Source organism: Anoplopoma fimbria, chromosome 17 (genome assembly GCF_027596085.1).
Source record: "Anoplopoma fimbria isolate UVic2021 breed Golden Eagle Sablefish chromosome 17, Afim_UVic_2022, whole genome shotgun sequence".
Taxonomy (NCBI): domain Eukaryota; kingdom Metazoa; phylum Chordata; class Actinopteri; order Perciformes; family Anoplopomatidae; genus Anoplopoma; species Anoplopoma fimbria.
This window is the reverse complement of record NC_072465.1, coordinates 10,826,367-11,106,256: the sequence shown is the minus strand read 5'-3', so window position 1 is coordinate 11,106,256 and position 279,890 is coordinate 10,826,367. Positions and strand designations below refer to the sequence as shown.

The window sequence follows — 279,890 nt, the reverse complement described above, 5'->3', positions numbered from 1 at the left end:
AAATAAAATGCAGTTTGCCTATGCAGAATGTGAGATTAGCCGTGGACAGACAGAGAGGTGCACGCTCACTCACAGACACACATACGCGAGCGGTCGCATGATCCTCTTGCTTGAGATAATAATTACACATAGAGACAACACATGCTTACAAATGCAAATCCCCTGATATGTATACACACACACACACACACACACACACACACACACACACACACACACACACACACACACACACACACACACACACAGACATAGTGTCTGGCTGTGTTATGTGTAGCTGCAGTAATGTCTAAGCACTGTGGGAGGAGCCGAAAGATGAGCTGCGGGTCAGCTGCTGCTTACATAATGTCAAAAAGATGAATGGAGGGGAGGACTGACTCGGTGTGAACTCAGAGTACAAATGGCAGCAGAGAAGGAGGCCTTTCTGCTTGGTAAAATCCTAAAATTAACCTGATGTGGGACTTTTGTCTTGAGCGGTCCAACTGTAGACAGGAAGCAGTCATGTGGAAAAAGCATACCAGTTATTAAGGCTGAAATGTGTAATGAAAACAAAATAGTATGTGGTTAATATGTCCATTTGTATGCCAGAGTGAGTTTACGTGATTTTAAGGCTGTTTTTCTAGCTCAGCCATTGAGGGGTGTCGATCAGGTCTTTTGGGTCACACCTGCTTTCTACATTTCATCACTAATTTCTCTGCATTCCAATAACAAGATAAAACTTCAGAGCTCAATGTTAGTTTCTCTAACATTTGCGCTGGAGGTTGAATATACACGGACGAATCAGCTTCAGGTTGCTGAATTATAACTAGAAATATATCAAAATTGCATCCATTGTAATATGAGACTAGATATACTCTTAGCTTTTAGGTATTGTAATATGGCATACGTTTTGTCCTTTCCTGGTTTTAAAGGCTGGAATACAGTAAAGTGATGATTAAATGGACTGAACACACTGTTCAAGCTGTTCTATTATTTGCCTTTACCCACTTAATCATTATATCCTCATGACTGATGATTATTTATCAAAAACCTAATTGTTTAAATATTTGGTGAAAGCACCAATGGTCAGCCCTACACACACACTTTACTCACCTGGCCCCTTTTGGCATCACATGGGTGCTGGAATTATGGTGGAAGGAGGGAAGGGGCCCTTGGCCCCCCTACTTTAGATCCAATCACAAGATGGTCTCTAGGTCTTTATGCTTTCATTAGTAAATATCTTTAAATGTCAGTTTTTATGCTTAAAATGTGCTACTAGTATTAATAATAATAAATATTACACTACTGCAACTGACAAATCTACTGTGAAGTTGATAGGCTTCCTATAGACAACCTGGGTATTTTGCAGTATAAGTATAGATTCATACATTTTGTATAGGTCAAAAATTACTTGATAAAAGGTTTCAATACTAACATCAAGTTAATATTAACTGCTCATCTAATGAGTGAAATATTGATTATATTGATCATACAAATGTAATGCTTACCTGGTCCTTTGGGTCCGGACCGATTTGAACTGTTTAGGCTGATTCAATTCTCAGAACCCTTAAGAAAATCTAAAGATGAATATAATAATAATAAAATAAAATAACTGTCAGGCAGTGAAGACAAGGCTGCTTCTTATTTCCTGAAAATCTGACATTTTGGAGCTACAGTGTAAGGCTTTCACTTTTTATATTTTTCTCTAACAGGTTACACTCTGGGTTGGGAGTGAGTCACTGCCCCAAGCGAGGGAGTTCAAGTATCTCGGGATCTTATTCACGAGTGAGGGTAAAATGGAGCGGGAGATGGACAGGCGGTTCGGTGCAGCGTCAGCAGTGATGCGGGCGTTGTACCGGACCGTTTTGGTGAAGAAGGAGCTGAGCCGAAAGGCAAAGCTCTCGATTTACCAGTCCATCTACGTTCCAACCCTCACCTATGGTCATGAGCTTTGGGTAGTGACCGAAAGAATGAGATCGCGAATACAAGCGGCCGAAATGAGCTTCCTTCGTAGGGTGGCTGGGCTCAGCCTTAGAGATAGGGTGAGGAGCTCAGACATCCGGAGGGAGCTCGGAGTAGAGCCGCTGCTCCTTCGCGTCGAAAGGGGCCAGCTGAGGTGGCTCGGGCATCTGATCAGGATGCCTCCTGGACGCCTCCCTTTAGAGGTTTTCCAGGCACGTCCAACTGGTAAGAGGCCCCGGGGTAGACCCAGAACACGCTGGAGAGATTATATATCTCGTCTGGCCTGGGAACGCCTCGGGGTTCCCCAGGAGGAGCTGGAAAGTGTTGCTGGGGAGAAGGACGTCTGGAGGACCCTCCTTAGCTTGCTGCCCCCGCGACCCGGCCCCGGATAAGCGGAAGGAAATGGATGGATGGATGGAGGTTACACACTTTGTATATGAATACATGTCTGTGGTAATACAACTGAAAAGGTTGATCAATAATAATAGTCAATCAATTTATTCACTTTCTTTTGACAACAACACCAATGGTGATAAGGTGGTGTGTGACGCTGGCTGCCATGCTGAACCCTCCTGTAACAAAAGCACCAACATGTCATTTTTCAATATGAGAAACGTCACAGCATCCCATAAACACAGAAAATAACATCACAACAGCAAAGCAATGGAAATAAAACCAAGTAGAAAAGAAACGCACTGAAAAGCACTAATATAGAAAGTCAGGGTTCACATGTTAAACTTCAGAATGATATCTTGATAGTGCACAGATGAGTGACTGCAGGGGAAGAAAGTCTAATGTTTGTGGGCAGATGTACAATAAAAAAAGCCAGAGAGAGAGAGAGAGAGAGAGAGAGAGAGAGAGAGTCCTCAGTGAGCTCTGCCCTGGCATGTGATCCGTTCAGAGGGACGAACCAATACTGATGAGTCTTAAAGGACCAGTGTGCACAATCTATTGGCAGAAACAGAATATAATATTCATAACTATGTTTTCATGATTGTATAATCACCTGAAACTAAGAATCTTTGTTGTTTTGTTAGCTTGCAACGAGCCCTTCATATCTACATAGGAAGCTGGTCCTCTTCACAGAGTCCACCATGATGCACCGCCATGTTTCTACAGTAGCCCAGAACGAACAAACCAAACACTGCCCCTAGAGAGATTACTGTCCTTACGTTATTTGAACCGTAGTTCCACAACACAATTTGAAAAGTAGGAGTGAGCAGGGGCGTGTTTAGTTGGTTTCAATCTATTAGCTCACAACTAGATTCCGCTAAATGTTACACACTCGCCTTTTAAAAGGTCTAAGAATACCTTTACTTACACGTAGAAGTCCTGCATTAAAATTCCTACTTCAGTAAAAGTACATAAGTATTATCAGACAACTGTACTTGGAGAAGCCAAAGTCATTTGTACTGTCCCATGTCCCATGTGACTGTTATCATATACATCATTAGATTGTTAATACTGATGCTGCTCGCGGTGGAACTACTTTATGGTCCAGTGGTTCCAAAGCTAGGGGTCAAGCCCCCTCCAGAGGGTCACAAGCTATATGCTCTATTTTTTGTGCCTTTAAAATGTTTAGATAATTTGACATTTTTTAACCTTAAATAGTTCAAATGAAACCATGTTTTGGGTAGAAACGTGTCTTTGGTGAAACTGCCAACGTCTCATCTGAAACATGACAACACTGTTGTTGTGTAAAGAGTCACACGCCAAAAAGGGTGGGAGCTACTGTTTTGACCTTTAAAAATGTGCCATATTTCAAAAGCTAAGTTAGTTTTGCATGTAGTATCTCTTTATCTGAAGTAACTAGTAACTGGGACAAATAAAAGTACCTCAAAATTGTACTTAAGTAGTCTACAAGTAATTTACTGTGTAATTTACTAAGTTATATTCCACTTCTGAAATGGCATGAGTTGAGCGTTATAAAGCGTGCCACCAGTCTGTCATTTGAACTCGGCTCCCTTGAGGAAATGGTCACCACGTTGCTTGCCCAGCAACAAACAGACAAACTACTTTATTAGCAACTAAAGAGACAGATGTATGTGGGTGAGGACCAAAACAGAGCTAAAAGGAGAGCTAAAACTGAACCAAATTCTTCAGATGACCAGAGACTCGACTCCAATGAGATGTGATACGATGCTTGTGCAAGTAGGAAACTGTTAGCTAACGAATTAGCCATATCTGTATCAGTGTCTCAGGCACTGTGGGTTTGTCTTTTTGTCCATAGTGCTCAAAAATCTATCTAACTCCATATATATCAAAAAGATTGTGCTGGCCCATGACACAAGACCAGTTGAGAGAGATCTGTGTTGGAAACTTAAGACCTGAGAAAACTTTAAATCCTGTCTTATATGTAAACATATAAACCTCGGCCAGTTTATTAAAGCTATATAAGCAGGCAGATTTTTAACTGACAGGGACCTCTTTGCTCAGATATTGAAACACTATTCCTCAGTGAGGTCATCCTCTTTTGTACAAAGGTATCTGTAAAATAAAAATCTTCGGATACAGATTTTGAAGGGTCCAGATACTGGACCATGTGAAATCCAGCCCACTGCAAGCGTTCAGGTATTTGTCTACCAAGTCAATAAAGGTTTGATTTGTCATTCCTGTTATGCCATCTCTCTAAGGTTGGGTAAATGACAAGGAAGAAAGATTTTTGCACAGATTAAGAAAAGTGCATTGCCCAGTAATGTATGTGAGTAGTTATGCTATCTATTGATGCTAATGTGTGCTAGCAAATTTCTCCAAAATGCAAGTGAAGAACTTGCTTTGCAGTATGGTCAGTCTGAGAACACCATAAAACTGATTGATTGTTGAGTGTTCGATAAAACGTAAGATCACTAAAAAGTTTGAACATTGCCATTAACTCAGTACTGCAAGTTTAACCTCAGCATTGCTTTTCTTCCTTTCATTACAAATATTTGTTGCATCCTATACCTTTCAATTTTTATTTAAAATTCAGTTTGCTCCTTTGAGATTGAGCTTGAGACACATCAGGTGACGAGGGTAAAAGTAAAACACAATCAGACTGGCTTCAGTCAACAGAAATTTGTAAAATAATGCTTTCATTATTTTTGTCAGTTGCTTTTGTCTTTACAGCTCCCCGTGCATACAGTGTGTATTTTGATAGGTCTTGACCGTGGTGTGATCTAAAAACACACCGTGCTACTGGATTGCTTAGACATACCACAACTGTGGCTTATAACTTATTCTATATGTGGTGCATTGACCCTGATGCAAGTGTAGCAGAGAGGCAAAAAAGTTCCGGTTCAATGTGAAACCGAGAAGTCAATGTTTCATGGAACTTACGAACCCAAACGTCTCTTATTTGTCATGTAACTTCTGTAAAGTAATGCCGCTTCTGGAGGGATTTTAATCCTAATTTAGATTTAATTGTCACATAACTTCTGAAGTTATTTTAACCCAAATGTTAACTTTTTAACGATTTAACTTCCTTACCTATGTAATGCCTCTTCCAGTTATTTTAACAGAAAATTGCAGTTACGTAACTGTAGAAGTTAATCAAATATTTCAAACGTAATTATTTCAACTCAAACCACAACCACACTGATTCTTAGTGGTGCTGGACCTACGCAGGAAAACCCACATAAAATGAAACAATAACTAAGACATCATAGGAGCCGTTGCATGAGGATATATTGAATAGCAAAATTAACATTATAGCGGACAGTGCAACACTGTGGTGATCAACGTGGCACGAGCAGCGCAACACCTGTGTTTTTCTGCTGCAATAGCTCTGGCTATAGCGGTAAAGCTACCTCGCTTGTTTGTCAGCCTTTGCATTCAATCGTGCCTTCCACTCAAAATTAACATGTTGTATTGAAACATGTGTGTTTTAAAGCACCTGTCAGACTCCATAAGAAGGGACCTGTGTTAAATCAGAGCAGAGAACATCGGCACACTCTGTTGTCTTGGTGAAAGTCTGTGCCGGGTCTGTCCTCTCCACATGGAGGCTCATCTCTGTGCTCTTCAGCTGGATAGTACAGCAGAGTGCTGGTCGGACAGAGCGGAGACTTGAGCCCCGCTTTTAGAGGAAGCCTCATCTTTGCAAGCCTGAGATAGATGCAGCATGCAAGGCCTTTCCTGGTGACGGACGTCAGAGCTAGAGCAGATCTAAACACGAACAGTGAGCAGGGGGGAGGAAACGTACTTTAAAAAAAACAAAGGGAAAAACAAAATGCGAATGAATGGGACAGCTGAGGACGCCTCTCAGTCCGTGTCTTTCAAGTGGAGTGAAGGATGACGGGGGCTCAAAGCTCACACACCTTTTTTTTTAAATCACGATTTGACAATGAAACAAGTTTTACTATTCCACAGCTCAGAGGGATGTCTCATGAACGGGGGGCGAAAAAATGCTTCAACATATATCTTTTTACCCTGTTTACATAAAAACATCTCATCTACTTACATTTTCTGTAGTTCATGGGATCAGACTTATACAAAGAGCAGTGGAAAATTAGCCTGAAAAAGACTTGTGGCTGTACAAAATCATCTATCTTTTCTTTTCTCTTTTTGCTTTGTCGGAAGTAGCACCTGTGTGCTTTCACATATGCACTTAGTTGTTTAAAATAGCTATTTTTTTCCACTTAATAAAAATGTGTATATTTTCACAGAATGTGCCCAGTGCAAAGCGTCAGTATTGATAACTTCATAACCTTTCTTATAACTTTATGAGACAGAAACGCTGTGTGTTCTGAAGGATTTTATCCCAGAGTTTGATAAAGCTGATCGTCATATTTCTTCTCAGGATGTGTTCCTCTTCAAACAGACTGAGTTTGTCTTTGTTAGGGGATCCCACTTTAGTTCTCTTTACAAACTGCTGGAGCTTGGCCTCCGAGCCCAGATCGAGGGTTTGACCAAGAGAATTTCGGAGAGAAGAGGAGGAGCAAGAGGATGGAGGGAGGGAGGGAGGGAGCTGGGAGACGAAGTTTGGTTCTCAGTGGAACCGCTGGACTCCAAATCTTGGATCCCTGCTGTCCCGGATTTCAATCTGGAAGAGGAACAGAGAAGTGAAGAGAGACGGGGTCAGGACGGCTGCAGCAACATCTTAGCCGAGAGAGACAAATAGACGAGTTCGGGAAGAAATCAGGGGAGAGAGAGAGAAGACAGGAGGAAAAGAGCAAGACTCATTCATGCCCTGTGTGCTTTACACTGGACCGAAGGCTGCTTTCAACACTGACACCATCAGTTGTTTTATGGATGCTAATTCAATGTGCGCTGATGACTTCAAGAGGGTCAAAACTACATTTGATGTAACTTCCAAAAACAGCAACCTAGCTGTGGGTGGGCCTGGTTCCACCCACTTAGCACTCAGGCCAATCAGAAGGCTTTCTTTTTTTTGATGGACCATCCAGTGACTAGCAGTCAATGAAGTTGACTATGAACAAAAAAACTCAAACAATTCTTCTTTTTCTTGTCTTGTTAAGGCTACCTGATTGGTCTAACTTTTGGAGTGGCAGATTGCCAGATTGGGAGCAGCCCCTCTTCTTTCACTCGGTGTACAACTAGTGTGTCGCTTTAACAAGTGACCATGTTAACTGGTGTCTCTCAGCTGAAAGCGTTGTGGCTACTTGTAGTTATGGCTGTCGCCATCTTGTTTTTTTGCAACCAGAAGTGACACGCCAAGGTGGGGCTAAGTACAACTGAAAGCTGAACAAGACGATCATAGGCAACCAAAATGTTACAATTAACTTTCATGAACTGAAACACGCTGTGAAAGGGTTAAAGTTCTAAGACGAAAAACACAGACAACTCTCAGACCGGACCATGCAGTTGTAGTGACCTGTCAATCACTGTGTAGCCCTGCCCTAAAGCATACTCTGCTTTATGGTCTATTTGACTCTAAATGGACCATCATTTACTAAATGATCATGATGCTGTATTGAAGAAGACTTGAAACTAGAGATTGAGACCATAAACTCATGTTTACAGAGGGAATAAATCAAGAGAGAAGTAGAGTCATTTTCTCATAGACTTCTATACAACCAGAGGAGTCGCCCCCTGATGGACAGTAGAGAGAATGCAAGTTTAAGGCTCTTCCGCATTGGCTTCACTTTTCAGCCCCGGATGTTGTTGCCTAGTGAATGAAGCAGCACAAAAGGCTCAAGGGACATCACTTGATTGTCCTTAATGCAGAACACCTGTGTCAGTCAGTTGAACTTGTGTGGCTTTTGTTCGCCCTCTTAAGCAAAGAATTAGGGAACACAGTGAAAGTTCCATAAGATGCAAAGATATGAATTATCTTGTAACCTGTCACTCTTCAGGAGATTATGGATCCAGGCCTTAGGAGCATTGCAACTACTGGCTCCTAATAATGATTTATATGAATGTACTATTATACATTCTATATTCTCTATGTTTGATGATGGCTGAAGCCTGATGTTTACACAGGATTTATCTCCATTGTTGCTTATTCTACATGGAGATTTTATGTAATTTGTATATATTAATATGCTGCTAAGTGTTTCTTGACTATCTCTGTACTGTAGACACTGTGTCTTTAACTTGTATTCCATCATGCCCAGGACTACACTTCCCTTGTTGAGCCACACAGATTCAACTGACTGACTCAGGTGTTCTGCATTAAGGCTAATCATGTGATGCCCCTTAAGCCTTTTGTACTGCTGCATTCACTTGCCACCTGTTCTTGCCTTGAAGAAGGTCTCTCATTGACAGCTTGCTTAATTAATGTAAAGATTAAAAAATGTATATCAAATCAAAAATCATCGAAAAACAAAGCAGTTGGCTTAAGTTCATCTCAAAAAGATGTCATGAGGAGCAAGAGGAAGAGAATTACCCTCAAGACCCACTTATGCGCCGGTTTCTCCTCAACAACTGCCAAGTAATGACTGTCAGTCGCATAAAAAATGGCATAAGGTCATGAACTCCTTTGAAGGAGACCATAATTAAATAATCTCTGCGTTCAACACCAAGCCCCATCGTCTCCTGCTGTAATCATCAACAGTAAGCTAATTTAAAATGTTGGACTGCATTGGCCCATTTCAATAGGAATGTTTGTGTTCGGTGTACAATACTGATATTATGCTGATGCTGCGTCTGCTGTTTGTGTGTGTGCGTGTGGTTTATAAGTAACATTATTGGGCATACTGATGCTGGTGTACTTGATTAATGATGCTGTTGTGTCTGTCATGTGTGTGTTTGAATATGTGGACGCCGTGCTGTGAGCTGTTGTTAATGTTCACGTTGTTGGTGCCTACAATTACCTCTGATGCTGATTTATCAGACTTGTATAATTAAACAGTGGTGCATTCAGGCAAGTATAGTGATATGCGCCTATTTTGGTCCACATATGTGTTTCAGAACTTATTAAGTATCCTATGATTGGTCTTGGATGGACTAAGCTTACCTGATTTCCCCAGTGCCCCCCCCCAAAAAAAAAAAACCCCCCCCACCAAAACAAAGATCCAAAAATCCAGAGCCGGACCCATGGCCCATCGCTGCCTCCTACTGTTGTGGCTGACATGTTAGCAAAAATTTGCCCACTTCACATCCAACAGTCACAGAGCAACAGTATCGTCATTTTTTTGATGGTCTTCTCTGCGCCTAATCTCCTTGTGCTGCTTTGCTCCATTTGGCTGCAGATGGAAGTGGGAGAGGCGGCAGAAGGGCTCTGACATATGAGTCAGTGCGAGCCGAGATGAAAAACAAACATAAAGAAACATACTAATGCAATGGGCTTGAAAGGTCACACTTTTAATACATTTCCTCTCACAGTTTTCCAGACTCCCCTTTCAACAACTGCTTCTTTATTCGCAGCATTATCTAGGGAGCGTTTGGTTTTTCTTTTTGTTTGAAATGTATAATCTCAAAATGGCATTTTTTTATGTCATGTTGATTTGATCCAACACAAAATCCAAAATATATATTAAGAATTCAATAAGACACGAAAGGATAGTCAAATAAATAATTGTATTAGTGGTTTTTCCTCTAATAAACAAACACTCCAATGTGAACTACCATAAGGCATTTCAATAATAAGGTCATATTGAGGACCATTTAACTCAACCTTCAGCTAAGTTAACCAAGCAGCAATCAGATTTTCTACCCTAACCCTCCATCATAACCCCACTCAGGAGGAAACCTCCTGTTTGGCTGGGTGGAGGGATGGGGTTGATGATGGTGATAATCATTTCTGTAGCACGTTCAGATGGTTCATCCTCCAAGCAAGCCAGTTTAATAACATTATAAGAATGTTTGGAAAAGGGTGGGCACTTTTCAAAAAATACTTGAATGATTGGATGAACCATCTGTCAATCAAACTCTTATTGAAGCCAGTCAGGTGAGGAGTTGAAACGTCTTGTCCATCTAGAAAAGCCTTCAGTGTTGGTCTCTGCTCTTCTTCCAATGAAGAAATACTCAGTTCTGATATAACTGATGCTAATGTGGCTATGCTAACCTCTTTATTAGCCGCCATTGTTGTTTAGAACCAACATTCACCTCTTTGTCTCCAATTTTACTGAACCATTGGTTGTTAGCATTAGGGACTGTCCTGTGATCTTGTGATCCTGCTATTCTCACGTGATCTCGCCATATCGCAAGAATCCAGCTGCCATACATTGTCACTTAACACACCAGACAATAATCAATACACTTCTCTGACTGAAAAGGGTAATACAGCCAGGGACACCCCCTGGAACATACCTACTGGTTAAACTGTCTGTGCTTGAGGCTCTGAAACTTCTGCTACCACCCCAGTTTGTGACTTGAGTAAGATTCAAATGTCAAAAGTTAAGCTCAACATTCAAAACTTTCATTTTTACCGATAAGGCGGATGCATCAGTCCACGACAATTGTTGCTCAGCAAACACTCCCAACAACATATTATGTACTCAACTGTATAGATGGAGAGGAAAACACAAGCAATAGCTTTTTCTTAAGATCTTATTTTTCCAATTCACATTGCCATTTAAATGTGGCCCAAACCCACATATCTCACAGGTAAGGCGTATTGGCTTTAGTACTTTCATGCGAGCTGCCTTCCAATGCTGTCTGATGAAGGTGAATGAAGGTGGTGTTTGGGTTCTCGTCCCTGCTCTTGTGGCTGATGGATTGAGCTGCTGATATAGGTTCAGTGTTCCACCGTGTTTTCTGAGCTCAGTTCGGCTCATTAACATCGGTAACCAATATTTCATTCACACCATCAGTGGCATTAAACACAACAACATCTTCTATTACAAGGAAGTAAATCCAACACAGAGACGACATAAGGAGATAGACAAGGGTTCACAGTGCATTGCCCTTTGAAAGACAGGGGAGAGGACAGCAGTTTCTCACAAAGAGGTAACTGATACAAGCACATGCAAGGGTGACATGCTGCAGAGCCGGATCAACACGTCATATCAACTAATGGGGAAAACTGGTTTGTCTTACTCCGTCCATTCGTAGAGTGGAGCCGAGATGGAGCTAAAGGAAGGAAGCAGTTATAAAATAAGATAATCATGGTTTATTTCTTTTTAGAAACGTCTGTATAAATCAAGGTGATCAAGCGTGTATGCTATTTTAAGCAACTCAGTGTGTCACATTCTCACTAGCTGACACCGGGAGTTGCTCTGTGTTTTCCTACTAGTGGTTTTGCATCAACTGGTACAGGTGGGAATAACCTCCTTCAATGGTCCAGATCAGATTCAAACTAACAACCTTAAATTCACAAGCCCAGTTTCATGGCTTATGACCACCCCTGTTAACTATTACTCAAGGTGGGGAAAAAATGGTAAAAAGGCTTCAAATGTCAGGACACCAAGGATGTAATATGATGAAGTTACCCACAGTGAGAGTTGCTTTCTGAGAGCATACACCAAAAACGGTTAGTTTACAGTGTTCAGTCTTCCACATTTTTGAGCATTAGTCCCTCTCTGGCCGAGCCAGCTGATTTCCTGCTGACTCCTCACACACATGAAAATAATTTACTGATACAGCTTCTGGAGACTTGCTAGCCTAATGGATTCAATTGTGACAAAACAAGCCATTGAGTCTTTGTGGCGCTCAGAAAAAATATTAAACATTTCTTTGATAATGTTTGTCTATTGTGAGAAAGCACTTTTCAGACAATAATTGATCTGCATTAGGGAAAATGTAGGATCCAGTGTGTTTTTAAGCTGGCCACATACAAGAGACTAAAAGTCTGGATTTCATTTTGACCATTTATTTCAAATCTGGCTCTTATCAGTCCCCCCACCTTGCTGAAGTACAATGCTAAATTGCTGGGGTACCCCTTTAATTTGTGGGTCAAGTTCTTGTTCTTTATTGGAGTTTATATATGTCGGACTTCAAATCTAAACATTCACATCTGGTCAAAATGCTACTTTTCCAAGTTACCTGATGTAACCTTCAACTGCTACATATACAGTAACCTATACACATCTTCATAGTCAGAGTCTTACATACAGTTAATTAGATGGTGGCCTGCATGCTCCCAGTCTGGAGAAGCAGACAGGAGTACCGGCAAGGGAGCTACTGCGTACTGATGTGGACGTCACGGTAGTTGTGATCTGAAGAGTTACACGATAACACAAACAAACTAACCGATTCCACGCAGTGGTAGACCAGCAACTCCTCTGTTCTGTGAGATAAATAACTGTTTATGTCAATGGAGTCTTGTGGCTTTGAAGACAGCAAAAATAAGGGCTTCAGTTCCTCGTCCAAAAAGGATGGTCTGATAGTAATGTAAAGCAATGAAAATATTCTAAATTTATTGTGCACTTAAACTGATATGGATTGTTTTAGTGCCTTACTCATTATATGCGAACGAGCCCACTTAAAAAAATCCAAACTAAGCCAGCAGTTATTCCCAAACCTGGCACAGCTAACTTTGACTCAGCTAGCGCTAGTGTTCAGATTATGGGCTTACTTTCGTAACCAACATAACTGCTTTCTGCTATCTGCTGAGTGGGGGCTCCATTTAAAAATGTTTTTATAAATAATAATAATAATAATAATAATAATAATAATAATAATAATAAATAATAATAATGAAGTCACACTTTAATTCTGCTTTGTCTTTGAAGAAATTACCAAAACAATAATTATATGTGATTGTCTTGATTGTCTTTTCTTAGTATCTTCTCTGTGTACATAAACACAACTTTATATGTATTATGTTCTTTGAACAATGACAAACTTTTGTTTTCCAGCTCCCCATCTACTTCAAAAAAATATATGCAGAATAAAAGCTGGAAACGGTTTAAAAAAACAACAAAACAATATTAAAATTAATCTTTTAAACATGTAGGGTCATTTAGAGTACTTCCTCTTGTAAAATACTGAGAGGTAGAGATGGTTTTCTTCATACTCTGCTCTTTTAACTATTCATTTTTTATGCACAGCGGCTCATGTCACATTTGTGTTTGTGGGAGTTTATTTTTGTACATCAGCTTGGCTTGTAATTAGGAGGTTTGTCCTCTCTCTTTCTTTGATGCTGACGTACACACACAGAGAAGCTGGAGGGCCTGGTGCACGCAGCAATCGCACTTCTCAGAGAAAGGCCCTTTACTTGACGTCTCCTCCCGCCTCGCAGTAGGCCATGCTCTTTTGGAAAAGCATTGTACCCAAGGATGTCTCCTACAACACGCCACCACCTTTTGTTTTCACTGCTAATTCCATCTCTTCTTTTACCCCTCTGCCTCAGAGCAGCCCTTTAAGCCTGCTCCCCGAGTGGGATATATCACTTTACCCTTTAATGGTCTCTAATGTGTTATCTGACCTAACACCAGTTCTCTTTAGCTGAGGTGAGGCTGCACTCACTGTGACATTTTTTATGTCAAAAGTTCGGCAGTTACCTGCAGTATTACTCTGCCATGTGATGGACTGAGACACATTAACACTCTCCACATGATAACAGAAAATATACAGTGAAATGAATGTTCAGATACACACTGTGCCATGCATTAGCACACACAGACCATTCACATCCATGACACCACACACTCAAACAAAAACACTAACAACAACAATGTGAACTTACCCTTGACACAGCAAAATCTGTAAAAAGGTCAAAAAGAGTAAGATTAATATATTTCCTTTACCTGGAAGCTCAATTTCATGTCAATCACTGCAAAGGCTACAGTGCACACGTAAACTATATATAGTACTTTAGTGGTATCTCAGTGGTCCTCTTCTCCACCAAAACACTTTCCATTTACCAACCAAGATACTGAAGGGTGGAAGATTTATTTATTTATTTAATGCATTTACCATTCAAACAAACAAAGCCATAATTAGTAGTAGTATTTCTATTGTATTACACTGGCTGCATGAATATAGCCACATACCTACGTCCCAATGCACCCTTTACTGTCTGTAGGAGACTCACCCACCTTTCAACTAACTCCAATGATAACCCATCCACGTCATTATTAGACAGGCAGGTGACATAGTATAGAGAGCAAGAAAGTGTCCGGGGGACAGCATCATATCACGCTTACAGAATGCACAATGACACCTTTAACATTAACGTTGTGAAACGTTGGATAGGTTTAGACAACAAAACTACTTGGATAAGGTTAGAAAAAAGATTATAGTGTGTGTTAAAATAACAACGCAACAAGACAACCTAACGTGACAACCTAATGTAACAACGTAACGTTACAGCATTACGTAACAATGTAACCTAACAACATAACCTAACAACATAACAAAGAAACGTGACAACGTGACAATGTGACAACGTGACAACGTGACAATGTGACAACGTGACAATGTGACAACGTAACGTGACAACATTTTTCCTGGCGACTGTTGATTGACTTTCTATTCATTTTTGTCCAGACTTGACTTCATTAACTCAAACTGGAGAGACTTTTGGATCAGAAGGGTGCAGTATGTGCTATAACACATGCCACATGTATGATGGCAGGCATCTATGCAAATGTTTGCATGAAACCTGCTCATGTTTACATACTAAGGTATACAAAAGATACTTTACACAGAAAGGAATGAGGACAGAGAGAGATAGAGAGAGAGAGACAGTGAGAAAGAGAGGCAGACATAAATAGACAGAGACATATGCAGTGAGAGGAAACCAAGGCTTCTTCCTTCTGGAATCTGACACGTTACCATGGTAACTAACTCCACACACTCGGAGGAATTGGGGGAGTTTATTTCTCTTAAGGCAGCTCAACACAATCTTCCCCTTCTCTGATGATATTCTTCTTCGCAACACCGGTCATACACAAACCAAAACTACGACCAACATCTGTTGTAATGCAGCAGCCATAAATATGAACCACACAGCTGAAGAATACACTGTATTCAAACTTTACATAAGAGAGATGACAGACTCAAATAACACCATTATATCAATTAAATAATTTTCTTTCAGTTATAGGACAAATACATTTTGTGCTAAACCGGCAGAATATGGCAGAAAATACATAAAATGTGCCAATAATTCATTCTGACATTTTATGAGATGAACGTACTAACATGCGGAAACCCGATTCCGACAAATGCAGCATGACTTACTAAACTGACATTTTCAAAGGAGTTGAGATTGCATGCATATAAAAAAATATCACCATAATCAATTGCTGTTAGTTGCTTTAATTATTTTTTGTTTTGCAGCAAAAGAAAAACAGCCCAAAGACATTATGACATGCAGAGGCCACAGCCACCTCTATAATATATTAGAATGTACAATCTACTTGGTCAGGTTAGTAGTAGGCATTCATTATGTAATTAACATAAAAATCTTTGGTTGAATTAGTCAACGTTGACTTGGTTCCACACAGGACATAAACAGCTGGCTTCTTGGTGAAAGTTTGAGTTTGTTTGCTAGTGATGCGACCTTAGCGGCCTTTCGACATTGGCTAGTCAAAAACCCTGTAACTCCATTTGAGATTGATTTTGGTAAAATGTTTATAATATAATGACACACGAGAGTATCCAACTATAAATAAAGACGAAATACCACCTTTGACGACATAGTGTTCTATTAGTTTAAAAAACGAATTAATAAAAGATGTCTTTGTTTGTATTTTTCTTGAAAAGTAACCGCTTCGGACATATAAGGTTTCCGCCAGATTGCACCATTTTCTAACCATAGTTTTTTTTTTGCCTTTCTTAGCCTTTTCTGTGTCATGTAATTTGACTGAAAGTGCTTCCCACTCCTCACCCTTGTTGTCAGCCTTCAGCTCCTCCTGCAGGAAGTCGCTCTGTCGGTTGCCGAGCACGAAGGCCAGGAAGGAGAGGATAAGGGCGTCCAGGATGCCAATAATGGCCAGGATGTAGGCCCAGCGCACTGAGCAGTTGCCCAGGGCATACCTGCCGGTGTCCTCCCCGCACATGTCCCGGATCACTTCCGAGTCCCAGCCGTTTGGGAAGACCATACAGCCGATCACCAGACAAACGGCTGGAGCACAGAGAGGAAAGAATGGAGGAGCAAAGAGACAGAGAACGGAGTGGACGGGAGCAGTAAGTAGAAGGATTGATGAATGTTTAAGGAAAGTGGTGTGATGGGCATGGTGGTCACACACAGAGCAGTGTAATGGTATTAAGTCAGGATGTGTGACAGGTGGTCAAGTGACAGGGTTATGTTCCATTGAAAAGCAGCACAGGAGAGAAAATCAACACAGGAGGTGGGTCGAGGTGTAGAACAGAGCAAGAAGGAAAGTCAGGGCAATGAAACAGGAGGGTGAGGCAGGTGGGGGAGAAAATAGGAGAGGCGGGGGAGAGAACACAGAATGTTATTTTTCCATCTCACCTTGGGTTTCCAGTATCCGCCTCATCGCTCAATCTCTTCCCCTACTGTTCATCCATCCATTCATCAGTATCGTGTTTGAACCATAGACTGTATATAGGAAGTGGACGTTGTCGTCGTGCCGTCCATCCATTGGTTAGTGGAATGCCGTTTTGAAGCCTCAAGTTTGGTATTTTGTCCGTTGCTAATCAACCAGTTAATGAAAGTGATCTTGTTTGGACTGCGGACACCGCTTTTTATGACTCTAGTAGCGACCTGTCAATCAAGAGGTAACCCTGCTTTATGTTCTATTTGACTCTAAATGGAGCATAATTTACTAAATGAACATCATGCTGTATTGAAAAAGACTTGAAACTAGAGATTGAGACCATAAACTCATGTTTACAATGTTTACTGAGGGAATAAATCAAGAGAGAAGTAGAGTCATTTTCTCATAGACTTCTATACAACCAGAGGAGTCGCCCCCTGATGGACAGTAGAGAGAATACAGGTTTCAGTGCACTTTTTCATTTGCTTCACTTTTCAGAAACGGAGGTTGCCCTCTGATTTGAACTGAGAGAGACAGAGAGTAGAACTTGAAGCAGAGAGGGATAAAGGGTGAAAGGAGAGGAATAACTAAAGAATGCACAGCAACAAGGCTTAAACTGATAGAGTAGAGACACATCAAACTCAGCCACTGTCATATTATTTAAAACTTGTATTTATGGAATAGTTCAGGATTTTGGGAAACTCGCCTGAATAATCTAACGATCCTATAGGTTTATGTTATGACCACCAGATTTCATTACTTCAAACTAGTTTAAGAGAAATCACGTTTTTTGGTATGGAAGACTCAACCCTGTCTCCTAAAAATAACGTCCCTCAATTACGTTTTGAGGGTAACGTATTTACGGCGGATTAGGGTCGCAGTTGTACACAAGTGATTAACCAAGCAAAACAGAAAAACAACGAAACCACTTGGTTAGGTTAAGTGGAAGATCATGGTTTGGCTTAAAATAAGTTTGTTTTTTTCATTTAAGTAACGGAATTAAACATTTTAATAAAATAGAATGTAATCCGTAATTCTTGAAATGTACCCATGACATGCAGCTGCAGTGGTGTTGGAGGAGAAGCCGATGCTTCATTGTTGAATTTGTGAACAAAAAACAAATTGAACAAAGTCCATTGATTAAAACTGCCGAGGTATTTCCTCTTCCTCTAAACATTCTGCATTCTAAATGTTTGTATTATACATATCCACGTTATCAGATGGCCTTTAGTGTTTGTTTGTCTGTGCATACATTTTTTTATCCTTTTCTTCTGTGGAATGACCATGTGTCTGCCCATGGTCCCATAAGGCCGGAGTAGTCCCCTGATGTGTAGAGGGTCCAGCTGAGACCCGGCTGGCCCTAACAGATGGGTCCCTGAATGCTTCATTTACTGGACCAGCGCTACCGTTGAGAGCCGTAGAAACGACGTTGAAACGTTGATATACAGGCTCAATGTGCGTAGGGACATACGGGACTGTAGGTCTCAGCTGAACACAGGAAATCCCTACAGTCTCTGAGAGGGGTTTGGACTATGGTTTGGACTACGGCACTTTATAGACTATGGAATACAGTAAGTATCCGTAGGTTAGAAGTGAACACCAATTTTTTCTATTAACCAGAAGAACATATCAGAGCACATGCTTGTATCAGGGCAACATGTTAAAGACAACAAAACAGCTTTTATTTGCACAGCACGGTAAGAATGCTTAATCATTACATCAGCACGTTGCATTAGTTAATTGAAGTCTAATATCTGGTAGGTCACAAACTGGCACATGTCTTGGGTGATCAAATCGCAGCTCCAAGTGATGGTGTGATTCACCCAAGACACATTGAGGATGCATAGACATCTGATCCCTCAGACCACATTCAGTAGTGTCTCCAGAGACACCTGAATGATGACGCGACACTTTTTCTTCTCTAAGCGAGGGAATAGAATATTTTAATTTGCGTTATCCCGATCAAATTTAATTTGAAGATCCAATTACCAGACATATGTCATGCAAGGGAGCCAATGAAAACAAATGCAAAGTGGTCATATCAACATTTAAGGCGTGTTAATTGATTCATGACATCAACTCATGCATTGAGTAACATGCGAGAAAACATTCCACCTTTAAAGTTGCCAGTAGCCCTTGAGCAGCACAGTGAATCACAGCAGATACCTCTCACTTAGAAATAAGAATTTCCTGTTGTCATGGTATAAACTGTTTTAAAGCACTCGTGATCATATTTTGACAAAAAATTTAATAAAAGGATGATTGAGAGAGTCAAAGAGGGAGATCAAGGGCCGTTCTGGTGACATTGTGGTCGGGGCCACATGCCGCATAACTGCAACACTCCTGGTTTGAATTTGGCTGTGGAGCTTTGCTGCATGTCATCCCTCTATATCATGTTTTCTGTCTCCACTGTACACTATGAAAAAAGGGCAAAATATTATAAAATATATTTTTTACACTTTACATTAAGGTCCTTGTAATAAGCGGTAGTTAATAGATGATAGGGCCCTATAAGTCCTCAAAAGATACTTATTAACATTATTAAGCGTTGATAAGACTATATAAGTGTTAAGGATAGCATCATATACATGTTTATTGTCAAACATTAATTATACTCACCTTTTGACTCTGTTTTGGTCTCCACCAGCTTCTGAGAACAATAGCCGGCTCTTAATCCCCCAAATGCTCCACTATGTTCACCTGCTAAGGTGTGTTACAGGAGTTTATCAGAGCTTTTTTCCACTGAAAACAGCTGCCTGGAAAGACTGAATCAAAAGTAAAGTTTTGGGCCGTAAAACGAAAAAAGCTCTTTAGTGCTGTAGAGTTGGGCCATAATTCTCCTCACAGAAATATTTGAGATGACCACAACCTCTTAACAGCACATTACATGTCAGCGGCATGTAATGAGTTAAAAGTGTAGTTTAAAAGACAAGATGATGGTTTGGGTTCAAATTCTTTACGTAGCCAACAATTTAAAACAATTCAAAATTGACTTTAGGCTTCAAACAGGAGACACACACCGGTCTCCTGGGTGAAAATCCTGTGTTTAACCCACCCACACTGACCACCTCCCTTTGATTATGATTGTGTTGAACCTGGGAATTGGTGTGTCCACCGTGACTTTCCATTGGTATTGTGTCCTTAGTGCAGGCACTTATTAAGGACATTGTAGTAGTTTGTCATGAGAAATGAGACAAATTCAAACTGCTCTGCATTCTCCCAAAGACAACATTTCAAAGTCACAATGGTTAAAGGCGTTTAAGTAAAACAGAGCAGGCACATTGGCAACTGCATGTTTTCTGTTATTGCTGTTTGGTTCAGATTTCTAAAACTCCTTGCAGCACTGACTCATGTGAGGTTCGGGTCAGTGTTACAAGCTCCTGAACTTGTCTCTATAATGCCAGCAGACATATTAGAAATTTGAAGTGTGTTGCCTCTGTGTTTACTGGCACACTGAAAACGAGACATCCAGTTTCCTGCAGTGTGCGTTGGGAGCATCCCCAACAGGTTTAATGTGGTGTGAAGAGTTTGTGTGTTCCCGGTGGTTTTCCTTTAGTCCTGCCCAGCTGTCAGAAGTGAACAAGACTCACTCTTAATAATTAATTGAGCCTCATTCATATCTGTTACACTGCCCAGCAGCTAACCCTTCCCTCTACATGTGTGTGTGTGCGTGTATGTGCTCATGCATGCTGTAAAGAATGAATTTGGGATTGTCTGCAAATTAGTTCACTCATGTGAGAAAGATGCGCTATTTTTGTGTGTGTGTGTGTGTGTGTGTGTGTGTGTGTGTGTGTGTGTGTGTGTGTGTGTGTGTGTGTGTGTGTGTGTGTGTGTGTGTGTGTGTGTGTGTGTGTGTGTGTGTGTGTGTGTGTGTGTGTGTGTCTGTCTGTATCTGTGTGGCCTGGCATTCTACATCACACATGATCCCTGGTAGCTCCTCTTCCAGTCACTAAACCTTCTATTTGCACACTTTCACTCTACAATAATAATATACTGACAACAGCGGCCTATACAACAGCGTATTATGGCCCAAAAAATAACAATTATGGAGTCTAGAGATGGGGGTAATATTAGGAATATTCAATTTTTTCTCAACTTTAATCTCAGAGTTATATTTCTCGGAATATTACCCCTCTCCTGTGACTCTGTAACTTAATTTGTATTTATTTTTATCTATACACCATAATAGACTTTGCATAATCTTTATTGTCTTGACTAAATGAGTGGGATATCCTTAAGGGCATTATTAAACTATTCCCCCTGAGATCCACACAAACTATCAATGTTACTAACTTCCTTATTTAGTTCTCAAAAGATAGTCTCTGAAGTTTCTGTGCGTCACATTTTTAGTTAGTGAACCATGAACGCATTATCGTTAAAGGTTAAATTTCCTAGACATGACATAAAACAGCAAGGGAGAATTAATCTTCTGGAAGCTAGTTTATCCTCATCAGGGAGGTGGAGAGGGTGTGCATGAATTAACATTGAAAGAAAATGTAGTTTTTAATTTTGAGAAATATTGGTATTGATTAACACCACTAGTGTTAATCCATACCTGAGTCTTATTTCAGTTGTGGCCTCTAGTTCCCTAAGGATACACCATAGTACATCTCATCCTTAGGAGAAGTGGACCCTGCTATTAAGACTATCAACAGAATCCACTATCCATGGACTTGTGTTTTAGTTACCAGTATTTCTATCAATGCATCACTTAATTTTAAATTGAGATATTGATGTTTAAAAATCCTTAAGTAGATATGTAGTTGAAGAAACAACATTTATGTAGGATTTCATTTGTGCTCAAGAACCTAATTTCTCTGCCATGTGTGCACATAACAGGGCTTCTGATTGGGTATTTAAAGCGCACATAAGGTAGAGCGCTTGACCCGCAACCACAAGATAGGTGATTCGAACCCCTCTACAGACAACATGCCGAGGTGTCCTTGAGCGAGACACCTAACCCCAAATTGCTCCCCGGGCGCTTCATTGCAGCCCACTGCTCCTCCGGGATGGGTCAAATGCAGAGAATTGTAATTTCCCCATTGTGGGACTAATAAAGGCTTAATTATTATTATTAAAAAAGAGACTTGCTGAGTCATCAACATAGCCAAAAAATGTGATTGAATTGTGGACTTTAAAGACCGATGTTTCTGACCCAAAAGTTTGTTTCATTGATATGATTTGTTCTAGCCTTATATCATGCTTGCAGAAACGCACAATGACACGTCACTGCACTTTGATAAACGATTGCTTACGTTTAGAAAAAGATCATGCTTTGTATTCTAATACTAAGATAATCATGTAACTGCCATAAATAAACAACATCCACCTTTAGCACACTTTATTAACGTTTTGTAACAAGAGTTAAGTGAAAGTTTACTTTTGGTTTCACACAGAAGCGAACATCAGGCTCCTGGGTGAAAGTCCTGTGTTTGTTTCTTTTAATTTTAATCATCTAACTCATGTACTATAGAAAAATGGAGATGTCTTCAGAAATTAGTTTTAGGCAAAAATAGGCAGTAGGCATTAAAAATGTTTTATCAAATAGTGCTGTTTCCATACAGCTTTTCAAATACAATACTTCAAAATATATGCACAAAGATATGTGAATGGAAACTCGACAAGTGTCATATAAAATGTAAAATAAGATGAATTTGTGTAATTTCTCTTCCTCTACTGCTGTTAGAGGTGATGCTGCAAAAGTTCTTGAATTTGAATTTTACAGCATAATGTCCAATTGTCTCTATGAAAATATTTACACTTTCACAAGACCCAACTCCAGAGTCCAGTTGAGGGGTACCAGCAAAAACATGCAGGAGACAGTCTTTATGACCTCTGGTAGATATCTCTGATTCAACTCCATCAACCATTATCACTTTGATTCCATAAAAAACTGTATATTGGGAAAGCTGTAATCTCTGTGAATCATTTCTAGCTTTGGGTGCTTTGAGCTGTTTTGGAAACCTTTTACTTGCCGTTTATTTGATTCAGTAACTGTTATTAAACCATCTTGATGGAATCTCTAGTGGTGGTGATAAAGCTGAGAGGTGTTCTCATAAATGAAAAGTAGAGCTTTGGCTGTTTTGTAGGAATAATGTATTTCCGCTCAATAAAATCCACTGTGGATTTTGTCGCCCTAGTAACAAAGAGGGTTGGAGGGTGCGGGTTATTGTGAGTTGATTGCTTTATCCCTCCATAAATCCCTCTATCCAACACTTTGATCCAGGGCAACTAAAGGCACGTTTATTACTAAATTCACTTGATGAGTGGTGTCTGATAGAAAAATTGCAAAATTTCCATGAAATTTGATGTGAACATTCACGGCACCCATAGGATGAAACCTTATGGTTTCTGATATCCCCCAACTAGAACCATCATCAGGACAGAAGTTGTATTTGTATTCAAGGTATATCCAAATCTGATGTGAGGATTACCTGGAATGTGATTTCATACACTGTAGTAATGCACTGTAAATCATATCCAGCCCACATAATCAATTTGTTATGTAATCCACATAATTGTGGACCAGGACAGGTGACATAGTATTAAGAGCGACAAAGTCCGTGTAGGTAAGAGTTTGGGATGGAAGGGCGGGCCTAAAATCTATGAACATTAACCCAAGAGACCGCCGTTTGTGTCTTGTGTGAAACCAGAAGTCAACGTTGAATTTTTGTGACATAACATCCATAAATTGATTCCCTCATTTCACATGTAAATCCCACCTTGTTATATTTAGCTATATTATCATTAAATGAGAGATGGACTTCAAAGATTAAAGTGCTATGTTGAAGCTAGAATGCACAGTGCTGAAGAAAGAACTATCCTATCCTGGACAGAAGTCTTAATTTAAACCCATGAATTTATGTAATTTTATCTTATCACAACACATTCCCTAGTGTATTATATCTTAAAGTATATGGGGGCCAGGTGACGCCATGGGGCGGGGGTTAATTATGTGGGTATGTGTGTAGGCATTTCCTCTCGGATTTGTTGTCTGTTCTCACTCATAGCTCAGCTGGTAGCTGAAGTCCCTGTCGTACTGTAGAGCATTTATGCTTTTGCTCATTAACAGTTATTTGTGAACTTCACAATAGTTGTGCAGAACAAATTAAGAATAAATTAGAAAAGGAAACTCCTCCGTTTTGGGTCCATCCCTCTCCTCAAAGCCGCAAACCGTGACTTCAAACGTCCGCTCTGTAGGGCTCATGACGCCGCTGGAGACGGCGATCACTAATTCCTACAAAAACAGCTTGGCGTTTGTTTGTTTTCTTCCGGAGAAGGGTCACGTGATAAGGGCGTGACGAATCAGGGAAGGGCACGTCGTGACTGCTAAGACCCAATCAAGTAGCGAACATGGGTGGTAATGTCATTGTTTCCAAACTTCTCTGTTTTGGCCTATCTACACTAGGAGGTTCCCCCGACCTTTTCAAACGTATCCTTCATCGGGAGAGTTTTCAACTCTCTCTAGCGCTAAAACTCTCTAGGCCTAAGTGTCCTGTGCTCTTGCATTTTGCAGAGGGCGGGGCTAACAGACAGGCTCATTGAACACATAACGTATGCAGACTGCGGCAGATAAAGAGAGATAAAGTTGTCGGTACCGGTTAATAATGAAAAGTAATATATGTGTATGCTATATACGTGTATACTAATGCTGTATGTTTCTACGGTAGCCCAGAACAGACAAACCAAACACTGTGGTTCTCTTACATGCTTGGCAGTTTCAGTTGGTTCAAATCTGCAACCTGTCCACTATCAGCCACCAACTCCTACAAACTGCACCTTTAATAAATAAAAAAACACAAATTTAATCGGATGAATCCCTTTATTCAAATTGATGATCGGATATATTTTCTGAATTTGAATTGGAGTGTAGGCCTATTGGATTAGAATCGCAGACATAACCTTTAGTGTTGATGCATAATCAAAAACGTGGGAATACTATTCCTTAAGACATTGGCTATTTCTTATTTTTGGGGTAATTTGTATGTTGATTACCATGGCAACGGTCAAAGCACCCACATGCGTCTGCATGACTGATTTGTATTAATCACACTTAGACGCACATACCTACACACGTGTCTTAATATTAATAAATAATTGCATGTACGCACATCCTTCGTGTGTGTGTGTGTGTATGTGTGTGAAATTTACACGCATGTTTGGCTGTTCAATTAGTGCGACACATGCTGCATTGGTCGATACAACCAATTATCCCTTGAGCATTGCTCCTACAGCTATCAGCACAATACAACTTCAAGATGAATGCACACACACACACACACACACACACACACACACACACACACACACACACACACACACACACACACACACACACACACACACACACACACACACACACACACACACACACACACAGTTTACCATATCATCTCCTGATCTGCTTAACATTAGATGCAAGTCACAATTCTATCAAGAATATGAAGAGGGGGGAACTAAAGAAAGAAAGCATGAGCAGATAGAGGAGGAAGAGCAAGGAAGGAGCCTAGATGAAGAACAGAGAGTGGAAAGGAGAGACGGAGAGAGTAGAAGGCAACAAGGGTGAGAAGACAGAGGGACCCAAATGTAGGAGAGGAAGTAGGGCGATGTTGCCCTGGCAACTGGCCGGACCGATGACAAGGAGGGGCGGGGGGGTAGGGGGACTGGAGCAGATAAAAAACATATCTGCCTTCCAGTTCTCAGACCCTGCTGAGGTGGCGAGACGATGAACAGACAGGAAGACAGTAAACAGGAGTGTGTTCCTGTGTGTTTGTTAAGAGGACCGATGAGTCACATGAATGAGAGCGAGTCCAAGGAGTACACAGCAGTAGCAGCAGCCTATACACACCGACAGCCAAAACACAGCAAACAGCATCAACTCTTCTCTTGTTCATACGTTTCAGCAAGGAAATCTAATAAACATTACAATGTTGCTCATCTAGCGTGGGCTTTTCAACTACAATAAAAATGTTCCACATCTTTCATACATTATTGGTATACGCTATTATTCAATGAAGTTCAAACTAATAAAACCCATTTTCAAATTTTCACACTATTCCTACTACTTCACCTTCTGTGCAGCTATTTGAGGGATCTATTACCAGAAATTAAGTATAGTATTCATAAACATGTTTTCGTAAGTGTATTATCACCTGAAACTAAGAATCATTGTGTTTTTGTTAGCTAAATACGAGTCCTTCATATCTACATAGGGATCTGGTCCTAAGAGGTGAACGCTGTTAACAACCTAACCACTAGATTCCACCAAATCCTACACACTGTCCCCTTAAGCCAGTAATTCAATGTAGTAGGGTTGTCAAAAGAACCGATACAGTACTTGTTTTACGAGGGTGGGGCTTGAGACTTCGATGTCTAAAATCCCCCAAAAATGCAGTAAACTCACTTTTGACATGAGCAGGACACGCACCCTTTTTCCCCCTGATAATGTTACATTGGTAACGACAAATCGATTTGAAATCGGCGGAAGGAGAGCTTGTTTAAAATGTGTATCGGGCGGAGGTAGGTTATAACGTCATCATGGTGTGTTCAAATGTAATCTTGTAAAATGTCGTTTTTGGTAAGAAACCTGAATAAATACAGTGGTTTGAAGGAGATGTTTTCACAATATAGAGCAAATTATGACATATGACACTAGCTCTAAGTGTCTATGTTATGTTTTTGTTTGTTTAGGTTGTATCAAATTGGTTATCTAGAATTGTGGGAAATTACTGGTATTGGTAACGACTACTAATCGTGACTCCAGCGTAGTGACGACATTCAGCATCTGCATTTCTTCTTCATATAAAGTCCTTTGTTTGCTGACCTCCTCTGATGATGTCTGTGCTGTTGTGTAGATTTTCCAGCTGATTTGAACATTCCCATTTGTGCTATTTAAAGCCCTTATGACTTAACATGAGCAGTGCATTTTTTTATCCAATTAATGTCCACAGATCCACAGCGAATAAAAAATGCGATAAAAATGTGATCTTGTAACATATTGATGAATGATTCATTTCGGTCCAGCTTACACACAATAAACATAATGCTGCCGACAGACAGAGCCGATAATAGACATGCACACACATACTGTACATTTGTATATTTATAACCTTCCTTTCCATTTGTTTAAAGAGGTGCCAATAAATCTGTATATAGACTGTCTTTATGTAATGTTAGGATTGGCTGTGTGCAGTGAACTGTGTCTAAGACCGCACACACACAGAGCGGCTCGCTTGTGTATCGTCATCTGTCTCGGACCAAACACCAGATTAGAATCGACGTCACAGACGTCTCAGGTCACTTCTGAAAATAAACAGCGAACGCTCATCAGAGCAGAGGAGCCATTTCGAACAGGATCTAAACTTGACTCATATCAGTTGTGTTATTTAGTTCCCCTGATTTGCAAGTCGACTCCAAATTGCTATAGCGTTGCTGTTTGTGGATACTAACTGCTGCTTTCTATTCAGGCAACTAGACACAGTTTGTTTTCTATTGGTCTGAATTATGTGTCAGTGTTGCTTTGTGTTTCATGTAACTTTGTGCATAATTAATTTATCCAGTGTTACAGTGTACCAGTATACCAGTAATCTCATTGCCTATGCAGTTTAAAACACGTGATATATATTTACATCACGAAATATATATAACATATTCAATATATTAAATAATGTTCTATATCACTATAAATTCCACCTTTTCTATATGCCATTTTAAACATCAAAGTGATAAGGTATGATCCATTTTTTTTTTTGTTTAATCTATGGAAATGTGTGTCAGAGTCCTTCCGATGTGTGACTTGTTCAATCCGCCTGAGCTAAGGCCACGCTCTTTAACCCAGCATACACTTCTAACAAGCCACAAAATCAATAGTTATACATTAGCTGCTGATTGATGATGTGTCACTGTACGCCCTCCACATAATTATCTCCCAGCATGTGTTGGGCTGAAAATAGATACCTCCCCATGCCTACCATTAGGCAAAGGAATGCTATTCTACTTCTATCAAGGACTTATTAAAAAGCTAAACAGGTAATGATCCCTAACGGAGAGATATAACAAGGTAACACAATTACTCTTGGGTGTTAATGAGCATGGCATAGAACATTGTATGAACTGGTGAAGTGTAGTACATTGGGGAGTCTATTACAGTTTGTGAAAATTTCCTCAAACTGCGTTTCATATAATATCTTACAAAACGTAAATTTTCCTATGAAAGCCAACAATAAGTGTCAATTTCCACTTTTTACCGTAGACTGTATAAAAGAAGTGGACGTAGTCATTGTGACGTCACCCATACGTTAGTTGACGGCTGGACATTAGAGAGAATGCATGTTTAAAAAACTTCGCATTGGCTTCAATCGTCAGATCTGGAAGTTGCCACCTGCTCGTTACATGCATTCGGTATTTTCGGAATAAGCTTCCGTCTTCACAGAAAACAACAGTTAGGTTTAGACAACTAAAACCAGTTAGTTAGGACTAGGAAAAGATCATTGTTTGGGTTAAAATAACTGCACAAGTGCCGTTAGTGTAGTACGAAAGTGACAAATAAATAAACCTTGACGTCTCCTTTCACGGAGAACGACCAGGTGTTTCCTGGCTGACAGATCGCTTTTTGTTGGACGCATCCACCTACACTACCATCTGCCATGCATGCCTTTGCAGTTTTTATACTTCCTCATTTGTGATTGCATGCATAACATACCAAAATATTTTCTTTTTCACCCACGTTTGATCTAGTCCTTGTATATCTTTTGGCATACATCAACTTTCTTTCTTCAACTATCCTCTTCTAAATCATTAAATTACTTGTATATATTCTGTCAAAATACTGAAAACACTCTGAACACTCCTAATTTGCCATTCAGGAAACAAAACTACTCGGATTATTTCCACAATATTTTCATATTTCATATTTACAATAGCCTTTGATTTATCGTACATTAGAAGACAGTTTGTTTTATAGACTTTTTTAGGCTTATAATACACTTTTCACTTTACATATAAATAGAAAATAAAATAAATAGAAAGGCAGAACAATGCATCCAGGGAAATTTGAACATGCATATTCATATCATTCCAAATATCATTGCTGAGAAAACCTTTTATCCGCAGAGGTTTTGGCTCACCTCAACAGTGTCAATGTGAGGTGACATTCGAGATGGACATTTTTTTCAAGATTTGAAATGTTTGTGATATAAGCGATGCGCCTGCCTTGATATCTCATTCTTATTGTATGTTCAGGTGGTTGTAGGACAGTGGGAAAATGCCTTAATGAAACGTAATTTATGCACACAAGAATGAGGGAGAAGGAGCTGAAGGAGAGTTAGCTGTGGCTGCAGTACCCGCTCACTGTAACACACCCAAATGTGTGCTTCAGTCATAGCAGCACTCAAGCTCACTCCCTATCCAGCCATGTAAGCCTCAGGGCTTCACTCTGCTCTGTCTGACGTGGAAGTTTTGCTGAGTTTGTCAAAGTGGTCCAGGAAGTGTGGAGCGACTCAAACACTAAAAGTTATCCTTCAGCAAATATCTACTTGACTGGAGAGAGAAGGTCTCAGTGGTTAGAGCACTTATGTCTGGTGTCATTTGCACTCGTGTTTATTGTTTCAAACTCCCTGTGTTCAAATTAAATCAAAGGTATAAGTTTTCAATTATAAGAGAGTCCCAGTAAAATCCAATAACGGTCTTTAGGTTAATTTACAATATATAGATTAATTTCCATCTATAGGTTAATTACGATCTATAGATCAATTCACAGTCTTGCAGTTCATTTACAGTCTATAGATTAATGTACATCTATAAATCCATTCACATTGTGTAGATTAATTTATGGTCTTTCGGTTAATTTACAGTCTATGACTTACTTTACGGTCTAAGGATCATTTTACAGTCCAAATATCAATTTATGTCTATCGAGTAATTATGTCTATAGAGTAATTTATGTCTATTGATTAATTTACTGTCAAAAGATTAATTAACTGTCAAAAGATTAATTTACTGTACGTCTATAGGTTAATTTACGATCTATAGATTTATTTAAATCAGTAGATTAATTAATCGAGCACTGAACAAAAAGTAAAGCACCTCTTGTATTCTCGTCATTTTGACCTTTTTCTTAAAAATCAACCAGGTGGTTAACAGGTAATGGTTATCGGGCTAGTGAAAGCAAAATTAACCCAAACCGTCATCCCTAACTTGTAGCCTTACTCAATTTCCTTGATTTTTAAAAAATTTGTAGCACCAGCTTTATGCCGCTATCGCACTGTCAATTTGGTAAATGTGTTTTCCACAGTTGTCATATTTTGTCTATTTCAGTGTTCTTCCAGGAATAGTTTGACATTTTGGAGAATAGGCTTATTCACTGGCTTGCCTACAGAAGCGTATTGCATTCACATGGAACAGTTAAAATAGGATTAAAAAAAAATATTCGTCTTGCACCATAGACTACTTTACATATATATATTTTTTAAATAAGGTCCCATATTGGACACAGGAAGGGTCGGGACTTTGCCTCTCTATATATACTCAGCCAGGCGGCAACCTCCAGTTCTGCCGAGTCAAGCCAATGCGGAAGTATCTTAAAACTTGCATTCTATCTACTGACCATCAGAGGTAAAAAAAGAAGTCAGATTGTATAGAAGTCTATGAGAAAATGACTCTACTTCTCTCTTGATTTATTCCCTGAGTAAACACTGTAAACATGAGTTTATGGTCTCAATCTCTAGTTTCAAGTCTTCTTCAATACAGCATGATGTTCATTTAGTAAATGATGGTAAATTTAGAGTCAAATAGACCATAAAGCAGGGTATGATTTAGGGCGGGTTTCTGTGATTGAGAGGTTGCTGACACTACCAGAGCCGTATACAGCTTGTCTACATCACTCCTCCACATTCCAAATATAGTCACTTCTGTTCATTGGCTGCAAAAAAACAATATGCTGATGCCGAAAGCGCCAAACTCATGCCAATGGGTGACGTCATGATGACTACATCCACTTGTTATTTACAGTATATGTACTCAGCCCGCAAAAAGATTCAACAAAGCCACTTCTGATGACCCGTCAGGCTCAGAGTACTTAAATTATAATCCCTCAAAACCTGAAGAAGTTATTGTTTGGTAAATAAAGCTGTCTGGTTGAGCCTTCTCTGGCACCTTTGGAGCAGACAGTGGATTTTTCATAGAACTTGTCTGCACTGCACTATGTTGCACTGACCCAGCAAACCACCTATGGGACCTATCTTTTATAGATCGCTGAGCCCACAGCTGAGCTCGTGCAGCATTTAGAAATAGTCGCAAACATGACACAGTTTGCTCGTCAGTTAAGGGGAAAATTGGCGAGAGAGGAAAAATAGCATTCATGGATGATTCCTTATTTTTGAATTTATCTGAGCGTGAAGGGGAGCTTTCTGGAACACTGACACCTCTCTTTTACAAAGTAAGATCGTTGTTCCCTATGCTACATTTACACAAGGACAAGGGAAGAGGTACGTGCTTTTATGCGTCCAAACATTGAGCAACGTTTTTATCCCCACAGTGGAGGATTGCTGTTAAAAAAACGTTGTTTGTGCCCTCTGACATTGTGTTGTGGTCCTCGCAAAAGTTTTCTTGTGACATTTCAGAATCATGCTAAGATAAAGCAACATTAAGTTCAAATGAAGTATGAAGTATGAAGGGGTCATCAACATATTCCTTCTGACCTTTTCTGAATTAATACTGTTCTGCAGGCAGATGGGAAGACTTTGAGGGGCCAAATTTGTGCCGCAGTTTACGATCCCTGTTGTCAACGCTAACTGCTAACGTTACGTTTAACTTTTTATGCTAATGTATATGGGTGAGGGGGTCTACTGTGCTTTTAACCCATCCTGCTTGTTGAAGCTTTGGGACACTTTACATTTATAGCTACCTGTCATAGTGTTTAAAGCCTTGGTTAGCATTGTCATTGCCACCAGCTGGTGTTTCTCACTGGAATTCCATGTGTCATGTTAGCTACACTCACAACCTGTTTGCTTTGGAGGAAACACGGTGGTGTCTATTAGACCACTATTGTTTTTTATTTTTTATTTCTGCTCTAAAAATGACTTTTACTCCCTCTCTCCTCCATCTCTTCATTTCTTAATCCATCCAAGTGTCTCTTTACGTTGACCTCTCTTTGTTTTCTTGCCTCTCTCTCTGCCAGAAAGTGCAGGAAGAAGTCGATGATTTCTAAAAGTCCCACCTCCATCCTGCTGCCCTGTGGGAAGGAATAATCTAGCCATCAATACCTCCTCCCAGATAATGTCAGCCCTTCCAGACCAATGCACAATTAACCCTCCTCCCTCCACGCACAGTGAGAACACTGGAGCAATGGTTTGTGAGTAGGCCACAGGGAAATAAACTCAACAAAAAGCCACATCAAGCCTCATCTTTAACATGAAAACCATCTCCCACCTGCCATAAACACTCCTTTTTCAACACATTTGAGACCAGTTCCATCTGCATCACGTCTAGTTAATTAGTGGTTTGTGTAATTAGGAATCCACCAGGGGGATTCTTTGATGTCGACTGGGCTTGTGGGAGACACTTTTAGGCTCCGCCTGCACTGATACATAGAGTCGTTTTGTGTCTCTTTGTGGTAATTTGTGTCTCTGTGTGGTCTTTTTGTGCCTCTGGCGTTTTTCCCATTGGATGAGAGGTCCAAAGCAAACAAAATGTTTCAGAACAATGTTTTATCAAGTTTCTTTTAATTTAAAATCCCTACTCCGTTCTGCTACCCCTACCACTGATGAGTCGTTATTCCAATATTCCTCTCTAATCGGCTCAGCTGCGTCTATCTGACAGCTTATTTCACCTCCTAATACAATTACATACACAATGCAGCCTTTACACAGAGATTGTTCCAGTTTCACACTGACGAATGAACACGCTGAGTGGGGATACATACTGGAATGCATGTGCAGATTATGCATAATGTAGGCTAATCTGATAGGCAGATATGGCAACCAAAATAGAAGCTGTGATCTTTGACGCAAGGCTGCTGAAGGCATTTAATTATCATAACTCCATACAATTAAACACGTTATTTCAAGCAGCTGGATGAAAAAGAACAGGCAGTGTCAGAATGATGGTTGGAGTTTTTGGAGAAGACCCGGGGTCTCTTCCGACAAGGCTTCAAAACCTCTTTGTGTTGCAAAATGTCTGGTGACACAGCGGCATAATGACTGATGACTAAGATGTAATTTTTTTGTTTAGCATGCAGGTCACCAAACTCTCAAGGGATGTTCCTAAATGCCTGACATGATTTCCAGATTCATTTTTTAGGGGAGATTGCTTTAATTTTTTGCACTACTGATGAAGAACCAGTACAGGGCGAAGGTGGCGTTTCTGACAAGGAGATAAGATGTGGTCCTACACAAGAGAGGGGAGAGGTAGGGCCACTACTGATGCTGCTCTCCTCAAAGGGCCTCTCCCAAACAAAAAGTGTTGGGAAGTTACCCCCCCCTCAAAAAAAACAAAACACAGGTCAAAGTGTCCCCCATCCTTACCGCATAACAGCTGCATCCAGGCGCACGTCTTATACACCGTGGCGGTGTTGCAGAAGAAGAAGAGGGCGAAGCAGCCGATGCAGCCGAGGATCAGCACCATGGACAGCAGCACGAAGACGGAGGCCGCCTTGAAGGCTCCCGACGGGATGGAGGCGAAGTCGGAGAAGGTGCCCTGGCACGAGAGCTCGCGGTCGGAGTTCCCATTGCCCACGCAGTAGTGGAACAAGCCGAAGTAGCCGGCTTGCGGGGTGCTGACGCTGTCCCCAATCCAGTAGGGCTGGATGAAGACCACCACGTTGATGATGGCCAAGCAGATGGTGAAGATGGCCCACAGGACCCCGATGGCCCTGGAGTTGCGCATGTAGTTGTCATGGTAGATTTTGGAGGCTTGGTGCGAAGGCAGCATTGTTCTCCCCCCCCAGTCCCCCTCAAACCCTGCCGCACAGCAGCCTCAACCTGGTGTTCCCTCTTCTCCCGATCCCCCTTTTATCCTCCTCTATCTGTAGAAAGGAGTGCAATTATATTTTAAAAAAAAAGAAAAAGGAAAACCTGGGCAACAAATGTCCAAATGGTCCACTGTCTGGTCCCCCCCTCTCTCTCTCTCTCTCTCTCTCTCTCCCCCTGAAGCTCCACTGGATCCTGCGTCCTTATGGAGTACAGTCTCACATCCAAATGATACCTCCCCTTCCTCCCCCTCACCGAACATCAGTCAATCAATTCAGAGGCGAAGCGTGATTCAAAAGAAGGGGGGAAAGCCCCTCCACCCCCTCCCCCGTCCTCCTCTACCTCCACTCCTCCCGGCGCGTAAAGGCACAGCAGAGCCGACAGCCGGACTCACGGAGCCAGAACGCAGCGGCCGGTGACGGACGGGCCGAGCGGCATTGTCTCCGGCCGGCACTTCAGCCGCCGGCGTCCGTCCGCGTCCAGACCGCAGAGGCTTCAGAGGAGACACGAGATGCGCCCGTCGACTCTCCCCGAGGGATGATGGAGATGATGAGGATGGAGATGATGAGGATGAATCCTCCGCAAACGGACAAAACCGATCCAGAAGAAACGCGCGGTGTCACCGATACAGCGTTGGGCATGCTTCATGCGAAAATGCAACTTGACAAAAAAAGGAACGTTTGATACGACTACGGTCCGACTGTGTATGAAAAAATGTATAAAAAGCATATGAATCAGTCCTAGAACTGTGCACTGCCCGACAACCCCATGGCTGATGTTTTGGATGCTGTGACTCTTTCTCTCTCTCTCTCTCTCTCTCTCTCTCTCTCTCTCTCTCTCTCTCTCTCTCGCCCTCTATCACTCTTTTCCCTCTCTCTATCGCTCTTTCTTTCTCAGCTCTTTTTCTTTCTCTCTCTTTCTCTCTCTCTCTCTCTCTCTATGTCTGTCTGTCTCACTCTCTCTCTCCCTCACGTGCGTCCTCCAGCTTCTCTCCCTGTGCGCGCGGCCGAGGAACGACGACGACTTTTGCATCACGGCGCGCACTAATTTTTGATATTGCAGAAATGTGAACGACCCCCCCCAGCCACACATGCTCACTGATTACACACGTGCTAAAATGACTAAAGGGCTTAAGGTGTGACTATTTCTTACTTGTTTTCCTAACTCAACAAAGTCCATCTATAAAGACATTTAGGACCAACTACTAAACCTGTTGTTATTATCAGGAGACCTTCAGAAACTTTCCTTCAACTAAATGGTAATCTCATATTGGTTACAGATTGGCACATATATAGATACAGATATATTCAAATGCACTTTATAAAAAGGGTCAGAGCAGACTCTATCTGCTGAGGAGACTGAGGTCTTTTGGAGTGCAGGGAGCACTCCTGAAGACCTTTTTCAACTCCGTGGTGGCATCAGCCATCTTTTATGCAGTGGTCTGCTGGAGCAGCAGCATCTCAGCAGCAGACAAGAAGAGACTGAACAAGCTTGTCAGGAAGGCCAGCAGTGTGCTGGGGTGTCCACTGGATACGGTGGAGGTGGTGGGAGACAGGAGGATGATGGCCAAGCTGTCATCCCTGATGAACAACACCTCCCACCCCATGCAGGACACCCTGGCAGCTCTGTGCAGCTCCTTCAGCCACCGGCTGCTTCACCCCCGGTGTGTGAAGGAGAGGTACCGCAGGTCCTTCCTTCCTGCTGCTGTCAGGCTGCACAACCAGCTCTGCTCCCAGCAGACCACATGACAATAATAACATGACAATAAAAACCTGTGCAATACATTACACATTACACTGTGCAATAATAGTTAAAAAAGTTAAAAATAGTTGAAATAGTTGTTGTTTTTTTCTCTGTCTGTAAATATAATATTTCAGTTATTGTTGTTTTTTCTACTGTTTTTTTTTATTGCTTATTTATAATACTTGTTTTATTTTATTTTATTTTTTCATTTATTTTTTTTATTTTTTTAGCTTGTCTTCTTCTACTATGTCTCTTGTGTGCACTTTACTCTACGCTGTTGTAAGCCTGCAAATTTCCCCGCTGCGGGACTAATAAAGGATTATCTTATCTTATCTTATCTTATCTTATATAAAACATATTTACGATTAAAGAAGACTTGTGTTAAATTCATATTTACATAGAAAAGTAAACGGTATACTAAAAATGATGAAGGTAAACCACATGGACTGCTCACCTCGTGACGTTGATTCACAAGAGGCTGAACACACAGTATGATGTGTGAAAGCAGCATGGAGCGGTCGTGTTTGCCATCTTAACAGCACTTTAAGTATTCATTAGCTGTGTGCCTGAATGACAAATCTTTAACACTGACTGCTGGATGTGATGTTCACGATCTTGTGTATATATTAATGTCACTCCAAGCTTACTGACTGATGAGATTATTCCAACAGAACTGTCATTTAACTTCAGACAGAGTCTAAACTGAACAGGGTCTGTCAGTCCTGTTGGGGTTGGACGGTTCCAGATTGAATTCACTAATTTCTTCAGAAGTCAAAATGTTTTTATTTAAAAAGAAATTCAAGATTGTTATCCTATACTTTCTAGTGCGTTGTATTGTAAGTTATGATGGTGTCACGTGTCCGTTCCTCTGTCCACTACATACGTAACATTGTTATTTATATAGCCTATTTTATTTGTGCTGGGTAGAAGAGATGACGTTGCCGACCAAAACAATTTCTTCCTTATCCTCTCTGACTTATTGCTTAAGAGGTTCATTATCAAGGAATTTGACCTTGAGGGTGTTGTGTTGCCCAAACAAGCCTGGAAGAAATGGAAGAACCTCTAAAAAAAACAAGATGTAAATTGTTGGTACAGAATCAACATACTTCTGTCTTAACTGCTGCGCTGGGAATTTTAACTTGCCATCGTTTGCAATAGGAACTAAGAAGGCCTCCTACTGGGTCTGGAGCAGACCAGGGGGAGGAAACACCTTTAATCTTGATAGACAAGAGGCAATGGGGTTCAACTGCTATGGCAAATGGACAGGCGGCAATCCTATCCCTTGTGTGGTGTCCAGGACTTTCCTGTCCACCTGGACCAATGGGGCGGAAATTCTGTGGATCTTCATCAAGCGGGGGTCCTCCGTCTCGTCCAGAACATCGTTCATGTTAAGGCAAAGAATGTGTAGGGATGCACAGCAAGCAGTGATGTTTGGTGAGAAATTTGGATGGACCTTCGGGGCCTTTGATGTTGTAGGCTTACCAGTGGGTTTCACCATTCCAAGAGCTTGTTCATCATCAGATTAAGTGTCCTGAACCCGGCCTTGCAGATGGTGCTTCCAGGCAAGGAGGTTCAAGAGATGTTCTGATACCAATTGTCTTTCCCTATACCAATTCCGAAACCCGATCTTGAATATCTACCCATACCGAGTACCGATCCGATACCAGTGAGTTCAAAACTAAGAACTTTTCTTTTATGATCTTGTATGTAAGGTTTTCCAGTGAAAAATATTGCCATATTGCATATTTTTTTAGCTCTAGCTAACGTTACACTAGCATCTGTTCAATTGGTAATATGCATCTTTAACTCAACAGAGACAAGATAGAAGTGAGATGGATCACTTTCTTAGCTTCTCCGCAAAAAAATTGTAGCTGCGTCCAAAATCGATGATGAAAGTAGCTAACGAGTGAGCCAACTAGCTTCTGTCTCACCTTGTTTGAGTTGCACATGCACAGTACTAATCCAGCAGGATTTAAGGATCGAGCAGTGAGTGACACGTGTAGTTCCTGTGTGGCATGAATGAGCTGTTTACTGATATAATAAAGTGATATCTGATCAGAGCGTGGTCTCACATACTTGCCCATACCCGATCTAGAATTTGAGGCTGTATAGGAGGGTGTTCTGATACTTGTATTGGAAAACAATCCAAAAGGCACCAACCCCAGGTGGTTATAGCCAGCCGGTGTACCGCAGTCTGGATAATCCACAAACACATCTAGAAATCTGCCTCTTGAATCGCATGGCCTGAAAAGCTTGTAGTTCATAGTCTGCCTGGTGCTGGATCTCTGGAGCTTTGATCCATATGTGGGGTCCATATGGCACCAACAGGATGGGCAAACCAAGACTCAACTCAAGCAGGTTGACTCAAGCCTTGGGCTAAATGCTCTTTTGGCGACAGCAGTGAAAGTACGTTGGAGAGTTTGGCCTTTATCCCCCAACCTCACTGTGGATCATTTTGTGCATGGTTCTTCTTGGAAATTCAAAGGCAGGACTCAACACACAGAGTAAAAGCACTAGGACCAAGCTTTACAAAAACAGGAACCTCCATCTCCTGACCTTAAACCGTGGTCCCTTTGATGAAGAAATGAACTGCGTGAAGAATGCCAGAATATTTCTATTTACGCTAAATCCTTCTTGAGGCAGACCTCTGGATTAGCATACAACGGCATGATAGGGTTAGCAGCATGAAAACGTGGTTACGGGAATGTTACGGCAGTTCCTGTATCTGCCTGAGAGAGGGAAGTTTATCCCAAAGCATGCCGCTGTTTTTGTACCCTACACCTTAAAGAAGAGTGCTTTATTAAGCTGTGATTTGACTGCAGAGTTGCACTCAGTGATGGATATATTAAAATAATATTTTTGTGACTTCCTGTGTATTCTTTGATGGTTGCTCGAAACTGTACGACCTGACTGTAGGTCTTTGTCACAGGCCCCCTGATGGTGCTGCTGCCTGATCTTGTCAACTTTCCAGGTGAGGTGCAGTTTATCTCTGGTTCTGCTGCATAGATTTTGATAATTCTTTCACCAGTGAATAGGAGACTACAAATGCTGTCTATTTGTTTCATATTAAGTTATTGCCACTATCATCATAAACAATACCTTGATATACCTTGAATGCACTATAGTGACAACTGAAGATATTTATGTAAAGTATACAAAATGCAGTTGATGCAAATTCAAAGATCCCCTCCATAATAAAAACAATAATAGTTTTCCCCAGAAGATTTTGAGCGTCTAACACTTAATTTCCTGCATTTTGATGAATTCTTTTGCATACATTTTTGGTGGAAATGTCTTTATTTATGTAAAGGAAAACACATAGTTTAGGCACTATGTAAAAATTCAAACTATAAAAATATAATGGAACATAATGCAGCAGGCATTCTTATTGCTTTCAAATATTCATTCTCCCGAAAATCAACTTTTCACATTTAATGTTATTATTGCCGAGTCAACACACCTGTAGACATGATTTACTCTTCCTCCTTTTTTGTCTATTTCACCTCATTATATGTGCACGGGGCACCTATGCATCTCAATGATGTATAAAATGCAATTCAATCTTTAATAGCTGATAAGTGTTTCAGAAAGATTTCTGCTCACGTTCAAAACTTTCTTCACATTCAGAGTGTATCCCACATATCAGTGTTAGTTGTAATATTTGAAAAAAAAAAAGTAATTTTACGAAAACAAAGTCATAATATTTCAAGAAAAAAATCGACCTGCCCTATGAAACCAAAACTAACAGAAAACACTTTTGATAAGTCATAAATCTCACTATTGTGGGTATTGTTATCCACAAACTGTTAACTTCATCACCTCTGAGGAAGACTAGATCCACTTGATCATAAACATTTAAACAGGGACAAAACTCTGAGCGATTTTGCTCAATATTACGGTGGGCTTGCTAGGAAATAAATACCTAGGAGACCTAATAGCTGGCTGATGCTACGATGAAGACGCCATAATCGCATTACTCCGCGCCGGGGCAACAAGCGATTCGGCTCCTCGGTCTGCTCCTCTCTTTTTCTCTCCTCGGTCTGCTCCTCTCTTTTTCTCTGTCTGAGCGTGTGCGTCTTTCCACTCCAAAGATAATGCGAATATTATTTGAGAAGTTTGCTCAAATATTGGTAGGGACAATTTGTTCTCCCAAAATATTGGTAGGGACAATTTGGTCTCCCAAAATATTGGTAGGGACATACTGTCCATATGCAAACCTACACCATTGCCTTCTTGAGTTGGCTCAGCTCGCTTGGATCCTTGTGCTAAAAATAGAAAATATCAGGTACCAGGTTCCTGTCCGCTCCAACTGTTGCTGATGGAAAACCCAAAAAGAGTGTGTTGAGTTGTGTCTTGCTGTACTCTGTAAATTGTAATAAGTTGACTTAAAAAAAAAGTCAGGAAACCGATTGCCTTAAAATTTAAGTAGCTCATTCATTTTAAGTTGTTAAAGCTGGAAAGAACTGTGTTTAGGTAACTCATGTCATGGCAGTAAACTTTGCATGGCATACCATGCAGAAAAAAATGCAGCATTGATAGAATACTGGAACTTGATTGCCTTTAAAGTAGTTTTTGATGTCGTAAATCCTGCTGGTTTGTCCGGGTGTTAAACTCAGATATGAGGTGAGCACAAAAAAAAACGTTCCCTCTTCAGCAGACAAATGTGAAAATAAGCTCTTCACATAACATGGTTATGCAAAGTGAAACTTAAACATCCAAATGAAACATAAGCACAACACATTTCTGAATGCTGAGAAGTTTTCAAGCTGCATGAAGTGATCTGCACAATAGCGTCCCCAAATGGCCTGGGGAGTAAATGTTTGAAACAGTCACACATAATTTACCATAACATCAGTCAAACAAAAACAGTGTAATGTTCTTTTTTTACAAATTTGATTTCAGAAATACATAATAGTAAATTGTAAAGGGATGAGGGAAACAGAATACAGTTTGTGTTTCTCATGGCTATATTCCATCTTACTGTTAGAGTAGAGTGAAGACTTTCACTCATGCCAGTAAACAGGATGAATCGCTGGCTTGGACACTCATCTCTAATAACATAAAAGGAAATAATACTTATTCCACAAGGTTTGGAAGAGATAGTTAGACAGAAGGCAGTGGTGCCCTTTGTCACCATTGCATGTTTAATTTAACTTTATTGGCTTAATGAGGCAATACAGACATTAATCGTTTAAACATCAATAACAAGTTTATAATATCTGTTCCATGCCTTTGTATGTCCTTTTATTTTCAACAGAGACAATAATTATTATAACCTACAAAGATGGATTATTTTATCAGAGAAATTGGCACTTTATAGTATAGGCTTATTTCCCAAGATTTCTGGAGCCCCTTTGTTCATGTGTTTAGCAAAAAACAGTGCTTGGATATAAAAAAAAATACCAGATTTTAAATCGGCATTTGTTTGCTGGACCTCAAGTTTGTGTACATTAGCCTGTATTTGTTTGTTGTTTCTGTGATTTCTGAAGTATTTGTAATATAATAATTCAATAGTCAATAATGGTCAATAATTCCATTATACTTAATTCAGTTATTTTTTTTTTTTTTTTTTATTTCCTTTGGGGAAAAATAGTGGGTTACTGGGGAAATTAAGAGTTGTGCTTTGATTGTGTCACATGTGACCGTTGCGTTTATCAATAAAGAACGAAGACTTTATTCCTCGCTTGTTTAAGGGACGACCTTAACATATATTTGTATTATTCTACAGTATGATATAACCAACCACAGGCAAATATCTCCCATGTCTGAGTAAACAAACTGTGGCTGCAGGCTCTCCAAAACATCAGACCTCGCTCTGAACAACAACAAACGTCATTTAAAGGGGGAGATGTCTGTGTCACGTGCCCATGTCCACTTCCTGTTTACCGCCTGTTGTACCTTCATACTGTAGTACACATATTGCAACACCACCCTCCGCTGCTGGGTCTTTTTTTTATCCACAACAACACATGCAGCACTGCGACCCTGCAGCCACAGCATTGACTACTGTATAACTTTGATTCGTTCATCGCCATGGTCGTGGTAACTAAGGAGACATGAAGACGTGACATTGAGGAAACGTGAGCAGGCCGGGAAGGATCCGGGAGATTTCCTGACTCCAGCTGACCGGAGTTCAGGTGGGGGTGCTGAGTGTCGGGCATCATTTCGCCCGATCTCACAACCGCAAACTAAACAGTGGTGATGTGGAGGACTACAACGGTCTGAATTAATTATCTCAAATGAGTATACGGAGGTTTTAAGTTAGTGGAAGCCCTCAACCTCCGTCTGGTAAACTGAACTAGCCTTTTAGCTAATCGTGCTAACTCCGGTAGCAGCAGCAGCAGCAGCCGCCGCCGTGCTGTGCGGGCTGGCTCTGGGGTTGTATTTGGAGAGTGGAGCAGCTCGCCGGTGCCCTGAATTCCGGAAGAGTCCCCGGCTCCGGCCCCCTCAAGCGGGCAGTCAGGAATAAGCTGGCTGGGAAGGGATGGCCTGGTCGGTCTTCCCGTTCCAAAGGACAAGGTTCTGCGGTGTTTGAAGGAGGTCGAGTTCGGCTAGAGGCCACCACCGCGGGTCGAGGCGCTATGATGGCCGCCCTCCCCAACTCGGCCGGCGGCTTCACGGCCTCCGGGCTGTCGGTCAGAAAGAGCGAGGAAATAGCGGATTTGATAGATTTGTTTTCCAAGACGCAGTACAGAGCAAAGGAAGCCACTCCTCGGGTAAGTTTGGGGGCCGTCATTCGGTGTGCTTAAGTTAGTTGACAGCCTGTCATGTCTCTTATAATAAGCCGAACTGCTTTGCGGAATCAAGGGAATTGAAGTGACCTTGGAAATATCCAAAACGTCATATACTCTAGGTAGTGATTTATTACATCTTAACAACATTGAGGAACTACGACTCAGTTCGGCACACATCTGATCCACTTAGCTGCACGTAATATTCATAAATTGATAGTGTTTTTCTACCTCAGGCCAATGTTGATGCAAGTTTGTGTTGCTGGGTTGAGCCCTCTCCTGTACTCGTATCCTTAATTCATATTTTAAATGGATGAGATTCCCCCCCCAATTTAATATACTAATAGTCTATATATTTGGTCATCAAATTACATGAAAAGTACTTCAACGATCGTTGCTCAATCAGCAATAATTCCATTGATTGAGCTTAATATTGTAAAACTACTTTCTATCAGGCAAGTGGCAGCAATCTTCAAATGTTATGATCCTGAATGCCACACTTGAAGGGTTTCAATACCTTCACACTGAGTAGTAACAGATTGGGTTGGTAAGGGAGACTCACTTCCCTGGTGAAGGAGTCTGCATAAATTGGACACAATCTGCCACTAAACTGTTTGATCTGCTTGAACAGTACCTGTGAATCATTTTTTAGACGAGCTTAGTAGATCCATGTCTGTTGAGAATATCCTATTTGGTCATTGTAATGAGAAAGTCATAAAGTTACCAGTGTAAAGGGAACACTGATTTTGAATGCTACCTGATGGGATAGGTTTAGGCTGCTTTCGTAACCTTTTTTGTTTTTGCTTCTCCTCAGGTGGAGGCGATAGAGAAGCGCTGCCTGGAGTTATTCGCAAGAGACTACAAGTACAGTATCATACACAACTCCAATGGAGAAGTGTGTGGCCATTACCCCCGGCAGATCGTCTTCCTGGAGTACGAATGCACGGACGTTGAGAGAGACAGGTACCCGTCCACCACTCAGTCCAGCCATCGTTCTCTGATACAAAGTTCAGTCCACTCAGTTACCAATTACCTCTCTTGTTTGTTTGTATCGCTCCCCCTAATCATGCACACCTTACTCTGGGTCAGGGAGCAAAGGTCAGCCTCCATCTACCGGCCCCTCTGATCATGTCAAGGCAGCAGAGGGGGTGAGGGGACTGTTTCGTCACATGCCGTCCCATTGCAGCTGGAAATGGGAAAAGCTTTTTAGTGATTCAATAGCTCCTTATTTCGCTCTGCTGTTTAATGCCGATGAACTATTTTCCACATTACTGCTGGAAATAGAAGATAGGCTTTAACACTGGAAACCCGTTATTTACCACATATACTTTATTCAAAAAGACTCCTTGTCGGGCAAATCCCTCATTAGCTTGGGTTTTTCCTCGGAGCAAAATCGTCTTCACATCCTTATTTTATAGTCTGTCTTACAGCTTCCCACGATTCAAAGTAAGAAACTGGGGAAATAACATTTAAATTATTCATAGCATCACCAGCGCTGAGGTCAATTGAAACATTGCGAATAACAAATATATATTTACAAAGGTCTTTTATAGGCAGTATTAGTATTTGTAATGACATGTAGTATGTAGTAGTGAGTGTAGGTTTGGAGAAATTGTACATTTCTGCAAGCATTTTATTGTCCCTATAAAATAATGGTAAGAATAATCTACAATGAAAATAATTGTTAGGGGTAGCCTTGATAAAGATTTAATTTGGCAAAAGAATTACAGCGTTGCTCACAATGGCCTTACCCACACGTATGATTGATAGTTAGCGTGGTTTAAAGCAGCTATTCTCAACCAGTAAATCTTGCTCTTTCTGTAGTCATGCATCGTGAACGTCGAGACGTTCGATGATACAGCACAGCTGTTGTATTTGTGTTGATTTTGTCAGAAGACATCCGCCTGTCTGCCCTTAACTGTAACCTCAGAGGATACGCACAGTTGATTATTCGGGGGTGTCAGCATTGTTAGCTTTTTGCTTTATAATAGTATTCGCTATATATTAAAGCGATTAAGTGGTCTGACTGATGGAGAACGTGTGGTGGTTTGTGTGTGTGTGTGTGTGCAGGTTTGAGAGCGCAGTGCAGATCAGTAAGCTGCAGGACCTGGTGAACCGGAGTAAGCTGGCTCGCTGCAGAGGGAGGTTCGTCTGTCCGGTCATCCTCTACAACGGCAAGGTACTGCTGCTCCTTTTTAAAAAAAAAAAAAAAAAAAAAAGTTTAATGTGCAGTTCCTGCTACAGCAGGTGTCCATATTTTGTCATGATGACACGCAGATTAGAAGACCTTCAACATGATCATTACTTACTTAGTTAAAAAAAAGTTTTCTGTACATTTAAACCTCACCGTAGCAAAGAATATGAAATTGAAATAACATCAGCATTGCAACCAGGGCTGAAGCCAAAGTTATAAACACCTCAAAGTAATGCTGCTTCATAGAATGCAATGGGCAGATTTTTAACAACATGCTAGTATGAGCAGTGAGAGAACTGTCTGATTGTTTTCTCCCACATCGCAGCATATTTGCCGGTCGTCCACTCTGGCGGGATGGGGGGAGCTGTATGGACGCACAGGCTACAACTACATCTTCTCAGGTACCACACACACACACACACGCACATACACATACACACACATATACACACACATACAAACACACAGACAGACAGTCAGATGACCTATGAGTAATGGTGCGTCGGTGCTTCATAACTATTAAATAGCATGCTGGGGCCCGTGGTAACTGCCTTCATTTTTATCGAATAGAGCTTGAACGCAGCATAATGTAACTCAATGCAACCTTAGTTAGCTTTAGCCTTTATCTCGGTTATTTAGCCAAGCAGGACTGTGCTGCCCGCTGTCTGCTAACCGCTAACTTCAACTTGCTCTCCTCCAGATGAGTTCAGAACAGATTTGTTTTTCACGATGTAGCATTATCAGGGACAGCTAACATTCCTCAACATCAAATTTTGGCATCGACTTTGTGCAGAAGCATCGGGTCTCGTGACATCCCTACGACACACACACACACAACAACTTAAACTTAGCCTAAACAGGGGGAAGTTGTGGCCGACTTATTTTCCATGGGAGGTTGCACTTCCTTGTTTTGTCTCTGACATGGTAATAGTTGCAGCAGTTGTCAGACAGCTGTCAAACTTTTCCTATTGAGGCACAGTGTTCCTCTAAAGAACCGGTTAGCCTTACACGGAAGTACAACGAATATGAAGAAATCTGTCTTATCGGCACATACTCTAATATCATAAAAATGATGAGAAAAGGACAAACAGAAAAAAAAAAAAAAAAAAAAAAAAAAAGGCTAAAGGGGGCTAGAAAAAAGATTTTCTAGCCTCCGACATTCAGAAAAGTGAAAAACTGTGGTAAGGCTTTTAAAATGTTAGTCTTGCTTTGCAACAACACTTGTTATTTTGAAGGATAATACTGTTGTATACTTCCTTTTTTCTCCCTGTTAAAGGGGTTTTTTAGGGGAGTTTTTCCTGTGCCGATGTGAGGGAAGGACAGAGGATGTCGCATGTGCACAGATTGTAAAGCCCTCTGAGGCAAATTTGTAATTTGTGATTCTGGGCTATACAAAATAAACTGAATTGAATTGAATTGAATTGAATTTAATTGAATTGTTGTATTACTACTTGGGTCAGTTGGATTGGTATGTTCTGTATCTCAGAATGCTGCTACTTCTCTGAAAATGAGTTTGACAGAGCAGCAACAGGAAGAGTCAGAGGCTCAGTCACATTTCCAAATGTACCTGGTTGAATGTGATGCATTTTTTAACAGACATTTTTGGATAATAATTTCCTTTTGTCTTCATTGTCCAACCAACTTCCTGTTTCAACTTTGACCTATTGTGCGTACTGTAGTGCACACACAGTTCACCTGTGCAGTGAGGGACTACTAGTGACATTTCAGTCTTATATCGTGGTTTAGATTAGAACTGCAGCTAATGATTCAACTCATTATTGATTCATCTTCTTAATTAATATAGTAATGGTTTGGTTAATTACACATCGGGAGACCGGGGAAAATGTAATCGATATCCTGGAGCACGAGGTTCATCGTTGAAGGAATACTTCAAGTAAATCTAAATAGCGACACTAAATCCAAACATCCACTCATAAACTATTTAGAAGACTTAAACCCGTCTGGAGGAGTAGTGCACCTGCACAAGTGTGAGGCTTTTTTGTGTGAAAGGGTTTTAGAAAGTAAGGTTTTGGCGGAGATGCACGTGTTTGGGCACTAGTGAGCGTACGCCTGTATAAATGAGATGTGAGGGTCTGACAGAGTTTTGCTGTTGTTAAATGCGGCCCCCATTTCCTTCAATTGATTCAAAGTTTTTTTCTTTTCTTTTTTATTCTCGGTTCACTGTGGCGACATGAGAGGAAAAGTTTCTTCGGGTTGAGTAATTGATATACAAATGATCATTTTGGGGGTGAAGTATTCCTTTTAAATGTATTGCTTTGTTCAACCCACAGTTCAAAATATTAAATTCACTCACATGTAAGACCAATAAAAGCAGCTTTTTCTTACTGTTGAAAACCTGGAAACATTAAACTACTACAATCATCAATCAAGTCACAATGGTTGTCGGGTAGTTAAATCCACTTAACCGTTGGCTGATCACTTGTTAGTCTGAGTGAGTGGTTGTCGCAATATTATTTGATGACCAATAGAAGTGACAGGCAAAAGTACAGACATATTCAATTTCTAGCAGGCAGCAGTGACCAATCACTTGTCTTTTTATTTGTTTCAAAAGGATCGAAACTCTTAATTCTATTTCGGGTTACTGCTGATTATCCACCTGTTGAATGTCAATCTTTTTTGCTCTATATATTATTATTATTATTATTATTATTATTATTATAATATATGACACTTTAAATCAGAAGTCCAGCTCCTCGTCTCCGGTTGCAGTGACGATCTGTCCCTGTAGTAATCAGCCAGCTTTAAGATGTCCAGAAATGATTCATGCCCTCTTTGTGGATCCTCATCTCTAAGACTCACATGTTTTGTGGATCTTTTAGCAAATGAAGTTAGGTGGAGAGGCTGACCGGGCTCTTACAGTACTTCCATTCATTTGGCAGATGCCTTTGTCCAAGGCACTTACAATAAGTGCATTCAGCCTCCATAGAGAACAAGAGCTAGATGTCCTCAGAATTGTAAGTGCATCCTTTCCGCAAACAAACAACCTGAGAGTGTGAGCCAGTCAGTCTATTGTGACAAACTCAAAACAGTGCAAATGAGCTTCCCTTGATAATTAATATATTCTAGTTAATTTCCAAAGACCGGGTCAGGAGATAAATAAGTTGATTTTTTTATTGTTTATATCTTTATCTGCAGTAAACTTTTGAGCCACAAGAGAGAGCCTGAATGTAAACGTTGTCCTGATACTTATAGTCTAATAATAACGTTCAATCTGATATGAAAAGGTAGCGTACATGAGAGGAAATAAAAAGATTGAGGTCTCATTTATAAAGTATAAACTATATGTACATGTTTTTTTGAATAACATGCATAAATCAAAGTTGTCAATATGAAATCTATATCTGTTTAGCTATTCATGATGATATAAGGGGATGTGGAAATGGATATATAAATGCATATAAAACTAGCATTCTTGTACTAGCAATTGTAACTCTGAATGGTATTGTGGTTAACGCTGAACTCATTTCAACCCGTAAACCAACAGGAATGGCTGCTGTTTAAAAGTTCTTGAACTGTAAGATAGAATGATTTACAGAGTATGAGTCCTTGTCATTAGTATCACATGGAGTGAAGGGGTTCATCTTGTATGCTTGTGCTTTTTCTAGGGGGCACTGATGAGGCAGAGTCTGAGGAGGTTCCAGAGGATGACAGTGCAGTCAGGTAATGAAATTACTTTAAAGGGCGTCCATCCTTTTAGATGTTAGATTACTTTACAAAGAACATCACTGGTCTGTCTGTGAGCCACATCACTGTGTGACACTAATCACTTTAGACAACTAGGGGAGTGTTAAGAAGTGACATGTGACTGACTTAAAGACATCTTCTCATCGAAGTGAAACACCTACCCAGAGAAAGTCCATTTTGCCACCTTTCTTTTTCTTATTTAATTTTCCTCCTCCTCCTTTTCCTCCCTTGTCTCCCCCTCTTCTCCCCTTTCCCTCCTCCTCAGGAACGGGGAATCCCAGCTCTTTGACAAGGTTCGAGGCCACGACATTAAGCTGCTACGCTACCTCTCGGTTCGCTACATCTGTGACCTGATGGTGGAGAACAAGAAGGTTAAGTTTGGCCTAAAGTAAGGAACAGCACGGACTAGTTCATCCACTTTCTGCCTCTCTGTTATCTAGGTCAGCGTTTCCACTGGACTTTGCTAGAAGAAACCTCATGGGAGGCATCTGACTATTGACTCAGTGTGTTTTGTGTTTGTCTTGAGGTTTTTGCACGTTCTGCCATGAAGGGAGACTGGGTGTATACAGTGTGCTTGTGATAATGTCTAAACTGGGAATGCTTCAGACTGGGTTTAATTGAATCTGTGTATACAGAGCTTGGTAATTATTGTCACATCTCCTCTAGGTTTTTTATGGGATAATCTGCTGTAGTAATTGATCACGGCTGTTCGGTTCAATTCGGAACAGATGGTACCAGTGCTGTTGCTTTATGTTACTACAAGGAACTTTTAACTGTTTATGAAACAGTCTCAGTTTACTCCTGATGCCCCTATACGCCAGGCAGCAGCTTCTCCTAGCTGCTCTGTCGGTCCATGCTGGGAGCCAACAGCAAAACCACGCTGTTGCAGACCCTGCTGCAGTAAAATTAGCTTTTTTATTTACGAGATTCTGTTGTTTTTGTCCACAGGGACCGCCAATATCAACACAAAATGAAAGTTCCCTGTAGTAACTTTAACCACACATTTTGACAAAAAATGCTCTATGAATGATCAATAGAGCTGTGAACATACAGGACAAACTAAAGAAGGCTGTAAGGAATGGCATGGATTCATGTTTATGCTAGAAGTCAGGAAACAGTGAACCATTTATTTTAATTCTGAACTACAAGAAGACACTAACAATCAAGGATGCGCTGTAGACGATGTTTAACAAAGTAAGGCCCCACTGCCAGCAGTGTTTGTTTTGTGTAATGTGACAAAATACGAATCGATTCTACTCTAGCTCTGATAAGCAGTTCAGGCCAATTAGATGGACCTGTGTTATGTAAAAGTGTTGTATTTTAAAATACTGTAGGGCCCCAGGGATGCTCCTAATGTATCTCACCTGTCTCTTTGCGTCTGTCTCTGTCTCTGCAGTGTGACATCGTCTGAGAAGGCGGACAAGGTCCAACGCTATGCAGACTTCACCTTGCTCTCCGTGCCTTACCCAGGTAAACTTCCAATGTGAAGTGTCTCAATCATAACTAACAATCAGTCGAGAAACAAGCAAGATTTGATGGATATGGATCATCAATGATCAGCTGTTCGTTTCGCTGACAAAAAAAGCGTGATCGTGGATCTCAAAAAGTTATTTTTGATCTGTTTTTTATATTTCGTGCTGATCTGAGATCCTTGACTCCAGTCTGAGATACGATCCGAACCGTAAATTTGGTGATTTGTGCACGCCAACGGATGACTTCCATGCAGTTTGCCTGTAGCTGGGCCATGAAGTAATAAAGCAGAAACTGTTAATTACCTTTTTTCAGCTTTAAAAGAAAGTGTGTGAATATGTTTCTACTTTCCCTTTTTAGGGTGTGAGTTTTTTAAGGACTACAAAGACAGAGACTACACAGCAGAGGGTCTGGTGTTCAACTGGAATCAGGTAGAGAGACGGTCTGTTCAGTCCTTCATAAACAGTCGCTAGGCTCTGTTGTATCAATCTGATGACACTGTGTCTCCTCCACCAGGACTACGTGGACGCTCCTTTGACAATCCCCATGTGCTTTACTCAAAACTTGAACATCGACTGGACTCGATACCAGGTTAGCACTTCCATTCCCACCTCATACCTTCGCTCTGCTCTTCTCTCTCTCTCTCTCTCTCTCTCTCTCTCTCTCTCTCTCTCTCTCTCTCTCTCTCCCCCCCCTCCCTCTCCCCCTCCCTCTCCCGTGTTGGTGGTGTGTCAGTGCCATCTGTTGTCCAAACCTGCAAAGTACTTCGGCCACGATTCAGATGAGCACTTTCACACTTGAGTCAAAAGTTACAGTGCGGTTTAAGACCTAAAAACTTTGTTTTAGAATCCAAAAAAAGGCCGTATGGAAGGTTTTTTAGGAATGTTTCTTAAATGATAGTGTGAACATAGAGACTTGCACCAAGATATCTAATTTGGATAACCAAACAGCTGGAACAAGCTGGTGCAGGATACACTGTATGATACTGACTGACTGACTGACAGATGTGGAGGACGATGATAAGGTCTGCTTTAAGAGGAACACTGTCTGGTTAAAAAAACCTCACTGCAACCAGACATTTAATTTCACTTCACGGTTGTACCAAGTGTGTGTGTGTGTGTTTCAGTCGTGGGACCTGGTGGAGCAGACCCAGAACTACCTGAAGCTGCTGCTCCACATCATCAACAGTGATGGTAGGTTGTGTTTGTGAGAGTAGCAGCAGATAATGTTAGTTAAGGATAAGAGGCGTTAATGTTAGAGTAGGGGAGAGCTCTGCAACTGATGACTTATTTAGCTTATTGTGTTCTTTTATTGATAGTTCATGTAGACAACTAAAAGAAATGGTAAAGGAAACTTTTCACCCGCAAAATGATGATTTGACTTCTTGATTTAAATGGAGAAAAAAGTTTAACAACAGCAAAACTGTTTGAGAACATTTTTTCACAAGCTCTCACACAACTCCTGCAGTATATTTTTAGTCTCATTTATCCAGTCGAGTGCTCGCTACTTCCCAAACACATTACTATTTTAAACTCTTCCGAGTAAACAGTGTCACACTCTCGTCTGTGTGAGTCCAAAGGGTTTTAAATAGTACGTTTAGGTGAAGATGCATGTGTGCACACAGAGGGAGAGAGACTAGTGAAGAGTTGTTTGCTGCTTTATTAATGATCAACATTTTTTATTAAGGACCATTCAATCCTCATTTTATTGAGGTCAGTAACTTCTTGATGCCATCTTGGCCAAAATGACGACATTACACAAACCAACACAGAACGCACTTTAAACAGAAGTAAGAAAAGTAAGCAAAGAAGCAAAACACCAAGCATTTGAACCTCTAAAACTATAATAATTAAAACTTAAAACTCACACATTCCAGTCCTGTAATGTATATGACTTTAAATTATATTAATTTAACCCTCTGAACCCCAAGCAGTTTCAGGGTGTTTTTTTCTTGCTCCGGCAACATTTTACTCACCATGGCCTTGTTTTTCACTTCAAGATATAAGTCCTGCACCTCTATGAATACCGAATAATCATGATTAGATGTATTTTGTGGACTATAACATAGTTATAAAAAATCCAACATTTCCAGCAGTTATCATGCCATAAATCATTACAAAAGGAGAAAAAAAAAAAAACACAAGCTGATTTTCTTTTACCAAACATTGGAAAACAATGGAATCTACATATCCAACATGTTTCCAACTGCCCACAAGTCTTACTAATATTGGGGGAAAAATGTGTCATGTAATAGGCATAGTGAATCATATACATTTTACATCCTCTACTTACAACCTCTCTCTGCTCTGTGTTCAGCAGCCAGCAGGTCAGTCGATGGTTCACAGAGCTTTTGTTATGTGACTGTTGATCTTAGCTGACTCATTCAGGGCTTCACAGTTGTGCTGAGGAGGGCAGAATTGAATGTGTTTACAAGATGTGGTTAGTGCCAAGGGAGGGTAGAGCGGGTCGTCTTTGAACCCCAAGGCTAGTGGTTTGATCCCTGGCTCCTACTGTCCAAGTGTCCTTGAGCAAGACATAGAACCCCAAGTCACACCCTGGGTATGATAAATGTTTAGGATGGGTTAAATTGGTCAAATGTCATGTATGCACCTGTATTTATATGACTATTTTAATGAAGTGTTAGTTCATTTTTATTTTATTTGGGGGGGACATTTTGAATGAGACATGTTGAATAAAGTAATTTTGATAATATATAGTTTTAAGCTGCGATTTGGTTGCTTCACCTGACTGCGTTCGTCACACATGATATGTTCAAGGACCATCAGAAAGTTACAAACTCGACAATGAAGTCTGATTTAACAGCTTCTGGCTATTATAAACAGTGTATTTTTAATGGCCTTTGAAAGATAACATGCTTTTCAAACCTGGCGGAATGGTTTAAGGGTTTGGAAGGTTAAGGCTGTACTATTCCAAATGTTTGTATTAATAATGATTAAGTGACCATGGGCCTTATTTTATTCAGAGTTGCTGATGACCTCAAGGGTTATGTGGTGTGTTCTTTTAGATGAGAGCGGCCTCCTGGTGCACTGCATATCAGGCTGGGACCGAACGCCTCTCTTTGTGTCCCTCCTCAGGCTCTCACTGTGGGCAGTAAGTTCAAACTTGTTCTTTTTTCTACCCCCCCGACATTCATTAGTGACTTCAGTAGTCCTCACTCACACCCCTCCACATACATCTCATTTCCCACTTCAAACACGCGTTGGGGTTAGCCTCCGTGTTCATTGCCTTTATTAAAAATAGAATCCGTATGTTATGAATATGTTATCTTTTTCCCCATGCTGGAAGCTCCTGGTGAAACCACAGACCCAACACTCAGAGAGCTGTTCAGACAGAATAACAACATTCGTGGCTTCATGGCGTCCTGTGGACGATCGGCCCACGGCGTTTCATTTAACACTGGCTGTCTGACTCATTCTTTGTTGTGTTTTCTTTTTTCCAGGACGGAGCCGTGCACGCCAACCTTGAGCCTGCCGAGATCCTGTACCTGACCATCGCTTACGACTGGTTCCTCTTTGGGTAAAAATAAAAAAATAAAATCACACACACATCATCTATGTCACCGTTTCATGAGTTTGCGGTAAGCTCACAGGCATAAGCCACCATGAATACTTCAGAGATGCTCGCATCTTCTCTCTGGTTTGAGGCGCAGCGTGTTTGTCTGTGACGCATAATTGAGGAGTGACTGGTTGATGAAGCAGAGGGGGGAGGAAGGCCAGGACAACATGAGACAAGGAGTACGACTCTGGCTTCGCTCTTTCATTCTCCCACTCTCTCTGGGGGTTCTCCTTTCATAATTACCAGCAGGATTTCTCCTCTCGTAGAAAGCTAGCCCATGTAATTATACATCAGCAGGCTTGCCAAGCAGAATAAGAAATGTGGTTGTGTGTGCAGGGTTTATAATTAATGTTTCTTTAACTTGCCTAAGTCAGTTTTTACGTGCACCTATACAAATTGTTTTATTAATTAGTGGTTATGAAGTAACAACAAAGACAAAACGAATCGTCATGTTTTATCCGCCTCTCTCAGAAACTTGCTTGCAAACTGCAGTATCCATAATTGAAGTTCTTCCCACATCCTTTATCTAACTAAACTCACTTTTCAAATTAAAAACAAAAATTACAATATATATAAGAAGGCTCACTCCTTCGCTTCTTCATCACCTCAGGAAAATGACAACTTGGTTGATTCAGGCAGGTGAGATTCATTAGCCCGACGTAGCTTTTTACAGAAATGAAGCAGAAAGACACAGAGAGTAGCCAGAGGATCAGTAGCTGCTACAGTCACAACTGAATCATATGTGGACTCCAGCTTATTCATCTTTGATATCGGAAAATATTTTTGAAGTTGTCTTCAGAGAAGTCCTTGACTCATGTTTGATAGGCTGAATTTAAGGGCCAGTTTGCCCTTATTCCCAAAAAATATTTTCTCTCTAAGCCCTAGTGATATCTAACCAGCTACTTTATCATCATTGGATCTCACTTCTCTAAAACTACTGTTCAAAGGATTTGTAACATGCGTCTTTACACGGACAACATGGCATTCTGTTGAGTAGTTTTTTTTTTTTTACATAAATAAGTGGCAGCTGGCATGTGAGGTTCTTTTTTTCTATTTCCAGTCACATGCTGCCAGATCGACTCTCCAAAGGGGAGGAGGTAAGTTTCATTTCTTTCTACTTTTTTCTGCAACTATGATGACATAGTTTCTGTTTACAGGAAGGAGATGGACAGGAACACGATATGACATACATTAAGTCATCATCATAAATTATTTATAAATAATATTATTTTTGGAAAAATGTTCAGGTTAAAACACATTTGTATCAATTGTTCAGATTTTGAGATGAGCATGAAAATTGTTTTGCTCTGAGAAAGAAAGCTATGATGAAAATATTTTTTTCATTAGCATATGATAAAGCTGTGACGGCTTATTAGAGGCATTGCAGGTAAAACAAAAATAATAATAATAAGTATTATTATTACGGTGCTGGAGGGAGGTAATATTCCAACAAAAGATTTAGAGACTCCGAGATTTAAGGTGCATATTTCTACGAAAAAATAAATAAAAATGTGTTTTAGTGTCGAGAAACCAAATTGCTTGACTTTGCAAGGTTAGATCAACCTCATCACACCTCAGACGCCATTATTTTCATTTTTTTATTTTATTGCAAGACAAAAGACAAAACACTTACAGAACCACAAGAGAAAGACAAAAACAGTAATCCCTATTTTATTTTGAAATGTAAAATGTCCTGCTTATACATTTAATGGTCACAATTATTTTAAAACACGACTATGTTGTGTGTTCATAAAATAAATATTGAAATGAATACATAACCTAAAGGTTAAGTAAAAAAGTATAAATCTGGTACTGTTCTCATGAATCTAGAGTCAGTCAGACACATGGTTGGAGAAAAGTTGTCTGCGGTCTCAAACATCAACATTAGCATCATATTTAGCCATTTCTATACCAGCAGCATGAACTCCAGTCAAAGAACATGTTCCTACGGGAACATTCATCCCACTGTTTAGTACCTGGTGGTAACAGCTCATCTGTAGTACATATGACTACTGTTTACTGTGAGAGGACAGTATGTTTAGGGAAAACTTCTGGGCTGTTGATCTACTTTTGATTTCTGTGTCTCCCTTCTGATCAAACATGTTCTGTTTCTTCCTCAGATTTTCTTTTTTTGCTTCAATTTTTTGAAGCACATCGTCTCAGAGAAGTTCTCAGCTGTAAAGAAACAGAGGTGTGTTCCTCTGTTTATGTTATTTCATGTCCTTATTCTCTATACATTTCTGTTATGATCTTATATTTTAAATTATATCTATTTATATCTTTATATTATAGTATAGTTTGTTGCTAAAGGTTTAAAGTAACACTGGTACAGTACATAACTAACTCAGTGAATATCCAGCTTCCGTAGTCAAATCCAGTATTCTTCCTCTTTTGATCTCTGATTGTTATTTCATCATCATTATTTTTCCTTGCAGGAGGAAGAACTCCCACATCAAAGACAGTGATTTCACTGTGGAAGATATCTGCCAGTTAAGTAAGTCCTCCCTCCCTCCCTCCCTCCCTCCCTCCCTCCCTCCACACAGGCCTACATACAGGACACCTCTGATGGATGTGCTGCTTCAACGGACTAATTCATTTAGTATATTTCATCTTTATAAAGGGCTGACGTACTTTTGTAGGCCAGTTGGGAAGTTAGCATCTGACTTTTTTTTCCATTGGATTTTGGATTATTGTAGTAGATAAACTCTGCAGAAAAAAACCGTTTGTGACATTTGCACGTTTCTTTCAGCAAGAAAATCTTCACAAATGAACACCAATTTTAGCATTAATGCAGCATTTATGCAGTTGCCAGAAGTATGACATTAAGTCATCCAATTTAGACACTTGTTAGCAGCCGCTAACTTTAAGACATATAAAACTTCTAAATTCACAAGAGGAATATTTACTCACGTAATTTATGTCATGGAACAAAACGTTAAAGTGGGGGCACCCACAGGTTTCTGAAGAGCCATTGCCGAAAACCTAGGCTTCAGAAATGCGGCCCACAAACCATTATGTGGCATCCCGACGACTACGTTCACTTCTTATATACACAGTCTATTGGATCGAGTCCCATTTGAAGACGTCCTCAAGTGGCCGTTTGAGGAACTGCAGCTTTTGCCACTTCTGCATTTGGTCTCATTTCGGAAAAAAAACTGTTCCCTTCGAGACGAGGTTTTCACTGTAGGAAAGTTACAGGTGGTGTTAAAGTGGCTGTTCCATAGAAATGTGTTAAATGCATCATTATTTATTTATCTGAATCCAACTTCTTTCAAGTTTAATTCCTCTTTTTCTGGGGAGAAGTACCGGCAGCAGTGGGAGCTCCTGTCACTTGCCTCTGGGCTGATGCAATGAGGAATAACAAAGGTTCTGAGTCCTGAGAGACGAAGCAGAGAGACTCCGGGTGATAACACGGAGCTTTCATCTCCTTAGAAAACTGCAGGGCTGGATTCCAGAACATCTTGCGTCACAAATCTTTTTGTCTGCAGGCTCATAACTTTCAGTAGCGCATGCTTGCCTCCTTATGTCATAGTTTATCAATTTCCCAGTTATAAATGGCTTGCATTTCTGTTTGAATTTATATTTAAATGTATAGACACATCTGGCACAACTGCAGGAAGAAAGAAAGAGAAAAGCTGCTGAAACAGAGTTCAGAATGCGTCTCAAAGAGGTTTATAACACTGCACATGGGCTCCAGTGTTTCTGTGAAATTTAACAAGCCATAACAGGAAAAGCATAGCTCCATTAAATTAAGTGTTCCAGTAAGCTATTGCTGCATGCACAATACCAGGATCTCCTCTAAATGAATTGCAGCCATCATTCATGTTATCAAATATAGAGCCAAAATCATGTGCAGTCTTTCATTCTGCAGGTTTTTACATACTATTGAGACAAATCGGCTCCACTACAAAAGTCGCTGCCGGGAATTCAATCCTTTGTGATTTTAACAAAGTTAAACAACGATTACTCTATGAGCACAGAAAAAACTGAGGCCCCTATGAATAGAGGGGCCAAAGTATTGGCTTCTTTGTGAATGTAACCTAGCTTCATCAGCATTAACTCCTGTCTGTCCTGCTGTTACTACAAACATGTGTAATCTCTAATCTTGAACCCCCAACGCCCTTCTCTCGAGTCTCAACGTATCTAGGGCTCATGGGAAATGGTGTAAAAAAAACAACACTAAAACCCAGAAATATTATAAACCATATTACATAGTAGGGATGTCAACAGTTAACACAGAATCGGTTAACATACTTTGGGCCTGCATGGCAGTCTAAAGGTTAATGTGCTGTATATAGGTCAGCGATGCATCCTCTCTGAACAGTTCAATCAGATAACATGGGAGAAACAGGAAGCTTTGCTGCCCATGTTGACCAGTTGGGTTGTTATGACAGGGCCCTCTGTGTCAACTGATCTGTCTTTATAGAGACCACATATCATTCTATTTAGAACAACATCCAGTCCTCCGATAACGGGACAAAGGCCGATTAACTGAAACCCCCCAAACTATGACATAGAAATGCAGGAGAAACTTCAGCAAAGCCAACAAAAAAATAAAATGAATTTACGACACAAAACATTACAATTTCAGCACTGCTAAATGGATAGCGCTTTGAAATGCGGCGCCAAAGCCCATTGAGTCATTTTACATTTAAATTTACATATATGCTGTGAATGTGAGTTTGTAAGTATAGATAAGAAATGTCTTGATAAAATAGTGAGTGTAGGATTTTCCCTTTTGTTTGCTTTGAGAAATCACAGTTATAATGCTTACAGATATAACAGGCAGTTTAGTGATATCTTCACACCTGTGGTCTTGACATAAAGTCCTGAGTCCGACATACTGTTGAGAAAGCCTCCGGAGTTTTAGCGTCATCGTTATATCTATGGAATTTGAATGTCTATAATGTGCTGTTAAAAGTTGAGCTAACTGCCCGCTGTGTGTTCTGCTTTCAGAGTCAAGGGATCGCGGCAGCGTGACCAGCCTGAGCAGTGACTTCTCCCTCATCACCGAGGAGGCCGGCGCCGCCTCCAGCCTAACCAACGACACTGTGGACCTGTTCTCCAGCCAACCCCAGGCCTCCAGCTGGTCAGCGTCTCACACACACTCAGACTCACAGAATTCTTATATATTTTTCTTAATCGTATGTTTGGAAAGTTGATAGATGCACCTTTTCTTAAAGGTCAATCATTCATATTTCCTCAGTCGTTTAGTTTTGTCAGTTAAAAACTGGCGTGTTGCTTCAGGTCACAGTGAGACAATGAAACATGATCCAGGAGGTCCACTGTGCTTATTAGATGCTCGAGTTTGAGAGAAAACACTGCAGTCAATTTTAATATAATTTATTATTTTCTATGAGTCCGCATCTTACAAGTTGGGAACGTTTTCACAGTAACATTCAATGGCCCTGTTCCAATGTCCATCCTCATGGATGACAGTGGATTTACTCATCAGTAACCAAGAACAAAAACAGGGAAGTCCACAAGTACAGATTTGTATTACTGGAAGGAAACTCAATTTCTAATAGAAACTCAATTTCTAATAGGACAGATACAACTGGATATCCGGACCATAGCCCCACTGTTTGACTGATCTGGATCAATGTAAAACAAATGTTATACTGTCAACTGTTTAATACATGACGATGCTTCAAGTCAAATTAATCAATCAGAACAAAGCTGTTCTTCTGATTTCATCATAATTTTAAGGCAAACTCCTCTGTGGAGGCTGACGAGTTCTCTCTCCCCCTTCAGGAGGAAAGGCCCCACCTCCTCTCCTCAGATGGTAGTCTGGAACAAACAGAACCCCCTGGAGGAGCACCTCTCCCATCCACTCAACGAGGCCAGGTCTTCCAGCTCCTCCTCCTCCAACCAGTCGGAACACGCCGTCACACGCACCGGCAGCAGCCCGTTGGCCGTCCCCGGAAGAAGGTGAGCAAGTTTACACAACCCCCATCGGCCCTGCATGCCGTCTTGTTTTTACACTCGCACGCACGCAACTTCAGTAATGTACATTTTGGATGATCACCATCCAGACCATCAGAGACAAGACACCATCTATCACTATTAAAACATACTCTTCAGTGTGTAGTGGTTGCAGTAAAGTCCAAACATATTCACACAGTAGTTTTAGCTTTGGTTGATCAGAATGTTTACTTCAGTTGGTGATTAAGGAAGAGTTTTTTCATCTATGAAAAAGTTTTTTTTGTGTGAGTGTAAAAGTTTGCCTGTCTAGCAGAAGATGTGATAAAGTCCAATGTAAACATACTGTATAAAGACAGACCAACCCAGTCTTTGTGACCAATAATTTAAAGCCAACTGAATAAGAGAGTTCAGGTTAGTAGAACCTCTCAGGAGTCACTCTTTACGGCAGGACTCATGTCTATTCTTTTTTTGTGGCTAAGATGAATGAAGTTACCAACCACAGACGTATTCTATTACGCAGTAGAGACACCTGGGATACCTGGATGCTACGTTACCAAGCTACACATAGAAACTTCCAATTCATTTATTTGCATAGCCCACCATCACAATTCACAAATTTGCCTCAGAGGGCTTTACAATCTGTACAGTGTATGACACACTGTGTCCCAGGACCCTTACATCTGAAAAGGACAAAAAAAATAAAATAATTTAAAGGGGGCAAAAAAAGGAAGGAACCTCTGAAAGGATCCACTAAAGATGCTCTGATTAGGACTTTTGGGGCGAATTGATGGAAACGGTATCGGCTGATCCGATAACGAGGTTCATTTGAAGCCAGCCAGCTGGCCCGCTTCAACTGGCCGAGTGGTCGTAGGACTAGAAAGGCGGTGTACAAGTCCATTTACCATTTGACTTTTATTTAGATTGTCTGTTCTGCTTTGTCTTTCCGTCTTCAACTCTTTGACATGTCTTCCCTCTCTCTGTCCCCCGTCTCAGGTTAGCAGCAGACTACACCCGGTCCGGTTCCTCCCTCTCGACGGAGTACGGTAGCTGGCAGATAGTTTCGGGTTGCGGCAGCATCCACGACCACGCCCACTTCCCTCCACCTCTGACCTCGGCCTCCTCGGCCTCTTCTGCTGTGGCTGCTGCCTACGACTCCCCCCTGCCCTTCAGTTTTCAGGATGAAGGACCCAGCGGACGAATGTGAGTTACACTGTATTTATGCACTGTTACCACTTTGTGGACCGTTTTAGAGAACGATAGGAGAGAAGTTAATCAATACTTTTATTTTGAAAGTACCCATTTGGTAGTAGTAAGCTACAGTGGCTTTATATTTGTTAAGCTAACCAGACAAGATTGTCATTTGACTTTTTATAGCCACTTTAGCAAAGCTAATTTGTGTTGAGGTGGTTCATTGACTATGTTAGCATGCTGACGTTAGCATGCTAACATGGAGGACAATGTTTGCGTATGTGTCCTTTTTAAAACGCCAATATCGCTCTGCAGAGATGGTTTCCTGTTGAGGAACTTTTGTCGCTGCTCACTGTCCCCCAACTGAACAGAGACATTTCCACCAGGTTCTCCCTCTGACTCACCCTCTCACTCTCTCCTCCCGTCAGGGGAAACACTTTCATTTCTGCTTGATCAGACTGCTCAATGAGTTTGTCCCGCCTGCACCATTCGCAATGAGAAAAGGCTTATAACCTCCAACCATCTTTATTCTGAGGGAACTGGGAAGAAATGAGAGAGGGTGATGATGATGACGAGCTCTGTGGATAATTCACAAGTACCTTGTGGGGTTGATCAGAACCGCTTATGTTTGCATCATTCTGTTCTTCTTCTCTTCTGATTTCTTGGCAGGCTTCCTCTACAGCACTGTTAAAATGGGATTTCTCCACCTAATCTCTTTCTTCCTGTCTCATCTCGCTCCCGCTTGTTTCCTCCCCCTCCCTTTCCCCTCTCTCCCCTCTCCAGGTGTCCCTTCCCCTCTGAGCGTCAGGCCCGTCTGGAGGCGGTGCGGGAAGTCTTCCTGGCAGCCTACAGCTCCACCGTCGGCCTCAAGTCCTCGGCGCCCAGCCCCTCCGGCGCCATCTCGGGCCTGCTGGAGCAGTTTGCCCGCGGGGTCGGCCTCCGGGGCACCAACGCCATCGTCTGATCCCTCCCAACTTGACTTGGACCCTCCTCCCGCTTCCATCCATCCACAGTCGACACAACATGCCTGGACTCAATAGTACAATAAAGTGCCAAACATCTCTGTTCAGTTCAGGGATGAAGCATTCATTTATTTTTATTTTTTATTGAATTTCCTTTTATATTAGTTTTTTCAGACCTTTTACAAGCATGGATATATATATATATTTTTTTTTTTGTCTGTGCTGCTCCAACTTTTCTCTGGACTTTTAGTCTTCCATGTTCATCAGTCACATTCAGGGAGAGAACTGGTTTTCAGCCACAGTATCAAAAAGGGATGTTAAGAAAGCGTTCTAGCTGCTGAAATGTAAATGGCTGAGAACATGGGATCTGTGCCCGTTCCAGGCTCAAACAAACATTCTTCCCTCCTCTGCTCTTATTGAATCTGTTCCTAAGAGTCCCTGCAGAGGCCGTCCCATGTACAGGCCGCGATGCGTTTCTCCTTCTCATGTGTTGTGCTGCTAAATTCATTACTGATCCAAGAGGAATTGTTGTTCTGTGTATTGTAGGTGGATTTTTAAAAATTAGATAAATACAGCACTTATTTTTGTTCCGACAGACATGGCAACAGGCTTTTTTCTTGGGTTTCTAACTTGTAGATTAAATTTACATTATGGAATCAGTTTTCGAGCTCCCAGCTTAGGGGTCTAGACTCAAAGGATAAGGATGGGTTTTTAAAAGAGTCATTGGCTGCAGCAAAAGTTCCTTCTTTCCGTACTGGCAGTGAAGGGATCCCTTAATAAGTTAGGGGACTCAGCCATCAGCCCTTTTATAAAAATAGCAGTTTGAGTTAGTCCCAGTGTTTTGTCCAGGTTCTGCATCATCATTTTGAATAGGATTGGCCAAATCCTTGGCAAGATCCACTCTGGGTTAAGTGTTAACCATTGATGTAACAAACTGGTCCTTACCACATGTTGTCAAAAGGCAGAAAGGTTTGTAGCAGTTCTTTAGGGGCCACAAATGAAGCCGGCTGTCAGAGAGAGGGTGAGAGGAAACGTTCAGATAGGGGTAAGGGTGTCTCTTGTTGGAGGCATTGAGGTGCTTTGGTGAGAGAAGTCACTGTTTGAAGGGGCCTCATTGACGGTTTAGGGAAAGTTATAGAAATTGCCGGACGCAGAACTCCTATTCTGACTCACCGACGCTGTGAGAAGAGGCCGTTTCATGCGCTGTGTTTACCCTTGAAGACTTAGTTTGCTTCAACTGAATTATGCAAACTAGTGCGCGTGAAAGTTCGTCCCAACAAATCTAAAGGAAAAGTGTTTCTGGCTGTTAAGAATGGTCGCACTTAAAGGCCGGGAGAAAAGCCAGTATGCACAGGAGGGATGAGTACATATGGCACGTGTGGAAGATGGTCTTTAAAAAGATCTGATCCCATCCTTTTAACTAGTTCACTTCCATCTACAGGGACTGTTTTACTGAATGGCCTAACCCCGGAAATGAAGCAACGACCGTACCAAAGCGATCGTTTTCACCCTCGCCAGTCTAATGTCTCCATATCCTCTACTTGAGTCCATATCCATTCTTCTTCTTCTTCTTCTTCTTCTTCTTCTTCTTCTTCTTCTTCTTCTTCTTCTTCTTCTTCTTCAGTAGCACTGACATGGTAGCACAAGAGGCACTGAGCATTGTGGTAGCAGATCCGTGAACCGCCGGACTCCAGTGAAGTGAGGTCCACGTGATTCCTGCGATTTCTGCCCAGCTATGGTCACACAGTTTGTTCAAAAACATGCGACATTTCTACCTGAGCTGCTTTTGCGTAGATTCACCCTTTTTAAGTAATTTTCTTAAGAGAATGCTGTTAAGAGATTTTATTTGGAACTAGCTTGTTGGTGTTGCCAAAATGGTTTTGACAGCTGCTGTACCTCAGGACCTTTTGTTGTGCCTTTCTTTTTTTATCTTCAGTAACACCGGGTCAGACCTCTACTTCTTCTGGTCCAGTGTCAGTTGTATTTCGGTTTCTTAAATGGTTCTAAGAGCTTAGGGGTGTGCGGCTGATTATTAATGAAAGTTTTGACCATAGAGCATTAGCAGCGTTAGCTTTGCAATAAAGCTTTCGGGGGTTTCCCCTGTGTCCCTCGTCTGGTCGCAAGATTATTAAGTCTTTCTAGTTATACAGTAACAAAAAGCTGTCAAGTCTTATAGACACCTTTGATAAGGTTAATGAGATTTTTTATTTTTTTTGTCTATAAAAAAGGACTGTAAGAGAAGAGGATTTTATTGATTTTGAGGAAAAATTCTAGTAGGAATTTTAGGAAATGCATATATTCACTTATTTTCCATAGTGAGATGAAGAGATTGACACCAATATCATGTCTGAAGCAGTGGTTCCATTAACATATAACATCTGTATCGCATTAGAAAAGCAGTATGGAAACAGAAACATTTTTATAAAACGTCCTTAATTGCAGGAAAAAAAGTTAATTACGCTCATTTGAGATGTTTTTTTTTTTTTTTTTTTTTTTTGTCTAAAAAGAGTTAATGAGCTAAATTGGATATGGAAATGACAAATAAATTCTGGCATAGCAGATATGTACCTCACAATGCTGATAAGCTGTTTCTGCTGTTGGCGTCTTACCAGATATTCCCATATAGTATGAATATTCATATTTGTCCCCCGACAGAATGAATCATGGACAACACAAGCTGACAATTAAAACTTGCGCAATTAAAACGAATTCCCGAGGAACCTTCTCCATAATTCTATTGCAGAAAATTCAATGGTCAAGGCGACCTGTATAGGTTCCGGTTTACAACCTCTACTTATTCTACTCTGTTTACTGGTGCATTACAGCTATGCGTAGCATACAGCACCACCTTCTGACCAAACTACACTGTAGCCGAGTTTATTCGCTCCAAACTAGTTGATGGAAACAAAAAGTAAAGTGCATACCAACACATCAGAGGCTTCACCATTTGAAGCCAACTAATTAGACATGTTGATCAGTCAGTTGTTGTTAGGTGTGTCTGCTTCTGGTCTTTATGCTAAGCTAGGCTAACCACTTCCTGATTCCAGCTCTGTACTTAACACTCAGACATGAAAGAAGAAACGATTTTCACATCACACTCTCAGAAAGAATTAGATTAAACACATTTCCCAAAAGCAGAGTTTTCTGTTCTGCTACGTTCTGAAATAAATTCTGCTCTCCGTATACCACAAAAACACATCTGCTGAGTGTTTTTAAGCCACTGGAGTTTCATCCCTTTATTCTGGATGCATTAAGGAACTTTTGAGCATTTGGTTCATGTATCAGTTCTCTGCAAGGGCTGTCGAAGTGGTTTCATGTTGTATTCCTCCACAAACTGACAGTAGAACAATCTGCCTCATCTTCCTGTCCGGTTTTAAGCTTTCTTTTTAACACATCCTTCCTGAAAAGGAGTTTTAATTCAGCCAAGGTATCATATCATTTGTTTTTATTTTGGCATAATTTCTTCTTCTGTCCGCCTGCAGCTTTTAAGCAGCCAGACATTATAACATTGTTATTTTCACCTGGCTGAAAATAGGCATTACAAGACAAATGTGTCATCCTGAGTTAAATACTTGTCCCTTTCTCACTCACCGGTTTTGCATGACATCCTCCAAGTTTATCTTGAATGAATTTTGATTTCAGAACCTCTTTTTAAAATGCTGCCTTGCACTCGTCCTGATCTCCTCTGTGTGAAGAGGTTTCTTCTTTGTACAGTTGATGCATTTTTAAGTAATTCTACCTTTTAGTTTTTTTGTTATTAATTGTCGGCAGGCGACACGCTAATGAAATGAAAAGTGAACAGAGCAGCAGGTGGGAATTGTGAATAAACAAAAAAAAAATCTTTGTGACTTGCTTATTTCTTCCTTGCTCAATGAATTTGCTTTAGCAGATCATCGCCATAGCTTCTGATTTATTTTCTTATCATCCATGGTGAGATGTATTAACTATTTACAGCACATGATGTACTTCCCTTAGCTGCTGAGCTGACACTAAGTAGTCTTTATTAACACACAAAGGACCTTAAAGTACATGATGTCCAATGCAACGTGATTACATAAAGCAGTTATATAACTAGATTTTCCAATTCAACTATGTTGAGCGAAATGAATTGTCCTAACTTAATAGGACGACAGGAAACTGTTTTCTGTGGTAAAATTCTGTCTTCGCCTTTTTAAAGTTTGGGGTTAAAGGTCATCCCACATATTGCCACCTCATCAGATGCTTGCTGGAACCTGGCCTGATCTAGTCAGCTCGGGGTTATTTAATCAGCTGCATCTTCCCACTGCCTCAGAGGTGTGAAGGCTAAAATGTTTCCAGCGGCTCATGAATTATTGATTCATAAAATATTCATCCTACTAATCGCCTGTTGACGGGCCTAAATTATTCTTGCTGCTTATGGAATGTGGATAAACTGTTCAGATGTAATGGCTCTGGGAAATGTAGGAGGGGTGATTAATGCCAGGGCGTCCCAGAGGCATGACGGGCTTCCACTCTGTCCACACAGGGTTTTCTCGTCTCCGTGCTTCTCCTCTTGCTGCTTCGCATTCATTGTGCATTTCCCTCTTTTTGTTTTACCTCTATTTTTCTCCTCTCTTTACACAGTTTCTACTTTTCTGCATCTTCATATTCCTACATGTCAAATTGTCACCATTGTGATCTGGATAACGAGTTATTCACAAACCGGACCCAGACATAGTGTTGAAGTCAGAAACAGAGTGTGTTGTGTAGTTTGCCGAGCTGACAGTACCATGGGAGGATGCGATTGAAATGGCCAATGAGAGGAAAAAGCTTGTATAGAGAGCTGGTAGAGGTACATGGTTTGTAAACTAAAAGTTCTTCCCTGTGGAGGTTTGTTTTGTTAGCAGATCTGGGTCCTGTCCTTCAAATGTGGCTTAAATAGCTTAGGCTAACATGCTATTACCGTGCTAAAAAGTTCCTTTCCATCTGTGTAATTTGGTATTTTAGTAGTTTAAGGATTTGTTAATCCTGGATGAAGTTATCTTAAATAGCAGTTTAATCACATTTCCAAATAAAAGCAAAATGAGTAGAGAGTTTAAATCAAAGACTGTATATAAAGGTGGATGAAGTGTCTCCACTTCTACCACTGTACAAAAATGAAGCCAAAATATCCTGATTATATAACAAGTGTGATTAAAAGCCACCTAAAATGACAGAAACCAATTTAAGGAAAAAATATTAGATGTCTACTTTTTATCCTAATCCTAGTTTATTCTTATCCGAACTGATTGTGTGTAAGAATATTAGCAGTGTGCAATGTGTTTCCAATATAAAACCCTTTGATGCTAATGTTTGGCTATATAGGCTAAATTAATCTTACATGACTATAATTTCACAATGATAAGATGAAAGTATACAAACAAAAACTTCTAAAACCAAATGGTATATTCTTTAAAGTTTTTGAACAATGTTGTGACGTTTAAAATACCAACGCTGTTTGAAACACATAGTTAACATTGTAAACAAAAACATATAAAAGAAAAACCTGCTACAAAACTACTTTGTTAGGTAAAGGCAACAAAGCTACTGGGTTAGGATTAGTAAAAAAATATATCATGGTTTGGTTTAAAATGAAACTATGAAACTGTAACAAACAAAAACACAACAAAAAGTACTTGGTTCACATTGGACACGAACAGCAGTCTCCTGGGTAAAAGCATAGTCAGTATATACTGTAAGAAGTGGCGAAGTCATGGTGTTCTATTTTTGCAACCAATAGACAGAAGTTACCATATTTGGAATCCGGGGGAGTGACGAAGAGATGCCATATACGGCTCTAGTAGCGATCTGTCAATCAAAGTATGCCCGCCCTAAAGCATAATCTGCTTTATGTTCTATTTGACTCTAAATGGACCATAATTTACTAAATGGATTTCATAATGTCTTGAAGAAGACTTGAAACTAGAGATTGAGACCATCAACTCATGTTTACAATGTTTACTGAGGAAATAAATCAAGAGAGAAGTAGAGTAATCTTCTCATAGACTTCTATACAACCAGAGGAGTCGTCCCCTGGTGGACAGTTGAGAGAATGCAGGTTTTAAGACACTTCCACATTCGCTTCACTTGGCAGAACCGACGGTTGCCGCCTGGGTAAAAGCGCTGTGGGTTTTGTCCCTTACACATCCGTGAGGTCCTTCCTACACTGACTCTTAAAACGTATTTGTGATATATTAAAAGCAAACGTATGCCACAACAAAATACGTTGAATTCACAATGCAGTTTTGTTGAACGGGAAAAACATTTTCGACGGAGAGGGGACGGGGGGCTGGAAAGAATGTAAATGGATTAAACATCCAAAAGCATCGTTAGGTCCCTTTAAAAAATAAAAATAAAAAAAAATAAATAATAATAATAATAATAAAAAAGCCTCTTCCACCTGCTCCGCTGCGGCACTAATCACCCCCCATACTCGGACCACAAGTTAAACTTGTGGAGATCTCTGCCTCCACCTGGCGATGGATGCAGAGAAACGAGGGGTTTCTGGATTCTCCGGTCTCCCCCCCCCTCCCTCTCTCTCTCTCTCTCTCTCCTCTCTCTCTCTCTCTCTCTCTCTCTCTCTCTCTCGCCATGAATGAAAGCCTCATCCTCAGGTATGCCTCCTAACCCTCAACTGCGCTCCAGCGACCGGCGGCAGAGACAACAAACTACTACAAACCCCGGAGCCGGTCCATCCGCTCTCCGCCTCTCGTCGTTCTCTCGGGTGGATGGAACAGACCCGTTACGGCCACAGGGGAGGGGGGGGGGGGGGGGGAGAGACTAGTGATGTGATATAAGTGAGAACTTCAACGGTTCAGAAGAAGTGACAAAAAAAAAAGAAAGAAAAGAAAAGAAAGCTCAGCCATGGCGACAATAGGGGATTTCGACCCGCTCAACTCCACCGTACCTGCGACGAAGATTGAAATCACCGTTTCCTGCAGGTAAGCACCGCAATCCCCCCCCCCATGCCCCCAAGCTCACCTGTCAAGCATTCATCTATTTACATTCACATTTCACAAAATGATGTTTTTTTTTTTTTCTTTTTAAGACGCTATAATATTCTTGTGCGTACATTTTTTTCTATAAATCTCAGACTTTTCCTCGCGCTTTTAATCACCATGGTTTGTCTTGCAAAGAGCAACTTTTTTTTTTTTTTTAAAGGAGGTATTTGCATGTGCTGTGGGTGTATAGAAGTGTGTGGGGGGGGGTTGTGTGCAGTAACCAACAGTAGCAGGATTTATTCTGAGTGCCGTGGAGAGCTCCGGAGAGCGCAACTCTGAGATCACACGAGTGCGTGGATATTAGATGTTCCAACTGACGATGAAGAAAAGACACGGAGAGAGAGAGAGAGAGAGGGAGAGATCCGAGTGTGAAACGATTTCCTAATGCTAAAACAGGATATATATATATGCAAGGGTTTTATAAAACATCATTGTAAAAGAGAATATGGTGAAAGTTTGTGTGTGTGTGTGTGTGTGTGTGTCAAAGTCAAAGAATACTAGTAGTGATGGAGATGCAGCAGAGGAAAAAAAAACTGTAAAAAGAGTAAAGGGAATATGTTTGCTGAGAGCAAGTTTGGAGGTTTCCGTTTACATTCAGACCTGTTACAACCCCTTATTAAAGACTATCATCAGCTACCTGTTAATCACAGTAGCCCCGCCCTAAAGCATACCCTGCTTTATGGTCTGTTTGACTCTAAATGGACCATCATTTACTAAATGAACATCATGCTGTATTGAAGAAGACTTGAAACTAGAGATTGAGACCATAAACTCATGTTTACAATGTTTACTGAGGGAATAAATCAAGAGAGAAGTAGAGTCATTTTCTCATAGACTTCTATACAACCAGAGGAGTCGCCCCCTGAGGGACAGTAGAGAGAATGCAAGTTTTAAGACACTTCCACATTTGCTTCACTCGACAGAACAGGAGGTTTCTGCCAAGTAACAGCCAGTGACTCTAGCTTAAAAGTTAAAAAAAGGGCCATGACCCGAAAAATATATATATTTGATGCAAAATGCATTTTTTCATGGCTTTTAAACATCCCCGGTGTGTCCCCCAAAGAGTGAGAATAAACCATCCTTTCTCTGTTTCTTCTGGTGAGTTGGGCAGAAAACAGGTGTAACAACGAACTAGTCAGGTTTGAGGCTGGTTATGACGTTCTATGGCGTTGCTGTGCCATAGAACCACCTGCATTACCTTTCTGTAGGGAGGTGGTTCTATGATCATCCCCACCCACGCAGTACCTGCTTAATCTACCTTGCTATCGAGGACCTTGTTACAAGAGAGGAGCAAAGCACTCTACTTGTTCTGTTGTTGGCTGCAAGAACGAACAGAAAAGTCTTCACGTACTCCCATCATCTGAGGACATGAAGACCTGGTGGATTAACTGTCCCCACAACACGGGCAAGCTCTTTGATGAGAAATATATTTATTATAACGACTCACAGAGACTGCAGTGTCCCTCAGCTCCACATCTTTCAGTTCATGTCTTTCCTTTTGCAGAAGGTTTCCCAGCAGCCGGCAGCAATAAACCCACTACACACTACCTGCCCGGCATCAAACAGCAGACAGACAAAAAATGGCCAATGCGTCCCCTCAGTCCTGGGTGGGGTCTATAAGCTATTAGAGCCTGGAGCTGATGAGTGTGTCAAGATGTTCCTGGTCCTCAGTGTCCCCTGGGCCCCCCCAGTCCAGAGGGGTTAGAGAAGGGCTGTTTCAGCTCCCTGACACTGACAGAATGGGGTTGTCTCAATTGGCCCCAGAAGGAGCCTCAGTGCAGATGAACTGGACATCAGATGGAAATACAGCGGTGGGGAGAGAGGCTGAAGGAATCAGAAGCAGTCTGAGGTTTTGAGGGCTGACTGAGTTTTATCAATAGAAATAAAATAAAGAAAACACTAACAGTGGAGCGGAAGCTGTCAGGAACCTCCATCAAATGTGTAATAAAAGCCTGTAATAAATCATTTTAATGATAGCTGCATCCCATTCGGGTGCAGTTCGAGCCTCCTGCTGGTGTTAATTTTGGCTCACTGACCTGCTGGGATACGTAAAGGGAACAAGCCATCACAACACACTACTGCATTGGGAATACTTCATAATAGGTGTCTTCCTGGCTGGTGAGAGGAACGAACATATGTTTTACCAATAATATTTTTCTTTTGATTGATTCTAATGTTGCAAAAGTTCGACACCCCATTGGACATGCTGGAGATAATCTTGTCTGAGTGAATGATAACATACTGATTATTACAAATCCTCTATTTCAAAACCTAGATTACGGTTGGGCAATCTTCTCTTATAGCCAGTCGTCCTAACGTTATCCTGTCAGATTGCCAATACCTGATGCTTTGTGGTCCGCCTATCTCTCCTCTGGGACAGCGCCACCCAGCCCTATTCTCAAGCCTATCTGTGTTTTTGTTGTTTTGCTATTTTTCTATAGTTTACATTTACAATTACTTTTGGCCTATATTTCCTTAAGATGTCGGACTCAAAGCTTATTTAAGCACATCGATCTTTGCTTAGATGCCAGTCAGATCAACGAGATCATGGTATATCGTCACAACCCTAACCTGGATAGGTCTAAATATGATGAGGCAATACTTAAATGGGATTCTGTGTTGCAGCTTGGGGCTCAAATCCTTAAAGCTGTATGTGTCAATAGTTTTATAGTACAATTGACCAGATGACTATGTGTAATGTGAAATTGTGTTGTATGTAGTGATGAACCCACAGAGCATTAACACCCAACTCTGCAGGTCCACTCAGCTCTCTGGAAATTTAGCAGCTAAAGAGACTGATCATTTTGGAAGGAGTTGGTGTGGCTACTTTGAGTCTCAGGAGGATGGTAAGTGGCTAGCGGGCTAGCTCGGGCAATTTGTGGTGTTGGGGCATTTTGAGAATCTTTCATGGATTAACGAACCAACAATATGGCTTGCTGTGCTGTTCATTGTGCTAACAGACCATCCAAGAAATCTGTGCTCCAGTTTTTTTAGTGAGTGAAATTCTAGTATTATTTTATTAATCGGTTGAACTAATCTAGCAGGTTTAGGCCTCTGTGCAATACCTGGCTTATTATCTTAGCTTGTTGCATTAAAAGAGACTCTAAGGTGTCAACTGTTCATTTTGTCAAAGAGGTCCATTACAAAAAAATCCTGTTTTTTGCTACCCGAAATTAGCATCCCAATTAATATCACAGTTATTGTGAATTACAGATGCACCTTGCTAACCAAGCCAGAAGTAGTTGGTGCTTTAGCATGCTAACAGTACCTGGACCCGGCTGGGCCTCACACTTCCCGAGCTAAACCCTCTCATCCAAATATGGTCACTTTTGGCTCCAAAAACACAAGATGGCGACGGCCAAAATGCCAAACTCAAGCCTGTCCACAAACCAACAGGTGACTGCGTCAGCTTCAGTCTTTGGTGGATACACAATTTGAATCCTACATGGGGAAGGCGGTCATACTGAATAGGTCCAATAGGTCCATTTATATGAAACTGTTCAATGAACAAACAACTCCCAAAATCCATTCATTCATGAGGTTTGGCTTGATCTGTCCCTGTCCCAATCCTGACAACACAATGTAACTGGTCCTCCTGTCACAGGTGACCAATGATACTGGCCAATGTATTTGAAACACAAGAACATCATGGAGTCATCAGATGTTGACGTCTTGCAGCTAGATGGAACAAAGTCAAACACCCAGCTGTTCAACTTTGTCCACGGCTACATCCTGAATAACATCCAGAATTCTCCTTAACATCTACTGTCTACTTGACAGCCCCATCAGGCAACATCTGGAATAACTTTCCATACTGATTGCTGAAACAAATTTTGCTGTGAATAAACACATAGGTAAAGTTCTCTAATGGCATTGACGATGAATCGAGATGACATGCACCAGTAGAGCCTGTTATACGTGTAACAAACATCTCCGAGACAGACACAATCTTTAAGCTGGATTGTAACTCTGATGTTTTCCGTCTCATCTAAACAACTGCTTCCTCCGTTGTCACCATTCTCCCAAATCAGTTTCTATCAGCATCCTCTGTCTGGGAGGATGTGCCTGATGTGATTTGACAGACACTTGACATTTGGATGCGATATTTGATGTAGCCACGCTGTCTTATTATTGCATGAAAGTTGGTTTATTGTCAAGGGGAGGTTATCTGGAGGTGAATATATGACTTTATTATTTCTCAAAGACTCGCTGCTTAGGCTCACTTTTTCAATTTCCAAGTCAGTCAGCTTGTTTTGTAATATGAGGAGGATTTGCCCAAAGGAAAATAAATCAGTTCGTCTCCACACACTCGATGTCCCAGTCAATCTATTCTCTCCCGTCTCTTTTTTTTTCATTAAGGATTTCACCCTCAAATAGCCCAGATGTCCTGTTGTCGCCTAAAGCCACTCCAGGTGGTAATGAGGTGAATTGCTTTCCACATTTGAGTTAAGATACTTGACAAGAGGTTACTGTTCAAATGGATAAGACATGAGAGGAGAAGGGAAATGAGAATAAGAGAGCTGGAAAGATTTATGTGCCCACACAGAAAGAGTATATTAATGTCAAGACAGACAGCTGATGCTCCGATCTTCTTTAAGTGCTTGGTACGTCATGCTGTTTTATATCAATTTATAATTTTAAAGTAATATTCTGGAATTAGTTACCTAAGGACTGTCTGTCTTGAGTTTATTTTTCCATCAAAAATTGGCAATAAAGATATTCAAATACAAATTCAGTGAATTTGAGTTATGTTCTGTTACTGCAAACACCACAAACCAGTTGATGTCTTATCTGATTATAGCATCTTCCAAATTATTCTGATGGTATGAATTTTTTAATTGTTAAAAAGTAAAAGAATCGTGGTGGAAATCTGTGCAGTCTAGTTTTTTGTGCATTGATGTTACAGGCTGCCACTGTTTCTTTTTTGATACTACCACTTCAAATTTTTATATAATGACTTTCAGAGAACATTGGTAACAATTCTCTTTTGTCCTTTTTCAATATTGTCTCCTCTGTCGACCTCTGTATTATGTTCCCAAAAAGTTTTATGAAAATAATTTACTAACAATTAGTTTAATGGTTTAATGGGAAAAATTGTCAACTGTGAGATTAAAATAATTAGGCATAAACAAGATAGTATTAAAATAGTTGAAATTAGTTCAAATAAACAGCTAGAAACAATGTTGAAGGCAACTGTGGGGTAAAACAGGGAGAAATAACACCAAAAAAACCACGACAAAAAACCCTACAGATTGTGCCTTTAGTTCGCTCTCATTCGTTTGATTGGTTGCTGTAGGTGTCAGTCTGTGGTTAATGGTTGGAGGTCTGGAAGAGGGCGGGAGGAAAACAATGGAGACTCATGGAAGAGGGGAAGAAACAGCGGCGGTGTTAGGGCGATGATGGGGGAAAAAACGTAGCAGTAAGTTATCACATCAATACACCCTTTTCTATATTTACTTTCGAGTAATTAGCCTGGTTGTGTTGGTGTTTGCTCAAGTTTGAATCCTGTGAGTATCTAAAAATTGTGTAGCAGTTAGCTGCTAAGCTAGCGGGAGTAGCGATGCTAACTGCTCAGCTACAGGCCGCTGTTGGAAGCATCGGCTAGCAGCGGTTGTGTAAGTTAACTTGTTTGGCTACTACTACTTTGGCAACGGAGTACATGGAAACAGTGTAAACAAGAGGGACATTTTTGTATATTTTTTCAAGCAATTAAGTAATTTGCTAATTTTGATGGAAGTTTATTCTTTGTTATTTTGAAGGAGTCTATCTTGTGGTATTTATGGCTTGTTTCTTTCAACTGAAAGGGGTTTATTATTTGTCCTTATAAACAAAGCAGTCAGTAATTTGTTACTTTGTTTCATTCCAAATGCTTGTCTGAGGTCAGCTATGTTAAATGGAGCAAAGACTATTTGAAGAGACTTACTGCTTAGTAGGACAGTTTCTTTGTGTAGTTGCAGGGCATTATAAGCTTCACCAAAAACATTTAAACCTTTGTGATAGTTATCTGAGGAAACCGAACCCAAACATCCCATCATGCCTAATTCTAAAATTAGTTATATAATCTTCGGTATAATGTGTTGTGTTGTGGTGCTACAGCGGTAAATAAAAAAAAAAAATCAATTAGTGCTAGCAGGTTCCCCAATACCACTGTTTTCTCAAAAAGGCATGTTTCCATCGGTCTGTATGCGTCTCTTCTTGATCAATGTAAGCTGGTGACATGAACCTACAAACTGACTGCCCAAGTATTGACACTGCAAGATTCCCAACCTTAGCCAAAAAATGACCATACCCATATAATATATATATATATATATATATATATATATATATATATATATGGAAACAAATTAAATATATTGTTGGGGAACATTTTAAGTGTAAGCTCAGTGTCTGTGTGTAAACAGCTGCGTCAGATGTGTCAGTGTGTATGTGGGTTAGACAGACAGACACATAGTGTGGAGGGAAGCAGTGTTTTTTCTTCTGCCACCCAAACGACGCTCCTCTACATCCTATTAGAGAAGCTGAGCGTGTCAGCCACCCTGCAGTCTGCAGTGATTACCGCTGGCACGGGATTGTTTAAATGAGACAGAAGAAATGAATGACCCCCACCAACCACCTCTGACTAGTGGGGGGCCAGATGTGTGGAAATAGCTCCTTGATGCCTGGAATTATCTAAAATGGATGTTTAAGACAAGGCAGAGAGTCTTTACTTAAGTTTGAGCCAAACAGTAGTTGTAATGAGAATTCATTGTATTAATGTAGTAATAAGTTAGCAGGCTAATACATATGTTTGAGATCGGCTAAGATCCTGGAACAAATTGAATTCCCATTCTGGTGAAGGTGCGACTCCTCACAATAACTCACTAGACTGAGTCTCTGGAGTTAGTAGTTAGTCTAATATTTGGGTTATTTCTTTCTCTAACTTTCTATATCTATAATATACAAATATTGATTAGTGCAACTTTGCACCTTCTAGCTCACTGTTGATGACATTTATGAGCATTTAATTACACCTGTGCTTTTCCTGCCACACGTTGTAATGTCTGCTGTGAAAGAGGTCTAGTTCTAGAGATACTTGGTTAGCCCTGAGGAGGGGCTGTACTAGAGTGCATACATAAAGGTGTCTTCAGATATAGGAAAGTAAAATAAAAAAATAAAAACGTAAATGGGGCAAAAAAGACCCTGATTTGCTGTAGGTGGTGCAATAAGAGCTTGAGCTGAAGATATTTCAATCTGAGCAGAGGAAATGCGGTTAGCCCAAATAGAATGGCTCCGCTTACTGACTGACGGAGACAGCAGAAGGAAACAAAATAAGAAAAAGACCCAGAGTACCTGACTAAGCTTTGAGATCGGCCTTTGCAAGCTGTCCCATCAGGGCTCCAGGCGGAACTTATTTCACCACAATCCCATCAAACAATTTTAAACATCCCGAAGTGAATGCAAATCGTCCAAAAAATCTAAATGTTGTTCCTTTACTCTGTTATTACACTCTTTAGTTTTTAGTTGTTCAATTAAGGCGAGGCAGTGCCCTCTCGGTTCTCGATCTCTGCAACGTTTTACCAGAGCAACATATTTGCGAGGTCCTGCCAGCTGTTTGTGACTGAGGGGATAGACGTTCCCGTACCGCGGGAACATTTCACAATATTAATATCTTTCATGAGCCTCGAGCTGAATCTCCAACCTGTAATAGTATCTAGGGATGGGTAATGTTACTCAATACTAGTGCTCTTATTGATACTCTTTGATTATTTTGAGGACCAAAAATTGATTAAGAAAAGAATGGACATTGCTTTGTATTGCATTGCTTTCTCTAGTGCAAAGACAGACACAGATACAGAGGGAGGAGGTTTAAAACGCCGCTTTTATTTCCGCAGAGATCTCACTCCGTAACTTCTAAAGTACCAATAGCAGAACCTACACTCCAGACCTCATCATTACTCCTGGATTTTATAATTTGGAACCGGTTCTGATTTAGAAACCGGGTTTCGGGGTGCATCCCTAAAAGTAACCGCATGAGAAGACGTGTCCCGTTGCAGTCAGTGCTCAGGTCAGCTTGTAAAAAATGTAATCCGTGTTGAAATTGACAGGAGGAGCTAGTAACAAGAGCAGCAAAGGTTCTGTTTAGTTACATTATGATGAGCTCGGCTCTGTTCAGTGAAAATGAGTATTGGGCGAAGGTAAATAATAAGGTTGTAATGATGTGTTCACATGTAATGTCGTAAAATGTTGTTTTGGTAAAAAAACGTATAAATAAAAATGTTTTCATAGCAACATAAATGTATATTATAAAATGAATTGTGACCTGTCAACGCTAGCTCTAAGCAGCTTATAACACATCTTTAAAACTAATGACAAGATTTGTTTAATCGATTAAAAAAAAAACAATCTTTTATTTCCTAATTCTCTTTTTTTCCCTGAAATTTGTGTTTTTATGAAGAAGAAAAACACCATGACTATAACAAAGTAAAAGTACAACATTTAGAATTGTTGATGGTTTACACTGACTTCAGTGCAGTTGAAAGGATATTTGGGAGGGTGGCAAAAATAAATAGTTTTGATCTTTGTAGACCAGCTGCTATAATCAAACAACAAAGGGATCTGTGTCTGCTAATATGGATCATGAATGATATGCAATTACTATCGTTGGCAAAAAAAACGTGATCAGGGATGTCTAAAACTTATATACAGTATGCTCCTTTTTTGCTTTTGTGCTGATCTGATCCGTGATCTGTAATTCCAATCAGTGATACGATCCCAAACCTGGAGTTATATGATCTGTTGCACCACTAGAAACGAGATGACTCTCAGGAACTACTCTCAAGTTTATGAGTAGCGTCTTTCCTCTAAGATTTCTCGGTGGATTTATTTTTTTCACTGTATGTCATATATTATACACATCTATTTTTATAGATTCTGGATGAATGAATCCATGTCATTTTACACACATTCAAGGTGCTAATTGAACCGGGTGTATGATGAGAAAGTCAGAAGTTTGTAGTGTTCTCCATTGTGGTGCCATGAAGGCATTTGAGAGCTGCATTGCAGCTGTGGTGTCGGCACAGCGTGGTGGGTGGTGTGATGCTTAAAAAGTGACTTCAGCGGTGCTTTTTGAGTGAAATGCCAGGTAGGTCAGTGAGCACAGGGAGCCAGGACTTCTCAGCGGGAGAATGTCAATCACAGCAGGGGAGGCCTCTGATTGGATACCCAACTTCCCCCCATATCATGTCCTGAAGGTCTCAAGCTTAAGGCCACATTACAAGCAAAAACCTTTGTCGCCTCACTAAGATTGGTGTCTTACATAGGTTAAGCTCCAATACCTATCCTCTGCAAAAGTGATGCACCAAAAAACAACCTTCATAGTTTTTAGAAGAAACACAGTTGCCTAGACATAAGAATGTCTAATTATTTCGGTATTTCTGCAGAAATGCAGCATGTTCTCTCTGGTGGTTCATTGCCTCTTGTTTGTAGAGATGTGGGAGTTTTTCGCCTCTTCAAAGTGGAGCCCCTGCTGAAGAAGCATCTTCTAATACATCCCTCAATACACATGTTCACCCAGAGAGAAGAAATGAAAAGCAACTTGGTGGGAAATCATGAAAAATGATTGACTCCTTTTCATTTCAACTGATTTTACGGTGCTATTGATGTCCAAACTCTTACCACACATCACATAAGATGTGAGTAACTAAAAGCGTCACAGCAACACGCAAAAAGGATGACGTGATTAAGCACTGAAAAATAAACCAGACAGGCAGCGTGGCCCTCAGGACATGTCTCCTCGTCCCCGTAGATATATTGTATGTTCCAGCCAGCAGTCACACAGGAAGACACGCTCACATCTGTAAGGCTATTAATAACGGAAATACGGCACCAATGAACAGCTACATGAGGCTTATATGGAGTATAACTAACAAATTCATACCTGAAATATGTCAATAAATATATTTTTAGTTACCTGGCTACACCAGTTAATAAACAGGCTGAGAAACACAGTGTAGTACAAACACATATTTTCTGTAAGTGGGCTCAGATTCACATGACAGTTTTGCATTGTTTTATATATATATGTAGTATGTATGTGTGTATATATACAGTACCAGTCAAAAGTTTGGAGACACCTTCTAATTCAACTACTTTGAAGAATCTAAAATATAAAACATATTCTGGTTTGTTGAGCATTTGTTTGTTTACCACATAATTCCATATGTGTTCCTTCATAGTTTGGATGTCTTCAATATTAATCTACAATGTAGACTTTTTTTTTTTAGAGAAAATAAAGAAAAAACATAATTATAACATCATACAAATACTTGTATATTGTATATTCATGAATATTTATTTTATTTGGTTTCACAAAGCTTGCAAAGAAATAAGTGATTTTAAGCATTACAGTATTAGTATTATTAGAGTAAAGATCAACCACATTCAGCAGTTATGAAGAATGATGGTTCTCGGTTAGAGACATGAAAAAGTCAGGAAGTAATGGATACACGCATTAAGACAGTAATGATTCAGGGCTTATTCCTGCGGTATAACTATACTAACCAGGCAAACTGACCTGAGTCAGTTTTAACCAAACCAAATGGGTAAGTTGTATAAGCACCCTTACACTTTGGTGTTGTAGCACTACAAACTGTCCCTGTATTGGTGGGGGAGGGCTACTGTGCTGAGGTCAGCGCATGAACATAAACAGGACAGGAACAGGAACACACAGTATGTCGACGCCAACATGTGAGGATGCACACTGTGCTGCTCCCCTCAGACGCTCCAGCTCCTCATCACCTCGACAGCTCCGAACCCCCCCGTCTGTCAGTCACTGCTCCTCAGCTCTTTATCCAACACACTGTTTATCACAGTCAATTCTCACTAATGTGTCAAGTTGTTAGGAGGAAATTGGCTCGTCATCCCGGCAATGGTTTGATGTTTGTTTGCATGTGATTGATTCGTTTCCCTTGACGCAGCTACAAAATGAGCAAACATGAAATCCTCAGAAGTGTCTGCTTCGGGGTGACTGGGGCTCAGAAGGTAGAGCGGGTCGTCCTTCAATCAGAAGATCGGCAGTTTGATCCCCGGCTTCTCCAGTCCATGTTGATTTTCCTTGAACAGGACCCTAACCCCAAATGGCTCCCTAAGGTGTATGAATGGGTATGAATGATTAGACAGTTCTGATGGGCAGGTGACACCTTGCATGGTAGCCCCTGTGTATGAAGTATGCAGTGCTATCAAAGTACAGTCCATTTGCCATTTAGGGACCAAGTTGTCAAATGCAGATAAGATAAGATAAGATAATCCTTTATTAGTCCCGCAGCGGGGAAATTTGCAGGCTTACAGCAGCATAGAGTTAAAGTGCACACAAGAGACATATGAAAGACAGTAAAGAAAGACAAGAGCCGGTGGCTGAAAAAAAAAAAAAAAAAAAAAAAAAAAAAAAAAACAAGTATTATAAATAAGCAATAAAAACAGTAGAAAAACACAATAACTGAAATATAATATTTACAGACAGCATAAAAAAAAACTAAACTGTTATTGCACAGTGTTTTTATTGTCATGTGTCATGTGGTCTGCTGGGAGCAGAGCTGGTTGTGCAGCCTGACAGCAGCAGGAAGGAAGGACCTGCGGTACCTCTCCTTCACCACCGGGGGTGAAGCTCATCGGTGGCTGGTGGCTGCCAGGAGCTGCATGGGGTGGAGAGCTGCCAGGGTGTCCTGCATGGGGTGGGAGGTGTTGTTCATCAGGGATGATAGCTTGGCCATCATCCTCCTGTCTCCCACCACCTCCACCGTATCCAGTGGACACCCCAGCACACTGCTGGCCTTCCTGACAAGCTTGTTCAGTCTCTTCTTGTCGGCTGCTGAGATGCTGCTGCTCCAGCAGACCACTGCATAAAAGATGGCTGATGCCACCACAGAGTTGAAAAAGGTCCTCAGGAGTGCTCCCTGCGGCTGATCAAATCTGTTAAAGAATGAGTTCAGATCATTCACCCACTGTTGGTCCCCCACAGGTTGTTGGTTGGGCTCCCTTGTGGCCAGACATGGCCTTGAGGCTCTTCCAGACTCCGCTGATGTTGTTCTGCTGCAGCTGATCCTCCATCTTCAGCTGATCCTCCCTGTCCTAGACATTTTTCCCCTCCCTTATCTTCCTCCTCAGCTCCCTCTGCACAGTCCTCAGCTCCTCCTTGTTTCCTGATCTAAAGACCCTCTTCTTCTCCTTGAGGAGGGTCTTTATCTCAGGATTGATCCAGGGTTTGCTGTTGGAAAAACACCGTACAGTCCTGGTGGGTACGGTGTTCTCCACACAAAAGTTTATGTAGTCCGTTATGGTGTCTGTGAGACCCTCGATGTCCTCCCCATGGGCATCACTGAACACTTCCCACACAGTCGAGTCAAAGCAGTCCTTAAGAGCCTCCTCGGCTTCATCGGACCATCGTTTGACTCGTTTGACTGTGCGGGTCACAGCTGGCTGCCTGTGCACAAGAGGTTTGTACACAGGCCGGAGGTGCACCAGGTTGTGGTCAGATCTTCCCAGGGGAGGGAGGGGAGATGAGGTGTATGCCTCCTTGGTGTTGGCATACAGTAGGTCCAGGGTTCTGTTGTCTCTGGTGGGGCAGGTGATGTACTGGGTGAAGGTGGGCAGAGTGGAGGACGGAGGGGCATGGTTAAAGTCACCAGAGAGGAGGAGGAGGGCATTGGGATGTTGTGTCAGCAGCCTGCTTATCGCCGAGTGTATGACGTCACAGGCCGCTTCTCCGTTAGCAGAGGGGGGAACATACGCAGCTATTGTGATAACGTGCGAAAATTCCCTCGGTAAATATACCGGCCTCATGCTAACAGCCAACAGCTCAATGTCCTCTGTACAGGTCTGCTCCTTAACAGTGATGTGCCCAGAGTTACACCATCTATCATTCACAAACACTGCCAGACCTCCTCCCTTCCTCTTACCGCTCTCCGCTGTCCTGTCTGCCCGGATGATGCGGAACCCGTCCAGTGCAGCGTTGGTGTCCGGAGTCAGCTCCGTGAGCCATGTCTCCGTGAACACCATGACGCTACACTCCCGGTATTCCCTCTGATGGCTCGTCCATCTTGTTGGGGAGAGACCTCACGTTTCCCATGATGATGGAGGGGAGGACGGGTTTAAAACGTCTCCTCCTGGCTCGACGTTCTGCCCCAGCACGGCATCCCCGTCTCCTCCTCCTCAGCTCACGGGGAACCTCGGGTCTCTCCTCCGGCAGCAGCAGCGCCGTGTCCCGGAGCGCTAACAGCTGACCCCTGCTGTAAACAATGGGGGCCATGGCTGCGGGCTGAAACTCCGGGCACGGAGGTGAAAAGTGCAAAAAACTGCAGGTAGACCACGTGAAACTCTACGTGTCTCGCTGCCATAGTGCACAAGTGTTTACAAAAATTAAATAAGTAAAAGAAAGTAACAGAAAGTAACAAAAAAAACACAATTTAAAGGAAAAAGCTCACAAGTGAGCAGGAGCTGCTGTAAGAGGCAGCCACTCGCGCGGCGCCATTCAGGCGACGAGATGCTCGGCCCTAAGCTTATATTTATGGCACTTGACATTGACTTGGTTTCACATGGCACACGAGCAGTGTGCCGTGTGTTTTGTATAACAGCATCACCCAAAACAACCTCCTCACCAAGCGCACTTTCACGTACGGTTGGGCAGTGTACTGGTTTCTCCACCGTCAGCGCTGTGCATTAGGCTACGTCATGTACCCTTACATTGCCAAAACATTGATAAGAGGTAGTATCATGTTTTGAGTGGAGTACTCCTTTAATTTTTTAAATACTGTGATATAATACTGTCACAGCAAAATAAAAACAAAAACTCATTTTTCTCCCTGTAGCCTTGATTTTTGCTGCAATATATGTCCTGCACCTCTATGGAAACAGTACAGTCACCACTAGAAGTAGAGCGAACTCAAAACTCAAAAAAGTATTTTGTGCAGGATAACACAGTTACATTGCCATGAATCTTAAAAAAAAGAAAAAAACTTAAGTTTCTGGAGATAATTTATTTTAGAAAAACTTACAAACAATGGAATCTATAGTGTGATCAATGTTAAAAAACATGATCACCACCTCCATCTCCAGTCCCATGTTAAAAAGCCATCTCAGTGGAGATTTTTCTCCTTGGGAAATATCTCTAGAATCCATCAATCAATCTAAATCTATCTATTATTATGTTTAATGATCTACAAAGCGTTTATCACCTCTCGTCTGGATCATTGTAATGCCTTGTTAACAGGCCACAACATGATTACTCGGCTTCAGGGTGTCCAAAAAGCAGCCGCCAGACTTTTACACAAATCATGAATTTTAGTTTCCCTTCACTGGCTGCCTGTCTGCTTTGGAATAGATTTACTCTTGACTTTTATGGCCCTGCTCGTTATGGCACCGAGCTACCTGGCTGAGTTTCTAAAACATGACTCCTTAGCTGGCAGCCTCGAGGTTCTGATAAGACCCTGTTACTCCCAGGCTGGGATTCCTCATGATGGAAGATCTTTTTGTGTGACCCTTTGTCTGACCTTCAGTCTGACCCTCTGTCAGTGAATCATGTAGTGTGAAAAACACTTCAAGACTCCCGATTACAAGACAGCAAGTTGTGTAGTGTGAAGTTGGCGTTAGCTGTTTTCTGGTGGAGGCTGAGGACCAGAGGTGACGGGGTGTTTGCTGTTAGGGCTCCATCCCTTTGGAATATATTACCTGAGGAACTTAGACTAGAAAAATCACTGCCCATTTTAAACAACCTCTTAATACTTATTTTTACCGTTTGGCTTTTTCTAAAATACTTTATCTGCATACTTATTTTATGTGTGCCTTTGCTTATTATTTTGTCTTTACTATTAGCAGTTTATGTACTATTTTTATTTCTTGACTGATTTTGTATTTGATTGATCTCTTCTGCTTTCTTTTATTTGTCCTTGTTCTTGAAGCGCCTGATAACGGTAGTTTGAAAGGTGCTATATAAATAAAGCCATTATTATTATTATTCCTAAATTACTGTCTTTTCTAGTGCAAAATGACCTTTCCTTCAGTGTTTCCTTGCTGGGCTGCAGTGGACAGATGGTGTGAATTTGGTGGATGTTTGGCGGTGTTTACATTCACTGTGGGTGAACGGTGTAGGACGTGTTGGTATGATGAAGACTACTCATTCTATGTGGTTGGTAGCACCTTCAAGGGCTGCACGGTGGTGTAGTGGCAAGCACCGTCTCACAGCAAGAGGGATGGTCTTTCTGTATGCATGTTCTCCCCGTGTCAGCGTGGGTTCTCTCTGGGTTCTCCAGCTTCCTCCCTCAGTCCAAAGACGTGCAGCTTAGGTGCGATAGTCTGACGATACCCTGTTTATGGTCTGTTTGACTCTAAATGGACCATCATTTACTACTAAAACATCATGCTGTATTGAAGAAGACTTGAAACTAGAGATTGAGACCATAAACTCATGTTTACAATGTTTACTGAGGGAATAAATCAAGAGAGAAGTAGAGTCATTTTCTCATAGACTTCTATACAACCAGAGGAGGCGCCCCCTGATGGACATTAGAGAGAACGCAGGTTCAAGAAAGTTACGCTTTGGCCTCACTTTTCAGAACTTGAGGTGGCCGCCTAGTCTTAGTTTAGTGCTGCATTCACACAATGTCATCAGAACAGGAACAGGCAGTGTTACGTTTTTGTAGGGTTTCATTCCCAAGGCAAACCAGGTCCAAACAGACAGTGAATAGCTTCTATGAAATGAGCCGAACCTTCTGGATTTTATTTTGATGAACCTGACAGTGAGGCGGCATTTGCAGCCATTTTGTAAACAGTCTGTAAACAGCTATGTAATAATAGTGGTCGGAATACCAGAAAGATTCTACACAAGTACAGGTCCATTTACCATTACGGCTGAGGAGCGCAGAATGGTATGTTTTTAAAGGATCTGTTTAGAATGAAAGGTTTGTTTGGAGCGTGTTTTTGAGGAAATATCACAATTTTTTAGCTTTACAAGTGGTTGCTTTTTCTGGAGGATGTGTTTTACACTCATGATATGTTCAAGTATCATCGTATTTTACAGCTTTTGGCTATGATAAACCTGCTTTTCAATCCTGCTGGCCAGGTTTGGGGTTTGGATTTGATAAGATAGTCCCAGCTCAGTAGATTCTGATTTCTTAGGAAGAACAATGTTGATGGCTTTTTGGCTTCCTGTCAAGTACTTTAAGAGCTGGTGGTATACTGACTGTACAGGGTTTGAGTGTTGTACAGGAGAAATAAGGTGTCGCTGCCTTAGTAGTCAGACAGTTTCTGACATGGTGGAACTTGAACCGTACCACGACTTCTTAACATCATTTTTTTGAATGTGATTAAAATCAAGATATTTGAAATCATATTCTGCTGCCAGCTTTTCACATGCAACATAAACATCTGGTGCGAGCTCATCTGTTGGCCTCTCAGTGAAAAACATACAAGCAGTTTTATTAAAATGAAGACAGGAGTTATTACGCCTCCAACACAGTGAGCTTACATGCAGCTTGCTGTTTGGTTGTTCTATGTACATAAATTAATAACACTGACAATGTTTATTAAATATGACTGTATGCAAAATAATGTGAGATCTCTAACAGCCTCTCTCCTGTTGTTGCAGAAACCTGTTGGACATGGACACCTTCTCCAAGTCAGATCCAGGTAACTGCTGCTGTTTTCTCATTCATCTTTTAAGTCAAATTCATCTTTCGTGTTTGTATTTTCAGCAGCGCAGTGATTCCACATCCCCCAATGCCAATTTACACTTTACAACACATCGCTCAACTGAACGTGTTCAATTTCACGCAGCGATTATTAAATCACTACGTCACCCACCTTATCGGTGCACAGCAAGCTTCAGTGAGCCCTAACACGGTGAGTGACTCCCGGAGCATTTACAGACACAACACAGCTGCCCAGTGAATGAAAAGCTGTGTCCCAGGGGTCAACCGGCAGACTTTCAATCAAATTTGTTTCCAATTAGGGCAGCTGACCAATGGAGGATGATTGACACTTAGTGATTGCCGGCCACACGCACACAGACAGAGTACGGGATACAGCAGAGAGTGGTGGAAAACAGAGGGACTGTGATTAGTGCTACACTTTGAGTTATTTGGAAGAAGTGACCAGAGAAAGAGAGTGAGAAATAAAAGGAGAGCAGCGAAAGTAGAATTGGCAAAAGACAAAGGATGACAAAAACTAAATGGCTGTCAAGGAGGATTTCTGCTTGATTAGTGAGATTGAGACTGTGAGAGACAGCATTCACACGGTTAATCAGTGCATTATTACCATCATGGTTGTCACCGCCATCCTTATAATCTTTCATGCTACTGCATAACAAGAAGGTATAGATGGTATAGATGACTATAACAAAGTATTTCTGATGGTTTACACTGACTTCATAGAGGTTGAAAGGATTTTTGGGACGGTAGTGAAAAGAAATAGTCTGGAGCCTCGTAGATCAGCTGCTTTAAAAAGCAACCAAAATAACCTGTATCTGCAAATATATCATCAATGATTGGCTTTTGGTATCGGCGACAAAGAAAAGCGACATCAGGGCATCTATTTACTCCCTTTTTATTTTTTGTGCTGATCCGATCTGTGACTCTGATCCGTGATACCATCTGGACTGTGTGTTTGATGATCCGTTGCTGCATCAAAAACAAGTGGGTCTCTCAAAATGTTTTGTGGTTATGTTAGCTATATCTATGGACCATACCAATGTTTGTGTACCATGTGTGTGAAATGTCATTTACTTTAATTACATACACCAATTTGTAAATAGTTTGGCATTTTGGCCGTTGCCATCTTGATTTTTTTGAAACCAGCGGTGACCATATTTGGATGAGTGGGTGGAGCTGGGGAAGAGAGAGGCCCAGCAGGGCCAGGTACAAAAGTTACTAAAAGTCACAAGCTAGCTTTGTTAGCAATGTGCATCCATAACTCACGTTAACTGTGATATTATATGGGACGCTAATTAGTGCCTTGCTCAATAGACAAAACCAAGTTACCAGGATCTGCAGCAGAGGTGGCGAGTGCAAAGTTAGTGACCCAATTATGACAGGTTGAAAAATACCAGATTCTTTATTTTCATTCATCTTTTATTTCAAGGCAAAAGACTTTTGGAACAACACAATGAAAACATGAAACATTGAATTCAGGTCAGTTAACCAAATAACAAAACAAGGCTATGTGAGTTGTCGTGTGTTTTCTTGGTTTGATGTTGGGGTGTGTGGGCACGGGAAGTATAGGACAGAAGACAAATAAAGGAAGAAATATGTATGTATATATATATATATATATATATATATATTTATATTATTAATAATACTATTATATTTATACAAAAGATAAATAAATACTATTATAATTTATTGACAATTCAAAAGATAAGTATGGTGTGCTTTTTGAAAAGGTCTAGATTGAACTGAACATTGAACGCTACAAAGACATGCAACTACAAATACAGATCCTAACGTGAAAAAGTTCAAAGTGTGTGTGTGTGTGTGTGTGTGTGTGTGTGTGTGTGTGTGTGTGTGTGTGTGTGTGTGTGTGTGTGTGTGTGTGTGTGTGTGTGTGTGTGTGTGTGTGTGTGTGTGTGTGTGTGTGTGTGTGTGTGTTGTTCGTTCGTTCGTTCGTTCGTTCAGATGTCTTACACTGAATGTGTACATGTGTGAATGCTGTCAGGTCGTGTATTCCACAGCGACTGTTTCTCTGTAGCACAGATGAAGGAGCCTCAGATCTCGGTGTCAAAGCACACGTACACCAAAAGAAAATAAATTCTCTTTGAACATTAGTCGCACACTACAACCCAACAAAACCCATTGAAGCTCGAGCTGCATGGTGCTCGACGCAACAAAAATGCCAAGTCAAAACAAATTGGGAGTGAAGCAATCACTCTCTGATTTTGAGTCCAGCTCAGGTAAAGGAGTGTCGTGTGTTTTAGGATATTGTGTAACAGAATGCAGAGGGAAACCCAAAAGGGGGGGGGGGAGTCGATAAAATCAACTCCGAAATCTTTTTTTCCTTTAGGGGAAGAACGAGGCAGAGGGTGTCTGGGAAATGTAGTGTTAATGTTAAGAAGGTGTAACATGTACAAGACACCCAGCATGCCACATTACCAGCTTGAAGTCCAGACATGAAAGACATGAACCGAGATTAAGTCTTCACCACATCGACTGGTTTAGCTGTATGTCTGTCTGGCAGACTCCCTCAGGGTTTACACCAGTGTTTTGCAAGTCGGGTGTAATGTTAGCGTGTGTCCGTTTGCGAGAGCGGGTGTGTGATGAAGATAATAAAGTTCCAGTAACGTTATAGCTGTGAACGTAGCAGTGTAGTGTGCATACAGTTTATTTCTGGGTCCTGTGCCTTGCTCGTACCTGCTGATTAAAGTGAAGGGGGTTAGCCCCGAAGCTAGCGACAACGTTGACCCCGGCTCACTAAAGGTGGGCTGACCTTTAAGACGGACCAGCCGCAGTTTTGCCCTCTTAAACAAAAAAAACAGTTTAGCTGAAAGCATTAATCTCTCAAAATGATTATTGTTGGTTAGCGATTAAATGGTTAATTATTAACATCCTTATATTGTACTTTACATTACTGTAATACACAAAGCATGCTGGATGGTTTTAATTGTACTTTTCCTACATTTTGGCCAAGCATCTTAAGTCACTTTTAGTTATACAGCCCAACATAACAGATTACAAATTTGCCTCAGGGGCCTTTACATTCTGTCCAGCATACACATGTATCTATTATAAACATCCAGCATACATCCTCTATCCTTAGACCCTCGATTCCTCAAAGGAAATGTTCCCCCCCAAAAAAACTTTATTCACAGTGAACATGTCTAAATCTGATTTAATTGATTTTATTTACATTGTGAAATGGAGATTAATTTGAAGCATCTGCATCACCATGCAACAGTAGGCTCGGGCCACACAACGAGATAATCTTTTGATGATATTGGTCGGCCACTGATAACATTGAATCAATTCTACAACGCCTCTTATGAATTCTGCTCTATATTCAGTCTCTCTCTTTTTCTCTTTTTCTCTCCTCTTTTTTTCTCTATCCTTCACCACATTGTTGTAGTGTATAGGGAAAAAAAATCTCAACATGCTAGCATTCGCCTGACGCTGTACGCGGTTACCCATGTACAGTAGTCCTAACTCCGGCACCAACGATGTCTGCCCTCGTTGCAAATCTGCGATCTTTGGTTTTAAACCAAACAGAACAAAGAGCCAGAAAACGTGTGAGATTTCACAGAAGTGTGGTGTTTTTTGTGTGTCCTCAGTGCCTTAATTTCAAAGCATATCTTCTATCTTTGTGACAGCAGCCTAATTATCTAATGTCGGTCTGTAGATCTGTTTTACGGACTCCAGCTTTCTCATCTTGTTCAACAATCAGTAATTATGATAAAACTCCTACGAAGCCACTAACCTCAAGTAAACTTTTCTGTTTTGCAAAATGTTGCTTCATGTGCGAGGAGAAAAAAAGGTAAATGTCAACGGTGATAAACTGAGCATTTATCACAATCGTTTCAGATGATGGGCAGGCGGAAAGCAGATTTTCTACCGCGGCTATCAGTCAGGATTAAAGATATCTTATAATGTGCTGATTTGTCATTCATAAACTTAATTCCAGTAGCCATTAAATGAGAGATTCTGACAGTTATCTGATTTATCTGCTGCCTCTTGACTCGGATTTAAGATTAACATCATCCTTACATGTTGTTTTAAAGGTGTTATTACCTTACAAGGGTGCACTGTAGAGAACGATTTGGGGGATTTTGTATTACTATTATTATGTAGCTTTATTTAATATTCAGCTGTGAAATGGTAATGGTAGATAGTGAAGAATCAGAAGAATTTCAGCTGCAGATTTTGGACAGAATGCAGTAGGGTAAGGACAGTTGGGTAACCAGAGAGACACACACACACACACACACACACACACACACACACACACACACACACACACACACACACACACACACACACACACACACACACACAGTCCTGCACACACAGTCAGTTAGCAGGCCACGCATCCTTTTTTGACACATCCCATAGATAGCCTTTCTTCCTGTGCTGGGCAGAGGTGGGGACCATGATGGAAGGTAATGATCGTGTCAGAGGGGTCCTGACCTTCAAACCCTTCCTCCCCACCGGGGGGGAGAGGGAAGCCGCTCTCGCTGTGGCCACGATGCCCCCTTATGTCTTTGATGTCCCTGGTTAGACCCCTCCGTTTGACCCAGGCGTCCGGCCACAACAGGACGGGTCGATACGTCCTGATAATGTCACGCACCACTCACCAGGTAGATTCATGCCTGTAGGTACGTGACTCGGTTCAGAGCCGGAGTCGATACATGGTCACATTCTGTATTGATTCTACGCAGCTCTGAGTGACTTAACTGACTGTTAGAGGTCCCGTGTTGTCTGACTGGCAGCAAATGGCAGATCTTATACATCCAAGTATCAACAGACAAACAGGAAATTTAGTTTAATGTGTAATGTTATGTCGGAACCCCGAGCAGTTTTTTTGCTCATCACATTTTCTCTCTGGAGCCTGGATTTTCACTGCAATATGTGAATCCTGAACCTCTATGGAAACAGCACAACCATGGATAGAAGTAGAGAAAACTCAAAAATGTCTTTTGTGCAATGTAACACAGTGACAATGCCATTAATCCTAAAAAGAGAAAAAGTTAGAGTTGAATTCCTTTCATATTTTATTTACAAAAAATGGAAAACATAATAATCTATAAATCATTTTTTCAACCTCTACTTACAGACTCCTCTCCTCTCTGCTCTGTGTTCAGCAGCCTGTAGTAAAGTTGAAGATTCACAGAATTCTTGTCACATGACTGTTGGTCTCAGCCTAGTCAATCATGGCTTCCTAGTTGCGCCGAGGAGCTTAGAATTAGTTGTAAAGCTAAGTTTCGGTTGCGCTTTCTGACAGAAGCATTGGTCACATGTGATATGTTCAAGGATTATGACAGTAATTACAGCTTCTGGCTAGGATAAACGATGTTTTGGCGATTTCTTTAAAGAAAACATGCTTTTCCATCCTGCCGGCGGTTTTGGAAATCAGAGGGTTAAATAAACAGTGTTTTGTATAGGATTTAGTGAGACTGTGGTGGGTGGACGTCTGACCCTCTAAGAGAGTCCAAAAGCTTCCTCACCTGGGAGAACATTTTGCACATTTTAAAGTTTAATGCATTTATTCGGTGCACTTTGAGAGAAAAAACAAAGAGGTTAGATCTATGAAGAACGTGCTCTTTTAAACAAGGTTGTGCTCTAGCAGTGATGGAATGTAACTAAGTTAATAAGCTATTCAAATACTATACTTAAGTACAATTTTAAGGGAGGGTAAGGTAGAAGAGGGCTTTATTCTTCTTGTCCACAACATGTTAAGGGTAATAATGTACATTTTACTTTACTATATTTATTTGACCATATAAGTTAACTAGTTAAACTATAAATTATGATTTCATTTTTAATTAGTATATTGCCTTATTATTAAGTTTAGAAAGTAGTCAAAATTAGCTTCATCTTCACCAGCTGCAAATATGAAGTGATGAACGCATTTATGACTTAATAACTTTAATCAAATAATATAGGCCTACCAAAGATCTATTATTTGAAATGGGCCATTCTGCATAATGAATATATTATTTTATTCCTTTATGTACCTTTTACTTTTGGTACATAAACTATATTTTGATGCTAATATGTTTGCACTTTTTCTTACATTTTGAATGCGTGTCTTTAACTTGTATTTTTATCTACTGAACAATTTATTCATCAATTCATTGATTGTACAAATATGAATGGTAATGACGAGGCAAAATAGTCACAATCACAAAGCATGATAAATCGGCGCGGATGGGGCACTGATGATAGTCCGCCCCGGTTAACAGTGGTGCTGGGAACGGGGGGCTTGGTCACTCCCTGCATTGCATGGGGGGAGAGGGCACAGCGAGCACTAAGTTCACAGTTGTATGGTGCTGTAAAGCTGACGTGGTTGGAGCCGCGAGCCACTTTCATTTTTCCCAGACGAACCCCAGCTGGTAGCTGTGCACCGCTGCAGAGGAGAAAATTAGGATACGTTGGAATATTACACGTCACATTAGTCATGTGACCAGAAACCAGATCTTCTGGATGTTGTGTTTACAGCTTATCGCGTTGGTCCCATGTGGCCAAAGAAACCCCAAATTACGCTTTCTTAACTCATCCAGAAAGTGGAGCTCTCAGTTAGCCCAGCTAATCGGAGGATGTAAAGGTGGATATCACCTCTGTCACCTGACAGAGCAGTCTGGATGAGATCTACGCAGCTGTGCAGGTTTCTGTAAGTCAACTCATACAGGGATAAGACGACATGGTATCAGCCTGTTAACCGCCAGACCAGAAAGGCTGGAATGAAACTGAGTGTTGTTCTGTGTGGTGTCATAGTGGAAGTCCTACTGAGACGTACCGTGACCTTGTGACAAACGGATAAGTGTGTCAGAACTTTTGTTTTTGTTCACTTTCTCACCAAGTCTGTAAACTTCTATGACATGTTTGCTGAAGTGGATTTGTCGGAGTCCAATGTGTAGTCTGCCCTGTCTCTGTCAGGTCAAGGCAAGAATATATGACTGCAGAAGTCTCAAATGGCAAAAGTATTGAGAAGTCTAATCTCAGAATCATACCTAAATAAAAAATCTTTAATATTTCTTAGATCGATGTGAAAAACTGTCTCTACATCTCACGCGAGTCGCAATGCTTATCGGAAGCATTGTAAATCATCTCAGTCTATACTGAGATGCTATAAAGAATTAAAAAGCTGGGCCAGTTAAAAGAGAAGAACACCCTTAAAATTGAATAATTCTCAATTATCTATCAGTTATAGGTCTGGATCCGGATGATACGTCGTCTTGGTCCGGACCCGGACTGCGGCCAGCCTATAAGTGGCCTATGTTCTAAACCTTCCACCCCTATCTCAAACAGGCGCTAAAGGGTGCGTCCGTATCAGACACTGAAGGGCACCTACCAAGCGTTGGTATTGGACAAAGTGCGCACCGAGAACAGGTTTTTAAACAGTCACTGTAGCTTCCACGTTGACTGAAAAGGACCACGGCGAGAGATGACATCATCCGTTAGTGATTGGTTAGGTCAAAATGACAACCCCTTCCAAACTGGTAAATGGCTGACATGATGATTTAATAATGGAAGAGAGGCTGAGTGGGCTGAGTTAATGGCAGCCTTTCATTGGAAGTCTATACTCTCTTTCTTTATTTTAATAGAGGTCACAAACAAATAGGAATGTTCCGCCGAAATGCACTTGATATTTTAGCTAGGACTTATTACGAGATCAGAACTGTGGCGGGTTCTTGTTAAATAAAGTCCAGAATTCTAATAAAAGCGTTAAACTGGGTTGTAGTTTGATAACTCTGAGGAGAACGGGACTCACAGGCAGCAATGCTGTTGCATATGAGCTCCTTTCCAAGTGGGTCGTGCAGCTCCTTTCTCTGAGGAACTCCTCCCGTTGGAATGTTCCTGCTCCGACTGTCAGATGACTTGTGTTTAGTGTCTCTGCTGGCTGAGTGCGGTGGGCTTCGGCTGTGCCTTCATCTCGGCAGATAAAATGCCTTTGAGATTAGATTTTTTTGATGCCAGCTATCATCTGCTCGCATCCTTAAGGCAGGCAGCACTGACCAGGCAAACTCCCCTGTGATGGGTTTCTCCTCACATTGATGATCCATCACACAAATCTTTGCTTTCACACTAAAAAAAGACATTCATTGACTGCTGCTTTGAAGTTTAGAACAGAAATATAGAATATTTCCAGAAAGCTCTCCATGACCCAGTTTCTGCATAAAAAAAGATATGCCATTCGATTTTTTTTAAAGTCTTAAAATAAAAATACATTTATCTTCACTTGGCACCTGTGGTCTTCTCCAGGTCTCCCCAAATGAACTTCCTTTTGGAGTACAAAATAAATCGCTAGGGCGGTCCAGCCTGTCATGTCATTTGCATATGTTAAAGAACAATCATCCACCCTAAGTAACCAAACATACCTTTTTATTTTCACTTCGAAACAGGGAGCACCACCTGCACCTCAGTACTTGTCAACTCCAACTGTTGTCCTGCGGTTGACGTAGACAGTTCTGCATGTCCTCCTCATATCACGTCTCCATTTTGTGTCCGTTTCTTTTCACCTGCAGAGAAGAGCTTCACAGGAGGATTAAATGTGTATGGTAGAAACATCACCCTTGGTTGATTCCATCCAGTATCCAGAGCAGCCATGGCTGTGTTAACCTGCTTGGTCCCAGGCCAGAAATGTGAAAGAATTCCCTCTTCTCACTTAATGTGAGAATGTAATGTGCATCACGTAAAGTATTTCTCATGCTGGAATACTGCTTAGCCACAGAATACAAATGTTAACAGAATATGAGTCCCCTTTCCTACTGAGCAAAAACCCACTAACACCAGTTACATCTGGCATTTGTCCTCAGTGGGAAAGGATACATTGGGCATCCATCCGCAAGGGCTGGAATATGTATCGATATTATATCAATAAAGTTAAACTAGACTAGATATCATCTCAGATTCTGGATATTGTAATATTGTACTATGACATAAGTGTTGTAGGGATGGGAATCTCTAGGCACCTCACTATCCAATTCGATTCTGATTCAGAGAGCTACGATGAGATTATAAAACATTATCAATTCTTCTTGATGCTTCAAAAGTGTTCTATACATGATTTATTTTTTACTATTTAGTATTTTACTATCTGGTATTTTTAAAACACTGCATATTTGTAATGATTAATAATTAAAAAAACAGATGCATTTAATTCCATTATCTTGTATTAATTCAATATTAATAACAAATACAATAGATGTGTCAACTGGAGGGTTACATTTCCCAGCAATCCAAAGAAAGCCAACAAGAAAATAAATCAAATCAGGCAGACTAGCATGTTCTGAGTCAGTTGACATAAAAAGCTGTCCTTATTCACAAATAAATAATATTGATTGTTAAAAGCTATGAGCATTAGGCTCCTGTACAAAAATAACACTTTCTGGAACATGTGTTAAAACTATACATACAGTGATAAAGTGTGTTAGGGTGACACAAGATTCTGTGGCAACAGATGTCAATGCAGTGGGATACTTCTATTCTACTTTCTCTGCTCAGTGATTTTATGATTTAAGCTTATTTTTAGAGTGCGAGTATAGCCGTGTCCATAAAAACGTTAAGATGAATGTTGTATCTCTGTTCCAAAGTGTACAACACAGTGCGAAATTACTGTGTAGGGGCACAAATCCTTGGCAATAATAGTTGCAATCTACTTCCTGGATCACTTCGCCCTTTCCGAGTAAGACGGAAGAAGGAGCTTAATGCTTCGGTACGTTAGCTTTTAAGACGGGGAGGTTCTGGTCGAATTGTATCCATATTTGGCTGCTCAACCTCAGCTGATTATTTTTTTAATCTGGGTAAACATTTTGTGAAAAGCACCAATGTACAACCGCGCAATATTGTCACAATACTGGGGCATTTGGTCAGAAATAATGGGATGTTTGATTTTCGCCAAGCCCTAACTCCTGCGCGGATCGCAGTTATGGAAATGTGACACCCGGAAGGGCATGCAAATTTTCACTCTGTTTTCTGGCGGTTTCTTAGTCATCTCCACAAATTCTGTCCGTCTCCGTCCAAGCAGCCGTCCAAACTAACTAAAATAATGGTGTTACCTAAGTAAGATAGTTAAGTGAAAAACAAATCCACCTTGATTTCTGGTTTCACATGGAACATGAACATCTGTCTCCTGGGTGAAAGTCACCCAGAGTTTTTGTATAGATATTGATTTTGTATCCCTCTATGAATTCCAGTGAATTACTTCTTGTGGGTGAAGCTATGAACGGTGTATCTGAACGGCCATGTCAATCCAGAGAGGGCTGAAGTCACGTCTGATGACATACTTTGTGCTGACATGTAACGTTCACTGACAACATGCATCACACACACTGTAGATGTTTTAGGAGGGCTGGCCTCCATCAAGCAAAGAACACACATAATGCATGTATATGTGATCAGTATCGATGTTTGTTTCTGCCATGCACATCACAACACACGCTTACACACACACACACACACACACACACACACACACACACACACACACACACACACACACACACACACACACACACACACTTACACAGTCACTCAGCCTGAAGCCTAAATGCTTCACTTTCTCTCTCCTTCTACCAAATGAAATCAGTTAGCGAACCGTCCCTTAACTCTCAATCTCTTTCTCTCCGTTTCGGTATTTAATAATTTAGCTCGACCCTGTTTTCCACTCCTCCCTCCTTCCTCCTTTCCTTTTTATTCATTCTTTGAAGAGGAGAAGAGAGAGAATGGACTATGTACGGGTCCCAACAGGGGCTGGATCATTGTGGTCGACTGGCCGGCAGTCCCGCTGAAGCAGAAACAGGATGCGCTCTCTTAGCGGACTGCCATTACCATGGGGAGGGTAGGGGAGGAGTGGAGGGGAGAGGAAGAGAGGAATTGGGAGGGGAGGGGAAATTTAAAAGGAGGAGTGGGGTGGGGAGGACAGGAGAGGGGAGGAGTGAAGAGAATAGGAAAGAAGGAGGGAGAGGAAGAAAGGATGGTAAGCGTAAAGGAGAGGAGTGGGGAGGAGTGGAGGAAAGAGGAAAGGAGGAATGAGAGAGAAGAGGAGGGGAAGAGGATAGGAGTAGTAGAGTGGATCGAAGAGAAAAGGAGGAGAGAGAGGAAGGAAAGAATGGGGAGAGAAGGGGAAGTGAAGAAGAGAGGAGGAGTGAGGAGGAAGAGAGGAATGGTGGAGAGGAGAGAATGTGGAGAGGAGAGAAGGAGAGAAGGGGGAGTAGAGTAGAGGAGAGGAGGAGTGGACTGTGTTGTGGAAGCTAATGAAAGGCAGAAGCAGGAGGTTCCAGAAAGCAGCCTGGTTTAGAAACGTTCTCTCTTCATGCTGCCATATTGTCCATAACCTTCTCTCTGTGTCCACACGGTCCACACTTTTCTTTAATTAGATGATTTTTATACAATAAATAAGTCGACTTCCTGCAACAAAACACAGTGATTTTATTGGTGTTTTTTTTCTCCACACTAGTTCTTAAATACCTCATTCATTCAATGACTTAATTTAATTTATGATTTTAAATTGGGGGCTGCACGGTGGTGTAGTGGTTAGCACTGTCGCCTCACAGCAAGAGGGGCCCGGGTTCATTTCCTGGGCTGGACAACCTTCTGTGTGGAGTTTGCATGTTCTCCCCGTGTCAGCGTGGGTTCTCTCCGGGTTCTCCGGCTTCCTCCCACAGTCCAAAGACATGCAGCTTAGGTGCATTGAAGACTCTGAAATTGCCCGTAGGTGTGGATGTGAGAGTGAATGGTTGTTTGTCTCTATATGTCAGCCCTGCGACAGACTGGCGACCTGTCCAGGGTGAACCCTGCCTTCGCCCATTGACAGCTGAGATCGGCTCCAGCACCCCTGTGACCCTTAACTGGTATAAGCAGGTTACGGAAAATGGATGGATGGATTTAAATTGGATTTTTCCTTCACTGATCCCTCTTATTTTTCTGGATACACACTATTATGTCTCTAACTAAATACGATTATACTTTTTATGAATATTTATGCTTTCGTTATTTTAGCTTTTTGGTAGATGCTAGTCATTCTTAAATGTAAAAAAACACTGCAGAAGAGCGGATGATCATTAACCCTCTGAACCCCAAAACCCATGGCGGGATGGAAAAGCATGTTGTCTTTAAACGGAGCAGAGAGGAGAGGAGAGGCTGTAAGTTGAGGTTATAAAAATTGTAAATAGCTTAATATGTAACACGAGGAGCATCCATTTTTTTTCAACATTAGTAACACTTGTGGGCACTTGAGATAAATATATATGTATGTATGTATGTATGTATGTATGTATGTATGTATGTATGTATGTATGTATGTATGTATGTATGTATGTATGTATGTATGTATGTATGTATGTATGTATGTATGTATGTATGTATGTATGTTATCTGCATAAATTACATTTTTGAGTTCTCTGTACTTCTAGCCATGACTGTGCTGTTTCCATAGAGGGGCAGGACTTAAAAGTTGCAGTGAAAATCAATGCTACAGAGAGAAAAATGATACGGAACTGCTTGGGGCTCAGAGTGTTAAAGGACAGATGAGACAAACTTTACCTGTGAATATCTGCAGTCATGATGTGTGATTTCGAGTTGATTTCCTTTGAAATGTAAAAAAGTGCATAACTCTTATACATATGTGTTTGTCTTCTCAGTGGTGGTGTTGTACCTGCAAGGCCTGGGGACCAAGGAGTGGAGAGAGGTGAGTGGAACCTCTTTTAAATCCTTCAGTTCAGATGAAATGGTCGTCTCGTTTTCAAAATGCAGAATTTGTGGATTTATTTACTATTTTTTAAAGCTTAAAGGGATAACTGGGCTGATCACACAGTGTGTGCTTTGAGTAAAGATCAGTTGGCAACTGACAAAAAAAATGGTCCTGATAGTGTGCTTGAGATGAGACGACTGTAAATCATTTTGTTGAGGCAAATCATCTTCCCAATACAACGGCTTAAATAGCCTTTATATAAGACGTATTAGAGTTATTTAATAGCTTAATCTAGAGATTCACCTTTTGCTATTTTCTTCAATTTTCGTCTTACCCAGCAAATCTGATTTTCTCTCTAAGAACTGTAAATGACAGCAAAGCTCCGGATTAACCTTTTTTCACCGCATCGTTGTACCTATGTAGTGGTTATTTACATAAAAACACACTATTTTTGGGGGAGGAATTTGCTTTGGTGGTGAAAAAGCTAGTGTAGATCCTTGCTGTTAATTGTAGTTTATGGGAACAGAGAATCGGAACGGACAAAACTATGAATTGGCAGGTCAGACTTTTCCAAAGTACTGGCCGAGGAAAATGCGATCATACGGTCACGTTTAAACATTCATTTATCATTTCTCACACTGACCTGGTCCTCCAGGACAACCAGCTGGACAGCACTGTCACTGTGTCAGTGCTAGCAGTTTGTTTCAACGATGGCTGTTTCTCTGTATTAATGGCTTGTCAGACCTGTGTATGATGTTGGTTATATTCAAACTGTTCATTACTTTTTCCATCCTGAAAATATATTCTATTCAAAATGTACTAATAAATTGTGGATCTTATAGTTTTAATACACTTTATTAACACTTTACACACTTCAGTCAAAGTGATTTAAAGCTTACAGTCGACATTCGACTACTGTTAAACATTGTTTTAACTACACAATGCTGTTTCTAGATCATGTTAGTTGTTTATAAAGACAAACTCCACACTGGTGGTGGTTATAATCTGGATATGAGGAAATATGTTTTAGGCTGCAACAATATCTGCCATCAGGACTGCTCATAACAAATGTGCTAATCCAGCAGTGGCTGCAGTCTGAAGCATTGAATGTCAAAATGAAAACTTAATCACATTAATACACTCAACTCTAGTGGGAAATATATTCTGTGGTTAATTTAGGTTCACAGCGTCCTTTAAAATGCTTCTAGAGCTTCACTGAGTGTGTATTGGAGAGCAGAAGAAACACAAAAACACTTTTAGTCACTGGTGAAAGGAAAATTGCAAAAAAGTCTAAGAAAACAAAGCCATGGTCATCATTTAGTCATTCTCAGCACATTAGAGGTAAAAATAAAATGGCCTGTGCTTTCCTCCAGTAAGGTCACGACGAAAGAGTGCAAGCAGGCGTGAAGCCAAACGTCCTGTGACGGTCATACTGATCAGAGAGTTTTATAGCAAACAGAATGTAATAAAATCTAAGTCCCTCTGTGAAGCCTCAGCAGCCAAACATAGGAATTCATAAATTGGAAAAACCATCCGAGACGTTTTGGGAGGTCGGCCTGGAACACTCTGGCTGTGTAAAAATATGGAAAACCTCTCTCTCTTTCTCTCTCTCTCTCTCTCTCTCTCTCTCTCTCTCTCTCTCTCTCTCTCTCTCTCTCTCTCTCTCTCTCTCTCTCTCTCTGTCTGCCTCGGTGTCGCTCACTCTCTGTCTTGCAGTAATTTGTGCTATCAGAGAAAATCAGTCCCACCTCAGCGGGGATTCAAACACATCCACTGATCTCAGTGAGCCTCAATCAGTCTCACAGGGAGAGGAGGCTTTCAGCTGAGCTGCATACACTCTCTCTCTCACACACACACACACACACACACACACACACACACACACACACACACACACACACACACACACACACACACTAAAAAGCAATGGTCGATGCGCCCATGGAACAGTATGGATCAGTTTGGAGGTGTATGGCTCTGTGATCACACTGACCGGTAGACAGCAACAAACAGACGTGAACACTTGAGTTGTTCGAATGTGAATGTGTCACATGGAGCAGACAGCGAGAGGATGCTTGTGTAAGTTTTAAGTAATCTGCATCACATTGTGCCTGTTTCCTATGAAGTAGCTTTATAATGAGCTTTCTTATCCTGACAAGCTGCACTGATCAAGGATACACTGATCTTTTGTTCATTGTCCCACCCGTCCTGGAAAACCTGGAAACTGTTGACTATTTCTTATCATCGGAAACACAACGAGAGAAAAAGTAAAATGTCCAAGAAATTCATTTCAACATTCTCCTTTTTTCCTTTAGCCGAGAGTGAACTCCAGTCTATCTAACTATCAAATGGTGGTTTATGGACCTAAGTATTTATAATAAGCTGCTCTCAGTTATGTTGTGGAAATGCAGTGAACACCCCATCAGGTCACGTCACATGTAGCATTCAGGTTGGAGGACTTTACTTTGCTTCCTTCCTGCCTTGTTTTAAACAGTGGGGTAATGTTCAAGGGTTCAAGATAGTCTATTGTCACTACGCAACACATAGTTGCACAACGGAAAAGGCCCTTTATAACCGCATTCCTGTAGTACATGTTTTTGTATCTGCATCAAGAGGAATGCAAACAGCAGCAACAACATATTCTCTGTGCAGGTAATATGGCTGTTGTGTTTTTTATTTTGATGTTACTTTTAATCTTTATGTTCATCTTCCCAGAAATGAAAAAAATGATATGTAAGGAAAAGTACTGCTTGTTGGAACATGACATCGTTTTTAGTCATTTATAAAGGTTAATCTTTGTAAAAATCTTTGTTTAAAGATTTACAAGTGATGACTTAAAAAAAATGATTCCTTTGAGTGCTTATCCTTAGTATCTTTTCTGCGTACAACAATATTAAAGACAATTCTATAATAAATTAAAATCTAAAAGACATTATTTATAATTTTTGCTATTATTTCAATCAAATGTGCAGGTGTTATTCCTTATCGCTCTCTTTAAGACTGGTTCTTAACTATTTTCAGCTTGACTGATTGACTGAAAGAAGTTTCTGCTGTGCCTGTAGAGGCAATATACCTTTTTTAAACTTCAGAGCGAGTCGCTGGGAATGATTTGAGGTAGCTTGGAGCGATAGAGCCGTAATCCTTTAACAGATTTAGAAACTGCGCAGGATAAATTTGTCAAGCCTCCATCTAAGCAGAGTCATCACAGTTGGAAAATATCATGAAACCCCTCTCGCGTCTGTGAGAAGATCAAAGTTTATCTCGGAGCATCCATGAACTTTATTTCTCCTTGCCGCCTCTCCATCTCAGCAGCGGTGGAAAATGCAGTGGAATTTCTGTGGCCTTTAGCAGACGATTACTGCGGCAACAGCGGCACATGGTTCTGCTGTGAATGTATTTTCCGCTGCCGTTTTATCTTTATATATCCGAGCTGATTGAAGAGCACAGTAACTGTCTTCGGACCTGGGTTTGCCAGTTTGGAGTGCGGCCACAGTTGGAGAGCATCCATATGGTTCCAGGTCCCACTCAGCTGCCCACTTCCTCCTCTATGGTCCCACTGGACGTTAGCGTAGCTGCCTGTCAACCAGTGAAAAGGAAACAAGCATCCTTCCCGTGACACACATATTGTCACCAGCTTGTAGCGTGGGCTGGCTGAACACATTGGCAGATTTGGCTCGAGGCACTTTTTGATGCAATTAGCAGAAATCTAATTCTCACACTAACGAGGAGAAAAAAATAAATAATTACTGTTCTGCCAAAAAAACAAAGACTCTTGTGGGTGACAGAGAAGAAACTGTACATAAAACTTCTCTAAACAAAAGGAGAAGCTGTCTAAAACAGAGCTAATTAAAAGTGTGTGTGTGTGTGTGTGTGTGTGTGTGTGTGTGTGTGTGTGTGTGTGTGTGTGTGTGTGTGTGTGTGTGTGTGTGTGTGTGTGTGTGTGTGTGTGTGTGTGTGTGTGTGTGTGTGTGTGTGTGTGTAACCTATCTCCTACTCTACCTCTCGTCTCTGTTCGTGTTGGGCGTGTTATTTAAAACTCTTCATATAGCACTCCTTTCTCTTTGCTCATTTAAAAAATAATTTGACTTATTAGCTTGCGTAAGAAGTTCTTTCTTAGAATTCCTTCCATTTCACTTCCAAAGAATAGGCCATTTTAAACTTTTCTCCCTATAAAAATCAGGATCCGTCACCTCCATGTCCTGTGAATGACCAGGAAGGTGTGCAGTGTTTTCTACTTGTCATTAGGTATTAAACTCAGAAAATCTCTAACTTTGTGGCATTTATATCTTTATCCCGTAGAGGTGGTTTGTGTTTAGTGCGTATCCACTGATTACAAGGAACTAAAATCAAGGGATGTAAGTACAATGTCAGATTGGTTATAGATTGTGTATAGTTATGGAAATAGTACTTGTTATTGGGGGAAAGAGTTGAGCTGGCCAGAGGCATATCTAAACTAAGCAGCTGGTCAGGGCCACCAGGGGCCCCCAAATGAACTGAAAACTTAAACTCTCTTTGGGTTCCTCTGTTCATTTTTGTTAATTGTTTAAATGTTTAATGCTTTACTAATCAATATTTTAATTTAGAAATAAATCCGATGACTTAAAGGGGATTGTTGGTATTGACAAACCCACAGAAAATTATCTTTCTGAATATCAATATAGCAACTATATCCTTAGCAATTGTCAGTGTGAAACATTTGTGACAGCTTTAAGGTAAAACTTGTTGTGTCTAACAATCGGTAAAATAACCGTATTTTGGTGACAAATTTGAGTAGTAGTCGTTTATGATCAGTAACACTCATATGTGTTACTGATCAGAAACCAGTTTTATTCAATGGGGTTCTATCTTAACCAGTTTCCGACCAATATGGGATTCCAATACCGATATATCCGCCAATATTTATTTTAGCAAACTACCCCAACCACAGAATTTCATTTTTGTAATTAAATGGGTCATCACCCCTTCTCCTTGTCACTTTACATTTAACCAATACTTTTTTTTTTTTTTTTTACAAATATAGCCAAGGATATAAAGCAACAAATTACCCAAACCGTTTTTTACATGCCAAATTTAAACCTTTATCGCTGTCCTCTATTATCTAAAATCATATCCCAGCTGCGATATTTTCTTTGGAAATGTTAGATTCAGAATATCAGACTGCGTTATGATCTGTCTATGATATGGGTGTCCGCACACATCATTGCAGTTCATATGAGAAAGTTGGTTTGTCTTCCTTATGTAATTGCAGAATGGAACATTGGTAAAATACATTAAGATTTAATAGAAAACAATAATGCAGTCCAAATATTATTAAACATTGTTATAAAAAGTGTTGAATAAATAATAAACAAATTGTACGCATTAATAAGAAATAAAAAAACTGATGAATACACAAGACAACACGCTCAATATCAACCTGTGATGGCCAAGGTATTGGCTAACAGGAAAGATTAGTGATTCTTAGTGCTGGACCTGGTTAGCTGAGTGAGAGGCTAAACAACACAACCTACAACCCAACCATATGTCACAGTGTTCCATCCAATGGTCAACTGATGGATCAGATCATTACTGACTAAGAATCAACTGTGACCTCATTAATCACTTGCTCTGGGGATCCTCGTGGAGCAGGTGAAGATGAGGATTAGGACAGAGTGTTATATAGAGCAAAATATTACATTCATTGAACATACAAGTAAATCGTGGTTCACAGCAGTCAATGCTAATCTTGCATATGACACACTGATGACACTTTAAGCGCCAGGTCACATTACTACTTTACGTAAACTTTGTTTGTAACTTGAGGGCCGGTTTGTGTGCTCTCTACAGGACGGTGTCTGTAGCCAAAGATTGTTTATGTGGAAAGAGAAGCTTCACTCTGTTACACCACTATACAACAGCCAATTACACATTATCCCGTTAAACTTTTATTCATATCATATCAATAATATTAAAGATAAGGTGTTAAAGGGTGTCAACAAAAAAGTTGCCTAAATAGCAAACTTCCCCTAAAATACTGCTGATTATTTTGTGTTGGCATTTCAAATCTGATTCCTGCAGTTATTCATGAGCAGGCCAAAGTGAAGCCAATACAGAAGTGCCTTAAACCTGCATTCTTTCTAATGGCCAGCAGGCGGCAACTCCTTTGGTTGCAAAAAGAAGTCAGATTGTTTAGAAGCCTATGATAAAATTACTCTATTTCTCTCTTGATTTATTCCCTCAGTAAACATTGTAAACATGAGTTTATGGTCTCAATCTCTAGTTTCAAGTCTTTTCAATACAGCATGATGTTCATTTAGTAAATGATGGTCCATTTAGAGTCAAATAGACCATAAAGCAGGGTATGCTTAAGGGAGGGCTTACTGTGATTGAGAGGTCGCTGCCACTACCAGAGCTATATATGGGCGTCTGTATGTCACTCCTCCACATTCCAAATATGGTCAGTTCCGTTCATCGGTTGCAAAAAGCCAAGATGGAAGCTGCCAAATTGCCAGACTATAGGCTTCAAATAGGCAAACTGATGGGTGACGTCACATGATGGTTATAAGAGCAGTAACGATGAGTGCTATTAAGGAGCTTCATTTAACCCTTGCAGTGCATTTGGGCATTTAACGTTATTTTTCATGCTTTATTGTAGGTGGGCTCCTATCATTTCAATGATTTTTTTCATGATCTTTATAGGTCCAAATTATTCATAGAAAAGAACATTGGTCCAATAATGGAACGGTGTTCTTTTATGAATAATTTATTTTGATTAATTTTCTATGAAGGGCCACTGAGAAAAAATATTCAGCTTGTATTCAGATGAACTGGTCGTATGATTGTGTCTGCACTCTGCATTGCTCATACAACTCATAAAGTAGTGACAGTTTTAGGTTAACGTTACCTTTAAACATGGTAAGAGCACCAACGGAAATGGAAGACAACTACACAACTACAAACCAACCAAAAAGTTTAAATGGAGTTATTATGAGAATATACTAGTGTATTAAATATGAGTATCTGAAGTCATTACACAAAATCAACCCATCAACAAAGTTTTGTGGTGCTAATCAAACATCACGCTCCTTCTGCCGTTGCTCCTGACGGACTACGGTAATAAGACACACCACTAGAGGTCCATGTCCAGAAAACACAGGCATTAGTCATTTAACTAGCTGGAGAAGACTGTGGAACATCCAGCATCTACAGACCTAGATGTTCTCCTCAGAGTTGCATCTCTAATGGAATTAGGCAACATTTTGCTAACGTGAAAAAAAGCTTTTATGGTGATAAAATGTGTTTTCTAGCTTAACTGAGGACATTTTGATGTGTGACCAATAATTTAGGGATATAGGGGAAAAGTAAATGTGTGCTAGGACTCAAAGGAACCTTGTGTAACATTTAGGGGGATTAATTGGCAGCACCTGAATATAATATTCATAACTATGTTTTAATCTGTGTGTAATCAGCTGAAACTAAGTTTCGTAAACTCAGAAAAAGGCATTTATATCTACGTAAAGGAGTGGTTTGTCTTCCACGGTGTCTGCCATCTTTCACCGCCACGTTTCTAAAGCAGCCTAGAACGGACACTGGTTCTAGCGACAGCTATTTGCGTTTACGTTATCCGAAGTGAGGGATGCGTTCCGTGATGAAGTGAAACTGGTGAAGGGAACCAGGAGAAGTGAAGGATACTTGAGTTGACGCCAACTAAGCTTGTTATTGTAAGTGCAATAAAATATTTGGGAGTAAAAAGCCGACACTTTTAAATACATCTATGCAACAAGAATGGACATGTAAACAAAAATGAAACCTAATTAAGCGGACCACCGCGGCAATGTTTACACAAGCACAGCACGCACTATCGGGCAAAGCTATATTTATTGTAAACTTCTCTGCTGGGCAAGACAAAGCAGCCAGGTGGATACAAGACAGGAGGACAGAGGATAGGACGAATGACTCATACTGACGGATGTCTTTGTTCTTCATTCTTTTTAAACTTCACTCAGAAGTGTTATCTATTCTACATTTTTTTCCAGTCAGATATTAATTTATTTTTATAGTTACTTTGTGGTTGTAAACATAACTGCTTCATACACAATATTTAGATATATTTAAAATATATATTCTAATCCTGTTCTGAATTTAAAATTCTACATATATGAATAAGAACAGAGTATTGATAAAAGTAACTCCTAGTTATACCAAAATCCTAAAGATACCTATTCCTACCTGTAGGCCACCGTAGTTCTCCAACACACTTGGAAAAGGAGCAGCTGAGCAGAGGGGTATTAAAGTCGGTTGCAACCTGCCACAAACCTCTCGATTCCACTTCAACTAACACACTTTAATGTAAAACACATTTTAAACTTGTGTCAGTCATGTAAATATAGCACCAGGAATGTTTTTGCTGTCCATGTTTATTCACCCTGAACAACCAATAGCTGTTGCACTCTGTATAGTTATATGGTTTGTATCCGATCACACATCCTCATACAATCACATCTTGTGGAGGAATAACAATAGAGATCATACCCCCCGTTTCAACTGTCATGTTCTGTCCACATTGTGGGTGTAACATGCTTTTCTGGATCCCTGACCCTTTGGGATCAGCTCCCTCTCCCGTTCGTCCGTCTCTGTGTACTCCATTCTGTCCGTCTTCTATCCCCTCCACTTTGTAGACACTTCATTACAGATGCAGCCGACTCAAATGGAGAGAAAAGCTGCCCTGATTGCCTCGACGCTGCCAGGCTGTTTGCTGCTCACACTACCGTGCTGCTGAGAGGCGTGCAGGCACGCACGCACACACACAGAATTCACTTTGCTTTACTCATCAGCCACTGGGGGAAAGGGTCCTCTGAAATCAGTAGCTGCTCCTCTAACCACTTTGTTGCGTCATGCATTTGATTGAACGTGATGCAACTCTGCAGCGTGCATGGACAATAGTGACAAGTCCACCGGCAATCATTATTTTTGTTCATTACTTTGCAGCAGCGTGGTGTTCCTCACTCATCGTGTGATCCAGGTACTTAAATTCAATTCATTTAATTAATACAATAAACACTTTATTCGTCCCTCAAGGGGAAATACAAGGCAAGCGAGCGTGCAAGCAGAAATACACACACAAATATCAGAGAAATACAAATGTGTTAAAAAGACATACACAAGGATTAGTCCTAAAGGTGAGGGTAAAAATCAATACAGAATAGTATTGATATTGCAATTAGGGATGTTGGGATCAACAGTTTGGCCTAAACTGCGGTTACATGTGAACAACAAATCCGTGTTTGAATAGGCGTGAGGAGAGTTAGTAATGGTAGTGACAGCAACAGCTGTTGTTATTAAGTACGATGAAGAGCCATATGAAGGTTCCATTGAGTTATATTGTGGTGCCTTCAAACTCCATTCAGGAAAAAAATAAATTATATCATTACCATGATGTGTTCAAAAGTACTCTTGTTAAATGTAGTTTTGGTGAGAAACTTGTATAAATCCAGTTCTTTGAATGGAGATGTTTTCACAGCAACATAAATAAACATAAGAGATGAATGATGAAATGTTTAACTTCCTAACACTAGCTCTAAGCAGCTTAAAATGACTAATGTTAAAGTGGCCCTATTATGCCTTTCCACTTTTTCCCTCTTCTTTAGTGTGTTATATATATTTTTGTACATGTAAAAGGTCCGTAGAGTGTAAAACCTGAAGTCCACGGCCAGATGGAGTTACCCTCCCCCTCATAAGCTCCTGAGCAGTCACACACACACACACACACACACACACACACACACACACACACACACACACACACACACACACACACACACACACACACACACACACACACAGAGTCTGTGGTCATGTTGCTAGCTAGATGCAGCTTTAATAGTCTATAATGGCACATTGCAAAGCCAACCAAGCTTAGATTTACTTGTTGGTTCTAATAGGCACAGCAGCCACTTTGACATGTCATTGTAGGGTAAACACAGATGATATTAACAACATAAATGATGGCCCTGTTCCATTTAGGTAGGGCAGGGCATTGTAACATAGTTGCATGAAAAATAGCAGCAGATGAAAACCTCATGTCCATGTGGAGCGTTGATGAGCCTTTTAACCTTCCCCAAATAAATATTAAACAAACAGTAAAACAATAACAGTGTTTTTTGTATAACTATAATTTACTACAGCTGCCTTTTGCTTGAATTTTCAGAGCTGGAAAGGAGTTTTGTTTGCTTCGTGTTTGTGAACTCTGTGGTAGTGCATCAGGTAGATCTAATTGGTTGTCAAGGCGAAATTCAGAAAGGACCCAACTTCAAAACACCAGGCAGGAAGGATGAATTAAATTGAAGGTGAGCTTTAAAAACAAAAGCTAAGTCAAAAAAAAAAAGGCTCAACATTCAATCATCAAGGCTGGAAACACACGAAGGCAGACAGTTAAACAAAACAAGACAAGAAAAGAGGAGAGGACTTTAAAGCTAAAACAGGAGGTCATCTCAAGCAAAAACTCTGGGATCATAACAATGGTACAGCTGTCTTACCTTTATTGGTGAGCTGGCATGTATGGTGCATCTTAATATTTTTAGACACATATATGTATGTATGTGCTGTATAAACTGTACTTCACAGGTCTATTTATTATATTAATAATTCTTCCTTGCACATATTGACCAGTTAAAACAGAAATGGCTTTATTGCTTTCAACCAACATAATGCATCTGAGACCTTTTTATTTTTCCCTCACAAAGTTCCTGCTCTCTGATTTTTTTTTTCTCTCTGCCTCAAAGAAACCAAATCAAATCAAGTGACAGCTTTTTGGAACTATTTTTTGATAAAAAAAAGGACTCCTTGCAGGTACTTGTTTTTGTGTTATTATTGACTCGCAGCAGGCTGCATGGTCTTTCCAGTATGATGCCGTCACAGTTGGATCAAAAGGCTGTGATGCAACAGAGAGCCAAGAGGTCTGCCCCCCCCACCCCCTTCCCCCTCCAGGATCTTAAATCCAGCGGGAACACGACAAGCCTCTCCGTAAGAGCTCTTCCACGGTGAAGTCAGGGAGAACAGTTAAACTGTGAATGTGAAACAAAGCTCTGTGGTGATGTGGGTGTTACTGCTGGGATGTTTTGGCAGCTGTCAGCGGAGCAGCAGTGGCACTAAGTCTTTATGTTTCTGTCCACGACAGCAAACCGGTGATCCACCTCGCCCCAGAACTGCTACCCTGTACAGGGAAGGAGGCTTTGTCTCTGTGTCTGCACTGTACAGTGTAGTATACGGCTGTGTGATCCTCTTTCTATTTGTCATTAGATACCTTTCATATCTGCATAGCTTTAGGATATGTTTTAGCTAGTTTGACATTAAAATGCTCCTCCAGCATGCGCATAAAAATGGGAATCTGTCCCTCGCTTTCAAGGAGAAAAAAAATATTTAACTTTTTGTAACCTTTTCAAACTCTGCCAAGTGTCAAGTTGAAAATATAGCATGGGACGCTCTTTAGAGATGGTGTAAAACAAGATCAATGGACAGCACACATCTGGAGCTCCCATGAGTCAACCCTCACAAATGACATGAACCTGATTCATTAATTAGTTTAGTAAAAAACAACCTTGTTTCTTAGAAATTATTATGTTCATACACAACTAATAAGCAACAGGTAAACAAGTTTTGGAAAATATATAATGCCAGTTGGATTACATTTTTAATCAACATCATGAGAAAATGTTTTTAATAAAGGATCTGGCAAGTTTTTAAAATGCAGGTTTTTGGAGAACTTGGTTAGTTAAGGTTTGGGAAAGATCATGGTCTGGTTTAATGCAGAAAAGGTCTGAAGTGAGTTGACTCATTTAAGTTTTTAACATTTCTAATCTTATCCTAGCCTTAACTAAAGTGCTTTTGTTGCCTAAACCCAATAGCCACAGACAGAACTCGGACAGGTAACAAAAGACAGGGTTGGTAAAAACATAAAATTGATGGCTTGCATTCTGTATAGCCGATCAGATAATTACTATATTATATACAGCAGTGTTGCCTCCTTCAATCAGACCATTATAATTATACTGTTGATCTCACCCGTGGCTGTCTTGTAATGCACAACAAAAACACATGTATTCATAGACACAACATTGTTAAAACATGATGCTTAATACATTAGGGATAACTTTATTTTCATCTGAGACTTTCACTTTTTGATGGCATTAATTGACAACATGACTTTGTTGTTACAATCTAAACTCAAACCTCTGACGGCTTCAGTAGCCGCTGACGTTAGGACCTCTGACCCAAATCCACCCAAAGAGATTAAAACTCGATGATGGAGAAGATTGTCTCGTCTCTGCTGTATGGAGTTTGTCTGACTGAGGAGAGCAGAAAGCAGAGGTGGCGGTGGGGGTTATAGGAACATGTCAGATCGATAGCTCATCACTGTCACCTGCCAGAGAGATTAATAGGATTATCTTTAGTGTGGGGGAATGACAGTGTGATTGTACGGCAATCAACAGGAGAGTCACTTGTGTGAGGAAGCTTTTTGTGTCCATCACAGTGTTACAGGATACAATAGGAAATTACTGTCCTATTGTCAAGGATGCTATCAGTACAAAATATAATATTTTTCATGCAGTGTTCAATGTTGAGATTTTGGGCTGTTTTGCTTCCATAACATGTCTTCTCTCAGGCCACATCCACATTAACCCGTTTTCAAATTAATTGCATATCTTTTGCTGCGTTTGCATCGAGCGTCCACACTATACAGCGTTTTAGGGCACCGAAAATGAAGGAGTTTGAAAACGCTCCAGAGGACGGATAAGTCTGAAAACGCCGCGTTTTCCTGATATTGTGGATGACGGAAAACGAAGCGGTTCGAAAACGATGACGTAGGCACCGGCGTTCGCTACTTGATTGGTTCTTAGCAGTTATGACGTGTCATTCCCTGATTAGTCACCCCCTTACCACGTGACCCTTTTCCGGAAGAGAACAACAGCCTTGATACCGATCGACATTCAACATGGATAATGTGGTATTTGTTACAAATGTTTGTACGTAGATCTTCAAGGTATGCTTGATTGACAACAAGAAGCCTTGCATGTATGGACTTAGGACCCAGGGGAACATAGGTGATGCATGGCAACCCGGAGGGGATTAGCGGTTCTTTGGCTTCAGTTGGAATCAGCTGTTTTTGGAGCGGCGTGTCCAGCGGCGTTACCAGCCCTACAGAACGGACTTTTGACGGACTTGTGTTGACCAAATGTATTGACCCATAATCTAGTAAACTTCATTTAATAACTGGTCATTTAAAGTAACTAAGCTTGAAAAATAAAACTTCTAAAAACATCCACGAAATGTGTCTGTTTGAGTTTATGGAGGAAGATTTTAGAGGAAGTTCTTAAGTATCTAGCACGACGAGTATCAAGAGTAGTGTAATCGTATTATCTGTAACCAAGCAACCAATGTACTTCCTGTTTACACCGGCACGCGCATGCCCAGTGTACGTGAATAGTCACGTGATATTCGTTTTCAGGGGAGCAAGTCTGATATTTCGAAAACGATGCTGAAACGCATGTCTGGACGGAGATCTAAAAACCCCGTTTTCATTTGAAAACGGCTGAAAACGGGTTAATGTGGACATGGCCTAAGACTCTCGAAAAAAGTAACAATTAGAGAATGTCTCATTTGCATATTTAAACATAACATTTCAGAAAACTTGTTATACAAGAAATAATGTTTTTAATGTAAGTAATCAACTGGGGAAGTTTAATGGTGATATTTATTATATATATTGTTTACCGTATTCACCTGTAGTGTCTTTAAAGTGTACGCCATTTTAAATTACAAATAATTTTCTCTAAATTAGTTTTTTCTCAGACTCAGCCAAGGGTAAATTCAGCCCTACACACTTTATTTGTTTATAAAGTCTCTAAGAAAGAACAAGTTTGTTTTGTAGTTTTTTCCAGTACGAGTTTGTGTGTAGTTAGTTCCAGTATTATTTTTTTTGTAGTTTTGTTTCAGTAGGAGTTTGTTTTGTAGTTTGTTCCGGTATCAGTTTGTTTTGTAGTTGGTTGCAGTACCTGTTTGTTGCAGAAGCAGCTTGTTTTGTAGTTTGTTCCAGTCAGTCTGTTTTTGTACTTTGTCCCGGTACGAGTTTGTTTTCTAGTTGAATCCAGTACGAGTTTCCTTTGTAGTTTGTTCAAGTACCATTTTGTTTTTCTAGTTTTTTCTAGTACCAGTTTGTTTGTTATTTGTTCCAGTACGAGTTTGTTTTGCAGTTTATGCCAGTAGTCAGATGCATCGGTAGTAGAAACCAGTGTTCCCCAGATCAGAGTTGGTATGAGGAACATTTAAAGCCAATCTCTCCTGTGATACGGGGTCAAGGACTGAACTCAACTAAAGATATTGATTTGATATGATGGCGAGTTAAACAAAAGTGACAAGATTTTAATTAGTTCTATCAAAATCAGTGCCCTAATTGTACCTCAGTCCTTCAACAAAGTATCAGGATTAATCAGCTCATTAAGATAATGATATAATTCAATATATTATGTAGATGTATGAATTTTATTCTGAGAAACCCTGGAAGCTCTCCCTGCATTGCATAGCCTTCAGGGATCTTTCAAAACCAAAGAAATCCAAGTAATTTACATTTACAGCAAAAATAAAGAAAATGAATGTAACTAGGTCATTTTTTATCCAAGTAAGTTTGAAAAGGGCCTTATTCAGCTTAGGTCTTATTTTTAGTATGTCACTTTCACTCAAATGTTTGCTGGCTGAGAACTTATAAACCTACAAAAGAAGCAGGTTTGGTGGTAGGAGTTACCCTCCTACAGTGTTTGTTGCTTTTCCCCTCTTACTGAATGTACAGATTGATCGATGCTGACTTTTTTCCTCTCTGTCTCTCTTCTCCCTTCTTTCCACCAGTTCGGTCGGACAGAAGTGATCGATAACACACTGAACCCCGACTTCGTGAGGAAGTTTGTCCTCGATTTCTTCTTTGAAGAGAAGCAGAACCTTCGCTTTGATGTGTAAGTGGGAACATTGCCGCCTTCTCCCTCTACAGTGCCGCTGTCTGTTTCCTTTGTTATACCAGGAAATGACTTCAATCAAGCCTCCTTTATTTGGGCCTGCTGACTCATGCCCACTCGGTCTGGAAGCCTCCAGTCAAAGCTGATTACCATAAAGAGCTGTTTGACTGGATGACTCTCATCAAATTGTTGGATAGTAAATGAGCAGTATCAAACACAACATTACAAATGTCTTTATCTCTTTGGGTTTCCATTGGGGAAACCCCACAAACCAGAAAATATAGTACATATTGGAAAACTATTCCCTAAAAATCCTAAAAACTGCTCCATTAAAACTTTTCACATTGCCCCTGTAAGATGACAGCTTTCAGCTATTTACTTTTTGCAGATTTTTTTTCTCACATGGACATTCTAAAACCATGTAGCTTTCCTAAAACGTTTGCCTCCACCTTTAACAGTAGAAATGTCAACTGTTCGTAAATGTATGTAGCAGTTTGAACGGCAAAAAAACGTGACACTTAAGGGATTCATGTACCATGGCCAGACTCATGAACCGTCTTGTGGGAGGCGTCATTGTAGTAGGCAGATAGTTCCTGTTTCATTGGTTAGGGTTAGTCCTTCCCCCTTATACTAAAGCCACGCCCCTTTCTTAACTTTGAAACCATTTCTCGTTGACATTGTGGGAGGATTGATGGCCCGTACAGAGAGTTCCTTTTTTAGTCTTGCCATGGAGGGCAAGCGTTTGTGAGGTTGTGTGTGTGGACGCATGCACAGATGTAGCACAGCTAGTGCAAATTCATGCATGTTTTATGGATAACAGAGAGGATAAAATAAAAATCCCAAAATGTTACAAAGTCAAAATCAGCAAATCAAATGACTCTCCCTTAAACATATCTACAGCTGCTCTCCTTGTGTCTGTCAGCTGTTCTGCATCAGAGGATAGAAAATCCCTCATATGACCTGACATCACTACATCCACTGTAGATACTGTATTTTTAAACCATGGTTGGCAAAAAGTTTCCACTCGGTGTTAATTGGTTGACCAGTAGATCAAGTATCTAGAGCTCTAACACTAACTTATCAGTGCAACGATGCTGTTCTTTACATTATTTGCATACTACACTAAACCAGATCATTTTTATTTTATTGGTCTGCAGTCTGATTTATAAACATGAATTTGGAACGCATCTGTTAACACCAACTATGTAGCACATATTTTATTGATAATATAACTTATAATAAAGAGTTTGTCATGGAAAACTAAGTGTAATAGTGTGACTTAAACCAAATGAGTAACTACTGTTACTCTGGAGGAGGAAATATTTTATCAACACACATTTCAAAGGCCATTTATATATATATTTTATTTTTTATTTTTATCGTATAAATGATGATCCCTGTGCTCTGTGGCAGAACTGATCTTATTAGCGCTGTTGTGTAAATAGTGGTCGGTGTTGTCAGACTACGTCAGTACGTTATATTAAAAAGTGTTAGCACTTACAGGTGCTGTGACGACCACTGGTCCACAATGCCTTTTGTTCCAAACAAAGTTCTTACGAAGAGAAGAAAAAACAATGAATACATTTTTTTCTGAACATTACAAGAACTCTGAAATGACTCATATAAATATGAAAAATGTATCTATCAGGTCGAATACAATGTAAACCCCAAATTATACTTTCATTTTAGCATTCACACCAATTACACACAGTTTTTATATAAACGTATCTACTGTTAGCATCTCTTAAATAAAACATTTTTTGCAGAGCTTTTTGTCAAATCCATTGCCTAAATGTTTTGTGGGTGAAAATCAGGTCAGGTGGAATAAAGGAGCACAGCTTCCCTCTCCCTAATTACCACACTGCCCTTGAGCAAGACGATTAAACCCCGACAGATCCAGCAATCCTCCATCTCTGTTGGCAGTCTTGGATTAAAAACTCCACACAATTATCTTTAAGGTTTAACTTTTAGTTTATGATAAGCAGGCTGAAAAAAAATAGAAAATTCTGAAAGGTCAACCTATCCACCACTGGTTCATCCTCTTTTATGGTTTTAAAATATCTTTCTGATGAAGCAACAGTGACACAGTTATTTCTACAGTTGGACTGAGCTCATCACTAAATACAAAGTGCATTCATTAAAACACAGTATTTATGCAGCCTTTTATCATCTTTGTATTGTCTCAAAATCTATTTTCCCTCTGAATCTATTGTCAAGAGCTCCATTCATTTCACAGTTGTTTTGTTTGGTTCAAAGCTTAAAAGTCTCAAAAGATGTTTATGTAAGTATTTATGAAGAGAATTGATAGGGAAATTCACTTTCAGCGTCTGCAAAGAAGAACAATGAGCTCTGCTGCCTGAATGGTTTCTCTGTAGTTTCTACATTAGCAACTTTTAATGTGAAGTCACGAACATAGGAGGCAAACAGGAAGAGAAAACTTCATCTTTTACCTCCTCCATTCTTCCCTAGAGGTGTTCGATCACCCTACAGGGGGTTCAGAGGAGAGACCCAGCATGGGGTCTGGTACTAGAAGAGGCCAAAGAGCCTATCACTTCCCTCGGATTGATCAGAGCTGCCCTTCACCTCTCCGAGCACCACTGTGTGCTCAATAACTGTACTCATCAACAACACTAGGCTACTGCATTGATTGAAACCAATCCGATCCTCAGCCAATAGCAAGAGAAGCCGCAGTCTGAACTGATACGTTTGTTAGAACTTCAAATGTCGATAAGGGATCGACACATTTCAACATTTGTGTCCAGTGTAGAAGGTGATATAAAGTTAAATAGAAGGATTGTTAACCAGGATGTCCGGTTTGTGTTCATCAAAAGGTTAATAAGAAACAATGTAGACATAATCAGCTGTATAATGACTTTTGGTTTTTGACTTTTACTTGTAAAAGATGAATATAGGAGATGGGCAATATAGCTAAAGTACGCCAAATTATTTTCTTAATTATTTTTTTTTTAGATATGTATAATTTACTTATCCAAATATGTATTATTTATTTTCCTATATATTTATCAATTACTTTCCTAAATATATATCAGTTGCTTTTCTGAATAATTAGTTTCTTTTTGTTATCCTTATGATCCCCTCTTCACAAGGGGAATAAATTGGACCCACCACACCGCACTTATTTAAAGAGAAGAATCGTCACAAAGCTGGTTTGCCGGTTCCTCCCTTTATTTCCTTCTTCCAGAACAGTTGTGAAGAACGCTAGGCCCTAATCATTTAGCAGCAGCGATAATTGTCTTCTACAAGCAAGCCTTCTCTTATTTTTCTCTAATGATTAATACATTAATTTTAAAGATTTTAAAAAGTGGAGTAATATAGGCTGTTAAATTCCTGTATTTACTGTAAGTTAAAGGTGGCTAAAGTGAATTTAATTGAATCTCCATCTCAGCCTTGTAATACTGATTCTGAATGCCCTACTGCATTAAATACTCAAGGATAACCAAATCAAATAGTGAGTTGTCACAACAAAGTTGTACATTTTAGGAGAGTTTAGTGTCAGTGTTTTCTATGATATTTTATGAAAACAATAAGTAATATTATAATGTATTTATCATAAATCCAAATTAAAGAAATTAGTCACAATTAAGTTATTTTTTATTTGTATTGATTTTTAATAAATGGATTGAACTGGAAGGATTGGACTCTGACTTGATGTGATCAGCCAGAGACGGGACGGACAGTTGGACAGCTGTGTAACAGAGTGGAGAGAATCTTTGGCTGAGTACCAGAGAACAAACAAGTTTAAATTCCACCTGCTATCAAGTTACTCACGGATATTAGCGTTAATTAGTGACAGCTGACATGATCTCATTTCATTTTAACCGATGAAAGCGACGGTCAGCGCAAGCAAAAAATGTTAAAGCCGCTCGCTGAATGGCTTGTACACTGCTGCTCTTTGCCAGTGAGAAAGGGACAGAGACAGAGGTCGGGTTTTTGCAAATCCATGTATTTGCCAACTTGGACGTCGTTATTTCAGAGTCACTAGCACCTGTGTGACCAAATCATTCTTTAACTTTAACACAATTTAGTTTCCACTCACATATGCAGTGAAATGCTCACTCTGTAGCCTGCAGTAAAGGAGAGCAGCGCTGAGGTGGACAAAACACTGAAACCTTCAGTAAAGACAGGATCGTCAATAGTGACCCATTAAAAAGAGGCCTGGATTGACCCCAAGGACATCTCCCCATTATACCATATATTGACCTTTATTGAATTCCTTTTCTAAATTTGGAACCAATGGGCCTTAGACAGGCTAGGGAAGACATGGATTCGTTGACAATCATACAAATATATAATAATGCCAGCCTCCTTGTTTAATGGAATACTTTGAGGTTTTCTGGTTAATTTAAATGGACAGATACCGACCAAACAACCACATCACTGTATTAGTCGTGCCTGTTTTAATGACGTAGGAGAACCATCTGTTCCAAATTAACCAAAGATGTGGGAGATTGTTGGACCCTCATCAGGAGGGCAGAAAGTCAATAGAGTTTTGTTGTCCATTCACTTATCTAATAAATACAGTATTCTCCTGCAGTGCTTGTAATGGTAAACCTTCCATTATTTATACATGTCCATTGCAAACTGAGTCACTGAGTGGACTTTCTGGCAGGAAGAGAGTAAATCGGCACAAATGTCAAGTCAAACTTCGGCCAATAACAAACCATCTTAACTTTAACAAGCCAAATCGTGCCAATAACAAACCATCTTGACACAGTGCTGACTTTTGTAGTAACTGACTGAAGGAACTAGCTGGCTCGAATAGCCTTTACATGAAATGATCGAAATGATCCAAGAACAAAATGTGACTGTCCCAAACAGTTCACGCTAACATGTCCAGTTTATACAAAAAATGGAAAGAGTCTTAAAAATCTACATTTGGGTAAATAATTTGCAGCCAAATCAATAGGACCTTTGTTTCTTTATAAAGTATAGTGACTGACTGTATAAAAACCTTTGAGCTTTAATCTGTGTCACTATTGTAGATTTTGGGCTGCAGTGAGACAAAGGCAAAGCCTTACTTGTAGAGTCACAAGACTGTAAATATTATTTTCAAATAATGCGGCAGGGTTCCAGGAGCTATCAAAATTGAATTAGGAGATAAAGAACGACCTGAAAATGTAATCAGAAACCAATGGTTCTTTTTCTGCCTGCATACGAGTCAATCTAATCAATAAGTCAGTGGAGGTTTTTCATGGCATTGAGCGTCAAGCTTGAAGCTTCCTCCTCTGGGACTTGTCTTAATCTGCTGACAAAGTAAATCATTAATGCTGAATTATTAGGTAGAACAGACACAATGGCCACGCACACACGCACACACACACACGCACACGCACACCTTTGGTTGCTATTGTAGGTGCTTTCTGAATTTTAATGTAAATCTTTTGTTATCGTTGTGGTGCAGAACTCCCACCGAATGCATGCTTTGACTTTAAATTCTGTGTGTTCACCTCAGAGAGGAGGAAGGAATTCATTCATCAAATCAATTGTTTGCTGGTGCTTAATGCACATTTGGAAGAAAAACATTTGACTGAAGTGATGAACATTGTCCCTGAATTACTAATGGAGTTCCACAAAGTACTCAACCAGGAGTGAAAGTGGTGTGAAACAGATTGTACCAAATGTTGATGATTGATAGTTGGTTATTCATTTAAAGCTTATAAAATACCCAAACTCTTTTTTCCTTGATGAAAGCTGTTACAGTTAATTTTCCGCAGAACAACTTAAGTAAATATGAGCCCAAGTCACTGTATCATTGAGAAAGACTGCCTTAAAAGCCCCCAACCTTAAAATCCAATTAATAAAATGGCCCACCCACGATCTTTTGACAAAAGAATTTAGTCTGATTTATTCAGTGTCTTTTTTTAGTATGTGCACATGTTACAAGTTTACAACAGCATTGCTTAAAAGGAAAACGCAGGTAGTGTAAAGCCCAGGAGCGATGTAGCTACATGCTCAGTTCCTCTTCCAGATTCCATCCAAACATTTATTTTTAGACATAAACAAACACATAAACAACACAAGGAATTGCTTCAAAACTAAATATTTTACAGGTGAGTAACATTAAGTTCCTCTTATTCCACTGAATGACATCTATAAATGAACCAAACATAATATTACAACAGTTCAACGACTTGGGATCGGTAGGACAACTAATCGTGCAATTCAGCATCATCGGGGGGGTTGAGCCAGGAGACGATGCTTAAAGACAAATTTGAATTGATCTTTCCTTGTTTCCTGTATTACATTTAGAGGCAAAGATTTCCATCAAATCATGCTTCTACATGTATACATTTATATATACATATTAACCTTCTTACTGCAACATTTGAGTTATTTAAATGTATCTCTACCAGCTTGACTAGTATGCTAATAATCTTTACCCTAAAACTATAAGTTGTTTCCAGTTCCGACAGCATGGACGGGCTATGGGGGCCCACTGGGTCCCCTGTGCAGCCCTGGACGGGCCTCCACCCCCCAAGGACTGACGAGTTAAATGTAGCCAGTGCCAGTGTTTCTCGCTGGACTTAGCAACTTTTCAGGCCCTTTTAGCGACTCGCGGCTCAGAGTAAACTCTCTCCTCTGACGGCAGCATCACTCCCTCCCTCTCCTTTCTCGCTGCGCGTACGCAGGACTGAGTTACTATGGTAACGGGCATCGGTGTGGCCAGGTCATTTTGCCAGGGCTTCACCCCGACCGTTTTGAGCCAATGTGAAGCTTGAATGTGAACAAGCTTGGGTTGCCTGTGTTCTTGCAGTCCAGGTGGGCTGCATCTCCACTGACCTGCAAAATATATTTCCAGTACATATGTTGTTTCCACATTAGTGAAGATTCATCCTATCTAGGCTGCAGCTCACGAAATGGACTACAGTCTTTGCGCGCCGTGCAGATGCCACTTACAGATAGGGAGTACTGTGCCTGTGATTGTTTGATCAGCCTGATCAATAAGAATATAATAATTTGACGGTTACCTTTGTTATTAGGACTACATTTAGCCCTGCAGATATTTGAATCAAAATAAACACAAAAGTAGTCACACAATTTTAGAGTGTACCCGACATGGTGAGGGTCTATTGTGTGCAAACTGCAACACTTGTCGTTCATAGATCAGCATTGTAGGGATATATTGCTGCAGGAAGAATGTCTGAATCTAGAAACCTCTAACACACCACCAAGGTAAAGCGCTGTTTACCGTGCTGGGCCTGTCATATCAAATATTTAAGGATAAAGTCAGTATTTTTCAACCTAGACCCTGTTTTTCCCCATGTTTTTGTGTTTAAAAACATTGGTCCAGTATTGACGGAGAACCCTGCAGACGGAAGCTGCCAAAGGGTAATGTAATGTAATTGCTCGTTTGCAACTCCTCACCGTTAATGTCCATCTAGGGGCCGTGAACATGCCACGCTTTTTACGCCCTCAAATCCATTGTTCTCAATGCAGACACATGGAAGGTGCACTAAAAAGCAAAATAGACGTTGTCGTGTGTGCAAGCGTTCCCAAATACATCATTTTCCAGCGTGCAGCGGCTGCACCCTGAGATGAAAATAGTTCCACTTTTTGAACGCTCTAGCGCGCGTTGCACGTCATGTAATGGGCTAACAACCAATCATTAGTCTATAGGAAATATATGGAGGAGAAGTTAATCCTTTTATTGCAGGACTACCAGCTACCCACACATTCTGGTTTATTCCAAGGACTATTTTACTTGCTTCACCCTGTCCGCCAAAGAACATGACAACATCTTTTCGAAAGTTCAAACAAATCGAGCATGAAACAACCGCGTATGGATTTACACCGCTGGAAATCCATTTATCATCGTTGAGTTAAATCAGTGAGGTTAACTGCTACATTCTCATGACCATATAACATGTTCTTTGTCAATAATATGGTGATGAAATATCCTTTTTTATCTTGCTGTCGATACTGCCTGGTGAATAAATGGGTGCTTGGTCTGTTTCCAGCGTGGCCCAGATATGGATTGCACCAGGAGAGTGCTGTGGTCTCCCTGATATGGGGTCATGAGAGGGGATTCCAATAAAAGGGAGCATCCCAGTAGAGGGAATCAATTATTAAACTCCCACCTCTCCACACAGATTATTTTTAGCCCACTGAATCCCAATAGATGGATAGATGTGGAGCACAGTGATGTATTATTTCATTAGGGAATGGGAGATGAATGGACTGAACTGATCTTGACAAGAAATACATCTTATGAAGTATTGTCTCTTTGATCTTTCTTTCAGAAATATATTGTTTGAATGCCACATTTATCTTGTAGTTACAAATCTACTTTTGCAATCAGGAAATCAATCTTTAACAGCAGATCACAAATATATAGATTCATAAAAATACAAAAATACTTCGGGATTTCCTTAAACAGCTAGTCACTGTAGTTTTTGGCAAATCCTTAAACAGGAGCATATTTGCATTTGTGTTTTTGATGACTATTTTCAGCGGCAGTGGTATAAATCACAGTGTGTGTGTTTCTGTTAATAAGGCTCATTATTGTGTTTTTAATCGCTTTGAAAAACAATGGAGCTTTATGGCACAGGGGAAGACGGTATTTATCAGGCTTGGATACACACACAATACTTGTTAGTAGTTAGATTAATCTAAGGTGTGGGTATTTTTTCTCTGGGATTTGTTAAGTTAGGTGCAGCAAGAGGTTGCTGCTATGTCTGTAGCCGGGCAACGTCGAGTTCTGTATTTTGAATCGGTTGCAGCACGCCGTCTGCATCGTTCTCCCTCAATTCTGGACCAATTTCCAAAAATAATAAAATAAAAAAATAAAATCCCATTAGTCACTTAGAAACAAATACATGGGAAAATATGGTCCAGGATGAAAAATTCTGAAGTCACCTTTTGAGTCTAGTCCGCATTTTTCTTTAAATGGTAAATGGACTTTTGTACTTGTTAAGCGTCTTTTTAGTCTTCCGACCACTCAAAGCGCTTTTACACTACATGTCATTGACCCTTTTGCAGTCCCACCCATTCATACACTGATGGCACAAGCTACTAAAATTTGGGGTTAAATGTCTTGCCCAAGGACACATCAACGCACTAGCAGCAACTTGAACCGCCGATCTTCTGATTAAAGGATGACCCGCTTTACCTCTGAGCCACAGTCGCCCCATAGTCTGCATAATTTCAGATTTTAGCTTTTCACTAAGCAACATATCTTAGTGACTTATATATTAAAAATACAAGTTTAGCAAGAACAACAGGATGTCCAACATTTGTCCACAGCTGTGATTCAGGTCGTTGACTTGTACTCTGCAAAACCTACTGCGTCAATGAGACACAATTAGCGTAGGGATGGAATTCAACATAATAATGTTTCAGCTTCAAAGGTCTTCAATAAAGTTGTAGAATCCCAAAGAGCTATCAGTAGGGACCAGGAGGACAGCAGATTATAATTGTATTTAGAGAGAGTTGTCTTTTGGTTTGATACAACAGTATCTGACGGGTTACTGAGTGCAACATTATGGAGAAAGGAACATTATGGGACCCAGCAGACCGGTCCACTATAGAGCCAAACAAATACTTAAAGAACAAAAACCTAGCCATGAGTGCTAATGGCTTATTTGCCATCACACTGAGAGCACAGGTGGTGCAATCATTGGTTATTGTAGAACAATGTAATTAAGACTGTTCCACAGTTTGCCCCTGCACCCTTAAGGAACGAATAAGACCTTAACTTAACACAGCGTGCAGTGGGGTGTAATTAGGTTTTTTTATATGTACACTGCTCTGTGCCGTTTGCAGGCCTGACTGTGAATAAGAGAGGCCCCATTTGTGATGCGAACTGAACGTGTGAATCACATCGTGCCCGCCCTCGCATTTTGATACACAGCTTGTTAAATTAATCCATAAGTCTTTACAGTTCTGAAACCTGCAGGGGTGCAGCCAAATGCAAACATACAATGTTAAGCCAAACACAGCGAGAAACGCACCATGAAGTGAAACAAATGAAGTAGTGTGAGTTTGGAATGCTGTCCATCGTCTCGGAACATTTAAAATGTCATTAAAAGCTAATGAGTCTCTGTAAAGAAGCATAAGGGGTTCTGCCATTAGTGTCCTTTCTCAAGTCAAGTCAACTTAATTTATACAACCCAATATCACAAATTTGCCCCAAGAGGCTTTTCAATCTGTACAGCATACTACACCCTCCGTCCTTTGGCCATCGCTTTGGATTAGGAACCCCCCCCCCAAAATGTACCCAAGAGGATGTCCAGCAGCTTCCAGGTGTTGCCAAACAGCTAAAAGAACAGGCTACATAAAACACAAGAAGCCAAACTAAAGCCCATCATTTACAGTCAGGAGAAAGATAGCATTTATTTTCTCTTCTAGTTCTTAAAGTCACATCAAAGTAGGTGGCACCTTTGATCCGCACCTACTAAAAGTTCCACTACTGAACATTATACTTATAATAATAACCAAGTTGCGTCAACAGGTAATTGAACATACTTTTGAATGGGGATTTTCAGAGCTTGAAACATATCTAGCCATATTTTTTCATTTTCAGGAGGACATACAGCGGGTAAAATAAGTATTGAACACGTCACCATTTTTCTCAGTAAATATATTTCTAAAGGTGCTATTGACATAAAATTGTCACCAGATATCGGTAACAAACCAAGTAATCCATACATACAAAGAAAACCAATCAAATAAGTTATGTGTAATAAAATGGAATGAACACATGAAGAAAGGGAGGTGCAAAAAGGCATGGAAAGCCAAGACACCAGCTGAAATCTATCAGTAATTAGAAAGCAATCCTGCCCCTTGTCAGTGCAAATTAATATCAGCTGGTTCAGTCCCAACTGATGGCCTATAAAAAGGTGTCTCATTACCAAGGTGTCACACAAGAAACATCTCATGATGGGTAAAAGCAAAGAGCTCTCTCAAGACCTTCGCAACCTTATTGTTGCAAAACATACTGATGGCATTGGTTACAGAAGGATTTCTAAACTTCTGAATGTTCCAGTGAGCACTGTTGGGGCCATAATCCGGAAGTGGAAAGAACATAATTTCACCATAAACCGGCCACGACCAGGTGCTCCTCGCAAGATTTCTGACAGAGGAGTGAAAAGAATTATGAGAAGACTTGTCCAAGAGCCAAGGACCACTTGTGGAGAGCTTCAGAAAGACCTGGAATTAGCAGGTACAATTGTTTCAAAGAAAACAATAAGTAATGCACTCAACCGCCGTGGCCTGTATGCACGCTCACCACGCAAGACTCCATTGCTGAAGAAAAAGCATGTTGAAGCTCGATAAAGTTTGCTGCACATCTGGTCAGATGTTTGGAGGTCAAATGGCACTGCACATAACCCCCAAAACACCATACCAACAGTGAAGTTTGGAGGTGGGAACATCATGGTGTGGGGCTGTTTTTCAGCATACGGCACTGGCAAACGATGAACGATGAATTGAAAAATTTACCGAGACATTCTTGATAAAAATCTGCCACCATCTACCAGGATGATGAAAATGAAACGACGTTGGACATTTCAGCCAGACAATGATCCCAAACACACAGCCAAGGAAACTCAATTGGTTTCAGAGAAAGAAAATAAAGCTGCTAGAATGGCCCAGCCAATCACCTGACTTGAATCCAATAGAAAATCTATGGAAAGAACTAAAGATCAGAGTTCATAGAAGAGGCCCACGAACCTTCAAAATTTGAAGACTGTTTGTGTGGAAGAATGGGCCAAAATCACACCTGAGCAACGCATGCGACTAGTTTCTCCATACAGGAGGCGTCTCGAAGCTGTCATTACCAACAAAGGCTTTTGTACGAAGTATTAAATAAATTTCAATGTTCAATACTTTTTCCCTGTGTCATTCCATTCTATTATACATAACTTAATTTCTGAACTTATTTGTTTTGTTTCTTTGTATCTATGGATTACTTGGGTTGTTACCGACATCTGGTGACAATTTCATGTCAATAGCACCCTTAGAAATATATTTACTGAGAAAAATGGTGAAGTGTTCAATACTTATTTGACCCGCTGTATAGGCTGTGCACAAAACAGATGTATTCTTATTTAAATGTCCTTTGTCGCACACTCATGTCAGTTTCATTGTGAAATAATCAACACCTAGTCCTCACATGAAATGAAGTGACTGAAGTATTTTTCATAATATTTGACATGCAAATAATGTTGGACTTGACCATTTACAGTTTTACAAACGTTGTTTCCGGTTCTCTGGTTGGTGATACTAAAATAGTGTTAATTATGGAAAAAGGAAAGCTTGTTTCTTACATACACTTTTCTCAGTGGCAGACCCTGCGTCTGGCCCATCTGATGATGATGAACATGATCATCTGGATCATATTTTCATATTTTCTCATGTTTTTGTGTCTAAATGACTAATGGGGGCAACAATGTTTTAAAGTGGTTTTGAAGGAGAACGCTGAAGAAGAGCTGCGGCTAAACATGCTGCAATGTTATCGCTCAAAATAAAATGTTTATTTTTTATTTTTACTAGCCTTGATCCTCTCGTGTTAAAAGAGAAGTCTTGTTCTGGGAAATCTTACTCTGAAATCCTCATTGTCTAAATCAGCTAAATTTTCAGTAATGACATTAGAAATCTTCTAGAGAACACTAAACTACGCTTTCTGTTCACCAACAAAACAAACTGACAGCACAAACACTTTTCTCCCCAACTGTTTCCACCGTTGTCTTTCAGCAGCAAGTCACACAATAACAAACAGAAAGCGAAAGATAACGTAAAAGGTTTTTTATTTCTCTTTCTATAATGTTGTCAGATAAGAATAATTAATCTGAGCCTGTCAGTGACAAAAACAAACACTTTTAGTGGACGTACATTGACGGTGAGGAGTTGCTCTGAGTGATAACATTACAGCCAGGTAAGTAGCTGCTGTATGAAGAATTCTCCCTTAATACTGGACCAGTTAGAAAAATAGTTGTCCCCTTTAGTCACTTCGAAACAAAAACAGGGTAAATAGCGTCAAAGTTGAAAAATACTGAGGTTTCGTTTAAGATGAAACTAGTATTGTCCATGCTGCTGCAAATGATGTGAAAAGTGAGGTGTAGTGGCAACACATTTTCACAGATCTATGAAATTCATGCATATTAACATTGAGTCCTTGTGCAACAGTGCATCAATCCCAAATTAATTTAATGCTATAATATTATTAATCCATTCACTGAATGGCCCCAATGAACTGGTATGTTAACAATTACATATTAATACACAGGCAACTTAAAGAAAAAGTTATTTTTAATGACACAATATTCATAAAAAGTGAGTAGTTACCAAGAAACAACTCAGTACCCCGATAATGAATCATATGCTAATAAGTAGTTTTTGTACAGTCTTGAATGAAGAAGAACTATATTTTTGAAAATGAAGAGCTTTCATGATGCTATGTTTATGACTAAGGGTGCAATATCCAACTTTTTCAGACCGGATACAATACCTGATCTTTGGGTATTATTTAATTAATTAATACGCTGATAGGGATACATTTTTACGTGTAAGGAACGACTTAGATATTGCTTTCCTCACTTAGTTAAACAAAATGTAACAAAAAATACATAGATGTACATTTTTTATAAAAAAAATAATGGTATCCAAAACCAGATCGGCCTATTGCCACTGATACCCTTTCCAGCTATTTGAGTAAGTATAGGACCTACATAAATATCAGTGCATCAATATTTATGATAAATGCATAATTTTCTTTCTAGTTAATTATATTCTTTTCACTTATCACTTACTCACTACCTGACATAACCATCTCAACTATTGTCAACTTGCTAGCTCTTTATGTTTCAGAGCTTTCAGTAGCCTACTTTACTTGGAAAGGTCAGAGGTTAAAATGCATAAAAAGTTAATGGACTACAATGTTAATTTTTAAGGCCTTTAAAATTTCTGTCCCCAAAAAAACTGATTTTGTTTAGTCTTTCTTTGATGAAGTCTGACTCCTCACATGGTGGATCATGACAGATTTAAAAAAATGTAACCTATCATAGTGTTGGTTTCTTTGCTGGCTAATGTGATTCCACTGCACTAATCAGCATCACGGTGACTATATGAATCAGCTTAAATGACCTCACTGCACATTTGTAAGGCTCTTAGTGCTGAGTTTTACAAGTCTCAGTGAATGTGTTGGCGTTAAGCCATGAAGAGGAGGAAATCCAGTTCTTTTTAATAAACCAGAATCGCAGCAGTCTCTGGTACAAAGGATGATGGTAATGGTAAATGGACTGTACTTGTATAGCGCTTTTCTAGTCTTCCGACCACTCAAAGCGCTTTTACATTACTAATCATTCACCCTTTCATTCCCATTCATACACTGATGACAGGGGCTACCATGCAAGGTGCCACCTGCCCATCAGGATCTCTCTAATCATTCACACCCATTCATACACCGATGGCACAGCCTTCGGGAGCAACTCAGGGTTAAGTGTCTTGCCCAAGGACACATCGACATGGACTGCCGGAGCCAGGGATCGAACCGCCGATCCTCTGATTGGAGGACGACCCTGCTCTCCACTGAGCCACAGCCGCCCCCACAGATACACCCTAAATCCCCAACGCAGATTCCGATTTGTTTCAGCTCAAACGTGTCTCGTTCACAAAAAGAAGATAGTTTTACATCTCGTGATCTGAATCATACCATGCGGGTTGCGCAAAGAAATGCGCACAAGACAAACAAAGGAAATGAGGGTATGGCGACATATGAAGGAGACTAACTCTGTATCAGAACCTTAAGCGTTATCATTGTTCACCTTCATTCGTGCTGAGAAGACCTCCAGCTCCCCTGCCACCCGCGATGTAAATCAAGGTCATTACATTTCCCTGCAACTCTATTGCTCCTCCGCACTCAAATCTCATTTGGCCATCGCTCACAGGCTTATCCTACTGTGTGGTAATTTCATTTGATCCCACCATAGTGCTCAATTTGACAATGCCGGAGAAGAAGATTTTTACAAAGCAAGTGTAGGGGGGGTTAGAGTGATTTCTGTTCAAACGGAGGAGGGAATAGATTGAAGACTAGTGGTGACACACAGAGGGTAGAGATATAATGAAAGTATGTGTGGGGTGTGTGGAGTGACTGTTTTAAATGGCAGAGAGCACTGCATTTCGCACTTTTGAGCCCCGGTTGGTGGTATATGTAGCTGGTGGCTCTTTACATCCCCTCTCAATTCCAGTGTTTCCATTAGTCCCCGGCTTTTACTCTCCTCTTATAACCCGACACTTGGCACACGCCGAAAAAGAGAAAGCAGCAGGCAGTCTAAGTGATTTTAGTGGGTGCTGTGGTTTATTCTTTCTCCAAAATAACTCCATTATTTATGCCCTCTCCATTGGCGCAACTACAAAAAGACCCCTGCAACTATTCTTGGTGCAGGGTGTGTCGCTCAGTTCCTCACACAGTTGTCAGTCCCGTCACACCTCAACGTTGCGTTGGTCTCTTTTCTGACCATGCAGAACCCTCACCTGTCCATCACAGAGCTAGGAGACCGAGGGGTGAGGAGTGTGGAAGAGAAACCTTGTCGACTTATAAACCACACAGATACTTTTGGAAGGAAACATAATTGCTGCCTTGATTATACTCATTGATAACATTTATAGCAACCCAGGACGTTTCTTTTTTACTGCAGGAAAGTCATAGTGAGGAAGTCGGGGTGAAAGGTTGGGTGGAGTACAAAGCACACGTACAGATCGGGGTTTACCCTGTACTAATGAGGTCTCACTGAGACAGCAATAACAACGTGTGAAAAACTGCTCATGTCAGCCTCCTACTGTAGTTTGGACTCCAAGTTGGAAACATCAAGAATTTATAACCAGAACAATATCTTCCACTTGACGAAAAGAACTATAAAGGTGTCATGAAACCAGTCCCAAAAAATATGAATCATCATATTTTGATTTGAGGAGAGAGACCTTGAGATGCAATGTCTCTTTCTAAGGGGGTTCTCAGGGACAAAAACATGTAAATTAACATTGACATTCAAACAAAAGATAAATCTAAAACAGGTCTCGACAGTGAGGGTTGCTATTGGCATCCTTTTGCTGCATGTGCATTGTAGGAATGGGAATCAATAACCTGCTCTTAACTGTTCCAAATTGCCTGACACAAAGAAAATTTATCAGAAATCAATAAAGGAATGATAATGGCACTGGTATCAATAAAATCTTGTCAATTCCCGTCCCTCGTGCGTTGGCCATAGTCATCTGTTTTAGAGACAATGGTGAAGCAAATTAAGTTGTTAAACTGTGTGGTGAGAAGTTCATTTATTAACCCGCCAATATCACAAACACATGCAATTTGATTCAGTTGACAAAGAACCAGATGAATGTGAACAAAAAACAAAAAGGGAATTTGTGAAATCTTAGGAGGAGAAGTATCCCGCCAACTTTGAACTAGATGGAAAATTGTTCTAGAACCTGACAAGCAACAAATCAACTTCACTAGTTCAAAGTAGCACAACAGAACCAGAAGGCTAGACAAACACTCGAGTTCAAAGCAACTTTCACCTGTTGACCTACCCCTACAAATACATAGCAGAATAAGACAGTACTTAAGCCCAGCAGTGCTTCAAACTCTTTGCGTTGAACACCATGTTATTTAAAGCTACATCAGCAGAGGCTGATGGGTATCTCATTTGTTTTGCAAGTATTTGGTCATCAACCAGTAGTATTAGACAAATTTAACATTTGACCTTAGGGTCCCCCTTGATGTAAAGTCAATTCATCATGTGGGGGAACATGAATAATTCATAACATCCATCCAATAGCTGTCAAAAATAGCTCCGGGCTCGGGTCCACCTTTAGGTCTTTCCAGCTCCAAGCTTGGAGAAGGAAGTGATATCTAAAATTGTGTACACCAGAAACAATCATGATACAGTAGCATGTATTTATTAGTTAAAATGAGCCACAGAACCTTCACTAATAACACTAAGGTAAACACACCTCAATATTTTGATATAACTGTAAATACAAAAGTAAGGTAATAAACCGTTTAGAACCAAATAACTTTTATTAACCTTGAGCTTGAGAATAACCATGAGTATTCGCTATGCTAGTATTGTAGCCAAACTAAGGTGAACGTTAGCTGAAATATATAATCAAGCTTTTTCCTTTCTTTCTTTTTGCAAACCACATTAGCATAGCAACAATAGCTAACTAAAGCAAATTCAAGGATAGTAGAATAGTTTTTTTTGCTTAATGTTATGCTATCTTACTTTATAAGTTACAGTTATAGTGAAAAATATAGGTTGTATTGTTCACCTTGGTATAATTAGTGGAGATCCAGTGTCATTGACGTGATACAATGTATTGAATATACGCTCAGTCGGCTCCTTTATTTATTAATGATAAGCAATTGAAACAAAGTCAGGGGATCACTGAGTCAATAGGCCTCACTCTCTGGGAACCATGTACCATAAAATGACAAATCTTGTTTGAATCCATCTAATAATCAACAAGATATTAATTTCATTTTAGGCCAAAATGGTGGACAAACGCTGAATCTATCGATGTAGGTAAACAACCTGCAATCATGCATGAATGCTCGCAAGTCGGAATAATGGATGTGTTTTTTTTATGTCCTGAATTCCTCGTTTTATCTTCTAAATATGGTTGTTTTACTTGAATAATGAAAAAGTCCCGTCTCGTGCTTCAATTCCACTCCGTCAAAACCTTAACCAAGTGCTTTAAGTTGCCTGAAATATCACAATGAAAATGTTAATGCTTTAGATGTTAGGTAGGGATAAGAGGGAAAAATAGGTAAAAACAAATATTGGGAAGGCAGTTGTCAGAGACAGAGGAGGGAAGGAAGAACAAGACAGAGGAGCTTGGGATGTAAACAAACTGTCTCCCCACAGTCCCTCTTACAAACTATTGTTTTCCTTTTAAAGTGCAAAGATTGGTATAGAGTGTATGAAAAAGCCTCAGTATCTGGGGAAGTTTGGTGCCAACTAGACATGGAAGACTCTGCTGTCGAAAGGGGAGCAGTCGGTCCCCAGGGCCTCAGCACAAACACTACAGCATAGAGGCTTCATCGCTCATCTTCCTCAAGCCCGCCTGCTCTCTCTTAGAACCGAGCGCTTCTGAGATGTACTGTGAATCCTCATAGTAAAGTCGAGGCAGATAGCTCTGTACAGTACTCTGTGGTTTTCCTCCTCTGAGTCAATCTACAGCATCTACAGCAGCTCCATCTACTTTGGGCAGCCTTGGAGCTCCTGTAGGAGCGAGGATGTTAATAACTGTACGGTTAATTATGTGGCTCTGTAACCAAAGTGGAGAAAGATCAGAAAACAGGTGGAAAGATATCAGCAGAGCTCGGTGTCATCCTCCATCCTCTCTGTGGACTTCAGAAAGATGCTGACAGCAAAAGAGCCACACAGAGATCTAGAGAGAGATGAGGAGCTAAGGAGAACACGATGTCTGTGTAAAGTTATTCGACACACGAGTGGATTGCCTCTGTCAAACATGAACAGAATCCTTTTACAAAGATGACGAGACTGAGGAGGAAGTCCTTCGGGAGACAGTAGCCGTAAGAAAGAGAGAGAAGCAACATGTAGAGGAAGTGGCTTCAATCTGGATTCAAGAGTTCATTATATAGCAGTGCTGCTCCCGATCCATGCATTTATTATTTAAAAACCCTTGAGTCATCCCTCCTATGTACACCAGATCTAATTATTTAATTGGCATACATGGTTTTTATCTTTGTGTTCCCAGGAGAGCTGTCCATTATCACTGTGTTGCTTGTCAAATAAAATACAAAGGGGAGATTTTTTTTTACTCTGTTTTTTCATTCAAAAAATTCCCCAAGTTAAAATGTCTAAAATCAGCTGTTTTTTGGTTTAATTGCAGGTACAATGTGGACACTAGGAGCTCCAACCTTTCGAAACATGTAAGCAGCCTTTGAGAAATCCTGTTTAGATGGTCCACAGTGATATGCAATCTGGTATGGAAGACTGAAACTGCAAAGAGAGGGTTGAAAAAAAAAAAGAATAGTAAAAAAGGTCCTGAATAAATAATACTGTCAGCTGAATAATTGAAATGTAGTGTACAAAATAAATAGCATCACAGGTTTTCTTAACATCCAATACTTTTGGTAAAAAGTACTTATTTTCAGTTGATAAAATAAATTACAACTATATTTATTTATCTTTATTACTAATTTGTTACTAGCTTGGTTCAACTCCAATATTTTGGTCTTATACTTAGTAATGTATCTGTTCCCTTCCCAACAAAATATATTTTCCTCACCACATTTCCAGTTTTTCTAATGTCTATATGATAATGAGGTGGGCGTGTCCATGTATCTAAAGGGCAGGAATTCGTTTAGGATGTGTGTGTTTCTACATTCCATTTGTTTTATTAGTTAACAATTTTATTTAACTAATATTTATTTATGTAATTAGTTATTTTTTGGCTCATCTGAAAACCAAGTTTTGTTTAATACTCATAATCAACTGAAATTAATTGAATTAAATTGGAATTTAAAAGAAAACAATGTACCTACAATGTAAGAGCCATGAACTAAATCAAGACCGAAACTTGGGTTTGATTTCGATACAACATGCAGTGCATGATTAATGCAAGGATTGATACATTGTTTCCCTTTGTCAGTACATTTGTTTGATAATTTATTTTTGCTTTCAACTTGAAGTTTTTCATTGTGTATTTTAAGCTTTTCCTCTAACTTGTGTCTGCCTTTTCTTACTGCCTACCCACCTGGATGAGTAGAAGGTAGGTTGAAAAAAATAATTTCCCATATGACTAAACTGCATTCTCAATTAAGTTTCGAGGGAATTGTATCGTATTCTTGTAAATTGGAACAAAACTGCAACAAAATGACTTGTTGTTAAGGTAACAAAACTACCCGTTGGATTAGTAAAACATCATTGTTCAGCTTAAAATAAGTACATTTGTACAACGGTCTCCTGGATGAAAGTCCAATCTCCACCTTAACCTGACTTCCGCAGGTAATAAAAAGGAACACATTTTTGATACATAAAAAAAATTAAATAACATAATGCAGGAGTCATGGCATTTCCCTTAAAAATTAAATGCTGGCTGCACTTTTTTGGTGTTTTTGCGACTGCTTAACTGGTTTGTATAAGAATGAAGGGAGTTGCACTGTTCCACGATTAAGTAAATGTACAACAATTGTTCAATGCTTTCAGTAATGGTAATGATAGACTGATGTGAGTTGCATGTGTATATCTGCAACTTGGATTCAGTGGCAGTTTTAGATGAAAACAAATGGTGGGGGCAACAACTACTTTGCACAGATGCAATACCAGAATATTTAACAACATTACCATGCTGTCCTGCTGCCTTCATGTTTGATGATTGAGATCCTCAAAGCCTGATCTTGATAAGGCACCATCCTCTCCTCATCACAAATACAGGAAGCATGCGAGCATCTTCCCTGACAAGCTAACAGTCAGCCATTTTTCCTCCTGGAGAACCACTCCACGTTACATCTGATTCTTTAGTTTATTACAATATCCCGTGGCTCTGCCAACTTACCCCATGTGACCCATTGCCTCTAGCTGGACTGTATTGTGCAGTATTTACTGTGTGCTCCTCTCCTATGTGAAGGACTTCTTGGGTCAGATGTTCTGTACGTTGGGGGAGATCATCGGCTCCACTGGCAGCAGGCTGGAAAGGACACTCTCGTAAGTACAGCATTCACAAGATATGTGTTCCCTGGGGGCTTCTCTGATATCAGGCAGTCTTCTGGAACACATCCCAGTTGAGGTCACTCTGCTAAATATTTATTCATTGTCTACATTGGTCGAATTTAATTTAAAAATCTAATTTGTTGAATAGAACAATAATGTGATTGTACCTTAAAGGCCACGGCAAAACTGCATTGCAGGCCAACATGGCAATCACTTTGACATGTTATGGTACAACACAATTTTTTCCCTTTTTCCACGTGTCAAAATTTGATTACATTCGCTAACCAGACGAGCACATCCTGTTACATTACGATTTGCTATCGTTTTGTACATTGACAGTTGAAGGTATGACTGACGTTTTGTTTTTACCTACGCCAATATTAAGGTGAGTTTATCGATCTTACTAACAGAACTAAGATGTAGAACAAATCTTAAGAATCATTTAGAGATGTTTCTGGTGGATTGGCATGTCCGCCTGGTGAGGTCCATAATTCATTTTATATCTTTCATTACAAACCAGTTTGTCTTTGTCTCTTTTCCATGAAGCTGACACCCCACATATTAGTTTTTTAATTTGGCTGCTAACCAGAACTCCATAAGAGTAGTTAACGTTATGGATAGGTTTGTAGGGTTTTCAAACGTTTCTTTTTTTTTGTTTGAAGCTTTGGGTTTACGACTGATGCTTTGATCTCTGTTTTCATACAAATTGAGAAAAATATGATTTTATGGTATTGTGGTTATATAAATGTAATTTATGGTGCTGTTAGATTGCTGCTAGAAAGCCCCGTTAATACATATGCGTGCCTCACACGTGCAATCCGGAGATACATTTTTTTGATCGCAGCAAAAATGTTGTGTTTGAAAGGCTAAACGGCAGCAAATAGGGATTGAAGAAAAATATTCCATTAGATATAAATGAATGAATTTGTGTCAATACATTATGACTAAGGAGAGAAATATATGGAGATGAGCATTGCTTGCCGTGTTTTTTAAAGAGAGTGTGAGAGAGCGGGGAAGAGAAGGTGGACTATTGCACACAATGTTTCTATAAGTCATTATTAATAACAATGTGAATGTCAAAATTATTCGGTACAGCCCTAGTTATGCATATGATTTGGATTGTGATATTTAAGACAACATAATAGCCTAGTCGTAAACGCAACATGACGCTGTAATATTGTCGCACTAAGCACAGACATATATCTGATAAAATAATATTTCTGTTCAACTATTTCTGGATGCAAATTAACACACCCACACACACACAGACTGCATTTAACAACAGGTGAGGGAATCGTTTGAGGAGCCAACAGTTAACAGTTTTCTCCCTGTTAAAGGGTTTTTTAGGTGGATTTTTTCCTGTGCCGATGTGAGGGTTCCGGGACAGAGGATGTGGACAGATTGTAAAGCCCTCTGAGGCAAATTTGTCATTTGTGATTTTGGGCTATACAAAATAAATTGAATTGAAATGAACAGTCTCCAGCTAAACTTTATGCCCCTGTCCACTTTTTAAATGGTCCTATCAAATTCGAAAGAGGTCATTTAAATCCCTGTCACCACTCAAAGTTTTATATTTATGGCTGATGGTATAATACTCCTAATGTAAGTCCCAAAAGAAATGTTAAGTCATCAAGTAAAGCTTTGACTTAATGGACGCCAAAAGTAAATGTTATTTATATTGTGAGCCTTCACGTGCAATAAATGCACTCTTACGAGAAAACACTTTTAAAAGTGAGGATAAACTCATCTGCTCGGTGATCTGAAACATAATTTTGTTTTTCAGTTGATTAAGTTGGTTCTTTAAGGATTCTGAAAAAATGCAGCAAATCATGTATCTTGAATCATGGGATCAGGATTCCATCTCCGGTGTTAGTGCTGTCGGACTTCTGTATCATTTCTTCAGTTAGTGCTGTTCGACAAAAATGTTAATGGCTACATCTCAGTCTGTTAATGATTCGAATGACATGTTGATTGGGGATTCAGTATGAAAGTCATACGGTATGTATTGACTGTTTATTGACTTCACCACCACTTCTTACATCAGGAGGTCACAATCCTTTGGACTACAAGCTGAAGGGAAAAATCTAAAGGCAACCCCCAGCAGCTTCAGATGTAATTAAAATGTGCTTGAGCAAGGCATTTACCCTTCAACTGCAGGTCCTCCTCGGCCAGTACTGGAAAGCCAAAAGTATACTCTCTTGGTGCAGCAACATTTTTAACTGTTTTTCCCAAAATTATTTAACACTTTTGTCAATATAGCTTGGAAAGCCATACATCCTCTGAATGTTCTAGGTCTGTAGTTTGTGGGGGCGATCATCCTAGAGGTCAAAACACCTCATTTTATACAGTGACGTAAAGTTTAACAAAATGGTCTCACTATGTTTAATGGCTACTATGAGGACTGACATCATCACACATGGATACAACTGGGCTTATTGGATCCACAAGAGGATCAGCTTTACAATCAAACCCAATTAATGCAATTCCAAGAATTTTGAGGGACCCCAGTATGCAGATATATTCAAATACAACATCACCACCAAAAACTGCTTTGATTTTGCCCCAAACTGAGTGGGATTATCATAAAGTGGGCGTGTCTGGAAAGGGGAGACCCATGGGTACCATAGAACCCATTTTTATTTACTTTCCCTCACCAAAAGTATGCATAACTTTGAAGCATTATTCTTCCTACATTCCCAAAAGCTAGCATCCCACGGTTGGTACCAGTGGGTTCCTTAGGTCATTTAGTTTTATATGATACCAACGTCGAGCTTAACACTGCCCCTCAAGGCATTGTGTGTTGCTGCAATACCTAGTACTACTGTAAAAAAATGCAATCCAGTTCTGATGGAGCGTCATCCCTATGCTTCTGATCAATCGGTCACCATCAGCTTGGCTGTTGACAGCAGGTGCTGACAAAGTGACAGCTTCCCTTCCCACCTCGGAGAGAGCGGATCGGCGAGTGTTTGCCCGAGGCTGACAACGTGAAGCTGCTATTTCATCAGGCCTCTAGATTATGGGAATTTTTAGAGCCTGGAGTGCTCCCACACATTCAGCTCTATAATTAGACGGTCATTGTGTCTGCTGAGTGGCCTGCATGTGTGCGTGTTGGAGGCATGCGGTTGTTGTTTTTGAGGAACAGTTAAACACACCCAACTAACCCCCCAACATCCCAAAACCAACCTCTAATCCAATGCCATTCGTCATGCCAGGCTGAATTCTTGCTTAAAACTGATGAGAGATTCTCTTATGTCACATATTTGTGATTTATTGAAGACTTGGATGAGGACCAAAGTGGAATTATATCCCTTGTCATACTGCATGTGTCTGGAATATTAATAGAATTGATTGGTAAAAACCCACCGCTAAAATGAAAACATAAACAACGTCAACAGTGAAAGGAAAACTCCTCTTCAGAGTCATAAAACACACACACCTAATGATCAGCCACCTATAAATAATTTTCCAAGTCCGAGACCCTCTTCTGTTTGACAAAGACAATCGGTGATGCTACTCCTGCGCTGCCATTTATCTTTGTTGGAGCCCGCGGAGCATCTCCTAATTCAGACAGCTTGTCAATGGAAGGAAGAGGCTCTGATGCCCTTGGATGAAAGTGTTTGGTTCTAGCAACTTAGGTGTTAATGTGTTGGGGGAGGATAGTTGGCTGGGTCCCATCAAGTGAAGCTATAGGAGGGACGTGGGTTGCGTTACTAAGAGGCAAGAGGTTATTGATTACAGGAGACTTTGACCTGGAAGGAAGTAACCCTCACTTGGTAAACCAGCCAGATACATGAAAGCAGCTACAGTGTTCAAACAAACCTGTTCTCACTCTCAACTCCTCAAATACAGCCTGTTGGTTAGTGGTCCTGGGTGTCTGTTAAAGAGACCCAGGACCAGGATGCATCAAAGCATTCAACTAACTCCAATGTTAAATGGACTTTACTTGTAGTCACTAAACCAATCCAAGTATCAAAAATATTAAAGTAACTTTTGGTTACTTTTGGATTACCTCAATAGCAAATATGAAAATAAAGAGGAAATATTACTTTAAACTTAAGTGCTGATGTGAATCTGTTTTTTTTAAGGCTGCACTGTTATTTTAAAAAGACAGTGTGTAAATGTTAGTGGCATCTAGTGGTTTGTGGCAGGTTGCACACAACTAAATACCCTTCAGCTCAGCCCCTCCCTTTCCAAGCGTGTTGGAGAATTACGGTGGCCTACAGGTATGGATAGGTATCTCTAGGGTTTTAGTAAGACTAGGAGCTACTCTTATCAATACTCGGTTATCATACATGACTAAATAATTGCTTTTAAAAAGATGTATAAGATTTTAAAAACAAATAAATTCAGAACAGAATTAGAAGTTATTCATAATTAAGATATAGCTAAATATTGATTATAGAGCAGCATCAGATATGTTTACAACAGCAAAGTCACTGAACAAAGTCATTAATATCTTACTGGTAACAAATGTAAAACTGTCAATAAATAAACAACACTTAGGAGTGAAGTTTATAAAGAATTAAGAACACAGACATCCATTAGTATCAGTCATTCTTCCTGTCCTGCAGAGAAGTTTACTAAAAAAAACAAACATTTGTGCTGTGCTTGTGTAAGAATTGCCAGAGTCACAGTGGCCGACTGAATTAGGTTTCCCTTTTGTTTAGATGTTCACAGATAAATTGATAAAGTATTGACTTTTTACTCGCAAGTATGTTATTACATGTACAGTAACAAGCATACTTCACTTCACCTGGTTCACTTCACCACAGCGGCCACTCCGTTTGCCCCTGGTGCATGTGTGTTTGTGACTATGTGAGTGTGTAGTTGGAGGAGCTCAGTCCAAGAGAGAAAGCATAGCACATGAGTGCTGCATGGTGATAATGATACCACCAGAACATTAAAAAGTACTAATAAAAAGCACCAGTAACATCAGGGCTTATCAATATTACAATCGTTAATTATTTAGCAACGGGGCCCGTTTAGTACCGGGTTTCGGAACCCTTCCCTACCTTCAGATAATGTAAAACGCAAAAGACTCATACTTTGTCAGTTCTGGGCTGCTGAAGAAACATAGTTGTGCAAGATCGTAATCTATATGGAAGACAACCCGCTCCCTACTTAGATATAAATGGCTTCTTCTAAGCTAAGGAAAACATATAGATACTTAGTTTCGGGAAATTATACACTGATTAAAACAATATCAATATCTGCCAATAACCCCCCTAAATGTTACACACTGTCACTTCAAGCAGTGTGATGTTTATGGATGCCCTACACAGTTTTCTTTAACCAAGTAGTGCCTGTGAGTGAATAGAAGTATGTAGTATTCTTCCATATTGTTGTCGTTTGCCATAGCATAAGATAACTTACCACCAGCAGAGAAAACATGTTGGCAGACTTGAAAGTGGAAAGATATGCTGGGTTTTTTTTGGTAAATACCGGAATAAAATCCCCCCAAGTGGAACTACGACCCAGGGTCCGGCTGCAACATAATTAACTTTTGTCACAGTCACACCTGTTCACTCTTCCTGCACTATTTCTCTCAGCTCACAGCCCAGCCCCCACTCTCTCCGCATTATGCCAGACCTTCCAGCATTATTCCCCGGACTGATTTCCCGTTGCCGACCCCGCTTGTTTGGACTTCACCGCCTTGACTCTGCCCCGGTAACTGACTCAGCCTTCCGTCCCAGACCACGAGATTCCTACCTTGCCTCTGCCCCGGTTAACCGACTCAGCCTTCTGTTCCCCGACCACGAGATTAGCCTTTGCTCCTCTTGGTTTTTGTCTGCCTGCTCCGCTGACGGATCAGCGCTCGCTCGAGTGGAATATACCCCGTGAGTTATCTCCTGCCTGTCTACCTGCTGTTTGTTCCGCTTTGAATAAAGCTCCAGAACATTACTATGTCTCCTGGTCGTACTGCACTTGGGTCCACACACCACCCGTTACAACTTTATCCACATTGAATGTGGACTTTTTTGACATAATTGGAATGCATGAGTTGCACTGTAGTGTGATCCCCTTTTCCTGCTTTACATAATACATAATGAGGAAGTTTCCACCCAGGAAAGCATTTTTTAAAGCTACATTTATTAAAAACACTACGAGATCTATATCTCATGAGTTAAAGATCGTGGTTATTCAAACACATGAGAAAATAGAATACATGACTTTGAACTTTCAACAGGATAGATCTATGAAGAGCTCTGTGCTCTTGTAAACAATTTAATCAGGGACACATTGGTTGTATAAATATGAATTGTGATGACGCTGCAGAGAAAGGTTGCACTCACAAGACAGGGGTCGCGTGTTAAGACAACATCGCCACAGACAACATCGCCACAGACCCCTTGACGAACTGAGGACGGTCCGCCCTGGTTGACAGTTGCGCTGGGAGCTGGTGTTCCATCGCTCCCACGGTTAGGAGAGATGGCACAGCGAGTGCTAAGTCCACATCCCCCTCAATCTCCCTTCACTCTGGACCTTTCCAAGGTGACCCCGAGCCAATCGAGGAGAACAGCCAGGGAGGAAATGCGTCCGGCGAGAGCTAGTGAACCTCCTCCCATACCAAGCGTCCGTCCCTAACCCACTGACTTGAGTTACCTGGCAGACTGCGCTGACCCAACCCATTGAGATGTGTAAAAATATTTTTAAGTTTATTATGAAACTGTGGTTAACCGCATTGGACTTTGTTAATATGGTCAAAGTCATCACTGAAAGTCATGCCAATGAATTTTCAGACTGACCAAAGATTGACAGCGAAATCAATCTGATCCAGGTACAGTCATTATACCACTGGATGCTATATTTTGCTCAATAGCAGCTGCATCTCAAAAGTCCCGTCCTCAGGTTGTCAGATTTGAAAACTATAATCACGTTGCATGACAAAAACTCTAAAGATATGTTTTTGACAGGGATGGAATTGATGTTGATATTCTCGTCGAACTGAAAAATTGTGGATCCTAATAAGATATTCACATCATGATTTCACAGATCTGCATCTGCACGGATGACTGCCTCGACTTTGATTCGTATTTACACAAGCTCTCAATCATGGAGCACGCCAACACATCCGTTTCAACATCGACATCAGAATGCCTGCAGAAATGATAAAAGTACATTGATCCTCTCTTAATGGCAGACGGGTTTCCGAGGCAACTGAGAGCATCGAGTGTAAACTGCGCTCTGCACTGCTGAAAAATCCAGCTGGGTGAGCCGTCTCTGTTCTCCTGTGCTCAAGATGACATCAGGAGGCATAGCGAGGATCTATTTTCAGACGCTGGGCGGGGAGAGGAAGAGAGCCTCGAAGCATTTAGCGCGTGGAGGACAGGATTACGAGGGGAAACCCACCTCGAGCACCAAGTCACGACTCACGCTCTTCTGTTTAGGCAGCTGAAGCGCTCGCAGGCTGAAATGTGGGTCGGTAACAGCAATCACCCACCTGCTGACCTAAACTGAACCGCCTCCTGCGCTTTGGCGATTCACTCCACAGTTCTGCACAAAGAGTCTGCTGTGAAACCTGAAACTTGGCTGAGGCTCACTGGAATAGGATTATTAAAGGTGCTGTGAGCAGGACCTTTAGGATTTTCAATCAGACCATTATATCTACCTTCCTTGGGTTGACATGGTTGTTGACGAACAGCATTACTGACGAAATGACTTGAATTCTGAGACACTCCGAGGCCCCTCGTTATTTTGTTACAAAGAGAAACATACACCGACTGAAAAGTCAATCCCAGTGTGTCCTCTGGGGACAGTGGGACGTAGCACATGAGGTACAGAGAAGACATTTCCATGCTCAGCAGTAGATAGAGCAGAAGCGATTGAAGTACGGAGGAGGGTTTGTTGAAGCGTGTGAGTCAGAATCACTCCGTTTGTCATGTAAGTTTTTACTGTACCGCCCGCCGACATGTAAGCAAATCATGGTGCGATACTGGATAATTGAGGTTTATTGTGATATTGTCAGTAAAAAAAAAAAAAAAGAGCAAGCCAGTTTGGACCTTTCATCTGGATTTTATGTCATATTGAATCCATAAATTGTCAAGTGCTGCAAAAGGACAGAGATCACCTCAATTTTCAGTAAACAAGATCCTTGGGAGGCTGACAGCTCACATCATGTTTCCCGTTATACAGCATAATAGCACTGACGAGAAAACGATCTTCATCCCCTGATGACTTTCAAGCTGCAGCATTGCAGTCCTACTATACATACTTTTTTCTATTCCATACATCTTTCTTCCTTGTCAAAACCTTCGGCACACATTACCCACAACACAACTTGACCTGTTAGGTCTGACCCAACTTGACTTGTTAGGTCAGAGTAAGATCACTTCTTTCGAATTAAACGCCTCCACATTTTTTTTACAAATTTGTAGGCGTTTAACCCAACTTCCTCTTTGAAGACATTTATTAGACCTCACACAGCTCGTGTCTGAAGACACTTAAAGCTTAACTTCATTTGGTGAATATTTTGTTTTAATTGTCATGATTAAATTATCAACAACCAAAAAATCTTTGGAAATAAATATCTCTCACTAATTCTTATGAATACTTGAACATTCAGAAACTCGGCTAACTTGCTTCATCAGATGTTTGTGATTTGATTTGATTGTGACCTGGTCACCTCACCATCCATTGAATCACTGCAGAATCCTGATGGGTGCAGAAATACGCCGCACCACCTTTTTCTAAAGTAATGCCGCTATCTTGATACCAGCAACAAGAACACAAAGAAAAGCAAGAAAATGACAAAATCATTTTCATTTGAAATGAAAAACAGATAAAACTCTAGCTGGAAGATGAGTAATACCTGAAGGCTTATTGTAGGAAGTGGATTGAGAAAATAGCTTTTTCTGTTCATAGATGAGGTTTTTAAAGTGTGCGGAAATGGTATGTGTAAAACCAATTTTCAGCAGGATTTTGGTCTATATGATTTTAAATCATGTACGGATAAACATTTCAGATTTAAAAGAAAAAAAAATCTTTGATGGAAAGTTTAATTTCTCTGTTGCTATTTTTACTGTACCGCCCGCCGACATCAAGAGATGTCTCAGAGAGCCATGACCTGCAATGATTGAACGGTATCCATAGCAACCAGCGTCATTGGGTCCACAAGCAAAGCAGGTGTCTGTGAACATAGAAGAAGGGCACTCCTGATACTATTTTATACATAGGGTCAGTGAAATACTCGAGTTGCTTGTCATTCACAGTTTAATTATTCAGTGTTTAGCATGAAGTGACTCTTTGACAGTAGCTTCCCAATTTGACCTTCACAGGGTCGGCTTGGATTAAATATACAAATTATTGCCTTGGATTTTGTCTTCCTGCCGGCGACCTACATACATACAAGGAGAAGTCTTTTTTTTTTGCTTCTTGAATATTTTGTGTCCTCCCTCTTTCTCTTTAATGACACCACACACATCTGGGGCTTTGCTGCTCTCCAACAACTTCCCCTCTGCTGTCTCACACGTCAAATTGCTCCAATATGGCAAGGAAGGGATCCAAGCCGTCCCCTTGGTTGGTGTCAACGCAGCAGCGAGTCCTCTGCCCACAGATGTGAAGGAGTGAATAGAGGATGGGAGGCTGACGGGAGGTCTTCAGTCCCTTTGAGCCATAATTGATTGTTTTTTTCTCTCTGCCCTCCTGAGCTGTGGGGTCTGCCTCTGCAGATATCTGTTGACACACAGCACCCTTCAATTGGTTCCACTTTGCTCTTGAAATGCAATTTATGAAATAGTTTTGCCATTAATCTCAGCAAAACCAAACACTCCATATAGTATAGTAATCCGAGGTTTGACAAAATGACTATCAATGAGCAGCCCACATATCAGCTGGCACACACGCTTGGACTCTACGATGTAAACCTCTTTCTATTGGCAGTCCATCTAATTAAATATTAAAAAGCCATATGTAGACGGGTGCTTGATGTTTTTCCCCATCCATCGTGCCACTGATACAGCAAACTGGCATGAGCTCAGCTCTTTGATCAGTCCCTATCACTCCTGACTGTTAACAGACCCCTCACATTAATTTGTCACTTCGCTCCATGGTACTGCTGTTTCTGGCCCACCCCGTGTTTAACATCAGCTCATCTGACACCCGCCTGATGATTCCCTATCCTGGGAAAGCTTCTGATTGCAATCTAAAAGTTACATCAAAGCACATCGTTTCGCTTTGATATGTTGGATGAGTTTCAACAGAGCAGGAAGTTTTTTGTATTTTTATGTGACTGTCTTCTGTGCGTCCTTGTGCCGGTTTGACTCGTATTTATTCTGAGGAGGTTGCCATGGAAAGGAGACTTGAGTTCCTGTGTGGGAGAGTCAGTGTGGGGAGTATGTGGTAAATTCTCAGCCAGAGCTGTAGCTTGTGATACTGAAACATTGCGGGGCCATTGGAAGATGAGCTTGAAGCCATGTTGGGGGCATATTGTGTTTGAAATGATTTCAGCGTGACGATGAACCTTGACAGACCTTCTGGAAGTCTGTTTCCGGGTTTCTCACCTCTCTACCACAGTATCTAGCTTGTCAGTGTAAAGGTACACAATTCACGGTTCCGTATGTACCTACGGAAACAAGGAAAATGCAGAAAATAGCCTTTTATAATGATAAACATTTCACAGTTGCTTATTGGCCATAAATCTTATTTTAACAGTTAAGGCACTCAAATACTGGCAAATTGTATAAATAAATTGCAACTGGCGTGCATACGTTTTTCGACTCAAACTTACGCTCCAGATTTTCTGTACCGAAAGGATGGCGACTGACAAATTTCTTGTACTGAAGGGTTTAATACAAATACACATTGTTATGCCCCTAATCTTAGCGTAGATCTTAACTTTCAGGCCCTGATTAATCCGCAAAGGGGCCCTGTGGCAGAAATGAGCTGGGGGCCCCTAATAAACCCCAAAGACACACATATTCCCCTAATGAAATTTTCCCAGAACCCAACCACCAGATTACTCCTACACTGGAACACCACTTGCTCCAGGTTTTCTTTGTGACTCACCAAGCCATTGACCTAACCAAGTTTTTGTTGCTGATATCTAAAGTTAATTTTATTCCATGGTGGCAGCACGTAATTTGAACACATTATTTGAGGCATTATTTAAGAGGTCTGGCTCATTTCACGTATTTCTGTGAGATTAGTTTGGGATTTTATCTGGATGCTTTGACAAGTATAAATGAGGCATCTTGGAGGCAAGGGTATACCAAATCCCAGAGCCTAATAAATCTTGCTGCCACTAAATCACTCTTTTTTCGTTTTTTTCGGTCCATTCGTGATAGCTCTGGAATGCCTCAAGGTAATTTCTTCAAATTTGGAACAAACATCTACCTGGACTCAGAGATTAACTGATTTTATTTTGAGGTAAAATGTCAAGGTCCCCATAACTTTCGTGCAGGTATGGATTCAAACTGCAACTTCCTCGGTTGGCGGTTAATTCCGTAATTCTAGTTTTGTTCTTTTTTTTGTGAAATCCCATTGAAGCTTTCAGGCAAATTCAGCCGTTGCTTGTTGGATCCCAACTGTCCCACAATGCCTTGAGAAGCAATTCACCTAACCATAGAAAGTAAATCAGAACATATAGAATAGAGAGTCCATAGCAGCACACTCACTGAGTCTATATTTGCCATGGTAGTTTCCATTATAGAGTAAAATTATCTGAAATACTTTCCTATGGACATGTTATTCCTTTTTCTGTTTCCATAACTCCCAGCCTATCAAAAGGTCACTTTGCCAACATAAATTGCTTCCCCCGCCCTATCTATTTATTTCATATATGGGTAATTAAATCTCCTCCAGTGCAGGGGATAGAATCACGTTCCCAAAATACATTATATCCAGCAAACATCAATTTACAGCAGGAAAAAGCTGTTGAAGTGCTTTATTGAGATCTATGAGCTGGGGGGCTCTGAGCTTAATCAACGGAGGAGGAAGGTGACAGCATACCCCATCCCCATCACCCATTTTCCATCCCCTCCAACCTCCTGCCAAAACACAAGCTGAGCCTTTTTTTCCCTTCTTCAATTCCATCCTTTTTTGGAGGATAAGACAGACACTGACTGTCTCAACAAATGTATCCTTTTGGTTTTATTCAGCCCTTTGATGTAGATTGTGGTTAAAAAAGGAACGATGCAGAGCCGGACCGGAACCTTTCCGAAAGTTATTACACTGACTGACTGTGACAGACAGTTAAATTACTGCTGGGTACAATAGTCCGACTGAAAATGTCTGGGATGTTGTGTTGCCCACTGGTATTTTTTTATTAGCTGCTTTGTCCTTGCTCCCTGCACTATCAGCTTCACGGACGTGCAGAGCGGCAAAGTGGAGACTCGCTGCCTCTTAAGTTCCTGTAATTACGTTCCGCATCGTGATGGCCTCTTAGCCCTGATAAGATTAAGATTCGAGAGATGAAATATGCCTCATTCACATCTCACTCCTCCCGAGCATTTTCTAAATCTCCTCACTGACCGCTGGCTTTAACCCTCTTAATTAAACCGTGCTCTCTCTGCAATTAGGAGAAGATCTCGAATATATCAATTTGGATGAAACTTTAATTTCTCGCTCTCTGGTCTCTGTCACAAATCTGAGCTCAAATTGCTCTATATCACTTTAACTTCTGATAACAGACTGAGTGCAATGCAGCACAATAAAGCGTGTCCCTCAGACACCCAACATGTGCAGCATTTAGGACTCAATTTAATTTTAAATGATGTCTTCACACATGAATAATCAAACACAGGAAGCAAAAGAGAAAAGTGGATGCAAACTGTGGAGGTGAGAGGAGGACAGCCAACGAGTTTCAAAACCATACAATAAAAAAATACAGCTGAGATGGTGAGATCTCACAGATCATAAGCCCCACCCATTTCCAACCAGTGCTCTGGTAACAGCTGATCAACAACTTGAACAACCTCAGAATACTTTTGCAACTATGAATTTATCATGAGAACTGGATTGGACTTGAAGATGGCGCCCATTCATTTGAATTCAGATCCACCCAGCATACACCGCAGATGTTTTCTCTCCTGGATTTCGAGCAGAAATGATCATATAATTTGATAATTAAAGTCGTAATCATTGATCTTGTTTGCAGTCCTAAGAGTTGTGTCTACAGTTTTAAGACACAACACAACCTTTTTGATTCTGCCTATTCACAGGTTTCCTGTAAAAGCAGTAAACTAGGGGGGGACTTGTTGGGGATACTGATTGGCATCTACAGTAGTAGTACAGGTGACAACCAGTGCAAAATATATGTGATAAAACTCCGTAAAACATCTGTTTTGATTTCACTTTCACTTTAAAAGGTGTCTCTTATAATGTCTATGAATAAGGTTTAATTCAGTAAAAACAGGGAATTATGAAAGCAGTTTGGCGGTAGCTAGATGATCAAACTCATTTATTTGAAACATATGTAGCTCAGTGTTTCCTTCAAGGATGTTTAAGGCCATTGTCATTGCATTTATATAACGGATATATATTTACATAAACCACTTAATCAGGGCCTGATTTCTCCAGACAAACAGTGTGCTCCTTAGAATCTCTAGAGAACATTTGTAGTTTACTGTGTCACGTATTTTACACCTTGTCAGTGCTTCTGTTCATGCCTTTTTCCTCCCGACCTTTCTCCTCTCTGCAAGTAGACTTTTTAGGCACATCCTATGCTCAGACTTGCATCGACACTGGACATAATTTCTACAGTGGGGTGTTTGATCTTTGTCCAAATAGATAATTAACTTGAATGCCATAGCACGCCACCCACTGTCTCCCTTCACACCCGTGCTGTGAGGAGATGCTGGCAAAGAAAACGGATCCATTTTCACCGGTGGGCCCCTGCTTCGGCTGGGATTGACGACGGCAAGGATCTCGAGGGCTTCTTGAGGGTTTTAGTGGGGAGGGTTTTTGCTGTCACAGGCTATTTATAGCGGCATTTACCCCGCAGGTGATCAGCATATTTTATTCAGGCTCAGTGACTGACTGACTGGGTGGCACTGTGGCTTAATGTTCCCTGGTATAATTCCTGCATCCTTGTATCTTCGGATTGGATGATATTCATCATGTTGTCATTCACAAGGCATATAGGACAACAGTTAAAGTTCACCTAGTAAAAAAAACAATGCATCCATTTTTCCAATCCCTATCCAGGTCATAGTTCAGCAGAGCAGCCCAATCCCCAGCTCCTGTTGGAGGATCCTGAGGTCGTTCCCAGGCGAGAGAGGGTACCTCCCTCCACCGTGTTCTGGGTCTCCAGGGGTCGTCCTACAAGTCGCATACTGATTAGAGGCCTGAGCCACCTATGCAAATGCAATACAAGCAAATGGATTATAGCAGTGCTTTTCTTTAAATAATGTTTTTTTTTTGCTTTTGGATTCGACCTGGGAAAGGTCCACGTCCATTACAGACCACAAATGATAAATAAATGAATAGTTAAAATGCCAACCGGAATGCTGAGTTAAAGTACCATGAATATCTTCCCCATCTCCCTTTGTAATGTCCATTCGCTCCCAAAGGGACTTTAGCATTGTTTATTTTTATGTGCTGATTTTTACTTTCACAATTTACTTTCTATTTCTAAAAAATCCCAAGGAAAGAAAAAAAACGGCAATGTGTTAATCCACCTCTCAAATATTTTCTTAATTCCCTACACTTGCTGTGGCTCATTGGTTTAACTGAAGATGTAAATCTTTGAAAAGTAGCTCACAGATATATATATATATATTTTTAAAGGCCCTTTCATTTCCATAAAACAACCTGTAACTAGTTTTTAGCAGGAAGAAATAGTGCTTTTGTTGGGGACTATTTTCAGTGGATTAAACCACATTTGGTGCTCTAGTGAGTGTTTGTTGCAGCAGGACTGTGTGGGATCGGGGCAAAATAAATGACAGTGTGTGTGTTTGTGGTAATGAAGGATCATGTCACCCAGTGCAACAGTGTGGCTCACTGATGTGTTTTTAATAGTTTTTGGACAACAAAGGAGCTCCATGTCAGGCTTTGATACACACATCACTGTTGGTTCAGGTCTTTCATGTGGAAATATAAAATATCATCAGACTTATCTGTTAATGACTATCTACTTCAACATATGCAGTATCTCATTTCTACTGCATGACATTCACACCATGCCAGTCTTTAAGCTTCTTGCCATTCATCAAACCTCCATTCAGCATATTCTGGCCTCAGACCATGTGGCATGTTTGCCAGGCTGCCACAGCACTGTAACGACTACACCTCCAGACAGCTTGTGGGGTTGAGTGGGTGCCATGATGCTGACATTCCTAGCCATGGAGTGTGTGTGTGTGTGCGTGTGTGTGTGCACCTGAGCTCCCATGGAATCGGTGTGCTTCCATCCCTGAAATATTAATTAGGGATTGATCATCAGAGAACAACAAAATAGTTTAGTTTAGTTTTGAGTAACGAAGGAAGACTATTTGCGAAGGGACTTTCATGAAAGGCAATGCAAATCATCATAGGGAGAAGAGGGAGAGAGCTGGAAGGCCTTCAAGAGTCTACTTTGCCAAGTAAAGTAATATTTCTCTTCCCCTCAGGCTCTCTCTCCTCTCTCACTCTATACCTACACCAGAACAAAAGGTACCTTGCTAAGTGGAAAGCCCTTGAATGTGAGCTGTTCACAGAGACGTGGTGCACGGCTTTATGTCTTCTATGGTTTTCTTTTATCTTCAATGTTTTCCTCTCCGAGGGCTGGTTTAAGGGGCAAAATATAATTTCTTGTCTGTGACTAAGACCATATGCTGAGTAGAAATAGCTTGTCGTCCCAGACAGGTGGCCATTATGATTCAGTGAAAATGTTACAAGGAGCTGTTTGCAGTCATGTGAGGACGGCTAATCCCATCTCTCCAGGCCCACTTTACAGTGTGGTGTTCGCAGTACTCGTTCACAGTTCTGTTCTGAGAGCAGCAACAAATCCGACTCATCAACAACAAGTATGTGTATCTTCATATATGTGCCTGTCATCCCAAACACGTGCTCATACCTAAACAACAGAAGAGAGTGTTTGCCAATGACTCCTGAAATGTGTCAACATGTATGACTGCTGGAGAGTATCAGCGACAGGCTCACCTTGTGATACGGTCGCAGTTTTAAAGACGGGCTTAACGTTGTGAATTGAAACGTAAAACTACTTGAGTTTTAGGAAAAGATCATGGAGTGGGTTTAAATAAGATCTCCCCTCTATGAAGGCTTTTTCTCTCTTTATACTATGTCACCTGACTTCCTCCTTTGCTGCCATTATAACTACTAAACCCCAAAAAAGGTTGCAGCCTAACAATAAACGTAAATATGGGTCGTAAGAAGACGACCTACAGGTCTGTTTGTCTGGGAGGACGGTGTGTGTAATCCAGCTCAATGGACACTGATATAGTATCCAGATATTTAGAAATATTTAGTAGAGATATTTGTTAAACCTGCTGCAAATTAACTATTGCATTTTAAATTTTAAAACATATACTTTTGAGAAGAATGCAACTGCAATTGAGCCCAGCGGCAATTTACTAAATTTAAAAAACGAAATATATTCAATTCAATTCAATTCAAGTCAGTTTATTTTGTTAAACCCAAAATCACAAATTACAAATTTGCCTCAGAGGGCTTTACAATCTGTACACATGTAACATCCTCTGTCAAAAAAGGAAGAAACCTATGGGAGAGCGACAGAGGAGGGATCCTTCTCCCAGGATGGACAGAATGCAATAGATGTCATGTGTACAGAATTAATAACATAACAGAGATACAACACATTCAATGTATATGACATAAATTATTCATATAATCACAGTAGTAAGCAGGGTAACAAAGGAAAAAAATTAAGAATACTTATAAAAGCAGCAATGACTATAATAGAATTAAAATAATGATCTAGGGAATAGTATTAGTAATGTGACTAATAATAATAATGGTAGTAGCAGTGGGTGTCAGCAGGGCCACAGCAGGAGGCACCACCACAGTCCAGGTACAGCCACGATTTATGGAAACCTGCGAGGCGAGAAAGCACAAAGACTCCAGGGTAGAAGCAAAGCCAATAAGCGTAATAGTACAGGGAATATTAATAGTAATGTGACTAATAATAATAGTGGTAGTAGTAGTGGGTGTCACCAAGGCCACAGCAGGTGGCACGATGACAGTCCAGATATAACCCAATTCATGTGAACCTGCGAGGCGAGAAAGCACAAGGACTCCGGGGAAGAAGCAAAATCAGTAATGATCATAAATAGGAGATTAATACATAAAGATGGAGGGAGAGAAGAGGAAAGAGGAGCTCAGTGTATCCTAGGTAGTCCCCCGGCTGTCTAGGCATATAGCAGCATATCTAGGGGCTGGACCAAGGCGAACCTGAACCAGCCCTAACTATAAGCGCTATCAAAAAGGAATTTCTTAAGCCTACTCTTAAAAGTGATGAGTGTGTCTGCTATACATGTTCCCATTCTGTATAGCATTTCCTTAAATACATTCATATGGTCAAACATTTTTTGATATAAAGACATACAATATGTATGTGGTCATTAATATAACAAATACATTTTCCGATTGAGTTTAACATTTATTAACAAGTCATCAACCAACAAACATTTCAGGTCAGGTCTTCTTCATTTCTTCTTCATTCATTTTTTATTTATTACAACACATAGCACATGATGCTTTAAAAGAGGCGGTGCTCATCTCCTTTTGTTCTACATATCATGACAGCACTTTTTTAGCATTTTATTACACACCATCCTTGACGCCATACTCGAAGCATATATTGTATAAAGCCGTTAGAGAAACTAGGAGATAAAGAAGCCAGATGACCGGCATACTTAAAATGGTTAATCAGGGTGTTACCAATCTTACAGCCAGTTTTACAGCCTTTACAGGTAAATTATTCATGTACACATTAAAGAGGGCTGGTGAAAGTAACCCCTCCTGTCTTTCTCCATTACCAACACCAAAGGGAGCAGAGATTCTATTGCCCCATTTGACCTGCATGGCATACCAATATGCCAGGATTCATATAATGCTGTGAGGCTCAGTATCAGAAACAACTTCTGGGGATTTTTGTTCAAAAGCCTTAGATGCGTCAATAAAAGATGAGTTTTGCCTTTTATACATTTCATCTACTTATTTTAAAGGCATGATTACACAAATCAGTACAATGCTTTGCCTTGAAGCTAAACTGTTTTTCTGTGGTCCCAAAATATTAATATATAAATGATCATATAGAATCCTCTCCAAGACTTTTTAGATACCATACTGTTTAGTGCAGTTGGCCTATGATTGCCCAGGCTGACAACCTTGCCAGCTTTGTCCTTGAGGCACAAGGGTAACGGACAACATAGAGTCCGGCAACAGCCCATGAGTCATACAACCAGTAATACAAATCACAATATGAGCTGCATCCTTTGGACTTGCAAGCTTTAGGTGTTTTGCAGTGATTTTCATTATCAGACAGCTGTGTTCTTACTTTATTGACTGTATTGGTTAACAATATTACCCAGTTTGTAGGGATAATTTTTAACACAATTAAATAGCAATAAAGTCATGTTTTCTCCTCAACTCTGGTATGCTTTCCAGAAACTTCCTCTGTAGTGCATGGTAGCAATGTATTGCCCCCGTTTAGAGTTCTCACCTCCTTCCTAAAGTCAGTGAGATTGTAACAGAGTAACCTTTCAGTCATTGCTCTCATTACCTGTTCACGTTTGGAAACCTAGCAAACCGCATATTTATACCTGGTATTACAGAGCTTTTTGCAGTCCAGGAGAGGCCCCTGTCTGGGCCCTACCTGCCAGAAACCGAGCCCTGAAAGACTCCTTAGCTTCTGCATGATCTGCAGCCAAATTCTGTTCTGAACCCAGCTTGATGTCTGCCTTTATTAGCATAATGAAAGTATGATGCCCTCATTCACAGCTCCCACAATACCATTATACATAGCGCAGAGGCTTTATGTGAGAAACTTCATTTCAGTTAACATCAACACATAATTTCAACTTTGGGTGGATACACATCACTCAAGAGGTCATTGGTTTTACCATAGTATGACGGAACACCCTCATCTAATTTAGCCTTGCAGGCGCTATTAACCTCATCAGTCATCTGTGGAAGGTTTTTAAAATCAAGATGTAGCAGAAATGCTTCATGATCAGTAGCGGTGCAACGGTCCACCGTCGATCCGTGGTCCATACAGATCATTGTTCTGCTCACATGTGAGCCGCGGATTATTACACAGTTTAACGTTTACCATCACAGGGTGAAATTGAGCTTTACTGACGATCATTATCCACCAATATTCAGTAAAATATGTGATCATGTTACATTGTAAACAACCAATCTGTGTTTAAATTGACAGGAGGAGGGCTAGTAATGTTAGCAGCTCCGCTAACGGCGAACAAACTAAGATTCCGTTCTGTTATATTATGATGCGTTCAGGCTCTGTTAAGGGAAAGTGACCTTTGAGCGAATGTAAATTATACCGTTATCATAATGTGTTCAAATGTAATCACGTTACATGTAGTTGTTGGTGGGAAACTTGAATAAATCCAGTTGTTTGAAGGAGATGTTTTCATTAATAGATATTAGAGGAAAGTATTACTGTTTACACAAGCTCCAAGCAGCTTATAACACATCATTAAAACTACTAATGACTAGATTTATTTATCAATAAAAATACATCTTTTATTTCCTTATGATTAGAAATGTTTTTGAAACAAAAAAGTAAAAGTATAACATTTAGAATTGTTGATGGTTTACACTGACTACAGAGCGATTGAAAGGATTTTTGTGATGGTGGCAAAATACCCCGTAGCTCGCTCCATCTTCCCACAGTGGTCTATGATGCTGTGTTCATATACAGTATATGAATACTGTTAGAGTGAGATCCAATGTGGCTCCATACTAGGTTAACTGTGGGTGGGGAAACCCTGTTCTGTGTCTCCCTGTCACCTCCCCCCATACATCACAGGAAGACAGAAAGGAGGTCAGAGTGTCTCTGGAGATTTATTTCTGTATCCTCACATCCAGCGAACAGCTCCAGGCCAGCACCTCGTAACCCTCCAGTTAGCACGTACGCTACACTACACAGTCCATTTATTATTTATTAATTAGTGAGAACACAACTGCTATATGATATCAAAATCACAAATCCATGCCATGTTCATGCCTCACTTAATTGACTCTATCCAAAGATAGCTGAGGAAAATGAGCAGTAAGCTAAAACTAATGAAGAATTTCATTTCTCTCAAATGACACCAGCTTCCCACATTAGGACATTAATTGCACCTCCTCGCTCCTCTTCCCTCCAACTTGGTCTTGATGCCTGCGGCCATTGCCATTAGCAATATTCTTGAGTAATGAGGGTAATAGGCACGGTGGGGATTACACCACTTACCGATGAACACTCTACTCTGTATTTCACAGCCCCTCCTGGCTCTAAACCTCTATCCTACTGGCCATTTATTATTGAAGGCAACCCAATAGCTGCTCACTGGGCTTGGGGTCTAACCTAGATAGGATGCTGTCTCAACCAGTGCTCTGTCCCCACTGCTCACTTTGGATCTGACATGACACCTTGCATATTGTTTAAGACAATACCGTGAATGCTGCACTGACACAGATTGCACAGTGTGCCACTGTCTGATAAAATCAAGGCTCAAAATCTAACCTCAAAATGTTTCATGCTGTTTTAATTATTTTTAATAATTTTCTTTGCAGCAAAGCAGACCATTGTGCCATAAAAGTCTGTGGGGAAGCTAGCATTGACTAGCGGAGTTCCAGTATCTGTTTTTACTAGAACTGCAAGGGATACAGACGGTTAGTGTCAGTCAGATTTTTTTAAGTGTCTGACTCTGACCTGGTTTCTTTTTAAATAATATTTTTCTGGTGTTTCTGTGTTTTCCTCTCATGGAACGTTCAGTGTTTGTATGTAGGCCAAACCAGCACGAAACTGGAGAGCTTCCAGAAAGAAAAATAACAGCAAATGTCTTTCTGTCTTTATGCTCCAAACCTCAATAATCAACTTAAGTATACCAGTGTAAAGAGAATTACCCACAATGTCCCCTCACTGCCAATTAAAAATCTCTCCTCTCATGCTGTGTGAAATTTCGCAGGAGTGTGAGCGCTGAACAAGAAACACAAACATGCATAATGAATTGTCCTCCTTTTTATAAAAAAGGGCAATGGACATGTTTTATCCTCCATGGCTGTCTCCGGAGGGCATGCTGGAGAAGGGCGCACATCTTCCTGCTATTCTCATCTGCTATTCTGTCTCTCTCTTACCCACATCTTCATTGGAAGATTTTCTAAAAAACTTTTCTTCTCTCGAGTTACACAGTCTGCCTGACACGCTTTGTCTTAAATTATGTATTCAAAAAATAAAAATAAACTTCAGTTTCTATCTTGTAACTCTAGTTCTATAACTCTATGGTTAATACTCTCCTCCACAGTATACAAGGCACTCACCGCTGTCTGCCATCCTATACCCTCTTCAAAAAAACCCGGCATAAAAGCAGGACCCTGCCTGTACTTATAGAACTTACAATATTGTAACCTTCTTATTAACCATAGACTGTATATAAGAAGTGGACATAGTCATTGTGACGTCTCCCATTGGTTTGTGAACTGCGTTTTGAAGCCTCAAGCTTGGCTTCTTGCAATAAGTGAATGGAAGTGACTATATTATGACTGCTGAGGAGTGACGTAGAGACTCCGTATACGGCTCCGGTAGAGACCTGTCAATCACAACGTAGCCCCGCCCTAAAGCATACTCTGCTTTATGGTCTTCTTGACTCTAAATGGACCATAATTTACTAAATATTTTACTATAAATTTATGTTTACAATATTTACTAAGGTAATAAATCAAGAGAGAAGTAGAGTAATTTTCTCATAGACTTCTATACATATTACAACATGAGGTAGAGCGCTTGTCCCGTAACCACAAGGTTGGTGGTTCAAACCCCTCTACCGGCAACATGCCGAGGTGTCCTTGAGCAAGACACCTAACCCCAAGTTGCTCCCCGGGCGCTTCATTGCAGCCCACTGCTCCTCCGGGATGGGTTAAATGCAGAGAAATAATTTCCCCATTGTGGGACTAATAAAGGCTTAATTATTATTATTATACAACCTGCGTCGCCCCTGATGGACATTAGAGAGAATGCAGGTTTTAAACCGCCTGATTTAACCCTATCAAGGCCAATTGTCTATTCTATCGAGCTTCTTTTTGCAACCAAACGATTAGCCCCATGATGGCCATTAGAAAGAATTCTAGTTTTATACACTCCGTCATTAGCTTTACTTTTTAGAATCGGAGGTTGCCACCTGGTTCTAACTCACACAGGCTATGCCCTCTACTGGACCCTTAAGGAACAATGGATGGAGCATGATGAATGCACGTAGCACAAAAACAGCTGTTATTTGCGTCTGATGGTGGCAGTGTGTTTAACGTAACATGCATGAATCATGTAAAGCAAATGTAACTTTGCATCCCTTTCACCTGCATGGGGTGGAAGACAAAAGGCATCCAGCTGTATAATCGTCGACCTGAAGGAACTGTAGTCTTTGGTAACAGAGGGAGGATTTGGTCTGAGGGTAGTCCCACTAGCAGCACAGGTTGCGAGTCAAGGAGGATTGATCCACTGTCTTGTGCAGTTGGGTCTGAACTCTCCTGTCTTCTTGGGAAATAGGAGGTACTCGGACTAAAACCTTTTCTATCTGTTGTGATTGGGGATGACTGGATCTCAGCTGAGGAGTAAACTATCAACTCCTGGGAGGCGAGATTCACCTCCTTGTCCTCATTGAATGGAGGACGGGTGCTGCAGAACTGGAGAGAATAACCCAGTCTCAATGTCCTGTCATCCATTCTGTAAACGGACAGTTGCTTAGCCACTCCCCATAAAACTGTGCTCAAGGACAAGCAACCAGCTTTGATACAGAAATGGCTGCTGAAATGGGAGTAGCTAGTGGAAAGGGCTGTGAACGCATCACCGCCGCTTTGTGTGTAAATACATTGTGGCACTGTGTTTTAATCCCTCTCTTCTCTTGTGTGTAGATCAATAAGGGTAGAACAGACTCATATACGCACACACCCCTCCCTGGCTGGACCTTTATCGCAAACAAAATTAGTGACAAGGTCCAACCCTGGCAGACCCCAACGCCCACTGGGAACATGCTTATCTTCCTACCGAGATGTAGCTCTCATTGTGGTTAACCCAGGACCAAAGAACTCATTGCAATAGCCCAGGCACCCTTATTTGTAGACCCCTGCACAATACCTTGAGGAAAGGAGGAGTTCAAGTCATGACCAGAGGAAAGAGACTGTCATTACAAGCGCCCGACATGACTTTCCTTTGCAGGTTGGCTGGGCTCACCTTTAGAGTTAGGGTGAAGACCTCAGACATCCCAGATTAGCTTGAAGTAGGATGCCTCCTAGATGCATCCCTGTGGAGGATGGCCCCAGAGTCTTTACCCAGAAATTGAAGAAAAACTTGCTAGAACATTTTTTTAATTGCAAGGTAAAGGTCTTCTTGGTTCCTATTAACTGACCTGGAACCCAAATTCGAGGCCAGATTTGTTTCGGATCTTTTGGAAGTTTATTTAAGCACATCATGTTTTCCATGGGCCAGTCAGGGATTAGGTCCAACATTGGGTCGGGATCCACAGGTGGGCTACAGGAGATTTTATTTGGCCGTCAAATTTGCAGTATTATTTCCATAGTCTTTTATTTACCATTTATATTTGCAGTACACATTTCAGCAGCATGAGAGACCCTTCATTTTTCGAATTTGTGTATTGTTCTGATAATCGTAGCTTTCTTTTAACGTTTAATCTAATATGAAAGGCTATTGTACATTCTATTTGTTTAACTGATGAGAGGGAATGAAAATAAAGGAGAATGAGTCTGTAAACTCTGCATTCATTTGGGCTCATTTATAAAGTAATTAACATATGTATATGTTTTCAATAACAGATGCATTGAACGTTGTGATTTATCAAATTTAGATCTCTTCAAAATGGCTGGTGTCAAAATAATATAAGTTGATGTGGAAATGGAAGTGAAAATTGTCCAGAAAGTTCATTTATGCACAAATTTGCTCTTATCATGATTTGTTTGTCATTTTTAAAAAGTGAGTCCCCATAAACAAAGTTTACAAAACACTGCTCTAGAGCTTAATTTACCCCTCCATTCTGGGGGCAACGATGGCTCAGTGGTAGAGGGATGTGTCCTTGGGAAAGACCAATCCCGTAGGTTGTTCCTTTGTTGTATTAATGGGTATAAATGGTTTGATAGTCCTGATGGGCAGGTGGCACTATGCATGCCAACAGTGTATAAATGGGGTGTTAATGGGTGAATGACATGTAGTGTTAAAGTGGTTGGAAGACTAGAAAGAAGCTGTACAAGTACAAGTCCATTTACGTTTACCATCCTTCACACAGACATGAATGTTCACTCAGCTCCATAAATAGACTTTTCTTTTTAGTTTCGTAGCAGGTGCATGCTCATTACCTAATTACTATCAGGGAGAGCAATGGCACAAAAGAGACAGGGAGGTAAAGATGTCTGTGTCAAGTGCAAGCTTTAATTGGAGTGGAAGGAAGAAGAAGGGAATTATGTTATAACCTACTTTAATCCCTTTTCTCTTTCCTTCTTTCTGGTTTGATATACTGGCTACTGGCTACCTATACACCCACACAACAGAGCAGCTGTAACAACTGCACAAATGCAGCTTCAACCTGGGTAAGAAGTGACTGAGCATGCTCCAAGACACTTTAATGGCTTTCACTGCTTTGCAAGGGCTGTAAAGCTGAAAGGGATTTAACGTTAGTTATTTGCTATTGCTCTGACCTTGACATGCAAAACAGTTCAAACAAACCTGTTTAAGTTTCCCTGATACTTTGCGTGAACGAGCCCTTATCGTTTCCCAATCACAACTTATTTGTAATCGTGCACATTTCTCAACTCTTCCCTATTTCAATTCGCTCTCTGTGCTTCCCACTTATCGTCAACCCGGTCCCTGACTCTCATCCCCTCTGCCTATTCCCAAAATGCAGACCACTTCCCTCCTCACCTCCTCACTTTCCCTCCTTCCCTCCATCCTCTGCTCTCTCTGGAGAACATGAAAGCTTTTCATCAGAGAGCTGTGTAATTCAATGAGCTGCTCATGCTGTCAGTCGCCCTGTCATCCCATCAGTGGGTGACAGGAGAGAAAGGGATGTTATGTGTGTGTGTGGCAGAGGCCAGAGTCGCCAACCCCCCCCCCCCCCCCCCCCCCCCCCCCATATCCCTCCTTCACTTCTCGCACTCCCTGCCTTGTAATCAAAATGAACATCAGCCTCCCCGTGCTGAAAGCCCCGAGGGGAGAGATACTTTGACAGAGGGGACAACCTTACATGTTGTCAGGAATGGACACACACGTGATCGCTGTACACACATAGCTGCATGTATATTTATGTGAACACACAAATGTACTCTTGCATCTCCTCCTCCACGTTCACTTATCCATGACAGAGAGCCGAGCACCAGAGGATCAGCGTTGCCGGGCAGAATACTCCTCTTCTGACTAACCTTCCTCCTGCAGGATTCTGCTTGGAACACAATGTTCTTCTTCTTCCTGTAGCACCACTATATCAATTTATGTAATGTTTTACAATGTGATGGAGAAAACCAAAGTGATGTGGAAAAACTATGAGATCCTGAAGTTCAAAGAAAAAAGCAAAACCTCAATTCTCCTGCAGCTTTCAGACGGAGCCTGAGGCGACTAACCTGACACTCTGAATTCTCTCTGAATGCTTGAGTGAAAACCTGTGAGCACACACAATCTTCTTTGTCCCCTGTGGGACATTAGGCCACAATGAGCTCCCTCCATTGTCCATATCGGGCTAAAAATGTTGAGTGAAGTTCATCTTGGCTAGCCTAGTACCTGTTGATCAGAGCCAGACCAGTTCAGCATGGTAGATTCACTTTTACACTCCTGATTTTCAGGAGGCCTAAGCCTTGCTTATACTGTCCCCAAGGACGGCTGCACGCACATTGGCTAATTTGAAACAGAGACCAGGAAACTTTTGGATCTTTTACACTCTGGTCGGTTTGCCGCAAGAAGAACCCATGGGCAACCAACATTCTCAAAACTGAAAATTGTCCGTTTTCTCTGCCTATCTGCGTCAGCATAGTTAGAACATCGTGTGTGTTTATGGATGACCTTAAAACCTGCCTCAACAAATCCCCCTCAAACGGCTATATGTGATATCATTTTGATCGTGCAGACACCCCTTTTACTGTACTGAGGGAACAATCAGACCTGAGTTATTTTGAACTGAACCAAACCGACAGTCAATAGTTGAGAAGATCTGCCAGAACCCTCAGTAATGACTCGCCCACCAAAACGAAATAAACTAAACTAAATTTTATTTGCAGCAAAGTATCCCTTGGAGGTACGTTTATATGTCCATAATGTAGATAACACCTGCTCTATATGTGTCCCTCACTCACCGAAACTTCATCACTCTGGAATATTATTACCAATCACATGTCACCATGGCAACAACTCTTTCACAGTAAAGCCAGGGTCACTGATGTGGCACTGCTCCCAGAGCTGTTGCCCAGACCACAGAGGACATCTCTCTCTTTCTCTCTCTGTTGATTGGATATGATGAGGTAGCCTATATGGGGCAAACTACTGGAGGCCATCACTGCAGCCTAATGACAGGCTAAGAGAAGGACTCTCCATTTTCTCTATATGAGTGGCTCTAAAGGTGGGAATTACGCTGTAAAATGATAAGAGATTTATTTATTTTATCTGCTGAAGCAGATTTGACCGTGGCTTTTTTAGTCTGTACTGCAGCTCAGGAAAACACCAAAAATGTGTTTAATGTTAATGAATTATTATTAAACAACAAGACTTTCGTATGATCTAAAAATCGCTTTGTCAGTTTTTGGGCGAAAATATTTTCAAACCGCAACTGTTTGGCTTCTGATAATTCATCGGGAGAGAGCAAGCTGACATGAGATTATATTGCGTTTGAAATTAAACCTACCACAAACAAACCTAATAAAAAAATGATAACAAATAAACCCATTGTTTAATTGCCTGCTGAGTTTCTGAAGACTGGCAGAATTATATTCGTATTGGACATATCAACAGTGCACAATTTTCATCTGGTTCCAAAGTTTAGAGCAGAGAGTAGTGTGTTGGAGTAGACTGTAGAAAGTGAGATGTAGAGGTTGGGTTTGTGGATGGTAGTGTTTGTGTTAAATCCCCTAACCTTAGCCACGTATTTGGCCTTGGCCATACCATAGTTAACACGCACAGATATTATTAGGAATTTAAAAATGTTGGTTTTAAATGTTAAAGAACATAATTTGTCGTTTTGCACAAACGACCAATATTATTAACATTTAATGAACAGTCATTGAGCTAACTTCCTAACTCGAAACAAATACAGGTAAACTGTACAAACACATCAAATGATTGGCATTATGTTCTCTGTGAGAATCTCCTGTTTGCTCTCCTCCCAGCAAGTAGACTCTCTGCCAAAACAACAGATCATAAACCCTGATTATTATTACAGAAACACCCGATGCCTAACATAAACTAAAGGCCCAAACCACATGTAAGAATTATAGTATAGCAGTGGGATTATTACCAGCTCTCAGAGTTTCTGCTGGTTGAATTATAAACATTTTTGCCTTGCTGTTAGCTGAAGGTTGTCTTCTTTTCTATCACACAGTGTGTAAAGAATATGAAAGTATAAAATAGATACAGCGGTGTTATAAGTAAATGTGTATGCGTGTTTACATCCACAGTAAAGTTATGCTGACAGATAAAACTATTCTTCCTTGATGATGACGATATAATAGAAAGTAGCAGCTCACTTATTTTCCAAATCTTGAACAGTGCATCTGGTGCGCGGTATTGGCAGTAATCAGAGAAGAAAAAACACTGACACTCACAGATGAAGATGAATAAATAAGAAGACCCTTTATCAGTGTGGGCCGATGTTTTGTTTTGTTTGATGATGATGATGATGATGATGATGATGATGATGATGAAGAAGAAGTACCCTATGTGCAGACAGTCTAGACTTGTGAGTCCTTTGATTAATGAACCTTTTTTGAGTCTATATGCTCTGCTTTTCCCCGTCACTTTGACCTCATTCGGCTATTAAAGGTGCGGGTATATTGGTGCTCAAGTTTAATATGGTGACGTTAGTGCGGTGCCCTGGTTTTCCTTTTTTATCTCATGGGGAATAACCTGGTAGAAGGTAAGGCAAAAAAAATAAAAAAATAAAATAAAGAATATATTAGCTTATATAGAGCAAATTCAAATTCGGGATGTGAAAACCAGTGATGTGATTACTTCAATGTAAAAGACATGTTCCAAAAACCTGTAGAAAAAAATAAAGTCAAGGAAGAAGTGCCCCACTGTGCTAATGATGTCAAAGTCTTAGTTATCTCATTATAACTGCCTCTCTCAGAAAAAGTAAAACTTCATTCAATTAGATGAAACTCTCAAGTGACTGGGCAATCGGCTGAGATATTTTATTGATAGCATTTGAGGTCCTGTTTAATCTTTGCTCATGAATATTAGATGGCCATTGTTAATGATCCGCTGAGAGATGTTCATCACTGTTAAAGTACATCTGAGGGAGATGACTCCAGTTCTCTGCTTTATTCATCCTTTGCTGAGAGATGAAAGCTCCACCTTTGAAAAAACCTTCAATCAAAGATTTTAGATTTGAAGGAAGGAGACTATTAAGCTTTATGTATTTATAACATGATTTACAAATATATCAAAGATACGGTATGGGTATGGTATTTCCCGGAGGCTTTCAAGATATAATTGACGTTCTTTGAGTTTCTGGTAATAAATCTTTGTCTAAGGTTATTTTTACCTGGAATAACTTAATAGGCTTTAAGTAATAATCTTGAATATTTTCATTGTAACAAATGTCTGTTAAATCACCATCTATTATGAATGAGGTAACACAATGGTGATTGAGCCTTTGGCCCACTAATGAAAGCCACTGTTCCACACACTGTTTGGATCTCTGGGAAATTACATCTAATAGCGCACCTGCATTTACAGTTTATCGCTATGGTATGTTAGAGCTTGGCTTTTATTTTTGTAGCCCTGACTTTTTCTTCTATCACCTATCATAACACTGTACTCAAAGAATAGCTGCGATATGGGAACGTCTCTAAAAATATGTATAATCTGACTTTAAAAAGTTTGAATATTTCTTCTTGTTTGCTGTAAACTATGATGTTATAATTATATCAAATATTATTAGTATCTTATAGTGGGCTGTTTGGAGAAACCTAGTGGCTTTACATTGTACCTTTGAACGGTATGACAGTTAAACACGTTTTAAATGGCTATCTATGTGGAAATATTTTTCAAAAGGTCTAACTGTGTGAAATTGATCACACACTATAATGTTGCTTGGTTGTTCCCCATCTTTGTTGTTGCTGTGTTGCTGTGTTCCCACATCAGAGAGATTATTCAGCTCAGTACAATGTTATACGAATAGTTAACCAATAGAAATGGCAGTTTTCCTGAGTAAACTAGAGTAATTAGTAACTACAGCACTCAGATTCTACAAATGTACTGGAGTATATAGTCTAAAAAAATGAAAATATTCAAGTTAAGTACCAGTAAAACTATACTGTTACTGTGTTACCAACATTGACTAAATTGGCGGTCTGAACGCTCCCAGTGTAGAGAAGAAGACAGGATTACCATCATGGGAGCCAGCAACGCATGTCACTTTCTGCCTGTTACATGCATACGGTCTTTTCAAAATAAACTTGTCTTTACAGGAAACTCAATTAGGTTTACTAAACAAAACTACTTGGTTAGGATTAGGATTAAGATCTTGAAATACTAAATTAGGTTTAGGCAAAAAAAAACAACTTAGTTAGGTTTAGGATAAGATCATGGTTTGGGTTAAAAAACTACGGAAGAGCTGCAAGTTACGCGTCATAAACATCAACGTTGACTTTTCATACGGTGAACGAACTTTGGTCTCCTGGCTGAAAGACTGCTGGTTGTTGGACCCATACACCTCCACTACCGGCCGCTCTCTATGTGCTTTTTTGGCTTTATACTTCCTCGTTCAAGATTAAGTGATAACTTAAAATCATTTTGAGGGATATCTACAAATTACCGCACATTACTTTTCGTAGTAACTGTTACGAATGCTTGATCAGACCAGCCCCACCTGGTTAATACCCACATCCTTCAAACTCCACACTTTGAAATGCCGGCTATCCTTTTTTTTCCTTCTTCAACAAATGACATCACTATGACATCACTGTTTTTTTCCCCTCAGGCTTGACAAAGCTCCTCCGGAGCCACAGAAGCCTTTATACAACAGTTTTTTTTACCTCAGTGGAACTCCTGTACCACGAGTTCTCAGGGTAGTTCCCCTGCATTTACTTCCACATGAATATATAAATCAACTCGCACAGCAGCCACTCACACACACACCTCGCACCAAAGAACTCTGTACACCATGATCTATCACAGGCAGCAGTGGAAGCCGACCAGGCGTTGCATATAGATTTGTGTCCATGCATGCACTCACAGCTCTGACAGGGATTCCCTGCACCACACACGTGGTCAGGAGGCCGAAGGCTGGCCGCCCACGTTCTCTGGTGAGAGCTCTGGATGATCATGTTGTATGCTCTCCAATGGTACGTGGCCACAGAGAGGTTATATTATATAATCTAGAGAAACTGAGCTTTACATAACTCATAACTCTTTACATTTATCACCACTGTCTGCTCTCTCAGTTGATTGAGTTACTACAGTAGAGGAGTGAGGTAAACACACCACTGTATTTTAATTTGCCCTTTGCTCTGGTACAAGTGTACAAAGGCATTGGAACTGACCCTTAACTAAGCCCCTCCCCCCGATGGTCAGTGGGAGATACTCCAAAGCAAACTTCTGGAATAATACTTCTGAAATATCAGAAAGAAGTAGACAGAGGACTAGAATATGCATTTTAGAGCTTTGTTAATGATATCATTTGCGGACCGTGTATTGTGAATGAAGAGGCCATTAAAAATGGAGGGGAAAACTCAGCGCTCCCAATGCAAGAGCCAGACACCCAACGTCTTGACAACTCACAAGAAGGTCAAACATATATCCACAAGATCTCTATAGGGGAAACTGGAGTCGCTGCTCCTTCTCTATAGTTTCTGTCCAGCTCATGTTGACGGTGACGTGCAACGCCCAGAATCCTGAAACTGTTCCACCCGGTGCCCTAAATCCACAGAGTTTGCAGAGGGGGAGCTTTCTTCTTGGGATCCAGGATTAGCTCCCAGGTCTTGTCAGTGTTGAGGACTGTTTTCCTCCCCTAAGGCAAGTGCCTCATCCACCAGCTGCTTGTTGTTTCTCTCCTTTTGTATGGTTGTGTCATCTGTAAATTTGAAAATGCAGCTGAATTTATAGGTGGACATGCAGTCAAGTGTAGAGGGAAAAGATTTGTGATGAAATAGACATCTAAGCTCTCTGGGGCATCAGAGGCAGAAAAGGGACTTGAACTCAGTTCACTTAGTTCAGGAAAAAAAGCATTCAAAAATGAAAATCTGTTTTCAGTTTCCTGAAAAATTGACATTTTGGAGATGCAGCATTTTTACCTGACAACAGTAATATTATGAGCTAGGCTCTTGAATGAAAAATCTGAAATCTTCAGATGAATTTTTAGATGTCATATAAATACAAGGGGCTGCACGGTGGTGTAGTGGTTAGCACTGTCGCCTCACAGCAAGAGGGCTGGACAACCTTCTGTGTGGAGTTTGCATGTTCTCCCCGTGTCAGCGTGGGTTCTCTCCGGGTTCTCCGGCTTCCTCCCACAGTCCAAAGACATGCAGCTTAGGTGCATTGAAGACTCTAAATTGCCCGTAGGTGTGGATGTGAGTGTGAATGGTTGTTTGTCTCTATATGTCAGCCCTGCGACAGACTGGCGACCTGTCCAGGGTGAACCCTGGCTTCGCCCATTGACAGCTGAGATCGGCTCCAGCACCCCTGCGACCCTTAACTGCATAAGCAGGTTACGGAAAATGGAATGGAATGGAATATAAATACAAAAGAGTACAAAATACATTACATTCTTCAAATACATTTCTCTCTTAGAGGTAGTGCAAATTGCCCAAAATGAACCATTACCTGAGTGTATGTCTTTCATCAGTTTCCTTGATAACATCAGTCCTTTGTTAGGGAAACATCTAAATTCTTCTTTCTGTTTTTCTTTTATCTTCCTTTCTTGTAAAATAGAGTTATCAAAGGATCATTCTGCATTAGTGACAGTCAGGGTTTGAGGGATTATCTGCTCAGCAGAGTGAAAGATTTCTCCTGCCTCTGAACCAGAGAGAAAGCACACTACATATAAGGTGCCTTTTAACTTTTAGAGTCTAGCCAAGTCTTGCTTTTGTTGTTTCAGATGAGTATGGGGGTTTACAGGTGAGAAAGGCTCCTTCTTTTACAATTCAGATCTCACACACAGGTTCCCTCCCCAGTGTTAGAGGAAGACTCTGGTTGAACCCTATGCAAACCAAAATGAATCCAAGGAAGAGGAACCTCCCTCTTTGGTCTCATGCATTGTTACAATAGAATGTATATAAGACGTGAATACGCTGTCGTGACTTCATCCATTGGTTTGTAGACTGTGGCTTTGAAGCTATGAGTTTGGCATTTCAGTCGAACTGTAGTGACAATATTTGGAATGCGGAGGAGTGATGTAAAGACACTTTAAATGGCTCTAGAAGGGACCTGTCAATCACAGTAAACCCGCCCAAAAGCATACCCTGCTTTATGATCTATTTGACTCTAAATGGACCATCATTTACTAAATGAACATCATGCTGTATTGAAAAAGACTTGAAACTAGAGATTGAGACCATAAACTCATGTTTACAGTGTTTACTGAGGGAATAAATCAAGAGAGAAGTAGAGTCATTTTCTCATAGACTTCTATACAACCAGAGGAGTCGCCCCCTGATGGACAGTAGAGAGAATGCAAGTTTACGACACTTCAGCATTGGTTTCACTTTTCAGAACCTGAGGTTGCCGCCTGATTGTTACAATCACAGCTCATTCTCATTTTCAACGTAAGCCGGTGACACAAAGCCACAATCTGACGGCTGACATTTGCCACTTTGTGACGCGTACCACAAGCTACAAATCAAGGTTGAACCAATCTCTAAACCACCGGCCATCGGTCTGATGACAGATAAACCTCTGGAAGAAAAGGGCTTTCTTTCTGTGGTTCCAATAAAGCCAGCAGCTAATCTGTCCAAGACTATCATGTCAGTGATAGTTTTGGCCAGTGTTTACAGTCCGATAAGCATCTTGATTTTTTCACATATATTAAAATCATCATATCAATTCAGAACCTGTCGATAGAGATCAAAGTAGAGCTGGTCTCAACTGTTTTCAGCTCTCCAATGAGGTGGTGCAGCTTCAACCAATCACATGCTTTTGTTTCACCTTGTTCTTTACCAACTACAAAGAAGCCAGTAATCAGTTCCCAGTGCCATTTAAAGACATAACTGCGTCAACGAGCGCTGGAGCAACACTTCCACGGCCACTCTGCGACAACGTAGCCGTCCAGGCCTGGGCCGTTTTGCTGCTTTTGTTGCTCGTCGTGTGAATGCAGCATAAGGACTCAGCCACTAGACTACTCAACTACTGCCCAGTTTAGCTGACCTGGTAGTCCTTCATGCAAAATGATTACCTTCTCCTCCACATATTTACCGTAGAATGATATTTACCGAAGAAAGAAAAATGTATCTGTGATAGTGTTACGGGACCAATAATGACACCAAGCTCACTCTGGTGCAACACTTTTAATTTCCTGTAAATACATGAAAATACAAGTCAGGTCAGAAGCGCTCTATGTTCCGATTACACTTAACCTCGCTCATCACGTACTGACGGCTTTCTTCTGCTCTACTGGCGTTAGCTACTGATGCTCAGTATGATGCATAGAGCGCCTTCTGCTGACAATGTTGGGCTTAGCAGAAATATAATAACCACACATCCCAGTCAAAGACCTAATGACAGAATGATACAGGTAAGTGACAAAGAAATAGTATATATTTCTGAGACCTTAGCTTTTAATGAATATATTTCCCTGTCTTCTCAAACACCCAGTGCCACAACAGCTTTTTCCTCGTCACATGTCATGGGGTGCCCCAAAAATGTGTGCTTGGGAGCGCTTGCATGCTGCGATGACGTAACTCTTGAGTAACGGCATGAACAATGGATTTGAGTGAGTGAAAAAAGGGACATTTGAGGGCTTTTTAAGCCAATTGGGAAATCTGTCAATTAAATCAGCTTATCGAGTAGTTGGCAAAATAGTTTGACTGTATGTTGACTAAGAATTTATTTGGTTCAGCTCTACTAAATTGCTACAAAATCCTTTATTGAAGTAAAAACAAAACAAATGAGATAGTTTGGGGCTTTTTTGAACTGTTTAAAGTTGTGTAACTGTGTGTATGTGTGTGTGTGTGTGTTTGTGTGTGTATGGGAGCTTGTATAACATGTGTGGGCAGTGAAAGATGTGGGAGGAGGGACAAGAAATGTGTGGGAATACTCCAGCTGAAGGACTTGACACATCCAAACACATTTTCTTTGGTGACTTCCATCTTCATCAAGTTATTTTCTTCATCTCCGCGGTATCGATTTCTTCCTTTCGCTGTGCGTCTGATCCACTTAAGAGGCTGCAGCTTCACCACCACTGAGCATTTAGGAGTGGACTTACGGCAGGAATGGGAATAGGTCCCTCTGTGGAGGCAGTGTGTGTGTGTGTGTATTTGCACACACTGCAGGTATTCCCATCAGGCCCCACGTGACCATGCAAAAGTCATTATGGAGAGATTGCAGCCTGCAGACGCTCATACATCACTGTTAGCTACCTTCTTTAAAGGAGGGTGAGCGGAGATTGATTAAAAAGAGAACCAAACTGAGAGGAAGTTAGGAGTGTAGGAATGAATTACTGTTTCATGTGAAGTTGTTTCAGGTGACGAGCTTTACTTGTCTTCACACAAGACGGTAGGCCGACTGAGGCGAAACCCCCGGTTCAAGGTTACAGGAAGCGGCCTCTCTGGGAGAATATGTTATGTGTGTTATAGTATCATCCCTAATAGATATTGTGGACATGTGCTCAGGGTGTGTTTGTGCCCGTGCATGTGTCACAGACGTTTACGGTCGATGTCTTTGAACATCAGCCGGCGTTTTAATCAGAGCGCAGCATCAGGGCCAATCGCTCGCAGCTAAGCGGCTTCAAGTGAATGGAACGAATCGCAGCATCGTGTTGTGAGGTGGAGTGTGACTCGCAGCCTCTGGGAATTATCAAGTGGGTGATAAAGGTTTCAACTTTTTTTCTGACTTCAAAACTTTTAATTATGAAGGGTTTTTTTCTGTCAGGGTGTCATCCGCTGACACACAGAGCTCAAGATGAAGAGAGAAATGGGTCAAACACTAGACAGGTGTACACCATGGCTTCATGGATCCAAAGCAATGCACATAGTGATGATGGAAAAAAACTGTTTTTTATTGTTTACACAGAGGGGGAAAACTTAACAAAGAAAAATTTTGAAACAAATTACCGGAAGAAGTAAATATTTAGTAAAATATGAAACATGCTGGAGGTAATACCACAAGGAGAAGAAACAGTGGTAACCAAAAATACAAGCAATGAGCAAACAATTGCATGAAAGCCAGGCTGAGCCTTAACCCATAACCTGAATTTAAAAGGTGAAGCTGATTATAGGCTACAGTAGCCCACCGTATCCAGCTTCAAGGTGTTCACATCTTTTTTTGAACATCACAGAACATGACATGTTGACAACAAAAATCTGATTTGAATGTAGAAATCAAGGGATCCTTGAATTGTTGTCAGCTAATCTCATCAATATTTCCTGGTTGATGGCAATGGCTGAGGACACCGACAATCATGTGATTCAATCACTTTTAAACTAAATGTTTCAGAATAAACTAAATGCCTAGTGTAGGGATTGGCACAAAATTTGATTCAAACAATCATGGTTCCCAGAGGACGAACACTGATGACTTTGGGGCTACCTTGACTTTTCCTCTAGTGCCACCATGAGGTTCATATTTACAATAACTCTATCTATATAGAACCTACAACAGAGTTTACAAAGTTTTTTGATGGACAAAGCAGCAAAAGCAAGGTAGTGTAAAAGCAAAGCCCAACAGTAAGGCCCAACTAAAGCAAGACAATCTGAGGTAAAACTTAAACACTAATAAAACATTACAACTGAAGAAACAATATAAAAACTGCAATTTTAGTTTTCAGTGTAATATCTCAATATTGAGTGCTTGATCATGACTTTTCATCTAGACGCCGTAAGAAACTTGTCTAACATGCCAAAACTGGCCACACATGTTCCTGCTGAAAATCATCATCACATTTCTACATGTTTTCATATTTAATTTCTGTATGTGTGTGTGTGTGTGTGTGTGTGTGTGTGTGTGTGTGTGTGTGTGTGTGTGTGTGTGTGTGTGTGTATGTATGTGTGTGAGAGAAACAGCTCAGAATGATCTCAAAGCTTGCAGAGACAAACTGAAGTAAAAGATACCAAACAAGTTTCTGTTCAACAAGCCAAACATTTGTTTCAGGCCCAGTTTGATTTCCTTAAGTCCCATTCTGTCTGCCATCTGTCCCTTATTTCCATCAGTTTCTCTCCTTTTTTTCCATTTCTCGCTGTATTTCCATGAAGCAGACACGACCTGCTTTGGGATGAGTGCAACATTTTCCCTCAAGTTCTCATCTCGTCAAAAGATGCCCTTTTTGCCTCATTTGGCACCAACTACAACAAACGTGTCACGCATCTTCACAACGACTTTGTGTACAGTTGATCCAGTTCTAACATTTGCTTTGTGTTCAGTTAGGCCGAGGCTTTCTGAAAGCGTGTCTGTTAATCTGGAGCGGCTTTATGAGACTCACGAGGAAGAGCGGCAACAGAGCATCTTCGAGCAAGCTGTATCAGGGATTCCTCCCTTTGAAGGAATGACTTCAGTCCTCCTTTTCTAATCCAGATCCAATTTCAATACTAATACAGAGATTGTCCCGTATTTCATCACCGTATGAGAAGTCAAATCCCCGGAGAGAAACACGGGAGCTGGGAACCGAGCCATGTTCGGCAAAAGATTGGTGGCGTGTCTCCAGAGCAGAAGTCCTCTTTTTTTTTCCTGTATGTGATAATTGTTAGTGGTGAGGATTTGATCCGGGGTCAGTATTTCTGTCACTGCTAGCTGAGATCAATCACCAGTTTGTAGTGTAACCCGCTGCAGATGGAGGGCTACTGTCTGATTGTGTGATGTGCAGCGTAGGATGGTTGCCTGCTGCATGAAGCATTTATGATGAAAATAGTAAACCCTGTTACTTCTGAAGCTTTTCATATTTGAGGTACTTTTTTTTATTTACTCCTTCACTCCACCTGTTTCTCCGTATTCCCCAGAACAACACAGCAGAGTCTTCTGACCGGACATATGATGAAGGACGACATTATCTGTCAGGAGCCGTGTTTCCAATCACGTATTTTTACGCACATTTTGTAGTTTCGCTTCAGTAAAGCTGTATGGAGAATCAAATTCGATATAAAACTTTGCCGAAGAACTTTGAGAGCGAACATGTAACTCACATGACTGATCAGCCATCACCATCTTCCCTGACATTCCCATGATGTACTAATGCTTGTCTACGTCTCCAGACAGAATGAAACATGGCCAATACTAGCTGACATGAAAGAATAATAAGATTTTGCACAATTGGAATTCGATTTACTGGTGGATTACAGCCATGCGTAGCCCAATCTGCCAACGTCTGACCAATATACACTGTAGCTGGGTTTATTTGCTCCAAACCAGCTAAACACCCCTAATTTACATTTCGTTTTTTTGTGACATTTCAATAGTTCGCATAAAATTCACTTGCCAATTGAATGAAAACATGACTAGCTGCAGTTAACTTTTGCTTCTGAATGCTGGATAAACTAACCTCACAACCAAACTCTTCTTCACTTCCCCACGATACTTTGTTGACCGGAAACCAAGCAGCCGGGTCCGCTACAAAAAGGGAGCATGTTCCACTGCCCAGTTTATCTGAAACTCTTAAACATGATCGTCAAAATAATAAATCAAAATCGGGTGGTCAGAACATGAAATGGACGTTTAATACAGGAATGGACGCAGGTTTAGTGCACAGTTTAAATTTTGATATCTGCTATGAAACTTTCTCCCACCATTGTCACCTCACTGTATGTTTCCCTGTGTGTGCTCAAGCTCCCTAGCACCCACTCAGTTTATGCCTTAGGTGACAGGTCAAACAGAATTAACATCTGATAGGACATTGCACGGAACGGTAACTACTTCATTTGTCTAATCATCCGTCTTGACAATCGCGAATTGTCATTTTATGTGTTGGAAATGTTTTGATACATTTTGTCATAGTTTTGGTTTTCCAAAGCTACTTTTTATTTAGTTTTAGTGTAATTTTTTCACAAAGTGTATAAGAAGTGATACTAACACCAGTGCATAATGGTGTTATCATTTGTGTTTAATAGTTTTTAACTGTTATTCCATTTCATTTATTGATACCAGCATTGGTGTACACAATCTTTATTTCTTTTGAGGCAAAAATGGCATTGACCAATTCCTGCGGCAGCATGTAGAACAACCACAAAGACCTGCAGGACAAGTCTTTAGTTTTCCTCCATTGTTCCTAAGCCTCTCTCTCTCTCTCTCTCTCTCTCTCTCTCTCTCTCTCTCTCTCTCTCTCTCTCTCTCTCTTTCAGTGGGATTCCAGGAAAGAAGTGTGGGACTATCATCTTCTCCGCCGAAGAGCTCAGTAACTGCCGGGTTTGTATCAGATCAAACTTAGGACACTCTGTTTCATGAGGCGCACACACACACACACACACACACACACACACACACACACACACACACACACACACACACACACACACACACACACACACACACACACACACAGACTCTGTGATAAAAGCAAAGCAGCACGACACGAGGGGTCAGAAAGTTAAGCAGAATTCATGACAGTCACGTTTACGTGTTTCCATCTTTAACTTTGCTGAGTGAATTTAAATTGCCAAACAGACAGAATCATTTTGTCTTTGGCATCAAGTGGAGGGAAAGTGAATTTGTACTTTTCCTTCAAAGTGATGATGAGAGCCGCTCATAAATTATTTATCCAAGTATATAGTTCACTTTTCTTGCCACTGTGGGTAAATAATAAGACACTCCAATCAAAGAATGAAGCACACACACACACCACACACATACACCACACACAAACATGCTCACCATTATATTACAGTCCTCACATCTACATGCAAACACATGTAATTATATGCATGCTGCTAAAGATTTGAATACTGAGGAAGCAGTTTGCTGTAATGTATACACAGAATGAATTATAACCTTCCTGATACTATAACATGCACTTGAATGTGAAGAAGGTTACCTATATAGAAGTTGTGATGGTATACTGCAGAAACTTTGAAGGCTTCAGAATACAAAGTATACATTTACATTTATTAGTTATGGTTCATGAGGCCTGTTGGATTTCCTGCATGAATGCCTGTGTCTGTCCCTGGTTAGTTTTATTTCAATGTATCAGCTCTGTCTATCCAAGGTTTAAAAACAACCCAGCTTGTCAAACATTAGATGTTAGATTAGTGCAAAAACTGCCTGCAGTGTATTCAGGCAAAACTTCAATTATAAGAAAGAAAAAAAGGAACTGGACACCTGTCTGTGTTTGTTTCTCTATCATCTGTCACCAGGTCGCACAGTGAGACTCTAAACCCATGTCAAAGTGAAAAATGTTGAGCCTAGAGTCTGATAAACTTCCGCAGTGTTTTTAAACAGGGCTGCCAACTTCTCAGTTTAATTTGAGACAGAAAAAGGACCTCAGATTTGAGATAAGTTTAAGGTTCCCTATATGAGATTCATAGCATACCTATTGTCCCTACTGTGTGTAGTGAAGTGAACTATGAGTAATTATGTAATTAATAAACTGTTATTTTGCTCCAGGACATAGCCACCATGCAGCTCTGTGCCAACAAGCTGGACAAAAAGGATTTCTTTGGCAAGTCCGACCCTTTCCTCGTCTTCTACAGGAGCAACGAGGATGGGACGTAAGTGTTTGTTTCCGTAAGGTGATTGTGTTTTTTCAATGAAAATCCTTTATAGTACAGTCCATCTGTTTGTCCTTCGGTTGAGGCCAGTATCCTGCTCCTCTGTCGCCAAGTTTCCCTTGTCAGTGACAGCGACGGAAAACCTGCCAGCAGATTTCTCTGTTGGATCCTGTCCCATGAGGAGTTTCAAAGCTTCTTGCCCGTCGAATGGAAGAAGCGCTAATAGATTTTCTTCACACCGAGACAGAATATTCTAATCTGTACTTAGTGTATCCTTCAAATTTTTCAGACATGCAGCTCAGGATCAAGACCCTCTGTGAGCCTGTTCTGTTTCTGCTGTCTCATGCTGAAATACATTTCAAAAGGCTGTGTGTGTCGGAATGAGCTACCTTTGAATATTTACCCAAGGAGAAAAAAAGTATTAGACATATATACGCATATATTCCTAGCCAAACATATTTACATATTACATACTATGTGAGTAGGAGATGGGGGAGACGCTTTAAAAAACCTTTTGACGAATTAGCTGTCCATCCTAGCTCCCACCAACATCTATTTTTTCAACAGAAAGTTCAAATGTTGAGCGTCTCTTTGTGTCCAGGTTCACGATCTGCCACAAGACCGAGGTGATCAAGAACAATCTGAACCCCGTTTGGCAGCCGTTCACCATTCCTGTTCGGGCTCTCTGTAATGGAGACTATGACAGGTGAGGCAACAGCACGGGGGTCAGAGGTCAATGTTATTGTGATCCGCCTCACCTCTATGGAGATTTTTGTTTTATCTGCTGGCAGGTGAAAAATGATCTTGTGTTTTTTGTATGCAGTTTAAAACACTTCTTCTTGCCAGAAAATATGATACATATTGCATTCAGGAAGAATTATGTTTGTAAATGTGACCTGGAGAAACCAGACTGGATAAGCAAGATTTCCAAAAAGGCTGACTAGTATAATAACACGCACAAACTAGAGACATAGACCATTCAGAGGACGTATAGCTTTCCTAGCTTTATTAACAATAAGTGGGTTTAATTGGTAACCATCCAATCGTCGAAAATGATTAGTATTGGACACCAAATCACTGCATCGATTCCCCCAGCCTGCATTTGTGTCCTGCCTTTATTTGTTCGTGTCTACCAACCCCCGACCTTTATTTGAGACTCTGCTTTTATTTGACTTTGATCCTGCGTGGATCTTCGTCAGGTCAGAATGAACAAAGATCAACATGAACATGGAAGATCATGGGACATGGATTTAGTGTGCAGGCGTTATCTTCTACTTTATTGATGCTGTTCTGACAGCCTTACACCTACGTGAAGTGCGTATAATGAATCTGATATAATATATGAACTTTATAAGATTATATGAATAATAAAAACAAATGACATCCAGTACTAATAAGACACTACACATGAATGTAAATGGATGGACCTGATGTTCTAGACTGGCTGCGAGTAGATTATTGCTATGATAAACTAATTAATGCTCTATTAGTAATGTTAGAACATTTCTCCATGTTGGTTCCTCGTTTATTTAAAAGTTTTTAATCACTTTTTTAACTTCTGTAAATTCTTTTTTTGATAAACTATTGCTTTAGGGAGAGAGGGAGAGTTTATAAAGCTGTTTGCTGCATTAGTTAATTGTTCGTCAGATTTGTCATTTGAGCTCATTAGCTAGGCGACTGTGAATTTCCCATAATTTAAACTGTGACTGGAAACACTGACTTCTTTAGATGTTGTTTTTCTTTGGCATGGGAAAAGTAAAGCAAAGCCAAGTAATAACATGAAGAGGCAGAGTGTGCTGACTATGTGAGAGGAGGTTGGACCCTGTGCTGGTCAGAATAATGCCAGCAGTCGGCCATGCTATCAGTCTCAGGCCAGTGCTGGTGTTATTGAGACCAACATTGAGGCAATGCAGCGGCAATCTCACAAATATCTAAACTATTGTTATACACCATAGACTGCGACCTGTCAGTCACAAGGTAGCCCCGCCCTAAACCATACCCTACTTTATCGTCAAAAATGATCCTGTCCAAGCTCAATGACCACCACACTGCCTGGACCTGTTAATAAAAGCGAGGCGATTGTAATAGTTATTTTTCTACTCATAGTAAAATACCATGAAAACCCAACAATTAACGTATCTAATATCAAGTATTGTGTGTGTATCAAAGCCTTATATATTTTCTTCCTCTGAGCCATAGAGCTCCATATAAACACATCAAAGAGTCACACTGTTGCACTCGTGGCATGTTCCTTCATTACCATGAAGACACATAGTTTTTGTGGGATCAGGGCATCGAGACGGTTATCTGTTGTCGGGGGGGGATAGAAAAGGCGGGCAGCACAGTGCTGCTTGGCCCAATAACAGAGCTAACAGCTAACGTTAACAGAGGTTACATTGAGTTACAATATGATGCGTTCAAGCTCTATACTGCAAACTATAACGTTAACATGATGTGTTCAAATGTAGTCTTGTAACATTGGATATCCAGAATAATTAAATTTGACTGGTATTGTTATCAACTACTAAATGTCTGGTAGTGTGACATCCCTACTGTACACACAGGTGCACCTGTATAGATTTATACGTTTCAAGTGATGAAAGTGAAATCATATTTTAGAGGGCTAATCATATGTTATCACTGAGGCTTGATTAACTGGGCAAAGCAGACAACTGCCCTTGGGCACCAAGACCCTGAGGCCCCCCAAAAGCCCAAGGCTCATGTTTGTCACATAATCATGATAATTCTGACTAGACAGATTACAATTTCTGCATTAAAGCATAATTCAGCCCTGCCTTGTGGAGGGGCCAAAGAATAGTTCCGGAGCTTGATTATTCTACAGAAAACTGGTTGTACTGGTTGGTCTCTGGTCAAAATAGAATCAAGATGCTATGTGTATTCTTTTGTGTGCACTACTGTACTTGATGCATATTGCATGAGAGCGTGAGGCTTTTTGCTATGAATATTACGTTATGCTATTGGCCCACTATGACGAAGAGCATACCAAGTATTATCATGGAGTGTCTGCTGTGGAGCACAAGAGTGAATGACCTGAACATACCACTCAGGGTTATATATGGAATGTTATAGGTGTTGCATATAAGGATCGGTACCATAAATATCTGTATATTCCTTTAAAATCCTCAGTTATGACATCAGACATTGTTTAACTGTATCATATAATGTGGATGCTTTTTTTGGTGGTTTACTGGTTGGTGTTAAAATATGAAACTTCCTTTGATATGAAGATCAAGAAAAGTTTACTTCCATCACTTTACAAAAAACTCTGGTGATCTCTCCGACGTTTCTCTTTCACACCCTCACACTCTTCCCCCTCTCTGTGATTCTCACATCTCTCCATCTTACCTCCACCCCCTTCATCTCACCTCCCTCCAGGACGGTCAAGGTGGACGTTTACGACTGGGACAGAGACGGGAGGTGAGTTCTCACGCTCCCTATACACTTTTTTTTCCTCTTTGTTCATTTTCAGCTCCAGATTGAATCCCTCAAATGTCACACCTTGTTCTGTCAGACCCAAGGGGCAGAGAGGTTCAGTCTTCTTATTACGCACTAGAACTGATGAGAGCTCTACCCGCCTGGCATACTGAGTAATAAATCAAGAACAACCAGGAGGTGAAAGTTCAGGGGGGTCTGGGTTAATGAGCCCTGACCGCAGCACCGACACAGCTTCTCTTTCTCACTGACTGTGTGTTACTGAGGGGGCTCACAGGAAACCTCATGTTTGGTTTTTAGGGCTGTCTGGCCTTTTCTTGCTGATCACCATACATTTCAGTTAGTTTAAATTCTTTTTTTTAATAAATCCCTATTTCCATATTTCTAAATCCCTTACTGAAAGACTAGAGGAAAGTAAAGTTAAATATTTGTCTTGGTTTGTTCCAGCATAGTCCATCACTCTGAAGCAGTCATCAGGCGGTGACTCTCAGTCTGCTGCTCTTCTTGAGGATGATGATTCTGTTTTGTCTGTCAGCCTGTGCATTATGTTAGAAGAACCTTTTATATTGACGACAAGCCATTAGCAGAGATTTTAGTCCTTAACTTAAAATAGGGACATGTTTGTGTCAAAATAAACTCCTTTCAATCATTCGGAGACGGAGTGTGCAGTTTAGCAGAGAAGATTGAACCAATGAGACCCAATGAACGCAACAGTCCCCAAAAAATCTACATATAGTGCTACATATAGACGAGCTGAAGGCTGATGTACAAAAACCACCAAAACTAATGTGGCATCCAACTATTACATGACCGCAATAAACTAATATAAAAAGATTTTACTTTTTATCCTCTTTTGCTAACAAATATCTTACTTCTGGTCTAGCATTCTCTCGATCAGAAGTAAGATATTTGCGATTGTGAAAACTCCAATATGAAATGTGTAATAGATTGAAACATTTGGGTTAAATTGTTCACAAGGGGAGCTACTTTCACTGATATTTGTGAAGCGCAGTTGCAATGCTAAAAGGTTTTATGGGTAACTTAAAATTTTTCAACCTGGACCCTATTCTCCCTATGTTTTTGTGTCGAGGTGACTAATGGGGACGGCCGTTTAAAAAATTGGTCCTTTCTGAATTTTGGTCGCATCGCTATGTCTAAATCAGCTTAATATTCAGCCACAGCATTGAAAATTATTTTAGTTAACACTATGCTACACTTTCTGTACTCCAACACAACAAACTCTGACAACACCAGTGCTCCTCTTAGGGAGGAGTCAGCAGGCAGTCAATGGCAGTAGTAAAACAGGAAATAAAAGTTGTTTTGAGAAAGAGTCAGTCACCGCAACCCAAGAGGTCCTTGAGCATGCAGCCATAACTGGTCACACAAAACATTAGGCAGTTTGATGTAGCAGTATGCAAGATTAGCCGTGGACAGACACAGAGGTGCACACTCACTCACAGACTGATTCTCAGACAGACTGATTCTCCTGGTGGAGGAATAATAAGAAACAGAAAACGAAAGTTAGAGAAAAAGGTTTTATTTCTCTGTAAGAGTCTTCACATGATGATGTCAGAAACTTAATAATAACAATCTGAGCCTGTCGGTGACAACAACAAGCAATTTTAGTGGAAGTACATTGATGCTGAGGAGTTGCCCCGAGCAATAACATTGCAAGATGTTTAGCTGATGACGACGGCAACATTCTCCCTCAATACTGGACCAATTTCAAAAAATTGTTGAGACAAAAAAATAAAAGAAAACATAGGGCCCAAGATATTAAAATATAAAAAAATACTGAATTTCCCCTTTAAGTGTCATTATTACCATTAAATTACCATCAGGGTTCCTCATTACATAATCTCATTTAAAAATGGAAAAACATTCCTTTACAGATTACTCAACAGTATAAATACTGAGTTGCATTGCTTCTAACATTACCTTTATTATTTAGCCCAGCAACAACTCATATTGCACGTTTAACATGTGTAGAAATAGAAAACGGGACATGGTTTAACAAGCAGTCTTACAGCTTACCCCAAAACACTTTTCTTTTCTGACACAATGTTTACTCAGTAATTTCTAACCAACATCTCTGTTTGAATTTTACGGTGGAACCATATAACTTCTCTAAAAAATAACAATGAACCTACTGCATAACCACTGAGGCCAGAACATCTCATTATAAACGAAGTAGTCCTTTAAAATGTAAATGTTTATCAGGTATATTACAGTAATATACACATTATATATGATGCTAAGGGGATAAGTGACACAGTGTTGAGAATAAGAGGGAAAAGGAGGGCGGACGTGTTGTGATACCTACATAAACAAACATCACAAACTGCCTACACTTCTTTTCTTCTTCTGGGTCTTTTTCTTTGCCTAAACCTCATTGCTTTCTTACCGTCTCCTCAGCTCCCCGCTTCTTATGTTTCAACTTCCTTCTCCCCCCCCCAGTGGGAGATGTTTGCTTGTTGTTTGCCCCTTGAGGATTTCCCCTGTAAATATCAGCATTAGGCAGGCAGCATTGGTGTCACGCACAGCTTCAGGTGGTGATATATTTGGATGCAGAGATGATCTGAGGGCATGCAGGGAGTTGATATTTTCCAGTCTGATGATGCTGGAGGGGATTGTTTTTATGTTCAGATGAAAAAATCATGTGTTGAACCTTCTTTCTCTGAGGGATCCTCCCAAGAGTAGGAGATTTAGGGACCAGATCTGAGCTTCTGGCACAGATCAAGTGCAGTGACCATACACTGTGAAACTATGCTAATTCAAATTCAGATTTATTATATATCTGTATGTTGTTAGGTTAATAGATAACCCTTGACATAGAAGTGAATTAGTAATTATAAATAAATATATATATGTTTGTGTATGTGCCGTTTCTGTGTCAGAATTGCAATTGTTCCCATCTTGGGTATCGCCATGATTTAGCCAAGAAGAACCATTGATCAGCAGGATCTCCATGCATCATCATTGATCAGGTGCTTTGCATTGACAATTTATTGTTGAATGTGAGCTTATAGAGGGAAATGAGGCGGATCTAAATTGCGCACCAGCAAACATACAGCAAGATTTATTAATCAAAACATTTTGTTGACGTACAGACATTACCTCATTCATACATACGCAAACATTAACTGTGAGCCTACTCACTGCTTTATAAATGACACCTCTGGAGAAGAAATAACTGTAAATTCATTGTTAGCTGGACCGACACAATAAGGCAAACTGGCTAATTAATGAAAACACATTATGTCGTACTACAAAGTTAAATATCACACAGTGTGAATCATTGGCCTCTTATATCAAAATGTTCCACCTGGCTTTGACTCGAATTCTACTTAGTTAGAGTCATCTTCTACCCTTTCGTGTTGCATATTTGGCATGTTGGGTACACGGTCACACATTTTAATTCTGCCTCTCCTGGATAAAAAAAGTATCTTTGGAGAAGCTGGTCACGACTCACACTGTGCTGTGTCAGATTGATTTTAAAATGAAAGTAGTCACAGACTTTCTTGGCTATCCGAATGGCAAAAAAAAGTCTTTAAAAGTTCAGAAGCTCAGAGAAAAGTCACACTTGATTTTAAAATGTCATCCTGGAATGGAAGAGGTTTGAGAGTGAAATAGGTTTATATTATTTATAACCTGTGTTGGGCTGGAACTGCTGCTCCAGCTGGACATCCAGTCTCACTGCTTGCTTTAACCTCGCTCGCAACAACAGTAGGCAGCTGTCTTCAGATTGAACACCGCGATGAAACCACTGTTTAAAACCTGCCCAGCACCAAACAGCTCACAGACACAGTTAGAAACCAGCTGGTGAACAAAGTGGAGCATTCAGCAACTTAAGAGCTGGATATTTCCCTCAAGAGTTTTTGGAGACCAGAGAAAAATAGATAAGGAATGCTACCAGACGGACGATTGCGGATTACCCACAATAGGCGTCCAAATCTGGACAGGATTACGTTCCCAAACTGAAGCAGTTGTTAATTACTTGCGGCCCCTACTTCCTGGTTAGGTGTCAGCACTCAGGGATGGTGTTAAACAGCCAATAAAATATGTTTATTTTAAAAGTGTGAATCGCTGCAACCATGAGAAGTCCTTGAGCATACAGTCATAAATGAACACAAAAAATATTAGGCTGATGGGTCCAGGGGCATGCAAGATTAGCTGCGGACAGACAGACAGATGCAACACACGCACTCACACACGACTGAACACATAATCTCATCCTGGGCTGCCTGGTGGATAGAATGAATGCTACCCAGGTCAGCTGGATGTGTCAAAAGGCAACTGTTTGCTAACATGTTTAAGAGGAGGATAATGTGACTACGTTGTGCTTTTAGCCTCTTAAAGGTGGCAGCATAAAGATGAATTAAGTCAGCTTTAATGTTATGTTATGCATTTATTTCTCGTTTTTTTTTTCTCTATTGTGTTTGTTCTTTGTTAAACCACACAGGGAGTTGGGAAGCATGTTTCTGATGTACTATAACTATTTTCCTCCCTCTTCTCTGTTTGTTCCTGTTTAAATCAATCCTTCAGTCATGACTTTATCGGAGAGTTCACCACCAGCTACAGAGAACTGTCCAGAGGCCAAAGCCAGTTCAATGTCTACGAGGTAAAACGCATCAACAGCCATGAATAAGTTGAACGACTTGATTTAAAAAAAGGAATCCAAAACTTTCTGTTCCTGCATGTGTAAAGGACATCAGAAATGTAACATTGTTTTGGGAACTCGCGAAACATCAATAGTTCCCTTCACAGTGTTATATATTATTCATTCCTTGTGTTATAAATTCCAGGCCCTCATCTGAGGACAATATATTATCGCCATCCACACACAGGAGCTCAGACATGCACCGAATAACTACACATTTCTGCTCAGACAGAAACAAATTTCTTGTTTCCTGTTTTGCGGTCAAGGTTTTGAATCCTAAAAAGAAAGGCAAGAAGAAGAAATACGTCAATTCGGGGACGGTAAGACCTGCCGGAGTGCATTTCATCAGCGGCTGTCACATATCAGAGGAGTAAACGGATGATGTTTGCTATGAGTCCTCGTTGTGATCCATCTCTGTTCCATGTCCTCTGCCTCTCTTCATGTTTTCCCTTTCACTCTGTCTCCAAGGTGACACTGCTGTCTTTCAAAGTGGAGTCAGAATGCACGTTTGTTGACTTCATCAGAGGAGGGTAAGTTCTAAGGCCTGGTGACACCAGACCACTGTGATGAAAGGAATATGCCCATCTTTGGTTCTAGAGTCTGTGCGACTATTCACAGGGGTAGTTGGTGAACTGCTGTGGCCGATGAGCTAACGCGCTAACAGATTGGGCTAGCTCTAGTCAGTCAAAAAAAACTCTCATAGCTTTTCTTTATTTTCTCATAACTGTTCTGTTTACTCCCCTTGGCAATTTGGTCACCATTATTTCCCAAATATTTCTTTCAAAGAAGATTCATTAAAATGATAAAAAAGAAAACTTAAATGGCAAGCATGCTAACAGTAAGATAACAAACTAGGTAGCTCATTAGCTTAGCTTGGTCACTAATTAAAACATGTTTTTTTTTTTCAGTATATACATTTGTAGCATTGATTCCTGTCTCAGTTCTGTCAGATATCCACTGCTCTTTTGTGGATCTTTTCCTTTACTGTGACAGATGAGGTTAAAGGGATAGTTTGGACTTTTTGAAGTGGGGTTGTCTGTATTATCTATATTTAGAATATTTTCACCGTTTTATCATTGATGTCAGACAGCTCTTTTGGACGGGGAACTTCAGCCATTGTTTTTTGCTCTCTAAAAGCCACAAGACTGTCAACAGACATTGAACGTCGTAAACATTGCTTCTGTTTGATTGCAAGGCTGTAGTTAAGATCGAAGACACCGCGGTCATGTCCTTTATGTATTTTATTTTTCTCTTTTGGGAGTTCAGTACCTGAGAGGGTTTTAATAGGATGATTCCAGTAAATTCAAATGTGTCTACATTTAGATCAACAAATATAGTATTCAATATTCTCCAAGAAGACTGTTATTCTTGGCAGTATGGAGATGGGTGTGAAAGCATTTAGACCTTCTGTTGGGAGATAGAAATGACTAGAGGTGGTGTATTGACTTGGACTTATGACACATTATTTTACATCGTTATCAAATTAAACTGTGGCACTACTTTACTGTCATAATACACTATAATAACGGAAGACACAATGTCCTCTGTGATGTAAGCTGCAAGTCTCTGCAAGTTCATCTGAAAGTTGATTTGTATAGTTTGAAATCAGCGGCTGTTTGCAAAGCATGAACACCAATTTCAAATAAGCCTGCCGTTATTTTTCCAAAACATGTACAGAATACAGTCAAAAATCTGTAGTTTTACAGCTTTTGTGCTTTTCCCAAAAAAAACCTAGTATTGGGTCTGTCAATTATTTTTTTCTAGGATGCAAACGCCTCTGATTGCGGGCAGGTTATGCCTTTGCAATCCAGGGGAAAAATTGCAATATCTTGCTCCTTTGAACCCAGATTTGGAACATCAGTTCCTTCTGGTTTAATGCGATCGTACTTGTAACCCCAAAAGTGTATTGTGATTACACCCCAGATCTATGGTGTCAGTAAAACTCTTGTAGAATCACATAGAAAGTCTTCAGCATGAAAATAGCCATGTAAGGATTTAGACAAGAACAAAACGGTGATTATCATCACTTGAATTTGAAAGCACTGTAAAAGACTGTATTTTAGGAATAATAGTGCAGATCCCCCTGCATGGTGATTTATAAGGGACAGCAGTGAGCTGTTGATGAGAATTTTAATCTGGACACCTGTAAATGTGCTCCCATATGGAGATGCTGGTACAGTCCAAAATCTCTGCTTCCAATGACACTGATGTGTTTCATCTCCCACCAGGACACAACTCAATTTCACCGTGGCCATAGACTTCACAGCATCCAATGGTAGGACCACGTCACATCTCTGTGCATGCAGGAAATGTCTACACATCTGTTTTCTTACCCACAGTGTTTGTGATTGTCACGTTATTACTTTAGTTATGGACCGAGTTTTCATCTTTGGATGAGTCGTCTTTGTATGTGTGATTTTCACTGAATGGACGTTCAGATGTTGTTGGTAACAAATTGAACAGTTAAAATATGACAACCATGATACGCTGCACAACACTAGTTTCAAGCTCATCACAGTAATGTCGTTACTATAAAACATAACTTGAATCAAGCTGTTCAGCAGATGAGAATTCTGCAAACATGAGCACATCATCTCCACTCAATGACTGCAAGTACCCTTAGCTCTTTTATTCAAGCTAGATTCATAACTACATGAGGAAAATATTTGACCATGGAGCTGTAGTTTTATGTTTTCCACCAGGTACAATCTGACCTCCAAAGCATGATGAATTGGAGCATTGGGGGGGGGGTCATTCTTAATCATATTTTTATTCATTTTTTAAACTGGTGCCTTTCAAAGTTTCTTAACATTTTACATTTTTCGAAGTGTTTATTTTGGATAAGTGCCAGTTAAAATGCATAAACTTGTTAACACACAATCACTGTACCTTGTGTCTAGAATGCATGTAGAAATTAAAACTCACCTGTAAGAAATCAGGAATGCTTTTATTCTTATTTAGAACAATGCGCCCAGGAAGAGCTCCCTGCTTTGAAGTAAATTTTACATAGTGCTCAAACAGTGGACTTACTACTTCCGGGGTTCCGTCACGAGATACATTGAAAGCCTTCTTCCCATAGACTAACATTTGGAATAAGATGTCTGTTCTGGTGGGCTTTTTATTTTTTTAGGTAAATCAACTTCCCAGTAGGAACACTTAAATAGCCCTTTTTTAATCATTAGGTCCTAAAAATTATAAAATGCGCTATTAGCTGAATCCAGAGTTAAATTCCTTCCTCCATTCACGTTAATGAGCCCGAGAACAATGGCTGGACCCATTGATGGAGGCGGGGGTAAAGAAAACGTTAGTGCACTTGCTCTATGAGCCTGTGGATGCCAAGATCGCTGGATGATTTTGGTAATTTCTTCTGAATTCGATACCCGGAAATGGAACTTTTTTGCTTCCTTCACCTCTGACGAACTTTAATAGGAATGAAGAAGGCCCCACCTCCAACACTGTATCCACTCCTCCTTATACAGCCATGTGCAGAGCATGGGGTAGTGGTGTTCTTCAGCCTCTTGTTTCTTTATTGAGTATTGCAACAAGCAAGCTACTAAACATTGCATGCTGCCCCTGTCCTGTCCCAAGTGGATGATATAACCAAGTTTGCCACACTGCTCTATTTTGGCAATTATACATTTATACAGTTTTTAAATTAAGTTTAGGATTGGCAGTAAACATTGTGGCAATTTATCTCTATGATTCGTACCAGAAATCATATTTTCTGTTGCCACCCGTTTGTTTCTCTGTATACATGATATAATAGAAGAAAGAAATACTTTTTTTCTCTCATATATCATATTTTCTTGCATGCAAAATTTAAGACAAATAAGAACACTATTCAATTTCCATTAAATTCAATTCAATTTATTTTGTATAGCCCAAAATCCCAAATTACAAATTTGCCTCGTAGGGCTTTACAATCTGAACACATATATTCCTAGCTCAAAACATGTGACTTCCTGCGTCATATCTGCATGCATATTCTGCCAGTATTTCTCGCTATAGACTTATTTTATTCATTTGCCATGCATTTACTTCAGTTAAAATGACTGCTATGAATTTACCACGGTCCTGATTATCTGAAAAGTATTCGGTCATGTTAAGGTGGTGCTCCTCTCTCCAGGTAACCCGTCCCAGCCCACCTCACTACACTACATGAGTCCGTACCAGATGAACGCGTACGCCATGGCTCTGAAGGCCGTGGGCGAGATCATCCAGGACTACGACAGCGACAAACTCTTCCCGGCATATGGCTTCGGAGCTAAGCTTCCCCCGGACGGGAAGATCTCCCACGCCTTCCCAATGGTAAGATACACTTTTGTTGTCTCTGTTTTAGTGCGAAACATTTTTGTGATACTCAGTAAGAAGGTACTTCTGCTTTTGGACTGAATACTATACTAACAGACACTTCAGTTGATGATCTGCTTTCACACGTTAAACACATTTCTGCAACAGCAGAGAAACAATGTTGCCAACTAGAACTTTCTCTTTTTAAAGGTTGTTTTATTTTCTGATTTGTATCAGCTCTGACTAAATCACTGCCAGGATGTAAAAATGTGTCCATCTGTTAGATGTTGAAGGTCTCGCTGGCTGCTGATGTAAAGCGCGGTTTGCTTTTGGACTTTTTTCAAGGCTGACTTTGGCCAAACAGAAATGCAATCACACACTCCATATAGCCAAATAGAGAAATAAAAGAAAACTGTTTCCTGTGTGCAACAGAAACACCAAGCATCAGTGTGAGACCTTTCAGTGTTGGACTTTGACTTTGGAGAACACTTTGTGGACTGATCTTGAGTGCTCTCCACTTAAACGACTCTAATTGTTTAGTTTTTTATACTTATGTTATGGCAGAGCCATGGCTGGAGGCATTACATTTTGTTCGGTTGTCCATTTGGTCATCACTTTCTCGTGAACCCAATATCTCAGGAACACCTGGAGCCAATTTCTTTAAATTTGACACAAATGTCCACTTGGTCTGAATAACAATTCAATTCAATTCAATTTCAATTCAGTTTATTTTGTATAGCCCAGAATCACAAATTACAAATTTGCCTCAGAGGGCTTTACAATCTGTGCACAAGCGACATCCTCTGTCCTTCCCTCACATCGGCACAGGAAAAACTCCCCTAAAAAACCCCTTTAACAGGGAGAAAAAAGGAAGAAACCTATGGGAGAACGACAGGAGGAATCCTTCTCCCAGGATGGACAGAATGCAATAGATGTCATGTGTACAGAATGAGCAGCATAACAGAGATACAACACATTCAATGTATATGACATAAATGATTCATATAATAAGACTACTTATAATAACAGCAGCAATTATTACAGTAGAATTATAGCCATGAAAATAGGGATAGTAATGTGACTAATAATAATAATCGAAGTAGCAGTGGCTGTCAGTCGGCTCACAGCAGGAGGCACGACTACGGTCCAGGTACCACAATGATTCATGGAAACCTGCAGAACAGGGTGGAAGTAAAGCTAAAATGCTTAATGGTACAGGTAATAGTAATAGTAATGTGACTAGTAATAATAATTATGGTGGTAGCAGTCGGTGTCAGCAGGGCCGTAGCAGGATGCACGTCCACGGTCCAGGTACAGCCACGATTTATAGAAGCCTGCGAAGCGAGAAAGCACAAAGACTCCAGGGTACAAGCAAGTCAATAAGCGTAATAGTACAGGCAATAATAATAGTAATGTGACTAATAATGATAGTGGTAGTAGTAGTGGGTGTCAGCAGGGCCTCAGTAGGTGGCACGATGACAGTCCAAATATAACCCCAATTCCTGGGAACCTGCGAGGCGAGAAAGCACAAGAACTCCGGGGAAGAAGCAAAATCAGTAATGTGCATAAATAGGAGATTAATACATAAAGAAGGAGGGAGAGAAGAGGAGAGAGGAGCTCAGCGTATCCTAGGTAGTCCCCCGGCTGTCTAGGCATATAGCAGCATATCTAGGGGCTGGACCAAGGCGAACCTGAACCAGCCCTAACTATAAGCGCTATCAAAAAGGAAGGTCTTAAGCCTGCTCTTGAAAGTGGTGAGTGTGTCTGCCCCCGGACTGAAACTGGAACCTGGTTCCACAGAAGAGGAGCCTGATAACTGAAGGCTCTGGCTCCCATCCTACTTTTATATACTCTAGGAACCACAAGTAACCCTGCATTGATTGAGCGCAGCTCTCTAGTTGGGTAATATGGAACTATAAGTTCCTTAAGATAAGACGGTGCCTGACCAGTTAGAGCTTTGTAGGTAAGTAAAATAATTTTAAATTCTATTCTTGATTTAACAGGGAGCCAGTGCAGAGAAGCTAATACTGGAGTAATATGATCTCTTTTCTTAGTTTTTGTTAGAACACGTGCTGCAGCATTCTGGATCAACTGTAAAGATCTAAGAGACCTATTAGAGCAGCCTGATAATAAGGAGTTACAGTAATCTAGTCTAGAGGTAACAAATGCATGAACTAGTTTTTCTGCATCGCTTTGAGACAGGATTTGCCTGATTTTCGCAATGTTACGTAAATGAAAAAAGGCTGTCCTTGAGATCTGTTTTATATAAGAGTTAAAAGACAGATCCTGGTCAAAGATAACTCCAAGGTTCTTAACGGTAGTGCTGGATGCTAGAGCAATGCCATCTAGAGAAACTATATCGTTAGATAATTGAATTCGAAGGTGATCTGGGCCTAGTAGGATAACTTCTGTTTTTTCAGAGTTTAACATTAAAAAGTTACAGGTCATCCAGGTTTTTATGTCCGTAAGACATGCTTGAAGTTTAGAGAACTGGTTAGTTTTGTCTGGCTTAATTGATAGATATAACTGGGTATCATCTGCATAACAATGAAAGTTTACTGAGTGTTTTCTGATAATATTCCCCAAGGGAAGCATATATAAGGTAAATAAAATAGGTCCAAGAACAGACCCCTGTGGAACTCCGTGACTAACCCTGGTTTTCATCGAGCTTTCATTGTTTACATATACAAACTGAGATCGGTCTGATAAATACGACTTAAACCAGCTAAGTGCGGTTCCTTTAATGCCTATAAGATGCTCCAATCTCTGTAATAGGATTTGGTGATCAATGGTATCAAATGCAGCACTAAGGTCTAGCAATACAAGTACAGAGACAAGTCCTTTGTCTGAAGCTATTAGAAGGTCATTGGTAATTTTCACCAGTGCCGTCTCTGTGCTATGATTCACTCTAAATCCTGACTGAAAATCCTCAAATAAACTATTGTTATGCATAAAGTCACAGAGCTGATTTGCTACTGCTTTCTCAAGGATCTTAGAGAGGAACGGAAGGTTAGATATAGGTCTATAGTTAGCCAACACCTCTGGATCAAGAGTAGGTTTCTTAAGAAGAGGTTTAATTACAGCTAGTTTGAAGGCCTGTGGTACATGGCCTGTCAGTAAAGACAGATTGATAATTTCTAATAAGGAGTTGCTAATTAAAGGTAAAACTTCCTTAAGCAGCCTAGTCGGAATCGGGTCTAAGAGACAGGTGGAAGGTTTAGACTTAGAAATAGTTAAAGTCAATTGTTGAAGGTCGATGGGAGAAAAGCCATCTAAATATATTTCAGGTTCTACAGCTATGGATCGATCGGTACTGGTTGAGGGCAGTAGATTATAAATTTTTTCTCAAAACTGATTAGAATATGCAATGCCTTCATCAAGGTTGAAAGGAGTAATAAAGTTTGCTGCTTGGTTCTGACTAAAGAGCCTCCCTTTTGTTTTAAAAAAGGGAGGATGCATTTATTCTCGGTGAGAAAGCTCAGGAAAATCGAACTTGTTTCCAAAAAAAACTTGCATTGTTTTTTTCCATGTACGACTCATGACAAAAACAACAGTTTGATAAAAATGTATTGACCGTGTGCCTTGGATTCCATTCGACTGTCTCCATGGACAGGAACCTCAAAGGAACCGAGGATAAAAGTGGGTGTGAGACCAACATAAAAAAAGGTTCCAGGGCTGTGGGATGAGATTAGTCTCTTCAAGAAGACGATCATATGGCCAGATCTTCTCACATGGGTGTAAACATCTCAATGACACTCCTAGGATCGTTCATTAGTGGACCGGAGGATTTTTTTTCTCTCTCTTCGACCTGAAACTGTCGTTCTCAATCAGCTTTGTCAAATCCCATGATCCTCCTGGCTCCCACCCAGTCAGCAGTCAGTGGTGGGCAAGAGTATCGACGAACCCGCTCGTCTAGATTCATCACTCCGTATCACTTTGCTACTTTCCACGCGAGCGGCCGCTCAATCAGCTTTCCCAATTAGAGTTCACCCAGGCGTGACAAATCTTGGGCAACGAGTCATGCTAAGGCAACTCTAATTAGGAATCTATTGTTTGGAAACCGCTCGGGGCTCCTACAGAGTTCATCAAATGTTAACTTTCACTATCTTGTCTCATAATAAACGGCTGGCGTAGGACGGGTCCTGAGAAAAAGAGATTACAACTGTTTATATCCATATATATGATCCAAGTGAGAAAGTGAGAAAAGTGACGCAGTACTTGTGAATATTCACTCCAAACAATCAACATTAATTAGCTCACATTTGCAATAAATTAAGAATAAATGTACCTTAAAGCGGTCTCTCACAAGGACAGTAGATCAAATATTTGTTATATTAGAGTCAGGTTTCTACTGCGTAGCTCCTCTGTTAGCACTTAATTAACTGTGTCTTTTGAATCTGTTTTATATACTTTAAAGAAATCCATATTATTAAACAAAACCACAATCTCGGGGTAAATAATTAAAAAGTGATCTTGCAGGGAGATAACAGAAAGCAACAGAGCGTGAGCGTGAACCCGCGTTTATAAAAGAGAAGACGATGATCCGTCAACAGCTACTGTATTGGATCGCTGCCAAAGAAAGACGGATATACGTTGTGTTTCAACAACGACGCAAATAGAATGTGGTTGAAATCAGGTGACATGCAGCGGTGAGTCATTGACATGTCCTGGTGAATAAGGGGTGCTGTATTCACGTGGGGTAATTCTACTTTATTCAGCCAGAAATGTTTCTCTGCAATCCGAATACCTGTAATATAATGCAGAGAAATCCCATCAGGGACCTCCACTGTGGTAAACAAACACATAAGCTGCCTCTGTGTCACGCTGTACCATAATTCCATTCAGGCGGTGTCTGAAGTGCCGACGCAGTGGAAAATAAGAAAAAGCACTGGGTTAGAATCCAGACGCTCTTTGTGGACGTGACAGTTCCATTACATTACATTACATTACAGTCATTTAGCAGACGCTTTTATCCAAAGCGACTTACAGGAAGTGTATTCAACATAGGTATTCAAGAGAACTACTAGTCACCAGAAGTCATAAGTGCATCTCCTTTCTTAAACAAGCATCTAGGACAGGTCGTGCTGTGAAGAGAAATAGATTTTATCATGCCATGACCAAGAAGTCTTATTGGTTTCCTTTCAATAGGTTCAATGTATTTTTTTGTATATTTTTTCTTTCTTGCAGAATTCAGACACTGAAAACCCAAACTGTGTTGGCATAGAGGGAGTATTGGAGGCTTACTTCCAGAGCCTGAGAACTGTTCAGCTGTACGGCCCGACCAACTTTGCTCCCGTCATCAACCAGGTGGCTCGGTGAGAGATAAACACACACGCACACACGCACACACACACACACACACACACACACACACACACACACACACACACACACACACACACACTCACACAAACACAAGGAAAGAGACACATCTATTGCGCGCATATGTGTCACATAATCTCACACAAACACACACCTTCACATAGTTCTACATAATGTCCCTCATACATAAAATCTGCACATATACATAAGTTTCATATGCATTTGTCACTTATCCTGGGGCATCATGGGAAGCCAGCTGTTAATGTATGCATGTCATGAATGCAAACAGAGAGAGGTGACTCGGTGGCAGGAAGCAGTAGACGTGATGAGCAGCTCGCAGCATCTGTCTGTCAATCATCCCTGTTTTTGTGGAGAAATCACCGCTTATATTTCATGTTTAAACATTTTCCATCAGTCCACTCCCAACAGTCACACACACACACACACACACACACACACACACACACACACACACACACACACACACACACACACACACACACACACACACACACACACATGCCTTCTCAGAGGATTAGTTACTCGTAAGCAAGGTTCCCCACAACCACAAAGGTCATAATAAGTGGCTTAGAGAGCCCATTACCGTTAACTTTATGCTCTAGTAAGCAACTTAAATCTAAACACTTTGATTTTATTAACATTCATAAATGGTCATTTTCATAACTCTAACAAACTATCACAAACTATCACATTAAACAGCGTTCTAGTCTATGCAACACAGATCAACGACAGATCATTTTGTGAAATAAACAGATACTTTTAGTAGCTTTTTGTTATAAACCTATTACAGAGTTAAAGGTTCCCTGTAGAGTATTTGACCTCAAGTAGAGCTTTAGAGCTTTTCCGATGAGTGGCAACCTGTTTTTGTATAATTAACAACCAGCTCCTGTTAGTAGATGTACATCTCAGTCAATCCAGATTACCACAAACATTGTTGCTTCCGGCAGAAAGCTGTATTTAATTCCAGTGTTTTTGTCAGAGCAGGGTTACGGACACAGAGGCACTCAGGGTGTTCCCCACAGAGCATGTCAGTGTCACCGTAAAGGTTAATGATACCCTGCTCTGTAAGATATGCCAACCCCTTTAGATTACCTACTCAGAGCCCTGGTGTTTTTAACTGCTGGAGGCTTAGACTCTTTCTGGAATGACAACATCTTCGTAACTCTGAATCTCAGATTTGTGCTGCTTAAAATGGCAAGCAAGTTATTATTAAGATAAGGTGACTCTTTATAATCATGTAAAAATCATTGTCATTGAACCATGGGGCTGTGGTGACTGTGGCTCAGTGGTAGAGTGGGTCAATGAGGGGATTGACAGGTTCGATCCATCGGCTCCACTAGTCCATATCAATGTGTCCTGGGGCAAGAAACTTAACCCCAAATGGCTCCTGTAGGATGTGCCTGAGGTGTGTGAATGGGTATGAATGTTAGTAATTCCTGATGGGCAGATGGCACCAGGGTGCGTCATCAGTGAATGAAAGACTAATAAAAGCAAAAGTGCAAGTCCATTTACCATTAACCCTTGGAGGTCTACAAACGCAGAGCCGCGTTTACATTTTTATCTTAGTTATTCAAGTAAAATGAGTCATTTACAAGTTACATTATGAAATACTTCCACATTTAAAGTTGTATAATTGCCCTACACTTATTTCACTGAATATACAATATTGTAAAGTCTATTACCAAGGACCAGGTTTTTAAAGGTGCTCAATATGCAGATCATTTCTATTGCCTCCACACGGTTCTCAACATGGGGAAGACCAAGCCAGCGGCTAGCAGCTAACGGTGCTAACAGAACAAACAGTGCTAACAGTGTTAACCTGGTGGGGGACTGCAGGGGGGCTCACTACGCTTCCGGGGCGATACCATGTGTAGGGACGACGCTGTCAGTGGTAACTGACGCATCGCAGAGCCTTTTGTCATTTTGTTCAGTTGCCCCATGAAGTATCTGAACCTTATGCATCACACTTTATTATCCCCAGGAGGTCAATGCTTCAAATACCATAAATAGGTATGAATAAGTGATCAAACCTTGTCTTCCTGCTGAACCCTGCAGCACGCCATCCTTCGAGCTTTTTTTAAAAACAAATTACATTTTTCTAACACAACTTTATTGTAATACAGCCAGTGTGAAGTTTTTAGTAGGTTTTGGCTGTTCATTAACTACTTTTGTATTTTTAGTCCCGACATGAATCAATAATTTGTTACGTCCCCGTTGTGTGTTACTGTGGTTGCATAATTAAATGGAGTGTAGCAGTGTTGTTCAGCTGTGGGCTCAAGAGCTTAAAGCTCCTAAACTTTATTTCCTGGCTCTGTGTCTTCGCACTTTCTGTCATCCTTTTGTTTTTTGCACGTCTATACTTTTTGCCTTGTGATCATGAGATGCACTTTCTTTTTTTTGTCATTTGGTTGACTCCATCCATCCTCCCTCTATACCTTTCCCACTAACTCTGACTTGCTGTCCCTCTACACCTCTTCCTCCTCCTCTACATCCTTGTTTCATCTGCTCTCATGGCGTCCACTCTGGCTCATCCTCTTCCTACTTTACTTCTTAATTAAATGCCCCGTCCTTCCATTTGTCGGTCCAGCGCTTCCTCTTCATTCTTCCTCCTCTTCACCCACCTCTCCTTTTTTTTGTTGTCATCCATGTGGGAGGTTTAGAGTAGCGATAAAGGCGAGGAGGAGGAGGAGATGCATGGTATAATCCATATATACATAAATATACACGGCCACATGCAGCAACTCTTGCCATTTGCAGTAACGTATTGGAACAAGAATCATATTTTCACAGCCAAAGAAAAGTACGCCCCTCGTCTCCAACAGTAAGTGTGTGTTTACACATATTGTATTGTTTTACTGCTTCTTTGGTCCAACTTGGAAGCTGAACAATATTCAACCAATCTGTGTCAGAATTACACAATAAGTAAGACAGAAATAGACAAGTGTGTACTTACATTTTTTTTTGTAGAAGATGATCATGTGACTTCACACATCATTCTTTTCTAATAGAAGTTGTAATGGTCTTAAAGTCAAGAAGATAAGCAAACTATGCTGGTCGCTGGGGCTGAACAGTAAAATAATCTCATCATGATTTTTCATATTCCTCATCTTCCTTATTCAATAAACACAAGCAATAAATCACCTTATAGTTTGACCAACACAACATTGAAATCAGTCAACAAATAAACTGCTCATTATGATGAAATGAGATGAACTGATACATGAATTGATATGAATGACATGAAGCTTTATTTAGCTTTACATAGACAATAGCTGTTTGCTGCTATATTAATGCTCTAAATATTGTAAAGAGAGCATTTAAGAATTGTTCCAAAGGTGTCAGCATTAACACTATCAATGCAACATTTTTTCATAACATGATCTCTAAATGCTTCTAAAGCAAGCCTCCAATAGTCCAGGGAGCCTTACATTAGCAGGGTCCTTCCATCCTCCTCAGTCAAAACACCTGTTGTGTTGATTTGTTATCTGAAACTCGAGCGCTGTTCATGTTATCCAGCTGTTTTTGTTATTTTGGAGGGTCTTTCTTTTCATTAAAGCTAGACAAAAAAAGTGTTTTCAATTATTCATGGATAGCACATCAATGTAGTGCTGCACTGGTGCTATAATATAGTACCAGTGCAGTATAAGTAATAAGTAAAGATGAATATTCCTGTGCTAGAAGCATTTACAACAGAAGCGCCATTCCCATAAAGAGCTGTTGAAAGAGCTGAATTGAAAGAGTGCAGAAAAAAAAAAAAGGAAGTGGCTTCTAAAGGATAACTGAGGTGACAGTGCTTTAGTCACAGAGGTAACAGGGAGATTTGTTTCCCCTGCTGATACAGCTCCGTGTTATTCTGCAGAGACAGAGAGAGGCTGGAAATGAGAGAAAACATGAGGGACGGATGTTGAGACAGTCAGGAAGACAGACATGGAGGATACAGCAGACAGAGAGGTGCAAAGAGAGAGAGACAGTTTGCCATTTTGCCTGCTCTCTGCCTCGGGCCAGACTGAGAGTGTTAGCCAATCACACAGTGAGTCAGACAGCAGGTCTTCCTTCTCCCTGCTGGGATCCCCGCATTACCAGCAACACACACACACACACACACACACACACACACACACACACACACACACACACACACACACACAACACACACACACACACACACACACACACACACACACACACCAGTGTAGAACCAAACTATTCTATTATACAATGCCGTTTTATGTGGACTAAATAATGAGAAGCCTGTGCTGGCCGGGAATCTGCATCCACTTTCTAGTGTGCATCAATTTAACATTTTAATCCATATACTGAACGACCCGCAGAAAGCCACCTTAGTATCTGATGGTTGTATGTATAATTACCTGCAGAGCATGACGAACATTCCATTCAGAAGCTATCAGGAATGGTATGGAGCCCACTTCTGTTATGAGCAAATCAGCAGGTGGCATCCTCTGTAGAACCGTTACAGGGTACAGATTCACTGAGAATGATTGAAACGAAGAGGAAAGTTCCTGTGAAACACGGTCACACAGTTACTGTAACATTGTGTTCAGACTGACATTAGCACTGGGAGAACAAACACAGCTGGAAACAGGGGTGCTGGTGCAGAGAACTCACAGGATCATGAGTCAAAAAGTTGCTCACTGGACCTACGCTTTAAACTATGACACTCTAGGTTCCCCTCCAGTTACCGTGACGTATCGGGGACGGCTGTTCAGTTTCCATTCGTTACATGCATGGTGTCTTTCTAAAACAAACAAATCCAACGTAGGTTCAATTATCTCCGCCAATTTAATCTTGTTTAGGCTAGATTTAACAACTTCAAGCCCATATGTTTTTGAGTTTGAATATTGTAATTGCAATATATAGTTTTATGACCCCATACAGATGTCTAGACAGGGGTTAGCCAACTGTTGGTTGTATTCTTTTTCTTACATTATACAGCTGTGGGCGTTGCAGACACACCTGGCGGTGATCTGCTCTCTACTGAGTGCACCTTTCTAGAACCACAATCTTTTCCTAAACCTCACTAAGTAGTGTTGTTGCCTAAAGCGAACCAAGTTCTTTCCTGTGAACATGTACGTTTATTTTCAAAAGACATGCATACATGTAACAGGCCTGTGAGCGTCCTGGTTTTCCTGTGAACATGTACGTTTATTTTCAAAAGACATGCAAATTGGCACGTGCAAAACTGACAGCGTCCTGGTTTGAAGCATAGGGCCACTGTTTGGGAGTTGTGAGTGAGAACTTGTTTGATATGCTACATAGAAGTTCAGAATATTGTTTTAACCTGCTCCAATATTACAGTTTTTATTAAACCCAGAGGAATCTCCCCGATTTCTGATAACATTGCATGGTAAGGTTTTCTTATCCACCAACAAAACATTTTCTAATCATCTGCATACAATTACTCCGTTAAGAACCCCTCTTAAACCTGCAACTCAAATAACAACTTTCATGAAAATATTTGACTTAAGTATGGTTTTGCAATTTGGGGGTAGTGCACCAATTTGTCATAAAATGAAAAGAAGGTCTGCAAATTCAATTACTTTTGGATACAGTGATCATAAATAACTAAACAAGAATAGCACAAAGTCAGGCGGGGAAATGCATCAAGCAAAAAACCCATAATCATTTTGCTCTCAATGCACCACAACAGAAACGTGATGTTACTCTAAACATTGTCTACGAACATAGATCAGTTAACCTAATTTATTTGTGTGTGTGTGTGTGTGTGTGTGTGTGTGTGTGTGTGTGTGTGTGTGTGTGTGTGTGTGTGTGTGTGTGTGTGTGTGTGTGTGTGTGTGTGTGTGTGTGTGTCCTGATCTGATGGTAGGTGTGCTGCAGAGGTGACCGACGGCTCCCAGTACTTTGTGCTGCTGATGATCACAGATGGCGTCATCTCGGACATGGCTCAGACCAAAGACGCTGTGGTCAACGTGAGTGGACACAACACTGCACACTAAACACAGACGCTGTGTGTGGGGACACCTCATGGACGGGTCAGGCTCAAACTTAAAAGGGATTCTTCAACCACAAAAAGACCACCCTCTGTTACCTTGAATTCTTGAAGAAAACTTGTCTCCACGGTGAACGAAGAATGGCATAGTATGTGATATTATAATGGTAAGGTTTAAAAAGTAAGGTTTTAGAGAAGATACATGTAGTTGGTCAGTAGTAAGCGTACAGCTGGATATTTGATTATAGTGCATCAGTTGTATGACTGATGTTTCGATACAGTTTTGGTGGTTAAAAGCAGCCCTCATTTACACCAATTCAATTTTTGATTCTCCGTTAACCGTGGAGGCATGCGATAAAAACGGGCGCTAAACCCTTATTGAAAACGGAAAGAGCAGATTTTCAGAGACAGTTTTGGCATTTTAACCAGCTTGTTGCTACAATAAAAGAGTCAACCACAAATGTATGTAAAACTAAATGTAATTATGGCCACTAGTGCATGGTTAGTTAAATATAATGATGCAATATTACATTTTGGCTTTTAAAGTCCTTGAAGTGTAAACCATTACCTCCTACTGAGATCTGGGCCTGGCAGAATGCTGGTGGTAGACATCCTCTGTCTGTGTGGGTCCAGTCCATGGTAGGAGATGAGGAAATTACAGGACCCAACAGGAGGGCTTTAACAGAGCCCCGTCCTGTGGTGCAGTGATCATTTGATACTGATAGATTTCAGGGTCCATGATGATTTTTTATTTTTTTTTAAAGAGTGAAAAATGAAATCATGAAAGGTAGTTTCCATAAACTAGAAAAGATTTTGATTAAATTGCAGTTTACTTCTACAGTACCTGCCAACACATTTGACGAGAGGATAATATCGGGTTTTTTTGTTTCTAATTTGTTTGATTGTAATCCAAAAGACAAACGTTGATGAAGTAGCTTTAGCAGTTCTAGCCATTGTATCACAGCAAACAAGTTGAGTACAGCAGCTTAACGCTGTGGTTCAACTGTGAAATATGAAAGAGGATGCACGTAGCGACAAACCAATAACTCTACAGTTCCCCTCAGCTACACAGAGAGTTTTAGCCTCTTTCAGCTCATTGTTTTGTTTTTTACGGTTTGGTTCAGTCTCTGCACTCTCATATCGTGTTTCCAGCAGTAGCAGGAAGCTTTTTCCAGCGAAGCTCTGATAGACCTACCATATCACGACCTGCTCAGCCACAAACATAAAAAAAACACAGTTAGAAACTAGCTGGTGAACATAGCAAAGCATTTAGCAGCTAAAAATGCATACATTTTCTCAGGAGTTGATGGAGACCCAAAATAGAGCTTAAACATTAACATATATTCATCTGCTGGCCAGAAACAAGACTCGTGTTTAAGTGAAGGCTAAAATCAAGCACTTTTAACAACTTCACAAGCGGGTTATATATCAAGTTGTTTTAACAGCTTGTTCTGCTGCCGCAACTGGTCAAAGTTACTTATTAGTCAGCGCTGTGTTAAATTACCAATAGAAAAGCAAAGGAACAACATATCATAGTTAAAGATGTTCCAATACTATTTCTTCCTTCCAGATACCTATTCTGATACCTGAAGTTGCATATTGGCCATACTAGTGCGTTGAAATAGAAATATATATATATGTATTATTATTATATTTTACCAGCTGTATACTACCAACCATGTGTCGATGTAATATAAGGCTTTAATGCTTTTAATGCAGTACGACCTGGCTAAGGTTAAACTTATAGTAAAACATCAACAACTCCATTCAGAGAATAAATGCCATAGACATTTATTTTATTATCCACTTTTACCGATTTTTTCTTACTCTGGCTAACGTTACACTCTCTGCTGGCACCTGTTTGAATAATACTGAGCATATGCAACTCTGAACAGAGATGACAGAGAAGCTTGATGGCTTACTCGTTCACTACTTTCATCATCGGTTTAGGATGCAAAGACCGTTTATTTTCGAAGCTGTTTATTGAAGTAGCTAAGGAGTCAGCCATCTCGTTTCTTTCTGATCTCTGTAAAGAGTTGCACATGCACAGTACCGATCATGCAGGAGTGGAGTGTAGCAAGTGACACGTATTGTTGTTGTTGTTGTTCCTGTGTAGTGTAAATGAGCTGCTAAAATTATATGATAACAGGATATGGGATCGGTACATAGGCTTGTGTCCTCGTCGATACCCGATCCAGTATTTTAGGCTGTATCAGAGGCATTTCTGATACCGATATTGGTATGGTAACAAATCTAATCCCAGTTCCACATTAGCTTGAAGGTTAATCTCTGGTCATTTCTGTTCAAAACGGCACTAGAGTAAAAAAAGAAACAGATTATGGTTGACACAATATTGCCGCTTTTACTACACATTTTAGTCTGAATCGGAGTTTTGTCTAAAAATTCAGTTAAACTAAACTTTAGTGTGCTCATTTATGTTGACCAAGAGACTGTTACCAAGTCTGTATGTAAGAGGTGGTCTGAGATCAGATCCAGTTGAATTATGTTAATCATTCAAAGTCATTTTACTCATACAGACAAAAGGTTCATGTGTGCATTGTTAGCAAGAAAACTGGAGCAATACCAGGCCGCACTTATGAAGAGATTTACATTCAAGCCCAGCTTGTCACATTTTCCTTGGAGGAGGCTCGTGGAAAAGGGGAGCTCACTTTTCCAGTCTTTGCAGTCCGTGCGGGGGGCCGTGCTTCATTCAGTCACATGGCCACTCAATCGTTTTTCTACATGTTCCCTGCATACGGAACAACGGCAGTAAAAACCCTTTTATTTTGTTGATGAAAGGACAACAAAAGCAGACCATCAGACTCAGTGTGAAGACATGAAAATGCATTTTATTCTCATTGCAGCCAAGTATACTCTCGCTTGGGTATACTGGACATTCAAACATGGTAAGAACAGTGTGTATTTTTGAGTGGGTGAACAGTAGACTGGCTCACACCCCTCCTGTGTTGTCTCCACAGGCCGCCTCCCTGCCCATGTCTATCATCATAGTAGGAGTGGGCCCTGCTGAGTTTGATGGTAAGTGTGTGTGTGTGTGTGTGTGTGTGTGTGTGTGTGTGTGTGTGTGTGTGTGTGTGTGTGTGTGTGTGTGTGTGTGTGTGTGTGTGTGTGTATATCGGTCTGTTTAGAGCTTGCGAATGCATTTCAGACTGACAGATAGAATACATTACAGATTTCATCACCTCAGCCAAAACAACAGAGGAGCCATTTCTTTTCTTTGCCATCCGTGTTGCTGCATTGTTGGAATATTTCAGATACACATGCCAATGTCAGCCTCTCAAAGCTGTCGCTGCACAGACATGTAAATCCTCTATTCATCCTCCTCACCCACCACCCATTTACACGCCTGTAGTACCAGTCAGTCATCCAGGTCGTTTCATTATTAATCAGGAGACTGTGGTAAGCCACGGACGGACAGAACCTGTCAGTTGCAGTACTGCAAAACCACAAAAAAACATCTCACTGGAAAACCAAACCTGGTTATAATAAATAATAAATACGTATCTGCATGAAAAGTCCAGGTGAAACCAGTTTGACCCCAGGGTTCATACTGTGAACAGGTACTACTAGTTAAATAATACAGTTGTTCTCCATAGACTTTAAGATTCAATAATTTTTTGCCATATGAACCACAGCTGATTTGGAATTTTGTTTTGGAGCAATCAAATACAACAAAACATATAATCACGTACCACACATAATAGGGACTGTCCACGGAAACACACTGCCACAGCTACAATACAATGAATAGAGTAGTGCAACCATATGCCTAATGCTGTTAAATGTCACATTTAAACTGAAGCAGAGTGAAGCATTTAGGATGCCAATTGCTTCGGGATAAGTGCCACTGTGGAAGGGAGATGTTCTTGTCTTAATACTGCTTAGTCTTTGAAACGAAGGGAGGAGAATTAGTAGAGTGATTTCAGGGTGTGAGGAGTTCTTTAAAACACATCCAAACCTCTCTGCTGAATGTGGATGTGGGGAGTACACAGATAGTTATATTTGAAGCTGAGCGCACAACTTTGTCATGGGCTTTTTTTTTTTCTTCTCACGGGCTGTAGAATGGCCATACCCTGCAGTTATTGAGAAGGTGAACACACTGTCTATTACCTCTCTGTAACATTGCAACCTTTAACAGTCCAAAATCTCCTAAGCTGTCTCTAAAAGAATAGTCTCTGGTGAGCGGTCCTCTGAATGACCGTCAAGTTGTTGATCTTCCAGTTTGAGGGAAGAGGAGATTGTCGTCCCAAGGAATTTGAAATGATCCACTGTCTCGACCAGCTGGTTGCTGATGGCCACCACAGTTGTATCATCAGCATCTTTACAGTCATCTGCAAAGTGTCCCACTGTTTAATATAGTCATTGGTGTATAATGAGAGGAGCAGTGGGAAGAGGACACTATGATGACGGTCAATGAGTTTGAAAGTCTATTGTTGATTTAACGTATTGTGTAACTCATTAACTGTACATGTAATCATCATATTGATCTCATGTACAGTTGACTGGTGTGCAATGCTGAACATGTTGTTTGTTGAATGGAAATTGTACTTTATATAAATACAACGGGACACAATAGGCCTCGATAGGGTTCAAATCAGGCAGAAACCTCCGGCTTTGAAAAATGAAGCCAATGACGTGTTTGGATTCGTGTCAGCATTCCACATATTGTCAGTTCCGCTCCCTGGTGGTGGCTAAAACCTCCTAATCGTGGTTAGAACAACATTGGTCGGTGCACACACATCATGGATCTGAGGGTAATTTTGAGTAACGTGATGTATAGTTTGTAAAATACTTTCAGACCTCTGTACTGCTAGGCTCTGAGTTGTGCTAACAGACATATGGCTGTAGTTTCCCCATCTTCATTTTGCGATGTGTGAGATGGAAATTAGATATTTGCCAAATTGTGTTTATTTTTTACTGAATGTAAGATTCCTGGCAGATACACACAGTTTCTATTTCCAGAGGCAGTATCTTTCCTCATTTCAGACCTCTCCATCTGATTGAGAAAATCTCACTTCAAACTAGAGCATTTCCACAAGCTTTATATGTAATTAACCACCAGCAGGAAGAAAAAAAGTGCTCATTGTGCAGTAAAATGTTCCCTGTTAGTGTTTTTCTGTTATATCTCATGTTTCTGGATTCATATTACTGCTGTATTTAGATTTGTTTGGCTGGTTTAATCTACATCAAAGCATCATATTCTATAAGCTCATCATATGTTTGTAATGTCGCTGTCCTTTGAGAACCACGTATCTCTAAAAAGAAAAAAACAGCTGTTTTCAGCTTTGTGGCGAGGCATTTTCCAGCTGATACAAGAGGCTTTTAAAGGGGTTTATTTAGCTGAAGGAGTAGGAGGATTTTCTCAACACATAAAGGAACACTTCATCCTTCAGTTTATTACAAACATTCAACATCAACACATCTGGAGATACGTGGTTTTCACTGGCCAGGCAGTGGTGGAAAAGTTTTCATCTAAAGAGTTACTAAAGATGTCCGACAAATGTAGTGGAGTAGAAGTATAAAGTAGCAAAAAGTATAAATATTTATGTAGTAGTGCAACTGCCTCACATCCTACTTAAGAACAGTGCATTCAATTCAATTCAGTTTATTTTGTATAGCCCATAATCACAAATTATAAATTTGAAAAAAACAATTACACATGCGACATCCTCTGTAATGGAACCCTCACATTGGTACAGGAAAAACTCCCCTAAAAAACATGGAGAAAAAAAAGGAATTATAATAATGATATAGGGAATAGTAATAGTAATGTGACTAATAATAATAATGATAGTAGCAGTGAGTGTCAGCCGGGTCACGGCAGGATGCACGACTACGATTCCAGATATAACCCGATTCATGGAAACCTGCAAGGCGTGAAACCAAAAAGACTCCAGGGAACAAGCAAAGCCAATAAGTGTAATTTTAATTTTAATTTTAATTTTACTATTCCCTGTACCATTCCCTGTAATACGCGTAATGGTACAGGGAATAGTAACAGTAATGTGACTAATACTAATAATAATGGTAGTAGCAAGTACATTTACACAATTAAACATATGTAAATGTACTTGGTTACATTCCACCACTGTTAACAACCATCCAATAACAGCATGCCTTTAATCAACGTATCTTCTTCACAGTTCAATGTTGAAGGAGAACTGCAGTTTAATTTGGGTTTCATTTTCATAGCTCGTATCGTGACTTCTGTAATTTATGAAAAACAAATTCACAACAGAGTCTGTCCCCAGATCCCAGCAATTAGAAATAAATAACAAATATAATTGATGGCAGAGCTACACAAACACAACCCTAGTTTACCTTTAAATCTGCACTGATCATGCAGCTTCAACCATAATACCACAAACTGGGGTCCCCGCAGACCCCAAAGATATGCTTCTTGTTAGAACTCACCAGTGCTCACTTTCTGTTTCTGTTTTAATTATGGCATTTTAAAAATACCAATTTTTAATTTGACTCCAGTCAAAAAGCATACAATTTTGCCTGTTCAGTTGCGATAGATGAGACTGATTTATTGAGTTCATGTTTGCCAGGGGTCCTAGTTTAAAGTAGCACACACCACCAGAGGGGGAGAGGCACTCTGTCAGTCACATTTCCTTATGTGTTCCATCTATTCTCGTTTTACACAATATGCATATTAACTGTAACTTTCCTAAAATATTAATAATCTCTTTTTTCTTCTTCAGATGACATTTATTACATTAATAATAACAGTCACACAATGGTTTCACACTTTTCCACTGATCAACAGTTGGCACTGATACAGCCAAGATTGTGCTGCAAAGACAGAAACCAGCTAGCTAGTAAACATGTCTGTAAACAACGCTGGGTTGAAAAGACTTAAATTATTGGCTTTGCACTTTGAAATGCACTTGATATGCAGTGTATGTTGGTGGGTGACACTAGATATAAACCTCAGTTCTAATTGTTTACAGGGAAATTCCAAGAGCAGCTTTAATCCTCATTCATAACTATGTTTAAAATGACCTCCGATTTCCACAAAGAGATCATTAAAGCCCAATCACTTCACCAACCCTACTCCATTTTGTGTCTCACATTGCACTTTTCTAACAGTATATAACATCGCGGGATCATGATTTTTAAAGACATGCTCCAAAATAAAGCATCTGATTAATCCATCTCCGGGTCACCCAGCAAGGCAGTTAGATCTGTGCTGAGACCAGTTCTTAATGCAAAGTTCAGTTAGCTGAATTAAAAAATTAATTAAAAGAGACTCTCTATTGACATGCACAAGTGTCTCTCCTAAAAGATAATTGGCAAAATGATTTGAATTAAATCACCAGATGGAGCAGGGTAACACAGGATTTATTCTAGTTGAAGGAGTAGAGAGCCCCCCCACCCCATTGGGACCTATTATTCAGTGTGCAGGGCTGAGGCTGGGGTCAGAGGTCAAAGCCTGTGTGTAAAAGAGAGAGAGAAATTAAAGCGAGATGATGGGACTGAAAAGAGCATGGCAGGAATAGAAAGCACATGATGGAGTGAGCACACATTTCTAGATTAATCCACCTCAGTCAGACATTTAATCCCTGAGTCCTGTGTTTCACCGGATCAGCCCAGACCTGGGGAGGTTAGGGTCACGAGAGCAGAGCTGCTGTGTTTGGTGGGTCGTCTTTGATAGCTCCTTGTACTCTCCTACTATCAGTGCCAGTCAGGGCCCCAGCAAAACATTTTTGCTCGACATGCAGAGCAGAGCCTCTTTGACGTGTGCCGGATTTCCACTCAGTGAAGCTCGAGAAGCTTTCGCCAGCGAAACACGTCGCTAGCAAGAAGAGGACAAATTAAGTGCTCCTCTTGCTGGTTTTGGTGCTCGAAATGTATTCAGCTGCTTTTTTTTTTTTTTTTTTTTTTTTTTTTTTACCCCGGCCTGCTCCCTGGTTGAGTAGATCTCCACACATCACAACCCCCCCCCCCAGTCAGAGCTGAGCCTCTTGGGGTGTGTGGGGGATCAGCCTTTTGAAGTCAGAACAAAAAGTAACCCCCCCTTACCCCTCAAGCTTTTCTGCTTTTCTTCCCACACTGCTAAAAATACATTTCACACATTGTTTAGGATACGTTTGGAGTAGGCTGCTGCTTTCATTCAGATAACGTTTGAAGATGACAGAAGATAAGATTCACTTTTCTTGATCCCTTTGGGGAATTTCAATCGTTCAATTGTGGAATATTTAATAATATCAAGGATGTTTTACTTTGAATTATAAGAAATAAATAGTGTGAAATAAACATTAAGACACAGCAAGAAGCACATCTGACAGCACTTAATATATTCTGACATTTGCAGCATGGGGGGGATCAGTCTAACGGGGGTCTGGGGGTCCCCTGCTAGAAATCTTTCAACAGAGTAGATGTCATTTCCTGTATTCTGTGGCCTTTTAACAGGTGGTTTCCTCAAGAGGGAGTGGTTGGGCATGATCCTATTAATGTGACCTCATATAACAGCTGCCACGCCCATGATTTATAGTATACTCAATCTTATTTCTGTGGGATTTACTTTCTTTATATGCAGTTAAAGGGGGTAGAACATAAAGGATAAAAACTAGCTCTTTATGCTACATTGAAACACCACATTAAAGAATAAGGCCGTTGACGCACTATAATTGTCATTACAAATGTCAAAAGGCAAATGGCCAAAACCAACACTGTGTGTATCAAAGCAGTAGAGTTCTATTAAGACACATCAATGAACCACAATGTTGCATGTAGTGTGACTGGTTCCTTCATTACCATGAACACACACAGTTACACCGTCCTGCTGCCCCAAATCTCACCCGAGCACCAAATGTGGATTATTCCACCACTGAAAATAGTACCCCAACAAATGCACTATTTACTGCGGTTTGAGTGTTTTTACAAAACAACAGTGGCCAGCTGTTTGAGAAAGTCTCAAAGACTTTATTTTAAAGAAACTAAATTACTATATAGAAACTTTTTTTTGTGTTTAGGAACAAATGGATGTACGTATTTAGATGTCAGAAAGTAGGAATCCAACTAACAAATTGCTGATTTGGGTCTTTGCATGAGATTTGTTGGCTGTAAGAAAAATGTAGAATAAGAATCTTTATCACTCAAAAAACATACTCTTACTTACTATGGATATGTATGTTGACTTGTTTATCATTCATCTGTCAGTTCCTCCACCACTTTGGTCCAGACTCAAATATCCAAACAATCTAATGAGTGGATTTCTGGGAAATTCCGTACAGATATTAAAGGTACCCAGAGGCTGAATCCCACATTTTCTGTAGTCTTGTGAAATATCTCAACATTTGCTAGACGGCATAACGTTTAGTACAGAAATCCAGAGGATGCATCATTACGACTTTTCCTCGACTTCTTGGACACCAGGATGAACTGATTAGAATGTGATGGTCAAAGTTCACTCTGACTTCATTAAACACCATAACTCAAGAATTCGTAGGCTACTTCTGACAATTTCACAGAAATGTGTATAAGATAAAAATGATGAAGTGATGTAACATGACTGGTTGGCGAAGGCATACAACCGCAAGGCAAGTGACTGAATTTTAATTAACTTGAGATAAAAAGTCCATCTTGGTAGCAGTAGTTCCACTACTTCTGCCTGAATTCATTTCTATTGCATCTCTTCTGTCTCTCATGTCTCTGTCCATCCTGTCTGGTCTCTCTGTCTGCTGTTTCACCATTTCCTCTCTTATAAAAGCATCACAATTGCTTCCTCCTCCTCCTCCTCCTCCTCCTCCTTCTTCTTCTTCTTCTTCTTCTTCTTCTTCTACTCTTTTCCCCCGCTGCTCCCGACCACCATCTGGCCATCTCTGTGTGCCATGTGGAGCCTCACCGTCGTCGTCGTCCCCCCTTCAGCATCCCTCCCTCAGCATCCTTTCCCTTTTCCCCTTGAAATTCAAATGTGAAAAGGGTCCCTCTTGAGAAAATGCCACAGATTGTTTGTCACTTTGCTCATCTGATTTGCTTTGTTGACAGGAAACTATAAATAGACTGACGCATAACTCTGTTTTTCCAGTCGGGGACTTTACCTTCCCTTCCTCCCTGTGGCCTATATAAGCACTAATGAGGCTGGTTTACAGAATAAGTGATTGTTTCCTCCACCACAGCAGGGAACAGGTGGTGCAGAGGGACCGCTAACCTGTCTTTGGTCTGAACTCTTTATTCGTCACTGAGGACGGCAGCATGACTCGTCAGCAGCTGGGTCTGCACTCCAGTTCTCTCTGGTCTCAGTTCCAAACATCATAGACACAGAGTTCCATCATAACTATGAAGAGAAATGCATTTTACGCAGATTTCAATTCTCTGATCTTTATTAAAGGCCTGCATGGATTTGCTTCTCTAGAGCCTTACCTTAGATAAGACAAAAGCATCGGCACTGACATGAGCAGTGTGCATGCTAACACACAGCATTTAGAAGTGTTAGTTATCAGTGTTATCTCAAACAAAGTGGAGAGTTTGGAGGTATTGGTATGAGAGGAACAAACCCAACAATGAAAAACGTTCTTGTGGTGGTGTGACGTTTGTCCTGTGAGACACGATTAGCTTTGTTTACACTGGAAGTGAGTCAAGTTAGTCACACAGCTCAACTTATTGGTTCTGTTGGTTTTGTAATGAATTCCACTAATGACTGAGATTTTGTGAAAAGAAAAACAAAAGGATAGAAAAATGAACAACACCAGCTGTGGACATTCAGTAAGTACTACATGAGCACTGGACATGTGACAGGGACATGGTTCACATCCACAGGATAGGACCAGTAGAACAGAATGAGAAATGAATCAACTTTCATCAAATTTTTAAAATGCTATTGAACTACATTTGTATTCCTATTGACAGTTTTTTATTTGTTCGTCAAAGCACATAGGATGTATAGTATAGTATGCCTACCTAAACAGTTTAAATGATGTGTTTGTGGTCTGCAGCTATGGAGGAGCTGGACGGGGATGAGGTCAGGGTGTCCTCCAGGGGTCGCTTTGCTGAGAGAGACATCGTCCAGGTAAAGTGTGTTCTACGTACATGCAGCCCTGTCTCGGTTCTGGTGTTTTTTTCTATGACCAGCAAACATTTGCATGGAGTTGATTTTGTTCAGTTACAACCTGAACCACATAGATCGGTCTCAGTGACACCCCAACATTCAATTATAACCAGAGGCCTTTATGAGGGGTCTTAACTAGAAAACGACTGCATTGACATCTTGAGGAGCTTTTATGAAGTCTGATCAGATTTCCCTGTTGTCATCACCGTCCATTTTTCCTGCGCCCATCCAGTTCGTTCCTTTCCGGGACTACATCGACCGGTCCGGGAACCAGGTCCTGAGCATGGCCCGCCTGGCTAAAGACGTCTTGGCGGAGATCCCCGACCAGCTGCTGTCCTTCATGAAGAGCCGGGGGATCGAACCCCGGCCCCCTCTGCCCGCCAGCTCAGACTCCCCATCAATGTCCACCACCACCACCACATCCACCAATGCTGCCCCCAAGGAACGCAACATGCACGCCTGAGGGTACGGTAGTCTGAGCAAAGGGAGATCTGTGTGTGTGTGTGTGTGTGTGTTTGTGTGGTACGTGTGTTGCATGGTTTCAGGGTTAGGAACCGATTCAGGCTTTTAAAAATCGATTCCCCAGTAAATTGAAGAGGACACCTCCCAGAACAGTTAGTGGGGATGGTTTTCCTCCAACAAGACCTGGAGTGGAATTGTAGAAATCACATTTCAGCACCTATCACAGGTGTAACACACAACTCTGCAATTACAAACTGCATTTAAATCAAAGACTTCTGATGTAGATTAGCACTTTTTCCTCAGTCATAAATTAAACCACAAAAGGACTTCTTTTGCCAGCACTCTTTCTCCCACAGAGGGCGAGTCCACAGCTCCGTCCACCCCAATTCAGTGTCTGTGACTGTGATAAGAGTGCCCTCTGCATTAGTAATACGTCCTCAAGAAGCTGGCTCTTTGAACGTTATCAGTTGTAAAGAAAGACAGCACTGGGGCTGATGTCTGTTCCTAGTTTCTTTTTTATGCTCAAGGCATTTTAAAGGCTTGACAGGAAATACATGGTGGATCTGAAAAAAGAGAGGCAGAAATTCAACCCGTCCTGGTTGTGGCATCTGGGAGCCAATGGTTCTTTTTTATTGCTTCATGAAAATGCTAAACGTGAAATTGAAATGTGTTTTGATTTAGAGGGAGTGGAGGGTGCTCTACATTTCAAGGTCAACGTGCAGAGACTGAGCTTCGCCGAGTCGAAACAAATCCCACTTGGACACGAAGGGAAGGCGCTTGCAAGCCCCTCCTGAAAGCAGGAAATATATATACGAGCATGAAATTGGCTCGGGATGGAGAACAGAATGAACTACCCCCCACTCCCAGCACCTCCACTTCCTCCCAGTCACCGTACAATTTAACAGTATCCACCGACTATTTCAGCCCCCCTCGCAAAGCTGAACATAAATATGCCTGTGCCCCCCAACCCCCGCACCCCCTCTCTTCCCCTTCCTCTAAATTGTAACTCTCAGCTGTGGCTGTCTTTTGGGATGAATCATTCATGAGGTTGGTGCCCTCTGGTTCTCAAGCTGTCTGGAGCGCGTACCTGTTTAAAATGAACAGAGTTGGTCAGCGCGCATTTCACAGCCCAGAGTACTTTGTGTGTAGCAGAGGATGTGTGGAAAGCATCAGGGGTCACCTTTACCTTTCTTCGTTTCTCACCGGAGACGAGATGGCAACAAAAAGAGTGAAAAAGAGAATGAGGTTTGGTATGTAGTTCTCTGTCAAAGTCCCTCAGACCGACCACTTTTGGAAATGTATGCACAGTTTTTCTCAGTCTGGGCTCATCAGCTGCTGTATAACCAGACTGATTTGCAATTTAACTTTCTTTTTGCAGACATATCCTTTGATTTGTGATTTCCTCTTTTTATGCTTTCTGCATTCATGTTCCCTTTCCTCACCTCCACACATACTGTGCAGTCAGGTCCAAACTTTTTGTCTCTGACCTTTGGCACTTAGCGAACAACTAAACAGGAATGGTCTCAAACAGTCGGGGAAGGTCTGTAAAGCCAATTATAACAATATTGAATGGATTATTAAGCATGTGTTAAATTTGTATCAGAAAGGAAATGGATATGTGGCCTTATTTCTGTCATAATCCTACAAGTGTGTTACGAGGGAGGACTCTATTTTTATATGACATAACAGGAAATCTATGTTATTTTGCATGCTTGTATGGCTGATATGCTGCCAATGATTGTACTTGTTCAGAAAAAAAAACCCAGTTATTGTATATTAATTCATATCTGGAAAATGACTTCAAACAACATTCCTACATGTGTTGACTTGTGTACTGTGAAGGAGTGTTCTTTCTATTTCTACTGTTATTGCGTGCAGTATAATTGAAGTGACTGCCAATGTGATGATCCATAACATATAGGAGCCACACCAATAGTAGGGTAGATTCGTATCACATGGTGTTTGAAACATGCATGCATGTGTGTGTTGTTATCAAGAAGTACGCCAACACGCGATCACAAAAACGTATCGGATACTTTTGTAAGAAGCATGTGGAGCTTTCTATACAGTGTGTACAGTATTAGTTAACGGCACTCACAGACAGTATACCCCCTCACCACTTCCCCCTCCAGTGTGATCCATACAGCCTACATGATGGGTAAAATGTAAATACATCTAAAGTGATGTACAGAATATTTTGTGAAAGTCTTCCTTCCATTTTGTTCCTCTCTTGATACTCTAAATAGGTATTTCTGTCTTCATTTGTGTTGGTCAACATTGAGTTCTAGGTTTGTCAGTGTTTTATAGCTTTTGCTTAGAAACCAAAATAAAGATAATGTTTAAGGCTCATCTGTAGTCTGTAACTATTTTCACAGTAATTGTTGGGTTATGTTGGGGACTGAATGAAAATTATAAAGGGTACAGCGGCATTCTGAGAAGGGACTCTTAATTTTGAGTCACCCCAAATTTATACTTTTGTCTGACCATTATTGAAGTAAAAGATTAAATGATAGCTTTAGTGTGTGCAATAGGTCATAAGGCACTATTGCTATATGTAGAGGAAAACAATTCTGCCCTTTGTTTCAGGGTTTATCTTTCTTCATTTGTTTTTTCCTTTAGCCTGCATCATAACAGAAAAATAAACGAAGTTACTATTCATATAAAGTAAATTATTATAATTCATATTCAGCCTTTTATTTTCTATCTCTTATTAAAAAAATAGCATGGCTGGAATGTTCAGCAATTTGATGTGTTTGCCATTTATGAAATTGCAAATTCCGTGGATTGGCATTGGTAGATGTTGCAAAAAAAATGATATTGATTACAACAGCTTAAAGGTGCTGAATTTTAAATTCAGAGCATTAATATAGCAGCAAACAACTTTTATCTATGTAAAGATATAGTGGAGTAATGTCTTTCCCTGAGCAGGGAATGAAGTCACTCTTTATCTTTGTCTGTTGTAATTCCAGTTTCTCCGTGCTTGGTTTATAAGATATTAGCCTACATATTTTAGTTAGTTGTCAAACGTTGTAATGTTATATCTCTGAGTGTGGTGAAGAATTCATTAGTTATTTTTTTAGTTGAACAGATTTGCTATGGTATGTTTTATCCTCTACTACATGCTTCTACCTTCAAAACATTACAATCAAAAGGTCCAATTGCAATAGCAAAATGTGAATCTTAAATGCATTGTCTAAACCCTAAGGGTGCCATGCTCTTTAAATATTGTCTCACAGTGGTAATAAATCTGGTGTTTCTTCTGAGAAGATTTTTTTTTTGTATGTTTCATATTACTACACTGCCACTTAGTGGAAATACAGTGAAAAAACAACACTCACTGTGATTTGGAATGTTTATTTTTTATGTGATGAAATTATTTGGCTTCACGTTACAATTTTAAAGTTAACGCATTATTAGGAGAATGTATCATACACTCAATCGATATATGCTTCTCATTGGTATCAACAAATCGAACTCGGATCCACTGCTACAAAATCCACTCCAGTTTCACTTAACTATACATACTAACGCTGCCTTCAGGTACTCCTCGTAGATCCTAAATTCGAGGTTTGATAGACCTCGCATACTGATCAGTCTTCATTAAAACCCACCATTTTACATAATGTTGTAGCCTAGTTGTTGTACTTTCATACAGCTACTCTATACTGAAAAGGTAAACTGAAACACTGACATGGGCTTTTTGAAATATGGTTGATTTTTAGTTTGTTCGTCAATTTAGTTATAAGTCTGGTCTACAAGCTTTTATTCTTCTACGTGTCAAAATTAAAAAAGCTACTGTGAAAGTCTGTCCCGCGAAAAATCCGTATTTCCACAAGGCTTTGGTAGTTATTAAAATAGATCGCTGATGTTTTTCGCTCCAACCGTGTATACAGAATTTCCATTCTAGCCTGAAAGCATCATCCGGTCTCCTGTAAACCGTGGAGTGGCTCTCTGGAACGCCTCCGTCAACTAGGGCGGGCCTTTTCTGTGTCGCTGCTACAGGGATACCAAGATGGAAATCCAGGGGCTTTCTGGTGCCCAAAACATTCACACTCAACATGGCGCCCTACACAGAACCAATTTGTCTGCTCTTCATTCAGCGACGGGGCCGTTACCTCGTTTTATTTCCACCGAAAATGAAGCGGACGGACTATTGGGGCAGCCTGAGCCACAAAGTGACAACAACAACAACACCGGGCCGAGGACATCACCGTTTCACCTACTGGCGGAAAATGGCAGCGGAGCGGCTTGTTCGCCGAGCAGTAAACAGCAACAGACCGATAAAACAAATGTACCGGGCAACGGGCAGACTGTCGGACTTCATAACGTGAACACGGATAAAGAAAGTGAGCTCGAGGCGCTGCTCAGTTCGCGGGAGTTTGTGAGGACTGCCTGGAAATACGGGGTAGAAAGCGGGGACACTGTAATGCAAATGGCGCTCCCTCTGTTTGAAGGGGAAGAGGAACCGATGCCACAGAGGCATTTAACGTTACCGTCGCCAGGTTTACGGCAGCAGCGTGAGGACGGCGCCTTCAAGCAGCCCTCACTGACCAGCCACAGCGCTACTGTGCCGGGGAGCTTCAACGCCGCGAGCAGGGCTGATAAAAGCTCCCAGGAGCTGTACGTTGTGTTTAATGTGGTTCAGGAGGATGGCAGCTGTGAAGCGAGCAAACAGCGACCGGATGTGTCCTCGGAGGGCGTTGGACGAGTGAAAGGCGTTAGAGCAGAGCGCTCTAATGCAAGCCCCTGTGGCTCCATGGAGGTGGGCAGCAGCAGTGACGTTATCCTTTATGAAGCTAATGACAACTTGAACTGTCTCGATACCCAGGCCCTGAAAAAAACCGAACATGTTTTCAATTTACTGAACGACCATTCTACCGTGAGTAACGCGAAACAGACTGTATATCACCACACTGTCGAAGACGTTGTTTTGACAAACAAATATGGCGATAAGATTTGTGGCCAGATTTGTACCGAAAACAATGAAGGTAAACTGGTCAGGGAGCTCTCGTCGCACTCTCGTGTTGACGAGAGCAGTGCCTTGATTTCGGGGAATTCGGGTGTCGCGGAAGCCATGGACACCTCGGACTTTATTACGGGCTCAGCGGGGCTGCAGGGCAGTGCACACCCGGGCACGGCCTCCACAATTCCGCCCGCGAGCGAAACCTTTTCCGGTACTATCACAATAAACAACCAAAGCATCATAGTGACCATAGAAAACGGGATACTGACTCTCGCTGCCCCACCAGAGGGATATGTGCACAAAGAGGACGACATGGTCAGCTTAAAGGAGCACCTGGGCATGAAAGATCATGAGGACATTGTTCTTCTCAACTATGACAGTGGCACTAAATCCATCGGGAAGATCAGCACCCTGGCGGTGTCCAGCTCCAGCCAGCAGGAAGAGCCCAGGCCTGGTTTGTCTGTGAGTGACTCTGAGCTGGCTCTGGTGGATGATTGCTCATTATCAGAACTTGGGACATCTCTGGACTCCTGTCCCTTAGTCAAGCAGGAAGGGAGCACGCTGTGCGCTGTAACAGAGGCTGACCTGATCACCCCGTCCCCCAAAGCCATTGTGGCAGACTGTGACAATGGGGACTTCCAGTCCGTGCCGCTAATACGTTCCAAGAAAGACACTGTGGCTTCTTTTGGGTGCCCAGAACCAGGCTGCTCCAGCATATTCGACACACGTCAGAAGCTCAAAGTTCACCTCCTGCACCATGCAGAGGACCCACGCCCCTACCAGTGCACCGTAGAGGGCTGCGGCTGGGCTTTCGCCACCTCATACAAGCTGAAACGCCATCTTCAGTCCCACGACAAGCAGCGGCCACACACATGTCAGTTCGAAGGCTGCGGGCGACGTTTCACCACGGTCTACAACCTCAAGGCTCACATCAAAGTCCACGAGCAGGACAACGCCTTCATCTGTGAGATCTGCAGCGAGAGGTTCCGCAGTGCTACAAGACTCACCAATCACCAGAGGGTCCACTTCGAGCCGCAGAGGCCCCACAAGTGTGAATTCCCAGGTAACACAAGCTGAATATTTCTTTATATATAAATAATTAGCTTTTATTTTATCATAATACAACTCCCCCATATCTTTATACACATTCTACATTTGCTGTTGCCAGATGTTATGGTGTTATACAACAGTTAAATGCTTAACATTGGATGTGAAGCGGATCACCTCAAAGACAAAGCAACTGGAGTCGCTAATGTGGAAGATGATGCTAGTAAACTGTGAACACCCCACCATATTAGTCTTCTCTGTCAGTCTGATGCTTTAAAGACCATCTACTATGGTCGTCCTTCATGTTTCCCTCTGTCACATGCAGGCTGTGAGAAAACCTTCATCACCTTCAGTGCCCTGTTCTCCCACAATCGCACTCACTTCAGAGAAACGGGCCACTTCACCTGCACCTACCCGGGCTGCGATAAGACGTATGACAAGGCCTGTCGCCTCAAGATCCATATGAGAAGTCACACCGGTGAGCTGATGCAAGATCACAGTAGTCAATAATGTTGCTATGACTTCACCCGAGTGGGAGGGAGGGAATGCACCCACAGAGTGTGAATGTTTGAGGCTATTTTCTTAACGAATAAGTCATCCCTCAATCACATGATGCTACTAATGTGTTGCCCTCTGTTCACTCATTTCAGATTAGAGCAGCTGTTTGCATCTTTCCAAAACATTATATTGTCACAGGAACCTAATGCTACCACCACACTCGTACGTTTCCGTTTAGGAACAGGATTTTAAAACAAAGCTGATCTCCCTCCTCACAGGCGTTTCAGCATAGTTTTCTGTCCATACTAGCACGCCTTAAAACGAACACTTGACTATTCACGTACACTGGGCATGCAACATGGTTGCTTAGTTAGAGTATTATAGTACTCTTTATAATACAGGGTCATGCTTGATACTTCGAAGATCTTCCTCAATAATCTTCCTCCATATACTCAAACAGACAAATGTTTTTGTTTTTTTTCAAACTTGGTTACAATGCTGCAGATATTGTTCTTATCTATCTCTCTCAATCACACACTTCAAATGTACTTTAAAACACTTACAAATCAAAGTTTACTAGATTATGACTGTATAAAAACAGGTCAACACACGTCTCTTACTTCCCTGGGTTTTGTTGTTGTCTGTTCTCACTCGTAGCTCTGCTGGTGGCTGAAGTCCCAGCTGACTGAAGAGCATTAATGCTTTTGTTCCTTTACAGTTTCTTGGTGAACTTCACAATAGTTGGGCAAAACAAAATAAGCATTGTTAAGAAAAGAAAAGACCTCCTCAAAGCAGCAAACCTTGACCATGGATGTCCGCTCTGTAGGGCTGATAAAGCTGCCAGACTGACATTTGCGAATCGCTCCAATAAGAACTTGCTACCTCCGCATTTAAGCAGTAGCAGAATTGAGCTGCACAACAGCTGATAGTATAGACAACAAGGTCAGCAACACCTGTAATCAGTTATCCATGTTGAATTTAACACTGGTAGTCGAAAGTCACGATTGCTAAGACCTGATCAAGTAGTGAACCACGTGTGTTTGCATCATTGTTTTCAAAGGTCTTACTTTCCGCCTGTCCTCACTATGAGGTAACCCTGGGGTTTTCAAAGTAACACGCGTCAGCAGCATTTTCAAACGCATCCATTTTTGTGGGGTTTTAAACTCCAGAGTAGTGTGGACACTAGGTGTAAACGTAGCAAAATATATGCGTTTTAAAATAGAAACGTAGACGTGTGGATGTAGCCTAAGGTTTGCCTGTACTGAATCCTCCAAACCAAACTCCCTCAGTAGCAGGTTAGCTGTGAAGCGGCGGCTACACTAGATACATGTGGACCAGCTGTGTGACAGCAGAAAGCCTGGGATTAGCCCAAAATTAGCTGGTCACAAATTATCTATCATGGTCATACTGGTTGTAGGTGCACTGCTAAATGAACATCTAATGTCCTGTTTCCAGGTGAGAGGCCGTTTGTCTGTGACTCGGAGGGCTGTGGCTGGTCCTTCACCAGCATGTCTAAGTTGCTCCGACATAAACGGTAAGTGCTGAACTGGGCGAATGCCAACAGTTACTATGATGCGATGTCAAATAAGGAGTAGAGCTACCCTGACTAAAGACATTTTCCCCTTTTGACATTACAAGGGGTTTTGTGATCCACACACAACATTTTGCATTAAGTACAAGTTCTGTAAAACTAAGATTTGTCATACAAGTCAATCGGATTAGTTTTAGTTTTGTGTCACAGGTGTGGATGCAGTTCCTTTAGGCTTTGATACGGAATATTTTGTGGCATAAAGTAGCATTCCTGTTGACGTCTGTTGTGTTTTAATAAACTTCAGTTTACAGTTGCAGCACTGCTTTATTGGTGAAATGTATGTGTTGAAAACCAATATGTTTCATTAAACTGGAGGTTTTAGTTCCCCATGCCATATTACCTGTTATTTCGGGGTTTTATATAGTTACATCAAAATTGAGGGATTTTTTTTCTATTTTCAAAGTGTAGACTTTCTCCCCGTCCAACAGTTGTACCTATACTGACCTCTATCCTTCTGTGTTTATCAGGAAACACGATGATGACCGACGCTTTGTCTGTACAGAGGAGGGTTGTGGGAAATCCTTCACCCGGGCAGAGCACCTGAAGGGTCACAGTATCACCCATCTGGGTACCAAGCCCTTCCAGTGCCATGCAGAAGGTACGTTTGAACTAATAAAACTGTTGGATTAGTTACATATGAACAGGGAGGACTTTTTATTTTTCCTTTCCCTGCAGTTAAAATTGTTTATTTACTCTTTGGGTAGTTTCACATCATCTGAAGAGGTAATCAGTTATTGCTTTTGTTTCCTTCATGTTTCTCAGGCTGCAATGCCAAGTTCTCAGCACGCAGCAGCCTGTACATCCACTCCAAGAAGCATAAGCAGGATGCCAGTACCCTGAGGACTCGCTGTCCTGTGGCCAACTGCTCAAAGCACTTCTCCTCCCGCAGCAGCCTTAAGAGCCACATGCTCAAACACCACCACCTCAGTCCTGGTTAGTACCATCACAGTATTGCATTTAACGGGATAGTTTGACTACTTATCACTCCTCCTTTATTAGAGTGATGCAGCTCATAGGTGGCCCACTTATGTCTGTGTACAATTAAATGTTATACAATATGAGATTTTCATTATATGATTATCATGATCAGGACACCTCTATGCTGAGTTTTCCTTAGCCAACAAAAACATGTACCATAAAACGTCCTCAAAGATGTTTTGGCTGGTATGACTTATGTATTGTATTCATAGCTGTAACTGATCCATCATAGAGTACAGCTCTGTGGGATTGAATGAATACCACCCACAACTGGCTAACCCCTGTCCAGAGTCCAATGTGCTGTAAGCTGTTGTAAAACACACGGCAATGAATGCAGGCAATCAGCTGAAAGTTGTCGCTTAAGACAAAAACTAAATTACACAACAAAGCTGTATGCCTGCTTTGCATCAGCTCAGTTTCAGAGCAGTACAGCAGTCTGTTCACTGGGTTTTGTTAGCGTCCAAAATAATAAAAGTGAGCCGCGGAGCAGCGACCAAGAGGTATGTAGCAGTGTGTGTACTGGTAGATCTTTGAGCTTTCAGCCAAACTCACCACAAACTGTTATTCCCTCACTGTGGGCGCAGAGTAGTGGCTGGGTGTTGGCGATGCACTCAGCTGTGTTATCATTAGCGGCCCCTAGCGCCCGGGAGACTGTTTAAAGTAGTTTGTGAAGAGTCAGCAGGCAGTCAATGGCAGTATAGAACAAGCAATAACAGGTGTTTTGAGTCACAGCAACCACGTAAGGTCCTTGAGCATTTAGTCATAACTGGCCACCCTGAATATTATTCAATTTGGTGCAACTGTATGTGAGATTAGCTGTGGACAGACACAGGGGTGCACACTCTCAAAAATGTACTCCACAAAATCATTACTACCGTGACATTTCCCGATTTTCTTTTTTCCCTCTATCCATCCCAGATGTTCTCAGTCAGATGGAGACCACGCCCACCCTGACCCCCAGCAGCGAGCTCATCAGCTCCACCCCAACAACAGTTGCTGGGCCCGGTATTTCCGGGGGCGACCAGCTGACCAACCTTGACCTCAGCTCTCTTTTCTCCGCTGTGCCTGGTGGTGCTGCACCCTCCACTGGCATCGGGGTGGGGATTCCTGTTGCTGGTAGCGGCTGTAACGGCACTTTCACCATGGACCTCTCCCTGGTCAGCTCGGGCATCCTCACCATCGACCCCTCCTCGGTCGGCACCACTCTGGGGACCGGCACCAGCACCACGTTGGCCAAAGCCGTGGACCCTCTAGTCTTGGCAGCCAGTGCTGACATGGGCCCCCACCACGGTTTGGAAGGATCAGTGGGTGACGTTCTGCCCCCCCAGGGCACTCTCAATCTGGATGATGTGCAGACGGTTACGCCGGAGGCTCTGGGAACCCTCACGGCTCTCACCATGCAGGGTGCCGGTTCCTCCGTGGACCCCACTTTGCAGCACCCACTCAGCTCCTCCAGTGCCCTGAGCGTGGAGCCCACAGCCTCCCTGGTGGTGGCCCCTGTAGCCGAGCTGCTGGCCTCACCCTCGAAGGTCGCGGAGGTGGGTGGCCAGGGGGGAGCGGGGCCTCTGCTGGGATGTGTGGATGTGCTGGGACCTCAAGAGGGAGGGAAAGTCCTCACCCAGTTCGTTTTCCCCGGTCACAGCAGCAGCTTCAGCCCACAGAAAGACCAGGAACTCACTGCTGTGTCACCAAGCAGCTTCCTGGTGAGTGTTCATGCTGCCATGCAGCTCAGTTTAAAGGGGTTTCATTCCCTCCTGTTCTACAGGAGTCTGGGAGTACTACTGCATATGAAATGTTTTCTAAAGCCATAAGTGTCTCCAGAGGGAGTCACTGATTATGCTTTGATTTTGATCTTTTTTTTTTTAAAACCTCCCCATTGTTAGTCTGACAATTTTATAGAATTGAAGGATAAGATAAGGACAATTAAGTTTTTATCTTATCTTAAAGGACTACAATGCTAAATGGATGGAGTAGTCTTTCAAGGAAAGGTGCATTTGGGTGTTGTATTCTATTATGTGAAAGGGGAAAAGGCACAAATATCTTCTATAAGCAGCTTGACTGTAGTTGATATTAACCCTGAAAAGCCAACATAGTGGTGTGTAGTAACTTATGTGTACCTTTTTTGTGTGCCAGGAGAGTGGAGGCTCAGCTAGGACTGACTACAGAGCCATCCAGCTGGCCAAAAAGAAGAAGCAAAGAGGTCCTTCAGCCTCCTCTGGTAAGACACGAGGACCGATTTCAGGCCTTTATTTAATGCTCCTAGAAGTGACAGACGGGAGAAAAGGGACTAAAGGGACAGTTCTACAGTGAGTGATGGTGGTGTTCTCTTTTTGATCAATCCAGGAGCTTCAGGATCGAGTCAGAGGAAAACTAAAGGGTTAAAGGCCGCTTCGGCTCCTTCACCGATGGCTCCCTCTGGTGTCCGTTATGGGGAAGGAGCGGCAGCAGCCAATGGGGGCCTGACCCTGCGTGACCCTGTCACCGGGGCCCAGTATGTCCAGATTCAGCTGCTACAGGTGAGATCACGTGTGTGTGTGTGTGTGTGTGTGTGTGTGTGTGTGTGTGTGTGTGTGTGTGTGTGTGTGTGTGTGTGTGTGTGTGTGTGTGTGTGTGTGTGTGTGTGTGTGTGTGTGTGTGTGTGTGTGTGTGTGTGTGTGTGTGTGTGTGTGTGTGTGTGTGTGTGTGTGTGTGTGTGTGTGTGTGTGTGTGTACCACCTGACTAAACTGATTCTAATACTTTATTGATTGAGAGAAAAGCGTATCTACTGTTGTAAGACTTGCTGATGGTGTTTGTATGTAAATGCAGGACGACCCGGCCAGTGATGGCGACCTGGCCTTCCAGCTGAGCTCTCAGCCTTCCAGCTCCCACTCTCAGCTCACTGCAGACCTGCCTGTCAACATTTTACAGGTGGGAAAAACATTTTTTTATTCTAACACAACTCCACCAAGTGATAGAGTGAGGTTTTAATTAACATTTCAATGAAAATTGTGACACAGAAAGATTTATTTTATTTTAATACATTCACAAATGGAAATGACAGAGTGAAAAATTAGAGAAATAAAAATGTGCAGAGTCCTGTCTGTTAAAACAACACATACAAACCACATTTTCTTATTGATGACATTTCAGTTTGAGAATTCAGAGTGAACAGATTACGTTTCCAAACCGTGATCGACCTGACAGCTTGTGTTAGCAATGTCGGGGATCCCATGTGTCCTACAAAACCTGGAAATAGTTGACACATTTTTATAGTCATTTAAAAAGTCAAATGTCTCAAAAAAGCTTGCAAATATTAGTTCAACATTCTCTTATTTTTCCTTTGCTTGAAAATGAACAACAAGGCTTGATTTCGTAAATAAGTTATGGCCAAAGTCAGCGCATCTTTATCTTATCAGCCTTCCACAGAGAGGAACATGTTAGTGTTGGTAGAATCCCTCAAAATGATGTGTAGAAAAGAGTGGAAAACCCTGACTGAGCAGTATATTTATAGTATCTACTATGTGCTAATCACAAGTGAACTTTTCCACACGGTGTGAATGTGGTGGGTGTAATGACTTCTGACATATTCTTTCTGGTTAATTTTGATCAGGTTTGCAAAATGACGGGAATATTCAATGTGGAAACTTCCATAGGAATGAGAGTTAACAAAGATAAAATGGTAATAACAGGTGTATTTGCTCAGGCGGTATTGACAATGACGCGCAGATAAAAACCTTTTACCACATCATAAGTCATCCTCAATTTGCCAAATAGATCCATTGTGGACTGTAACAAGATCCATACCAAATGTAACAAGATAATAAACTCTGGTTGTCAGATATCTGTGCCGGGTGGTGAGTTAGCGAGCAGACTAGTGGGGAAAGGCCTTTTGGCAATTTGAGCCAATGCTGTGGGCTTTGTGCAAACTTAGGGTTGAAAACAACTCCCTTTATAAAGTAAATGTTTTATAACATGGAATCATGTGTATGTCAGTCCGTGATGTTTCTATGGTAGCCCAGACTGATCAAAAACTAAAAACTTGCTCTAAAAATAGACTTCGTTGTTTTTATGTTACCTGAAGGCCACTGTATGTCTCGCACACTCTTGTCAATCTATGGTAACCCGCAGAGTGCAAAACTGACTTCCCTTGCTCCTAATTTAGTGTTAATATGGTATTGATGGCCTCAGAGCGAAGTGAACGGGGTTGCCATGGTTTTGCATTCTGTGACTCACGTTACCACAGTCCTGGAAAGAGAGGAGTGAGCGGAGGGGTTTTCAGTTGGTTGCAGTCTGCAGCTGCACCCCTAGATCCCACTAAATCCCACACACTTTCGAGAGGGTAGGATTTTCTTGTATTTAAATTTTGCCAAGATTCCCATGGTTAACTTCCCATGGAAATGTTTGACAATTGGCAACCCTAGTTTGAATATTAGAGAACTGAGCTGTGTGACTGTTTCCTCAAAAGGAACCTTCAGTGATGACGGAGGACGACAACGGCTCGGACAACTCCCAGTTCACGGGAAGCACAATCAACCTTCAGGACCTGGAGTGACGACCACGGAGCCGCAGGTCAGAGGTCCGCTGCGACGATCGACCGCGTCAGCGTCTACAGTTTACACCAACAAACATACTCTGAGATGTTTACTCCCGTCAAACGATTGCCTCGTCTTTTTCCCAGGACTTTGAAAGCCTTTTTGGATGTGTGGTTAATATAGTTTGCGGAGGGGGTGGATATGAGTCCACAGATTAATGCACCTTGACGAGAGGAGATGAGGATTTGTTAATTCAGAAGATTATTTGTGTTTGTTTCTAAAGTCCAGTTTGTACCAAAATGGAACCTGAGAGCCTTCTCATGTGAGGGGCTTCTCTGGGTTTTGATCGTAACGGTGTCTATTCCATGGTGCCACATTGCCACTCACACACACACACACACACACACACACACACACACACACACACGCACACAGTGTGCCGTCTACTCTCCAGTTGCCTTACAGACACCTCACGCTGTGCATTCCTTCACTGGCGGGGCATCTGCTTTATTTTGTTGCTACTTTTGATTTCGTACGGTTTGTCAGATTTTCTTTTTTCTACGGCAGCAGCAGCAAGCCCATGTGGAAAACATGCCTGTTCATGTGTTTATATGCATTATGTCATGAGTTACTACCTTCTTGTAATAATTCTATCTGTTTTGTTATTTATTATTTAGCTGTGGGTTTACAGAATGGCAGAGCCAAACACAGATGAATTAAAGAATCAAAGCACAATCAGAACGGCGTCGTGTGGAGGCCTTCATTTCATTTTGTTTTATGAAATGAGAATGTGTTTTCGTCTTGACCAGGTAAGAAAATGTAAGATGATTTATAGGATGCTTGAATAAAAAGCAGTACGGCGAAAAACAAATGACCAAACTTGTAAAGAGGATCTCATAAATCTGAGCACCATCCAACATGAACAGATGAAGGTAACGGGGCCACAGGTGAGACGGTAAAAACCCTGCACATACAGAGCCTTTGATCATAACCCAATGACCACTTTAATGGAGGGAACGAGACCAAAGATCTTTGGCAGCGTGTTGCTGCCATCATAGTAAAGATGTGAATGTGCTCCGTTTCTTATAAGATTTTTTCAGGTTTTAGTAAGATTCTTTTCAGGTTTTCATGATGCCGAAAGATTCAGTTTCTAAAATAACTGTTTCTTGTAACATCACTTTATTTTGACATAACAAAATGTTCTATATTTCACAAAACCAATTAATCTCATTTAAGCAAACTCTACTCACAACATGATAACTTTGTTGCAATGACAAGAAACTTGTGAAACACATTTTGTTTAAATTAGAACTTTGAGAGATCATAGCCTACATATGTTGGGCAAAACACAAGGGACCTTTATTGGATCCTTAAGACAATTTAACCACCCATCCATATCTACAGTGCATCCAAGAAGTAGTCAGACCCATTTAAATTAAATTTTTCCCGCAAATCATCTACACTCAATTCTTCACCATGACAAAGCCAAAACAGGGTTTTAGAAATGTTTGCAAATGTATTAAAAAGTAAACGTTCATGTTGACACAAGTACTGAGAACCTTAGTTGAAGCAGTGATTAAAGTCTCATGTTATGTGATTGCTCTCGAACAGTTATTTCCAAAGACTGGTTCAGGACCCTCAGGTGGGTCACAAGAGACTTTATTAAGGTTGCCAAATAAATGTGCTAAATCTTTTCCATAGTCAAAGCTTTGAGCCACACGAGGGAGCAAGAATGTTCATATTGTAGTCTACCTATTAACCTTTTAATCTGATCTGAAAGTCTAGCCTACATTCTGTTTGTTTAACTGATGAGAGGAAATGTTAAGAATGAGATGCCTGTTAACTCTAACTAAATGTGTTAATTTGGTCTCATTTATAAAGTATTTAACATGTTTTCAACAACACATGCTTTAAACCAAATTTTGATAAATCAAACGTACATCTCTTCAAAATGAATGGTTGGTGATGTGGAAATGACTGTAGAAATGGTCATGAAGGTCCATTTACTCACAAATTCGCCTCTCATAATTTATAGATAAGTAAGCCTGTTGTGAGTTGTGGTTTGTCATTTAAAAAAAAAAGTCAACCCCCAGAAAATTTGTGAAACACTGCTTTAGGCTACAGTATCTCCTCAGACAATGATGGGCCTTTCTCATGTTTGACAAGTCTCAGTCACAACATGCAAAAACTTTATTATATATAGTGTTATAACAATAACTTAATTATAATAATGTATAAGTTAATATCTATAAATAAAAAATGAAAAATATTAACAGTTAACTAATTTTAATAGGAAACTGAGCATAATTTCTGTTGTCATGGTAGCAGCAATATGCTGACAAGCAAATAAAGATTCATCCAAACAGTCCAAAGTTTGACACTTTTATAAGAATTAGAGTAATTTAGAGAAATCTGGTCATTGTTATCTCACACCAGTGTTTTTATTAATGCTCTCTGACTGTAGACATCATTTCCCAGAAGCCCTTGTTATTATGGGCCCCATCTCCACATCTCTAAAGGGGACAAGCATGTTGCAAATCAGATTTGAATTTGTCCTTTCCCCGTCTGTTGCTGAAAGCTTCAGCTTTGACCGTCATGGAGGAACATCAACGGCGTCCTGCTTTAAAGGCCCAGTTCACCTAAAACCAGGGGTCTCAAACTCGCGACCCGCGGGCCAATTGCGGCCCGCTAGACGATATTTTGTGGCCCCCACCTTAATATGAACGTTTAATGTTAGTGCGGCCCGCGAGTTTTATATGAATGGCACTTTACAGTGTTGTGTGCGGAGCTGAACGAACCTACCAATCACGGTGGGGTATATGGCTCTCGGGGGCGGGACATCGACCGGGCTTGATGCAAGCAGAGAAACATTCTCAATGAGTGACAGTTACAGCAGCGTTGCCATGGAGAGTTCTCTCCGTGCCTGGCTGGCTGCCTCGTTTCTATTAAACGCGGACATTCGTCCCAGCGCGCTGCGTTCACAACACCTCGAAAAAAAAGTTTTTTAAGTTGCTGCCCAGCGGGACATTATACGTATGTATGTCTCTCTCTGACAAAATAAATCAAAGTGATGCGTACGCGGCGAGATAAAAGAAAAGTAAGAAAATAATGTAGCCTAATGTGGTCTGCAGTCACATACCGACACCTGTCCGTCGGCAATAACAGTCCCCGATAAAACAGAAGAGCTGCTGAGTTTGTGTCCAATGCACGGCCGCACCACAGCCAAGGATATATTCCAGGAGCTGTGAACAGACTGGTGCATTACCACGGATGGAGCCCCGTCTATGACCGACTGGTAGCGCTGGTTCAAAGAAAGTTAGAGGAAAATGCAGATCCAGCAGTCGTTCTGCATCGTACACCAACAGGCACTGTGCAGCATGTCATGTCTGCTGTCCTGAGATGTATCAGTTACATCAGGTCCAGGAGTTTACAGCACCGCCAGTTCAGGGCCTTTTTACAACATATGGTGATGTACTTTACTTTAGTAAAAGTACATCATTTAGTAGTGTCCTGAAGAGATTTTTTGACTTAAGAGCAGAAGTGAAGAAATTCATGGAAGATGACAGAATGGATGTTCCTGAACCTGATGATCCAGGGTGGGTTATGGACCTTGCATTCCTAGTGGACTTAACACAGGAGCTGAACATCCTTAACCTGAAGCTCCAGGGCCCTGGTCAGCTTATCACTGCAGCTTATGAAAATGTGAAAGCCTTCTCCGCTAAACTGAAATTGTGGAAAACTCAGCTTTCTGTAAAATATCTCAGCCATTTCACAACATGCAGGTCTCTCGTGGAGGAGGGCACAGCCTTCAGTGGTGGTGAATATGCCTGTGCTAGTGAAAACCTTCTGCAGGAGTTTGATCAGCGTTTTGCTGACTTCAAGGCACGCTGTGACACTTTCCAGCTGTTTGCTGACCCCTTCTCAGCTGATGTGGAGAGTGTCCCAAGTATGTTGCAAATGGAACTTATTGACTTGCAGTGCAACAGTGATCTAAAAGCTAAATTCAGAGAGGCACAGGGAAAAGCAGACATGACTGGACAATTCATGAGAGAATTACTTCCATCCTTCCCTGAGCTGTCAAAAATGTTCAGTCGGGTAATGTGCCTTTTTGGAAGCACGTATCTGTGTGAAAAACTTTTCTTGACTATGAACTTTAATAAATGCAAGTACTTAGTGATGCCCATGTTGAAGCTGTACTCAGAGTTTCTACTGTAACCTTGATCAGGGCAAATGTTGCTCAGCTGTGTGAGCAGAAGCGCTGCCAGGTCTCTGGCAAGAAATAGAATAAAGCACAAATGTATTCAGGGATTGTATGTGTTGGTTCAGTGCAATGTTTCAATAAGTTATTAAAAACATGGAAATAAAAAAGTAAATTTTCAAAAATATTGCGCTTTCTTGTAGTGCTTGAACGTTGAAGTGGCCCTCCTATGAGACGACAATACCAGCAGTGGCCCCAAGCCAAATTGAGTTTGAGACCCCTGCCTAAAACGAATGCAAGCAGCCGTGCCCTTTTGAACAGTACTATTCCTAAACCAGTAGATGGTGTCCAAGTCATATAGGGCGTCCTCCTGTTGCTCCCATACAGACTGAGAAGTAGTTAGCTAACACAAAGTTTATTATGTAGGCACTGTAGAGTCCTGATATTAGCCCTCCACCTCAAGATCAATATGGATATCAAAATATGTATTTATTATAAAACCAGAGCCTAGAGACACAGACGATGGTTGCTTTTACTCAGCTTAATATATGATGGTATGTTGGCACAGTTCCGGCCGCTACATCGATTAACCCTAACTTTTTAACCTACAAAACAATAAAGACAGTGCAGTGAAGCGAAATATGTAAAGTGAGGAGTGGGTGTGGAGCAACTGACTTATCATCACAGCCGCCATTTTGCCATTTCATTACAGTGTAAACACAGGTGACATTAATAACATTCATTAGGGCCCTCTTCTACTTAGGTTTGGCCAGGACACTGTGCATGCTGGCTCACTGGAATGTCTGTGACACACTAAATAGAATGAGCCAATAATTCATTTGATCAATTGAATCTGTGCTCAAAATGGCTGCTGTGTAAAGGGCCCATATATGGTCACACACATATATATATATATATATATATATATAGTATTCTTTTTAAATAACAAAAACAATATACGTCAGTGGGCTATAACTATAGACAGAAAACATACATTACATATTTAACAACCATAAGTCCACAAAAACAACCTGGGAATTTACAGTGTACATTACAAAGGATACTTACATTACAAGTTCCACCAATCCCACGTGGGACTTCCCGGAGGCTTGACGACTCAACACACTGTCATCTACCTTCACACAGGGTTTGAATTCATTTAAAACCTGTACCCTTTCTATGGGAACAAAGTATAACAGCACAGTGTAGCTTTACGCATGCTATCCGATTAACATTTACTTTGATTTAAACAAGAAAACAAAAAAACACACTACAAAACAACAAAGAATATATGCATTACCAATCAACTACTTTGACAGCTTTATCCAACCTAAGTGTAAAATGACATCTAAGCAGGTTTAGCATCTAGTTACTTTAAACCGTAATTAGAGCCGGTTTTAATCAGTGTGACTCATCACCTGGTGGGGTGGTGTGCCTATTCAGAAATCCTCTGCCAAAAACTGATACTGGGAGCCATAGCTATAGACTGTAATTGGCTACTCTGCATTAAGGGGGCGGGACTTAGCAAAGGGTCAATTGTGGCCAAACAGGTGTTGCAGGTTAGTAATCAGGCATGACATTAACGGGATGTGGCCGATGCGATTGTGGCCGATGCGATTGTTTCCCATAATATGTGTTTTTAGGTTGTAATATCCTTATATTTGAAAACTGAACTATTATTTCATGATTTACAAATGGGTTATAGAAATTATCTCTCTTGCATTATGTTACCTGCTCTGTTCCCTATATTATAACCAACCCAGTACTTTTTACCAGTTTAAATATCTTTGATGAAATTCAGTTTTCCACTTGCCAAGAAGGGATAGTAGCTCCTGCCTTGTCACTGAAAGGTTATATTTGTCTCAAGATGACTTGATTTGATTCATTATTACAGCCCATCCTGTCCGTTTGAACTTGAATACATTTAAATGGGCAAAACAATCCATAACAACGGATTCCAAAAAAGTGATTGCAGCTCATACCTTGTGTGTGAAATATTATACTTTTTTACCTCAAACAACTTATTAATGAAAATTTCGGGCATCAAACCAACGTACTTTCCTCATAACCATAAAGATAATGTCATTCAATGTTGATTTCTAGGCATAATGTTAACATTTGTTTTATTTTTAAGTCAGATACACTAAGGTCAAAAGAAGTGGATCGGCTAACATCTGCCAATATTACTCTCAAGAAGTAAATCAAGTCATTTTGATTTCATGCCTCAGTTTCACGTGATTCACGTCATTTGGTGTTCTTGGATCCAGCCAAGAACTTTCTCTAGAACTAGCCATTTTTTCCCACCACCATCCATTGAAGTAAAACTATGACAATAAATCACCTGATGTTAAAGTCTAATAACAAATATTTGTCCACTGAACTCTGTATAAATAAAAAAAAATGTATATCTATGTTGTGACTCATGCAAAGTATTTTTGTGACTTTTCTAAAATAAAATGCTTTGGATTTTATTTGACAAACCTTTTGTCGACACTAGACGATGACTTTTTATGACAAAAAATAATGACTTTTTTTGGCACACAATACCATGACTTTTATATACTAAACTATGAATGGATTTGACATACTATACTAGGACTTTTTATGTCTTTTTTCGACATAGTATACTATGACTATTTAAAGATTTTTATTTTGTATATTATACTTATATGTATATATTTTTGATCACTTTTTTCAAGTTACTATAATATCCCTCTTTCGACAAACAATACTATGAAATTTTACGTCATACTATACTTTGACTTCTATGACATTTTTCCACATACAATATTATGTCTTTTTTATCACTTTTTCGACAACAATACTTTTATTCACTTTTTTCAACATACTGTACTATATAATACTATGCCTTTATGACTTTTACAACATACATTAGAATTACTTATTTCAACATACTAAAGAATGACTTTATCACTTATTTCAACATACTAAAGAGTGACTGTTTATCACTTATTTCAACATACTATAGAATTCCATCATTCAACGAACTAATCTAATACTTTATGTACTTTTTTTGTCATACTATGCTATGAATTATTTCGACATACTATTGTATGACTTTCTAATTACTTTTTAATTACTTTTTTTACATACTATACTATGACTTTCTATCACATTTTTCGAGAAAATTATTAAGTTTGATTTCTGTCTTTGACACACCATAGAATGACTTTTTTTAACATGCAATTCAACGACTATTACTTTTTCGTCAGACAATACTTTTTGATCACTTTTTGCGACATACTATAGTATGCATTATTTTAACATACTATACTTTTTATATTATATATTATATCTTTTATCACTTTTTTCAAAATACTATACTATGACTTTTAAATGATATATTTCGACATACTTTACTTTGACTTTCATGACTTTTTACAACATACTATAGTATGACTTATTTCAACAAAATACGGTTTTACTTTTTATCAGTTTTTTATACATATATGGAATACTATGGAAATACTTTTTAATAACTTTTTTCAACAAAATATCCTATGACTTCTTTTGGCATACTATGTCATGGCTTTTCTAGGCCCTTTTCAACATACTACAGTAGAGCTTTTTTATAACTTGTTTTCCACATATCATACTATGACGTTTTTGACATACTATATTATGGCCCTTTTATGACTTTTTATCAAACTATAGTATGACTTTTAATAACATTTTTTAACATAATATACCTTTCTTTGACATACTATACTATGGCTTTTTTGACACACTATACTTTTTTTTTCAAACTTTTCTTAGGTTCTGGGAACATAGCTGATAACCTTAAATTCTCAAATTAAAAAGATGTTAACAATTATTACATTTTGGTATTTTTATAGTCACCCAAACCATTTTTTTAAATTGAAAATTTAGTTAAACCAAATAAATACTAGTGTTGCACAGTAGTGTGGTGGCTAGCACTGTGGCCTCACAGCAAGAGGGGTCCTGGGTTCCGTTCCCGGTCTAGACAGGTCTTCCCGTGTCAGAGTGGGTTCTCCCCACAGTTGAGATACTTCCTCCCACGGTCCAAAGACATGCAGCTAGCTTCGGTTAATTGAAGACTCTTAACACCCTAGGTGTGGATGTGAGCGTGAATGGTCAGCTCTGTGATAGTCCGGCGATCTGTCCAGGTGAACCCTGCCATTCGACCAATGACAGACCCCCGGACCATTAACAGGATAAGCGGTTACGGATGATGAATGAAACAAATAAATACTAGTCAAACTAACAAACAATCACTTGCTGTATTGAATTGCAACAATGCTTTCTCAAGATGTATCAACAGACTAACAGGGGAATTAAAAAACCCCACAAATAAACACAACATGCTTACATATTCAGGGACACATGACTTTGGGGTCGATGGAGAGCAGAGAGATTTGCAGCTCTGAGTGACAGCCTCATGTAATGGTCTGAGCACACCTGTCTGCAATTGGCCATCAAGCAGGGTAATGATAGGATTAAATGTAATGAGTGTTCTGTCCACCTGGGGCTGACATTTTGACAGCATGAGAGAATACAGAACACTGTGGGTTTTGTGACTTTTTAAACATACCATTATAAGATTTTATTTGAATGATGTTTAACAAAATACTACACTTTGGCTTTTTATGACTTTTTTTGACATACTATACAATGTATTCTTTCATGACATTTTTTGACATGCTACATACATCAAGACATACATACTACAATATGACTTTTTATTACAATTTTTACAACACTTTGATATGGAATTATATACTATGATATATATTATGAAATTTCATAGCATATTATAATACACTTTTTTGACATTTGTATGACATTTGTATGGTATACAATACTATGAATACTCTGGCATACCAAACTATGACTTTTGATGACCTTTTTATTGACATACTATATTAATTTAATTTTTTTGAGATACTACACTATGACATTGTTTGACACTTTCCTATGACATACTATACTATGACATATTTCGTCACAGTTGTTTTGGCATACTTTACTATGACATTTTTATGACACTCTTTATGGAATACTAAACAGTTACTTTTCAGAATATACTATAATAATATATTTCTATGACGTTTATTATTTCACTTCATTTTTATTTGAATTGCATACTATACTATAACTTGTTCATGGCATACTATATAATACACTTACCCTGCTTTATGGTCTATTTGACTCTAAATGGACCATCATTTACTAAATGAACATCATGCTGTATTGAAGAAGACTTGAAACTAGAGATTGAGACCATAACTCATGTTTACAATGTTTACTGAGGTAATAAATCAAGAGAGAAGTAGAGTCATTTTCTCATAGACTTCTAAACAACCAGACTTCGATTTGCAACCCCTGATGATCCCTGAGTCGCCCCCTGATGGCCATTAGAAAGAATGCAAGTTTAGGGCAGTCCAGCATTGGCTTCACTTTTCAGAACTTTAATGAGGGTTAATGAGGATAATGGACACACAAATAGGATTTTAAATTGGTGTGAGGCTGGTCTCTAGTTAGCTAGTGAGCAAGAAAGTGAAAACAGTAAACTGAAAGTTTAAGTCTTTTGTCACTCCAAATTATAGCAGTATGAATCAGAAAATGAAAGAGAAAAAGAATGGCTTCTACTCTCAGCCGATTATGACCGTCATACAAATACTTTGTATGACGTTCCTGTCAAATCATAAAACAGTTCTCCCCGTTGTCACTTCATGCGAGCCTCTTCCACCCCATTCACCTCCAGCCCCCGTCATATCCAGTACCCTGTCCTGTTCTTCATCCCAACGGAGTCCATTCGCCAAAGACTCTCATTGTTCATCTCATCATGCGCATGTAAAAAATTATTGTTTCACTCTAAATGAAGTCTGTCCTGATTAAAATGAACATGACAGGTGGTGTCTATGAACGGTAACTTGAGTTCATCAGACAAAAAAGGTTTTAAAAAAGCAATATGACAAGGACAATATAAATGTGCTGAAAAGTTCTCCTAATAGAAAGAAAATATGGTATTGAAGGTCTTAAAAAGGGAATATCTAATCAGGGATTGAAAAGGTCAAGTTTCTCTTTCACCATCGAGTGTGGGTCTAACTTGATTCACACTTGAAATATAAAGGCATTAATCATCTATCCATCAGGGACGTGGCCTCCTTGGACTTCTCTGGAGGGAAAGAGCAACCAGATTTCGACATCTACCATCTGAAATTTAGAAATTATAGCCTGTGCAGGTCCCTGGAGGGACGGAGACAGCGAGAAAGAAGTAGGGCAAAGGCACGCGACTAATCCTCGATTGAGCAGCACTCCCATCCCTCCAGACTGAGCCTGTAATCTGTGGGTTAGATCCACCCTGCAGGGACAGTCTCACGGCTTCTGGCTCCAGCTGTTTGATGGCTGGATTAAGAGGTCAAGTGGGATCAAGCATGCCTGTCGCACAACACGGTAGGCCTAATAACATCCAGTTACTGCAATGAGTTCTTTACAGGCCCCCTTCCAGAGCCTGGTCAAGCCCTTTACTTTATCCTTCATTGGAGAAACTGTGGGGTCAGAGGGGAGGACAGGAGGTAACAGTACCAAGAGGGTGTTGGAATATTCACATGTTGATTTAAAAATTCCTTATTTTTTATCAATCACGTCTGGTGATATTCTATATTTTTCTCATTGATCACATGAAAAGACCAAAACCAATAGTAAATATATCCACTAACAAGCCTGATATACCTTCTACTCTGTGACAGAGAGATCCGTTATTATCTAAAAACTAAAGCATATCAGTGAGTTCTTTTAAATTTAACACTCAAGCAACTTTTGAGCCAATTTTGAAATGTAGCAAAAGAAAGTGAATGGGCCATGTTTCCATCAGCTGGTGTGGAGCTAGCTTTGGTCAGAAGTTGGCACTATAGGCTGCACATGGCTGTAATATGGCAGGTTCATATAGCCATCTAACCATATCTAACTCATGTACGATAAAAAATGGAGAGAGGTTTTCAGGAGTTTCAATTGCTCTTTCATGTCAGCTAGTATTGTCCATATTTCACGCCGTAGAAAAATGAATGCAATGATTCTAATGCACAGGAGTATACAACGGTGGAAGACAGCTAATCTTTGATATGAGTTAATTGTTCAGAAGTTATTCGGCAAAGGCTTTTCCACTTTGCATTTAACGCAACAACTGCATTAAAAAAAACACCTCAAGTGAGCGTAAAATCTTTCTTTCAAATTACGCAGTTTTCCAGTTTCTAACGCAAAACTTCAAAATGCACATAAGAAAACATTTGTGGGAACATGGCTCCGGTTGCACTGGGTTATATGTTCCCTGACTTCAGTTCCATGAACACACTGTAGTTTACTCAATCCCACCTACATGGTCATGCTACCACAAATCACTACTCACCAGAGCATCAAATGTGGATTAATCCGCTGCTGAAAACAGTCCCCCAACAAATGCACAGTTTACTGCTGTTTGAGTAATGTTTTGTTAAAAATTAGCCCAGCTGTTTGAGATTGCAATGCTAAATAGGGAACTGTTTCAAAACATGTTCACTAACCTACCAAGATGATAATCCAAGTGGCTGAAATATGAATTTATGCTTTTTCAAAAGTGGTGGTTGGTCTAGTTTTAACATAGCGTTCAACAAGATGATCATATAGTTTGCATTTAATACTAAATCACTCTAACACCACTAGTGACCAAAAACATAGAAGTAAAAGTAAAGATAATATTTTGTTCTGTACTCGATGGGTTGAAAGTGATAATGTAAAGTTTTCAGCACTTATTTACAGGTGTGCTTTGTATAGTGTTTATTTGACCCTATCACCAGTCAGCACTATCCCTTTCCCAACAGGAACACAAGAACAAAGGCCCATCAGAACGGGCAGACTTTCCGTGTAATCACCAACGCAATCATCACAAAGAGAGAAGCATCAAGAACACAACACTACCTCAGAGTCTATTTTAAGCCCCTTCCTCCAGGCGCTATAATGTGGAAATGTGAGGTAGTAAAACTCTGCCACCTCGCAGCCAAACCTGATTACGGCTGCCATTCCTAGAATAACGAACTCTGGGATGTTGTTGTCTCTCAGAATCTTGGCATAACTACTTAAACAAGCAGCGCGTTAAAGAACAACTTAATGCTTTTGAAACACTTCCTGTCAAGCTCAACTGCTTCGCCCACATTGTTCCTGAGAGAGTGAGTTCCTCTGTGCAAGGCAGTTTTCCGTGGGGCCAGTGACTGATAGTCTCAGAGTGCCTCTGACCCATAGTGACCCACACTTACCTCTAGAAATGCCTCTGATAGGCCGGCCCACAGATTAGCAACTGAGCTGATGTTGTGTTTTATTCATGCTGGGACAGTGGCAGTAAGAGCCACAGTGGAGAGACATGCAGGATTTACACTGGAGTTCAATTTTGATACCTGGAAGTTGACAAAACAATTTCACCACATGTAGCTGCCTTAGGGCTCTTGATGATATCACATGATCTTCTTCAGGAGATGGAATTCGCCCGGATGTCATGGAATTCGTTTGAAATTAATTAAATATATTGTTACAACTAATGGCGAAAAAAGGGAATTTTGCACATCTGCAATCCCTGACAACTGGGCAAACCCCGCCTGCTCGAGTGTGCACTGGTGGAGTAGTCTTAGGACTTAGTTTCACTCAGCTATGTAGAAACATAATATACACAGCTTTTGAAGACAGTAGCTTGGCTGGAGAGAGCGTGGTTGTTAATAGAAAAGAGAACTGGTGTTTTGGCAAGTCTCATTTCCTGTTCCTACTTATACCTACAAAAAGTAAGGCGCTGTAATTCGTATATAACCCATGTTATCGTGAGCTTGGAAATGCATGCTGCCACTATGGAAGTCAGTTAATGTCAATGTAAAGAGCAACAAAGTCCACATAGGGAGGAGGTCAGGGTAGATGGGTTGACAAACACCGGACTTTCACCTAGGAGACAGCTGTTTGTGTCTCGTATGAAATCAAAGTCAATGTTGACTTTTTTCACCTTACTTTTGTTACATAACTTGTTTTACCCAACAAATGCAGTTATTCTAACCCAAACCATGATCTCTTCCTAAACTGAACCAAATAGTTTTTGTTTCCTAAACAACAGGTTCTGCACTGCGGGGGCTTGTGCAGGTGCACAAATCACTCTTGTTGCAGGAAAGTCGCAGGACAATGCACAACAAATGAGAAATAACTTTTAATTATACATCATACGAGCAGTTGTATGAGAGTACGTTAAATTTGACTGATAAAGGAAGAGGAAGACTGCAAGCTAATCCTCTTGTTTTAAATTTCTTTGACTACTGGATCCGTTCATGGTTTGAGGGTCTGTTAAAGGCACTAAAGATAAACTTATGATCTCTCAGAACAAGTTAGTCAAAGCCCATGTTGGCAAACAGCATCTCCAACAGCGTGGCTGGTGAACTTTGAAGGACAGAGCAGTACAATTACAACTACAAGGGAGCAGCTTGCTTGCAGAGTGAATTACTTACATGGACAACTGTTCATTTAGGTTCTGTGTTGCACGTAAAATCATTATACATCATTTAAAAAATTTGTGTTTTAATGTTTGACTTGACGATGATCATGATGATATAGACATTTATTGTACTGATTTGTTGGTGGGATAATGTCACCAGGACTCATCTGCAACTTTCCTTTCTTCGGAAATCAAGGACTAAAAAGGAAATAAGCCTTTAACGTTATTGTGGCGTCCTTGCTATTTTTGTAGTTGCATGGGACTTAAGGCCCTTACACACTGGGGGCGTTTTTCTCCTGCGATTATTGGTAAGTCTACATCATTTTTTAACTGTTGCTTCCGTCACAAATGCTTTCATACATAATATTACGCTGTGAAAAGGCAATGTACTTATTTTCGGAACAAGGTAGATTTTTCTGAGCTTTCCCAATGCTTAAAAAGACATCCACCAATCACGTTGTGCTGAACGGGTTGATTTGCGCATATGTTTATGAAACAACAACACAGAGGCTCTGTAGTCAGAACCAAGATGGCAAACTTAATAACTCCTCTAAAACTTGACAAAGGCAAAGATGACCAAATCCACTCTTTCCGTTCTTACATTTCAAAATGAAAGCCCTAGAAAATATAATAGTCATGGATAAGTATTTCACAATTCCATGTCGTTGATTCATCGCATCCCTAGTGTGTACATGACTTTACTGTTCTTCCTCTCATAATTTGTAGAAAACTTCCAAATGCTGTGTCATTTTAATGTGCAGCACATACCCGAAAGACATATCCCTTCACTTGTAGTTGTAATATGATTTAGACTTGCCCCCTTTTTTAGGAAATGGTCTTTTTGCTTTGATGCAGAGAGCTAGATGAGAAGGTTGATCCCACTCTCATGTCTGCACAGTAAATGTGAAACTGGATATATCAGCAGCTTAGCTTAGTTTAGACTGGGAACAGCTAGCCTGGCACTGGTCATGGGTAACAAAATCCACCTACTAACACCTCTGACGAAGCTACTGGAAAAACATGTTATATCTTGTTTAAGTTTCCAAACATGTTGAACTATTACTGTACTAAAGAAAGACTTCAAACCCCTTTATGCTTTTTAATGTTACAACCAATACAAATCTTTATCAGACTCATTTATATGATTTAAGTAGAGGCAATGGATAAGACCTTTTCAGGCTTATGCTCTCCTCCACATTATTTCCCCTTGGTATTCCCATGTTAGTTAAGCTTCTAGTAAAGCTTTATCTATTCAGGGAATCCCATTGAGACAAACATCTCTTTTGCAAATAAGAGCAACTTCAGAAGAAATAACATAAACAAAAGATCACAAGAAAATTAATTAACTCTAAATAAACACACACACACACACGCACACACATATACACACACACACACACACACACACACACACACACACACACACACACACACACACTATTTATCCTGATATGATTAGAAATACTGTATAAGATATTAAAATCCCTCAGAGGAATGTGTGCCTCTGACTTAAAGCTGTGCGGCAGTTCACTTGACTAATGGGGTGCATAGTACTGGAAACCCGTTAGATTGCGGAACTTTTAAAGCTGACCGACCCTGTGATCTGGTGTCATCTGATGACACCATCAGAGTGACCTCTGACCTTTCCATGTAACTCAGGGATGAGCTTTATAGCTATCTTGTGAAATTAATGGAACGACACGGTGAGTGAGATGTCCAGAGGTTTAAGTGGCAGCTGCATTAGTTACAGGACATCTCTGTAATCCAACAGAGTGCTGCAGGGATGATGTATTTTTGTAGGCCAACCTGGACGTCAGCATCGCACTGATTCATGATACTTACACGTTTTGTTCAGCAAGATGATCTTCACAAATGAACGCCACTTTTAAAATTTGTGAAGTGTGAAAGATATTGGCAGAAGTAAAAAGCTAACGTTAGGCTATAAAGGAACTACACCACGGTCACATGACTTCACGTCCCCACCCTTAAGCTCAAGGCTGACTGCTGTTCTAGTGATGATGTTTGGTAGTCTTATTTAGCCACTTGTTAGCAATCGCCTTCAAAGCTTTAAAATTCACAAGAGGGGTATTTACTGAAGTATTTTGATATTGTAGAATAAAACCTTAAAATCTCTTAATTGAGTGTTTAACCACAGACTTTATTTCCGGCGTCTAACCAAAAACCCATTTTAAAACAAGCGAAACCCGAAGTGAAAAAATGCTCTAAAATGTTCAGCTTGTGGTTTGTAGGACAGTGTGTTGTTGAACCAAATTTCTAATTATACTGGAAATATATGTGTTTGATTTTAAACTGTGCAAATATATTCAACTCAAACAGCACATAAACAGCTCACATCTATCAAAGAAATTCATTGGAAAAACATAAAGCAAACTAATCTTATACACTGTGTTTTGGTTAAAAAAACCCTCATAAAAACCATTTAAAAAACAACAACTGTGTTTTTGACCAATGAACACACCCGTGTCCATCTGACCAACTTAACGCTCGGCCCTCGTGCTTGTTGTTTGCCATGCAGGTTCCCACTAACTGCCTTCCTTTACGCTTCCCACATGTTGTTCCACGCAGCGGAGCCTCTGAGTGACGGACCAGACGGCCCGCCTCCATCCCACCGTAACCGACCAATGGGGCTGCAGAGCGGAGACGAGCCTTCAGCAGCAGCCTCTTATTTCCCACTACAGTAGGCTAACCCCGTAGCTCACACTGGCAGTCATGTGACGGTCATATAGTACAACTCAGTCAGCGCTCAGTCCAGTCTGAACGCTGCTGCTGCCGCTGTATGGCGAGTCTCAAGGGCAAAACCCGCTCTGGCAATAGACTGCCGCGTCGGTCGCACCGGATAAAACCATTACTCCCCGCGCCTTTTGCATCGAGGTTAGAGTGGCTTTGATTGAACAAGGTAAGACTGGGTATTTTTTTTATTTAAATTGTCAGAGGTGCAGGGTGCGCGTGTGTCTGCTCGGTGCCATATGCTGCAGCAGGCTGGACGAAAACATGTTTACGATGAGCGCGGAGACGCGCGCCTACTCATGCGTTATGCACCGCGGGAGGGGACGGGCAGGAAAACACAGCACAAGGTCCGATGTTGATGGACTGTAATTACGGGGTTCGGGATTCTGCTCTGCAGCAGTTTAACAGCAGAGTTTACATTCATTTCATTCTGAATGAGTTTTTGGTTTCCTGCTCGCAGCTGCGCATGTTTTTTATCGAAACTCCGACCAATGCCTGCAAAATCTAATTGCGTTAATGGTTACAATTGTAATTATTATTTGGGATATTCGTATAAAAATATGACATTTTGTTTGTAGTTTTAGTTGCAAAAGCAATCCACCGGCTGTGCGAGAATGTAAAACTAATTTCCTCTCTATTCACATGTGAAATGAATCCAAATGTGCCCCGCAGGAGGCGACAATAACGCGCCGAGCCTGCACGTTGAAATGATAAATCTAATGACTGACCACATAAAAAAAAATGCTTCCCGTCTTCAGAGGCAGCGGTGTGACTGATTTACTGCCCTTTAATTGTCCCGTAAACAAGCAGAGCAGGTGATTTACGCACACTGCTCCCGGCTGCCCCGTGCGGCGTTTTTTGATAATAATGTTGACAGTTTTTTTTTTTCTTCCTCTGGCCGGGTTTACTCTCGGTCACTCAGACCATGCAGGGGCCCCTGGATAGGGTGGGCGGATAGAGGCGGGGGGGGGGAGAATGACCGACGCTCCAGGAAAATAACCTCTGCCTTCTTATGAAGTTCACGTAGGACATTATAAAAACAAATGTGAATATGAATGTACTCTTACTGTTGTTAAACACACATGGAAAGCAGCTGTAGCCTACTGATCTGTAACCTGATACTTAAATAGGCCAATATAAAAAATATGTTGGCGTTATTGAACGATAACACTGTTATGATATCAAAGGTGATTAATAAAACAAGTAGTAGGCTGACAGCAGATTGAAAAAAAAAGTGACTATAATTTCTGTTATGTTATAAAGTAATTTTTCCACTCTGCTATGTTTTGTCACGTGGCTGCTCTGAAATGACAGTCAATAGTTCAACTATCAACTTAGAATACCGGCTCAGGTATTCTAAAATACCCTGCAGCATTTTAGGATTTGCATACACAGACTGCAACTAGCATGTCATATAGGCTGACCGATGCAATAGAGGCCACATTTTTCAGGACATATGTAATCACCTGATGCTGTTGGTTTAAAGCCAGACACTGTCCTTTTGGATTTTAGCAGTATATTAACCCTGTGGGCCTACATTGAACACCCTCTCTGTCTCTGTTTGTTTCTATTTAGACACACTGTATCCCGACTGGAGACCTTGGATTGTAGGAGTGTTTCTGTGACGCCTACTTTTTCCACCCTGAGAGAGAAACACCAGGTGTTTTGATATCTCCCCTGAGTGGGAAGTGTGGACTCAGTGACCTGGGTTGGTATTGCCTTACTTTCCCAGAAGCAGGAGGAATATTTTTTTTAGAAATCATCCTAAACACAGACTCCAACAAGAGACGGCTGCTTGGCACTGTCCAGGGATGGTGGACAACTCCCCAGTTAGCGAGGGGGATTTTCTTCCTTACGGTCGCTCCTCGCAGGCCTACCGTCTGTCTGACATGGTGACAGACCTGAGCTCCTACCAGGTGATGCCGTCACCATTTTCGGAGGACGACCGGAGCGAGTCGTCCAGCCCTCGTTCCTGTTCCAGCCCTGACTCCCAGGTGCTTAGCTCCAGTTACGGCAGCAACTCTAGTGCTGAGAGCCAGGACAGCATCCTGGATCACCTGCTGTCCCAGGCCTCTTTAGGGGGTGCCAACAGTGTGCTGGCAGGGTCGGTTGCACCTATACCATTATCCACTTTCTTCTGGGACTCACGGAGAGACGAGCCCCCCAAACGCCTGCCTGTAAAGGAGGAACATTTTGATTTCCTATCCTGGTCCAATGTGGAGACAGAGGAACAACTTGGAGGGTCCTTCCAGCCCACACTGGAAGAGATCGAAGAATTCCTGGAGGAGAATATGGAGGTGGTAACGATGAAGCAGGAAATCCGAGAGGGTTGTCCGGGATTGGGAGTGGGACTGGAGGAGGCTCTTGGTCTAGAAGTGGGCTTGGAGTGGTGCAGGGAAGCCTCCCCTGAGCTTAAGCCAGAGCCAGAGGCAAAGTATTCAGACCAAACTGTCCCCACGGCCAGCACTGCTGGCCTGGCCACTGCTGCCTCGAGTGAGACCAAAACGGCAACAGTTAACCCCACACATGAATGCACCACAGGGGCCAAGAAGACGTCAGCCATCAAACCGTCATCATCAGACAGTGGCACAAACGGAAGCGGGATGCCGGTCGTCCTACAGATTCAGCCCCTTCAGATCAAGCAAGAGCCCACGGTAGCTCCTATTACTCCCGTGGCCCAGCCCCCACCGCCAACCCCGGCCTCAGACATCAAAATTGCACAGCTACTGGTCAACATCCAAGGTCAGACCTTTGCCCTGGTGCCCCACATCCTGCCCTCCAGCAGCCTTAATGTCTCCTCCAAGTTTGTACGCATTGCTCCTGTCCCCATTGCGGCCAAGCCGCTCGGTCTCGAGGAATGCTCAGCCGGCCACGGCTCAGGGATTCTTGTTGGAGGTCAAAAGTTCCAGAAGAACCCAGTGGCGGATCTTATCAAAATGCACAAATGCACTTTCCCTGGCTGCACCAAGATGTACACCAAGAGCAGCCACCTGAAGGCCCACCTGAGGAGGCACACAGGGGAAAAGCCTTTCGCCTGCAACTGGCAGGGCTGTGGATGGAGGTTTGTACTAGTGTTGACTGACTGAAATAATGTAATTTTTTTTTACATTGAACATACAACATGAAATGTTTACCTCACAGACGGAATTATATCTGCCCTTTCAAAATGGCCATACTTGAACCCTGCTGCTTTCTATGTTTATGTTATCTTACCAGACTAGACTCATATTTATGACTGGTTATATAAAGCATGTTTAAACTTTTTTTGCTCGCAGGACCGGGCAACAACAGCATGCTCCTGCATTATTCAAAAGGGCTTAGCCCCCATTTGTTCGCGTTTTTGGAAGCAGCAGTAATTATATGTGAGTGGGGCATGTCTATGTGCTGTGCATGGTGTCATGTTGCTCAATAGAACCAAGCATGTTGCAGATTTTAACCGACACTTAAACTGACCTGTCTCTGTGTGGGTCATTCAGAAGCACTGGTGAGGGGATTTAGAGGATCTTGAGAGCCAAATCCCCCCACCCATCAACCCCACATACCCTACAAAAGCTCCAAGCAGCTAAAAATGAGAGAACAACATGAATGTCATTATTCGTAATATGATCATTACCATGGAAGCCACATTCTGCAGCAACGAGACAGTTACGCTCACAGTTATTCAAGGATCTGTAATAGAAAAACCGAGCAATGTTTTCTTTTCTCCGAGCCTTGAAGCTGAAGAGATCCTAATGGCTGTCATGCAGTCTCCCAAGTGTTAATTGGAATGATGTGATGCGGCGGCAATAGCAATGGTTTTACAATCACACTTCTTGTCAGGCAGTGAGAGATCTGTGCAAGAATAGCTGGGGTGTCTTTTTTTGAGGTTGCAAACTAAATCTGGGATGTAGCATGTGGGCTGCAGTCACATGGGCACAACATGGGCACCTCCTGTTGAGACTCGACAGCTGTGCCGTTGCTGGGGCAGTGTGAGTGTGTGTGTGTATTTATGTACGCTGAGTATGAAGCAGCCAGATCTAATTTGGAACCTGCTGTGTGTAATGGAGAAAGGCAGATAGAGAACTTGGATGTCTTCATCAGTGAGGCAATATCTCTGCTCATTAAAGTAAGGACCTTTTTATATCATCAGTCTCAAAGTGTGTGTGTGTGTGTGTGTGTGTGCGTGTTTATGCGTGTGTGTGATGGAGTGTGACTTGAGCCCAGAGTTGCCAGCTTTGAGCTGGCTGTTTTCCAGGTCAGCCAGTGAGACTCCCCTCCGCTGGTGTCACTGTTGCAAAGACAACCGTTAACGTTTGTCTTCTTCAGAGCCCTGCAACTACCAACACACAGTCCTCTATGGGTGGGAGGTGTGTTGGTTGGGTCCAACAAACACAGGACTGTCACCTAGGAGACTGCTTTGAGGTCCTGTGTGAAACCAAAAGTAATTGTTGAGTTCACGCTTCAATTCCATTGTTCCGTTCCATTGTTTCGTTTCGTTGTGTCATTACGCTGTGTCATTACCTTGTGTCATTACGTTGTGTTGTTACATTGTTTTGTTATGTTGTATCGTTAAGTTATTACCTTAAGTAGTTCCGTTACTTTGCATTGTTCCGTTACTAGCCGTTGTTATGCTGTCACGTAACGTTGTGAGGTAGTGTTGTTACGTGGCACTGTGACGTGGCGTTGTTACTTGGCGTTGTTACGTGGCGTTGTTACATTAGGATCTTAACTGGAACCACAATGTTTTTTCTAACCTTAACCATTAGTTTGGTTGCCTAATCCTAACCAATCTTCACATTAACCACCTGGCATTGGATTGTTGATGCATGATACAAGGCTTTTCTCAGGCGACTGGGTTGGAATTGGAAGTTATTTCATTGTATCATCAGCACAACAGATAGGAAATGGAGTAAGAAGTCATACAGTTTAAAACTCAGCTGTCTGCACTGCTTATTGTGGACTGAAGCTAAAGATGACACTTTGTTTGAATCAGTTCATTTTCACATTCTGGGTTCATTTTGGATGAATATGGTCTTCTACATAGCAACAGCAGCTGAGGCTGATGGTTGTAGTTGCATTTAGTAATTTGCTATAATGCACAGAACATTAAAAGAAAACTGTGAAACGGGAGTCGACTGTAGGGAGAGTACTTCCAGATCAACAGTTTATTATTTCATTGCACTTTATTTTCTTTGTATGCAGTTAAATGAAATGAGTGTTGAGTTAGCCTGTATATAAACCATTACTTAATGAATAAGGAGAAATATGAAACATGGCACAGGACTGTTGGGCGACCACTGCTCTAAACAATCCACACACACACACACTCTGAACTAAGACCTGCCACTCAGTGACAAGTACTGACATGGTGTGTGTGTTTTCATTTCTTGCATATAAGCATTGGTCTATGCATATGGAATGCTTACATTTACCTGCGTGAACACATTAGTCAAAACCAGCCAAGCAAGTGTGCTGTTATGTAATTTGTCCTCTAGCTGCCACAGCTTGCAGAGATTAGCCTTGGAGGAGCCTCCTCTTTTAAACATCCAAACTAATAAACCCCAAGTTTGCATGCATGTAGTGAGTTATCAATAATATCCGTTAAAAGCTTTGTGTTGTTCCATTGGACTGTAGTACCAACCTGGCAACCCGCCCCCACTCATGTACTGTACTTGTAATGCTGTGCGCGTCCTAACAAATGAGGGGAGCCGCAGAAACTTGTGCAGTAGTAATCCAGGCTGTGTGTTCCAACTAACAAAGGGTTCTTGTCTATACACAAAAGGCAGGATGTAGTTTGGATGGAAGTGTGTGTGAGAACCTGTGTGTAACCCACTGTATGTGATAGGGTAAATGAGGGGGCCGACCAAAGGGGAAGAAAAAAAAATAGTTGGGAAAATTGCGACGAGGAGCAGAAAGTAACTGAGATTTGCTTTAAAGAAAAGACAGGAGAAAAAAGGCGCTGGTGGTGGATGTGATGGCATATAGGGGGGTTGAGAGGCTGATAGAGGGGGAGAAAAAAGGCCTGTTTCAGTTTTGCACACAATCACTTAAAGGGAGCAGCAGTGAGGAAGTGGAGCGAACAAAGACAAAGTGTTGAATAGTTACCATGACTGTGGGCTAGGAACGTCCAGGCTGCTGCGGTGCATGAAAGGGAAGAGAAAGATCAGTCAAGGTTTCCTCACATGGACCGCGAGGGACTGAGAATGAACGGATGGATGGAAAGATGCACTGAGTGTGGTATTGTTTATTCAAGTACAGTGGAAAGACTGTAATTTCACATTTGTAGTATATTGTTTTTTCTGGCTAGGTCTTAGTATTGTGAGAATATGGACTCCAGAACCCAATTCATGTCCCCAGTGCTACCGTGTAATATGCTTAGGAATTTAGCACAACCACCCTTAGCGCCAACAAATTTACTTTGGAATATGCACCATTTGTGCAATATGGGCTAACATGTTTAAGGTCTAAGTCATAGGATTTGAAAGGGGATCCCCTTTACAAACGAAAGACAACCAAAATGCAGCGTAACTGGCGCTTTGGGACCCCTGTGGCCTGGGTTTGCCCGTTGGTTATCGGGCCTTGAGCACAGCAGATACCAAAGGTGTGAACTAGAGTCAAATGACGTGGACTCAAGTCATACAGCAGTCTAAATTTTGATGACTTAAGACTTGACTTGACAATATCAAAAGAGGCTTGCAACTGGACTTGGACTTCAACGCCAGTGATTCTTGACTTCACTTGGACTTGAGACTATTGACTTGGAAACACTTGATACCTTCCCCAAAGCCCCAAATCAGTTAATTTCCTCAATCAACTTATCACTATTTATTCCCAGAAAGTCAACACTTCATTCCCCAGATCTTTTTTTTTTATGAATTAAGTTCAGTCATACTTGTCTTAACAAATGTATCCAAATATATTCAAAAAGCATTCATGATTTTATGACACATTATTACTCTGTTGTTAAAATTACATTTGGCGAAGAGTGCATCAGGACTTGTAAAGGACTCAAAACTCAAAGTTTAGTACCTGGGACTTGCAAAACAATGACTTGGTCCCCCCTCTGGCAGATACAGCCACGTCTCTTTGGGGGAATCATTTAGTGATCAGCAACCTATTCACTCCTCTTTCATGAAGTGATTTTAAAGCTAGGGTTTGTATCTTCTTGAAAACCCAATTAGTGTTATATTTGTTGAAATTCTCATTACATTCCACTAAACCAAATGCTCTCACAAAGAAAATAAAATGATTCCGTTTTCTGTGGCTAATGCAGGACTGTTGTAAGCCCGTCTAATTATTTAATTGGGCCTTAATGAAATTATTTGACGGACTACCTGACTCATTGTGCGTCATACGAGCTGCTAGCTTGATAGCTATGTGTACTACCAATAGCCTCATTGTTTGCATTCATTATTATATGTTAACGTTCATAATGATAATTTTAGGGTAGTGGCTTTGGAGGGAGGCCTGAAGGGAGGGGTTGTCAATGTTGCCGACTTGGCAACTTTCTTGCTAGATTAAGCAACTGGTTACTTTCATTTGTAAAAGAGATGGCGACACTGAGTTTTTAGGTTGGTAATGTTTTAAATCTATTGGATTCTTGCTCGTTTCTCAAACATTACCAACCCTAATTTAAAGGTCCTCGTAAACAAAGTAGTGGCACCCAAAGAAAGATACTCAGATTCACAAATGCAGTGTGTTGATGTTTTCATGATATTAAGTTTGACAGCTAACAGAGTTTGTGCTGCCAGGTGCATAATTACTAGTTTTAAGTGAGCAGATAAAAGAAAAGGCTTTCTGAGAGGACTTAGATCTACTTATAACAATCAGTCAGCTGTAGAATTTAAAGAATGGGCTACAATGATTCAGCATAGCATGGAGCCATTCACTGAGCAATTCTATGTTCATTTAGATGTTATAACTGTCCAGCACAATGGCTGCTTGGGTTAATATTTTTGCTTCATAGAGAGCATGATAATGTGGAGCCCAGGCAGTGTTACTGACTGTTGGAGGAATGAAGCATTGGACTCCCCGAGGGAGTAATATGCCCACAGAGTAAGAGAGAAACTTAATGGATGCAGTGCTCCTCTCTCTTTCAAGGTGAGAAAAAGAGGTCTGCAAGGGATAGACTGCTTTTCATTCCTGCCTGCCTCTACAGATGTGCCAACCCAATCCAACGTTGATTTCTATTATAATCAATCTGAATCGTAGCATTCCTGGATTTTTTTTGTATCTGTTATTTTACCGTTTAACTTAACGCACCTTTAGCTGACATGAAATAAAATTTAATTAAATTAGAAAAAGAAAATTGATTCAAAGTGAGACTATAAGCAAATAAAAACATCATGAATTTGTTTTGTTACTGTGTCATTTTGCATAGCAACAGATCCAAACCAGACGTTGAAACTAGATTGAGACAGGAGTGGGTTTTCACTTCTGTCCCGTCCTGGCCTGTCCCAGTCCCGGAATGAAGAGTGAAATATGTGAAGCAGTGAATCGAATGTCAGCCTATTTGGAACGTCAGACTTCAGAGTGGCCGTGATGGCAGTACTGTTTACACAATGAGACCATCTATAGAAACAACGTAAAAACTGTTTGTAGATCAGATGTGCACAGTTCACTGGGAGACATGAATTATAGGAAACATTTGTTTGAAGTCGTTAGCCTCTTTTGTGTGAAATTTCATCCCACATCCATCATGCGGTGATGATGCACAACATGTGTTGGTTCCGATTGGGTCCCATTGGACCAATGGTCTCCTGGTTGGAAGATGTAACTGGACAGAGAGTCGAAACCTCTTTAAGATAACTGATCCATCTACCCAAGTCACTCAGTACACTTCATTTGCACAGTTTTACAAGCAAGTTTGGGGGAGTTGTTTAAGGTGTCACTGGAATGGTTTTACATTACATTACAGTCATTTAGCAGACACTTTTATCCAAAGCGACTTTTATTGGCAGTTTCTCTCTGTGAAAACCACTGTCAGATTTCACATGTTGCAACTTAGTCATGTCTTATTAGTGCAGCAGTATTACTTTCACTCCTAAGCTTGTTGCAGCTACGTTACGACACAGTTTTCTTTTTTTTTTACTGCAGCTCCTTAATGACAGGGTGCGATCGTGTCGATTCATCATCTTGTCAGGTCAGCAGAGCAACATCTGGGATGCAGAGCCTGGCAGTGAATAGTCGGTTTCAGAGAACTAGGTTGCTGGGAAGAAGCCCCCATAGCTGTCATCGCCGTGACTCCAGCCAAGTAGCGTCTGCCTCATATGCTAAACCCCCCGCTGCTGTTTTACTGGGCCAAGTGAGTTACAGGCAAATGAATTGTAGCATCAACATGTGGAGCATTCTTGCTCATGACAGATAATTGCTCTGTGGGGCTCTGGGTTGTGTACATGTTGGGAAAAACAGAGAGTTGCTAGAGATAAATAAAAAATAACAGCGCTAGGGCGGCGGGAAAGATCAAGGTTTTTGTTTCTGATTGCATAACGTGCTAGAGGCACTTGCTCAAGTTTGGCGCTGTTGAATATCCCTAGAACACAAAACGATGTTTGCTCTAAAGGTAAATGTTTTTGTCCGATCCATTGTCATTGTTTGTTCAGAGGAGCCAAGAAGAATAGTTTCCTCATGAACAGATTCTGAATGTGTTTGCAACTGGTTTTTAGAGTGATCATCTTTGCCGGAGCGCACACGCCTGAGACAAAAGTAGTACTTCGCCTTTCAATCACTTTCTCAAGAGGGTGGGACAAAGTTATTGTTTTGCAAAGTCACAAGAAAGTCTTGGTTGAAAGTGATAGATCAAGTGTCATGTCCTAAACTTTCTGTTTCATGTTCAAGTGTCCGTATTGAAGAAAGTAAGATTTCCATGTCTGTTTTTGATTATAAAGCAGGTGTAGGTTCTATAGTGAAAGTAGCCAAGTGCCCAATACAGCCTGTACTTAGCGATTTGGCACCGGGTTTAGGATCTTGCCGAAAAACCCTTCAATAATCACACTGGAGGACCACCTGCTCTACACTACAGTTTTAGGAGCAGTGTCATTATTGGTCACAACCCAAATGAATGAAAAGCAGATAGATTGTTTCAGATAAGATTGTTACCAGTGAAGACTCACTGCTCTGTTGGTCTAACCTAAAAAAACACAGAATCCACAGGAGTTCAGACAGCAGCTTGCTGAGAGCATGTTTACCAGACAACAGACAAGTGTCATTTGGCCTTTTGGCTAATCGGTTAGGCCATTAATGTTGATAAGCTCCAGCCAATGTTTATATTTCCGAAATTTGGTGACATGCCGGTTTCCTTCCTGCATGTGGTATTGACTTTAAGTATATCTGTTGTCAGGAAAAACATTGCAATCTTTTAAATGCCATCCATTTTAATCTTTAAGTGTTGAGAAGATATAAATACAAAATGTTAAAGCTGTGGTAAATTACTTTGGAGAAACCAGAGATTAAGCCACTCCCCCATAAACACAGGAACGCAGGAAATGAATAGATGGGCATCCTGCAAGAACAACAGATACTAGATTTTCTTCTTTTTATTTGGTCAGAAAATAAGATTTATTAGTTGCTTTCGGGATGTAAAGACAATTTCAATAAATATAACAAAAACGTACTCCCCCCGTCAAATTCAAGTTGCATGTCATCATTAATTGAGGATTTCAGCAAGTTAAGTCTGAGGATATCAGATTTGTGACATTCTCCATTTGACTTTGCGGGAAATTAAACATTTCTTCCTCTTCTTCTCTCAGGTTTTCGCGGTCCGACGAGCTGTCTCGACACCGGCGCTCGCACTCAGGTGTCAAGCCCTACCAGTGTCCGGTTTGTGAGAAGAGGTTCGCCCGCAGCGACCACCTGTCGAAACACATCAAAGTCCACCGTTTCCCAAGGAACAGCCGGACAGTTCGCACAGCAAACTGACGCTGGGATCGCTGGGAATGCTGGGATCACTCTCATACAGACATAAGCGGCCAGAGCACAGTGCGAGTGTGAAGGAGCAGGTGTTTTTTTTGTGCAAATGTTTGCACCATTACCAAGTCTTTTTGATAATGTAAGTGGAAGCATGCCTCGCTTTTTGTTTCAGCAGTCCGTGATTGTCCTAATTTATTGTTCAAATGTAAACCAACACCGTTACCATCCTGTCTGTGATCAGCTGAAGGTTGTTGTTGCTGTTGGTGCTTTGGTATGTTGTACTCCTTATGTTTGTTCGGTCCTTATCGCTTGCCTCAGCAGAAGTTAAGATAAGCCTTTCTTCATCCAGTCTGATTATGTAATATCCAGACTGTAACAGTCTAATGGACCTGGATCAAAACAACTGCCTTTTATCTTCCTGAAAGCTGCCAACATATTGGACATTCCTCATCTTATGCAATGTTTAGAAAGTCAGAGGAAGTTCATTGGGATCCTCATTAGCTACTACCACTTAAGTTTTTCATTGAAAGTAAAGTTGAATACCTATATTGTTCAACTTTGATGCACAGGGAGAGACCTGGGAAATCTTGCCATAATCTACCTGGGTTCCTCTCAAAATTTGGTGCTGTCGGGCGGAAACATCTGTCTGTGGGTTTTACTAATATTAAACCAATGAAAGAGTTAAAAAACGGTTTGCGAATAAACCTCAATCTGATCCTCAAACTGTCGGCAAAACCACATAGCTCCCCTCCCCTCGTTCTTGAATAAAACAACGCTCACAGCAGAGCCGAAGGAAAAAAGTGAAAACATCTCAACAGCAGTCCCAGGGGATTAAACTCAGCGGGCGCTTGCTGTAGGAGGATCGCAGCCCTCGCTGAGCACATTTCCTCGCCACGGCCGCTGGCTCTAGGCCGGCTTTGAAAGTCCTCGGGTGAAGTACATGAGCATCACAGCACTATTTTCCCCCACTTTAAATGTTTGCTGAGGAGACTAGCGTAGCTAGCTATGTGACCTCAGTGGCTGAGGGGTTGTTCTATCAGGGACGGACAAGACCTGTTTTTCCACATTCGCTGGTCGAAAACCTAGTTGCTCCATTCAAGCTTGATTTTTGGTAAAATATCAATAATGGCACATGCAAGTACCTGACCATACATAAAGACACAATACCAACTTTGACAACGCAGCGTTCAATTATTTAAAAAACAGATGCTTTTTTTGTTTTTATTCCTTGAAAAGTAACGGGTTTGAACATACAAGGTTTCCGCCCGACAGCGACTTTGTAAACCTGCTGTGACACGAGGAGGAGAATGGCTGAGCAGCACAAGAAATCCAGACGTGAAATACAACTAAAAGGGTTAATCGCACAGTGATTGTTGAATCGGCCTTGTAATCGGTGTTAAATGATCTTCATGTCTTTGTTTTATGAAGTCATGTGCGTCTACTTGCTGGTCTTCTATTTTTATCGCTTCTCTGGCCTTACTGTACCACGGAATCCTTACTGGAGAGCCAAACCATATGGGAAACCAGGCTTTTCAGTGATCCATATTTTAATGGGGTGTTAAAGTGACGTTATATGTGTAATATGGCCCACGTCAGTCGGTGCATAGCCACGGAGCTGAATGTCTCAGTCTGCTATTATCATTACTTTGCTGACGACTTGACACAAAATCTGCCTCAACTCTGCTTTATTTGTTACTGAGACACCGTGACAGCCTTGACCTCAGCCGGCCGTTAAAGTTACTTTAAGGTGACATCAGTGGACACACCATGGTGCTGAACTACCCGGGGGTGTGCTTCTGGGAAATGAAGTCACATCATCCCTCCTGAGGCCACGATACACTTTGTAATTGCTCTGGAACATTTTTTGCTAAGTGTACCCCGCTGTGAATATGTAGGGGTTATGACAACGCCGTCCACGTGTAATTCATGCATGTAAGGTGACAACAAGCAGGAAGGGGGGTAGACAACGTTGCGCATCATTCCTTTCATTCAATTTTTGAATTTTTAATGCTTGTGTGAACACAGGTGTTTTATCGCATCCTATGAATGTATGTAAATATGCAGGAGTGTACATCGTGGCATCCCGGAAACACACAGAGAGACGACTCTGATACCATATCTTAAAAACAAATCGGTGGTTGTGAAGATTTCTAGTGTAAACCCTAAATGTGTACATAACTTGAAGTTTCAGTACATATGAATATATTATATATTTTGTCTTTGTTCTATCCAAGATGCATTTACAAATAAAACTGAAAAGAAACAAAAGTATTTGTTGTCTTTAGTAAGTAGTACATTCATTTTTGAACCCCTCATCCATCTTCACCTGTTCACCATCCTTGAGAAAGGTAATCATCTACAGAAATCAAAACTTCAGCACTTACCTGAGAATCATCACGTGTTTAAGTATTTTGTTGGAGGGGGCCCCAGAATTTCAGACGCTAAAAAAACCTACTCTAAATAACAGTCTAAAAGCAGTTTCCTCTAACTAACTTTTGGTGATCAAATATTTAAAATGTGTATTTATTCATTCATGTACTTCTTCAATTTTCTTGGTCAGAAAGAACACTAACGTAAAAAGAAATGTTGGCATTGACAATTTAAAAACCCACCATGTGTAACTTTAGATTATAAAATATAAACTGCCACTAAGAAGTTTAACTTGTGCAGATCTTTATGCTTTGTTTCTCGACATTGTACCTAAGGTGCTGATGTTCCGCTCTGTTCTGTTAATCAAAGGGTCCGAGGCTCTGAATTGTATAATGACCAGAAGCAGCAAAGAAAAAGACTCCAATGCTACCTGCACCCAACAAAACTCGCTAATAGAGTAGCATTAATTGCCAAGAAATGAACAAATTCAATACTCAACAAATTATTTCAGAGAGAGACAGGTTAATGGTTGCTCTGTGTACTCAACCGTAGATCAAAAACGTGACGACAATCCAGGCACTACAAAATCTTATTTTGGAAATATAAAAAGCCTTTTATTATGGAGGCTAAATCAATAAAAAAGCCAACATGTTTTGATCATTGTAGTTCTTCTTTAAGGCTTTTAACAAACATACCAACCACATGACCTGGATAATTAAGCCCAGTCTTACCAAATGGCATTTGAATGATACAATTACAATTTGTAAGTAATTTAGCAAGCAATAAAAAGGCAATTTTTGCTTTTTGCCATTGTCATTTTACATCATGTAGTTTGTACTGACTGCAATGTTAGCCCATACAACGGAGTATGCTACGCTCAGAGCTAGTGACGTAGTGAGGAAGACTACTCAGAGTGGATGGAAGGGTGCCTAACCTTCCAAATAAATGGGTCAAACAAATACAGGACCTTCCATCAGGAGGCCGGTGTACATGTCCCAAAATTTGAAGTTACGTTATTTATTTATTTATGTTAGTTTCATTCGTGACATTTGTAACGTCTTTTCTGTACTTATGTGACATTGTTTACATTTTACTTAGTTTACACACCTATTTTAGGCCCAACCATGATGTTTTTTCCTAGTCTAAACTAAGTAGTTGTGTTGCCTAGCTCTAACTGCGGCAGTTCAAGGTAACAACATGGCGAAAAGCCTTAAATGGGTTGACACGTGGAAATGTTTTAAAAATGTTATACGCCTTACCATGAGATGAAGTTGGATAACAACAAAAAAGAACATGAGATGGGAGACACAGAAAATAGTATTATATGTACATCATAAATGAAAGTTACCTATATATATATATATATATAGGTAACTTTATATATATATATATATATATATATATATATATATATATATATATATATATATATATATATAGGTTTTAAAATAGGCTGTAAGAAAATCCAAGAAGCCGATACAGAGAGAAGAAGTCTTCATTTTCATTGAGACCAGAATAATTCAACGCATCCAGTAAATGGATCCAAAACGTTTAATATGTGCTATGTCCTTTATGCGCAATAAGGATTAATTACAAATACACCTTGACTAGCCATGGGGTAAATGCGATTTCCTCATTCTAATGGTATATTAATGCTCGGCTAGCCGATCGCTCTGGCTTCTTTTAGTACGGCCAATGTAGAAACATCCCTCCTCACGTGGAAAAGAGGAGTTGCAGTAAATTTTAAAACTTTGCACTTCATCAGGCATATGCATATATTTTAGTGTACAGTGGTGCGATGTCTGTAGAGAAAAAACAGATTTCCCAATTAGAATAAGCATATTTTCACATGGTAAAACAGGTATCAAAAATATAATTTGGGTCACAGTGGAACACAGTTATTAACATGAAATAATGAGAATAAAGTATCTATCCATCTATCTATCTATCTATTACGAGAACATTTCAGGTAGGATCTTAAATCAACACTTGTATCTGTTTACGTCTCTTGATAAAATCTTAAGACAGAGCCTTAACAGTCTCTTTAGTCAGATGTACAGATATTTAGTTATTGGTTTCATCATTGTGGTTATTTGCTTTTGTTTTGTCCACCATTCACTGTCTGTGTCTTGGATAAACCTTCTGCTCATTGATGTATGTAGCAATTGTGTCTGGTAGGCAGTCCGTAAATTCTTACAGAAGTATTAAGTCTTAAATCTATAAATCTGAGGGGTTGCGACTCCGACTACACACTGGTTTTATATGACCTCACAGGCCAGAAAGGTTGGAATGACTGGTTTAAGCTTAAGAACGTATTGTATTTTATTAGCTCTCCATGTGTTTTCATGTAAAATCTTTGTCTGGATGGATGGAAATCGGAACATTGCATGAAGCTAGGTTCAAATTTCTTGATTAATTTTGTTGACATACAGAGGTATTTTGGGATGTTTCTTTGTATCGCTCCATAAAACACAAAATACAGCCATAAAATAAATAATTTCGGCCATGTTTTTAGGAATAAAGTGTTGTATAAATCAGACTTTAATTGATATATGAACAAACCCATCTGTATAAACAGTTAGAATATAGATATGGGAAAGTTTTGTGTTTGTAAGTGCTCGAGACTGAGAATAAAACACCCTTAAACGATATGTATTGATGATTAAGACACAACAGGTGAATAGGGTAAAAGAAAAGACTGATACACATAACCATTAAGCTTCCCCAGTTGATTACGTACATAACTCTTTTTGGCATTAAAAGTTTTCTGAAATTACATGTTTAAACACGCAATTGAGGCATTATCTAATGGTAACTTTAGTGAATTTAAGGAGAAATCTAAGACGCAAACAGACAACGTAATGAAATAAACACCTAAATGTGTATTTTGTAAGTTTATTCTTGTAGTGTCTCCTGTTAAGTACATCTTTGTATTGTGTTCGTTGCTCTGACCATCTAATAACTGTGGATGGGTTCTCTAAACTAAAGGCTGCCTCGGTAGATGCACAGGGCCGTTTTATGACAAGTAGAAAGTGAGAATGTGTCGGAACACACACACAAGGAGCAGGCCTCTGCATCCAAAGTTGCAAATGAAACCAGTTGATGACTCACCTTCCCTAAGGAGGCTGCTCACGTGTTTCAATTGATGAAGGTGATTATGGGGTCTGGTTCAGAGGCCTGGTCTGGAGATTGTACATCGGTAATGATGTACAGTCTGCAAGGGGTAAGCATCTGTGTGTGTGTTTGTGTGCGTGTGCATGCATTACTTTGGGGAGAGGGGTTATTGAGAGCACAGCATGCTGGGAGGCGGGGGAAGTGACAGTTAATTCATCCCATATGATCTGGCCCACTGTGGAAGCATTTACTTTGACAACAGCTCACAGACAAACATACTGTGCAGGCCACACCTGGTTCTGGCTCATAAGCTTCCACACAACATAAGGGCACACAAAGAGTTGTTGTTTATTTCCACTTACAATACACAGTGCACACATTGCTATTATGGAAGTTTATTTAACTGAGAAAGCTGGATTTTGTCAGCAGCACATGATTGTTTGCTTTGATTTTCTTACATTGAGACTGGAAGCTGCCCAGTACAACTACAGGCCTCTGCTGGCTTAAAGATCAGCAAACACTACCTGACACAGACACAGAAAGTGATAATGTATCGCAAGGAAATGCGAAAAATAACAAATGAGGTAGTGGTGATCCCTTTATTCAGTCTATTTTATATCTATGTTCATAAACAAAAGGCTGTTCCAAGTGATCTCCATAATGGTTCACACATAAAGGATAAGGCTGGTGTTCATTTATTTTTTTGTTTATTTTTATCAAGACAAAAAAAACAAAGCATTCATGAATACACGCATCTTAAAGAGCAGAAATTACATATGGTCACTGTAGTTTTTAACAATCTTTACACGGCAGTAAATAGTGCAATGTTCAGTGGTGGATTAATTCCCATTTGTTGCTGTAGTTATTATTTGCTGTGGCATGAGGACGTGTGTATGTGGGATTGTTTCTAAATAAACAGTTGCGTGTTGGTGGGGATGGAGGAATGTGTCACCCAGTGCCACAGTGTGGCTCATTGATGTGCTTTTACATGGGACTTTCACCAAAGGAACTGGTCTCGTGTGAAACCTGAGGTATTTTTAGATTACGTAGGCATTTCATGTATTTCAAGTGAGACCAGTTGGCCGAAATACACAAATACACAAATCACACATACACCACAAGAGGATTCCACGGCTTACATGCAGCCGCTCAACTTGTGCAAACAAGACAAAAAAGAAACTGAAATTCTGGAAGCACCCACAAATGGTGAAATGCATCTTTAACTGTGCTGCAAGCAAATATGGTCTCTTTGCTCCTGTGATGTTTGCATGTATCTACACTAGGTAATAAGCAGACATTTGGTGCAAAATGAGTCACTCGCAGTTACAGTGAAATTATTAGCGTCTGTGGTTCCTGAAGCGCATTTCTAAGGGGATGTCGGCTCAAACTCATTTATTTTGGTAAACAATCACAAGTAAGGTTGTTAAATAAGAATAAACAAACTTTTTTTCCCCTCTCCCTCCTTTCCCAAATCCTGGGACGACATTTTCCTCTTTCCTCTCTGTTCATCGGGTGTGTAGTGGCAGCTTGTTAAAAACCTTCGTCTTGCAGGATGTAAAGGGTTCTGACTCATGTAGACTGCCATGTCCAACTCAAGCGTGCTCTTGCAGGCCATACTTTCCATGGTCAGCTATCCAATGATAAGGCTCGTAGTGTGTGAAAAGTTTATTCCATGAAAACCAAAATAAACAAAAATGTATCCATACATTGGACTATCAAAAACTGGCAATAACCTAATACAGTGTACAATCTGTGGTCGGAAAACTTGTTGTTCCACATCCTGCTCCATCGAAACTTAACTTGCAGTAAACCCACTTAAAGGAGTCAACCCAAAATGATCCAATAGCAGGACACACTAGAGGAGCTTTCATCTTACTAGGGTGAAACACACATCAAAGCACATTTTGCAAAAGGACCAATTACCTTAATTCTATTGTATGTTAAACATTTTAACATAGCACACATGCTGGTTATGCCCTGGCTCCTACTGGGGGGTTTGGATGGAACTGGCCCTATGGGAAGCTCCTCCTGACAACACCTCTGTCTCAGGCCCACTCTCAACCCTCACGACCAACGCATTGGCCTCAACTGCATTTACACTTTGCCACATGGATAATTGCGGACGCAAAAAAAAGGGGCAAATTGTACTCTGCAGCTTAATGCAAGTTGCTTTCAATGGCCGCAATTCCATTCTTTGTGAAATCGCCCCTGAGCACTCTGGATGTGTTTTGAGGAGCAATTCGTTTTGCACACAACACAATAGTTTAGACCGAGTCCACAAAAACTAATTTACTATCACAGTGTGCTGCATCATCTCTGTGTTCTATAAAACCAAGTGCACATCAGACGGTATATTGTACGTAAACATGCAGTATCTTATCAGTGTTCCCCTGGACTTTATGGTGTTCACACAGGCTCAGGGTTACATGCTGATAGCTCGGCAGGAGGCTCTTTATGTCTGAATTCAACTCAGTGAGCCAGGATTGAGCGGTCTGGGCTGATTAATTGGCTTTGGGGATTGCAGAGCTGCGGTTGACAGGAGCTCTGTGATCTATAGACACAGCGATGGATACAGAAAGGGGTGATGAGTGTTCTGCACTTTGTACGTCCAAAAGAGTGTTTATCTTGGCCGTGGGAACATGTGTGTGCCCACGGGTTCTGCTTGCATGTGTATCTATATGATTGCAGAGCGATCTGAGGAACCTCCGCCTGCAAAGACACACCAGTCCTCCACAAGGAAACTCTGTTTCCTGTTAGAAGGGAAGCAGTTAGACAATGGGCTGCTCACACTCTTCCCTCCTCATTTGCTTTGAACACATAAGCTCATGCACATCTGCATGAGGCATCCACAGTTTATGGAAACTGCAGCTCTGTTTCTGCTATTAGTTCAGTCAGGAAGCAGCTTCCAGGATTGTGGAGCAGATGCAAAAAAAAAAAAAAAAAAAAAACAAGCCTTTTGGAAACACTGCACAAATCCTTGTTATTATTTATGTTGAATTATAAGGGCATGTAGGATAGATAACTGGAATTAGAAAATATGTATGCATTTTAGCTTTAATTAATAATACATACCAATGTCAATATTTATGAATGCCAGCTGCAAAATGGCTCTGCAGTGAATTATGGAGTGGTATAAATCAGCAATAGGGCAAGGCAAGACAAAGATTTTGTATAACTTGTATGGAACCTGGGTTTTTCCTTTAAAAAGGCATGGTTAGCTTAGCGTAGCAAACATACTCTTTCTCCAAAATAAAAATAAAAACATTAATACTTAGTCCCCGATCACGAGACACATCGCTAGAAACGCAAAACGTCTCACGCAAAACCATTGTTTCCTTCTGGTAAGAAAGCTCGTTATCTCGTATCAATTGTCACACTTGGCCCAGGCAGCCAATGGAATCAAGCAAGAAGCAGGCTTTACTACTATACTACTTTGTTCCTGTTATGATGCCGGTAGATGTGGTATGAACACACGCACAAAAGTGGTATTTAAAGACAAGGCGTTTTTGAAGCGCTCACCTTAAGCAACAATTCTCTGTGTGAACTGGGCCTAAAAATTGTGAAGCGTACTTACCACATAATTAACACATTTTTTCCAGTACAAAAACAGAAGCATAAAACGATTGTTGTTTGCCATAATTCTTGTTTTTTCATTTAAAAATGTAACTAATGAGATTCAATGTGTTAATTTGTTAACCTTGCAAGTGTATTTGGGCCATTTAGGCAGAGTCAGGGTAGCTGTTTTGTCCTGCTCCAAATCTTTATGCTAAGCTAATCGCTTTCTGGCTCCAGCTCTAATTGCATAGGCATAGAGGGCGGTATCCATTTTCTAACCTTACTCACAGAAAGAGAGCAAATGAGCCCATTATCCAAATTGATGAATTGTGTCCCAGAACCACAATTGCATACAAAGTAAATTGAAAGATGTGAGTGGGCGTGATAAGATGCTTGAATTCGTACTGAGGCGAAAGTGCGTCTGCAAAAAAATTTCAACTTGTGGAAAATAAATTAATGTGTATGTTTTTTATGAGAAAAGTAAAGAGACAAGAGGAGAGAAACTGAGCAGAAATAACAGAAAGAACTGGAGTTTGTGGTGAGTTCTGAGATCAGTCAGAGTCGGGCTCAACACACAGTCAGCAACCCGTTTGCCAGGAAGAATGTTGGCTTTGAACGATTAATTGATTCATTCTACGAATTTCATAATTTTGCACAGAATTGGACTGACTTTGCTGCTACCTGCTAATCCCAGAAAATCTGGCCTGAGGCTTGTAAAATAAAATAAATGAATATGGAAATATTTAGCAGCTATTTAAAGACAAGGTCATGGTAAATGACTATTAAACAGCACTTAGGTTTATTGAAAATTACTTTTAATAAACCTTTTAGTTTGTTCCAAGATCCGTGCAGATGTTCCCCTCTAGATCGTACTCTGCTCCATCTCATGACACAACATCCTGTACAGTATGTCGGCTACACCAGAAAGTCCATTTTTACTGTCTGGAAAATTCTGTCTCTTTAAAAAAAAGAAACATCAAATATAAATAATGGGTTCATCTGGATCTTCTCTCTGCATTATTCTTTTTTGTTGTGTTGCTGCAAAGCTTTGGCAGCTCCTCCAGCCGGTCATCAGGATATCCTCTTCTGAGAGCACAAGGTCTGAGAACACATCTGTGTACCATTATGCATACGACCACGTGGCTGTGTGTGTGCGATTGTAAGTGTGACTTCCTCCTAATTACCGCTGAGGCAAGTCTGAAACAAATCTTGCACAGACATGTAGAAGGACAGCATTATACATACTTATACCAAGACTTCATAAAACTGCTATTCAGATGAGCCTTCTGACTTTAATGTCAAACTCATGAGATCATCAATCAAACTATCCAGTACACTAAAACACATCTTCATGCAATGCACTGCATTTTAATACACTATTATCATTAGAGTGAGCAAAAGCGGCTTTAAATCAGAGCCCTTTTATCATGTAGCACCAAGTGCCCGTTATGAGACTATGGAACCCGGGGAATAGACATGCAAAAGGCTCCACCGCCTTTTCTACATAGATACAGACTTTATAGATGTTTAGGCGTTTTTTGTTGTTGTTTTGTGTGTCTTTGTAGCATTTTTTACTCTCTTTGTCTCTCTTGCATTAGCAAAGTACAGAAGTTGGTAAAGTAAGGTAAAATAAGTCAACGCTGCCTTGATCTAACACAGGACACAGAACAGGAACAGCGGTCTCCTGAGTGAAAGTCCTGTGTTTCTAGGGATGCTTCTATGTGAGATCTGGGTCTAAGTCTTGATTTAAGTCGAGATTTTTAAACTGAAGTCCCAGAATAATTACAGAGTACAGTTTCAGAACTCTGGGATTCTACTCTACATTCTAATTAATTCTACCTCCAACGTCAAGCAAGGAATCCCTTTGCTTGTTGCGTAGTTAAACTAGGCCAGTCTCTTAGACACTCTCTCCATTGGAAATAAGGCCATGTTGAACTTACACTTTTGGTCTGGAAGCCCTTTTAGGCAATACGTTTGGTAATGCGATCTGATAACACATGATGCATGTGAAATCTGGTGTTTAGTGTATATTTTGCTGCTTTCTGTCACTGCATTACCCTCACTGCTACAGCAATTGGTGGTCTTTTTTCTAAATGATGATCTTTGAAAAAAAGCCTGGATAATATCTTAAAGAGTCAGCTCATGGGTGATATTGTGTTGTCACTAACACATTTATTGGTGGTCATCGTTTTTTCTGATAAATGATGATCTTTGAAAAAAACAACAAAAATTATTTCATTCTTTTGATGCCCATTTGATCTTAACTCACTTCAGCAAGATCAGTTACTGGAGTCTACTTAACCAGTTCAGTTATGACTCTAAAAAGAGATTGGTCCCTCAGTAAAGAAAATCCCACACACATTTTTTGTATCAATGGGTATTTTGTTTCCTCCAATAATTGCAATAAATCCCTATAAATCGTCCCTATAGATTCAATAACTGCATGATGTAAAAACTGGTTTCAATAAGGTTTCAATCACAGTCAATGTGACATAATTTGGACACATAGTGAAGAAAATAATGAGGTGTAAAGTTTATGCCAGCTTCATAACTTTGGTATCCCTTCTAAATTACTCATGATAATGCCTATTGGCAGAAAGAGTACATAACTCAACGTTAGATTGTTAGACCACCAGGTACCCAAACAAAAAAACTCCTGGCATCTGTATACAATGCAATGCCAGTAGTCCTAGTAACGTCCTATTTCCAGGGGTTCACTCTAGAAATCTTCCCTTCCTTTGTGGTTTCAGCAGGAGAGAATATGTCCTCCACTGGCAGCCTCTGAGCACCACCAGACAGAGAATAGCAGTGAAAATAGACGCTGCAGACGTCTCAGTGGACAGACAATTGCTAAAGAGTAGAGGTTGCATATCTGCGTAGGAGTAGTCTGGGTAGAGAAAAAGGAGGATAAAGTTAAGGCGAAGAGAACGATGTCAAAAGAGAGCTGACAAAGAAGTGGACACACAGACTGAGAACGTTTAGCAATGCAAAGCAAATGGAAGACGTACAGCCTCAGTTAAAATGTTACAGAAGAAGATGTCTCCATCACCAAATCTATTAAAAATAATCCTCAGATATTTTGGAATCTATTCAACTTAATGTCTCATTTAGTTTGTCAACCATTCAGTGTGGTATAGAGGTTATAATTGCTGGGTTTTAGTTAGATCGATGCCAAAGCTGCCAAAATCTTAAACTATTAGATCCCCATTGGTTAGAACGACTGTCCCTTAATTGGGAATTGACTTATCTCAACAGAAAATGACAAAATATGTTGAGTGTTTCCTCTTCTGCCATCACTATGATTAAGGTTTGGTGAGATTTAGGCACAGAAGCCATTTGGTTACGAGGTTAGGGAACAATCATAGTCTTGGTTAAAAGAAACCAACATTGGCTTTTGTTGGGAAACAAGATCTTAACAATCTCCAGTGTCAAAGTCACACACTTTGTACACCCAACAACCCGGCTTTCTTTGTGTGTCATAGGACCAACTAGGTTTTGAGGTCACTCTACTTCTGCCTCTGCTTCTGTGAGACAACAGCCATAATTTGCAGGACCACGAAACACTTTGTCAGCAAATCATGAAAATAGTTATTTTAGTACAAAAAAGAAAAATGTTACCCAAGATCCTATTACTGCCTTTTTTTTTGCAGCTTCCAACGACATCAGTCTTTCTTGGCAGAGGAAATCTGCTCGGTTGTCATGGAGATGGTCGATGCTGAATTTATGCCGTAGCATCGATGTTGTCGGTTGGTCGTGTCACTGTTTGGGTCTAGACTGAAAAAAACCTGTAGAAACTGTAGAAAATGTTTGTGTTGCATTTTAGACTGAACTTTTTGGAGCAGAAGAGCAAAAGGAACATCCAGTGCATTCCTCTTTTCTGTGTTTTTTCTACTTTTGATAAATCCATCTACTTATACCACCAGGGGTGAGCTTGACAGCCTGTGAAATGTCTGATCATTCGAGGGCTGCCAAGGTGAGCACGTCAGAATAACTTGGCCCTCTAAAATCCCTTATGTAATGGAGCATCAAATAGAAAGGCTCAGAGGGAAGGGGACAATTGCACAACATGCAAAATATTGACATGCAGTGTCAGCTGTCTGTGTAGGGATTTTTTCAAGGGTGAAAGTGTGTGTGTGTGTGTCTGTGCATGAGTCAGAGACTTTTGATATCTTTTGATGCTGGCTGGATAGCATTGACCTCCATATCGCCTATTTCAGCACCAAGGTACAACTTCAACTCTTTGTACATTAATTTGTACATCAGTTGACCTTTGTATACAAAAAGTGTACTCACAAATCAAATGCAAGGGTACTTTTCCATATAAAACCCTAATGTCAATAGCTGTAAATTAAAAGAGTTAGTCACCCGGCCACCATGTCGAAAACAGTCCAGCCAAAACCAAGCAACTCCCACCGGCTGGAGCAAACATTTTAAAGCTGAACGGTATGTTAAAATATTTTTTGGAAACATTTGAGAAAGAAATAGGCAATGCAGTACCAGACACTTGATATATTTGATCAGCGCTGCCTAGTTTGGCAGTTTGAAAGGAGTTCACACACTTCATGAGCAGTGATTGACAGCTGCGTTAGAGTCTCCTCGGCTTAGAGTGGTCGTTTTTCTTCGAGTGCAGTGGAATCTTGTACTACTGTCAGAATATAGTGACTGTTTGAGCCAATATGGGAAAAAGTTATTTTGATTAAAGTTACCTTCTGTGTCTTTAAGTCTTCAGCCCACAGAGTTTTATTGAACGCTGCAATTTCAGTGTAAGTAGCTCCCAAACAGTCACATATGTTTCTGGTAGGAATGCCCCTGCTTTAGATGAACCCCTCGCCCACATGAGAACTCAGTGAACAGCAAAACAGTTTATGTCTTCAATTACATTTAGAATACCAAAATGATGATAAAGATTTCCATATGAGGAATGTTCGCTTCTGGGGCAGCTCGTTCTTTTTGGAGAGTACAGTCTGAAATATTCCTTGGAAACACTTCCAGTCATACCACACAGCCAAAAGTTATGTAATAACACATAGAAACAGCACAGTTTGATGTGTTTTTTTTCCATGATGAGAAAGTAAAGTTTGATGATGTAACGATTCCTCAAGATGACAAATGTAAATCTGAGAGACATTACACTTAAGCAGAAACCAGTCTTTTGGCAGAGACAAAGATTTTTGTGAAGAAACAAATCATGTTTATTAAGGTTGGAAAAGAATCAAAGCAGAAATGTGTGCTGATTTTCCTTTAATGATGTGCCTGGAATGATAAAATGGAATCTAAAGCAACACTGGTGGATGCAATTATCCACTTTTATCAGGAATATTAGTATCATCTGTCAAAATTGTATTCAATACTCATCCTGCTGTCATAGCTCAATTTAATTTATCTGGCATTCAATGGAAACATTGACTTGATGTTATAAAGGCTGTATCAATGGCCTAAAGCACCAACAAACATTTGTCATAAACTATGACTAAACCTTTAATGAATATTATCAGCCAATTGATAATAATTTGCCTCAAAGGGCCCTACAATCTGCCCAGCATATATAGCCCTCTTTCCTAGGACCCTCACATGGGTATAAAAACGGGGGCAAAGGAGGAAGTCGATTCCTGTGGTATAAAGGGTGTCAAAGTCAGCATAGGTGGATGAGGTCAGGCTGGATCTGTCAAACAAATGTCAATGTTGACTTTTTTTTGTACTTTTGTTGTGTTACTTCCATAGTTAACTAACGCCAACTATATAAGTAACATACCACTTAAATGCCAAACCACAATCTTAACCCTAAACAAGTTTTGTAGCCCAAACCAAAAGTTGTCATATTCCGAGTTTCACTTTCACAAAGTGGTAGGTGCAGTTTGGTCCATCTGAAGCTTTAGAATGGTAGTGATAATCACTGATAACGCCTATTCAGTTAACTGATAACATTCCAAATGGGTGGCCTCTGCATTCAGCTTCAATAGTATGCTTAGCCTAGCTTAATTTAGTTATTGGATATCTGAGGGATTAAGTAACACTCCCACTAATATAGTGTGGTGCTGTTGATCCATGAAGACAATCCACAGTGGTATTATATAAATTTAATTTGTCAAGAGCATGCAATAAATGTAACACCATATCAGACCCTTTACTTCGGTAAAAATAAAAAATACTGGCAGTGGCTGTAGTAATTGCCTTGGCCACAGTATTTATGATGGGAGCAAAGGAGGACATAAGGTGACAATAGTAGACAGAGCGATAAAGTCTGTATAAGGAGAAGGTCGGGTGGATGGATGGATCACACCAACAACGCCAACTTTGTCTTATTTTAGGGTACTTTTGTTTTGTAACTTACAAATGCCACCGATCTACCTACCTAAAAGTAGTTATTTTAACAAAAGACTGAATATTTTTCAGAAAGCTAACCAAGTAGTTTTGCTGCCTTAACTGGTTATTTATGGCAGGGGCTTGCGCGGGTAGAACACGAACATTTTTAAATAAATGTTTTTAAGATATCATACGAACCGTTATAGTGTGAAGATAAAATGCATATGGTATCGCACACTGTTTTTCCCAGCTGGAGCATTTATGATACAGAGATAATTTCTTATTATTGTGTAGCATATGATTGAGAAAAAGGCCAGGTTGTACCATGTTTGTTATTACTGACCTTGTGTAGAAGGAGTCAAATAGGATCAGGCCTCCAGCCAGGTATGAGCAGCAGGGAGGCCAGAACACTGAGATCACTGAGCATGTGATTAGGGAGGAGGTGTGATAAAGAAATTCTCTAAAGACTGCTCATCAGTGATAGAAATGTGTTTTTATAGTTCTTACTTTCAAAAGCTTGTTTTAAAGTGAACAAACTTGAATTAGCTAATTTAAGACCATATCAGCAGACCCTTTATTATGCAAAAAATTGAAATACCACAATAAAAAACAAACCCTCCTCTACAAGTTAAAACTCTGAATAAAACATTTTCAGAGTTACAGTCAGAGACAAGGAATTGGTCATTCCAGACAAACAAGGATTCTGCTGAGAGGACTGATGGACTTGATGAAAAAAAGATGAACATTAAAAGAATTATACATGAATTAGTTAGTTAAATCAAAAGATCAAGGGTTGGATCACTGGCTCCTCCAGTCCATGTCGACGTGTCTTTGGGAAACACACTTAACCCCAAATTGCTCGAAGGCTGTGCCATTGGCGTATGAATGGGTGTGAATTTGAATTAGCTTAGACCTGAATGGCAGGTGGCACTTTGCATGGTAGCCCCTGCCATCAGTGTATGAATGTATGAATGGGTGAATGATGACATGTAGTGTTAAAGCGCTTTGAGTGGTCAGAAGACAAAGAAAGGCGCTATGCAAATGAAAGTCCATTTACCATTTATCATTTACCAAGTCCAATAGCAGCATTTTTTGTATCAGCAGAGGAATAACTTGCATCCAGATCCCTGAATCGCATCCATGTTTCTGTCACTTTTATCTTTTTCTTGCGTCTTAGTCCCTCATACTGACGATGCAAGGAAAGATGCATGAAAAGATGTGAGGACGGAGACAAACTGTTCGTTAGCGAAATAAAACGTTATTTCCTCTGAGCCATCACCTGAAACGACTCCAGTTTCTGATGTTTGTAGCGACTTTATATGGTTTTGAATACATTTTTGCTTATAAATGCATTATTTTCTTTTTTTAAAGTCTCTGTGTACATCCTTTTCATTTCATAATTATTTGCTTCACATGTATTAATGTGCTGTTTGTATATTCATTGTGTTATGAATATAATTTCTTAATAGTGTAGAAATGACTTTTTTGCCCAAATGTTTTAGGAAAAGTCGCGGTATGGTCCATATAGCTCACTGATGTTTCTAAATTGTTTCCTGTTAAAATTTGGAGGCCACAGGTCATTATTAGACCACTGAGATAAATTAGCAAATTTGCAATTTTGATCTATATGAATAAGATGGATTTGATCTGATTCTGACTTGTAGTGGAGTAGAGATATAAAGTACAAAATAAAATACTAAAGGTGAGTACAAGTCCCTCGAAAGTGCACTTCAAGTAACAGAGTAAATGTACTTTTCACCACTGGCTATCAGTGTGTAAACACACACGTCGCAATACTCTACACTTGATGCCACACTCGTGGCTCGTCTCAGCGAACCCCATGCCACTGACCTGCTCGGGGATGATGACGATAGCCGCTGTGGGCTCCGGTCAATATTTGTGCAGGCAGATGGTGTTCCACAGAGTCCCCTCAGGACCCCTGGTCTGTCCTTTTTCGATAAGGAAGGCCAAAACAAACACAGGTAAACAGGTGATGACGACAGCAGACATGATACCAGCCTGTCAATCAGTCATAGAAGATGGTGCTCTTTGGACCAACATTTTCTCTGACCTGTCAAAGTTAGATGCTGAAACACTATGAGAGTCATGTGAAGGTAAGAATCCCTGACTCTGAAATATGAACATGAATAGGCTTTGGTCAAGGTCAAATAAGATAACCTCTACTTGCAAATCAAAGTGTTGCTTAAATATCTTAAAACTTATTGTCATCAAGCTTAATAACCAAAGTGAACCGGTACCTGTAGTGCAAGTTCACCCCAGACAGCAACCGCAGGGTCTGAAAAGTGAATCCAATGCTTCCTAAAACCTGCATTCTCTCTAATGCCCATCAGGGGGCGACTCCTCTGGTTGTATAGAAGTCTATGAGAAAATGACTCTACTTCTCTCTTGATTTATTCCCTCAGTAAACATTGTAAACATGAGTTTATGGTCTCAATCTCTAGTTTCAAGTCTTCTTCAATACACCATGATGTTCATTTAGTAAACATTAACTCTGAGAGGAAACTTTGCTCATGCTGCTCAAAGAAAGTTTTCCCTTCCATATCAAGCTTTTGAATGTAAGAACTGTATGAAATACATTTCTATCACAGATAAGCAGTCTTTATCACACCTCCTCCCTAATCACATGCTCAGTGTTCTGGCCTCCCTGCTGCTCATACCTGGCTGGAGGCCTGAGCCTCTTTGACTCCTTCTACACAAGGTCAGTAATAACAAACATGGTACAACCTGCCCTCCCTGGCCTTTTCACAATCATGTGACACACTGTAATAGGAACTTAATTGTTTTCTTATTGTTCTGGAAACAGTGTGTAGTAAATGAGTCATGAACATGCTTATGTTTTTCTTGGAATAGGGAACTGAATGTATTTGTTAGCAGCTAACGAACACTAGCGACGTTAACTCTCGTATGAGTTAACGTCGCTCACGCACTTGTGCTTCGTTTTGCGACACCGGAGGATTTCCCGCATGCAGCTGGGTTTTTCCAGATATCACACGATCAAGCAAAACGTGCAGGATCACAAGTTTCCATGAAAATCCATCTTGTCAGGCATCAAGTAAAGCATGAGTTCTATCAGAACTGGAGAGTATTTCTTCATTAAAAGAAGAGCGAAGAATGGCACTGAAGGCTTTTCTCAATGGAAAAGATGTTTTCAGAATTGCTTTGGCAAGAATTTGATTGACAGATTGGTCGTCGAATATCCGCAAGGATTTTAGTTGAAAGTCCCCGCCCTTTCCCAAACAGTTTCCAATGACGGCTTCTTAGATGGTTAGCAGAGATGTTCCCTCGTGAGGATGCTTTTCTGCTCAAGGATGACGTTCCATGTGCTTGTGCAATTTATTTTCAACTTTACTTTACTCAGGTGGATGTTTTGAAAATATATGGATGAAAATATGTGGGATATCTCCACAGTAAGGAGAGAGCAGCTTGTCTAACTCTGGAGTGTTTCCTCCTTTAGTTAGATTTTGATAGATGGTAACAGTTTCATATAACACATGACATGAATTCTTTGTACTTCAATCCAAATGCAGGATTCAGCTCCAAAAGCCGAAGGTTAATGTGTCAACATCTGATAGCAGCGCTCCCTTACGCTTGGAAGGCGGACTCTAAAAGCACAACCAGCAGTCTGAAAAAAGAGCTCATACTTGCTCATTTTCCATTTGGTTTTAATGTCGGAGATAAAATGAATAAAAGCCTGTCATGCTTTGCTGAAATAACAGGGCATGAAATTGAATTTGCTTTTCATCAACACTTCTAAGCACACAGTACAGCACCTCCTGTCCCAGTGGGAGATGTCACACACTCTCCAGCGCTTTCAAAAATGACACTGGAGATTGCAAAACTCTACGCCTTCTCAGGTATGTACAGTATCCGTCAGCCACAACAGCAGCTGCTCTATCTAGGGATACCACACAGCACCACGTTGATCTTGTATATGAATATCGCAGTCGCTCCGAATGAGCGTTTAGTAAACACATTACATAATGTTCCATCATAAGGAACTTGGTTTCAGCCACGCTGATAAACACTCCTTTCCATTACAGGCTTTAAAAGCTGTCATGTGTCAACAGGGTGATGAAGAAATGACCGGCAGTGGCGCGGCAGAAGGCCGTCTGCTTTGTGTCCAAACGCTGGAGACATGTTTTCTGATGCAGAACACGGATGTTTATTAATCTCGGTTCATTTGGCCCAGCAGCACGGTTATTGCCAATCAATCATGATTAGATAATGGGCATGCCACTCGTTAGCAACGGTGATTGATGAGTTCATCCTTGTTTGTTTAAGTTATGAAAAAGCCATTGTGTTTCTGGCCAATGATACAGCTCAGTCTAACATTTTCCATAATGATACTGAAAATAAAGTAAAAGTAAACTAATATTTTTAATTAAAATCTAGCATCAGTTTTGGACGTGTTAGGGACGGCGTGTCAGTTTTGACTCGTTACATGCATTGTGTCTTTTCAAAATAAACTTTCATGTTCACAAGAATCGTACAACTTTTGCTCCTTGCATGCATATAGTGTCTTTTCGAAATAAACTTTCTTAGCTTAGGTTTACTTACGCAACAAAACTACGTGGTTAGGTATTAAGTACATAAGTGAGAAACAAAGGTAGGGTAAAATAAGTCAATGTTGAATAATGGATGGTGCTCTCCTGGATGAAAGTCTTGTGTTTTTTTTTCTTGATATCAAACAATAAGTTACTCAGGTTTTGTGCGTTTTCCTACGAAAGCCAGCATCACTTGTAAATTTGCCCTCGTTACATTCATACAGTCTTTTCAAAATAAACTTCCTTCTTCTCAGAAAACAAATCAGTTAGGTTTAGGGCAACAAACCTGTATATAAGATGAACTGTCAGCTTAATGTTTCAGCTGCGGAGGTTGCCAAATGAGAAACTCTTGATTCTAAGAATTTCGTCACCAGGAGCAACTCTTTGTACAAGGAAGATTTATGGATACAACCCCAGTTAACTATGTAATAAATTTCTACTGTACACTTTTCTTATGGATCCTTATGAAATGACTTTTCCACAGAGAATGCTGCTGGACTTGAGTCAGTAGTTGGGCCTCTCTTTGAGAGAAGCACTGTGTACTTTTAGAAAAGGCCAAGTGTGTGTGTAAATGTGTAAATGTTTCCCCTGTAGCTCTGTTTAGTCTTAAGGGCATGCAGCTTGGAGCCCACGTTACCAGCCTGTCTTCTCTTACAGCTTTTCCCTCTTTTCCCTCTCTCTCAAACACACAAGGACCCCCCCTTGCAGAACTGCCGGTAAGTGTTACAACACAAATAACCAAACCAAGAAACAACTACAGATCAATTTATGCTTTAGTGGAGTACAGCATAATAAAGAAAATATCACTACTACTACTACTAACAATAAGAATAATCCTGAAAGTGATAATGATGTTATTAATACAGAAATGTGGAGTACAACTAAATGTGCATTTCCTTTGCATAATGAGGTCTGTAGAATAGCTTTGACCAGAGCGACCTTTAATCCAGTCTGATCAGAGCTGAGGGAGTTAAAAGCGTCGATGGTGCTGGGAGCACTGGGATCTGATTACTGCTTGGATCTGTGACCAGGATATCACAGTGCGTTCACTTGCTTTCGACTGAGCTATACAATTTCAATGCAGCGCTTTCTGACACTTTATAGGCACAGGAGCTATCATATTCACTGTGCCTTCATGGAAATAGAGACAAATGGAAAAATAATTTACTGCTTTTTGAACAATCGCTTCTCTCTCCCAGCGAGTTCCTCATTAAACAGGGAAAGTGCCATACAGGGAGCTGCTACTGTTCCTTTATGGAGTGTTTTTAGTGGTTCTAACACAGCGTCTTTTGATTTCTGATCCCCGCACAGTGCTCGTTGACATGGAGCCCGGGCTTTGATTTGACTCAAAACAGGACTTTGTTTTCTTTCCCGGAGTGCCCTATTTTCCCCCTAACCCAGTTAGTGTGTTGCTCATCAGAGCTGGAAACTCAGATAGTCCAGCCTGGCAGTGGCAGAGGGCTTCATACAATAAAGCCTGTGACAAACCTTGTTGCCTAGACTGTTGATATGTAAGGGTACCTCGTTAATCAGTGATGTAAGTAAAGATTTGTATCCACATTCTTTTATACAAAGTGGTGTACTAGATCTCCCTGACCTCAGAAGTATGATCCACCATCTTGGGGAATAGGTGAATCTCTCAGAATTCGGACTGGTTTGAGCCTGGTTCCTAATCTGATTCACACACTGAGGTTGTGCTCACTGACAGCCCTTTTCTCTGGTTGTAAAATCAACCAAGCTAATCAGATCCCTTGTAGGAGCAGGGGTTAAAGTGGGTCGCAACGATCCAGAACAGTGGTCCGGTACCTCAGATTAGTAAATAAATAAATCTCTCACTTGGCAGTGCTGCAGCCTGGGGTTCCTTCCAGCCGATGCCATTGAGGTATTCACTCAAGAAATCAGAAAACAATGTCACTCTACGATTATTTTCCCCCGCTGCACCATTATACCGGATCTTACTGGGAATACCCTCATTGGAAGCGAGACGTAAGCGAGACCTGAGCGGCAGCCACCGTATCCAATAAGGGGGAATCTGCCCGAAGTTAAGGTTCAAAAACAGCGGGATATTTATGTTGTATAAACAGCTGTCTATGCAGATGACACTCCACTAAATGCCACAATAAGGGTTAAACAAAAATAATTTTGATGATTCTAATCACTTCATTGAGTTCAGTAAAAAGAGTCGTAGTGATTGACTGTAGTTGGTTCACTTTTTTTCTAAAGCTGAGCAATTGCATCATCGGTGAAATGCACTTCAGTTAGTACCACAATAGATGAACGCTTCATCCTCGTCTTCAGTCCAGTAGTACATTCAGTCTGTTGCAAGTCCAAGCAGTCACATTCAGCTCAGCACAAAACTTGACTATACAAGCACTGCACATGAGGTCAATAGCTCAGCAGCCTGTTATTAACGTCTTAGGGCCCTTTTACCCCTATATCGTTTAGATCAGACATTCAGACTTTGGGAACCAAAAGGTTGGCCTAAATTACAGCTGCAGTAGTTTGGAAAATAAGGTGATGGGACCCTAAATTTGATGAGGAGCTGCACCCTTGGGTCTAACCTGTGTAACAGCAAAAAAATACAGCTGATCCGGCAGGGAGCCAGGGTGATTCCGAGATCATCAAATTCTCTGTTGCTGTCATTTAGAGTTGCACAGCTCTTAACTGAAAGGACTTCTCCTAGTGGTGGGGTGTTAGGCGGAGGGGCCGCTTTTTTTTAACGTACATTTTTAAGTTTTGTGAGATCTCGAATCTCGAATGATGACAGTGAACTTACTGAATAGAGGATTACTACTGTATATTTGGATGAGGCTAAACCACTGCAAATTTGTACAGTTAACAGCCAGAAAGTTCTTTGTTGGTGGATCATTGGTTGACATCTGTTCTCATGAGGGCCTAACATGAGGCTGTGTTTTGTCTACAAAACTGTACCTCTATTTTTGAGTGTGTAAACTGGCTGCCAAATTCCCAGGCCCAGTGGACCAGGAACATTTGGCACGGGGCTTGTTGTGGCAGGGTCGGCGTTTGACGGATGAACAGGGACACATTGAGTGGATGCAGGAATCAGACAATGGACCTTTATTCTTGGGACTGTTTTGTTTCTCTGCCTGCCTGAGGTTGTGGTGTAGTCCAGCGTATAAAGCAAGAGCCCCATTCTGTCCTATCAGCACGGCAGAGAGGACCTTAATGAGGTCTCATGGGAGGTGTAGTGTTTTTATTAATGTGATGCCATGTCAGACTGCAGAGATATGATATGTCAGGCAAGGTTGGCTGCTGTGTGTTCAGAGATGGTCCTACTTTATACATCTGATGTAAGTGGGGCAGAAGGATATGAGGTCAAAAGTACTCAAGAATTGTGAATGAGCTGTCAAGGGATGTTCCCTGGTTTGAAAGAAGAACATAAATGTTTTCTACTGACATTCATGTGAGATTCATGTAATTCACTGGCGGAGTGAAAACTCAGCCCTTTAGGGATATCAACAAAACTCATTGAAAACATAATTTGCATATCATGAATATATGTACCAAATACCAAAATGTTGTTGTTGAGACATTTCAGTTAAAGCCCAAAATGTTAGCATCATGGTGTCATTGCATGCAAAGTCATGCCCATAACCATATTTATTAGGACTTATCCTTAGGGGGTCATGCATGTCTGTACAGAACTTAGCTGGAATTTATCCAGTAGTTTATGAGACATTTTGGTTGAAGCCCAAATTGCAACATCATGGTGTTGTTACATGCAAAGTCAGTGTATTACCAAAATCATTAGGATTCATCCTCTGGGAACAATGAATATCTGTACAAAAGGTCATAGGAACTCATCCAATTGTTGTTGAGACATTTAAGTTAGAGAGCAAAATGTCAACATCATGGTGGCATTACAGGAGAAGTCAGGGGATAACCAGATACATTAGGATTCATCCTCTGGGGACAATGATTATCTTTACAAAATGTCATGGGAATCCATCCAACAGTTGTTGAGATATTTCGGTCCAGACCAAAGTAGTGGATCGACCCACCGACTGGCCTCACCATGCTTAGATGTCCCTAATAAAGCTCTCCAATCAGCCGATTTCTTGTGAAAATGTTAACTGCTGTTAGAAACCCCCTCAGCAGCAGCTTGTGCCGACTGAATGTGTGCATTCATATCATTAAAGGTCTATTTGCTGATCAAATAGATGGAGTTTCGAGGCTTAGAGAGGTAAAATATGCTCAGTGTTCCCAGTTGGATCATTCCCATGCAGTGTCACTGCATTCAGTCACACTTGATGCTGTTGAGGGCACTCCTTATCAAAGGGGGTGTGTATTAAAACTAGTGGGTAAACTATGGAAGCACAACATCAGCATGGTTTAAATAGTACTCCACCTATTTACCAATGCACTCTTACAGCGTCTGACTCATGATGGTCGGTTTAAAAAGTGACTCAAAATTGAGAGCAAAACCAAAGATATTCAAATTCCATGTGAAAACCCAGTGCTTACATTACCCACAATGCGGTTGACTGCTTGATATTTGATGAAAAATAATCTGTTTAATGCAATCCCCGCCTTATATCTACAGGTAAAATACCCTGTTAAGTAAAGTTCTGGAAAAAATGACCTTCGTCATTCCACAAGACCTCTGTGCTTTTTGGAGATACCAAATAAAAATATTTTTTCTTATCAGTGAGGACATATCACACCACAAATTGCTGAGTGCTATTATTATGGCCAGCAGAGGGTGTGTTATGTCACCTGAAGTCATAATTGACTTCCGTCACAGCATTCAAGGTGTAAGACAAAGCGTGTCTTCCATGATTATGTGATAATAGAGAGAGAGTTCACAGTCAGGACAGATGTAATCACGTGTGACCCTGTGTTACACTTTGAGAGGAGCCTGGCAGCTATACTTGCTAAAACAGACCGGCACATTGTGCTGATGCTATTGTCCTTCGTTCCAGTTCTTTCTAGCAGGTCCCTTGGGACAACACTGCTGCCGTACAGCTGGCCCCTCTTTTTCCTGGTGCAATATTTTACAGTCATAAAAATCACTCTGTGGTTTTGCCAAGCGGGAGTGGGGGAAGGGAGAGCAGGGGGGAGAGTTTACAGAGATGCAAAGAAATAGAGAGGGAAAAAAATCAAGACAGAAAGAGACATGTAAAAATGTGTTCATGAATTGCAGGGAGGGAGCCAGAAGGGGATAAAAAATTCTACAAGAGCAGACATAATGTATTTTGGTTGTCAAGTAAGAGTGTGCAGGATCAAAGGTGTTTCCATGACACTCTCAGGAAAATGACATCACTTGACTTGGTTGTGCGACGGCCAGCATTCTGTCGTAGGAAAAGATAAACTCTCACTATTGTGTGACTGATACCTGAGGATAACTTCCTCGTCCTACCATTCCTGTCCCCAGGTCTTGAATTAGACAAGGGATGGATTACGCTACACAATACCTCAGTTCAAAGAATGAAAGCTCAAGTTGCATCGTCAGTGTCTCGTTCAGTTGGCCCTTAGCTTCAGTCAAACATAAGGTTGTGTCAAGCCCTTTATATGCTCGCTGGTGTTATGAATAAACAAAACAAATATTTCACATCAAAACTATTCATACTGGCAGTGATGCGTATTTGTGACAGTTGCAACACTTTTTCAATAGAAGGTTTGAACAGATTTGTGCAGGCAGAGGACCATCTACCAGGATCTTATTTACCCAGAGCAGCATCTGGCACTCTGAGGTAAACTGTTTTATAGCCTAAGCTTTTCTGTTGAGTTTCCTTTGAGTGAAAAGCTCTGTGTGAAATTGAGTTCCCCCTGGAAAGCAGTTATGCAGTGTATATGGCTTTTATTGTGAAAGGTAAGAAACTTAAGGAGCGGAACTGGTCTGTGCTTCCTTTGTAAAGGTTGAAAGTAGTCATAAAGTCTTGGTTTGAACTACGGAGCCTCGGTTTTGATCTCCACTGCAGTTTTAATGTGTACCTTCCACACAACATGATTGGTTAATGCCTTTAACTGCGGTGCGAAAAGGGTGAACAATCCACCTAGTTCATGCCAAAAATAAAAGACTTTGTTTTTTTGCGGCTTAACAATCCCGTTTTTTTGTGAACATACTCATGACAAAAACAATAGTTAGAAAATGTATATTGACGTGCAAACTAATTGCACAGAGAAAAAAAACTTCCCCTCGTGTGTAAAGGCGTTTACTCTGCAAAATCTTGGTCAGCAATGTGTTCCCTAGTTTGAGTTGTCACCTTTCTGGAATAACTTGATTTCTGAAATGGGCCCGTTACAATTATAACAAATAAGATAACGACAAATGAAAATTAATAGAAAACTTACAGCACAACAAATCTATAAATGAACTGAATGAAACCATTTGAATGAGCAAAGTGTTTCATATTTTCCACCTCTTTACATCTGAACCCACAAGAAATTATCCCCCATCTCTGCTGTGTTTGGTCGGATCTTATGCCGTCTACACAGAAGGCATGTCAGCATCGTTTTTCAGTCAGTCGTATCACACGCGTCAGATGTACTTCTCTCATCCATCCAGCTGTGAAAAGAAAGCTGATCCAAAAGCTTAATTTTACCTCTGAAGTTCGTCTGTTATTCTGCCTTTATATCCTGCTAAATGCCGCACACTGGCCCTTTAATCAACTCTAGCCTCCTGTAACAGCAGGTGTGTTTTAATAATACAGGCACCACAATTCCATTCAAAATGTTGTTGCTCTACTAAAATGAAAAAAAAGTCAGTCACTATAACACAGCTTTGAACACAGCTTTACCCTGTTACTTTGGTAAGTGTCCGCGTTATGAAAGAGATAATGAGACGTCCTGATAAAGGACAACAAAGGACTCACTGGTGGGGACTCTAATGTTGCGGAAATCTCTGACTGCCTAATTGTGTAGCATTTTCCTACATCAGGAGGTGTCATGGTGTCTATTTGGTCCAGCAAGTCAGTATATGAATATTTAGATTAGTTAAATCACGTTCAACATACAGTACACAGTGAAGGACTGGGTGATAATGCAGATTCAATCAACCTGTCTGTGGCCTCCTGTTGGCAGTGAATTATTTTTAACGGTGGCTGCAAGGGTCCTTTCACCCCTGCTGATCTGGAGGTCCCACGCCATCCACGCCCGGTCATGCTTGGTTTGGTCAAAACAGAGCCACAAATGGAAACCAGACACTGACACACATACGCACTCATAGAAAATCCAGGCCATGTTTACAATGGTTGCCACATGTCTGATGGAGCTTCAAGATGATTTTGTAGTGAATGGATGTAAACATATGGACAGTGCTCTGTTTTCTGATATGGAAAAGACACACTCATACACACACACACACACACCAACCCCAACCAAACATTGCATATTCATGTAGATGCAGGTTGCATTTTGAACTCTGACGCAGTCACAGGACAGACACAAACCACGAAACAAAAAACGGAGGGCCTCAAGAATGCAGATTTGTGCACGTAAATGTGTGTGTTTATGTGCACATTCGTGACCTGAACACACACACACACACACACACACACACACACACACACACACACACACACACACACACACACACACACACACACACACACACACACACACACACACACACACACACTCATACACTGACAAAACTAAACACAATGGAGAGGGAATGAGGAGAAGTAGGGCATGAAATCTCCCTGTGTGAAAAATGTATTTATTAATGTTTCAAAATAAAAGCAGGCCAGTGTCAACAGTGTTGCTCAGAAACATCTCATTAACCAACTTCATATCTTCCTGGATGCTTCCATATAAACCAGCCCTATTGACCTCTCTTTACTTGCTGCTAATGTAAACATGTTGGACATCGTTTAGCAGGTATTAATCTCAAATACTAATGAACAGTAAGTTATTATGATGAACAGTTATTTTCCGTAGTCATTCATATTACCCTTACTGTTTGGTGCACCTCCCTCCGTACTAGAACACATTTCGGTGTTTTGTTTGTAATGTTTCGGCCTTGTAATAGATTTAAAAATTGCTAGCTGTGATTAAGATATTCTGACTGTGGCTGACTTCCCATTGCTGAGTGCATCCACAGCCACTGAGGCTGCAGCGCCGGCAGATCTCTGACCTTGTGCTCGGCCAGTTTTGTAGCTTCCAAAGTTAGACTTTAGGATGAAAATAGGAAGCAGTCAGAGCTTTAATGGTCACTCCTCCATCCAAACGAGGAATTGAGAAAACAACATGTCTTTCCAGAAACAACGTCCCAGTAACTCACGGATAATCCACAGACCTCGCTGTCAAGGTATTTTCTTCTGAAGAAATTGTTCCGGTCAAAAAGTGTTGACAGAGCAGTTTCAGCCACAACTCGGCAAAGTTCCCCTCCATCTCTCTCTGAGGAGTTTACAATCTGTGTGTCCACATGTCTCCCATCGTTATGTCACCAGCATTGGTTTTTGTTTTATCTATCTCAGTTCTTTTTTGGGGGGGTTGGCTTGTAGTTCGGTTCTAGTCATAGTCCCCAGTAGTCCCTGAATATGGGCGATTTCTGTGTACCGAGAAATCCATGCACGTTGATGGAATTTGTAGTTTTGTAGTTTTTGTAGGTTTTTGTAGGTTTTTGTATTCTGGCTCTAATCATGTCATATCATTTTGACCTCATATTCTGCTACATTGCCTGTTTTTCAGCGCTGTCATTCATTGTAATTGATTAATCTATTAGCCAAAAATGAATCTGCAACAGCTCTTTAGGTGGTTTCTGGTCCCTCGCTAGAAGTTCAATGGAAGTGTTGACCGGAAGTTTTGCCCATATTTCAAGCAAAGACAAGGATGGAGCACTTCTACACCGCCATCATTGAGTCCATCGTCACTTCCTCCATCACCGTCTGGTACGCTGCTGCCACTGCCAAGAACAAGGACAGACTGCAGCGTATCATTCATTCTGCTGAGAACAAGTGTGAATTTTGACACAGACTTGTGCCAAAATTCACACTGTCATAAACACACATACATGTATCTACTCTAGAGGAAATATTCAATCTAATGTTTTTGTGGTCAACCAGTAATTCCTCCAAACATTCTAAGCCATGCAGCTCTTGGCCGACTACCTCTTACAGAACTGATTTTAGGTTAACAACATTTCAGACTAGAGTTTAAATGCAAAGCAACAAATGGACCAAGTAAGATATGCTTATCTAAAAGAAAAAGCCAATCTGCCGTTCCTCCAAGACTTTTTCGCCTCCAGGTCTGTGAAGCGGCCAAGGAAGATTGTAGCCGACCCCTCTCACCCTGGACACAAACAGTTTGAGTCCCTTCCATAAGGCAGGAGGCTGCGGTTCATCAGGATCAAGACCTCACGCCAAAAAAACAGTTTCTTTCCGTCTGCCGTTGGGTTCATCAATAGAGCCCAGGACCCTCACTTACCCACTGACTCAGACACTTACATCCCCAGGACAATTTCCTACAGTTACACACCTTGGTTATAATATGCAATTCACTTGATTTCACTACACTTGACACTTTCATAACATACTTGTTTTAAACATACTCTTAATTTGTTTGTTTGTTTGTTCATTTTAAATTATCCTGTTTAAACTATGTTTTTTACTAATGCATTTTTATTGTAACACACCAATCACCTAGCCAAATTCCTTGTTTGCCTAAAGTACTTGGCAATAAAACTGTTTCTGATTTGAAAACTTTAAAGGTTCTACAGTATCATGGGTTGGAGGATGAGGTGGATAGGTGGGATTGAGTGCCCACAGATGACTGATTTTCCCCCTTTGAAAGCAGTCAACCAATCCAACCCTTGTAGGCAGGATTAAAGCTACTACCATGAGCTGGATGTAATGCCACAGCTGTATGTATATGAACTATATGTATTGGTGTGTGTTTGACTGAGGTTATGGGATCTGTTTACACTCTCATACCATGATTTAAACACTTTTCTCTCTCCTCTCTTCTGTCAAACTGCTCAACGAACAAAAAGTGATCTTGTTACACTGTGCATCACAAATGTGTGTAAGAATGAGTGTGTGTGAATCTTGTTGTTTGTGAAATGCTGCGTTCCCACCAAAAGCGAAGCGAATTTTTCACGCGTTTAGTTTACATGTAAAGTCAATGCACAGACACGAATATACGCAAGTACACGCGAACTCGAGCCTGGCGGGGCGAATGAGGCGAAATTCGCTTCATTCGCTTCATTGGCTTCATTGGCGCGAGTTGAAATATTTCAACTCCGGCGAAAAATTTGCGTGACGCTGTGTTGCGAAAGCTAATCAGCGTTGAGATTCTGCTCCTGTCACTCTGTCATCGATCCAAGCTCCATTCACAAAACAAGCATTTCAAAAGGGATGTCCTTGTCGTCCTGCAGAGAGAACTAACAAAACATGAATTCTGACTTTTTACAAACAACCATCATTATGTTGTTATTTCGGCGTCCCTTTTTATACATTTATTGCAATTAAATTACAGTAAAATTGTTTATG

At 40.6% G+C, this 279,890-nt stretch overlaps 5 protein-coding genes across 5 annotated transcripts; 4 read left to right on the top strand and 1 right to left on the bottom strand.

Annotated features, from left to right (window-relative positions):
- Positions 1-6,904: 6,904 nt before the first annotated feature.
- Positions 6,905-33,635, bottom strand: lhfpl4a (LHFPL tetraspan subfamily member 4a). The gene is made up of 4 exons (XM_054616139.1): positions 33,230-33,635; positions 16,097-16,333; positions 13,949-13,965; positions 6,905-6,958 (listed from the first exon to the last, which is right to left on the bottom strand). Exons 1-4 carry the CDS (start codon positions 33,633-33,635, stop codon positions 6,905-6,907), a joined length of 714 nt encoding a protein of 237 aa, XP_054472114.1.
- Positions 33,636-41,293: 7,658 nt separating this feature from the next.
- Positions 41,294-61,298, top strand: mtmr14 (myotubularin related protein 14). The gene is made up of 19 exons (XM_054616137.1): positions 41,294-42,132; positions 42,962-43,110; positions 44,218-44,326; positions 44,667-44,742; positions 47,968-48,022; positions 48,312-48,434; positions 49,443-49,516; positions 49,877-49,947; positions 50,033-50,107; positions 50,643-50,709; positions 52,542-52,627; positions 52,977-53,053; positions 54,153-54,189; positions 55,213-55,283; positions 55,528-55,586; positions 58,049-58,181; positions 58,847-59,023; positions 60,011-60,217; positions 60,989-61,298. The coding sequence occupies exons 1-19, from the start codon at positions 41,998-42,000 to the stop codon at positions 61,167-61,169; spliced, it is 1,962 nt and encodes a 653-aa protein (XP_054472112.1). The 5' UTR covers positions 41,294-41,997; the 3' UTR covers positions 61,170-61,298.
- A 6,730-nt stretch (positions 61,299-68,028) lies between these two features.
- LOC129105410 (copine-9-like) lies at positions 68,029-208,627 on the top strand. Its single transcript, XM_054616416.1, has 21 exons — positions 68,029-68,105; positions 84,784-84,824; positions 97,483-97,529; positions 112,410-112,513; positions 131,387-131,426; positions 132,266-132,268; positions 133,127-133,203; positions 172,015-172,078; positions 173,273-173,376; positions 173,978-174,082; positions 176,773-176,814; positions 181,375-181,450; positions 181,756-181,809; positions 181,958-182,019; positions 183,718-183,764; positions 185,616-185,797; positions 190,967-191,094; positions 196,968-197,070; positions 200,069-200,126; positions 208,052-208,125; positions 208,397-208,627. Exons 1-21 carry the CDS (start codon positions 68,029-68,031, stop codon positions 208,625-208,627), a joined length of 1,719 nt encoding a protein of 572 aa, XP_054472391.1.
- A 3,752-nt stretch (positions 208,628-212,379) lies between these two features.
- On the top strand, positions 212,380-223,078 carry si:dkey-156n14.3 (zinc finger protein ZXDC). The gene is made up of 10 exons (XM_054617583.1): positions 212,380-214,652; positions 214,962-215,114; positions 216,590-216,668; positions 217,193-217,323; positions 217,488-217,658; positions 218,622-219,406; positions 219,837-219,921; positions 220,047-220,219; positions 220,510-220,611; positions 222,149-223,078. Exons 1-10 carry the CDS (start codon positions 212,639-212,641, stop codon positions 222,233-222,235), a joined length of 3,780 nt encoding a protein of 1,259 aa, XP_054473558.1. The 5' UTR covers positions 212,380-212,638; the 3' UTR covers positions 222,236-223,078.
- Positions 223,079-238,667: 15,589 nt separating this feature from the next.
- On the top strand, positions 238,668-251,786 carry LOC129105786 (Krueppel-like factor 15). Its single transcript, XM_054616980.1, has 3 exons — positions 238,668-238,811; positions 240,218-241,703; positions 249,370-251,786. Exons 2-3 carry the CDS (start codon positions 240,454-240,456, stop codon positions 249,536-249,538), a joined length of 1,419 nt encoding a protein of 472 aa, XP_054472955.1. The 5' UTR covers positions 238,668-238,811; positions 240,218-240,453; the 3' UTR covers positions 249,539-251,786.
- Positions 251,787-279,890: the final 28,104 nt, after the last annotated feature.

Excerpts from the sequence above, each read along its gene's own strand:
- lhfpl4a (XM_054616139.1), bottom strand. The coding sequence starts at position 33,635 with ATGCTGCCTTCGCACCAAGCCTCCAAAATCTACCATGACAACTACATG. Across the intron at positions 16,334-33,229 it reads CTGGATGCAGCTGTTATGCG|CCGTTTGTCTGGTGATCGGC; the intron begins GTAAGGATGGGG and ends TCTGTGCTCCAG.
- mtmr14 (XM_054616137.1), top strand. The coding sequence starts at position 41,998 with ATGATGGCCGCCCTCCCCAACTCGGCCGGCGGCTTCACGGCCTCCGGG. Across the intron at positions 48,435-49,442 it reads AAGGTTAAGTTTGGCCTAAA|TGTGACATCGTCTGAGAAGG; the intron begins GTAAGGAACAGC and ends CTGTCTCTGCAG. Across the intron at positions 50,710-52,541 it reads CCACATCATCAACAGTGATG|ATGAGAGCGGCCTCCTGGTG; the intron begins GTAGGTTGTGTT and ends GTGTTCTTTTAG.
- LOC129105410 (XM_054616416.1), top strand. The coding sequence starts at position 68,029 with ATGGCGACAATAGGGGATTTCGACCCGCTCAACTCCACCGTACCTGCG. Across the intron at positions 181,810-181,957 it reads AATACGTCAATTCGGGGACG|GTGACACTGCTGTCTTTCAA; the intron begins GTAAGACCTGCC and ends TCTGTCTCCAAG. Across the intron at positions 182,020-183,717 it reads GTTGACTTCATCAGAGGAGG|GACACAACTCAATTTCACCG; the intron begins GTAAGTTCTAAG and ends ATCTCCCACCAG.
- si:dkey-156n14.3 (XM_054617583.1), top strand. The coding sequence starts at position 212,639 with ATGGAAATCCAGGGGCTTTCTGGTGCCCAAAACATTCACACTCAACAT. Across the intron at positions 217,324-217,487 it reads CTTCCAGTGCCATGCAGAAG|GCTGCAATGCCAAGTTCTCA; the intron begins GTACGTTTGAAC and ends CATGTTTCTCAG. Across the intron at positions 217,659-218,621 it reads ACACCACCACCTCAGTCCTG|ATGTTCTCAGTCAGATGGAG; the intron begins GTTAGTACCATC and ends TATCCATCCCAG.
- LOC129105786 (XM_054616980.1), top strand. The coding sequence starts at position 240,454 with ATGGTGGACAACTCCCCAGTTAGCGAGGGGGATTTTCTTCCTTACGGT. Across the intron at positions 241,704-249,369 it reads TGGCAGGGCTGTGGATGGAG|GTTTTCGCGGTCCGACGAGC; the intron begins GTTTGTACTAGT and ends TTCTTCTCTCAG.